General features: G+C 38.1%; 15 protein-coding genes and 1 long non-coding RNA gene across 24 annotated transcripts; 11 read left to right on the top strand and 5 right to left on the bottom strand.

Annotated features, from left to right (window-relative positions):
- Positions 1-18,465: 18,465 nt before the first annotated feature.
- Positions 18,466-19,629, top strand: LOC119786612. Its single transcript, XR_005281205.1, has 3 exons — positions 18,466-19,028; positions 19,117-19,382; positions 19,451-19,629. It is a non-coding gene; the product is annotated as an uncharacterized LOC119786612 (long non-coding RNA).
- Positions 19,630-26,012: 6,383 nt separating this feature from the next.
- On the top strand, positions 26,013-41,603 carry dnajb5 (DnaJ heat shock protein family (Hsp40) member B5). Of its 2 annotated transcripts, none has more exons than XM_038289987.1 (5): positions 26,013-26,085; positions 26,205-26,417; positions 29,630-29,897; positions 31,896-32,554; positions 40,295-41,603. In XM_038289987.1, the coding sequence occupies exons 3-5, from the start codon at positions 29,687-29,689 to the stop codon at positions 40,526-40,528; spliced, it is 1,104 nt and encodes a 367-aa protein (XP_038145915.1). In that variant the 5' UTR covers positions 26,013-26,085; positions 26,205-26,417; positions 29,630-29,686; the 3' UTR covers positions 40,529-41,603. The 2 variants fall into 2 exon arrangements, with proteins under 2 accessions (XP_038145915.1, XP_038145916.1); XM_038289988.1 differs by having other exon boundaries at positions 26,067-26,081.
- Positions 41,604-47,149: 5,546 nt separating this feature from the next.
- akr1a1a (aldo-keto reductase family 1, member A1a (aldehyde reductase)) lies at positions 47,150-50,815 on the top strand. The gene is made up of 9 exons (XM_038290007.1): positions 47,150-47,236; positions 47,823-47,923; positions 48,000-48,119; positions 49,078-49,229; positions 49,347-49,542; positions 49,890-49,939; positions 50,027-50,176; positions 50,258-50,417; positions 50,682-50,815. Exons 2-9 carry the CDS (start codon positions 47,843-47,845, stop codon positions 50,745-50,747), a joined length of 975 nt encoding a protein of 324 aa, XP_038145935.1. The 5' UTR covers positions 47,150-47,236; positions 47,823-47,842; the 3' UTR covers positions 50,748-50,815.
- Positions 50,816-51,855: 1,040 nt separating this feature from the next.
- LOC119786555 (valosin containing protein) lies at positions 51,856-61,468 on the bottom strand. Its single transcript, XM_038290002.1, has 17 exons — positions 61,309-61,468; positions 59,290-59,401; positions 59,021-59,193; positions 58,797-58,939; positions 58,579-58,709; positions 58,351-58,482; positions 58,016-58,118; positions 57,785-57,918; positions 57,511-57,646; positions 56,847-56,959; positions 54,472-54,636; positions 54,251-54,373; positions 53,946-54,158; positions 53,261-53,569; positions 52,977-53,132; positions 52,746-52,900; positions 51,856-52,557 (listed from the first exon to the last, which is right to left on the bottom strand). The coding sequence occupies exons 1-17, from the start codon at positions 61,323-61,325 to the stop codon at positions 52,452-52,454; spliced, it is 2,421 nt and encodes an 806-aa protein (XP_038145930.1). The 5' UTR covers positions 61,326-61,468; the 3' UTR covers positions 51,856-52,451.
- Positions 61,469-62,405: 937 nt separating this feature from the next.
- Positions 62,406-76,012, bottom strand: fancg (FA complementation group G). 3 transcript variants are annotated; one of them, XM_038290003.1, is made up of 14 exons: positions 75,814-76,012; positions 75,353-75,446; positions 74,435-74,560; positions 74,131-74,303; positions 71,265-71,394; positions 68,828-68,952; positions 68,591-68,737; positions 67,417-67,577; positions 67,063-67,129; positions 66,667-66,983; positions 66,542-66,582; positions 66,268-66,441; positions 64,427-64,541; positions 62,406-63,002 (listed from the first exon to the last, which is right to left on the bottom strand). In XM_038290003.1, exons 1-14 carry the CDS (start codon positions 75,880-75,882, stop codon positions 62,909-62,911), a joined length of 1,833 nt encoding a protein of 610 aa, XP_038145931.1. In that variant the 5' UTR covers positions 75,883-76,012; the 3' UTR covers positions 62,406-62,908. The 3 variants fall into 3 exon arrangements, with proteins under 3 accessions (XP_038145931.1, XP_038145933.1, XP_038145932.1); XM_038290005.1 differs by having other exon boundaries at positions 64,427-64,538; XM_038290004.1 differs by having other exon boundaries at positions 75,353-75,443.
- Positions 76,013-83,333: 7,321 nt separating this feature from the next.
- LOC119786608 (neurofilament medium polypeptide-like) lies at positions 83,334-87,316 on the top strand. Its single transcript, XM_038290075.1, has 4 exons — positions 83,334-84,198; positions 84,951-85,150; positions 85,252-85,376; positions 85,468-87,316. The coding sequence occupies exons 1-4, from the start codon at positions 83,445-83,447 to the stop codon at positions 86,675-86,677; spliced, it is 2,289 nt and encodes a 762-aa protein (XP_038146003.1). The 5' UTR covers positions 83,334-83,444; the 3' UTR covers positions 86,678-87,316.
- A 2,234-nt stretch (positions 87,317-89,550) lies between these two features.
- thoc5 (THO complex 5) lies at positions 89,551-100,694 on the bottom strand. The gene is made up of 20 exons (XM_038290039.1): positions 100,622-100,694; positions 100,229-100,355; positions 99,097-99,240; positions 96,613-96,726; positions 96,135-96,232; positions 94,909-95,055; positions 94,699-94,813; positions 94,420-94,552; positions 94,242-94,319; positions 94,058-94,101; positions 92,991-93,090; positions 92,296-92,404; positions 92,067-92,168; positions 91,885-91,981; positions 91,697-91,808; positions 91,503-91,606; positions 91,342-91,429; positions 91,152-91,267; positions 89,794-89,984; positions 89,551-89,702 (listed from the first exon to the last, which is right to left on the bottom strand). The coding sequence occupies exons 2-20, from the start codon at positions 100,322-100,324 to the stop codon at positions 89,639-89,641; spliced, it is 2,052 nt and encodes a 683-aa protein (XP_038145967.1). The 5' UTR covers positions 100,325-100,355; positions 100,622-100,694; the 3' UTR covers positions 89,551-89,638.
- A 992-nt stretch (positions 100,695-101,686) lies between these two features.
- On the bottom strand, positions 101,687-108,694 carry tfip11 (tuftelin interacting protein 11). Its single transcript, XM_038290038.1, has 15 exons — positions 108,558-108,694; positions 107,701-107,912; positions 107,304-107,472; positions 107,050-107,206; positions 106,844-106,971; positions 106,550-106,711; positions 106,196-106,387; positions 105,913-106,092; positions 105,380-105,514; positions 105,173-105,276; positions 104,909-105,077; positions 104,565-104,808; positions 103,858-104,000; positions 102,265-102,430; positions 101,687-102,165 (listed from the first exon to the last, which is right to left on the bottom strand). Exons 2-15 carry the CDS (start codon positions 107,910-107,912, stop codon positions 101,819-101,821), a joined length of 2,508 nt encoding a protein of 835 aa, XP_038145966.1. The 5' UTR covers positions 108,558-108,694; the 3' UTR covers positions 101,687-101,818.
- A 1,526-nt stretch (positions 108,695-110,220) lies between these two features.
- Positions 110,221-112,725, top strand: srrd (SRR1 domain containing). The gene is made up of 6 exons (XM_038290055.1): positions 110,221-110,479; positions 110,629-110,669; positions 110,957-111,159; positions 111,245-111,343; positions 111,607-111,758; positions 111,837-112,725. Exons 1-6 carry the CDS (start codon positions 110,328-110,330, stop codon positions 112,102-112,104), a joined length of 915 nt encoding a protein of 304 aa, XP_038145983.1. The 5' UTR covers positions 110,221-110,327; the 3' UTR covers positions 112,105-112,725.
- A 209-nt stretch (positions 112,726-112,934) lies between these two features.
- On the bottom strand, positions 112,935-137,128 carry si:ch211-166a6.5 (clustered mitochondria protein homolog). Its single transcript, XM_038290037.1, has 22 exons — positions 136,874-137,128; positions 135,142-135,251; positions 134,870-135,041; positions 132,561-132,692; positions 132,318-132,472; positions 132,071-132,225; positions 130,386-130,508; positions 130,174-130,306; positions 129,868-129,960; positions 129,598-129,764; positions 127,448-127,627; positions 126,927-127,367; positions 126,769-126,842; positions 126,581-126,685; positions 126,393-126,493; positions 126,139-126,291; positions 125,977-126,039; positions 120,308-120,540; positions 120,146-120,230; positions 117,751-117,904; positions 117,503-117,646; positions 112,935-113,745 (listed from the first exon to the last, which is right to left on the bottom strand). The coding sequence occupies exons 1-22, from the start codon at positions 136,920-136,922 to the stop codon at positions 113,180-113,182; spliced, it is 3,588 nt and encodes a 1,195-aa protein (XP_038145965.1). The 5' UTR covers positions 136,923-137,128; the 3' UTR covers positions 112,935-113,179.
- A 2,176-nt stretch (positions 137,129-139,304) lies between these two features.
- LOC119786574 (phospholipase DDHD2-like) lies at positions 139,305-142,171 on the top strand. The gene is made up of 2 exons (XM_038290036.1): positions 139,305-139,942; positions 141,965-142,171. The coding sequence occupies exons 1-2, from the start codon at positions 139,823-139,825 to the stop codon at positions 142,169-142,171; spliced, it is 327 nt and encodes a 108-aa protein (XP_038145964.1). The 5' UTR covers positions 139,305-139,822.
- A 773-nt stretch (positions 142,172-142,944) lies between these two features.
- LOC119786573 (phospholipase DDHD2-like) lies at positions 142,945-155,733 on the top strand. The gene is made up of 16 exons (XM_038290035.1): positions 142,945-142,951; positions 143,612-143,805; positions 143,941-144,030; positions 146,243-146,363; positions 146,451-146,540; positions 146,628-146,769; positions 146,891-147,099; positions 147,185-147,243; positions 147,338-147,457; positions 148,733-148,828; positions 149,001-149,168; positions 149,617-149,772; positions 149,894-149,996; positions 150,084-150,245; positions 154,217-154,385; positions 154,480-155,733. The coding sequence occupies exons 1-16, from the start codon at positions 142,945-142,947 to the stop codon at positions 154,559-154,561; spliced, it is 1,968 nt and encodes a 655-aa protein (XP_038145963.1). The 3' UTR covers positions 154,562-155,733.
- Positions 155,734-161,240: 5,507 nt separating this feature from the next.
- LOC119786590 (transforming acidic coiled-coil-containing protein 1-like) lies at positions 161,241-193,750 on the top strand. 2 transcript variants are annotated; one of them, XM_038290052.1, is made up of 13 exons: positions 161,241-161,461; positions 178,069-178,160; positions 182,856-183,255; positions 185,262-185,310; positions 185,395-185,476; positions 188,391-188,443; positions 190,087-190,218; positions 190,300-190,376; positions 190,575-190,618; positions 190,730-190,890; positions 191,501-191,607; positions 191,691-191,811; positions 191,925-193,750. In XM_038290052.1, the coding sequence occupies exons 1-13, from the start codon at positions 161,397-161,399 to the stop codon at positions 191,991-191,993; spliced, it is 1,452 nt and encodes a 483-aa protein (XP_038145980.1). In that variant the 5' UTR covers positions 161,241-161,396; the 3' UTR covers positions 191,994-193,750. The 2 variants fall into 2 exon arrangements, with proteins under 2 accessions (XP_038145980.1, XP_038145979.1); XM_038290051.1 differs by lacking the exon at positions 161,241-161,461 and adding an exon at positions 175,604-176,006.
- Positions 193,751-195,253: 1,503 nt separating this feature from the next.
- On the top strand, positions 195,254-199,419 carry si:ch211-113d22.2 (urokinase plasminogen activator surface receptor). The gene is made up of 3 exons (XM_038290008.1): positions 195,254-195,407; positions 198,149-198,262; positions 198,738-199,419. The coding sequence occupies exons 1-3, from the start codon at positions 195,359-195,361 to the stop codon at positions 198,947-198,949; spliced, it is 375 nt and encodes a 124-aa protein (XP_038145936.1). The 5' UTR covers positions 195,254-195,358; the 3' UTR covers positions 198,950-199,419.
- A 3,375-nt stretch (positions 199,420-202,794) lies between these two features.
- si:ch211-204d2.4 (uncharacterized protein LOC100003662 homolog) lies at positions 202,795-225,302 on the top strand. The gene is made up of 12 exons (XM_038290080.1): positions 202,795-203,021; positions 206,486-206,648; positions 206,790-206,846; positions 208,210-208,258; positions 208,417-208,514; positions 213,541-213,672; positions 214,527-214,616; positions 214,700-214,768; positions 214,858-214,928; positions 215,537-215,600; positions 220,754-220,831; positions 223,761-225,302. The coding sequence occupies exons 2-12, from the start codon at positions 206,508-206,510 to the stop codon at positions 224,193-224,195; spliced, it is 1,284 nt and encodes a 427-aa protein (XP_038146008.1). The 5' UTR covers positions 202,795-203,021; positions 206,486-206,507; the 3' UTR covers positions 224,196-225,302.
- A 5,906-nt stretch (positions 225,303-231,208) lies between these two features.
- LOC119786622 (T-box transcription factor TBX5-like) lies at positions 231,209-246,317 on the top strand. Of its 5 annotated transcripts, none has more exons than XM_038290099.1 (9): positions 231,209-231,332; positions 234,932-235,102; positions 235,363-235,457; positions 235,751-235,870; positions 238,841-238,988; positions 239,965-240,117; positions 241,865-241,956; positions 242,799-243,052; positions 244,798-246,317. In XM_038290099.1, the coding sequence occupies exons 2-9, from the start codon at positions 234,938-234,940 to the stop codon at positions 245,382-245,384; spliced, it is 1,614 nt and encodes a 537-aa protein (XP_038146027.1). In that variant the 5' UTR covers positions 231,209-231,332; positions 234,932-234,937; the 3' UTR covers positions 245,385-246,317. The 5 variants fall into 5 exon arrangements, with proteins under 5 accessions (XP_038146027.1, XP_038146029.1, XP_038146028.1 ...); XM_038290101.1 differs by lacking the exon at positions 231,209-231,332 and adding an exon at positions 233,758-234,242 and having other exon boundaries at positions 242,826-243,052; XM_038290100.1 differs by lacking the exon at positions 231,209-231,332 and adding an exon at positions 233,759-234,242 and having other exon boundaries at positions 234,932-235,075.
- The last annotated feature ends 13,657 nt before the right edge of the window (positions 246,318-259,974 follow it).

Below are 259,974 nucleotides of genomic sequence, written 5' to 3'. Positions count from 1 at the left end.
TGCTAAGATGGAAAAAAAATGCATTTCAAAAGACAATAACTTTTAAGTTTGGCCTAGTGGCTAGAGCATACAGCTTGGAATCCTGACATTGTAAGTTAAAAACTCACCACAACAGACTGCTCCCTGAGCAAGACCTTTAACCCCTGATTGCTCCCTGAGCAAGACCTTTAACCCCTGATTGCTCCCTGAGCAAGACCTTTAACCCCTGATTGCTCCCTGAGCAAGACCTTTAACCCCTGATTGCTCCCTGGGTGCCCCATGATGGCAGCCCGCTACTTCCCAAGGGGATGGGTTAAAAACTTAAATGCAGAGGTAGAATTCTTCAGTGTGAGATCAATAAAGTTCAATAAATTATTAACATCATGAAATAAAGCACAACTGAGAACCCAAAGTAAAAACTTAAACATGACCAAAATGTAACATCATAACAGACCCAGGTTATATAATGTGGTGTTAAACATTATAGTATTTGCATTTTAGCAATATACAAACCCTGTTGACCTTTTGGTGTTTCTCAGTTAAGGAATCACTATTTTATTAAGGTGTAAGATAATTTTTGAATGCCCAAACTTTCTAGTTTTTATGCAGCCATAACAGCTTCCTTCTCTGACAAGCTTAAATGTGACTCTCTTTCACATGCCGTTATTATTCCTGAGGTACAATACATGTCCTCAATTTACAAAAGGAGCTTTTGTTCAAGGAAAATCAGGAGGCTGTCTCTAAATGGAGATATGTGCTTTTATGTGCATACTTCCATCCAGCATCCTCATTTGACACCAACACGTCTGCCAGAGAGAAACCTCTGCTCAGGCACCAGTGGTCTCTATGGTTACAGGACAGCTGACGGGAGAGCGAGGAGATGGTACGGATGGAGGAGGTGGGAGAAGCTTGCAGACACTCATCACTCCCTCTTCTTATGTCTCAAAAATAGCCTCAGAGTGTTCTGTTCAACCCGGGTCTGTTTGTCTCTCACTGTTTATTCCACCTTCAGTTCTGCCGTCTCAGCTGGTGAAGTACACTGAAGTAATTTGGATCATAGTAAAACTTTGCTCTTAAGTATTAGTTTTGCAGGTTTGTGTTGCACACACTGCGTACATGGGCATGTTCTCAAAGGAGCAACGGCTGAGATTCTTGGCATACACATGGCTGTCTGGCAGATTCCTATGTCAGTGTGCAAACGCAGCGTCAGGTCAGGAGAAGCTGTTCCCAGGCTTTTTCAGCACTCACTAAGCATCAGAGCAGCTTGTGAATGAACTCCCATCACTGATCACTAGTCATCAGGACACAGAAACATGCTTTCATTCTCTGAATGATCGGCCATGCAAGAACTTCTGCCATTAATTAGTCAGAGAAGTTGATCTGACTGGTGTTACAGCCTATATTGGTTAGCAAGGCTTGTTTTGTTTCTTGCATTCTTAAAAAGCTACATGCATTCTCCATTATTGTTATCAAATTGTCTTCTAAAATCATATATGGACAAAAAATAATTAGGGGGATTATTTAGAAACAATACTGTTCATCTTGCATATCAATGTGTCAGGTGGCCACAGGGTGTCCCTGCATTTTGTAAAGAGGTCCTTAACTTTTACCTGTAGCTGTATGATCAACTCCGAGAGTCATAGTAACACCTGGAGCCTGTCGGTGGCCCCTCATTCATTGGTTCTTCATGCCATGGTTTATTCTGCTGTACATTAACATTTACTTATATATTGCTTTTACTGATCTACTAATCTTTTATAATACAAGAGAACTAGGGCTGCAACTAACAATTATTTTGAAATCAATCAATCTTTCCATTATTTTTTTTTCCGATTATTTGATTAATAATCGGATAGCAAAAGGTTCCTTAAAGAAGACTTTTCACGAATTTAAACCAGCTGAAACTAAAACGATTCCACTTAAGGAGTTCTGGATGGAGCAAACTGACAGATGAAAAACCTTTTTTTTATCATAAAAGCAAAAGTTTTATAAAATTTCTTTTTTTTTTTTTTTTACAATTTTGGTATAATTACTGCTAAAAGGTTGCTTGATCTGTCAACTAAAGGTATATTTTACAGTCTCCAAACTCCAGTTAACGATTGATTACTAAATTAGTTGACATTAATTACAATAATAGAGTAATCACGATTAATCCAATGAATTGTTTCAGCCCTAAGGAGAACATCAAAAATAATCTGAAATCCATTCACATTTAACCAAAATTAGAGTCTCTGTGGGTTAACACAGCCAGTCTGTGATACTTCATACTAAAAATTTAAATTTTGTGATGATTCCCTCATTGCAAATCAGTCTCACAGACTTAGATGAGGCTTCATGAATCAAACTCTGCTGAACAGCTGCTTCCCTGGGACAGCTGAAGTCCCTTCCTGCTGCCAAAACATAGGGACTCTTCAGCTGGACTCACAGGAATGTCCCTCTACAGCAGAGTCTCTATGTGCTAACATTGTTTTGAATGCTAGGCTTGTGTGTGTGTGCATGTGTTTGATTGCAGCATATCTGCGTGTGTCAGACAGACTCCTCCATTCAGACGCCCACCTTTCTCACACCTCCTCGCCTCGCCAGTGACTCAAACTTAAATTAGTCTTTATTTCGCTCTTTAGTTCTTCCTCTGGCATCAACCAATCAGAACAGAAGCGCTTCACCCTGCTGAGTGTACCTTCATGAGCACTTAACAATACAAGTCATCAATAATGACTCAGACCTTCACCGGTGCTGCTCTAATGTGATGCTATATTTTTCTGAGAATGGGGACAGGCTGGTTGTTATTTATATCAGGAGTGAGGGCACTGATTAAGCCAAAGGGAATTATTTTGCCCTCAGGATGTTTATCATTGTACTTTGTTCAAAGCAGCAAATATCTGAGTTCTAAACAGGCATGAAAATAAGCTGATAAAAGGAACATTTTGCTCATAAAGCTTGTGTTGAGTCATTTCTGGATAATGGGACCAATGAGTCAGAGCCTCTATAAAAGTAACGTGTCATATTTAACTAAAATTAGTCCCAGACTAACACCTAAAACCTTCACTGGGTCAACAGGTTAGTTTAAATAAGTCAACTGGTTTCGGACATATCTAGGTTTTGCTTTTTGTTTTCAAATGATGGGATTTCACAGAAGCATCCTTAAAAAAGAAAAAAGAGGTTCCCAAAGGCTGTAAAAGACAATCAGACCCACAGCATCATACAACCTTGACCACACTTAACAAGTCAGTATGATATGCATTTTAATCTTTTCTTTTACAGCAGTCAGGAATTTTGGGTTCTAAAAAGCTTAATCGTTGCTCCCTCGGACTAAAAACACTTGCTTCCAGTTTAAGTCACTGTAAACTCTCCATTTTTCTTGCATCCTATCAGTTAGTTAACATATGGATTGTACAGTGGGCACTGGTTGGAAATGGACGGTTTCCTGCGTGATTCCTGTGTGATTCCTGCGTGAATCACGATGTATTTCCTGAGGCCAGTATTTTTTTTTTTTTTTCAAAAAGAACTGCAATGTACCCGGACAACCACCAGGCGGCACTTGGGAGCTCTGCCGTGTTTGTGGGCCTGCAGTCAACTGAAAAGTTTATTGAGACCAGAGATGGCAAAAGTACTCACTTTCCGTACTTGAGTAAAAGTACAGATACTTGTGTTAAAAAATACTCTGGTAAAAGTGGAAGTACTGATTAAACTTCTTTACTCAAGTAAAAGTAACAAAGTACAGGCTTGTAAATGTACTTAAAGTATAAAAGTAAAAGTAAAAACCACTTTTTTCATGGCGTTGCCTACATTTTAAATGGATGTCTGCCAATAGGACTAGATCTCCGTTGTGTTCATTTTCAATCATCTCGTCGTCCATGCTACTATGCTAACGCCACCGCCACCAAGCTGCAATGATTTGCCGCGAATGAATACCGCCGAATCTGTCGATTCATCTTGTAGTGGTGCGTCAAATGCAACGTAGATTCCCATCCAATTAGATTGAATTTGGTGTTGATGAAGTGAAAAATAATACCGTTAACTCCATTGAAATGATTCAAAACTAAAGTAACGAACCAATTTTTTAAAATGTAAGGAGTAGAAAGTACAGATATTTGTGTAAAAATGTAAGGAGTAGAAGTAAAAAGTCGCCATAAAAATAAGTAGTAAAGTAAAGTAAAAATATCAGAAAAATCTACTTGAGTACAGTAACGAAGTATTTGTACTTCGTTACTTCCCTTCTCTGATTGAGACCATTTGCATAAACAACCAAAATCTTATGATGATATGATGTTTTTGATTAAAATACAGTTAATTCATTAATTTAACATAGTGACTGCATTATCTTATTTCATACACCTCCGATCTTATCTGAGAACTGTTTATTTCTATTTATCTGCATCTCTATTATTTAATGAAAAATGATTATAATTAATCTTTTTGGCAAAACAAATAACTGAATCAACAAAGGTCCGTGGACCATCCGTCCATTCGATCGGTCGCGTGCTCATGGATCATTTCTAGGTTATAAAAACGTCCTCAGCGACTCTGAATGAATCGGTCTCATCAGGCCTCTTTTCTTTCATCAGCTCAGATCTTTCTGTCATTAGAGGGAGGGAGGGGGGTTCATGCAACGTCATTCAAATCTATGGACGTTTTAGTTCACGAACAAAGACGAGACGAAAATGACATATTATTTAATGGTTTTTTTTTCAAATCCTTTCTCCTCCGCCACACACCCACTTTCAAACCTGGAGCGGGCGGACACAGAGGCGACAGGTTAAAAGTAAAACATGCTTTGCCCGGAGCTCGGGAGAAAGGAGACATGATCTATGGACACATTTTCACTTCATTGAAGTGGAGAACAAAACCAAATGCTTGATTTTAGTGGAAGGGAAGGAATGTGGCCACATGATAGCTGGAAAAAACACAACAAACCTGAAGAGACACGTCGCAGTTCACCAGAAAGACAGGTGGTGATTGTTTATAATGTAACATTAAATCAACGGCTATAATGTCCCAATGATAAACTAACTAATGTTGGCTAACTTTCATAGCATTTAGTATCCAGGCTGGCTAACGTTACGTTAGCTTGTTAGCACGTAGCCACCGTAGCCACTAGTTGATAGAACTGAATGTCAAGTTAAATTTATGCTAACTTAGATATGTTATACTGGCCGGGCAACTATAGTTTCAGTTAAATTGCAAGTTTGATTAAAGCAGACAGACGTTTTAGGTAATCTAGGAGCTGCAAGTGAACTATAGTTAACACAAAACACCTCGGCAAATACACATGTATGCTAAATGCTAAAACTAACTGAAGCTATTTATCAGGATAAGACAAAATAAAAATAATATGCCACTCATAATTCAGAACAACTTTAACCTAGATTTTCATACACAACATTGCTAGGGGAACCACTGCAGGGATGCAAACTCCCAATGTCTTTATTTGGTGACATAAAATGCTGCTCTGTTTATCTGCACATTACTATTACAAGGACATTTGATTTGAATTGGCATCAATATTAATACAACCAAAATGCATGCACACATAAAAATGTCTGCAATTTATTCCTGCATTAAGTGATAGTTAAATGATAAACGCTTGTCAGCAGATTGATGAATATGTTTAAATATCAAATTTTATATTTATTTGTAAGTTTGTAATTTATTTGTTTGTAACTTTAGTAATTTGAATTGAATAGTTAAATGTGCACAAACCCCGTAAATAACTGACTTAAATCACTACTTTCACTATCACTAATGTTGTGTTGAGAAGCCAAACTGTTGAGAAATAAATCATTTTTTGTCTAAATTGTTATCCCCTTATTGCGTGATTTTATTTGCAATTATATATATAAAAAAACATAATACAGGTAAAAAATCAAAATATAAAAACGAAAAAATAAGTTAAATAGTGGATCTAGATCAAGTAAAATTTAATTTCTAATAAATCATGTAATAAAGATAATGAAAAAAGATAGATGACTGAATAAAAGTAAATATTTTTGTCTTTTTTTTTCTACAGGTCATAACAGCATGTGCTGTCCTGCACAACATCTGCCTGGGAACCGGTGACATCACGGCCCCAGAGGATGACATGTCAGAGGATGAGGAGGGGGAGAACGTGTTGGAGGCAGTCAGTGTTGCTCCATGGAGGGACCATCTGTCTGCTGAGGTGTCTGCCCTGAAGGAGGGTCTACCCGACCACCGTTACAGTTAGATGGCAAGTAGAATCACATTTTAGCTTTTCTTATTTAAGGGTTATGAAAACAGTTTTAGTAAAGTCATTATTTTCTGCGTCTTTTTAAACTTTTTTAGTAACATGGCAGCCGTCGATTGGATCAGCCCTGCAAACCCTGATGGACGATGTGGTGAACAGTGGAGAGAGGCACCCCGACCCCCCAGATGATGTCCCACTCGCAGTCAGAAGACTCCAAGGTCGTCTGTATGGCATCGCATCCAGTCCAGCAGCACCACCAGGGACTCCTACTCAGTCAAATTGTGTATATATTTATGTTCTCTTGTAATATTTAATTTATATCTTCTGTAAATAGTTGTAGTAGTTAATTTTAAAATCTAATGTAAATAGTTAAAAATGTTTTTAATAGTTTATTGTAAATACTTGCTTCTCTAAAAATAAACTGATGTCACTGAGAAGTTGTTCTAAGTTTACTTAAATTATAAAGAAGTGATGAAGCAGATCATGTAAAAAGGTTAAAAGACTTTAAGAACACACCGACAACAATAACTTTTATAAACAATTAAATAATTTAATTTAATAACAGCAACACATAACCTGAAGTTGTTAAAAAAAAAAACACCAAAAAAAATAATAATGTCTATCCACCATCCTCTCCAATAAATGAAATAATCTGTCCATCTTTTCCCGCCTCCCTCTGCCATCTCATATCCTCCCTCATTAAATCCACCAACTCGTCACTCCTTCTTCTCCTTCTTCTCTTCTTCCTTTCCCTCCTCCTCATTCTCTTTCTCATCGTCACCCCAATGCTGCTCAGCCTCTGCAGCACCTGGCCCTGGTGTGTCCTCAGGGATGGAGGCAATTAGGACAGGTGGGGCAACAGAGGGCCTCTGTCCTAATACCTCATGTTCACTGTAAATTTTAATTTATCTCTGTATTATAATTTTTGTTCTAATAAAGTAAAAAAAAAAAAAAAAAAAGTAGGGTGGGCGTGTCCCGGGCGGGTGGGCGTGTCCCAGCCGGTGATGTCATAGCCTATGTCACTTAGAACAATTCTAAAAATAGGTTTTAGTTCAGACTAGCTTCCAAGGTGATCAGACCAGACCATATGTCTAACTTTGACAGGAGCAGCTCTTATGTCCTTGAAGCCCATGAGGCAATGAGAACTTACAAAATAATGACTTCAGAAAGGTTGGGAGCCGCAAACAACTCTAAAAAAAGAGAAACCTCTTCTCTCTGTCCAGGAAACGATGGCCCACCAAAAGGTAAAACGGTCATTCATTCATCTGATTCGGATGACAAAATGACCATCCAGACTCCTTTTGGAGCAATATCAACTGATTGTGGGCCATTTTGGTCGGAACTTTTTTCAACAAAGGATTTTGTTTTCAAATCTAAAACAAGCAATTACCTCTTCATAGAAGCTGTGGACATAGGAGGAACAGCTATAACTACCAAATGTAGAAACCAAGAAACTGGAGAGATTGTTGTAATAAAAATTCCAATAGATAAGGATGATTCCGAGTCAAAGGCGGAAAAAGAGATCTTAACTAAAATCAAAGAGCTTGGACCGGACAACTACAACATAGTGAAGTTTTATGAATATTTTAACTACAAAACAAAGAATTGCTTCGTGTTTGAAAAGCTGGATATCGATTTGCTAAGTTTTACAGAAACAACTGTAGGTAGTGGACTACATTTGTCTGACATTCGCCTTATTGCTCAACAGGTACTGGTTGCTTTAGATTTTCTACATAGTAATGGAATAGTACATAAAGATATCAAGATTGACAACATAATGCTGGTAGACCGCTCCTCTCTAAAACTTAAAGTAATTGATATGGGTTTCTCTGAGGAGATAGGATCAATGTCAAATATTTGTGTTAACCCTGTTCTTTTCAGGCCTCCGGAGGGAATTATGGGTGACAAGCTAGATGCCAGTTTGGATATGTGGTGTCTAGGCATCACTTTGATCTGTTTCTACCTTAAAGATTTCCTGTTTGATTATGATACTATTGACGAAACATTGGCGGCAATTGTTAAAATGTTGGGTGAACCACGCTGCAGTGAGAATTTTTCCTCTTTGAAAAGTATAATTAAGAAGTATGATCCAGTGCTGAAGCTGCAGTCTTTGGACGACCTGCTGAAAATCCGTCCAACAACACAAGACCCCGCTGAAAGGGAGGATTTACTAAGTTTCATAGATTTTCTAAAGCAAATGCTAGTTCCTACACCTCAGGACCGTATTACCTCAGCAGCTGCACTTAAACACAACTTTATTACCATGGACCATTTGTCTAACTTTGACAGGAGCAGCTCTTATGTCCTTGAAGCCCATGAGGCAATGAGAACTTACAAAATAATGACTTCAGAAAGGTTGGGAGCCACAAACAACTCTAAAAAAAGAGAAACCTCCTCTTCTCTCTGTCCAGGCAACGATGTCCCACCAAAAGGTAAAACGGTCATTCAAGCCCATGAGGCAATGAGAACTTACAAAATAATGACTTCAGAAAGGTTGGGAGCCACAAACAACTCTAAAAAAAGAGAAACCTCCTCTTCTCTCTGTCCAGGAAACGATGGCCCACCAAAAGGTAAAACGGTCATTCATTCATCTGATCCGGATGACAAAATGACCATCCAGACTCCTTTTGGAGCAATACCAACTGATTGTGGGCCATTTTGGTCGGAACTTTTTTCAACAAAGGATTTTGTTTTCAAATCTAAAATAAGCAATTACCTCTTCATAGAAGCTGTGGACATAGGAGGAACAGCTATAACTACCAAGTGTAGAAACCAAGAAACTGAAGAGATTATTGTAATAAAAATTCCAATTGATAAGGATGATTCCGAGTCAAAGGCGGAAAAAGAGATCTTAACTAAAATCAAAGAGCTTGGACCGGACAACTACAACATAGTGAAGTTTTATGAATATTTTAACTACAAAACAAAGCATTGCTTCGTGTTTGAAAAACTGGATATCGATTTGGAAAGTTTTACAGAAACAATTGTAGGTAGTGGACTACATTTGTCTGACATTCGCCTTATTGCTCAACAGGTACTGGTTGCTTTAGATTTTCTACATAGTAATGGAATAGTACATAATGATATCAAGACTGACAACATAATGCTGGTAGACCGCTCCTCTCTAAAACTTAAAGTAATTGATATGGGTTTCTCTGAGGAGATAGGATCAATGTCAAATATTTGTGTTAACCCTGTTCCTTTCAGGCCTCCGGAGGGAATTATGAGTGACAAGATAGATGCCAGTTTGGATGTGTGGTGTCTAGGCATCACTTTGATCTATTTCTACCTTAAAGATCTCCTGTTTGATTATGATACTCCTGACGAAACGTTGGCGGCAATTGTAAAAATGTTGGGTGAACCACGCTGCAGTGAGAATTTTTCCACTTGGAAAAGTGTAATTAAGAAGTATGATCCTGTGCTGAAGCTGCAGTCTTTGGATGACCTGCTGAAAATCCGTCCAACAACACAAGACCCCGCTGAAAGGGAGGATTTACTAAGTTTCATAGATTTTCTAAAGCAAATGATAGTTCCTACACCTCAGGACCATATTACCTCAGCAGCTGCACTTAAACACAACTTTATTACCATGGACCATTTGTCTAACTTTGACAGGAGCAGCTCTTATGTTCTTGAAGCCCATGAGGCAATGAGAACTTACAAAATAATGACTTCAGAAAGGTTGGGAGCCACAAACAACTCTGAAGAAAGTTCAAAGCCTGTCTGTAAAAAGCCTGGATGCCGTGGGACCCCCAGTCCTCAAAAAAGCCCAGTGATTCAGTCAGGTTTATCACCTATTATCAGATCCTCATTTTCATCTGAGACCTCTGATCTGAAATATGAATCAACAACCAACAGCAACAACAACATCGACAACAAAATAATCTTGCCGACTAATAATCAACAGCAACAAACTGATTGTGGTGATAACACAAACTTGACCAGCTGTAAAGATCCCTCACATCTGGTTGAAGTCAAAACCTGCAAGAAATTTTGGAAGAGAGTAAAGAATTATTTCTCAAACATAAACAACAATCAACAGCAAACTGATTGTGGTGATAACACAAACTTGACAAGCTGTAAAGATCCCTCACATCTGGTTGAAGTCAAAACCCGCAAGAAATTTTGCAAGAGAGTAAAGAATTATTTCTCAAACATAAACAACAATCAACAGCAAACTGATTGTGGTGATAACACAAACTTGACAAGCTGTAAAGATCCCTCACATCTGGTTGAAGTCAAAACCCGCAAGAAATTTTGCAAGAGAGTAAAGAATTATTTCTCAAACATAAACTGCTTTGGCCTTCGTCTCGCAACAAAAAATTAATATCAATGCTACTTATTTTATAGGTGTATTGGACACTGTCTGTCTGTCTGTCTGTCTGTCTGTCTGTCTCTCTGTCTGTCTATCCATCCATCCATCCATCCATCCATCCATCCATCCATCCATCCATCCATCCATCCATCCCTTGCATAGAGTTTACATGTTTTCCCTGAGCATGTGTGGGTTCTCTCCAGGTACTCTGGCTTCCTCCCAGTCCAAAAAGAGCATGATTAAAGCAAGAGTGATGTTTGAATATAAATATTATTCAAAAGTGGATGAATTGAATATTTCTTCGGAACATTTGGGATTATGAAGGTGTCTTATTTACTTTAAATGATTGTGACCTTTCAAACAACTCTGAAGAAAGTTCAAAGCCTGTCTGTAAAAAGCCTGGATGCTGTGGGACCCCCAGTCCTCAAAAAAGCCCAGTGATTCAGTCAGGTTTATCACCTATTATCAGATCCTCATTTTCATCTGAGACCTCTGATCTGAAATATGAATCAACAACCAACAGCAACAACAACATCGACAACAAAATAATCTTGCCGACTAATAATCAACAGCAACAAACTGATTGTGGTGATAACACAAACTTGACAAGCTGTAAAGATCCCTCACATCTGGTTGAGGTCAAAACCCGCAAGAAATTTTGGAAGAGAGTAAAGAATTATTTCTCAAACATAAACTGCTTTGGCCTTCGTCTCGCAACAAAAAATTAATATCAATGCTTCTTATTTTATAGGTGTATTGGACACTGTCTGTCTCTCTATCTATCTCTCTGTCTGTCTGTCTGTCTGTCTGTCTGTCTGTCTGTCTGTCTGTCTGTCTGTCTGTCTGTCTGTCTGTCTCTCTATCTCTCTGTCTGTCTGTCTGTCTATCCATCCTTTCATCCATCCATCCCTTGCATAGAGTTTACATGTTTTCCCTGAGCATGTGTGGGTTCTCTCCAGGTACTCTGGCTTCCTCCCAGTCCAAAAAGAGCATGATTAGAGCAAGAGTGATGTTTCAATATAAATATTATTCAAAAGCGGATGAATTGAATATTTCTTCGGAACATTTGGGATTATGAAGGTGTCTTATTTACTTTAAATGATTGTGACCTTTCATTTATGAATATGTTATTCACTGAGTGAACAAATTATTTTAAAATCCTACGAAGGCAAAGGCAAACCCCTCCCTGAGCTTCAACCTCCACTTCTTCCTCCAACTCAGAACATTTTTTTTCTTCCAACCCTTCAGCTAAAGGCTTTAAAGGCAATTTCAAGACTAGCTTTTTGGATGATTTGAAACTTTCTGAAAGATGACAGAAAACAAAATGAGTGTGAAGGATTCCAACAACAGGAAAATGAAAGGCAAAAAAAAAAAATTATAATAAGAAAGAGCATAGGCTGAAAAGCGACAAATGGACAGACGGATGATGCGCTGAAAGGGTTGGGTAACTGATGTAGGAATAGAAAAAATTTGTTTGCCTTTTATTTAAATTAAAAAAAAAAATCTTGGTTGGAACACAAAGGTTTTTGTTTGTTAAGCAATCAAATCAGACAGCGAATAAAATTAGTAAAATCAACAAATAAAATCATATTCAATTTTAATACTTTCCCAGACATGGAGAATCAGATTTAATTCTTAATGCAGTGTAAACTTTTGTGCATAATTACAAAAGTTATAAAACTGATAAAATTGGTAACTTCTCAAAGAAGGAAGCCTCACCTTGATATGAGCCCAACTCTGTTTGTTTGTAGGCAAGAGGAAGGACTAGGCTGCTCTTGCTCGTCAACTCCAGCTGTCTCATCATGTTGTAATCCCATATCAAAGAGGTTTCTAGAATTTCCTTCTTTCATCTGCAGAATAAATGGCCAAGCTCCATCTGATATCTACGGAGCCCCTCTGATGACATGGTCAAAAAAAATGTTTAATTGTGGCCACGAAGTAGTATTTCGTGCGCACAAAGTAGTATTTCGCGCCCACGCAATAAGTATAACGTGCGCGAAGTAGTATTTCGTGCGCACAAAGTAGTATTTCGCGGCCACGCAATAAGTATAACGTGCGCAGGAAATACTACTTCGTGGCCACGCAATAAGTTTAACGTGCGCACGAAATACTACTTCGTGGCCACGCAATAAGTTTAACGTGCCCACGAAATACTTATTAATAATATCAATAAATCTGCCCCTGTTTTCAGGCTTATGTTAACTGTAATGACTTATCTTGGACAGGCTGCTATGTAAACGGGCCTTTAGTCCTTCGTTTAGCTATGCTGCGGTTGTTTACAATACGCCTTTTCCACCTAACATGGCGTCTTAGCAACAAATATCACGTGACTGGCGGAGACCGACTGGGTAAGCAAATCGAGCGCGCCTTAGACCTTAGAGAAGGCGCGCTCGATTTGCTTACCCAGTTGTCCAGGAATGATATTAATATTATTAATAAGTATTTCGTGCGCACGTTAAACTTATTGCGTGGCCACGAAGTAGTATTTCGTGCGCACGATAAACTTATTGCGTGGCCACGAAGTAGTATTTCGTGCGCACGTTATACTTATTGCGTGGCCACGAAATACTACTTCGTGCGCACGAAATACTACAGTTATACTCAGAGCTCTGTGAAAACTCCCTTGGAAGCTGCTGCTGCTGCAGCGCATGCGGGGAAAGATGTCAGTGCTTTCACCGTGCGCACATGGGGTTTCCCAACTTCCCTCAAAAAGCTATCAAACAGTTGATATTCTTTGTTCTGCTGTTTAGAAAATCTTATTTTGGAAAACAATGAGGGAAATCTGTTGGCCAAACAAGTTTTCTCTTTGTCAGTGGAATAGTTAATTTTTTCTGTGTTGGTTTAATTTGAAAACTTTAATAAAATCAATTACTAGTTATACTTTTTATAGTTTAGAACTGCACATTATTGTGAAAACAACCATCAACACCAACAAACGTAAACCTTACAGTTTCATGCATTTTTGATAATTTTCTTCAGCAGTGAAGGTGGATAAAGCTTAGCATGTAGAGTGCTGGAGGAAAACTTGCTAAAGTCTGATTTATAATTTCAGCAGAAAAGATGAAACCTTTTAAATAAAAAAATAGAAAAATGTAGCTTTCTTAAAGCTACAGTGTGTAATTTTCAGCGACATCTAACGTCCAGACTGCAGACTGCAGCAACATGAACATCTCCCCCCCACCGCTTCTCCCCCCCAACAGTACGGCGAGCGTTACGGGACAAAATGTCTTCCACGACATCCGCATCACCTACCTTCTCAAGTGATGAGGTTTGTTTACATAGATAATTTTACAGATAGTATTCTAAGGCATAATACTGCCATCTATTGTTCAGTACCGTCTCAGTTCATCTCTCTCAACTTGCCGTAGTTACTTTCGAGCGTAATGGGCGATCTCGCAATCGCTAGTTTGTTGGCTCTGCGCTGCCGTAGCGCAAAGATGTCTGCCTCCATGGCTGCGAGACCCGCTCCTATGTAATTATAAATAACGAATTCTAAGGCAACGCAAATATTAAGGTTAAGAGGCTGAGCTCGTAGATCATGATAAATAACATAGTTATGTATAATATATTACATTTCTGACTGTATATCCCTGTAATTATTACACACTGTAGCTTTAATGTACAGCCAAAGTTACAATATAATGTAAAGTCTTTTCTTCCTTCATATTAGCCTATAGTCAAAGTCTACACAGGAAGACGGTGTTTAGCACCACTCCATCCAATTTGTTTTGCATTCAAGAACACGCAAAACTGATACATAATAGAAAAGACTTGAAGCTCTACTATGCAGAAAACAGTTGTTGAAGACACTTTAATTCAGGGGCTCCATAGAAATGCATGCATCACTGTCAATATTTTATAACTAAGAACTTTCTGATCATTAAATTGGTTTTGCCTATCTCATAATATTCCATTAAAAAGTATAAAAAGTTTCCTTTGGTAAAGCAACAATGTTTAAGAGGCGATAATATCTTTGTGAAGCACTCTCTGTCACTATATGCATGGTGTAGCACAAAACCTAAAATTCTAAGATCATTAAAATACAATCATGTGTTTGTTTGTTTTTTTTTAATAGAAATGATTTGCGAAGAAAGTATAAGGTTGCATGAAACAACTGAAGCAAAGATATCAGAAAACAAACTCAGACCTCATGTGTATCAAGCTTTGGATTGGCTGAAAAAGGGGACAGAATTAGGATCCACTGGGGTGCATTTTGGTTTAAGTACCAGCAGAGAACTCATGCAAACTCCATGCAGAAAGATCCAAGGCAAGGCAAGCCAAGTTTATTTGTATAGCATAATTCTGTACATGGACAATTCTAATTGCTTTACATGAATAAGATAATAAAACTGAGAAAAAATATATAAAGCAGAATACAAGCAAATAAAGAAAAAAAAAAAACATGAGTAAAACAAATACAATAGTTGGACCACAACCTTAAACTAAAAGGTAAGTGATTAAAATTAGGGCTTTCATGCTGCAAGGCAGCAGTGCTACAAACTGAAAAACTTTAAAAAAAAAATGTATTTTTTTTTTCAATACAGAAGATATAGTAAAATACATTCAAAGGTATACTTATTTTTATCTTAGATTTTATTAAGTAGACTATCATAAGATAACAGAGTTGCTACTTCATTATGTTAGCTTCCTCAATGTTTTTTTAATTGCATCTTCAGAATTTTAAGAAAGATCTTTCTCCTTTAATCTTACCTCTAATAAATTTAAAAAGTATTGGTTATCCTAATTCACCTAAAACATGCAAACTTAAATGTCTGACAATGAACAATGAATGTAAAAATCTGGTCTTGGATCAATGCTTTTCTTTTTTGCATTTATAAATGTACTTTGATACGATAACTTCCTCTTTTTATACCTAATGCATTAGCTTTTATCACTTCCCCTGGAAAAACCTGCTCTCTTTGACCGAATAATAATCTTACTGACAAAAGTATTAGGATTACCAAATTGTTCGAAAAAAGACTCACTTGATCTTTATCTGCTTTTTATGACTTTAATATTTAAACACATAACATATTTGGGAACAGAGGGATAGGCCACATGTTAGAAAATGACATTAAATGAATGTCTCCTCAAAAAAGACAAGGGAAATAAAGGTTCTGCATCTTGAAAAAGGAGGGAATTGAGATTTTCCAATAAGATGATAAATTAGAATAACAAAATTCAGGCCAACATCATGTTGCTATATAAATGACAGTAACATCTAGGACATTGTAAAGGAAGAAAATATTCTAACATAGTTAACTTTGGAAAAAGGTTGGCTTCTCATTCTTCCCTCTCCAGGTCCACCCGGCGAGCTGCGTTTGGTAATAAAAACCAACATTGCGTGTTGACGTCACAGAATTACAGAGTTTAATCCAATATAAGACAATGCATAAACTTAGAAATAAGACAATGCACAAACCTACACCAGAAACTGCAGAACAACAGAGACATACATTCCATTACCTGACATAGGAGGAAAGAAAGCAAAGACGTACAAAGACATCTTTGGAGAGTTTGCCAGAGCAAAATCTGATCTGTAACTTCTATTTAGAAAGCTTTATCCTCTTGTATCTAATCCATTCAAAAAGGGCTGGCCCTCGGTCCTCCAACCAAAAGCCATCTCTGACACTGCCTAGAGCTTCCCCTTATTTACTGCAAACATCTGGGGTCATTTGCTTCTTTGTTTTAACAAGAAAAGGCGGAAAGCTTGTCCTGGCATCTAGAATTCTTAAGGTCATAAAACACAAGATAAGCTTCCACAGACAGCTTGTGGAATGCAGGGGGCCTCACCATAAATTCTCAGGAACAAACTTAAATTTAGTAATCTGGTTCAAGGAAAGGTTATCTTCACAAACTTGTTCAAAATAAGAAATATGTTCACAAGGAGAGTATACAACATACCTTTTACACATGCCATAAGATTAGCTGTATTAAAGACTAAAAATAATCATTTTTCTTTAACAACATCCAATTTAAGCACGTCCTAGATTGTGTGCTATACATGACTTCTTTTGGTTTGTTAAAACTTTAGTGAGACAAAAAATCAAAAGCAGAATTAATCTATAAAGGGTAAATGATTTTTTTGAAAGCAAAACAGACGTATCTAGATAAAGTTGAGCAGACTTTTCCACCATGCATTGCACCATAAATATGTCTGTTTTAAATTTTTATCAATCCTTTCCTTTTATCATGCTCCTTTGGAATTATGCAGCTTTTAAACTATCTGTTTTCTCACAGTGAGGCAGGCATATTTGACTTCTGAGACCAGAGTCACAAACAGTCTAATCTAGCAATAAAAAAGATAAGGGCACCTGTTTACAATAAAGCTCATTAATATCAGAAGAATGGAGTCACAGGGTGCTAATTTATTCACCTATATCCACATGATGCTTTGTCTCAATTTAATTAAATTCATTGTTTTTATTTAGTGCTAATTCACAACAGTTATAGTTAATTTTTTTTTAACTGATCAAAAAAAGGATGTGCTTATACATTTGCAGTTCAGCATACTTCCCAAGCATATATAACAATAATTGTAGCCATAATTTTAGTTAAAGCAGAAAGGACGAAGTAACTAGGATTTGTAGTATTTATTTATTTAAGGATCCCCATTGGTCTCTACGAGAGTTTTTCCGTAATAATTCAAAAATTATCTCTCTATGAGAGTAGAGATTACTCTTCCTGGGGTCCACTTTATGGGAACCCATAATTTCATTTATTAGCCTCCATGTCTGTTTATTGTTACCAAATTATTCATTTGATAGCAGTAGTTGAGTTCTTAGGTATTTCTTGTTTGCCCTCTGTTGCCATCTTGTGTCAGTCTCTTTCCCCTTGCTCCCTTCTAGATTCCTCTGTCCACACCTGCTCTCAATCTGCTGATTAGCCTGGGGTCTGTTTCATGACGCAGGTTTAACAAATTCAGATTAAAATTCACACCCTAAAAATATCTAGTCTAAAGTCAGGAACTCTGAATGTTCGGTTTCGCAATGGCTGCTATCAAGTATTTCAATTAATTTTAACTAGGTCCACTCAGAGTTAAGAGCATGCGCATCATGGAAGAAAAGCCATCGGTGGAGCACCGATTCAACCACTCACTATGACAACAAGCAATAGGAAGTGCCTATTTCACCCCACTGGAACTAGAGATTTTAATGCTGAAATGCAAAAAATAAAAAAAGGAGAATGTGTTTAAAAGACAGAAAAACAGAGCTACAGCTTCAATGGTAGAGGAAGGTGGCGAAGGAAAAGATCGTTGCTGGAGTTAAAGCGTAAGTTTATATGAAATGAGCTGTGGCTGGTCGTTATACATTTATTAAAACCTCTCTCCTCTCCGATGTTCCATTTTTAGATCACTAAAATAAGATTTTTCCTGATCAAAATCCCACTCCTAGACCTAACTGTAATAATATATTTTCTGAATTACATTTTTGCAGCAGAAACTGAATTTTAGAGTAAGAATTAAGTTTTATATATCTAGAAATGTTTACACATTTTTAGTGGCCGTTCTCACATTCATCTGCTTGACAGAAAATGTATTTCTGATATCTGACAAACATTTTTTCATAGTTAAAATAATACAAATGCTGACCAGTAATATAAGGAATATGGAGATCTGAGGTTAACTTATAGACATCCAGAATGCTTATTCTAGATGTGGAGAATATCATTTTGTTTGAAATGGTAATTTAGGCAAAGAATTTTTTTTTTTCAGATATCATACATATTCAGTAAAACTAGAACATATAAAACTGACTTGCCACAATTGTTGTTACCGTGAAAATATTACAGGATTATTTCTTGAATTGCAGTAGATCAATATATCTATGTAGGTGAAATCTTCTGGCAGCAGGTGAAAATGAAGTCTAAAAACGTTGTTCTAATATGTGGAACCTGTTCATTATCTCATGCATCCCTCATGTTGATTCAGTTTTCTTTTACACAGGAAAATGGTTGTTTGCAGCCTGCGTTCTCGTCTCAAACCTCCACTCAACCTGACATTTACAACATTTGCAACTTCTGTTTCACCTGATAAATTGTCCTCTGCAGAAAAAGTGGATTTATCAGAAAACCAAAACAAATTAGACAAATTATATCAAGCTAAGGCTGACGGTGCTTATGTTAGATCTAGAAGGCAATGGATAGAGGAAGGGCATATTTTTTTAGACTGGAAAAATCACAAATTGCTACCAACACAATTCACCGACTTCTTATAGATAATGTTATATATTATAAGGATCTATACAGCTCCAAATATTGTGAGAATAATGCTAATAAGTTTCTAAATTCTTTGACAGACTTAAAGCAAATCACTCAAATGACCGAGATTTTTGCGATCGTCCTATTACATTAAAATAAATACTTGATTCTGTTGGGATCTGGAGGTTTGTCCACTTTCTCCACCAGAGGGCGCACGAGATCTCCTGGAGCATGAGCTGTCTACAACACCTGTCCTCTATCTGCTCATCAGGAGGCTCCCTACTTAAGGAGGCAGAGACCTACACTCCAGTGCCAGAGTGTTTGCCAGTAATGGTTAGCAAAGCCTGAGCCAACCTGCCTGTCTGAGTCTTCTGACTTTTTGTGAACTAAGCCTGATCCTGTTTACCTTTCTGTCTCACAGATCGATCCTGCCTGACAAACTGAAATCCTGGAGAGTTGTCTCTGCTGGTTACCTGCCTACCCGCTCTCAGTTGAACTCTGGAGGGCTGCATCTGTCTGTAATCTGCCTGCCCGCCCTCAGAGATAACTTGGAGAGAAAAGACTCAGTCAGAGATCAGCCTGCCTACACTCAGTAAGCTCTGCCTCCGCCCACAGCCCTCTGCCTGCCGACAGCCTCTGGTCCCTCAAGGTTCCCCCCCTCTGCAGCTTCACTCCACTCCAGAACAGGTATAACCCTGAACATCAAACAACCAGCAATATACCTGGACCAACACTAACCCCTCTGTCCTCCTCAGTGGTGAACCCACTCCTGACCAGTCAACCACCCCCTTGGACCAGTTCATTTATTGTACATTTCTGTAATTAAACCTTTGAACTTTTTCTCTGCCTCCGAGTGTTTCTGCATGTGGGTTAGACATCTTAATCCCAACATGACAGATTCAATTAAGTGCCTGAAAAATAATAAATCACCTGGAACAGATGGTTTGCTGTCTGAGTTTTATAAATCATTCGCTGAAGATCTTGCTCCATTCTTATTGGTGGTCTGTAATGAAAGTATTACTAAAGGAACTCTTCCTCCCACCCTAACTCAAGGACTGATTACTCTGATTCCCAAACCAAAGAAGGATCTGTTACTTATAGATAACTGGCGTCCAATTAGTCTACTAAATAACGATTACAATATCCTGGCCACAATTTTTGCTAAGCGATTAAAGTTAGTTCTGGATGATATTATTGAAGAAACACAATCAGGCTTTTTAAGAAATAGACACATCGCAAATAACATTAGGCTTCTGCTCGACATATTAGATTACCCCGATTTGATAAATGATGAAAGCTTTATCCTTTTCCTGGACTTTTACAAAGCATTTGATTCAATTGAGCACAACTCTGTTTTTGAATCATTAAACCTATTTGGTTTTGGTCATTTTTTCTGAAGTACTATTAAAACATTATATAATAATGGAAATAGTTCAATCAAATTGAAAAACGGAACATCCCCAAGATTCGACTTGAAACGCGGTATACGGCAAGGTTGTCACATTTTCCCTTATTTCTGCTATCAACTCAACTATTGGCTAATCACATAATAAATAGTCAATTGTGTGGAATGTCAGTTCTGGACAAAAGAATTATCAGCCAACTGGCTGATGATACAACAATTTTCTTAAAAGACTCTTCTGAAGTTTCTCTAGCACTTGAATTGATAAAAGTATTTTCTGAGGCTTCTGGTCTTTACTTAAATGTGAGCAAATGTGAATTAATGGCTGTTAAGAAATGTGAACTCTCTCATCTCTGCAATATTCCAATTAAAGAAACCATTAATTATTTAGGAATAACGTTAACCAAAACACAGGATACTAGGTGTGACCTCAATTTTAGCCCAATTTTAGAAAGAACAAAGAAAAGATTTAATTCATGGCTCCAAAGAGATTTATCCCTTCGGGGCAGAATTTTACTTTCTAAAGCTGAAGGAATATCCAGACTGACCTATGCCAACCCAGTCTCATGGGAAAATGTACCCCCACTACGTTGGTCCACACTGCAAAACGTAGTGGAGGTACATTAATGGCAATTTTTTTGTGGTACTTCTAAATTTCTTCTGCCTATACGCTTTCTATTGTTTTACGTCCTAGTCACGTGACTTTCAAGATTCCAGCTGGGAGAAGAAAAAAAATATATATATATGGCCGACATTCGCTCATTTTTTTGTGGAAAGATTAATAACTTGAGTTTGTTTTTGCATTAAAATGAGTTTTGATTACATTTCTAGTGAGAAATGTATAGTTTGTTGCCTGAATATTTACTCAGGGAATGTACATATTCACTTGCTTGCACTGCATGAAAAGTGGGATTTTCGTCAATATGCGGCACTGTAGATTGTCGTGGAACTTCAGGTTAGCGGCAGTTTAAGGCAATTTGCAGGCTTCGCCGAAAACTCCCGTAAATTGTCAGAAATTGATGTGGACTTTCTTAGGCAGTGTTCCCCCCATGCCTCCCCCCCATGGAATTCTAGGGGAGGCTTTAACATGTAAATGAACATGCTGTGAGCTATACAAATGCAAATCAGGGTTGCAGGGGGGGTTCTACTCCAAGTGACATTTTTCTAAAAGGTAAGAAAATCTCTGATACAAAGAGATCAGGCTCAGTATAGACTCTTACATTTTAGCTTGAATTGATTTATTTAATTAAAGTATAGAGACCAAAACAGATCTTTAGCTGACAGAGCAATACATTTAGAGCAGTAATTATTTAAAAAAAAAATTGCATTTAAGGTAAAAAATAAAATGTTGTCTGTCAATATGCTCAATTCACAATAACTTAAGTGGAAAAGTTTCAAGAAATGAGTCTGAGATGATTCACTTTATAACATGGCGCATTATCCTGTTGGAAGTAGCCATCAGAAGATTGGTACACTGTGGTCATAAGGTCCGGCCAGGTCAAGATCCGCAATTGCAATCGCACCAAACAGGAAAAAGAACATCGACAAATTCTGGTTCGTCAAATTAAAATATAGCAGCAACAGATCGGTGACTAGAAATTATAGCACAATTCTTATATATATAAAAAAAAAAACTAACACCCTTTATTTAAATGATTGGATCCAAACTATTGGTTATTCACCAACGAGGAAGGAGATTTCTCATCTCCATCAAAATATTTATTTTATACCGAGGGACTTAAACTTTAATCAAATCCATTCAAAAGAAACTTCTTATTACAGGAATGAAAAGAGATGCTGAGTTTGGGAGTAGAGAACAAGTTCATTAAAAAAAAGCTGTTTTGAATTATCCTTATCCCCGTTACAAAAATCTACAAAAAAAAAAAAAATATATATATATATATATATATATATATATATATATATATATATATATATATTTTGGCAGAAACTGAACATATGCTGGATGATGGTGGGATTTTTTTAATATGTCATATTAAATTAAGCGCTCACAGGGTTCATACAGGAATGAGTGACTCTAATTTAATGCTATTTTAATGCTATTAGAAATGGTTTTAATGCCATCAACAAGAACCATGTACACAAGTTATTAGTGTACATGAAATATGAAGGAGCTGTAAGCATAGTTCCATGACTCCTGTATGTATGTAAACACACACACACACATATATACGTATATATAATATCCTCTAGCTTTTTCTCCGCCTGGAGCGATATAATATATCTGACGAAATTGTTTTTATAAGCATTTTTTATTAAAGAATTATAAATACTTCGATAAACATATTTAAATAATTTTAGTGCCAATTAAGGCCTTGATTTAAAAAAAAAATGAATGAATTTTTAATTATTTTTATTGATCCGCGGAAACCCTGGTTCATCTCGCGCATGCCCTCTACGATCTCCAAGAAACTCAGAGCGGAGCGGACGGGAGCCACAGCGGAGGATGTATGCTTTGCTTTGTGCAGGCGGTCTGGAGCAAATATATACAGATGCATCAAAAGAGGAAAATGGTAAAACAGGAGTAGCAGTATATATTCCAAAAGAAAATATTTCTATCAAGAGAAGAACAACAGATAACTTCTCAATTTTTTCAGCAGAGATGTTGGCAATTATTTTGGCATTGCAATGGGTGCCTGGAGGTGTGTTTGGATACGCGTTGTATATAGTTGTGTGTGTTTTAATAAAGCTCTTTCTTTGCATAAACAGCTTCCTGGCAAATGTTCATTTCCTGTATAAATTCATTCATGTCCTTGATGGTAGCCTAATAATTGTGTAGTAGTGTAGAATAACATAAATACACAGCATATGAATGAATAAATATATACCGTAAATCCTCTAATATAGGCCTTTATTTCACTCAAGTGCATCGCGGTCCAGGCCTTTATTGGAAAGAGGCCAGAATTAGAGACAGGCCTCTATTGCTATTTGAGCAAAACAGACCACCAGTGGAATGAATAAAAATGAGATTTTGTGTCTATTTGAACCTATAAAACACTAGGTTCATTTATTGAAAAAGTACAGTTACCATGTCTCGCTTGGTTTGAAGTAAAAAAAAAAAAAAAAAAAAAAAAATCCTCCAATTCTGTTTAATCCTCCTCCTCAGTTTCCTCCTCCTCTTCATCTCTCCCTTTAATCTCCTCATCACTCGCGCTCCTCCTCATGTTCTGCTGCGTGTCTGTTCTCTTCCTCGCGCAGACGGGCAGCAGTCAGGGCCTGTTGTCCAGCAGCGCAGGGCTGTGGTACTTGTATGTTACTACCACAAGTATAATGTTGAGGTATGCCCAGAAAAAACGTTTATAGCCCCGGCCTGTATTAGAGACCGGCCATTATTTACCTCCTCTGACAGCGAGACCGGCCAATGTTAGAGTCCCGGCCGCTAATGGAATACAGGCCAATATTAGAGAATTTACGGTATATTCATAAATATATATATGTAAATTTATATGTAAATATATATATATATATGCCAACCAATCACGAGCGACTTAACTAATTTAAAAAGAAGTGGTTCCGTCCAATACTCAGTAAGAAAATTAAAGCCTGGCGTGGCCACGTGTGGTTTTGCTGCCAATCACGAGCGATTTCACTTGTTTGAGAATAGTGGTTTCAGCCAATACTGAGTAGGTTATTCAAGCCAGACCTGGCCAGCCGCCCGGGTTTGCTGCATTCATATGCTAATTAGGGCCATTAGTACAGCTGATCGCTCTCCACATACGTCAGAGTCCGTTTCCGACAATTTGTGGCACGACAAACGCGGACAAGCGCGGGTTGCAAATTGTCGGAAACTGACGAAAATCAGGGAGATCTGCGGGAGTTTACGGGGATGAAAATCTCACTTTTCATGCAGTGTTGTTCGTTTCTTGCAAAGATTTTTCAAGATAATGTGAAACTGTAACGTTTTGGTATAAACATGGCCGAGATTTCTCTAACTTTTAGTGGGAAAATCAATAATTTCAATCAGTTTCTGCATTTAAATGGGTTTTGATTACATTTATAGCGAGAAGTGTAGGGTTTATTTATATAATATTTACTTAGTGAACATACATAATCACCCGCTTGCTAGTTTTTGCTACGGTTTTTCGGATCTCGTTAGGATTATGTGAAATTGCAACGTTTTGGCTGCTACCTATAGCCTAGCATTTAGCTGCTGCCCCGATTCAACATTGAATTCTTTGTGATTTAACTCCATCTGACGGATCAAACCCTCGTCACTGTGTGCGTTGCGTCTGAGGTTGATTTTCAGATCAGTGCATTACGTCGTGGCATACAGTATGTATTGGGTGTTACTGGAAAACTGGTCTCTCTGAGATGTGATTATTTGCTGCAGTACTCCAAAAGTAAGCATTGGAAGTTTGTGAATGTAGGATAAAGCGTTGCTTCCAGTGGCTACCAGAAAATTGACCTCTGATCAAAATACTACAAATCATTCAATTAGCTTCAGTTACATTTATTTTAATGGATTTAACAGAAATACAAACAAGTGTCCCCCTAGTTCAAAACAATTGGTTCTGAAAACGTGATTCCAAACCTGTTCACTGACTGGACTAATATTGTGTGAGACTGTCCATCTGCAATAAAACATTCTTTCATATTTTGTTGATTTTTTGTCAAGTTTTAAACAAGGGCGAAAATATGTCCGCTCCCATTTTGATGCATAATTGTTAAGATAATTATGTCTTGCTCTGTTTTTTTGTGTCTTGTAAATTGATGCATGTGAAAAAAAAAACTAGAGATTATATTTGAGGTATTGTGAAGACATGCACACATGTTGTTGAAGGTTGACATAATCTACTGCAGAACCTCTTAAACTGCTTGTTCAAAAACATACTTTTTAACGGTTCCTCCGGCTTTGATTGTTGAACAGTATATTTAAAAGAGTCCTCATGCAAGCATCTCTTTTTTAAGCTCTCTCCTGAGGGTCAAGGTCTGGTAATTTTAGCAGGGCTTTCTAAACTTAGATTTTAAGTGGAGGTTTGGGGCTTTGCTGTTATGCATGTGTGGAGACTCTTAGTTTTGATCTGAAGAGTTGGTTGTTAGCAGTATGTTATACCAGGTCCTATCCCCATTAAGGTCCAACAGCTGCAACAGTGTCATTTACCACTTTGATATGGCTATTATTGATCATTCCTACATTTTGTACTTCACACAGCTTGTTTTAATGCTGGTGGTGGGGGTGGTGATTTTGCCTCCATAAGATATTACTGAAGTAACAAGCATGGTGCAGTATAAGTACTTCTAAAAGTATTTTTTTGTCAAAAAGGAACAGTAAATGTGGAGGAAGCTGTAGTACCTGGAGTGAACCTGCTCATGCATAGGGAGAACATGCAAACCTGGTGCAGGAACAAGCAAACTGGGATTTGATCCTTGTACCTCCTGGCAGTGATCCAATAGTGATTAGCAAAAGAAGGAAAAACTGGGTGCATTTTTCCACTTAGTCTGCTTATACCTGACTGACTGGATGGTTATTGCAGAGATGAAGGTTTAATGGATTAAATGCATGAAATAAAAGTAAGATAAAGCCATACCCTATGCTGGGGTGATTAGGTGTCTCCATGCTGTGATTTCATAGTTGCTGCCCTTAAACAGATAGATGGTGATGGTGAAGATGCAGGTATGAGTGGAGTCATCTTATGACTCAGACCAGGACTATACCACCGCTTGCATGGACATGCACACCCACATTATTATTATTATTTCATTTTAATCAGGATCCAAACTTGATTCTGTCTCTGCTGAGTGAACTCAAACTAATTACCTGGAGGGGGGATATAAGAACAGAAAAAGCAAAAGTAGATAGATTTAACTCTTTGGGGGAAAGTTTGTGTCTTTTGTGAGTGGATCCAATAACATAAAAAAAGAAAAAAGCAAGTGGCCCCTGCAGACCGGCTGAGGGGGCTGGGTCTGCGCTCCAGTCTCCTCATTTCAGACACATATCCAGGAAGAGACGCAGCAGTAACAGGGTTGGTAAGGACATATTTTTTAAATCCACTTTTAAAGGATCCTTAAGTTTATGAATTGTTTCATAATCGAGGAGTTAAATTCTTGACGCCTTTAAACCCTGCCTGCTCTCCCATCGTCATCAGGGCTCTGCTACAGATTTGGCAGTGAGCTTTTCCTCAGGCAGGCGTTTGGTCACTGGTTTATTTCCAAACCTGTGATCCCCGCCGGTCGGTGCTGCGTCCTGACGTCAGGATATTATAAGGAGCGGAACCGGAGCGGCGGGGCAGACGGCGGGGCTGAAGGGAAGAAAGGATACGGACCATGCTGATCTGATTCCTCACTGACTGGGCTTTCTGGTAGGGCTATTTCCTCACTTATTCCACCGTTTGCCTATATATGGACATGCATTAATCGGGAAAATATATTTTTGGCATTACTTCGCAAATTGGAGCTGTTTCTTTAAGTAAAGGCACCACCAAAAATACGGAAAACGAAAAATAAACTGATTTTCTCTCTAAGGACAGAGGCACTGCAGTGATGGGGTTCTCTCCTGCCTGTTCGCCTAGTTAACACATTATTATGGTAGTTTATCAGCAGGGTCCGCAGTTGCCCAATTTCCTTCCTTTTTACAGTAGAAATTCCTCCTGCAGTCCAGGAGGAGGTGGATGGAGGTAAAATATAGCAGTGCTGCCATGTAGAGCTGACTAGGAGAAGCCCTCTTGGTTACAGTGAGATGAAGGGGATTCCTCTGCTCTCCATCTCAGTCTGCATCAGCACCATATCACCATGGCAACAGTTGATGAAACCAGTACTCCCTGTTCCCAACATATCACTTAAAACATCTCACAGTCTCCAAAGGAGATATTTAAGGGGGGGTGCATGTCGTGTCCAGGGCCGGCCCACTGTTGTTTGAGGCCCGTTAGCAGATTTTTATTTGGGCCCGACTTCCAACTAAGACCTGTTATCATTATTACCAGTTTAGGAGATTAGAGAATTGGAGAAACTTTATTCTTTGTTCAAAGCTCATTTTTACAAGTCAAGTCTTAGCTAAATATAAAGACAACTAGATTCCACTGCATTGTTGTTTTATGAATTCAAATCATATCTATATCCTATATCCTCACTTTAACACAATAATAACATTGACACAAATGCAAATGTCCTTTTTTTAAACCATAAAAATGCAATAAATTGCTGTGGATTTTTTTTTTTTAACATGACTGAATGTAATATTAAACATACTGCAAATATAAACTTGCAAGTGAAAGGAAAACAGAATAGCTTGGCCATTCAAAGTGCTGCATGAAAAATACAACGGCGTGGCATAAAGGAAATGCAAATATTTAAAGAGAATCAAAATGAACAATTGAAAAAAAATGATTATATTTAAAAAAAGATAAGATGATTTGTTAAAAAAAAATGTTTTGGACTAAAACCTTAAACCAGTAATGTTTTCACAATGAGTCCAATCTCAACAATGTAATCTTGTTTCAAAGCAACTGAGAGTTTCAGCACTTTTACAATTTTCTGGACGTTTATTCCAGACCAGAGGAGCATAGGAACTAAACTCTGATTCTCGTTCTTTGGTTCTGGTTCTGGGTGTACAGAGTAGACTTAAGCCAGAAGACCTGATAGATCTGGGATGTTGATGTGTGAATGTATTTATTTGCAAAGCCATTCAGTGATTTATACAGTTGGAGAATTATTTAAATCTCTATTCTTTAATATATGAGGAGCCAATGTAATGATTTTAGGACTGTGCTGATGTGCTCCATTTTCTTAGTTTTAGTGAGGATGCAGGCAGCAGCATGCTGGGTCAGCTCATCAACTGTGAAGACTTTATTGATGTAATCATTTCTACTGAAGATGAAAGCATACATTTGTTTTTCAAGGCCCTGCTGAGACATTAACCTATAATCCTGTGATGTTCTTCAGGTGATAGATTGTTCCTCTGAAGGTTCAGGTCTGAGTCCATCACCACACCCAGATTTAGCCCCTGCTTCAGGTGGTTTCTAGCTTAATTAACCAAATCCATATGCTAACTTTTGAACTAAATATTAGTCAATACTTGTAAATCTTGAGTTCCCTATTGCTGTAAACATGAGGTGCTTTTATTTTGAAGAAACACACACCTTTTTGTGACGATGTTACAAAAGTACCTGCTCTAATAGTGCTGATTGTTGTTCATTGGGTAAATTATAGTCATCTATTGATCAGAAAGCTAGGGGTCAATTTAAGGCTTTAAATTGAACAGTGCCCAAAAGGCGGCTAAGTTGCATTTATACCTGCAGAGGCTGATATCTAGTTGTTTCTCCTTTATTCTACATTTAACCTTTTCATTTGAATGATTGACACTGAGCCTGTTTTAAGACTATGACAGCTTCTCTTCATTGCAGCCTGGTATAACTACTGTGATGCTCCATCAGTCATCTTTTGTTTCTTTCTCAAGTGGAAAATTTCTTCTAATAAGCATTGTGAAAAGGCACTTTCAAAATAAAATCCTTCAATCAAAGCCTTACAATTGATCAAAGAACTTAGAGATCGACCCACACAGGTTCTTTTTAAGGTAAATTACGATACCGATTATTTATTGGTCTAACTGATCAATATAATCAATAAGTGCTGCCGATATTTGTGGGCCAATATTTTTAGAGCTAACTTAGCTTTATCGTCCTCCTTTGATGTAATAAAAATTACAACAAATGCTACATATGTCTTAATCTACACCGAAAACAAAAATTTCGTAACAAATCGAGCAACACATTAACCACCGATAGCAAGTGGAGGAAGCTGTAATGCATGAGCTTCACGTGATCTTAAGGCATGGCTGCTGAATGCGCCCAAACTTTTCCACCTCTAGACTCTGGGTTGTTGGTAAATCTAAAATTTGCTTTCATTTGAAAAGAGAAATATATACCGTTGTGCATTTTTCTAGTCTCTTTCCAGTTTGTCCAGGTAGTTTGAAGTTGTCTCGTGTTACGTCCAAGTGCTGTCCCCACCTTCTAAATTTCTCCAAAACATTTAAAGGGCTTTGCTTCATGATTATCTAAAGTGTGTGGTTATCCCTGCCAGATGTGCATAGTTTTTCCCTCCATTAGACTCTTTTTTTTTTTTTTTTACATTTATTTATTGATTTTAACAGGAGAACAAGAAACATACATATATACACTTACAAATAATTAAACTTGACCAAACAAAAACCCAAAGTACATTTACACAAGGTGGAGGGGGAAAAAAAAAAATAATAATAATAATAATAATAATAAATAAATAAAAAAGGGGGGGGGGGGTGCAGCAGACCCTCAATAGACTAACCTACATAAACATCAGTTTGCCTCACCATAAGGCCTTATAACCACATTAGACTCTTATTGCTCTTATTGCTCTTATTCTTTATGCTTACTGTGTGAGAAACTGAACTGTGGGTTCTCACTTGATGCAATTTATAGTTATCTGTAATAAAATGTATGTGAATTTTACTTTTTCAATGGGATTAATGGAATAAATCTGCTTTTCAATCATATTCTGTAGTTATAAAAACTCTTATTCTGTGTTTGTGTCTCACCAGTGTTAGAGCACAGTCTGAGCAGAAGAGGGGGGCTTTTGAGTCCTGAGAGTTGCAGCTATGGGGAAGGACTACTACAAGACCCTTGGGATCACCAAGGGCTCCAATGAGGATGAGATCAAGAAGGCCTATCGGCGCATGGCACTGCGTTTCCACCCAGACAAGAACACAGATCCAAATGCGGAAGAGAAATTCAAAGAAATCGCAGAGGCCTATGAGGTACTCAGCGACCCAAAGAAAAGGGTGGTTTACGACCAGCTGGGAGAGGAAGGTGAGGAAGAAATGATCCCTGCTCTTCTTCTAAAGCTTTGATCAATGAAAGAAAACCTTCATAGAACATGCAGAGATTCCTGCAGGGCTCTGCCTGAGAAGCCAAAAGGCATTACAACCGAGATAACTCAGGCACAGATCTAATATCGCAAAATTGTTCTCCAGCCACTAAAGTAATAATTCCATCTCCTCCATGCTTTTTTATGTGTGTGATTGTTAGTTATTATGGTGTCAAAAACCATCACAAGGTCCAATAACTTATAGTTCACCTCAGCTGTTGGTTTGGTGTGTGTATGAATTTGTGTGTCCGTGTTTCCTGACAGACAGGTGGCTCAAGATCGTTCTGCTGCTGAGATATGAATAGGAGCAAATGCTGTGGTTTGCATCCGTGGGTGTTCTGCGCACGTTTGTGTGTATTTGTGTGAGCTTGTTGTTTGCTATGACCTCGTGTTTGAGCCGTTGCTCCTCCACCAGCAGCAGAACTGGAAGATCGGTGATGCTGTGGGATTTTTCCTGCCCACGCTTGGTTCATTATCTCAGCTGTTATCTACCCTCTGTGTGCGCTTTTTCAGCTGGGTTCTCTGTCTGGTATCTGACGTTTTGCAGACTTTCAGGGGGGAAAAAAAGCATTTCAAAAGAGCATACAATTCAATGGTCGATTTTCTAGGTTTTTTTTCTTTTTATAGAAAAAAAATATTTACCATAGATTGCCTAAATAACTGTCTTATCTATAGGCTGCATGAATCTCAAAATAATGCAGTGGTATTTTGTTGCAAATAGGTAACAAACCTTTGTTTTCCATATAAAGTCAAAATATCATGTTCATTCCCTCATTGCCAGTTTTTACATATTCAATGCGGACGTAGGAACCTTTGGCAAGCTCCTGTTTCCTTTACAAATGGACCTTAACAGTGTTTGTCATCATAGTCCGCTATTAATGTTCTCAAAAATTTTTATTACACCTAAATTTCAATTTTTGTTAAATAAATACAAATTTTAGAAGTTTCAATTTGGCAACTACCTAAAGTAATAACCTTTGTATTTTGCGGGGAATATCCTTTCATACCTAACCCTAATCCCAACCTAAACTAAATTTACACCTTAGCCCTAAACGTGACCCCTGTTCCGAAAACAGCAATTCCCTACATGGGGTCCAGGCAGCCCCAAAAGGAGCAGCCAGTAACTCCCAATGATTTAGGGCCTATTACCTGTTTGTATTTATGTAGTTCTATGTCAAAAACTAAAATGCTGATAGGTAAAATATTAAAATCAACGTGATAGGGCAGATCAAAGATATAAAATGTTATTTAGATACAAATGAATGCTTAATAGATGCTGCACAGTGGAGCAGTTTGTAGCATTGTTGCCTTGCAGCAAGAAGGTTCTGGGTTTGAATCCCGGCCCGAAGTCTTTTGCATGGAGATTGCATTTTCTCCCCTCGCATGCATGGGTTCTCTCTGGGTACTCTGGCTTCCTAACACACATGACATCTCTAAATTGTTCTTGGTGTGAGTGTGTGTGTGCAGGGGTGTACGTCTTTTTTGCGTCTCTGTGTTGCTCTGCGACAGACTGGCAACCTGTCCAGGGTGTACCCCGCCTCTCACCTATTGCTGGATTTGGGGACCAACCCAACCGCGACCCTGATAGAATAAGCAGTATTAGATGGATGGATGGATCAGCCCTAATATAAACATTTTTGCCTTCAGAAAATTGAATGAATGATTACTTTATTTCATACAATCTAAGGAAAAAAGAAATATAAATATAATGCCTGCAAACATTATGCTTAATTTATGACATATATAATTTGGTTACATGTATAATTTTGTGCTTGTCTGAAATTGAAAACAATGAGTCAGAAAATCCAAAAATCTCTTTGTTCACATTAGTAAAATAGTTAATACCATACTTTCCCAGCATGTTCTGTTTAAGCTGTTAGAGGATGTTTTTAATTTGTGCTTTATAATAAAGCGATTCCTCACAATCTGTTTTGTTGTAGGTTTGAAGACAGGAGGCAGCAGCTCTTCAGGTGTTCCTGGGAACTCGACGCACCACTACACTTTCCATGGAGACCCCCATGCCACCTTTGCCTCCTTCTTCGGGGGATCCAACCCCTTCGATGTGTTCTTCGGCTCCAGCCACAGCCGCTCCAACGGTTTCCCTTTCCACAGTGATCACAGCAACGGAGCAGAGCAGGATGCAGAAATGGATGAGGATGACCCCTTTGCTCATTTTGGGAGACAGTTTGGCTTTCCAGGAGGAATGAACAATGGCTTTCCAGGGGAGGGCCGCAGGAGGAGGGGGGCAGCTTCATCAGAGCGTGTGGGGACCAACCGTAAGCACCAGGATGCTCCAGTGGTTCATGAGCTGAAAGTCTCGCTGGAGGAGATCTTTCACGGCTGCACCAAGCGTATGAAGATCACTCGTCGCAGGCTGAATCCAGACGGGCGTAGCATGAGGACAGAGGACAAGATCCTCAACATTGTCATCAAGAAGGGCTGGAAGGAGGGGACCAAGATTACTTTCCCAAAGGAGGGGGACGAGACCCCGGAGAACATTCCCGCCGACATAGTGTTTGTACTTAAAGACAGGGGGCATGCCCACTTCAAAAGAGATGGTTCCAATATCATTTATAACTGCAAGATAACCCTGAAAGAGGTACGTCCCACTTCCTTCATCTCTGTTTATCCTCTTATGTTGCAGTTCTACCCACAGTTTGTTTGCTAATGCTTCAGAGAGTGGGAGTTTGATTCCCAGTGGGTCCAGCCAGGCAGATTTTCACTGCAGTGATGCAGATGGGGAGATTGGAAACAATAACCAGAAATGGCCTGGTTGGGTGGCTTGTGAAAATATTTTTGAACTTTTTCACATTTTTAGTATGACAACCGCACCTTTCAGTATATCATTTTTATTTTATCAGACAGAACAGCAGGTTTTAGTTTAGAAATGGGAAGGAAGGGGAAAGGATGAAAGATTTTTATATTTCTTTACATATGAAAAATATTTGGTTATTTATTTATTTTATTTTTTTATGTTTTGTACAGAATTGCAGCATTCAAAATGTTTTCTACGTCCCAAGTAGAAGCCCAAAAATTTTATTCTTAGGTGAACCTTGAGACATCAATTCAGCTAAACTGACCAGCAGGGAAAATTGAGCATCATTCAGAGACTCTGGAGGAGCTGCAGAGGATTATGCTCTATTTTTTATTTGGTCTGTAACAAAACATCCACATTAAACGCTTTGCTTTTGTAACATGATCAATTTGAAAGCGTTTAAAGTGCATGAATCCTTTTTTCAATGTGCTTTATTCTGCCTCCTTTCCCAAAGTCCTGAAGCACTGCTTCTAGGTGTATACACATGTAAGGTGAGGAAGGATCAGTCGGAGCAGAGCCTCTGCCACTGAGGTGAGAGAAACAGCAGGAATGTGGTGTCCTGGTGTGAAAGGCATCGAACCATCACCCTCATTTGTTGTGTGCATGAAATCCCAAAGATAAACAATTAGGAGAGCACACAAGTATCCATCTACTGCACACATTCAGTTAAAGATGGATTGAAGTGTTACAGTGGTGACAGTCCCAGCAGCTATTATTGCAACTGGCAGGATATTTAATTTGGCTGCTCCTCCATTTTGGGGGGCAGTGAGTCCACCATTGCTTTAATATTTCCATTAAGGTTGCAGTGTCTTTGTCTTCAGTCCGCTTAATGACAGGTGCCCCCAGAGCAGCAGTCTGTGCAGTTCTTTGTATTCAACTTAAGCAGATCTGAATTTATTTTTTATTTTTTAAGAGCTTCAGCAACACTTTGAAATAATCACTGAGGTAATGCAGAAGTGGCCTCACAGTGCGACTGTACAGACTAAAACACTTTGAGTTTAGTGAGTCATATTTAAAAGCTGGAGATGTTTTTAAATCAAAACCTTAAAAAGCGATTGAGTTTTGCACTCTACAACTCCTACAGCCGAAACCTTTTCAGCTGGATAAGAGAATTAAGTCTGATGGAGTCAAATATGAGATGAGGCAAAGTAGGGGGAAATGTTTCTGGGGTGGGGGCTTCATCCTGGGAAATGGGTCAGATGACTTGGTTTCCACAGCAAAAAAGAAGCTCATAAATCACTCCTCCCTCCGCTCTCCGTTTTCCAAAAATGCTAAGGAATGCTGCAGTGAAAACCTATGATTAAATACAGGCTGAGCATGCCACAATTTATTAAAATGGGAAATATGTCATGAACTCTAAAAACAACCTTTGTCACGGCCATAACTGCTGCTCTAAATAAGAGCCAGCTTCCTAGCTATAAGGACCAAAACAGAAGAGGATGTGTTGATGTCGTCGTATTAAATATTACGTCAGATTTTTGACAGCAGGGTTCTTCTATAGTTTGCTCAGGTTAGCTTTCTGCCAGGAGCATGCCTCAGTAGACATCCAGAGTTTAGAGCTGCCAAGTCTTCTTTAACATGCTGTGCCAAACATGGGAGTCTTAAAGCCCTGCTGTGTTGTCACTGTGACAGCAGCCACAAACAACAGGAGTTATACTTCAAATCTGACAAACCAATTTTTTCTCCAGATCCCAATCCTGTCAAACCTATAGGAGGCCCCCATATGACAACGATAATGGCTCCCTGTGTTAGGATTAAATTGAATGCCATTATATCTGCTGATGCTCATGTCAAATCTTAAAAAATATGACATTAGTTTAGGTCAATTCTAACATTTCCATTTAGTATAAATCCAATAAGCTAAATAAGAGGTTTAAGCCAGCAACTACTTTTGCAAACCAAAATAAGTGCCTACCATCTTGAAGCATCTCCAGTATCAGAAATAGTCTCAGCAGTAGATGCAAATGCTGGATATTGTGTGCCCCCATTGATCCTCCTGTATGAAACCTATTTGGAAATCTTCAGAGTATTGCAAAGCTCTGACAGGAAAATAAAAATGGAGCAGAATCAAAAGAAAATGCATTGTATAATCAATGCAATAAAAGGTTTTATTCTATCTCCATGTAAGCAAAAGGTAACAAATAGTGATTCCTATTGCAAAAACAGTTTTCAATCTGACTAAGGCATCTCTTTTAGCTTAGTAGACCTTTTTCTATTCTTTAAAGTTGTAACACCAATGCATCCACTTTTTTTCTCTTGCTTTACTTCCAAATCTACTCTTATTTAGGATAATCTACTCCATATACCTACATCAGACTATCTGTACTACAGTTCACAGAGTTTGGACTGAGGCCAAACTTATGAAATGTCACAATAAAACTCTATATGATTTAATTATATATAAATTAAAATCAATTATAGAAAGAAAAAAAAAGGTTCTGTAAGGATTGAACACTGAAAGTCTATCAAATAAATTTCTTCAGAAAAAAAACTTAAATTAAACAATAATGTATTGCTGAACTATAAATGATAAATGGATTAAATTATTCTAAAATATAAGCATATTAATGAATGATTATACAAAACCAGTGCTGGAAAGATCAATGGATCAGTTATAGTTTTTTTTTTATATTTTTATAAATGTTAGATCTTGAACTGATTGCAATAACACACAATTATTATGCATGTTTTCCCCCAGATACAGATCATAATTAATCATAATCCTGGGAGCTACTTGACATTAACCACAAATTTTATTTGTCATCTAGTAACATTACTATATCTTTTGCTTTCTGCTGTCCTCAAAAAAAGCAAAACATTTAAAACAGAATGAATAACAGATATACAGATATGCTTGAGGGTTTTATATATAAAACCCTCAAGCATATATATATATATATATATGACTTACATTTGTATCATTTTGATGTATTATTACGTTTGTGAATTGCATTATAGAGTTTGTAATCTTTCAAGCACAAATGTAAAGGTAAAGCAATGTAGAAGACTTGATCCTTATGCTGATTTAAGTACATAGACATCACATTTGGTATAAAATACATCTACTGAAAATATGAGGTGAGTTAGATGTTTATAAAACACTGAGCAGATACTTATGATGTTCTTCAAAAGGAATGTTAAAAAAACTCTGCAAAGTACTATATCATGTTTAAAGTAAGAGCTTTTTCAGAACCTGCTTTGGTCTCTGCCTATCTCCGATTAGCTGTTACCCTCTAGGATCAATAAATGCTTCCAAATAAGGACGTTAACAGTTATCTGCTGTTAAGGTGTTTACTGCTTGCAAACTTTAAGCAAAAATTTACTTTAAAAGCCATTAGGAATCTGATGGAATTTAGTAAAAGTAGCACCGTGTTTTACTCCACATCTTTGTAAGGATAGGGTACTTTGGATTATAAGGACACATATAGGCTGCACCTAAAGCAACAACCAAATTGATATTTTAATGTTAAACATGTAAAAATAATCATCATCATGGCGGTTTGGCTTTGAGGAATTATTCTAAATCTTTAGAGTTATTTTTGTCTAAGACAGTAAAAAGTGTCATTGATGGTTTGTTTGTGCTGGTCTCTATGGTATTGTTATTAGATGCAGAGTCTTATGTAATCATTCATCTGATGACTGTGTGTACAGAGCTATGGCGTCCTGAATCTGTGTGTGATTTTGGAGTTAGTGAATGAAAGTGTTCAGAGGACGAGTGTTTAAAGCAGCCGATAGACCAAATCAAAGAGTAACGTATATAGTGGGTGACAGGACGCTGATGTCATGCCTGAAAAAATCTGTGCCCTTTGAAGCAGCTGCTCTGTTTGATCCGAAATTCAATGGTCCATATTAACATCCTATCAGACAGTGCAAGAAAACAACTACCAAGTACAGACATAGATGTTCTCAGAAGTTAAGCTCATGTAAATGCACGATTACATCATGAAAAGCCGATGGAGTGGAAGTTAGCAGTGGTTGGAATTTGGTCGATGAGACGTGCTCCATTTGTTTTCCAAGTTTGAATACAGGACAGCTTTATGAACTTGACTCAGGACTCTTGCACTCTAAGAAGCAGATTTAAAAAATAAAAGTTATAAAATCTTTTATTTTTAAGTTTTAAAACTCCATTTCATAATTATGTATCTGGCTGTTTAGTTAATCTGTCGTTAGTTTATTGGTTTAATGTATTTCTAGAAACTGTATAAGCCAGAACATTACATTTATATATTAGATAATATCATGCTATTGATCATATTTAGACTTTCTGCCAACCTCAACTCTTGGTTTTCATTTATTTTAATACCTAATCTTCAAAATCAACATTGAACACTTGAAATATAATATTATTCTATGTTTAAAAAAACGTATTAACATTTTCAAACCACAAATATTTGTTTACAACAAACTAAATTTCACTTTACATAAGAAACAGTCCCGTTTATATTTGAAATACATTATTAAAATTATGGTCTTGATTTAATTAATAATTCAACAAATCAGTTATTTGCTGTACAACCTGGAAAAATGGGCTCCTGATTAATCCAGGTGTGTCTGACCTTCATAACCATGACAACACACCTGGATTACTCTGTCCAGTCATGAAAGACAGGAAACAAAGGAAGTAGTGGAGTTTGCAAATAGCACATGTGTGATTCCATTACTTGCAGTGCAGTTAAATTTTAATTGTAAAACTTGTTAAAAGGAAGTCTGTCATACTTTTAATATCTGGCATTTTGTTCTTTATAAATCTCCTAGTTACTGTTTTGTTTAGTTTCTCTTACTCTCTCTGTTTGTAAATATGTGGTTGTTTCTAACAGCTCTCCTTCTGCATCTCTTCACACCTGACTTTATTATTTTACTGCTTTTCTTTGTAACAGTTGCTTCTAGGCATTATATAAGGTCTGTATTCCGTTCAGATGTTCAGTCACGGTGTTAAAATAGTTACTTCTGCTCAGCCTAAATGTGGTGAAGATGCCCAGCACAAAGCCTGTGAAGTCTTTAAAACCCGCATCCCGGGACTCATGGTGCAGTGAGATAAAGAAGGGATGATTATGTGTGTGTGTGTGTGTGTGTGTGTGTGTGTGTGTGTGTGTGTGTGTGTGTGTGTGTGTGGCCATGTCTTTAATACCTGGTGGGGACAATTTCCTAGGAATATGCTACATTTTGGGGACTCATAGGTATTTGTGGGGACCAACAACTGGTCCCCATAAGGAAAGTTTCTCTTCTTGGGGTGGGGGTTAGGTTTAGGACTAAGGTGTGAATTGAGTTTAGGTTAGGTTTAGGGATAGGTATGTGTCGGTAATGGTTAGGGTTAGGGCAAGGGTCACGGTTAGGCCATATACAGGTGCTGGTCATAAAATTAGAATATCATGAAAAAGTAGATTGATTTCAGTAATTCCATTTAAAAAGTGAAACTTGTATATTATATTCATACATTACATACAAACTCATATATTTCAGATGTTTATTTTGTTTAATTTTGATGATTACAAATGACAACAAATGAAAATCTCAAATTCATCATATCAGAAAATTAGAATATTGTGAAAAGGTTCAAAATTGATGGCCCCTGGTGCCACACTCTAATCAGCTAATTAACTCAAACCACCTGCAAAAGCCTTTAAATGGTCTTTCAGTCTAGTTCTATAGGCTACACAATCATGGGGAAGACTGCTGACTTGACAGTTGTCCAAAAGACGACCATCGACACCTTGCACAAGGAGGGCAAGACACAAAAGGTCATCGCTAAAGAGGCTGGCTGTTCACAGAGCTCAGTGTCCAAGCACATTAATAGAGAGGCGAAGGGAAGGAAAAGATGTGGTCGAAAAAAGTGTACAAGCAAGTGAGATAACCGCACCCAGGAGAGGATTGTGAAACAAAACCCATTCAAAAATGTGGGGGAGATTCACAAAGAGTGGACTGCAGCTGGAGTGAGTGCTTCAAGAACCACCACACACAGACGTATGAAAGACATGGGTTTCTGCTGTCGCATTCCTTGTGTCAAGCCACTCTTGAACCACAGACAGCGTCAGAAGCGTCTTGCCTGGGCTAAAGAGAAACAGGACTGGACTGCTGGTGAGTGGTCCAAAGTCATGTTCTCTGATGAAAGTAAATTTTGCATTTCCTTTGGAAATCAAGGTCCCAGAGTCTGGAGGAAAAGAAGAGAGGCACTTCATCCACGTTGCTTGAAGTCCAGTGTAAAGTTTCCACAGTCAGTGATGGTTTGGGGTGCCATGTCATCTGCTGGTGTTGGTCCATTGTGTTTTCTGAGGTCCAGGGTCAACGCAGCCACATACCAGGAAGTTTTAGAGCACTTCATGCTTCCTGCAGCTGACCAACTTTTTGGAGATGCAGATTTCATTTTCCAACAGGACTTGGCACCTGCACACAGTGCCAAAGCTACCAGTACCTGGTTGAAGGACCATGGTATCCCTGTTCTTAATTGGCCAGCAAACTCTCCTGACCTTAACCCCATAGAAAATCTATGGGGTATTGTGAAGAAGAAGATGCAATACACCAGACCCAACAATTCAGAAGAGCTAAAAGCCACTATTAGAGCAACCTGGGCTATCATAACACCTGAGCAGTGCCACAGACTGATCGACTCCATGCCACGCCGCATTGCTGCAGTAATACAGGCCAAAGGAGGCCCAACTAAATACTGAGTGCTGTACATGCTCATACTTTTCATGTTCATACTTTTGAGTTGGCCAACATTTCTATAAATCCTTTGTTTTTATTGGTCTTCAGTAATATTCTAATTTTCTGATATGATGAATTTGAGATTTTTATTTGTTGTCATTTGTAATCATTAAAATTAAACAAAATAAACTTCTGAAATATATGAGTTTGTATGTAATGTATGAATATAATATACAAGTTTCACTTTTTAAATGGAATTACTGAAATCAATCTACTTTTTCATGATATTCTAATTTTATGACCAGCACCTGTAAATTAGTGGGACATGACTGGAAGTCAATGGAAGGTCCCCACAAGGATATTGTGACACAACATGTGTGTGTGTGTGTGTGTGTGTGTGTGTGTGTGTGTGTGTGTGTGTGTGTGTGTGTGTGTGTGTGTGTGTGTGTGTGTGTGACTGCGAGGATCTGACAAGCCCTCCAACTATTTACGAGCTCAGCCGAATCCTGCCTCACTTCATTAGCCCAAGATATGAGGCTGCTGCTAAAATTAGACGCCAGTGCAATCCTGATACACTTCTGATACACTCTTCCAAGTTCGCTGAGGTTCAAATGTTTTCGAGGCTTTTCTCCAAACCCCACAGTGCTGTACTCCATGCTAAATATATTAATTATACAATGATACTCCTGTTTCTCTGTTTTTTACATGCATGCAACACACACACACACAAAAAAACACACAACAGCATTTGCCTCATGATGACATTCTGGAGGGGAGAGAAACTCCAGTTTTACCTCATGGAAACATTAGGTCATTAGGATATTCATGGCTCTGGAATCTTTCTTTTAAGATATTAACCCTCTGAGTTTTCTCTCTTTCCAGGCGCTGTGTGGCTGCACTGTTAGTATTCCCACGCTGGAAAACCGCGTCATCTCCCTCCCTTGCCACGACATCATCAAGCCAGGAACACTGAAGCGAGTCAGAGGGGAAGGCCTGCCTTTTCCTAAGAACCCGTCACAGCGCGGGGATCTCATCGTGGAGTTTTCTGTACGTTTTCCTGACAGGATCCCCCCTCAGTCGCGAGAGATTATCAGACAGCACCTCCCCCAGTCATAGGAGCGCACCACCAACTTACAACCCCACCCATCATACAGACTTATTCACTTCTGATAGTTTAAATGTAAACTACATGTTATAGGACTTTACCATTTAGAAACAAATAATCCAGATAAAACCGTGAGGATTAGGATTGAATTTAGCTTTGTATGTGTTGTCACTTGGTCCAAGCACACACACCAGTATCCGGATAGTAAAGCGGTGCTGAAAATGGGCTTTGCACAACTGTGGCTTCTACCTGACCTTCTTTTCTTAACGTTTTTTTTACTGATTTGTCAGAGGTTTTATAAGCTGTCCTCCTCTCTGATCCTTGCCATTTTGTGAAAGGATGAGGTGTGAGGTATTCTTTTTTTAATTGGGATTATTTCACCTCGAACGTACCAGCAGATTGAGTGTTAAAACCAGGCACAAAGCCTGACTTTTATCTTCAACATAGCTAACATAGCTTTTGGCTATAGTCTGGTTGTAATTGTATGGTTGACCCTCCTCAAAATAAATAAACATCTGTTAGGTGAGAAGCCCCGCACTGCGCAGCAGTTCCGACTTTGGCATGGGCCGGTTCCTGGTCTAAAGGTGTTCCAAGGTTTTAAAAGATTTCAGTACCAGAACCTTCCCTTTATATCTGTCACATGGTTTAAAGTCCTTATGATTTATGCGAAGGTGCTGGTGTTGACAACACATTTTTATATCTGTTTAAAACATAAAGCAGAGCTGTGATTTGCTCATTTGTTGCTAAAAATGCAGTACATTGGCCCTCCAGGTCTGCCAAGATAAGAGAATTAGATCACCAGATGCAATGGGCTAAATTCAAAAGAGGGTCTGCAGGTCTTACTCTGCTGGAAATGGAAATAACTGTGACTCAGATAATGCAGCAATAACCGCACTTTGTTTTACCATAATCTTTACTGACCTTTTTTACTGGTCAGCATCATTGATGATTTAAAAATATAAAACTGGCGGCAGGACCTACATTTTAACCTACTCTATGAAATATTTTCAAAGCATCAACTTTCACTGAAGGCTAGTCAGCTTATCCTTAATTATGTAAGAAAAAAAAAGGTAAAATCATTGCAAAATTAGCCTGACGTAGTCCGACTCAATTCTAGTCAGAATATGAGTCTGATACTGCTCCATAGAGCTGTGATTATGGGGCGTGTTTTGAACGAACCAGGAAAAAAATGCCTCTGTACTCAATTGGATAGATCTACAACCAATAAGAGCAACGGAGTGCGTGACGTATGTTAAGCGACGCATAGTTGTTGTCAACAAAAATCAAAGCGTGCAGTTTCACGCCTAGAATAAGAAGATGAGACTTGATCGCGTTTCTCTGTTCCTCTTTTAAAATTAAATTGCTGTCGATATCTTCTAGAACAGACCTAATAGCAGAATCTACTCACCCAAACTCTCCAGCGGCAGCCATTATTGTTGTCACCCAAGCGCGCTTTGGTCACGTGGTTGATAACGTTACTCTTGATCATCTGTCCATCATCGTATAAAGCCCGCCCTGTCAATTTGATTGGATCGCCTGACAGTGGGCTTTAATACTCCCGCTACTATGGAGCAGAGCCAGACCGAACTTACCCGAACTCAAACCTTGTGGGCGGGACTAAGTTCGGACTGGCACCCAGGCTATTGCAAAATAGCATCTTCCGTCCTGATGGAGCAAAACACTGTGAACCTCTTAATACTTTAAAATCTAATCAGGCTATGGAGTTGCATATCCTGATGTTTAGATCTACCTAATCTTAACTATGTATAAATTGTTTTACAGTGATGTTCAAGATGAAATTTACCTATTTATCCTGTCTTGGTACGACTGAAGCTTAAAGCTAAATAATGAATTATTGTTAAGGTAAATTGTAAAGGCCAAATAAAAAATTTGTCTTCGGGACGAATCAGTTATGATCTTTATTATGTCATCATAATAGATTAATTATCATTATGCTTCAAAAACCGATCTGAAAAAGAAAAAAAATACTTAAAATATGTGTTTTTACCCTCAATTTGAGCGGATACTTCTGCAAAAAGAATGAGTATATTTGTTTATAAATAGGATAGTTAGATATTTTGCACTTGAAGTTAGTTTTTTTTCTGCATTTTAAACGTAAATCATATTAGATTTGGCAATTCATCTAACTTAAATCAAAGGAAAACACTCCTTCTCAGGAAAAATTGACTTGTCCATAATTCAGTGTATGCTTTCAGTACAAGATGAGAATCAGCAAGTAAGCAACCAGAGTTGCATTTCCCTTCATTGTCATTATCAGACAAGGGAACATATTTTTTTTATTTACCTGTATACTGTATGCAGCGTAGACATAAATACCCCAGACCTCTTACAGAGTTGAGCCCCTGGTCCCCTCTAATGGTGCAGCACAGAAAGAAGATATAACTATTCTTAAATTTACCAGATGTTTAATGAATGTAAGAATACCAAAGTACCAATAAATAAATGTAACAGCTAGTTGTACCTTAATCAATTTCTAATACAGTAAAAGCTAGGGAAAAACAAAAAAAACCCCAGCAAGTATGGTTTTTATCATAACCTTTTTTTGAGTGTAAATACTAATATGTTGTTTACAGAGCTCCTGCAATGAGGATTACATACCGGCCCATGCCAAGCTCATATTAGCCTACCTTGGTTGAATTGAAATGACAATCACAGCCTCCACCTGCAGTGTAAGCTTTTATATAACAACCTGCTTGTAAACAAGGTGCTTTCCTTCCTGCTGAGCTGTGCGGCTGTTAATAACTGATTAGCGGGCTCACTTTCTAAAGGACATACAGGTGCCTTACCTCAGTGTCAAACCAGTAACACATACAAAAAGCCATAAATACACAACAGGTGTTGCCCAAAGCTGTGTTAGACATTGCCATCTGGAGGTGGTAAAACCGTAAGTAAGCAATGTAATGTTTTTATAGTAATGTAAGTTTTTAGGGAGCATTTTGATATGTGACTGAGGAATTTTTGTAAGTACATTAATGCAAAGTGCCAAACAAGTACAGGTGGGAATATTCAAGAGGGAATAAATGGTTATTCTGACAGCCCCCTGCTGTATTATACGTTCTCTTGTGGCTTCTGAAGGCCATGTCTTGGTGCTAAAGTGAGCAATGCCAACAATAAACCACACTGGTGTCAGCTTTGTGATTTGAAAATGCTTCTGTATTTATGTATATACTGTATACACATACAGCTAAGTAGAACAGCCTGTTTAGGAAACAGGATTTGGAGCAGACGTTCTCTTTCTCCTCATTTTGTATTTTACATAAAAGATGTGAAAGATAGAGAGGTTTGTATAATTATACAGGAAGTTTTTGTTAGTCTTATATAAAACATTTTCTCTCTGGGATGTTTGTAAAAATACTGAGGAACATTGAGAGGATAAGGTGATTGTGTGGCTGTTTGTTGTGCCTCTTTATCCCTCAGAGGACACTTAAGTGTGGCTGCAACCAGAGTGCGGATACACCGCTGCTGAAAGATTTGCCATCTCCGCTTGTCTGCATTTGACAACACAGTATTTAATAATGTAACAAATAAACCAAAAGTGTGAGATTCACTTTGTGTGATTATTTTATTCTGTATGAACGTTATTTCTGACAGGAGAATTATAAGTTGTAAACATTAAAATGAGTTTTGACAAGGCTTAATAAACAGGGTAGGATGATCTTTTCTGAACATGATGCACAAAATCATTGGGGCGTGATCAAAGAACAATTAAATGTTTGCAGCAAATAGACAACGGAATCGTAAAAAAAGATGCAAGTTAACTGCTAAAGTTGATTGAGAAGAATCAAAGGATCTGATTATCTTCCAGTGCTGTCATATTCCAGAACTGGAACCTACCCGGAGAGCCTAGAATTACAAATTGCTTATAGATATTGCCAAGGTAAGGAAGGCTGAAACCAACCACCACTGAACAAGAGACAGAAATTGAAATGTCAAGACTGGGCTACAAATGATCTGTGGACAGACTTTTCAGAGGTTTGATGGACTGATGAGATAAGAGGGATGGACCAGACCAGATCTAAACCCCATCGTGATCTCCTGGGCCCTTCTTTAATGTGATGACAGTCCACCTGTCTGAAAGGTGTCTGGGAGGCTGTGGTTCCTGCTACACAAAAAGTTGATCATCAACAGAAAAAGAACCTGAAAGACTCCATGAATGGAATAATCCCAGGGCTTTCAGTGCCAAACTTGTTAAGTTTAAAATCAAAATCCAGGTAGGGAATGAGCTCACTCTTCTCCTCAAATGATGCAAGCTTCTTCTTGTACTTCTGTCGAGTAGAATTTGCACCATTTGGGTTGAAAGCTTGTAAAATACAACAACACAACACTTTAATCGTTGTCATCATAACAGCCGGCCCTTTTCATTCAATTTATCTTATGACATTCTGCTCACCTCTCAGGTAGAATGCAACATAAAGAAGAGCTGACCTTTGTATACTGACAAAAGGAAACTTTGGTTTGAGAGACCCGACAGCTGTCATGGATTTAATCACTGCGACTGCTACACCCTAGAGACAAAATAGTTAAATTTAAAGATAATTCTGAGCAGCAAATACACCATAAAATTCATGAAAATAGAAAATCTTATTTTAATAAGACATCTAACCTGTTCCAGGTAGCCCAGTGTTGGATGAGAGGGGAGGGAAATAGGCTCACAGAGAGGAGGAACCTTACAGGGCAGCTTTTGGTCAAAGGAGGCACCATGATAATAAAAGTGAACATGTTTTTCAGGCAGATTTTGGCATTTTAAGTTTATTTAGGCATTAATAAACTGTTTCAGAGGAGTGATCATAGTGATCTGTATCATCAGTGATGTGTTTCTCTCCCTGCCAGCTCACAGATCAGCTTCTCTGATTGGTTGATGTGGCGCGTCGAGCAGCAAAAGTTCAATTTGCTGCAAAAGCACCTGCAAACTGAATTCAATTCAGTTTGTTTAATTATTTATGTAGCGCTAATTCACAATACATTTCATCTCAAGGCACTTTAAAGAGACAATTCAACCAGATCATGCAGTCAGATTGGTTCAAAGTTTTCTACCTAAGGAAAACCAGCTGATTGCAATGACTGAATGCATGGCTGGACAGCAATCCTTCAAACCAAGCATGCTTATTGCGACAGTGGAGAGGAGAACTCCCTTTTAACAGGAAGAAACCTCCAGCAAAATCTGCCCTTTTTCTTTCTTAATTATTGAGTTTTAAGGTTTAAAATTTTGGATTGTCCAAGAGCACTAAACAAATTAATTCTCAAAACTACAAATTGTCATATCATTTAGCACATGGTGTAGAGAAGAGGCCCTGAAAGATAAAACAAAGCTAAAGTCAGTTTACCCTTATGAGAGTCACTCCTTGATCAAACAACACATTAGACTATACTCAAAAAAGACATCAGGAGATAGGACATCTAAAACTACAAAATATGAAAGTCAAATACTAAAAAGTTTTAAATAAAATCATTTATTAATCAATAATATGACAAATAGTATTTAATGAAAAAATAAAACACAACCTATACCTGACATGTTGTCATGTGCAGCACCTTTACCTGCAGCAAAGAAACCCCACAAAGTCAAGCGGTTTGTTAGCACACAGTCCAGCAGCAGATGCACGTTCATCAGAGCTTTGAAAAAAAAGATTTTCATCTTTTCACACCCACTCCTTCCTCTACTCCACTTCAGTCGAAGGGCAGGGCACCAGCAATTGCTATGGGTTACATAATAATGTCAACCTATTACTATGTAAGAATTTTATCTATTAAAGATCTATTCAAAATGATATTAAACTAATCAAATTTATGTGAGGTAGCTGAGAGTTAAACATCTGGACCTCTGAGCATAGCTACATTATAGATCCAGTTGCAGTATATCTTAACTTGAGTCAGTCTGTGGCCCTTTGCTGTTTGCTGTCTCTGTTTCTCCACCTGATTTCATATTACCTTCCTTTGCACTACTTAAGCAAGCATGTTATTGTTCAATACTAACAAAAACAGCAGTTTAATGATAAAAGGGATAAAGAACTGATGAAGCTCCTCTTTAATTGACCACAAGTACTTTTTGTCATATTAATGAGCCAAATCTGGAAACTCAAAACCTTTTTATCCAGTTGATTTGAATATTTTTACATTAGGAGGATTGTACTGTACCATAAAAATACAAATAAATATAATTTCCAATGAAGTTGACATTAGGCGTGTCATGGAAAAATATAAAGTACAATGATCCTGAGTTTGATCCAGCTGTTAACCTATATATGTTTGTTCCTCCATCTCTCACAGGCAAGAACTTCTAAATGAATGAAACATTACTGCTCATGTATTTGAAGGTTCATACCTGCTGCTTTATGAAAGTATTAAACATCAGTAAACATCAGCCATCTGTCTACATCTGTGCTGATACCTGCCTTACCTCTCAGTTGGATTCTTATTTCCAATGCTGTGGACTAGTGCTTTTGAGAAAATCTGTTTTTTTTTTTGTATTTCTAACAGATCTTAACTTAGTTTCACACATACATATACATACATACACATCTGTTATTATTACAACAGATTTAGACCAGAGAATTTGGTGTTTCTGTTTAACCTGAAGCAACTGGAGTTTGGACATTTTATCATCAGCCATGGGTAAACACACACTTTGACCTCAACTTTACGAAATTCACTTGGACACGAGTCTCATCAGACTCTGTAGGATCTTCGAGTGCTCCCAGGTAGGAACAGAAACCCTCATAGCTGGACTTACTGAGACAGATTTAGGAAGATTGAATTGCTTTCTCTGGTCTGCAGCCGGCTCTAGTTATTTGGGCAGGACCCAAATCATGTGAAATTGCATCTGTGGTTAATGAACAAATTGTGTGCACATGGTAGGTTAGGATGTTGCAGATGATTATTCAATCAGAAGGGTAGTAGCAAATTTGCACTGTGACCAATGGTATATAGCAGAGTCAGCCATTTCTTTGGGTAAACTTGTGTTTATAAAGGGTTTATGAATCATCTCAGAAGCTCTACATTCAGGGTAAAGACAGCTAACAACAGTAAGTAGGTCAGTAAAAAGTTTGCTGCCTGCATATGAAATGATTCATACTCTGCAATAAGTAGCAGTAGTTCTGTATTATGTAAAATCCACTTATATATTCATATAACCATGCTGCAGGGCAGAGTTAATGAACCAAGATGTGAGCTATAATCACTAACAGAGTATTAACACAGTCATGATGACTGGGTAATAATCTCCACAGCCACCATATGAGTTTAGAGGAGCCCTCAGATATTCATTCGATCCTGTTTGTCCATCAGGTTCTCCCAAGTTCTCAACTATGAGCACTTTTGTGACTCTCTCATCGGGGCAGAGGATGCCCATGGTTGGACTTGGCACCTGGAAGAGTGCTCCAGGACAGGTATACACAGATTTAAGAGATTAAAGCAAAGGCTGCTTTTTGATGTTGTTTGTGAAGTTTAACCATGCACCCTCAGGTGAAGCAGGCAGTGCTGGCAGCTTTAGAATGTGGCTACAGACATATTGACTGTGCAGCTGCGTATGGCAATGAGCAGGAGGTTGGAGCGGCTCTGGCTCTTTGGGTGGGTCCAGGGAAGGTGAGGAGCTTAATTGAATTATTTTATTGGTGTCAGTGTGAAGTGAGGTTTATCTTACTGCTCAGGTTTTTGCTTTGCAGAGGGTTTGAAACGTTTTATTTCTTGCTTGCATCTAAGCTTGACTCTTAATGATAAAAATCAATGCATAAATGACAAAACTATTTTATTTTCCTCTTTGCTATATTCTTCAGGATTTTTTTTTTCTTATGCGTTTTGAATAAAAAGCCGTGTTAACAGTTACGATGCATAGGCAGCTGGTACAAAAATGTATTTAATTTCTGTTAAAAAATTAACAACTTTACTCAAAATTATTTTTGGCATGTTTGGTTAAAATGTTACATTTTATAAACAGTTTAAAAAGAAAGATGATTTATTTTCTTTCCATGCTTTAACATTAAATCAGACCTGATCATTTCCTGATTTTGTTCGGTAAGAATGATCAAAATTCTTTGCAGAAGAGTAAAACTTTAAACCAAAAATATGTACGTAAATAAAATAATAATAAAAAAGAATGATATGCAAGGCATTGTTTGCATTTAGAGTATCAAATCTTTCATGGATTTAACAGAGGACAATGAGAGTTTCTACAAAAAAAAAAAAAACGACAGCAAAAGAACAATGGAGATTGAATTCGTCAATATAATGCAATATGCACAACTAACGTGAGGACATTAGTGGGGGCCCATTGTTTATCATTCTTTTAGCATGATTCAATTTCCATTTGTTAATTACTGCTGTATTTTTATGGTATATTATTTGTAACTTGTTTTTTGACCAAACAAACAAAAAGTCAGTCATTTTGCAGCATGATTGATAACATCTGTCAGTATGTTGGTAAATAGAAACAGGTAATTACTCTAGGCACTAATCATTAATTGTTTCAAATCCCCGGACTGAGAATGTAAAACCAATTACATGTATATCCTGAAGGGTTTCCCAACTGCCCTCTTAACCTCAGGCCCTGCAGCGTGACGAGGTGTTTGTAACATCCAAACTGTGGAACACCAAGCATGACCCTGAAGATGTTGAAGAGGCATGCAGGACTTCTCTTGCCCACCTGGGTCTCTCCTACCTGGATCTTTACCTCATGCACTGGCCCATGGCCTTTAGGTGAGTAGCAGTTATTTTAGCTAAAGCTTTTCCCCAAGCTGTTATACTGTGGTGTAGAGTCGACGTTGATGTGTAAGGAATAAAGCCCCGTGCTGAAAAAGAATGTGGATGTTTCAGGCGGGGGAAGGAGCTGATGCCTCGACGAGACGATGGGAGCATTTGTTACTCTGACACACACTACAGAGATACTTGGAGGGCTATGGAGAAACTTGTGGACAAAGGTCTTGTTAAGGCCATAGGACTGTCCAACTTCAACGCAAGGCAGATCGATGACATCATCAGCATTGCCAGACACAAACCTGTGGTTAACCAGGTAAAGCCAGACATTTGTGGAACTATAAATCTAGATGTGAACCAAAGCAGGCAAACTAACATGTTGCTCAGGGCCACCAGGCCAGTAGGGGGGTTAAAAGAGAGCCAGACTTTTATTGCAGAAAATGTTTTATATGTTACATACTGGTAAAGTGAAAAGAAAAAAAAACATAATAATAAAGCAAAATATGTTAGTAATATGGCAGTAATTGTTCAATGCCAGATTTTAGGTACAGAAAACCAAAAAGACAATTTCTAAGTTATTTATGCTTTGGTTGAAATCTCACACTGGCTCTGTATAAATCAAAGGTTTCATAAAGTTATACAAATCTCTTATTTTTGCTACAGGTGGAATGTCACCCTTATTTGTCTCAGGAAGACCTTCTGTCACACTGTCGGTCAGTTCACTATACTTGAAATCCTAGCCTTTGCAGAGATCAGAGGCATTCATTAAAGCTGACTCCATACTCTCACTGCTATTCCAGGTCTAAAGCAGTCTGTGTGACGGCTTATAGTCCTCTAGGCAGTGGAGACCGACCCTGGGCTTCCCCCGATGAGCCAAGTCTGCTGAAAGATCCACGACTCGAAGCCATTGCCCAGAAATACCAGAAATCTTCTGCTCAGGTTGTACTCAGGTAAGGTTGGTCACTTGCTTTGCAGTTAACTGTCCTTTAATGTTACTTGGGGTCATGTTACTGTATCATCTGACTTTGCAGGTGGCACGTCCAGAGGGGTGTGGTATGCATCCCCAAAAGTGTGACAGCCTCCAGAATCCAGGAGAATTTACAAGTGTTTGACTTTTCCTTGTCACAAGAGGACATGAAGCTGATCAATTCCTTAAACCGCAACACCCGATTTATTATTCCAACCGTGGAGGTGAGGCATTGCTATGATGAAGTCCATCTGTCTGAGATGCTAATCCATAGCTGAATAGCAAATGTTTCTCATTTCTTAACCTGGTTACCCAAACCCCTCCTTATTTCTGTCACTCTTCTGAGCCAGATGTCTCAACATAAAGTTCATAATGCTTTTAGGACAATAAAGTCTTGATTCTTTTTTTTTTTTTTTTAATGAACAGAAAAAGAGCAACATATTAGTTATATAAAGCATAAGAATACATATATTTTTTTCTCTTTACAGAAGGATGGCAAAAGAGTGTGGAGAGATGGAGAACATCCTTATTTTCCCTTTCATGATCCTTATTGAGCCATCGTCATTTTAAAGATGGTTCTCAAAAAACCGACATAGCAAAATAAATGAATCTGAACCTTAAAGAGTTTAGTTTGTTTTTCTTCCCATGTAACATTTATTCAAAATGTTCAGAATAATGTTTATTATTTAAGGTATTAAATTAGTGGAGGTAGTGGGAGAGAGTGACATCACGTGGTGAAAGGCAGAACTGCCCTTCAAATAACCAGAAACATTAAAAGGTCCCTGAATAATGAAACCAGCGCACAATCAAGATCCATTGCACAGTCATGTATTTAACTTTAAGCCCATTTTCTTAAAAAAAAAATCTTCCAAACAAAACCCAGTGAGATTTTTGTACAGAAATGCCAACCTCCTGAGAGCTTGTGCTCTGCAAAGATGAAAAGGGTCTCAATTTACATTAAATTATGCATCAGTGCTTCGTGGCATAGAAATCAGCTGAGGTTTAGAGAAGCCATCGTTGCTTTACCAACAGCCTCCAGCTCCCTTGCCAAAATCCAATCCTCCAAGTGACAATACTTCCTGGCTAACCAAAGTCTTACTGTAAAATTAAATAATCTCAGAGAGGTCACCAATAGAGGAAAGCATAAAGAGTTTTAAACTCAAGAGATGGCTGCACCAACTTTGGACTCTATTAAAAAAAAAAAAACAAGCCTAAATGAGCCAATGATACAATGCGCAAAACTTCTGATTTAACTTCACACTGAACCTCAAGGAATTAGGATTATGCACTAGTTTTTTTGTTTTTCCACTAGTTTTTTTGTTTTTCCAGAATCTGGTAACTTTATTTCCAGATTAAGAAAATTTACTTACTGAATATATAAGATAAGGATTTCAGAGGGATGTCCCTTTTGTTCTTGGCCAAGACACTTTACATGGCCAGTTTAAGAAGTGGCTTAGAAGAGAGAGCTGTAGTCTTAGCCACTTTGCTTAGCAAGAGGGAAAAAAAGCAGCAAAAATGATGCGTGTTTACTGGAGAGCTGCCAAATCAGAAGTTATTCCCATGATCAAAAGCCATAACATTACACAACTTCCCCCCCACTGACCAAATTAAATATTCAAATTTTATTTGGTATAAACTTACAAAAAAAGCCCCCAAAACATGTAAATCAATGTGTTTAATGAACAATTTTTAGCTCCGTCAATATTAATGTTTTAAAGGCATGTCAGTAAATAGGAACAGCAATGAAATTTAACCTAAGTGTTAAAAACCCAACAATTCAATCAAAAATCTAGAGACCTACATAGTTTCTCCATTTAGTGAGATTTTATTTGCAACAACATAACCTTGACAAATCTGTAATACATTAAATGCTACTGCTCATTTTAAAAAAGAAAAAAAGTCATCAGCAATGTTTGTCATTCAGTCTAGCAGAAATCCCCATCACTATAGCCATTCCATTAATTTTTTTTTTTTTGTGATATACAGACAATGTAGCCACTGAAAAATCGGCAACCCTGCCCTCTCTGACCCCGTTTATAGTTACTCACCTTATGTTTTCATCATCCCCGTCCCCCTCCCACATCCAAAGTCAGGGTAAACCAAGTGGCTACATGCTTTCTCCAAGGTAAATTATACAAAATAAAGAAAAAAAAAAGGGGGGAACACATGAAAGAAGCACAAAGTCCTAAAAATTTGGAATCTGGTGAGAATTTGTACAGGTGTGATCCCAGGACCGACCACTGTGGGGCAGTGTGCATTTATCCATAAAGGTCGTCATCATTATCTTCATTGAACACTGGACCACTACCAGTTCCACCTGAGCCGTGACTTGGACCGCTGCCGCCTGCAGTACTGGAGGGAAACCTGGGCAAAAAATAAAATGAATAAATATGAACTCCAGAATCTGACCATCATTTTCTGTCAGAATATAGACGATTTGGGAACTGTTCTCAACAGCCATGGTTGCCAAGCAACATGCTACTTTTGATCAACTGCTCTATCCTACAAAAGGAAAGGACCCCCAGCTAACACCTACAAATATCAAAATATACCTGAAGCTGCCGAAGCCTCGGCTTTGCTGCAGTGTCTGAGCAAACATCTCGTATTTGCGGATGTCATTGTCGCTGACAGAGCGACGGGCGAATCGCATTGCTTCCTCAAAGTGGTCCTTCCTGATCTCTGGCACAGGGTCATCCTCTTCTACTTCCTACAAGCAGACAGATGGAAATTGTCATGAGCAGTTCAGAAGAAGCAGAGAGCAGAATGTCAGGGAAAGCACCGACCATGGCTGACGGGTTTGTCTGCCTCTCCCTCTCTCTGCGGATCTCGTTCTCAATGCTCTCCCGGATGGCGAGCTTACAGGCCCGCTGGCAGATCTCTGTGAGATCAGCACCAGAGAATCCATTGGTCATCTTGGCCAAGAAGTCCAAGTCCACATCCTATTGGACAAAAACAATGTGTCATATTTTGTGTCAGTTTTAACTGTATACAGTCACTCCAAAAAAGACCAACTTGATACAGGGAGCTTTGTCATATATAAAAATACAACATTGTCACCAATAGTCACCTTGCTGATAGGGCTCTTGCGCAGGTTGGCCTTGAGGATGCTGATCCTGCTCTTCTCATCCGGCAGGGGGATGTAGATAAGCTGATCCAGGCGGCCAGGTCTCAAGATGGCAGGGTCGATGATGTCTGGTCTGTTGGTGGCTCCAATGATGAAGACGTTCTTCTTGCTGGACATTCCATCCATCTCTGTCAAGATCTGGTTGATGACCCGATCAGCAGCTCCGCCACCATCTCCAACATTGCCACCACGAGCCTTGGCTATGGAGTCCAATTCATCAAAGAAGAGCACACATGGGGCGGCTTGACGAGCCTGAGAACATGAACAACGATTTTATAGAGCAAGTCCATCACAGGGTTATTTTACATTTTCTATTTAGACTCAAGTATAGGATATAAAAAAAAAAAAATGTATCCAAAAGGCCGAAATACCAAAGCTCTAAAACGCTCTTCTAAATTTAATTGTTTGTCCTTTTTTCCCCTCATCCAACACTGATGCCAAGTTTATTTCAGAACCCTTTATTTTCTACAAATCTTAATATAAATCCTAAATCAGAATTATTAAAACACATTAACGTTAGAAGAAATTTTGGGAGATTTTCTTTCAGTCATCTTAAAAATATTATTTTCTGTTTATTTGATGGAACCTGAGGTTTCCAGTTTAAGGGCTGGCCTGGAAAACAGCTTACCTTATCAAAGATCTCTCTGACATTAGCCTCAGACTCTCCAAACCACATGGTGAGCAGCTCAGGTCCTTTGATGGAGATGAAATTTGCCTGGCACTCATTGGCAATGGCTTTGGCCAGCAGAGTCTTACCACACCCAGGGGGACCATAGAAGAGCACACCCTTGGATGGGGTCATGCCAAACTTCAGGAACTTGTCTGGATGCTCCACAGGGTACTGAATTATGCACACAAAACCACAGCGTTACCATAAGACAATATATTACATGTCTAAAGTCAATCAAGATTAATTGTCTTGCATTATCATACCTGCACCAGCTCCTGCAGCTCCCTCTTAACATCCTCCAGACCTCCAATGTCATCCCAGGTGATGTTGGGAACTTCAACAACCGTCTCCCTCAGAGCTGATGGGTTGCTCTGGCTCAGAGCCCACTGAAACAGTGTTGACAGAGTTAGTATTGACATAGACAGCCATTACTGGCCAAGTGATCCATCCAAACCCATTTGAAAGGATCATATTACAGGTTTACCTTGAAGTCGTCCATGGTAACGGCAAGAGAATTCATGACTTCAGCATCAATTGTCTCGTCTTCCAGGTCGATAAGGTCCATCTTCTTCCTAATGGCCTGCAGAGCAGCCTCGGAGCAGAGAGCTGCCAGATCAGCACCGACGTGGCCGTGGGTCTCATTGGCAACCTGTAAAAAAGGAGCAACAGAACAATTAAGAACGGTGAACCTTTGTTAGTTTTAAATGTGTACAAAAATGAGAAAACCTTCAGAAATATTTTGTTTGATCCGTTTTCCTATGCATTTCAAGACCTTTAAAACTAAGTTGGGGTAGAAAGGTGAGGAGGATTAAACTCCTCAAGGAGGGTCTGGGGGCGTTTGTATCATTTCATTTTAAGCACCAATCTGATATACTATGATAGAATAACCAGGCACAGTTATTTATTCATGTATTTATATTCAATGATTGTCTTGTCAGTTATTCACCGTCTTTACAGTAGGAGATGGAAAAACCTTTATCGGCATTATAGTAGGGTTGTCACGATACTAAACTTTTCAACTCGATACCGATACTAAGGAAAATATTCGATACTCTATACCATTTTCGATACCACAAGAATAAAAACTCAAAATTTCAACAGAAATATTTTGATTGATAATTAAAATACAATAAGAACAATATTTTGAGGTTGTATGCTATGCACAATATTAAGCAAGCTTGATAAAAAAACTTACAAAATTAAAATTAAGTTTTCATTCCTTTGCTATGCTTTACACACATAACAATGACACTAGCCAAACCGGTTAAGAAACAAAAATAATTCTCAGCAGCTGCACCTGTTACAAAAAAAAAGTCAGAAACTGAAAAGTGCAGAGAATTATTCAATCACACAGTGTTCTGAAAGTGCATTTTCCTCTATTCTGCACTTTAGATGTATGACTGTTTAGGTGCCACTGGTAGTAGCACTGTATCGATACTTTTGAAAATGAGTATTGTATCCGGATACAACTTTTCAGTATCGATACTTTTTTGAGTATCGATACTTTTGACAACCCTACATTATAGTAATAAAAGGTTGTTTTTTTTTTGTTTGTTTTTTTACTGAACCATCTCTGGCTGGAGCAGCGCCAAAAACACTCATGTTCTACTGGTTTTTCTAAAGGCAGAGTAGAGTTTGTAGTGAGTATAGCATGCACTAGACTCGTTTTAAGGATGTATGAGAGGCTGGCACACACTCCGGTCGCGTTACACATTAGACTGGCAACTGTGCACTGAAGTTGGTTGCACACAAAAAACATTGCCTATTACAGCTGGCAGTAGTTTTCCTCTTTCCAATACAGGTACTGCTGCCGACTCTTTTAGTGGCTCTGTACCAGACAGGCTTACCCGTAAATAAAGGATTTAGCAGGCTAGTGTAGTTACTAACAGCTTACGTTGGCTTGTGTCACTGAAAGTTACCCTAAAAAGCTTCTCAGGCCAATTCCTTCAACATCCACCCAAAATCAAGTATCAAAGTCACAGAGTCGTTTGCCTTCGGGTCACATCCTAACTTGCCATCAGAGCCACCCTTCATGCTGCGCTTATGTATAACCCAAGTCAATACGAGTCCAAAAAATAAAAAATAAACGAGGTTTAAAAGCAACTTGTCACAGAATATGATGATAATTATATTCATTGTGTTTTACATTTTATGTTTGGTCTAGTTAAAAACAAAATAAATTGACCCTACTAATATTGTGAATACGTACAATAGGTAAACAAGAAAGAGCCTTTGGCAGATGTCTATGGGAGAAGCAATGGATGTGAGCAAGGACAGAGGGAACAAGTAATAAAAGCACAAAAAATATAAAAATACTGAAAAAACTGATGCTCAAGAGCTCAGAACACAATATGAACGTTGGCGTTCACTGAAGAAATCGATAGCTGCAGAAGATATCAGATGTTGCTGCCAACTTGATTCATGCGCGAGTGCACGACCTCACTAACACCAATACTAGTGATAAAGTGGGGGAAAAAAGGTTCATTCAGTATGAAATGTAATTGCTGGAAGTTTCTTCCTGTTAAAAAGGAGTTTTTCCTCTCCAATGTTGCTGCATGCGTATTAGATGTGACTGATCGCAGTCGAGTCAACGATACAATGTTCATCCAGGAAGAGGGATTCCTGCAAATTTAATGACTCAATGCAATGAAATGACGTGATGTGGATCAATCCAGTTTAAATAAACTGAATTGAAGCGCACATTTTAGTCTCCATTGTTCAAGCTCCGAATTTAGAAACATAAGCTGCCAGCAGATATCACACAAAAATGTCTGTGTCGGCTAACGGCATCTACTGCAAAAACACCTTGAAAGTGCTCGGTTACTTTATTACCCAACAGAAGGTTTAATGAGCACAAACCTGTTCCAAATCAACGTCCTCAGCCAGCTTCATGTTCTTGGTGTGAATCTGTAGAATCTCCAACCTGCCAGTTGCGTCAGGGATGCCGATGTCCACTTCTCTGTCAAAACGTCCTGGAGGTGGAGACAGTTTTATTTAGATGGATCCTAAGCAAATTTCAGATGCTTTTTCAGACACTAACACCTTTTCTTTGGTGGCATAGAAAGATCTGCATTTGAAATGGAAAGCAACCGATTTTCTACCCAGCATATAAAGGCCATCAGAACCAATAAATCATGAGATAGATGTAAAATTTAGAGATGGATGTAGCCGACCAAGTGTGCTCCGAAATACAGAGCTAGAAAAAATAAAAGCCTGCAGTGTTTAGCAGTATTTTGTTCTACAGGGAATCCCCCATCCTTTACAAAAAAAAAAAACTGAAAGTAAATCTCTAGGGACAATAACACTCGTAAAGAAGTCCACAGTGCAACCTAAAGCCGTTAATATGAAACTGCTGGCAGGTATCCACCATGGTAAAATACAGTATCAGGCAAACCTAGGCTGAAGAGAATCCTAGCAATCACAGGTTTTAAAACAAAACTAAATGAATGTTACACCACCTCTAATAAGTAAACTATTTTAAAGAACCTCTGCTTAAAAAAAAAAAAAAAAAAAAAAAAAGTACCAAATCTCCTGAGAGCTGGATCAATGCTGTTGGGTCTGTTGGTGGCAGCCATGACAATCACGTGAGCTCTCTGTTTCAGGCCGTCCATGAGAGTCAGCAGCTGGGAGACAATGCGCCTCTCTACCTCACCATGAGTCTAAAAACACAAAACACACAACTTCGATTTGAAAAGCAACATTTTTGCAGAAGGTAGTAAAAGACTGGATAATAAAATATTTTGGACAAACTGCTGCAACCTTTAGTCTATTACATGAGTTATAGCCACTAAACTCACCTTCTCTCTCTTTGGAGCAATAGCATCAAGTTCATCAATAAAGATGATTGCAGGAGCGTTCTTCTCCGCCTCCTCAAAGGCCTTTCTCAGGTTACTCTCACTCTCTCCAGCCAGCTTACTCATGATCTCAGGACCTGGAAGCAGGAGATTAAGGCTTTAATTTTAGAGACCTTTTTTAATAAATCTGGCAACGTTTATACTGGTAGCTGTTACGTCAACAAGAGCACAAACCATTGATTAGGAAAAAGAAAGCTCCAGTTTCATTTGCCACAGCCCTGGCAATCAAGGTTTTTCCAGTTCCAGGAGGTCCATATAGAAGAATTCCACGCGGAGGCTAAGGAGACGGGATAGATGGGTATTGGGAAGTTTATAAAATCCAAAGTAAAAACAATTAATCCAGAATTTTTTTTTATAAACTCAAGTGTTTTGAAAGTTTAAGAAATTAAATTGAGTGATAAATGGTAGTCTGTCGCAGGTAACATCTATGTATTTCAGTTCACAATAATAAGGTCAGCTATTACAGTAAATTAAAAGAGGGGAATTTAACTTGGAAAATAAGTGCTCACCTTGACTCCTATGGCCTTAAACAGTGCAGGATGTCTGAGAGGCAGCTCCACCATCTCTTTGATCTGAGCTAGCTGCTTCCTAACTCCTCCAATGTCATCATATCCCACTTCATTCAGGGACTCCTCCTCATCCTAGGGATTAAAGATCACATCTTGCAGTTAACAGCGATCATTCAAAAAAAACAAAACAAAAAGAAATGTAAATAGATGATTTAAGGGTGCTCGTACCTCTCTCCTGATTGGCTCACCCTCACAGTGGATGACTGTGTCAGGAGCAACTATGCAGTAGGGGGAAGGATCGGTCTCCACCACTTTGAACTCCACAGCTCTCATGCCTCCTCTGACCAGAAAGATATCACCTACAAGTAAAGAGGGGGGAGTATTACTTCAGTCCCATATGTCCACTTATTCCAAAAAGCCCCTGCACAATGGGCAGTGAAACTCACCTTTACGGATTGGTCTGTAAGCCTCCAGAAAGTATGGCTTCAAGTAGACTTCAAACAGGTTGCCAGTGATTCCCTCTACTGTGTCGTCTATAGGGAGGACATGAATCCTCTTTCCATACTTTACATCAGGACATGGCTGAATGCTGAGGAAGAAATTTTACTTAGCATGATGTAAAATTTAGGCATGAGGTGGAAAGTTGGACAAGAATTGTATTTCCCCCCACCTGATGACGTCACCAAGACGGACCCTCAGATTGTTGCGGACCACCCTGTTCATACGAACTTTTTCATCAGAGCAGGTGTCATCTGAGAGCACGATACAAACCGTCTCCCGTCTCTTCTTCCCCTTCATCAGAACTGTGTCACCACGGAAGAGCTGCAGCTCGTCCATCTTGGCCTTAAGATGCAATAAAATTATGTCATTAAATTATTTCAATGCCCAATCTGACTGTGTTCATCTCGTTGTTGGGGAAAAATGCTTCCGAATTATTACCTGAGAAAGAGAGACGACGCTGTTGTCTTCGTTAATCGATTCATCGACAATCAGTCTGTTGGGTCTGCTCTTTTGCTTAAGAATTGCAGTTGTTAGATCTTCAGGTTTTGATCTATGAAAGAGACGGTCGCAAGTAAGACTTAGACCATGTTATCTAATAATCAGAACAAAGATTTTCTATGAGTTAACATTATAAAAAGGTTAAAGGAAATTACACCTGCTGGCAAAAAAAAATACAGAATTCAGCATCATCTAGGAAAGAGCAATTCCAATAGGGTATGAAAACATAACTGGAGTAAAGTCCAGCTATTTTAAATTTCAAAAAGAAAATGACAATGTTATTTATCCATTCTTTTGTTGACCTTGATACTTCTTTCTTTTGTCCCAGCCCTCTTTAATGAAAATAATCAATTTACTTTTTATGTATAATAACTATTTGCATTAGTTTATTACTAACGAGTATTTTCCATAAATACTAGCTCATATTCAAAAATATCTCCAGTAGAACCAAAAAAGGGAACCAGAATAAAGTTGGAGTAATACCTGAAACACTCATCTGAAATGAAAATACAATCAAGCATTTTTATGTCAATAATTATTATTTATGAAAAAGGAAACAGCATTCCTATCTGTAGATATTCAGACTACAGCGCCCTTTTAATGTATTTTTAGTCTTGCGACTCCATAATGTTGATTTATTCATTGTGTTTTTTCCACGCATTGTAGTTTAAATATACAGTGTTGAAAATAAGTCAAACCACATTATAAACATGTCCAACTCTCATGAATCCAATTGGTGTAAGATTCAGTTGAAGTCGATCTAATAAACAAAACCAAAAGATCATATAACAAACTAGGCAATTAACCCTTAATAAAATGCATAAAGGTCTCAGAATGTGGATAATTACATCGAAATTTATAAGAGTGTTACTATCATTTATTATTTATATATATATATATATATATAGGTTTCATTTTAAGAAGAAATGGTGATATCTCTCTGTCGTCTTGTGTTTACGTTTTCACATAAGCAATACTGCTCTAGCCATTTGGCTCATGTTTAACCAATATGTTCGAACCGGTCATTTACACATCACAAGAAGCATCATATTACAATTCAGAAAAAAAAAAATTGCGAAATATTTTTCGTACATTCAAATAATCACACCAAGTTTAAGATAAATAAGTTGTATTTTTTTCTAGAAACTTCCCGGAATGTTTTGGTAGTTTCCCTTTCACGCTGACAGCATGCTAGCATTAGCCTGGTGCTAACCGGCTGGCGACTAGGGGAACGCAGATGACACAGCAAAAGAATCTGACAAAAAAAGAAAAAAGAAAACTTTGTTCGCTAACTGCGTACATTAAAGATTCCCCGTTGAAATAACATTATCGTTTGTCAAATCCCAAGACACTATTCTTTATACTTTTAAAGAAAACTTCGTTTAAAGGGATTTATTCTAACTGCAAACAGATGTCTAAAACATTGACGATCGCCTAAATTCAATTAGCCTGCGCTAGTGCACCGTTTAGCCTAGCAGCTCCTCACATTTTCAATCGGTCGGTTTAGTAACAGTCCTAAGCCTGTCAAGCCAACTTTTGAGGGAAAATGTAAAATTGAAATATCAGTGGTTCAACGTTTTATATCAACTCCGAAAAAGATACATCGGTGTCATTGAATAGGCCGATTTTCAGTGTGATGGCTTTGGCCTTGACAGTGTTGCTAAGCTAAAGTTAGCAAACGAGTAGCAATGACTGCGCTTTGTGAAGTCACACAACAGAATACCGTTAACCCATCATGGAAAACTAAGTGTTTTGATAACATTTAAATACCACTCAATAAGTCCAATGTAAAGCTGCTATGACGTTTTTAGCCTCCAGAAAATGCTGCGGAGGATACATTAACTGCTTAGCTAGCAATGTATTAGCATTTTGAACGTAATACATTTAAAGGGTAACGGCTCCAATCGCAACAAAAAAAAAATGGCTCAGAAAATATAAAGATTATAAATATATACTTACTCCCCTCCCGAAGCCATGGTTGACCTCCTGAATTGCTGATAATAAATAAAGTCTAGCTAAATGTTAAAGAAGCTTAACCGGTTATCGCAACTAAACGTTCCTTGTGAATTCACACGAAAGAGCAGCGGTTTCCTTTGCCTTCTTTACGGTTATACCATGAGTTACACACATCCTACGTTCTGATTGGCTGGCAGCGCTCCGTGAAATTCGGTAACCAATCAGACGCGTAGAGACTAGTCACCGAGGGTACTGCTGAAGTTTGGCCAGTTACAAAGGGAAAAAAGGAGGTCGTCAACTTTTTTCTTATTGGCTCAATAGCAAATCCCATTCATCCAATTAACGCTCACCGCGTTGATATTGAAAACAGAAAATGTGTGTTTACTCATTCCAGACTTTACAAACTGACCCCTTTTATGACAAAATGTAAGAATGACATTAATTTTTCATAATAAATCTACGCAAAACATGTAATGAACCTTACTTCCACAGGATTTTTGTAATTATGAATAGACTAAATGCCTTCCTTAGATAACTAAGCATACTTTGCTCAGTTGCTTCATTTCAAAATTTAGAAAAATAAGTTTCTTAAATAACACTTAATCAGTTCCCATCAATCTAGACCACCAAATGTAATATTTTGATCTATATATGCAATATAAATATGGGTATATTTAACAATATACAATCTAACAATTTAATAGAACACTATAGTCAACATGGTTGCTATACTACAAAAAGGTGATAACAATATAATTATTTTAATTTAAACAACTGCTGGTTCACTTCTCATTAAAATTCTACCATATTTGAATCCATAAATTGCATTGTTATTGACCTGCTATGGTTATAATGAGTTGGTCTGGTCACTGAGCACAGGGATTAATTAAACCAATTAATTAAGCCAATCTTCAAAGTAAAGGGGGTGTACTGGAGTCAAAGGATTCACACAGATTTGTTCTAAGTTCCATGTCCATGACTAATATTTATTTTTATGCAGTAACATTTTTAAAAGATAAGGCTTCTTCGCCGTTAGATTTATATCACCTACTTAAAATAGTGTTTAACCAGTCAAGTTACATTAGTTATTGACAATTATATTCCAAGCAAGGTTATATTTTTTAACTATCAACATGCCATCAAACAATAGTGTTCCATGCAAGATGGAACTATATCTTTACACTTGTAAAGTGCTGAGTGTCTACAGGATCCCTGGGTTTGGTGGATCATCTGGAGTTGGCACAAAGTTGAGCTTGTTGTCAGTGGATGCGTTCCCTAAAACTTTCTGTGGCATTAAATGAGGCTACGCTTAAGACGTTTTTCTAGAGAAAGGTTGGCTTTAAAAGTTAAGGGTAACAGTTTTAGTAGATAATGTGGTTCTGTTCAAATCTTCAAGCAAAGTGGGTTGATGTTAGAAGACGCAGAACAATAGCTCTAGAAATGAAAAGAACAGATAAATCTGGACTCACAAGCCCACATGACAGGTTTCCACTCACACAACTGTTTTATTCTCTCCACATATTCGTCTCATTAGAATTTGAGCTTGATAGCACCCCACCACACACGCGCACACATACTAAGCGAAATTTTCTATCCAGTCTGCCTAGATAGGGTCAAGTTCTTGCAGTCTTTGATGCAGCTCCTCTGAATCCAGCAACAGATCATACTGAAGTTCTTGTGCATAAACAGGAAGAGTCCTGGAAGAGAAATTAGGCCAGAAAAAGAATATAGTCAACAGGGATTCAAAGAGTTTTATTTTTTTAATCCATGTTTTCAAACAGGCCCAATCTAATATTAGGCAGTATCTAATGCCCACCTAATTTTGGGTATCCTCTCCTATTTTGCATACCCAAATGGAACAGCAAATAACTGAGGAATTGTTAGCCCAAATTACATGTGTGATACATTATTTGAAAGCTAACACCCTATAGTTTCTGAAAATATGTGACTAAAACACAGCCTAAACTGCCTCAGTTCAAACATGACTCAAAGTAGTTTTTTTCTATATAAAAACAACAGTTCCAGAGCTGTGGGGCTTTAAACATTTGGTGTCACCAGCTTCTCCAAATCCCTCCAAATGTGCCAAATTGTGCCATTTGACCCATAGAATAACACTGAAGCATTATGATGGCCACAAAACATTTATGAAGCAAATATTTTTCCACTTTTCTTCATGTTCATCTGATTATTGACTTAAATATATATATATATATATATATATATATATATATATATATATATATATATATATATATATATATATATATATATATATATATATATATTCATTGAGATTTTATGAACAAATATAAAACAAATTTTTGCACTGTAAAACATTTTATATAAAAAATAAATATAAAAATATAAAAAGTTTCATTTAGTGAATAACAACTCAGTGCGTCATTGGCTGACAGGCAAGGAGCTTGCTAAGGAGCTTAATTGGCTGTTCCTGAATCAAATCGAGTCATACAAAGATGTGGACACTTTTGTCTTGTAGGTAGGAAGACGATGTAAAAAAAACAAAAAAAACAAAAACAGACCAAACATCGCAGGCAAACGTTTGATGAAGTAAGTCTTATTAGCAAGATGCTAAACATTAGCTATGACCAGCTAACTTTTCTTATGTCAAATTATGTAAGTTATGTAGCAATTTTCTCATCATGAAATGTTTTTATTCTGAATATGCTGGATTATTTTTAATCCGTGCACCCTTTTGGACAAACGGAGTACAAACAATTGAAGATTGAATTTATAATATGGCTTCTGGACACCTTCAAAGGTATGTTGTTGTGGCTTCTTGTCATATTTAAATTTTGACATGCTGCTATATCTGTGTTAATTGTGCCTTGGTGCTCGCTTTGTCCATAAAATGATCTTGGTGGTTGAATGGTAGAGAATCTAATCTTTCTAATGTCTAACATTTCTATATTGGTAAAATTTTACCTTTGTAATTTTCATGTTTTCTGAGTTGTTATTTGTAAATGCTTAACAACATCCACCCGGGATAATTATGAAATCTTACACTTTAAGTCACAAAATCTAAACAGGTGGAAGGTTACCAGTCAACACAAAATTTTGTTAAAAAGAACCACATGTATGTGCATAGAGTTTAGTATCTCACTCTGCTATGAATGGAATGGGCTGGCTCCAGGTCTTTTTCCAATATGCAGCTGCCTCTTGCTTCCTGTCCAGCCTCCACAGCACCTCCCCACACCACTGCCCTGCAGTCACACCTTCTGAAACAGAAAGGATTGCATGATCATGTGATTAAAACCAGGACAACAGAATATGTAAACATAAACATTGTGATTTTTTTTCTATGAAAATGTCCTCTTCTATATATATATATATATATATATATATATATATATATATATATATATATATATATATATATATATATATATATATATATATATATATATATATATATATATATATATATATATATATATGCAGAGAGCCTCATTTTGCTGTCAGATTGTGTTTGTGTGCTTTTCTGACTTCTTTCACTCTTAACATTTCTAGAATACAGCCTACATGCCAACTTCAATGAGGATTGGAGTTGGCAGAGAACAGACATTTGATCAGCCTTTTATAGTTGTGTATACAGACAGGGTTATTTTTGCATCTGTATTTTGACACCCCCGGTGACTGGCAATGGTGCAAAATACTTTTATGTACAGAGATATTAGTTGGTGTTCTTACACAAACTCAAAAGAGAGGTAAGTTTACAATAACTTAAAACAAAAAAGGTTCAATTTCATTCCTTATTTGTTTAGCAAGTACAAAAATCTTACCTTGTTGTAGATTACAGATTCAAATAAAAGTGGTATTATCAACTTTGTACTCTATTGCAGCACTATTTGCATCACACAAAAATATGCAGCAATAAGATTCAGTTTTGAAGGGTTGAGTCTATAGTATGTACTCCTTTCCACATTGTTTTCTATAGTTCTGGGTTTATGGAGAGTCATTTCAAAACAATCAATTTATGTTTTCTCATATTTGGGTACTGCTGGCTGTCTGTTCTGAATCACCACATAGTAGGAACCCTGACCTGCGACTAAGAAAACAATAAAAAAAAATTGGCATGGATAGTGTGATCAAAAAGGGACAAACCCGGACACCTGAGTTGAGGTTGGATGTATGGGTGGATTCAATTGTTTCCTTGGCTTCTTTTCTATCTGCTCCACTTTCATATAGACCAGAGGTCACATTTCCTCTTACTGGGAGGTCATTTGAATTCCCATTAACCTATATTTTTTTTACAATTGACAGCTGCAGTCACACAAAAAATGTTAACAGAAAGATGCCTTGTGTATGGCAACAGTGGCATCGGATGTAGGGGTTTGCCCTGAAAGGGTTGACAGTTCAAGCCCTTGGGAAAGACACGCATGTCTAATGATGGTGGTCAGAGGACCAGGTGGCGCCAGTGTACGTCAGCCTCACTTCTGTCGGTGAGCCCCAGGGCAGCTGTGGCTACAATGTTGTCTACCACCATCAGTGTGTGAGTGTGTGTGTGAACCGGTGAATGACTGAAAGCAGTGTAAAGCACTTTGATCAAGTCTCCTGACTTGAAAAAGCGCTATATATGTACAGGCCATTTACCATTCAACAATCTAAAACTTTCTTTCTGAGATCCAGATCTGCTGAAAAGCTTGAAAGCATCTCTGAAACTTGAAACACGACTACATCAACAAATCTCTACATGCTATGTTAAAGATAGCTTTCTGAATCAAATCTTGTACTTTAATCATTTGGTCAATTAACGCTAAAAGCATAGAGGGATAAATTAGAGCATTGCTTTTAATGGACTGAGTTTTTAGAGAAACATTAAGCACCATTTTAAATGTGCTGTGAGGGTACCATCAGACTTACTATGAATATGTACTTGCATCAGGTCTCAGGATACTGTGAGCTATGCATATTTATTTAGACTTCCAGCCATGATAAACATACCTGGGTGGGCCTGCAGACTGAGCTGAAGGTCTCTGAGGGCCTCCCTCAGCTGGCTCATCTGAGCAAAGCTGATGCCCCTACCAGCCAATGAAAGCCCCTTTAGTCTTTGGAGGACAAGTAAATCTCCAGCCTGCTCAGCATCAATATCTGTACTGGGAATTTGTGGTGAGATGCCTGTAATGAAGAATAGAGCGATTCAGATTAAAGCTGAAGAGCCAACATGAGCAGTTAGATATTTAAATATTACAATGTCTTTAAAAAAAAAATAGCCTACTTCTCCTTTTATAGTGCACCTTCACAACCAGGTTAATACACCTGCAGGGCAGAATACCATGTTGTACGTTTATTTCCAATCTTGTACATAAATGATCTGCATAAAACCAGTCCAGAAACACAGACCTAGTGTAGTTAGTAACTGCTTGCTTCCATTCCATCAGCTGACAGTAGCAGTGACCCTGGAGGAGGTAGGATGCTGCAGCCCAGAGCAGCCTCTCCAATCCGCTCTCAGTCTCGTCTTTCCCCTCCCTGCTCCAAGACACACTTCCTTCCTCTGGATCATCCACAATCACTTTCTCAGGGAGCAGATCCACAGTTGTCCTGCTGACCTCATCACAAAGGGTCAGACAGTCTGCAGGTCGTCTGGCCATGAGTAATGCAGCCCCAGCCTCAAGGTAGAGCCTGGGTAACTTGGGGAGGATAGAGACTGCAGCAGGCGGCTAAGCAATAAAGAACAAACACGTCATACAAAGCATTTCAGTTTCCTTAGAAACTGTCCATCAATGTGTTTTTCCTTACTCCATGTTGATCTTCTGAATGAAGAGCAGCGAGCAAGTCCAAATAATACTCCACACCTTCCGACACTCTAAAGGAGCAAAACCCTGAGTTAATAACAACAAACCTTGCAATCATCCGGCGATAGCAATAATAAGGCTAAGTCCTGCAGTAACCATAATAGATGCATGCTGTTTTATTTCTTCTCATCAGTGCTTTTATCACTGCATGACTTTTGACCTGGATAATTTGTGGTTAATGTTTATGTTTTATTCGGACATGAACTTGGGACAGATTGGTCAAAATGACTGCACTCCAGTTAGAATATCTGTATCAAAATAGAAAACTGGCGAAAGGACGTCATACCGGTTCCCTCACCTGCCATGGATAACACATTTAAGAGCCAAACAGTGAAGGACACTGAGGGCAGACGGGACTGAGAGCAGGCTGCTCAGTGACTTGCTGCAGAGAAACAAGGACGGTGAGAGGAGCTGGCTCCCAGCCATTGCTTGTTCTGTTGTCGAGGGTAACAACAAAGTCTATAGGACAGAAGAAAAGTAGTTTTTCAACCACGGAACCAAACTAATATGCTCAAGTGATAAAAAGTTGTTTTTGTTTTTGCTAATCTAGTATTTTTGTTCATTGTAAAACAGTTTTTTGGAAAACTCTACATATGCCTCCAATTTCACATTTTGTAACTCAATAGTGGCACCCTGGAGTTTATGTGATTGACCAACACCAAGTAGAGCCTGCTTGTTAAGTGGAAAGAATCAAGCACGATAAAAATCAATCATCTAAACTTTAAAATAGAAAAAAGAATGATGAGGAATACTGTTGAGTCCCCTTTACAATAAAATCCTAAATAAAAACCTACTAGAGTTCACATTTGTGTAATTTCATTTACGGTATAAAGAGCTGTTCTGTAACCCAAAGTGTTTTTGTTTTGTTTTTTTATGTTTTTCTGTCTGAGCTACACTGCATGGGGCAGAAACTTTTCACATCATACGGATTATACAGATCCCACATTGGCACATTGCAGGGGCAGCATCATGCTGTGGAGATGTGTTCTCAAGGATAAAACAGGGTAGCTGGTTGGAGATGATGGGAAGATGGATAAAATACAAAACAATACAATACAGAAAAAGCCTGTTAGAGGCTGTGATGCATTAGAGACTGGGGTGGAGGGTCAGTTTCAAGAGGAAAAGAAGGCTCAGCATACAATAAGATGTGGTTCAGATTAAAAAATTTGGAGGTGTTGTTATAATCTAGTCAAAAATCCAGACCTAACTTTTAGTTCCTAAATTTATTAAGCTAGAGAAGATACACTGAAATAGATTTGCAGCAATAATGAGAGGTAAAAGTGGTTCCATAAATTGTTTTAGTTCTAAATGGAGTTTCCTTCCACTTAATAATTGAGCCCTGCTTTGTTTTGCTCTATTATATATTTTGGTCGTATAAAACAGAAATGTGGAAAAGTTTTAGGAGTATGGATACGTCTGGGACCACAGATACTTTTGTGAATGTGTTATTGAGAGCTATGCAGGTTACTGACCGAGTGCAGAATACGAAGAGCCTGGATCTCAGCCTGTGAGTTTCCCAGCTGCCTGTAGATGAGTATGCTCTGGTAGAGAGCACATACACAACAAGGATCTGTCTCCAGAGCCTTTCTGAAACACTGCAGTGCCATCTGAGGGCGGCTCTAGGGACAAATTCAAATACAAACATGATCACAGCATTCAAACCACAATACATTCTGCTTTTTTATGCTTTATGAGTGGTTTCTGTGTACCATATGGGCGAGGCAGGAACCTGAGAGGAGGTGTGTGTATGCTATGAGAGCTCTGGGAGCAGGCAAGGCAGAGGCAGCCTGCAGAGATGAAAGGGTACTCCAACCTTCATCCAGCCTTTCTGCACCTTCATAAAACAATCAGATAAGAGCAAAACACATTCATTTTTAATCATTAGAAGTCACTTAATAGGACAGGAGAATAACACTGAATGCCTTTAAGAGCTAATAGAATTGGATTTTCAACAAAAATGTGAGCTGTCAAGATAATGGAGGATGGATTATTTAAAGAAATGAAGGGAGAGCTAATGGACAAATGATTACAGAAAGGATGGGAAAATGAATAAAAGGCTATTTTCATCATCTAATTATCAAGACCACCAGCTCGTGGTTTTATAGTAACTGTTTAATTATTTAATCAGTTTCACATATTAATGTCAAATTCTAGAAAGAAAGTCGATATATTCATAAAATAGAATAAATTAAAATAGAATATTTCTTTATTGTCCCACACTGTGGATATCCAATGAGCAAGTCAGAGAAAAAAAAGTTGTAAGAAGAACAAATATAGTAACTGAGAGGAACATTTGACCCTAGCAGGACACCATTTAGGACTGTAGCTGCGTCTCCCATAAAAAAATAAAATTAATTTGCTGACCAAAAATATAATCTTTCACATTCACACTGTAAATAAAATGATATAAACAAACCATATTTAAAATATAGTTTCATGAGATTGTTGAGTAGTGGAGGGGGCTTTTCCGCAAGGCGCGCATCGAGGCTTACTTCATTTGGGGGAGGAGCCAAAATTGATGACATCCGAAGCCTCGTTACACCGTCGTACTAAGTAACCACGTCAGGAAGTGGTGCAGCGGAGAGTTGCTATCAGTTGGAGAGAGTTTGTATATATTCTAAGAATAGATTGGTTGTTTTTCCAACCAATCTAGTTGATTACAACTATTTTAGTTAGATTAAACAATGTAAGGATCAAAATCAAAATACTATTGCTAGTGGCGTCAGCTGTAAGACATTGACTTCCAATCCTGAGGTTGAAGTTTTGAGACCCACTTTTGATTGTTGAAAGTTGCTATGAAACTTATTTATTTTGGCTAGTGTGACTAATTTGTATTGGTTTGCCCTTGTATAAATATAGATTGGGTAAAAACACTGCCAAATTAGATGGTTGGTTTAGCCAAAAGATTGGTTGGACACATAACTTCCAACCAAATTAATTGAACATCAATTGAACACCTTTCATTTTGCTCATCATTGCCCAATTTGCAGAAGCACTTTCATTCTCTGCTTGAGCTTATTTTACTAAAATGGCAGAAAAACAGTGCACATTAAATGATTGTTCTCTAACACATTTTGCACACAAAAAAACTTACATAATTTTTTATTATACACACCATTCGTTAACAATTTCAATGGAACTTAAATGGGGAAAACAAGGAAAACAAATGCAAAAAAAAATCCAGATTATATTGCTAACTGTTGTTCTACACTCCACCAGTAGGTGATGACATGTTCACATGAAGCTTCATGAACTGTGGGGATCCTTGAAGTAATTTAGCCAAAAGGTTTAATGCCTCATGAGGCTTCATCTAACAATCCCTACAAAGCAGGGAGAAGTTTTCAATGCAAAAAATATAAATAAATATTTATAAAAACATACATTTAATTTTTTTATTCAAAACATGGAAGAGTCGGGAAATAAAAGATTTTTCAGATTTAATTTCAAATCTTATCCAGATTTTGAAAATACCTAAGGAAAATGTAGGTATTCTTTTCCACATTGTCAAGGCTTTTCTGTAACTCTTATCTTTATTGTACTAGTTATAAAAACAGCAAAGCATAAATTCAAAAAAAAAATTGCTTTATTAATCCATATCCACTGCAGGGTTTAGATGTGCAGCAGATGTTATAGGTAGAGAGAGAGGAAGAACTGAATAATCCTCTCCACACATATCTGCATCAGACAAACAGTTTTGACAAAAGAGCGTTAAAATTCCCATGTCACAATGTGATGGAGCATCTGCAACAAAACTAGTTAACCTACTGCACAACCCAGGGTCTTTCTGCATGGAGTTTCCATGTTCTCCCTGAGCATGCGTGGGTTCTCTCCGGGTACTCCAGCTTCCTCCGACAGTCCAAAAACATGACTGTTAGGTTAATTGGCTTTTCTAAATTCTCTTTAGGTGTAAGTGTGTGTTGCCCTGTGATGGACTGGCGACCTGCCCAGGATGTACCCCGCCTCTCGCCCATTGACAGCTGGAGATAGGCACCAGCACCCCCCTCGACCCCAACTGGGATAAGCGTAACAGAAAATGGATGGATATTCTGTTTGCTTTGCGACAAAACATTAACGTACAAGAGTAGTATTTACTTTAAGTTTAATCTGTAATCAGTTTTTCTTTTAGGAGATATAAATGTTGCTGACCTTGGCTAATTGCAGAGCAGATCTTCAAAAGCTCAGAAAGCCTTCTTGGCTCCACAACCAGTCTTGGAAAATTGGGGATCTTTTCATCCCAAACTCCTTGTCTTTGTTCGTCAAACAGAGAAATCTTTGCCTGTGTCAAGGAAAAAAGTGAACAGTAGTTTCTTCAATTGACCACACAACCAAAGGAAAACAAAGATCAGTTTGGCAGAAACATCAATAGAGCCAGGAAGAGGAGGGAACACATGAGAGCTTGGACTTTTCTAGGGACTATTAACTGACAGTTATCCCACTACAGCTTCTATGTTCACAAAAGAAATACAAAAACTCAGAAATGGGAGGAAGAATTACAGAAAACCCACTCAGACACTTAGATAAAGGAAGACAAACCCTATCCAAGGCTGAAAGGATCTAATGTATTATCCTGATAAAAAAAAAAAAAACTTTTAAACCTCACTAAATGGGATCATTGTCAGCATTTGTGTTCGCGTACAAACAACAAAAAACATTTTACTTCTGCCACCATTAAACATTTAGTTAACTGCAATTTGTACAAATTCATTATGAATTCATATAGTTGATAAATGAATCCATAATATGTACTAGATTCAAATGTTAACATTTCCTATATTATATTATATATTCAAAAGACAAATAGTCACTTGTAAGAAGTTATCTCTGCTTTGTTTAAGCCAGTTTATTGGAAAAATGACAAAATATCTTAATTTCGCTAATTTCCATAATGCTGTAGGTGCAAAGGCTTTTCTTAAAATTTTATCAGATTGTATGCAATACTTAGCAATGCTTAATGAAAAAGAAAGAAGACAAAAAAGGTGCATTTATCCAGATTGTTCAGAGAAGAAAAGAAATGTGCTGATGAAGACTTGCTTTAAGTTTAATCAATTTATTAATGCTAGAAGGCTTCATATATGGGTACTTCTGAAAATGTAGAATTACATGAAAATCTTCAATATATTTAGTCACTAAAGGCAAGGAGCAGGTCAGCTTGCGGTTCTGCTGAGGTTTGATTAAAGTCCATGTTGTTTTGATGGCGGTCTTACTGTAGGTCATCTTAATTCTTAGGTCTGGTGTCCCACGTCTTCCTTTTGAAAATAATTCAGGTCAGGTTTGTTTGCTGCCCCATCAGCCCTGTGGACACCGAACCAGCTTTTGGCACCTTCAGCAGTGTGAGAAGGTGCCATGGTCTGTTGGAAAATTAAATCTGCTTTATCAGCGCATTTGGCAGCAGAGGGAAGGCTGAAGTGCTGTCAAACTTCCTGATAGATGGCTGCATTAACTGTGGACGATAGTGAACAGAGAGGACCGACACCAGCGCCTGATATGGCACCCCAAATCATCACACTGGACTTCATGCTATCAGGATTCACAGATGACTCAGCAAAACTTTAACTGAAATGCAAGCTTTACTTTCATCTAGGAACTGGACTTTGAATCACTAAGCAAGAGCCCAGAGGCCTTATTCTGGACTTAATAATACTTAATTTGCTTATGTATGAAAGTATATGTAAGTAAAAAATAAATAGATAAATAAAAGAAATCCAATTTTCAGGGCCACTAACACTCGGCTAATTTTCATTTCCCTTTATAAATCAGGGCAGCACTTCAATTTTGGTTTTTAAAGTTCCATCTTACACGATCGCTCCTCTATATGCCCATATTAAAGGAATAGTACACCCAAAACATGATTAGCCTTCATTTTCTACTCACCCCCATGCTGAACAACACTCTGGAGTACTTTTTTGATATCTCAAATGCATCTGGAGATCTGGGAGGCTTCTTGCTGTCTGCTGACATTCAAATAATGGAGGTCTATGGTGCCCGAGGCAGAAAGGTCCATAAAAGTCCACAAAAAACGTGTCAATATTCCTCCATACTGCTCGTCCAATGTATTCCAAGTGTCCTGAGTGGGTAGCATCCAGAATTTACTCGAACGAAGTCATTTAGAATGTTTTTAGAGCATAAACAGTAGTGTATAGGATTTCCTGAAAGCGCGCACCTGCGCGTTCACGACGCTACAGAAGCCGGCAGACCAAACCAGATGAAAGTGCGCATTCAGCGTCTGCTCTGCCGATAATGCAAGCGTAGAAGAAGAAATGTGCTGTTTACCTGTGCAAAGAAAGAAACAACGAAAGAAAAATGTCTGAGGACTTCAGTGTTGAGGAAGAGCATGAGTTCTTTGCCGAGCTGAATGCGCACTTTCATCTGGTTTGGTCTGCCGCGGTTTCCGTAGCATTGTGAACGCGCAGGCGCGCGCTTTCAGGAAATCCTATACACTACTGTTTATGCTCTAAAAACATTCTAAATGACTTCGTTTCGAGTAAATTCTGGATGCTACCCACTCAGGACACTTGGAATACATTGGACGAGCAGTATGGAGGAATATTGACACGTTTTTGTGGACTTTTATGGATCTTTCTGTGTCGGACACCATAGACCTCCATTATTTGAATGTCAGCAGACAGCAAGAAGCCTCCCAGATCTCCAGATGCATTTGAGATATCAAAAAAGTACTCCAGAGTGTTGTTCAGCATGGGGGTGAGTAGAAAATGAAGGCTAATCATGTTTTGGGTGTACTATTCTTTTAAACCATAACTGGACTATGCATATTAATGTGTATTCAAAAGGGTTCAGCTAATCAATTTTTTTTCTATGGATAGCAAAAAAAACAAGCGTGTTGGTGAGTGAGGTTGTGAGTCAAAATTATGGTTATAATTATGGTTTGGTGGTATGCCAATATGTCTACATTTAACAGGTAAATGGAGATTGAACAACAAAAGCAAAGGGTTTATGGTGCATTTATAGTTCTAAACAATGTGATAGCTGTGAGAATTGTTCTTAAAACACATACCTGAAATTCTTTAATTGCAGTCCAGCAGCTCTTAGCCAGCCATGTTCCCCACTGCAAACAGAACAGGCCTAATACGGAGCGTTTCAAAGCTGTGCTGGCCACTGATTTAAGAGCTGCCTTCCAAAGGACAGAAGGGTCAGAGGTACCTGGATTCTCTCCGGCTATCTCAAGCACTACCAGGAACAAAGGTAATAAAAAAAGATTTAAAAAAAACAATAATAACCTCATATAAGTATGATTGTTATCATTTTATCCATTGTAGCATGTACAGTAAATGGTCCCAAGCTTTCAGGCTGAAACCCACCTCTCTGTATGGTCTGTGTGAGGAGCATCTGTGCATCCTCAAACTGAGACTGAGCAGTAAAGCACACACAGGTGTTGTAGGCTACTGAAAGCTCCAGCTGTGCGTGATCCAGATGAGGAGGGATGCCTGAGAGAACGAAAGATATAAGCTATAGGTATGAACTTCTTATCGAACAATAAGTGAGTTGAAGTAAAAATACTTCAGGTATCTTAGATGCACAAAGGAGTGCCTCCTTCCTTTCAGCACTGTTTGAGACTATAATCCTTGCTCCTCCCATCAGACCCTATTAGTGTTTAAAAGTTTGGTTGCACAGGTTCTTGCTCTGATCAAGAATGTATTTGCATTGTTCTATTTCCCTTAGAAATGTTAAGGTGCACTCCAGATATTACTGATCATTTGTAGTTTTTAAATCAGCTAAAAACTGCATACTTTTTAAATATCATTTGTTAAGTGGCTGATTTTCTAATCTATATTTTTTTCCATCTATTAAGATGAACATGCCTTTTCTTCATACCAGCACCTTATTCCTCTCTTAAATGTGCATTTCTTTCAACAATACAGCTCAACTTTATTTTTTTATGTTATTTATTCTTGCTGCATGTAAGTTTTGATGTCATCTATCTGTCTTTGGAACTTTCACACCTGAATTTCTGCTTTCTTGCACCAAAAAGGTATCTATTTGTATATGTTTTCCAAAATAACAATAAAATATAATAATATAATAATAGTAGTTCTAACGTCTGAATTCAGTTAGTAAGTCATTAGCCAAAATACTGGTAGATGAAACACCAGAATCAAAGTATGATCTGGCAAATCAGAGTTTAACATTAATTGTATTTAATTAACCTCTAACCCTTAGAAAGGTAAAGCTGTGTGCTAAAATGGAATGATAATGGATAGAGGCAAACGGTGGATCACCTTGAATTTTCTTTAGAAGTTTGTGAAAATCAGAGGAATATCGTCTCTGTCTGAACAGGTTGTGATCTCGATTCTGAGCATCCTGTCCATCCTGCTGGAGAAATAAATGGTTTTAAACAAAGCATAAGTATGTAACTAAGATGTCTACCTGGAGACAATATATACATATATATGATGCCAAAGTATAGTATTAGTTCACCCCAGCTTAGATGGAGCAAGGCTCACTTTAGTTCAATTTTTTTTTTTAACTTTGTTTACAACAGTAATGTTAAAAACTCAAGTAGTGACTACACAATGTCAAGTTTAGAATAACAGCAGTAGTTGCACAATACAGAAAAACAACAACAACAACAACAACAAAAAGAGACAGTATATATAATATTAACAAACAATAACAAAGGGGGGTAACAGTGACATGTTAAAATGAATGGTAAACAGAGAAGTCAGCTAACGTTAATTACCTTATAGCTAGAAGCCAACTCGTTATTTTCCTGAATCCATCTATCCAATAAACAGAGTGGTTGAATCATTTTATAAGAAATTATACCACTGTTTATTCAAAAAAAAAAAAAAGAAAGAAAGAAAGAAAGAAGAGGGCGACAAAAAGATTAGTGATACTCTTCAAATGTTCCCTCTTTCTGAACGTCAACACAGCCGGAAGTTACTCTTCTTCTTCTCTACTTCTTGTTGCATCAGTTTGAGCAGCACAGAAACATTACCGCCACTTTCCGCTCTGGAGGTCGGAGCGCAGAACTACGTTATTGAGACACATGTTCTGAAAAAATAATATATTTTAAAAAGCAAATAAAAACACAGGCAGAAAATGGGAATAAAGTTGTTAACACATTTTTACCTCTTCTTCAAAACATATATTAAATTTATTTTTCGGTTTTATTCTAATTCTGTCTGTCAACTCTTCTCCTACAATCAGCATAACTTTAGTTGTTTCTTTTGGGATGCAAATTTAGACTTTCCTTATTTTTTGCACTATTATTTCCACAAATATTCCCGCAAAGATCTTGTGATAACATTTTCTAATATTATGTAACTAGTCGAATTTCTGAATTCACTAACCTTTGCATTATGTAGCCACAATCTTTTTCTCGTTTTGTTGTTTTTCCATATTGCATTTATTCATTCTTTGCTGTTTACGTCAGATTTACTATTTATGACTCATTTCAACTCCCCTTCTTGTAAACCTGCCGTTCGGACAGGCATCAACGTTGTTGGGGTTGTAATTATTTTTGGTTGAGCGTTTCTGGTGCCTCCTCTGGACAGGTTGACGACAGGAGCAGTTCTGCCAACTGTCCAGTAGATGGTGCTGTTGGAAAGCCAGACACAGCTGTTCCTATAGATCCATCAGCCAGTCCAACTGCAACAGTCCTCCAACTGTTAAGGGCCGTTTTCTTACGACCCTGACGCTTTCAAAACGAAATCCAAACAATTGATAAGTTTTATTACGTTTAGTTTTGTTCAGGATGATGGTTTCCCAACAAATTCAACGTCAGTGTCATGCAGATATCTACACCTGTCAAGGATTAAACAGCTGAGTCATGCTTGAGCCTGCAAGGACAGCCATTTTTCTAGATGTCACTGTGCAAGGTCACCTCCAGTCATCACCCTGATGCATTCTTCTTGGCTTGCTCTATGTGTTTGTTGTCACCCCTGCACCACTGTATCAGTCTGGTCAAGATTAATTTGTTGCTTATTTTTCAAGACTGGCCATCGCCCACCCCTAAACAGTCTAAATATGTTCCTGACGAACAGGATCCTCCTCCCAACTTATATAGCAGTATGCATTTCACAATTCTCCCTAACATTGAATCTTTCCCTGCTCTTTTGGTTGGTACCAAAGCCCTGAGACAAAAAAAAAAAAAGAATAGAATAGCATCAGAATCAGCTTTGCATTTCAGGTTTGTGCACATAAGCAATAGATTTAATTTTGGATCTACATTGCTCTCAGTATCAACATCATTAGAATATACAAAACAGGGAAATAGAACAATGTTTTTTTGTAATTCTTCAAAACATGTTTCTACAAAAGAAGAAACCTGGATTGGTGGAAAGGATGTACTGATCTGAGTACTCTGATTTTTAGGCATTTCTCTGATTGACAGCCTGTTGGAAGAAAGTGCCTCAGTGGCAGCTATTTTTGGAAATAGTGCTCAGTAGCACATTTAAGATAAAAGTCTAGATACTTTGTCTTGTGAAGGTTTTCATGTTATTCAAATTCTTCCACAATGCAGTCCCACTATAGTACAGACAGAAATTTAATTTTGTGTTTTTTGTGACTTTAGACTTAGACAAACTTTATTGTAATGTTGTACACGTAGGGTGTATACAAAATAAAATTTCATTCAGTTCAGCTCTCAAGACATTTCCATTTCTTTAGGTGCAGCGGTGATCAAATGTAAACATAAGACTGAGATATGATTTACAGTTTTTCCAACATTTAGCTGCTTTTTTTTTTTTTTTTTTTTTTTCAACATTCAGTTGTCTGATGGCGGTGGGAAGAAGCTGTTTTGGATTCTGTTGAACTTGCATCAGATCTCTTCCCAGTGGGCAGCAGGGAGGCCCGTCCATGGTGGGGGTGAGGGGTCATTTGTAATGTGAAGGGCTCGGGATGAAATGTCTTTTATGGAGGGAAGAGGAGCCCCGATGATCTTCTGTGCTGTTCTCACTACTCTCCTCACTCATTTCCAATCTGCGGCGCTGCAGCCTCGACACCATACAGTGAGACAGCTGGTCAGAACGCTCTCTATGGTGCTTCTGTAGAAGGTGGTGAGGATTGTGGGGGTAGGTGGGATCTCCTCATCCTCTGCAGGAAGTACATATGCTTTTTGTGCCTTCTTGACCAGTGAGGTGGTGTTTACAGTCCAGGTGATTTTGTCTGTGATGTGCACCCCCAGGAATTCTTTTTTTATCTAGTAATTTTATGGATAAACTAAAGAAATAGTGTGTAATAAAGAAGTAAAAACATATCTAGGGATGGTTTAGAATATTTGCTGCAAAAAAAACAAAAAAACTGCAATAAACAGGGTGATAGTGCACAGAGCTACCTTTACCTGCAATCACTTTAATTTATTTTTTTTTTCCAATTCTTCGGTTTAAATTAGCTCAAGCTCACTCAGATTAGATGGAAAGTCTCAGATGGATACAATTTTCAATTGAATCCATTTTAATTAAGATCTGGACATTGTTTGGTTGATGTCTGAACATAAAACTGATTTAAACTGGAAAGTGAGCCTTCACAATAGACTTTCTGATAGAGAATGACAAGGCCAGAGGCATGAAAACTTAACACTGGACAAGGGAATACTGGCAACCAACAGAGAAATTGAATACAAATCAAAATAGGAGTGAAAAATAAGAAAACAAATAAACAAATGAGGACATGTAGGTGCATAGAATCAGCTAGTTAACAGAAGGTTCAGGCGAGAGGAGAAAATGAATAAATGGCACACAAAAAAAAAAACACAGGAAGAAACTAAGAGAACCTATCCAAAAATAATGAATAGAGAAGTTAAGAACACAATGTATTAAAACACACACAAAAAATACAAGAGAAATATGACAGAATGCACATGGTAAAAAGATAAAATAAAATAAACAAAGAAAAGCATGCAGCAAACTCCAGAATATGGCAAGCCATAATAAACCAAATCAAATCCAAAAGCCAACAGTTTTCCATCCAAGATTGTATTTAGGTACAGCCATCAGCCTCTCTGACTTTCTTCCTTGTCTATAATAAAGAAGAGCATCCCCACAGCATCATGCTTCCCCCACCATACCTCAGTAGTGACTGAAATCAGCTGACTCAGGTAATTTTCTGCTTTTAGAAATGGCACGGGCCTTGCATATTTTCCCCATTTTTGTATGTTAGTAAGATCATTGTCGCAAGTATTGCAAGAAAACTGGTGGAAGCTGGGAAATGTTTTACAGATCCCACAGTGTCGAGAGAGTTAGCTCTAAAAAAAAATACAAACCCAGAGGAATGCTAAGTAAAAAACAGAATAACAGTATTCTGATTTGATTACTCTTCATCTTAGATCTCAACAGATCCGTGCTTTCACATTTCTCGGGACTGTGTTGAGGTGTGCTGTGTAAACTCACTCACCCCAGTTGATCAATAGCTGCTCTTCAGAGTGAGCTCTATTCTCAGAGCAGATAGCTTGTTACATCAGCAGCTCACTTTTTGGGATAATGCTGTGTCACTGTACCAGCAGCCACACACTAACTCATACTGTAAAAAGAGCTGCATGGCCTGAAACCAGACAGAGACAGGTAGAAATTTACCAGTGAGCATTAGATGAAGAAAAAATGTATACCTTGTTTATTGCAATGTTTTATCTGCAGAAAATGCCTTGCTCTAGTAGTCACACAGCTTAGAGTTTCAGTCAAGAATCTTCAGGATTTTACCAAAACAATCGTTTATAGCAAAATATATATATATACAATTTAGTCTAGTTCAAACACAATATAAAAAGAGTAGCATGCATCAGTAAATCCAGCTGCCTAAGAAGTCTCTTCATTAGTTAAAATATTGTGTCTGCAGGTGTAATTTAATCTCAAAGTAAATCCTGATGTTCTGTGAAGGCATTGGAAGCAGAGAGCATCAGTGACCAAACAGCATCATGAAGAACACAGCAGTAAGGTTAAGGAGATAGTTCTGAGAATGCTTGGAGCAGAGACACAATAGAAACGTATACCCCATGCTTTAAGCATGACAAATAGGTTTGTTTACAAGAAAATCAAAAGATTACAGAATAACCAGCATCTGCACCGTGATACCAGCACTGATAGGAGGGTCAATTAGAGCAGTGTTTCCCATCCTTTTTTGACATTTGTACCCCTTTTTGCATCTTGAGTACTCCTCTCAGTCAAAAGTGTTGATGATTGTCCAAAAGTGGAAAATAAATTAAATGAATATAAATTAAAACTAGTTTAGTTAATCTTTTGATTTGAGCATTTAATTCTTTTCTTCTCAAAGTATTTTATGCTTTCATCTAAAAAAAAAAACCCAACATAAATATGTTGCCTGGAAGCTAGTAAAGAATCAAAATAGATAAAATCCTATTACCGGTATAAACCTGTATTTATTAAACTGGAGTTCCTCTGAGTAACTCCCTTAAAATCACATTTAAACTTGATGAATTAGGAACAAAATACTGAACAAACATTATAGTCAGACAGACTTAATTAGTTTTACTATTTTTATCAAGACACCTGAGCTGCTTTGATGAGCTCATTGTGAAAAACAGCCAATCCCAGGATGTTCTCTACATCCAGTCTGTTCCTCTGCTTGGTTTTAATGTGTTTCAAAGCTAAAGGTGAACTCAAACATATAAGAAAAACGTACTTTTTGGTTGATAAAAGCTTGTTTAATTTTTCAACTGGATCCTTGCAAAGCAAAACAAGTCCCAGCCATATTTTATTTTACCACCTAAGAAAAAAAATATTTTCATCTACCCCTTGCAATGTGGATAGAGTGACTATTTCTATAGCACCAAAAAGGAGGATCTTATGTGGCATATCAATAAATCGCTAAGGTGTACTTTAGAATGAGAGATATAAAGAGGATGCTTGTGTAACTTAACAGGATTTTAAAAAAAAGTAAAAAAGTATTGGTTCACAGTATATGTATTTATTCAATACTTTGTGATGTGCAAAAAGGGACCACTGAGATTAATCTTTTAAAGTGCAAAATGCCACAAAGCATAATATGTGTGGAGTTAAATGTAAAAAAATAATAATTTAACAGGTAACATAGATAATAAAAAAGCCAAACGTTTTATTTAAACAAAAAAGAGATTGTAAAAAAAAAACAACAGCAAAAAAACAACACATTCAACTGATCAAAAGTTATATATTTTTTTAAAAAGCTTCACTATGGTACACTTTATTCAGCTCAGCAGCAGTTATTTTGGCATCCAAGCCCTGAGATACCTGCTTCACATTTATTACTTTTATCTTAATCCAACCTTGCATGCAGTTTCATTGCAGCTTTCCCTCGACTGCTTATGTCCACTTCGCATCGACAAAGTGTGCAGAAGCCATGGAATGAGTGTCAACCCCTCTTCGTCATCCATTCTTTTGAGTTAGAGTTAAACGAGGTGTTGCGGTTTGGCATGATGGTAAATTTATTTCAATGTACTTTGACAGCACTCTAATTCTTTTTTACTTTTTTAACCAATGACAAGCAGATATTTATCCAGCACGGCACCACACTTAGGCAATAATCTGTTAGACCAGATAGTCAATAATTTCTTAACATTCTGATTGAATATTGTGCTACAACCCAGCGCAAATGAAAAAAGAATATAAAATGCTCTTCAAGCCTTGTGCATCATAAAAGAGTGCATCAAATACTCATCCAGCTGGAACATGCAATGACAATCCAGACTGTCCAGCTTGAAGCCGGACATCTGGTCACCCTACTCATGGACCACTAAGGGTTAGTGTACCCCTAGTTGGGAATCACTGAAGTAGAGCATCAGTCAGGGAAACAGCCAAGATGGCTAACACTGGAGGAGCTTTCAAGAGCAAAAGTGAAGACAATAATATCTTTTAGGATCACTGTTACTCAAAAACTCCCTCATCTTGTATTTATGTAGCAATGGAACAGCTAAAAGCCATAAGAAGCTCAAATGTTTGCCAGCAGCCAGGAGGACACTTCATGATTGGTCATATGGGACCAAATCTTAATTTTTATCCTACATGCAGAACACTCTGTCCAAAAACAATGAAAGTCCCATTCAGCACATCAGTTCAGACAATATTAAACATGCAGATGGAAACACCATACTCTACTTCAGAACAGAAGCTAGGATAAATAGTTATGAGGTTTAACTATTTTACAAAGCATAATAAGGGATTTAAGTATAAACTGTGACGACTTGAGTCAGGTCAAACTCATGACTTAAGACTTTACTTGAACTTATCTTTAGTTGAAATGACCTGATGCTCTTAGTAAAGTCAGGAAATAGTTAGGAAGTCTATCCCCGCTAACAAGGAGCAAAAGGTTAAAGAATGAGATAGATAGATAGATAGATAGATAGATAGATAGATAGATAGATAGATAGATAGATAGATAGATAGATAGATAGATAGATAGATAGATAGATAGATAGATAGATAGATAGATAGATAGATAGATAGATAGATAGATAGATAGATAGATAGATAGATAGATAGATAGATAGATAGATAGATAGATAGATAGATAGATAGATTTTGACTTAACAAAGGTGAAGTCAAAAGGCTGCTCTGTAATGTGCTGATTTGGCATTCTAAATGTAAAACTTGCTGATATAGTTTTTTTTATTCCATTATACTTGATATATACATAGGAACAAAAGCGGGGAAGAATGTGCAAAGATAAATAAGGTTATTTTGAGGGCAATATGAATTAAAAGTCCAGTACTATTACAAAAATGGCTTACATTTTTTTCTTTTTCTAGATATAATTTAAAGAATCATATATGACCAGTTTCTCAATCACACACTATTCTGTTTTGTTTTATTATAGAGCTTTGGGTTGAAACTTGACAAAAGATGGAAAAATGTTTCAGGAATGTGAATACTTTTGCATGGTGCTGTGAGTGTAGTTGTCTCAGCAGCTGAGATGATCCCCTGGAGGGATGATCTGCAAACTCACTGCAGGAGCACACAGAGGAAAATAAATAGCCTAAATCAGCAGAACACACCAAACATTCTCAGTTTACTGTTTATATGTTTTCACAATTTCAAAATACTTTTAGAAAATCCCAGATGCTTGTAAAGTAGGTATTAAAAATTAAATTAATTTTTAATGATTCAGTGCTGTTTTTTTTTTTTTTTTTTTTTTTTTCGTCTTAACTTCACATGTCTGAGGTGCATGTTGCATGATCTAAAGTTCATATTAAGGTGTGAGTTGCTGCATCCCAGGTGCTCAATGTGATCAGTTGATTTCTGCGCAGGTTTTATGGGGAGGAAAAGATGTCTCTTTAATAAGAGCCAGTGTCCTTGTGCTGACTGGAGATTTCTCCCTCCCTCCTATAAAAGCGCAGCTCTCTCCTTCCTTTGCAGTCAGTTCTCCTCCGGCCCAGCAAACATGAGTTTCTCGTTGGACCACCACTTCACGGGCCCCGGCTCGTACCGCAAGGCTCGGCCAGCATCCGTGTCCACCAGCGGCTTCCACTCTCAGCAGCGCCGCCGTCTCGCCTACAGCCAGCCGTCCTCCATGGAAAGCCTGGAGACCTTCAACGGCGACATGGCTCGGAGGAGTGAGAAGGAGATCCTGCAGGCTCTCAATGACCGCTTCGCAGGCTACATCGATAAGGTGCGCAACCTGGAGATGCACAACCGCAACCTGGAGGCTGAAGCAGCGGCGCTGCGGCAGAACCAAGCCGGGCGCGTCTCTGTTGGGGAGCATTACGAGCGGGAGCTGAACGACCTGAGGGGTCTGCTGCAGCAGCTGACCGGGGAGAAGACCCGCGCTGCCTTAGAGCACGAACACCTGGATGAAGACATCCAGCACCTGCGAGCAAGACTGGAGGATGAGGCGCGCAACCGGGAGGAGCTGGAGGCTGCAGCGCGCACCATGAAGAAGTACGTGGAGGAGTGCCGTCTGGCACGGCTGGAGCTGGACAAGAAGCTCGGCGCCCTGGAGGAGGAGGCGGCTTTCCTTAAGAAAAACCACGAGGAAGAGGTGGCGGAACTTCTGGCGCAAATCGATGGCGCTCAGGTGAGCTTTGACCTGAGGGACACGATGAGAGCGGACGTTACCAGCGCTTTGAGAGAGATCCGTTCCCAACTGGACAGCCACGCGTCAAAGAGCGCAGTGCACGCAGAGCAGTGGTTCAAAGGTGAGGTTAGAGGGAAACTTTTCAGACAGATATCTGCAAAGTTATTGTGCATCATTTTCACATAAAACAACTTTGCATTGCAGTACAGGTTACACACTTTTTAAAGAAACAAAATTGGATAGAAACTACCTTTTTGACACACATTTTGGATTTAAATTATTGGACTGCAGTTGCATCGATGCAGCACAAACTCTGCAGGTGTGAGATGGCACACTAATAGGATACTCATCCGCAGTCTGGCTTGCTTCCATTGCATGCAGTGCACCTCTTTATTATGTTGATTATGGATGCACAAGAGAAAGATCCTCAAGGACATTAGACTGCATAGGATGCAGCAGGACAGATTTTCACCTGGTGTTTCTTCTAATTTGTTCTTCTAGCTGCATGCAGATTAAATAGTTTCCCCCAGTATGAAAATGATTTGCAAACAGTGTCACTCATTTCGGCTTGCTACAGATCCTACAAATGTGTTAGAAAAACTTGCAAAGAGCAAAAGCTGCATGACCTCCAGACTGACTGCAGAACAGACAAGGATGTTTCTCCTGAAGGGGAGAAAGCTGAGTCAGACTGACTGACAGATGGACAGTGTCAAGGTTATTCAGGCCTCCAGTGGAGAGGGAAATAACTCACCAAATGTCTCAGGATGACTGAAGGGAGAAAAAAAAAAATGAAAATCAGTTATGTGAAACTATAACAATAATAGGGCATCTGAATGTTTAAAATTCTGTCGATTTTTTTCTACATCCCGGCAGTACGCATGGAGCGCCTGTCTGACGCTGCCAGGTCAAACCAGGATGCCATCCGTGGAACCCAGGAAGAGATTGCAGAGTACCGCCGTCAGCTCCAGAGCCGCACCATCGAGCTGGAGACCCTCAGAGGAGCCAAGGAGTCACTGGAGAGGCAGCGGATGGAGAGTGAAGACAGACACCAGGATGACATCAGCTCCCTTCAGGCAGGACCATCTGCACATATATGCACTTTTGTCCATAAATGAACTTCTCAAAACCTCTATTTTATCTCTAAATTGGAATATTTTGTGATTTAATTTTGTAGGAGACCATCAACCAACTTGACAATGAGCTGAAAACAACCAAATGGGAGATGGCGAGCCAGCTGAGGGATTATCAGGAGCTCCTGAATGTAAAGATGGCTTTAGATATTGAGATTGCTGCATACAGGTTTGTCAGGATCAAAGAGCATCCATTACATTTTCTATTTACGATCAGCAAATGTTTTTAACTTTATTTTCCATCTCTGATTTTGAAACAGGAAGCTACTTGAGGGAGAGGAGAATCGCTATGTTTCAGGTGGCTCCCCATACACCTATCTGGAGAGCAGGATCTCAGGCCATGTCAAAGTAAAAAGCGAGGAGATCTCCGATACAGTGATTGTGGAAGAGCAGACAGATGAGACACAGGTGACAGAGGTGACAGAGGAGGCAGATGAGGAGGAGGAAGAAGAGAAAGAGGAGGAAGAGGAAAAAGAAGAAGAGGAAACCAAGGAGGAGGAAGAAGCTGAAGAGGATGAAGGAAAAGAAGAGACAGAAGAGGAAGAAAAAGAGGAGGGAAAAGAAGAGAATGAGGAAGAAGGCAAAGAAGAGAAAACTAAATCTCCTGTTCAATCTCCAGAATCAAAATCACCAGCAGCTAAATCCCCTATGCCCAAATCACCTGCCAAGTCCCCTGCAGGAGATGAGTCAAAATCCCCTCCTAGTCAGTCCCCCGAATCCAAATCCCCTCCTCCCAAGACCCCCGAACCAAAATCTCCAGTAAGGGAGAGCGCTAAGTCTGACGATGCCAAAGACATCCCAAAGGAGGAGAAAAAGGAAAAGCCTCAGCCAGCCAAAGAGGAGCACAAGGAGAAAGACAAGCCTGTAAAGGAGGAGAAGAAGCAGGAACCCAAGGAGAAAGAGCCAGAGAAGGTGGAAAAACCCGTTGCAAAGAAGGAGGAGAAAGAAAAAGAAGAAACTACGAAACCTGAGACTCCCAGCAAGACCGCCGAGGACAAACCTGCTGCAAAGCCTGAGCCTGAAGTCAGCGCTCCTGTTAAAGAGGAGAAGCCCTCTGCACCCAAACAGGAGAAAATAGAGCCTGAGAAAACAGAAAGCAAGAAGGAGGAGAAGAAGCCAGAGGAAAAGCCCGAGAAGACTGAAAGCAAAGAGGAGAAGAAGCCTGAGAAGACTGAAAGCAAGGAGGAGAAGAAGCCCGAGAAGACTGAGAGCACGGAGGAGAAAAAGCCTGAGAAGACTGAGAGCAAGGAGGAGAAAAAGCCTGAGAAGACTGAGAGCAAGGAGGAGAAAAAGCCAGAGGAAAAGCCTGCACCTAAGGTAGAACCGGAGAAGGTGGAGAGTAAAAAGGATGAGAAGAAGCAAATAGAGAAGAGCAAAGAGGAGAGTAAAGAAGAAGCAAAGGGGGACAAGCCTGAAAAGTCCTCTAGCACTGAGTCAAAGGAAACCAAGGAGGAAAAGGCCAAGAAGTAAGACTTATCGCTGCGATTTTACATGTGGAGGAGAAGGAGATGCCAAAGAACTGAGTGGGACAGAGGGAGGGGAAGGCTGTAGAGCAGGATGGAGCTGGACGTAACCAGCTGTTTAGATTGGTAACAGTATGTAAGCAATATTGATTTCTGTAGCAAATAACCCCACTGCTTCCCAAGTATGGCCATTACATACCCCCTGAAGCTTCTGGTGTATGACTGTAGTGAATGCAGAATGTTATAAACTCCTTATCTGAATGTGACAGCTGCCCTTAATGATAACAAGTGCATTTAAACTGAATCCTGGTGGGGATGGCAGGACCCTGCTGCACCCACACCAGCCTGTAAGGGCAGAGATGTCAAGCTAATGATTGTGAGCAATAGTGAACATATGTTTATTAAATGAGAAAAAAAACTCTCTATATTATATTTACAGATTGATATATAAAAGAAGACTTGAATTTTGCTCGTTGCACACCTTAATGCTGCTTCTCCAGACAGGTGAATGGTGGCATCTCACTCTTCCGGTCTGCAAATGCTAGGACAATGATTGTGCTATGTATAAACTGCTGAGGATATGCATATGGTAAATAAACAATTGAAAAAAGGAAATATCCGTTTGATATCATTTTTCTTTTATTTTGATATAACCGCCTTGCAGAAATATGGAAAATACAAGATTAATGAAGTGTCAGGGGCGCCCATACAAGGTGTGGGCCACAAAGGTAAAGGCTGGGAGTTACTGCACTGCATTGCGGATGAAGAGAGGGGGAGCTGTGCCCTTCCTCCACAACTGGCATCGATGTATAAATCAGAGCAGCCACATAAACTCCACTCAAAACAAGAACCCATGAGAGTAGCACCTTTCTGATCCAAATTAAGATCATTGATTCCTTATAACCAAAGTGGGGGATAAGATGCCCAGTTGAGTGTGGAGGGTTGTTCTTTTATAGAACAACATTGTTTTAATCAATACATATGGATCTATTTGATTATGGTTACATCGATATAATGAGAAGCACTGCTCTTTCCAGGTAATTGTCCAATTGAGCAATGATAAGTCTGTAAGTTCCAGGGCTGCAAAATGCTGCAGAAACAGGGTGTGGTTTTCCTCCAATGAAAAACCTCAGACTTGGAAAAATGACACCATTACTTAAAAAAAAAACATACTTTAGTAGTTTTATTTAGATGTGGGGACAACTCTCACTAAGCTGCTCTTTTTGCTGACTGAGGATAATTGTGATAGAATTTGGCTAAAAATCTGCAGAGCACTGATTTTAAAGGGTGAAGGAATCCCTATTCCTCCTGCAGCTTTTCCTTCCAACCTCTCTGTCCTCAGCCCCTCCCATCACAGCAGCGTGTTTTAGATGCATTCTGCACATGCACTAAAAATAGATCCCTGATCATTGATAGTAGCAGATCATCAGTTTAATCTTTTTTTCCCCTAGGGATGTAATATCATAGAGTGGATGATTCAGGATGTCATCCAGCCACTTGCTGGAAAGACCGCAGTATTTGTTTTTGATTGCAAGAATGCAACAATGGTAAGGCTTTATATGTCAGAACAAGCTAAATTTGATGATTTATACCCAGAAATAACTTTGGGCCTTCACAAAGCATTATAAAATAAAAATAAAAAAGTTACTATGATCCACTCAGTGACAAACTGTTGGCTTTTTACATTGTAAGGGTCAACTATTTTTATATTTTCCAGTTATAAGTTTAATAAATTCAACTTATTCTAATTCTCCTAAACAAAATCAAGTTTGTAAGTCACTTAAGTACTAAACAGAGTCTACCTACGCATATTATGTACAACTGTTTTGTGAAGGAACAGTGAAGGAGAAAAATAATTTCTTCTCTGAAATATGGTGGTACTACTATTATACTGAGGTGATATTATTATTAGGGATCAGGAAAACTGGATAGATTTTATGGCTAGATGGGTGGCGGTGAATAACACGTTTGAGGCGGCATGATGTGAACACGCAGCAAAGAGTCGTAACTATGTAGCCAAGGATTAAATTATCCATATGTTAGAATGGCCTAATCAGGTGCTTTGCATTTATTTAAAGCTTGAGCTATTTTTGCAAAATGAAATGGTAAACTGGTGCAAAAGGGGAAAAAATATGCTCAGAATATCTACCACTGTAATAAGACAGGTTGTTCTGAAGGTATTGCTTTAGATGGGTTGTAAATAAATGCACAACACACTAAAGATTACTGTATCGTTCCCTTTCACCTCAAAATTAACATTTTGCTAAATATAAAAAAAAAAAAAATCCTCCAAACAAAACTCAAATACATTTGTGAAAAAAATCAGTTCAAGGATTAGCACATCATTAGCACCAGTGCTCTTAAATTCCAGCACACTAAACAAACATCTATCTCTATGCCATCTGGGACGGGATGTTCTTCAATGTAAACATTTCTTTGCTCAACAGAGGATAAGTATTGAACTGTCTAAAGAACCATTCAGATTGGTGATTCCCTGCCAAATTCCTAGGAGAAAAAATACATAGGAGTTCAAATCTTCCTGAACTGGTCTTAGAAACATCCCCCTCCTGTTACTTTATCAAAGTGAAATGAATCCCAGTAGTTTTGTCAACCAAGAGCCATTTTGCTATCAAAGCCAGAACAATAACAGAGAGGACAAAGGCTACCTACAGTCAGAGAAAAACGCTGCCCTCTGTGGCTGTTTTACTCTGTGGAAATGACTCAGCTTACTCCAATGAACTACCAGCCTCCAATGAATTACCAGCCTGCTCTCACAGACCTATAAATAGAGCAGGACAGATAAAGACTGGAGAATGGAGAATAATCAAGATATCAGATGAAGATGATCTTTTATAAAAAAAAAAAGCCAAGATGCACCAGAGAGGTGTTCAAGAATTTATTACAAAAATGTTTAAAAAGGAGACCATGTTGCAAAGAGGTACAAACTTTTATTACATTTTACGCAGGTTCAACGGTGACTGAAGAAGCCCTGAGGGTGATTATACTTGAACGGCTTCAGCCGGTTTGGACCCCTGGATTTGAAAAAGAGAGCGAGAATGTTTAATGTACATTTATTCTAATTTGATTTTAAATAGTGTACAGATTTATAGATCTACTGGATACCTGACGGTGCGCAGGCACATCTTTTCTCGTGGGAACTCACGGGGTCCCTCCACACTGTCATCTTGCACTTCTGTCTCCAAGTATACATCCAAACAGACACACAGCCGTGCAATCTGATTGGTCAGGAGCTGGTGTCCTGGTTTTGGTCCCTGTAGCTCATTTTTGAACACATTCACTTCACTCTCCATGGCCTAAAAAAAGATGTAAAAGCGATGTTAGATAACAGAACATCACATAAAGTTTTACAAAAGGAGTCACACCCCATGAATTTTCAATATATTGTCACTTTTCCAATATAACCCTAAGTAATCCATAGTGAAGGTGAAGAAAAAGTGGGCATAGTTTTAAATACTTTATGAAATAAAAAAAACTGATGAATTCTCAGCACCATTTAGACCATCAAAAAAAAAAATCCAGTTTCCTTTAGATGTTACATAAATTGATGCATAATCCAACTTCACTATAAATGAACCATCTGCTTGTTCATTGGGTATAGTGAACCAGAATGAACAATGAGGATCAGCAAGTGAGCCGGGGAGAAGTTTTACATATGGTTAGGTTATAATATCCTAATGATTGCCTCATATAGCAACGTTCTAGTCTAGCCATCATCTAATAAATGCAGAAAGTATTTAAAACTAAAGGTTTGAAAAGATGGTGTTGCAGAAAAGCTTTAATATCTCTTAGTAAAACATGGTGGAAGCAGCATCATGCTGAGGGAATACTCTCTACAGGCGAGACAGAAGAATGATCCAAGTTTGTGGAGCTTGTAGTCCTGGAAGAAAACCTGTTGGGAGGTTGTTAACAACCACACCTTCTAGGAAACTGATTACAGCAGGACTATCATATTCCAGTGCTTCAACAGGATGCTGCCACTTTTAGATGCAATTCCTGTACAACATGCCTAAATCTAAAGACTATTCTGCTCTTGACCAAATTATTATATATAAAGATAACAGAGCACCAGCCTTTTAGCAATGGTAATTGATTTACCTGGTTTAGATCAGAGTAAATCTCTCCTGCTAAATCAGACTTTGGTTTAAAGGTTTTAAAGTATTGCAAAAGAGGTAAAGAAAAATCCCAAAAGTTGTTTGGAGAAAAGATGATCCTACAAAGTATCAACGGGTTCTTCTTGTATCAGAAAGTCTGCAATGACAGCTTATTTCTATCTCTATTTTTTTTTTTAAATCCACTACTTTATGCCAATCAATGCTGATAAAATACAATTATTTTCATGGATGAGAAGTAACCAACAAATTTAAAGGAAAAACAACACTATGGAAGCACTGTTTGAATTATAGGATTGAAACCAGAACAGGAGCACAATAGGAGGGTAAAATGAACAGAGATGCGCGTACTCTCAGGTTGTCGTCGGTGCGTCCACTGCGCTCTCCTTTCCAGTTGAGGGACAGGGAGAACAGCGGAGAAATCTCTGGGTAGCGGGGACTCAGGACCACAGCAGCGTGCAGACGGGCTGAAAGGTAAACAGACTTAACGTTTGGAATTAGATTCAAACCAAATGACTCTCTTCTCTGTGAGCGGCTTTACCTGTGCCTCTTTCGACGACACCCATAAAGTACAGATCCGTCTCCCTGGCCAGTCCTGCTTCACTAACATGGCGAGTAAAGGACAGTTCCTGGAGAAATCACGACACTGTATGAAACCTTGAACAAATACAGCTTAATAAGTTTGCTTTTTCTGTCATTTACCGTGTACTCCTGCTGGCTGATGGTGGTCCAGCGAGCCAAACAGGAGACGATCTTGGCAGGAAAGAGGTGCTGACACTCGCTGGTGATTGGGATGATGCTGTGCTCTGCAGCCACAAACACAATCATTGTTTTATACAGAGTCAATATCAGGATTGTTTGTTATAATAAAAATAAAAAATGGTTAAATGAAGCACCTAAAGAAGCAAACTGTTTGTTCAGAGCCAAGCGGGACTGGACTCGTCCCTTCAGTAGCTTCATGGTACTCTCCATGTGACTGGCGCTAAGGGAACTGCCCACCAATACGCCCTGGAAAAAGACAGAAGCTAGCTTTTACTAGCTGTAGCTTTGCTCCCCCTACACACCCCATGATGTCAGCACTCACCTCTGATGTTTCACTAGGAAAATGAAGCCCTCCCAGATTCTGAACCCACATGTAGGGATATCCCAGCTCATCCACATAATCAGAGAAAGAAACTATCCTAAAAAATAAATAAAATGTCAGTCCTACAGGAATAAATCAAACCGTAATCGCTTTCACTAAATGTGACGGCTTAATGTTCTTACCCAACTTTATCAAACTGGTAGCGATTTGCTGGATTGGGGGTTTCTCTTCCCTGGTCGCTGGTGTAGAGACAGCTGAGGAGAGTGTCGGATTTAAGAAGCTCTCTGGAGAAAAGAAAACAGTTATTGATTAGCGATTGATTTCGTCAGGAAAAAACATCCAGATGTTCTCAGGATTATATGCGAACCCTAAAATGTACATAGGCTGTTAGATTATTTAGTTTGCACACACCCAGCGCTGATTGCCGTGTTGAGGTCAGTGGAGGTTGAGACTTTAGTCTTAACAGTCATAATATTCAGATTCATCAGGTAGAAGAAGTAGAGATGCAGAGTGCTGCCATCTGTAGGGACAATGAGAAAAAGACACACTGAAAAAGCTAATTCACTGTTATTTCTTACCTTCTCATCATCCTTTCATTAAACCTCACGCTGCAGCTTGTTAAGGAGCAATAACAGGGCGTGGCCAGCAAGTAGCAGCAAGTGGCACCTAGGGAGCCCACAACATGCTGATGGATGTCTTTAAACATCCACTCTCTGCAGCAACACTGAACTCAGCGACACGCCGTCACTCACTCACACCTACACTGCTCGCTTTTCGCTATTCCTGCACTAAAAAGGGCTGCTGGCAGCAGAGGAGAAAAAAAAAAACATGAAGGAGGAAGCAGTAGAGACAAAAGCACAAGTGAGAAAATGCTTACAAGGTGTAGGTTCTGCAGATCTACAGTGCTGCAAGCAAATACCTCCGTTTGCCTCCTCCCTTCCCCTCCCACTAAGGTAGAGTTACGCCTGCAATGCAGATCTCCCCCATAATCTGTCACCACTTTCCTTTCGTTGCCAGCAGAGGGAACACTAGGGTCAAGCTCTGTCACACCAGAGCAGCTTAGAGCTCCTGTCTCATACAAGTATGGATGTACTGGCATGAGCTACCTTTGCACTGAAGGTCCAGGTTAAGAGACAGAGGATGTCTTTTAAGCATCTCTCGTCTTTTGTCGTCCAGCTGTCCACCCACGGTCGGCCTCCTTCTCTTCTGTTAAACAAAGAGGCACAAAGAAATAAAATTAGACAAAAAAGTGGGAGGTATCTGATGATGTCATTTATGAAACACAATCAAACAAGAATTTAGCCAAATAGGTTTAAAAGAAAACAATGAAGCTGTGATTAAACCACACATATAGAATAAGATAAAATATACAGATTTAACATAATCCCAGAGTGAACCATTTCAATGGGTTCTCCAACTTTTTTTCCCTTTCAAAAGACAAGTTTGCAGAATCGAGTTAGTGAGCACAATGGTGGAGCAGACGCACCATACAAGAAGGCTATAACATTATGACCAATTCCAGTATCAAAAAGCAGTGTCAGCATGCTGAACACGGCACAACATGCCTGAATAAAGCAATCAGTTTATTAATAATAGGCGGAGCAGAAATAATTGTGCAGATGGATGAATGGAAAACCGGGAAGGAGGGATAAATAAGTACCGGGAGATGGATGATCGGCTAAAACTTAATGCTATGTGGGTGAGAATTAAAAATGGAAATAAACATCTTTCATAATCCACAATCTTCTTTAAGGCTTCCTTATACATGCAAAATGCTCAAATTATTATTCTCCCCCTCCCGACTTAAATGCATTTAATTCTCATTTTATTCTTATTTCACTAAAGGTTCCTCCTGGCATCAGCCGCTGTGATGAGAAAAGCCAGCTTTTTTGTAGAGCTGAGGTTGCACGTCCCAGATGGACTCAGGTTACAGTCACCTCCCTGATCTAGGTAAATATTTCCCAGAATCCCCCACTCCCCTCCTGATTCACACATCGATAGATTGCCATTACTTTCTGATCCACCAGACCACACCGTGTGGAAAGCAAAACTCTAACGATGGGGTGTGTGTTCAGCACAGAGACGAGTATATTTATAAAACTCCTGAACTCACTAACCTCTGTGTGTGTTTGTGTGTGTGTATCCTGGAGAAAAGACCTAAACTGAAACTCACTGTTTTCTCCTGCTCCTCCTCTGCATCTGAATCGCTCTCATCATCTGGGAACAGAAATTAAATATTTTAAATAACAATTATATAAAAAAAAATCCAACAAAATGGACAGATGTGACAACCCAAAGGTTTTTTTGTTTTTCAAAGCAGACAGACTGCAATAGCGTACATATAGACAGGCATGTACCTTGAGAATCATCAGGAGGTTTGGAAAGAGCCCTGGCTTCGTCCACGTCACCACAGATGGACACACTCAGGTTCTTGTCTGAAGTATAAATAAAAACAACTCAGTTACCAGACAGAAGATTGTGATTTGTTAAACCCAAACTTTGTTCTTTATTCAAAGTAAATTCTGTTCGACTCACCACATGCTTGGCCGTAAGCATTTGCTTGAACAAAAAGTACGTAGAGCGGTGGAGGAAGGTGGCGAGCTATCTCTGCCTGCTTTTGGGTCTTTTCAAACGGCATGGACAGGTAGTCCTGCACTGGGAGAGACGCCTTTGGAGACAAAGCACAAGGGGGGTGATGTTCACTTCAGAGCAGTTCAAGCAGCTGAAAGCAAGACTAAAAACCAGTTAACTTTTTCAAATCAAACCCTCATTTTGGGCAATAGCATCAATAGAGAGATTGTGGTTCTCATTTACCTGCATGATGCCGTTGAGTCCCGGCTGAAGGCTTCTCAGATGCTCCTTCTTCACCTCAATGCTCTTCTGAATTTTCTCCTTCATAGATAGTGACTCCTTGTATTTCTCCGCCAACCTGAATTTAGAAATTAAGCATTCACCCAAATCTCTTTCTTCTCCAAGAACTTCTAAAAGCAGCGAGTGAAACCAACTGTGCTTCAAGTCGTTTACCTCTTCCTCTGTTCAAGCTCCCAGTCCAGCCTCGCCAGAGTGAGCTGGTGGAGATCATTTCTTGTGAGGTTAGGCCTGGAAATCTCCTCCGGAGCATCCTGGTAGAACTCCTCTTCACTCACAAAGTCAATTTCTTCATGCTTGGATCTGAAGCAGGATAGATAAAAATTATCAACGAGACAAAACATTGCATCTGAACATGTCAAATGAAACATGGACATCAGGAATGAAAAGTCAAAGATTTAAGAATTGCTTAAACTAGACATTGTTGTGTACATCTGTTTAAATAATAGCACAAAACCTTTAAGTAATAATCCCTTTTGTACAGGGCATTCTAAAGGCATTCATCTCCCTATAAGTTTCTATTAAATGAGTACTTTTACAAGAACAAACTTGAATGCATTGCTGTATGTATTGTTATATATCACTATGTAAAACACAAGTATAAAGTGGCAAGAAAATATAGTGTTCAATTTTTACAAATAACAAAAATGAAGAGTGTGGCTTACACCCATTCCATGAAAGCATCTTTTCACTAATGAACCTGTGTGTATTTTGTGGTACATCTGACACGCATTTGAGCACTAAGTGACTTTATTATTTTCGATTCTGTGCAAAATATATTCAGCTCAGTTGGTTTGTATATATTGAAGCAAAAGCCAGAGATTCTTATTTGTTGGGCTTAGACTGAACCATTCCAACATCTCCTGGCTGTGGTTCAGGTTATTGTCCTACTGGGTGAGCCTCCATCCCCTTCTTAAGTTTTCTGTAAAAACCCCCAGAGGATTTTCCAACATTCATTCATCCATACTTAGTTCCAACTATCTAAGCACCAAATGACCATCTTCCCAGTGCCTGCTGGGATGGGACCACTCCCCCTATACCAGCATGCAAATGTGTATCTTGGTCCCAATGATGTTTGTTTTCCCAGTGTTGTCTAATAATCATCTAAAGCTGGATTTATACTAAGAATAAAATAAACAGAGGTGGACACTATAGATTTGATCACTTCTGCATGCAGCTAGTTGCACTTGATTAGTTGTATCAGGGTAAACGGAGCTGGATATGAATGTATGTCACACTTCTACCACTTCAAAACAATTATCACAAATAGAAACCAACACTGAGGCTATAACATGACAAAAAGAAGCATTGTCTTAGAATCTAATATGGCGAGTTAAACCAGTGTCAGTGTTCATACAGTTTCCTAATAGAATTGCACTAACTTGAACTCCAGACACTTGCTGATCTCCTTCTGAAGATGCATGACTTCATAGAGCAGGTTCTGCAACTGAAGATGAAGCACATCCACCTTTTGTTTTGCCTGCAGACAGAAGCACAAATTCTAGGTGAGACTTTTCACCAAGAATTACCCAGGTGGGCCAAAAATAAAAATCAATACTTTATACTGGAAAATATGCCAAGACTGAACAGCAGTTTTTGGTGCAATTAAAGCTTAAAATGCTTAAATGTGAAATGTAGCTAATATCTGCATTCAAACACCGGCACACAAACTGTTTAGGCAGACTATGGCATCTACTGCAGTCAGATGTTACAAAGAAAAAAAGTGCTTAGTTCAACATTCCTTCAGTGATCAGCACAAAGGAAACTCGTATCAGCATTTTCTTTGTGAATACATGCAATAGAACAACTTCATTTATTCTATGTTTTATGGATAACTCTGTAGATCTGTGGGTGGGTTACCTCATGGGTCTGGTCTCTTCCTTTCTTTAGCCTCATGTGAGCCAGGCGGTTGAGTTTTTTCAGGTTCATAAAGTGGATGCAGCCCTGCATGCGTCTCAGCTCCAACTCCGCATTCTGAAAAAAAAAATAAAATAAATAATAAACTTGTTAGATATTCAAGGCCTTTGCAGAGCAAATACAGCAGCTACAAGAGAGAACCTACTATCTGCATCATTGCTTCAAGACAAGATTCCCTGAAGAACAACTACGTCCACAAAAATGCAGAAAAGTTTACATTTTAACATTAGTACAGCACTACCAAACTGTTTACGCTGGATTATAACCATTTTTTTGGTTTTGATTTTCTCCAAGGTGGATCAATTAAATTTTCCACCATATCTCAACTCCTCTCTGACTTATAACTTTCCCATAAAATTGCTGTCTTGTTGAAGAAAATCCCAAGTGATCTATGCAGTTCTGTTCACTTATACCTATTCTAACTGCAAAGGACATCTTTCAACCAGATTTGTTGTTAGACTCCAAATCAGCTCCCTAATACCAAACATATGGTCTAATTTGCCCTTTAAACTCTGTATAATAATGATAATAATAATAATTCAACTTTACTTGTCTCACATTGGAGAAATTTACGTCTCTAACCCATCCCCTTGAGGAGCAGTGGGCTGCCACCGTGGGGCGCCCAGGGAGCAGTGTGGGGTTGAGAGTGTTTGATCATAGACCCAAAGTGGCAGTCTGTGGGAGTGGGGCTTGAACTCAGAACCTCAGGATTCCAAGCTCTATGCCCTAACCACTAGACCGCCACTCCCTTGTGGCGGCCTAGTGGTTAGGTATGTTTGGTATTGTATTTGCCTTTTGACACAAACCTGTAAATCTGACACCAAAGCAGCATCACAAGCATTGGTCTATCGTGGTATTCAAGCTTAAAACACATCTCAGTCCTATGGAAGTTACTCTAATTTTGGTTCTGTGAATTCCTGGATGAATTCCAGTCACAACAGTCACTAAGAACTCACTGAGAGGATGTACGTGACTTTAAAGGGCTGGTTATACTCCTGCAGCAGTGTGTCGCAGTGAGCTTGACGCAGACATTTTTGATTTATGCTTTTTGATTTAAGAGCGGAGGTCCAGGTGGAAAAAGGGTCCCAGCGTTCTCGCGCACCTTGATCTTCTAGCTGGTCCAACTTTACGAGTTGTTTTCCGCAATTTCAATCATAAAAACAAAACAGGCCGGCCTCCTGTCTGCGGTCAGTTACAATTTGGGAGAGGTGCAGCGGAGTGTCTGCGGAGTGATTGGGGATGGCTTTTCGTTCACTGCGACACCTACGCACTGTTAATATGGGCTACAACATGGATTTTTTGTCTCATTAACTAGTTGAAGGAGAAAAAGTAGCCTGTAGTGTATATTTTTATATATATAATACACTTGGTCTTTTATGTTGAATAGCAGATGTTAAGCTCTGAAAGTAGGGCTGGGCGATATAGAAAAAAAGCTTATCGATAAAAAAAAAATGCATATTGATCGATATCGATAATTATTGAAAAGATTTGAAACCATATTTTATGTGCAGCTCTGCCTGGACATTTTATGATATTGCTAAATGATTTAATTTAAATAAAAAACACAAACACAGACTTCCAATTAAATCTTTATTTAACCAACTTTTTTAACCGTAACAATTGTTTTAAAGAAAAATAACTTAAAAGACCTGAGTTATGTTATTAAATACTGACAAAGAATAAACTAAAGTGACCAGAAAAGTGACCAAAATAAATATAACAAATACATAAATGGACGTCGAAATTCCCGAAGATTCCTCGGAGGACGACGCAGACGCGCGCATACACAGCTCGTACTCCTGCGGGTGTGAGCGGCTGAGATGATAAAAAAAAAAAAAAAAAAAAAAGAAGTTGGTTGTGTTATCAGACTTCGTTTTCACTGGTTCCCTACACATTTAACAGATGACTGTGGTTTGTTTTTTGTCCGACTTGCCATGACCGAAATACTGCCAAACGGGCGAACTACAAAAACCCTTCTTTGGAACAATTTCCTCCACCTCTCTTTGCTGCGACATCTTCATGTGCTCTGTGTTGTGGTTTGAGAGGGCGGCGCTTTGTGACGGCGTGCCTGGGTCCGCGATTGCGATTGGTTGGGAGTGACTAGCATAAACCTACATGATAGGCTACAATGAGAAGGAAGGAAAACTGCGTTTCTTTTAATCGACCCGCTTTTTTTCTATTGCGCCACACGTCTATCGATTGATATATATCGTTATTGAATTATCGCCCAGCCCTATCTGAAAGGCATTGCTTTATACATAACTCTACTTTCCTAATTCTGATGTCAGCTATAGAAATGAAAATGTAACTACTGTTAACTGCAAATGTCAAACTCGTATTTACATAAACACTAAGAGAGAGACAACTTCAAAAAATATTTTTTTATTTTCTCCTAATGACACTGGAAAGAGAACTGAATGTTCTTACCCCCTCCTTGGCTCCATTAGCTTTTAGCTCCTGGATCTCGCTCATGAGTTTGGCCAAACTATCACAGGACTCTTTGTATTGCTGGTAGTCGTACTCAGGGTCCCTGCCGTCCAGCTCCCCCTCCTCATTATAGGAACGCACATCCTGAATAGATGAAAACAAAAATAAGTATCCAAGTGCATTTAAAAGCTATCCCTCTTTTGTTGTTCTAATAATCAATGACAAATTCAGAGATAAACATTATCATTTGATATAGGTGATACTTAGAAATTAACCTAGTGACACTTATTAAAATATTCAGGGCACTCTGCTATCTAATAGCTAGTGTAATCGCCTATGGCTGAGATAACTTTCCATACACTTTCCAGTCTCTGATATCATTTACCCCTCTGCTCACTTTCAGCTGAGCAATGCTTCGGGGGTATTTTGCTTGTAAATATTAAGGTTTTGGATTTGACTTTGTACAAGCTTTTCTTTTTTTCTCTTTGCAGGGTCCCGTGCCAATTCAGCTTTAATAGTTTCACAGAATGTTCCACATTTTCCTAATGCATGCCGTGACACTCTGCAGAAGTCACTGTGGATTTTATGTAGGTAAGCCAGCTATGGCCTGCTTCTACAAACCATTCACAAACCATAACACCTCCAACTCTGTGCTTAAGAGAAAAACTGCTATTGTCTCTGACTGTGTAAAAATTAAAGTTGTTTTGCATTTCCTCCATTTGTAAACTGATTTTATCTTCTTTTGACAGTTAACAGAGCTACAGGCTGCCACAATCTTCTTTCTGGAGGCCTCAGGCAGCTTAAGGTTCACCATCATATTCACACTTCCTTAGTTTAAACATGATTAAACAGGGTCTTTAGAGTAACTATGTACTGATAACCTTCACCTAATGTAAAATGTCCAACGTATTTTCAAACATCTTTAGTAGGGGCAAATGTAAAGTGTTCTAATTTATTCCTTATTAGTTGCTGTATTTATATAATATTTTACTGAAAATAATAAAGAACATTTTTGGTATTTCATGCCTAATTAAAATAACTGCTGCATACTGAGCGTATGCTGACGGCTATAAAATACATTGAAAAGAATGAAGATAGTTTGCCAATGGAGGCTCTGTGGATCGGTGCCTACCTGATCTACCTCCCCTCGGCCTCGCTTCGTCTCTGGGTTTCCTCCTTCCCCGCGGATGACCTTTGACTTTCGCTTCTTTAAGGCATCAGTTGACATGGCTAACTGGGTGCAAATATAGCCACGTAGTCTAGATAAAAGAAGAACAACATTAGAAATCCAAACTCAGTTACATACCCTATTAACGTCGAGCTAATGTTAGCAACATAGCCAGTGGTAGCTAAGCGCTTAACAGCTTTCGAGCTAACAAAGGTCCAGACACGGGCTTTTGCCTAATGGGTATCATGCACACAAAGTTCGATATTATGGCTCAAAACTTTCACGTATCAGTTAAGTAAAGAAAATATAACATTTAATTCCTAATAGTGAATTAACATCAAAAAGTGTTTGAGATACCTTGCCACCCAAAACGTCGCTGTCAACGGAAGCCTTAACAAGCCAAAATCCAAACAGCATAAATAACGTTGGACTGCCACCTACTGGTCTCATGAGGTAATACATACACGACAAATTTCAAAGCAGGTCTTACTTGTTTAAATATACCGTAAATATCTATATCAGTATCAAACATGAAATCAAAATACATTGAAAGAAAATCCTATTTCACTTCACAAATGAGTGTTAATGCAGACTTGAAACTCCCTGGGCAAATAAAGCTTTTGCATATTTATTTCTTGAATTATTGGATCAGAAGCAACAGAAGTTGCAACATTGATAGATCAGAGCTTCAATGTTCATCTTGTATCTCTGCTTCTGCCTTCTCAAACCCCCAGTCCCCCTCAGCAGAAAGGCTCTCATGCTGAGTTTTTTTCCTGTTAAAAGGGCATTTCCTTTCCACGGTCACTGCATGCATTACAGACTGAGCGATTACCGTAGTCAATGACGCAATGCAAATGCAAGTGAATGTATACCTTAACTACATGCCCATCCATGAGGAACAATTCATGCAGTCAGTGACTCAATGCAATCAGCAGAGTTTTGATAGAGAAGTTCTGAGTTGGGGCTATATCATTAAAATGAATTATTAAACAGCAGGGGTTGTTTACGGTACAACTTGCTTTTGTCTGTATCTCTGCTACAATATGGTCTCCAAGAGTGGTGCTCTAATGTGACTGTCTTTACAGTTTCATTTTAGTTTAAGATAGAATACATGACATTATTCATAGTTCAAGCTCACCAAAGCAGTCTATATCCTATCCATATTGTTGGTTCCTATTTACAGACGTCCCAAAATGTAATCCTTCCTAGTGCTGCGGAGAGTTAGATGCTCAGTTGTTTATGAAGTCACTGCTTTAGTTTTGTAGAGAAACGAAAATAACAATACAGAAAAAAACTAATAAAATTCTCTGCGAGTTTGTATTTACTCAAAATGTTGTCCCCTTTTTAAGTTCACTGGACATTTATATTGTCAGCAACTTCTTTTTAACCACATTTTCAGAATAAACAGAAAAATGAATGCCATGCATTTAAAGATCTTTTATTCAGTTTGACATTTTAAAAGTTAGAATAAGACATGACTAATCACCAATGTACTAAAGTAAACAAAAAAAAACTGTTGCTTTACTTTGTACATGTACATCGAATCATTGAAATTCACTTTGCCATATCGATTAAACTCTGCAAAGATGTGGGAACCCAAGTCTTCTCCCCCTGTACGAACACAACCCCCCGATCTACGTAGATCACAATACGCCCAAAGGTGTAGAGCTGTTTCCCCTCATATCGTTTTCCCACTAAGGGCATGAAGACGATGTTGTTCTCCTCTGCTTTGGTCTGAATGAGATCTTTAAAGTTCATGGGCACACCAGTACTGATGCCTCTATGAGCCACGCTCTCAGCATCCCTGCGCTCCTGAAGTGCTTCGTACTGGAAGTCCTTCCGTCTCTCTGTCTGTGTGAGGTATGCGATGTTCTCTCTAGCGCCAGGTTGCATGTATCCCCCTATGGGTTTTATTTATAAAGTGGGAAAACAAGATTAGATTGTACGTTTCAATGTTTTTTGTCCTTTATTCCATATTTTAAATGAGTACAGATACAAACCCATGCCTGAAGACACTGCTCGGTTCATGATGTCCAAAGCTTCGTTGAATTTTTCCTTAACAAGCGGCTGTGCCAGCAGAACATCACTGAACATGCTTTTCCAGCCGAGGTACCACTTGGTGATTTCTTCGTAATTTGGACTGTTGCTCAGCCAGGAACACAGTACCTTAAACAAAAACACACAAAAAATTGAAATAATTGTAGAGAGGCCTTCCTGGCTTGAATTTGACTTTTTTTTTGATAGAAAAAAGTAAAATTAAAGCATGATTAGCAGTTTCAATATTGATTGCTAACGTCAAAGTCTGAACATGAGACAGTTTTTAATTAAACAGAATTAATGCACGTTTTTACAAAAACTGAGTGTAAAAAGTAATATCTACTCATGATACTAAATTGAAAGTTTGCAGATATTTTTGGAAATTAAAACTTCTTAGTTATTACTATAAAATGTATAACAACAAAAAAATGGTTGACATCAAGTGTCCCTTGTATTAGCCCTAATCTATCCCAGTCCTTTGTAGGGTTGCACCGATTGAATGATCTGCCTCAATTTCCTTTACTTAGGGATTTACTTAGGATATGATTTTTTCTATCTCTGTAAATGTTTGAAAATCACCCACTGTCAATATCCTAAACTTAGATTTATATATACGAGAGCAGATACTGGAGTTCTTATTGTTTGACAGGTAATTGATGAACCTCTTAAAATCCACCTCATTTTGGGAAATCCTCGCCTATTTTCCATACCCAAATGGAAAAGCAAATAACTTAGGAAATGTAAGGCCAAATTACATGTGTGATACATTATTTGAAAGCTAATACCTTCTAGTTTCTGGATATATACACAAATATCGAGTGAGTAAAACACAGAGCAAGCTGCATCAGTTCAAACATGGCTCAAAGTTGTTGCTTTTTATTCTTGAAAATAATAGTTTTTTTTTTTAACAGCAGTAATGAAGACATGCTTGGTTGTTGTGGCTGCTTTGTCATGTTTACATTTTGACGTGCTGCTATATCTGTGTTAACTGTGCTTTGGTGCTCACTGTGTCCATAAAATTAACATAAAATGGTAACATTTTAGCTCTGTAATTTTCATGCATTCTGAGTTCTTATTTGTTAACGCTTTAAAACGGGTCGGCGACCTGGTGGGTTTTAAGAGGTTAATTTCTTTACGTAAGATAAGATTGAAATATGAAAGAACATCTGTATCGGTACTCTTGGCACTCTGTTGCATAGGAAATGTCTTAATAACCATTTGACTCTGCAGGATACAGAACTGTTCTGAGGTGTTTTTTGTTGTAAAACATAGGACAAGCAAACTGAAACAAAGACGGGGAATAGTGAGGCTCTTCTGTTGATTGAAGCAAATAGATCAAGGCTGGTTCCAAACTTTCTTTCGCCAGCATTTTTTTATTCCTCTTCAATGAAATTAAGCAATATAACTTAGGACCATCTTATATCTTATGTACATCTTCCCTTTGAATCTCAAAGAGTAAGGTCAAGAATTCCTCAATCTAATTTAAAGATTATAAGAATGATTTTTTTTTCTTTGATAAACATGGATGTAATATAAAAGTTAGTATTTTCACTAACCTGCAACCATTTTGAAAAGAATTTTTTCTCCAAGAGTGAAACAAGGCTGGAGGGGGACAGCATGCCCTCCCAGTCCATCACCCAGTGAAATGGCTCCATCTGCTGCTGGTGGGGGTTGATCACCAGTTCTTCCAGACACAAGGCTTCACAAGTACACAAAGGAAAGACTAGCATTAATAAGGATGGAAACAATAATTGCTATATAGAGACCTGGGAAGTAAAGGCCAGGGTTGAACATTTAGCCAAAAATGTAAATAGCGATTATTTTCAAACAATAATGCAACTGCGATTTCATTGCAATAATCTTTTGCACTAGGCATAAAGATTGTCGACGTTTTACGCACGGGATTTAGTTTTTTATTATCTTGAAATTCTGCTTTTCCATAATCCAGTGTTGTAGGACTTTAGCGGTAAACTTGCAAAAACAAGTTCTTTCTTCAACTACCGGTACATTGCATTAATCTAGGTGCTAACTGCAATTCTGGCCTTCCTTCTATGTGGCAGCATACCCACTTTAATCGTATTACTGGCACCTAAAGGGCTGGAGGGAAATTTTTAACATCTTACCCTTGTTAAATGTATTGTGATTAAAAATTAGGATTCCCTGCGATTTGAAAATCACATTTTTCTAAATTGCAATTATATTCCAAATGCAATTAATTGCCCAGCCCAAGTAAAGGCCCTTCCATGGATGAGTGAAGACATACCCAGTTTAGGGATGATGTTTTTCACCATGAAGGCCTCCCATGCGCCAGCTGTAAAAACATTCTTCCATGGCTGAAGGATGAGGCGGGCTGAAGCGTCACTCGGATGCCACCGCTGCAAAGCGTTGGACAGCTTGCTCCTGATCGGCGGGTAAAGAGGTTCCAGCCGGGCTTGCAGCAAAGGCAGCCAAGGGTGGATCCAGGAGTGGATGGGAACGGTGTCAGTTAAAGGGTTCCAGTTATCAACCTGTTAAAAAAACAAACAAGAAGACTTGACATTAAATATCATCAGATTTTATAAAAAAAAAAAAAAAAAAAAAACCCATCCAAGATGGTCTTCATCTTGCCTCTCGCTGTAGTCGGGGTAAGATCATCTGCTCCAGCAACTGATCAAGGATCCATGGAGGTAGAAGAGGGGCCCACAAATCCACACAGTCCACCATCGGCCCCACTATTCGAGGCTGCCAGTTTGACACACAGCACCGCATCACTGGGATCCACACTTCCCATAGCAATCTGGATAAATAAATGAACAAAAGGTATTTACACACACAAGTCGCTAAAGCATGTAGCAGCAGTAAGACGTTTCCACCTGGTCTGATGGAAATCACCTGTGGTATGGATCCATGTTTGAATGTGGACCGCTGGGGTGCATGTCTCTGGATTCAAGAATTGCCCTCCACTGGCCGATATCTTCCAAACAGTACGAACTGTCCTGAAAAAAAAAAAATATATAAAAAAATCGAATTAGTTGGCACGGCTTCCAAAATCGATAATTCTCTACCTTCATCACCTAAGAAGATTGTAAAGGGAAAAACCTTCAGAGGATCCCATGAGGAGAGCTTCTCTTTCAGTAATGGATGCACAACAGCGACAGCCAGGTCCCCCAATCCCATCGTCTTGTATTCTTCATAATAATCTGTCTGCAGGGTCTCGAATATCCGGGCACACTCCTGGAAAAAATTATTTGAAAAGGGTTGAAAACAGGGATTCACGATATGTTATTATGATCAATCAGTATCAGTCCAATAAGGGAAGTCGTTTTCCCCATCTTGTTGTGGTTTGTATGTATGGGGTTGGCAATTTGGCATACTGGAATGTCACGCAGCGTGAGGGCTGTCTTTCTTTAACCAAATCAGAGAGGAAATGTCAGCGGTGTGATCATCTTTTCATGGTTTTAAGATGGTAGGAAGAACATAAAAAATATAAAAGGTCAATTGGGATTATTGACTTATATTAATATGATATATGGTATCAAGCTTAATTTTCCTATCAGTGAATGCCTAGTTGGAGCTCTTAAACTCAAACTGCCCAACGATAGAGGCTCTGAGAGAATAATCATGGTATAAACCTGTAGGGATGGCTCTTCGCCTGGTGGCGTTTCCTCCGTAGGAAATCGCTCCACTAAGGCCAGCACGGCCTCCATTCTTTGGATGGCATCCTGCTCCATTGACAGTCGGTTTTGCAATGCCTGCGACTCGTGCCTCAGAGTAACAACCACGTCTTTTTCATGCTGCAAGCGCCTGGCAGACTATAAAACATGCATGGGGAAAACAAATCAAGCTCCCAAAACAATGCGGAGGCTGTTTAATCTGAGTTTTATGAAGACCCATTGTTTCTTCATTTCCCCTCACCTGTAAGATGTCCTGCTCTGTGAGGTCTATAAGAAGCTGCAGGTTGTGCTCCAGCTCAGGGAGGGCAAAGCCAGTACCTTTCTGATCTCGGGTGGCCATGCTCGGCGGGGCTTCATCCGGAACGCTGTGTTTGTTTGATATCTGACTGTAACTGTAGTAAACCTTCTGCTCTCGCCCAGTCATATCTATGACCTAAGCCAGGAGAAAGGTGTGGGAAAATTACATTTAAAAGGCTAAAATAGTATGTTTCAATACAAAACACAAGTATGCATGTGGCCTTGTATAGTTTATTCAACATCACTATGTGAGAGCCATAACTCTGAGTAGGAGTTAATTTTGGAAGCTGAAACAAACCTTGACTTGTGCCAGTTCTCCCGCTGAGGCTGGTGTACTCCGATAGGCCACTTTACCTTTAGCTTTCAGCTCATCTATAGTTTTGTAGGAATACTTTGGTTTCTTCTTTGCTGCAGTCCCAGCAGGATCCTTCCGCCACTGGCCTAATTCCTTTTTAAATTCCTACGAAAAGCGACAAAAAAAATAAAGAAGCTTTACAGTCTCATGATATTGGTAATAAAAACAACAGAAGATAGAATTTAACGGGTGTGAATGGTGATTTCACCATGGTGACATGCAACATATGTAATATACCTTTTCCTCCTCTTCTTCTGAGTCAACCACGGGAAAGTCCTGAAGACTCTGCGTAGTTCGCTCATTGCCATATGCACCCACTGCTCCTTTACCCTTACGAACCTTTGCTTCAATGGGGTTCACGATGCCTGCAACAACACAGGACTTTATATTAAAGTTTCCTAGATAAATCCCCTCAGGATTATATCCTTGTGATTTCTACCTACCTTGAGCATTTTTCCCCAAGCCTTTTCCTGGCTGGTATCCCATTTTCTGCAATAGTTTTTGTCCAATCCCCTTGGTGTACTTCTCCCAGCTGCCGATGCCTTTACCAGACTGTATGCCACCTGCAAACCTCTGGGACTGATTTCCTCCAAAATTTGACTGGATAAAAATATTTTTTTAAAGGTTATGTAACTCTTTTTTGCTTTGGTTTTTTGTTTAGGAACTTGAAAAAAATGTAGACAGGAAATTAATTCACCATCTGAAGTTTTCTGGGAGCTGCTGTGCGTGGAGGAGGAGGAGCCGCCGGAGGAGCATCATCATCAGATTCATCAGAACCTACTTCTTGTTGTTGCTGTTTTTCCTCAGCTGCAGTTTTTCGCAGACCAGCGCTCACAAAGCTGACAGGGGTGGTGTAGTCTTTAGACCTGGGGGGAAAAAGCAACAACCATTATTAAACGTTAAAGATTGCCAATAATCCCCCACATTTCTTCCAGTCACAACCATAGACATCTAAAGAATTAACAGCGGTTTTATACACCAACATAAAGGTGCAAACATTTATGAGATGGGAAGAGAATAACCCTAGTGGAACAAATTAAAAAGTCACTGATTCTTTTAGCTATCAGAAAACTGCACAGATGCATCAAATCTACCTCTTGCCACCAAAGCTAGGTCTCTCATCCTCATCAGAATCCCTGTCAGCCCAGATGCCATAGGTGGCCTGCTCCTTGGTTTGCTTGAACCTGCGGCGGTCTGGGTTGAACTCATTGGCCAAATCCCAGTCAGTCACCTCAAAGCTCTCCAACTCCACTCCTTCCGCCTCCTCCTCCTCCCCCCTCCTTCCGTAAAGGTGAGACATTGACATCTACATTTTGGGATAAAAAATAGGATTGTGTGTCAAAAAGACAGTCTTTTCTTGCAGTGCAATCGTTTACAGAAGAGAGAAAAATAAGATTCTAAGTAAAATAGAGCAAAATAAAATATAATATACTAAAATAAAAACAAATAAGTAAAATTACACCCTTTTACACCCTATAAACAGTGTAAAATCAGATTTATGAAAAAAATAAGGATAAGAATAAATAAGATTACATTATATAGACCAAGAGTATTTACAATGCTGCTCAAAAATGACTATTATTGTACATGACCATGTTATTGCGCATAGTGAAGAAATTAAATAAGTAAATAATTAATGAAATGGTATGAATTATACAGTTTGCGGCCAGGAATGACTTCCTGTGGCGCTCTGAGCCCTAAAACTGAGAACTTGGGAGAAAAACTATTTAAAATTTCTGCTTTGCGATAAGGATGGAAACAAACAATGTTTTATAATGAGTACATTTATTAACAGAAAGACAAATAAGTGTCAGTAAAACTGACTAGCGGTATTGTTGCTACTTGGCGATCACAAGTGAAGCTAAAATTAACTAGCAAAAGCTAATCTATGCGTCTGGACGTTACGTTTTATAACCGGATAACGTTAAATTATTTGCTTTACCGTACTCACCTTAAATTATTTTTAATTATTGTCCTTGTCCGAGATGAGTAACAGACATTTTTTTATGAAAATAGCAAATAGGAACACTTCAGCTAACAAAAACGTTCGTTTCAGTAAATCCAAGTACTTCCGGTTTACTGGTGTTACACCAATTACTGTAGACAACAAACGTAATTGGAGTAGCTAAAGGTTAGAATTTATATATATATATATATATATATATATATATATATATATATATATATATATATTACATTCTCCAAAAATGTGTTATTTTTATTTTTTTTTATTTTATTTATGAATGTAAATATAAACATACAAGGCATACAATAAATTCACACTTGTGATTTTTTTTTTTTAACATGGATTGAGCATGTTCAACATAAAAAAAAGTATGAAACTAATCCAACAGGATTGTAAACTAAAATAAGATGAAAATAAAAACATAAATTTCACAGGGCCATTTCAAATTAATTTAAATGCTTCGAGTAAAGAAAATAATTTAAGGGCTTTGTTTTCTTCTACAAGTCTAAGAGATTTACTGAAAAGATTCAGCTCATTTCTCCAATGAGTCATACAAGGTTTGGTCTTAAAGTATCTGCACTTGTGAATGAAGAACTTTCCAAATAACAAAAGAGTGTTGAGTATGAAGTCTACATTCTTATTTTCAACAAAAACACCAAAAAAAAATAGACTTCACAGACAAAGGCAATATAATTTCTTTGGATAGTAGCCAGCTTTGCATCTCTTTCCAAAAAAGCTGCACAGCATTACAATAAAAAAAGAGATGTTCTAAAGTTTCCACATTCTCTTCACAAAAAACGCAGTTATTCCGATCAATATTAAATCTTAATCTCAGATATTCGTTCACTGGGTAGATTTCATTCAAAATTTTGAAGTTGACCTCTTTCACTTTAGGTGGGAGAGGAAATGTAACATAGTTTTTTCTTATTTTCTTAATTTTTTCTATTTCAAACTCCTTCAGTGTGTACATTCTTTTAACTGGGTTAGGATAATATTCTTTTATTAAAGCATTCCTATTAACCTTGTTGGTGCATTTGAAATCACAGAAGTTTGATCCATCAATGTAAAGCTGTCTCAGTTCAGGGGAGACTGCAGAGTATCGAGTATCTTCTCTAACCATTGATATCACAGAAATTGGTATGGCTTTTAAAACTCTCTTATAATATTTAGCATTACAGTGAAGTTGGAATTTACATTCTCCAAAAATGATTTAGCACTTTTCTGTTCACAAATGAAGCTATGTTTTCGTTCATAAGTTAGGCAGTTATTTAGTATCCAAGCACATTTATATATGAGCATCTGATCCTGTCAATGGAAGTGTGTTGCAATATTCTATTACCTGCAGGAATTTGGTAATGTTTAATTTTTAAGTAGAATCTATTTTATAATCATGTTATTTATCTAAACTCTCACATCTAACCACCAGAACCTGCACATAAAAAAATGCATTGCAAATTTTGCAAATTAAGTCAAATCAAGCAGATCTAAATACGTTTAGCAAATTACTTTTTGGAATCTTATTTGAGAAAATTCTGGGTAACTTCTTTTCGCTTACACTCGAATAAAAATACAATGAAATATTGCTATTCTCACTTCTGCTTCACTTTTAGTTTGGAGATCACGTGACCCCGGAAGAAGAACTGTGTGTTGCTCTCAAAATCTTCCCCCATGGAAATACCTTTTCAGCACACATCTGCTAACAAGATAAATGTTCATTAAAATCCCGTTTATGTGTGCCTTGTAGTCTAAATTTAAATGTCGGATTTAGTAGAAGAGTGGAGGGTCGTTCGACGGGGAAAAGGGGCATCAAGACAATTTAAATCTAAAAAAAAATGTCCGTCCTCCGCTGCATGTCTTGAGGAACAGCTGGATGTGGAGAAACTGATCAGACGGATCAAAGACACGGTGTAAGAAATTAAGCTCAACCGCAATCCAGTAAATACAGTAAATATCCCACAGAATACATGAAATCAGACCAAAACCAAGCTTAGTTTTTAAGCCCAGCTTAGTCCCCCTTACACACATTTAACTCTGGTTTTTATTTTGTCTCCTTTAGTTCCGAGCTAAGCGCTGAGGAGGTTTGGCAGCAGTGGAAAGGTGAGTTTGGTCTCCATCTAAATATTTACATGGCCACAGAACCCTTGAACCTTTTCATGTTTTATCTCACAAAACCATAAACCTGTAGGGGACTTGTAGAGTATGTAATGCAAAATCTGAAGTAGTAGTAGATTATTATGATAAATGTATTTATGATAAAATAACAAACCCTATAAAGCCACAATTTAATGTGAAATAATTTATTGTGTATAGCTTCTCCAGCAGGGCTCTATAGCTTTGCTTATGAAGGAACTTCCTTGCAGCTTTTTATCATATTTTATCTCTAGATCAGCTTCTACTGACAACTTCATCACCTGATTGGAGATCTTCAGGCAACAGTGAGACAGATGGCAATCATTACAAGAATGCAGAGGGAAGGACAGCACGCCAACATGTGGAGTGTGTGTGTTATGGCCTTGGCACCTTTTCTTCTTGTGTCTTAGCCCGCTACCAACTTGCCATGTTGCTGCTGCTGCTGGATGCAGGAGAGGTGAGGGAGTCAGCTTCTTCCTTTGTTATATCTAACATTTTAGATCCAGTATTTGATTTCAGTATTTATACCTTTCCTTTTGTAGATTCCCCTGAAGGATTGCTCTGTTTACGATCCTGCATTCTCCTCTGCAGAAAGGGACGTATTGAGAGGGCTAGGTTTGACCGTACTCACAGAAAATGAGGTAAGTTGTTGACAGCCGATGTGTTTTGATCATTCAGGTTTGTGATACAATGTTAGATGGGCATTTAAGATTACTGCATTGCCTTCTAATACGTAAAGTGGATCCAGTATGTTACAGTTTCACTATCAAATCAAAACTTTTTAGTTTATTTAGCTTGTATTTTTTTTGTTAGACAAGATTTTTTTTACAGTATTAAACTGCTGCTTAATTAATGAACCCCTGAGTAGAAAAAAAACGCATCTTAATTTTGTTATGCTGTGAAGGAGGGGAAGCGCCTGGCCACCAAGCCTACCCTCTTTTATCTAATGCACTGTGGAAAAGCCCTATACAACAACCTGCTTTGGAAGAACTGGAGCCCACGCTGTTTGCCACTGGTAACAATCATCGGAAATTGCTTCAGCGGAATCAGGGAGAGGTTTGTACAAGGAATTAATGAAATTAGATGGTTTGGAAATGGTGGCTGAGGTGATGTTCTCTATCCTATTACATCCAGGACCATTGAGAGGGAAATGAGGCAGGATTACAACTACATCAGCAAAGTTGTGGATTGGTGTGAAGAGAGACTGCTGCCGTGTCCTTCCCGACTGATAGACGTGTTCAGTGATACAGCAGTTATCACTTTTCCTTCAGACCGATTGAACAAACTTCCACAGTCTACTTGGACAGAGTCACCGGAACCGCAGTACCACCATTGTTCAGATTTAGAGATTATTCTGAAACAAAAATCCATCTCAGACGCTCCAGAGACGGAGGATAGATGACAACAGATGTATTTTCACATATAACATTGATGTAATTTTGTTTTATGCCCAATTCCACAGATCTGAATCACAGTGACTTTTATTCTGTGGCTTATTGGATAAAAGAACAGTATTTATTACTCTCTTTCAATCTGATTTAACATAGTCTGTGTTAACTCGATCAATGTCTGCTTTGAAGTTTTTCTTCCCTGTTTATTATTATGTTACTTAGAAGGCGTGGTATCAAACAACACTTCTATACTGTGAAGTTCTGACAGTTGACATTTTCTGCAGAAGCTGACTTAAAAGAAGGTGGTGCCTACATATCAGAGCTGTAGAACCTAAATTTTGGTTTATAACATACATTTTAGCATCATTCTTACTAAGAAGGACCCAATAAACTAGACCATCTAACCGAAATGAAGACAATGTGGGTTCCATAGCCTTTGTCTTCAGCAAATGTTGCAAAATGAAATGGTTGTCAGGCATGTATCCAGACTGGTAAATATCTGTTATAAACCATGTTGTGTGAAACAGCATCACTCTATAACACCCAACTGGACCAAAATAAATTTTTTTTTTTTTACTTTTAAGATAAGCCGGGGGTTGTGGTCTAATAAACTACATAGATGATGATTTTAAGTTTTTTAGTTGCTGAGTATTTTTTCTGCTGGAAGATGTCATTAAAAGAGACCCAAATAGTGCAACTCCGAGATTTGATTTGTTTATAAAATCTGTTAGAAAATGGCTTTTGTTTTCTATTTCATACAACAGTACTACAATGGCTTTTGTTCACATTTAGCTGTTTTGTCATCTTGCCTTTAGTCAGAAAAAAAGCATCAATAAACAAGTTATGTTATGAATAGAAAAGTTTATTACAGCAGACTGAAAAACTTTGTCTAAAAGAATGCAAACAAAAAATGCAAGTTTCTTAGATCATCTGCGACAGTGAAACATCTCAAACATGAAGAAATACTCAACGTCTTTCTTAATACTACCTCCCCATTGTTTTGATCAAGTTACAATCTAAATCCAATGATGGGTTCCTCTTACAGCAGGCTCTTTGAAAACTCGCCCCCACAGGCTTGGTGTGTTTTTACTCTTCAGCTGCTCCATTGGCAGTGACACTGTTGACTCCATTTACTGCCTTGCTTCCTGCCCCGTTGTTGGATTTTGAAACAACATCTGCCCAGGTCAGTTTACTATTAAGGGCTGATGGGCTGGGAACTGTGTCGATGTCCTTGTCGATTGTGCCATTTTTCACCCCCGAGGCAGACTGGATCTCCCCTTCATCCACTGCCTGGACCCCAGCTTCTGTAACTCCTCTGTCAGCATCTACATCAACTTTCCTGGCCTGTTTGTGTGGCTCAGTTGGCTCCACCACGTGACCGTTAGCTAAGACGCCTGCATCGCTCTTAGCAGACGTGTCCTCCAGCGGCTGCTGCTGGCCCTCACAGTCTTTCTTCCCTTCGTTGTTTCCTTCGTCCCCAGATTCCTTCCCAACTCCACTCTCTTTTACTGAGCTTTTCTCTTCTCTGTTAACAAGATGCGAGTTAAGAGGCCAGATTGGGAGCTTGAATCCCAGTTCCTTTGCTGCTGCAGCCTTTCTTTCCAGGTGTTTCTGCTTATACTCCTGGAATCTGTCACTATAAAGACAGGAAGTTTAAAAAAAAATTGGTATCTCTTATTTTTAAATATTTATAACCTAAAGTATTGCTTTTAAAGATTATGATCATAATGCACCCGTTATTTAAATAGAAACAAACTATGTAATACTTTTCATATATCTGGCTCACATCTAAGGTGGAAACAATTTGAGTTTGAGTTAGACATCAAAAGCATCTTTTTCTATTGTGTTACTGTTTATTTAAATTCAGCTTAATTTATTTAAATAGTACCAATTCACAACACATGTTCTCTCCAGGCACTTGGCAGCATCATTTCAACCAAATATGACAGATTAATTCAAAGTTTCTACTAAGAAAAACCCTGCTGATTGCATTGAGTTATTGTCTTTGCAGCATGCATTTGTCCTGAATGAGCATGTGGCTTCAGCTGACATTTGCTGGACTTCCCATGCATCCTGGATGCATGTTTGCTACAAATATTTGGGAGAGGAAAAAAAAATCCCTTCTTTTTCAGGGAGGAAACCTCCCGCAACCAGGGGGTGGTGGAAACCTTTCGCCTGATGAAAAGCTTTCCCTTTTTGTGTTTTTGATTCATGTTTTTTATATTTTGCGTAGGGCCCCGATTGAAACCTTTTGGTGTTTTTTTTTAAATTCTAAAAAGTTCACCCAATTTTGGGGAAAAAAATATATTGTTTCCCCCTTTAAAACCCGTTTCATTTTTTTTTCTAAATATTGACCTTTAAAAATTTTAATTTACAAAAACCCCCCCCCTATATTTTTTTAGTAAGTCCAAAAAATAATTGTTGGATAATTTTAAATTAAAACCCCCAATTTGGGAAAAAGAAAACAATCCCAAAAAAATCTGGCCTTTTTAGGTAAGGAAAAGGGTTTCCCCTTTAAAACCCCCCAAAAATGGTTTCTCCAAGGGGTTTTATTTTAAAATTCTTGAGGGACTGGGTGTTTAGGGTTTCTTTCCAAAGGGGGTTTAAAAAAAAGAAAAAATCTGTGGGGTTAGTTCCCTTTTTACTAAAGGGGTTAAAATAAACTTTTCCCCCCCAAAAAATTTAAAAAAATAAAAACCCCCCCTTAAAAAAAAATTTTTATTTTTTCTAGGGGCCCATGAGTTTTTCAAATTTGTTTTTTGAATTTAAAAAACCCTTTAAAGAATGACCCAAAACAAAAAAAATTAAATAAATTTATTTTAAACGAATAACCCCTTTTTCCTTAGTCTAAAAAATCCGGGAAATGTTTTCCTGTATCCCTTTTAACCTTTCCTTTTTTTCCTTTAACCTGTGTTTCCTTTCTTAATGATTAGGGGAATTTTGTTTTGGAAAAAATTTAAAACCTTTTTAAAAGTGTTGGCCAGGTTAAAATTTTTTTGTTTTTTAATTTTCCCCCCGATTTTTAAAACCAATTTCCAAGGGCCGTTGGGGTTTGTAAAAGGTTTTCCTTCTTTTTGAAAACCTCCCCCGTTTCCCTGTAAATTCCAAGAAAAACCCTTGCTCTCCCGAAATTAAAACTGTCAGTGGGGGGCCTGACCTGAAACGAAAAAAAACAACAATCTGAAATGTGGGGTTTTTACGCTTTCCCCATTAAAACAAGAAAGTTTAAAAAATTTCCTGCTTGAGGCCCCTTACCTCCCAAAAGGGTTTTGATAACAGAGTCACTTCCCCCGCCCGGTCCCGAGAGTTCGGTTTTAAAATTTGACTGCCCCCCCCGTTGGTTATGGTTCCCCCCAAAAAATCTTTGCTGCAGCCTTTGTTGGGTTTTGGGGATCTTCTTCCCCCAACTTGGGAGGGAAATTTAGGGTTTAGCAGGTCCCGCCCAAAAAATTAAAATCCCTTTTTCAGGGCGGGGAACAAACCCCCGGCTGTTAAAGCAAGAGGGCCTTTTTCCCCCATTTGGGTAAAGGCCCCCCAAATTCTGTAGGTCCCTTTACCCGCCCCATCCACTGGGCCAACAGGTGGTGGCTGCACAGAAAAAAAAGGAGGGTTACTTAAGCTTTAAAAAAAAAAAGAAAAAACAAATTAACCCCGGTTCCCGTAAAAATTTCCCCAAAACAGAAATGTTTCCCGGTGTGGTATAAATGACAACCCTTCATTTAGGGCAGTATGCTTATTTTTGGCGCCCAAAAGGAAAGGGGTTAGGGTTTTAGGGGAATTTTTTCAGAAAATGTCCTGTTTGGTTTTCCTGGCCGCACCAGGGCCCAAGGCCGGGTCTACATTATACAAGAGGAAACCCTTAGCCCAAAAACCCTTTTTTTCCCTCCATTTATTATTTTACTGTTCTACCCCACATCCCAATGTTTCGGTGGTCGGAGGGTCTTTTCCATGGACTGTCAAACCTTAGGAGCAGGGGTTTCGGAAAAACATTTCTGGGGCCGGGTCGTCTCCCCCCCCCAGCATAAGCCAAAAAACACTTTAAAAAGCCCTATAAATCCCACAAAAAAAGAGGGTGATTTTTAAATTTGAAAAAGCCCCAGAACCAATTAAACCAAAATATCCCCATAATGAGTTGTACTCCGTTTTTTGCGGGATGGTGTTTGGCCCCTGGGCAAAAACCAAGGGCCCCCCTCTCATGGATTAAACCACGTTTTTAACTTTAACATGCGAGCCTTCCCGGACAAATGAAGGGTTTTAACCCTTTAGGGTTTTTGTGTAATTAACACTCCCGGGAAAAATTTTTCATCCGGGTGTGGTTTTAGCAAGTAAAACATGAAAAAAACTGGGTAAGTCTTTGGGCAGTGGCCCCAAATTGTTTTTAAAAATTTTGGAAAAATCCCTTTCCCACTTTGTCAAATTAAACCAAAGAAATTTTATCTACTTTTTTTTTATTTTTTATTATTAAATAACCTTCCCTGTAGTGTGTTTTGTGGGAATTTAAAAGGAAAAGCAATTTTAAAAAAAAAAAATTTTTTTTGGGCCCCAAAAAAAAGGTTTTCCCGCCCCCTGAAAATTTAAATTTTTATTTAGAATTTTGAGTCCAAAGGGCTTAAACAAGGGGGCGTTTTTAAATTGGGAACTAAAACCCACCAATTTTTAGGACTGTAGGGCTTTTTAAGGATCAGAAAATATGAGATGTGAACATTAATTTGTACAGTCTTGCTATTGATTGAGCTGTTAATCTCTGCACCTCCTTCAGAGTGACCTTCGGGCTCTTGGCTGCCTTTTGGTTGATTCTCTGTGAGGCCTTCCATTTAGTGTTGACAGCCATCTTTTGCTGGGTTTGCATATTTCCAGTTCAAAGGAATTTATTTTGAGATAATTGATAGCACACTTATCTGTCAGATATCAAAAATTTTGTTTGGGACTTAACTTTTCTATACTCATCTCCACAGCCTTATCCCTGACCTCTGTTGTGTTCCTTGGTCTTCGTGATTCTTTCCAATTTTTGCTAATAAACCTCTGAAACCTTGGACTAGGACTTGTAAAATATATATATATATATATATATATATATATATATATATATATATATATATATATATATATATATATATATATATATATATATATATATATATATATATATATATAAAAACAATCTGCCATTTTAATTTTATCTGAAATAATCACTACTTTGTGTTGGTCCATGACATGAAATGCCAAAAAGACAGGTTGATTTGGCTTTTATGTGCCACAAGGTAAAAATATTTTGCAGCTGGTTAGAAAACCTTTATTAAGGCAAAAAGTAATGTTATGCTGATTAGACAAAGTTATGTTTAAATGGAGAATGCAAATGAAATACCTGTAACATGCAATCAGAAGCAGAAATGTTGCAGTGTTGTCAGCCTACCTCAGCTGCTTTCCCCCGCAGGTAGGTCACTTTGGCCAAAAGGCTGTTGCAGTAACACGCCTCAGGGTCCAGATCATCACACACCCGGCCGTACAGATAAGCTGCTTCCTTCAACTGTTCGTGGGCCTGATCTAGCAGGCCTGCATGCCAGAACAGGGCAAAATGGAAACATTTTTTTTTAAAAGCATCTGTTGGACATATACATTCATTAGTGTTAGTTTTTTTTTTTTTCTTGTAAACATACCCTTTTGAATGTAATTCTGTGCAGCACGGAAAGCTCTAGATGCATCCACAGCCGGTGTGTTGATGTGTTTAACCACAGGGAAGATGTTAAGGATGTCGTCTGGACTCATGGGAGCTTTATTCTGGCTGTCTAGGATGTAGTCCCTGAGTCTTAACTGGTGCAGATACACAGTTAGATTTATAGGTTTTTCTTTAGGAGTTCATGTTGCTTTTCATCTATCTGAAAATTTCCAACATATAAAGGTGTTGGTCATATATTTGGAATATCATGATAAAGTTGATTTATTTTATATATGCCTTTCAAAATGTGGAACTTTAATATTATAATAGTTCTTTAAATATAGACCTATATGTTTTAAGTTTTTATTTCTTTGCTGAAACCAGTGTGGGAGTGGGAACGACTTTTGACCCTGGCATTTTTCCATCTCCTATTTGTTTTGTTTTATTATAATTTAGTTTGTTGCAAGGATTTTACAGTTTGAAGAAATAGAAAATTAAACCATATGCAAACTGTCACAAGGATGTGCATGACAAGGAAGGGCTATATATATAGTGCATGCATCATTTAGGTACTTAACATTGTAATACTTCTTGAGCTCCTTGAGTTATTTATGGTCACAGGAAGGTGCTTTGGCCGGAGAGTAAGTGTTGGGACCGGTATGATTTAAGGAGGGCCGGCCCTCGCACGATGAAATTAAGACCGGCCCACCGGGAAAATGCCTGGTGCCACAGATTACCAGTCCGAGCCTGGCTGAAACTAATCAGAAAAAAAAAAAAAGAATTCAGTCTCTCAAAGAGATAGAGTATTACTTAATACCAATACAAAAAAGGATTTCTAGAAATGTTGGCCTTCTAAAAAAGTATGAACACGAAAAGCAATATCATGTAGCACTCGGTATTTAGTTGGGTCTCATTTTTCCTGGATTACTGCAGTAATTTGACGTAGAGTGGATCAGTCTGTGGCACTGCTCAGGTGTTATGAGAACACAGGTTGCTCTGATAGTGCCTTTCAGCCCTTTTGCGTTGTTAATTCTGGCATATTGCCTTTTAATTTTAGCACTAACCCATACAATTTCTATGAAGTTATGGTCAGGTGAGTTTGCTGGTGAGTTAAGAACAGGGATACCATAGTCCTTAAACCAGGAACTTGTAGGGTTTGCACTATGTGCCGGTGCTAAGTCTAGCTAAAAAAATGTATCTGGATCTCCATAAAGTTGGTCAGTAGAAGGGAACATGAAGTGTTTCAAAACCTCCTGCTAGGAGGCTGTGTTGACCTTAACCAACACCAGCAGATGACATGGCACGCCAAACCATGGCTGACTGTGGAAACTTTGAAATGACACCTAAAGGTGTAGTGGAAGATTTTCGTGAATCTTTGAAAAGACCCACCCTCTCAACTTTAAAAACAAATGCTCATGCACAACCCTGTACCTGCTCCTGAGAGGGAATGCCTATTAAATGCGCGTGAGAGCATGCATGAGCCCATTTCTCCTCGTGCACACTATTTTTTCAAAAGAAGATTTGCATTTTTTCCATCATGTCAGACTCATCACTGGTAAGTGAAAACGGGGAAGAGCACGTAGGATGGCCTTATGTAAACATATCACCAGAATGATTAACAATTAGGAGGACCACTTATTTTGATGAAATAAGAACATCCTCAGCTATACCTTTAAGCAACATGGATTCTGTGCCTCCAGGTCCCGGAGTCTGGAGGAACACGACAGCTGTAACTCATACCTTGCATACATCCATGCTCGCTGGTCCATAAAACACCGACTCCAGCTAAAGTCAGCTCTTTGTGAATCTTCCCCACATTTCTGTATGGGTCCACAATCCTCTCCACGGTACAGTAATCCATATTTATTGAATATTTTTCCTTCTTTCTGCCTCTTTGTTAATATGCTTAATCTGCTTAATTTGGAAACAAAGCTCTGTGAACAGCCAGCGTCTTTAGCAATGACAGTTTGTGTCTTGCCCTCCTTGTGCAAGGGGTAAGTGGTCTTTTGGACAACTGTCAAGTCAACAGTCTTCTCCATGATTGTGCAACCAATAGAATTACACTAAGAGACAATTCAAAGGTCTTTGTGGGTGTTTTAAGTTAATAAAGTGATTAGAGTGTAGCTAAACGTGACTTCAGTATTGAACTTTTTCAAAATATTCAAATTTTCTGACTCTAATGGATTAGCTGTCAGTTACACTAATCTAACTTAAAAGAAATAAACACTTGAAATATACCACTCTGTTTGTGATGAAGGAATATTATATATACAATTCACTTTTTGGATTTAATTACTGAAACCAATCAACTTTTTAATGATATTCTAATTACATGACCTGTATGTGTCTAATCTAGAATGCATTGCTTTAAATAACACTGGTAATATGTAGGTTACCTGCACTCCAGTTTTTAAACAGAAATCTCTCAGCAATGAGAGTTTCTGAAGTCCATAGTGCTCCACCAAATGATTCGGACCAGCGCTATGAGAGGATTGCAAGGGTTAAACATGAGCTTTACCTCTGCTTCACAAACAAAGGTGGTGAACAGGTCCTCTCACCCAAGACTGTCAGAGATGTCATATGTTTCAACAGCGTCTTGGCAGACCAGATTCCACAGCTCAGATCCAGTGAGCATGCTCCACGGCATGCTCTCGGAGGCCCCAGCTGCACGGCCACGTCTCCTTGACTTTTTCCTCACCTCTTCCCCGACAGGAGAGGGTATGAAATGGTGAACCAATAGGCAACCAAGGAAGTGACTGACTGCTGTAGAGAGGCAGGACACATCCACACCCTGCAAAGACAGGAGCAGATGCTTAGCAGAATTCTTTATGCAGGAACATGCCTGTAGCTACAGTGTCAGTCAGAAGTTGACATCCAGCTTTGCAAGTTTCTGATAATATGATTCACAGAATCAGAGTTAGACAAAGACACACTTAAGGAGGTGTATTAATGCAACACATTAACCATTGCTTCCTTGTGTAACATCATGCAAAAATAAAAAGAAGAGGGGACCTTGTTCACCACTACCAACTTTATACTTTCCAGAGGCCTCAAGGTTTCTTACAATGCAAACTAAGAGGCATTGAGGAGTGGAATGCAAGAATGTCTCAAGTAACCCTGACAACATGGGGATGTTCAATCATCGTCCATTTCAGGAACTTTCCTCATACTAGAGATGAGCAGGTTTTAGTTTGAAATGCAAATCCACCCCAGAACAACAGGAAATGATGCTGGTTGAAGCTTGTAAATAGATTTATCTATCAACAAGGATTCAAAGCCACCCAGAGAGGAAGAAGCCATTACTGCAAAAACAGCATTAAAAGCCACATTATAGGTAGAACATTCACACTGTAACAATGACCTTTTCTAGTCGATATTTCTTTTCTGATGAAAACTAAAAGTAACTGGTATGGTCTTATGACCATTGTTACATTCGGAAGTGAAAGGACAAAGCTTGCATGACTTAGAACATAATCTTCGCTGAAAAATGCATGGTGCAGCATCATGTTCTCTGGGTCTTGCAGCAGTGTGGAACAGTGCACTTACATTGTAGCAACAAAACACCATCCAGGAAATCAAAGCAGGTTAAACATGTATAACATTTACTGATTTTTATGAAAAATAACAAATCATAGAGTAACTCAAAGTAATAGGATTTTCCACCATGTATTGACATAATTATTTAAAAAAATAAACTCATGAACAATCCCTAAACAAATCTTAAGGTAAACCCCTAGAAAAGACTGAAAATAATGTGACCAAAGAGTTATTTTGAATACAGTTGTGTCCAATAATTTGTATCGCCGGTGTCTGTAATCAGTCATTGGGCCTATATATATGGCTATAGGTACCGTATTTTCACGACTATAAGGCGCACTTAAACGTCTTTTTTTCCCCTCAAAATGTGCGGTGCGCCCTATGGTGCGGTGCGCCTTATGTGTGTTGTAACTGCGACTTTTGAGACCACCTCATTGGGGAGATGATGAAAGAGTGGCTGAATGTAAGGAGACCAGGTGTTTTTTTCCACTCATCACCATCGCTGTTAATATGTAACTCCATGCGTGCCCATCTCACAGCTGATGTGAAAAACATGGGGAAACAAATTAACCCTGTGCTCGCTGTTCAACCGCTCGACATCGGTGTGAACCGGACCCAGCAGGTGCAGCAGAAGCAGCGAGTTTACATGCAATGTCAATGGTTGACGCGCGTATAGGTGCAGCAAAAGGTCGCGTATAGGTGCTGCTGATCGAGATGGAAAAATTGAAGTTTTGCTGCTGGACGCGCCGCATCAACCAATCAGAGAAGCTGATCTGGGAGCTGACAGCGAGACAGACACAGCGCTCTGATGACATATGATATTAACGCAAATGAAACGGGCTGGGGAGATGATGAAAGGCAGGTGTATGTGAGGAGACCAGGTGCTTTTTTCCACGCATCACCATCGCTGCGTGCCCATCTCACAGCCGATGTGAAAAAAAAAGATGAATCAAATGAACGCTGTGCTCGCCGTTATCCCGGGGGTCTGACAAAGGAGCTTCAACTGCTCGACATCGGTGTGAAAGCGGCCGTTCAAAGTAAGGCTGTGAGCGGCGTGGGAGCGATGGATGACAGACGGAGACCACAGTTTCAGGATAAGTGGAAGGCAGCGCCGGGCAAGTTACGCCACCGTTAGCGGATGGATTGTAGATGCTTGGATTAACGTGTCTGCTGGCTCTGTTGTTCAAGCTTTCGCAAAAGCCGGCATTATTTCTGAGGAGCCGCGCTGCACGGAAAGTGACTCTGACAGCGAAGATGGGAAACTGGCATGTCTGATTTAGCGCAGCTGTTTAATTCAGAAACAGAGGATGATGACTTTGATGGGTTTGATTAATACTTTGTAATAAATACATGAATAAAGCACAAACATACTCAGTTTTACTCCCGCTCTATTTTTCTACCTGAAAACTTAATTCAACAGCAGCCTCTGGGCGCGTCTCCTCCTCTTCAGCGCGGTGGCTGGCGGGTGTTTTTTCATCTAAATAATCTAAATCTTGCAGCTATATTTGCTGTGATCAGTGGGAATAAAGTAGTTTTAATATGTTTTTAAGTGAGAAAGTCCACCTGAAAACTTAATTGCAGTCAGTTCATCCAGATTATCTATTTCTGTCGGAGGCGCTCAGACCCCCACATACCAGCGGTACACCGACAGTAAATCCCTTCAACAGCAGCCTCACACGGCGGCTGGCAGGTGTTTTTCATCTAAATAATTTACAGTGCAGGCACCAGGATACCGGCAATAAAAGCGAACATATTCCGTCGGCAGGTTTCAGGATTTTAAGTTAATTTAGGAGTAATCACAGCGCTGTGTCATCTGCGATGTGTCTGTCTCATGGCCAGCACGCAGGTTTGATTAATTTGTAATAAATACATGAATAAAGCACAGTCATACTCAGTTTTGGGCCCGCTGTATTTTTAAAATACGCAGTAGAGGTATTTAAAGGTAGTAGAGGACATGTACCTGTATATAAAAAATGCGCCCTATAGTCCGGTGCGCCTTATGTGTGTGTTAAATACAGAAATGGGACACATAACTGAGAGTGCGCCTTTTAGTACGGTGCGCCTTATGGTCGTGAAAATACGGTAGTTACTATGCTGTTTGGTGACATGGTGTGTACCACACTCAACAGAGGAACAGAGAAAGCAAAGGAAAGAGTAGTCTTAGGAGATGAGAAATAACATTATAGACAAGCAAGTTAAAGGTAAACTACAGAGCGACTCTAGAGATAAATGTGCTGCCCAGTGTCAGACAGCTTGGTCTCTGTCATAGGTCATGGATATTGCAACAGGATAATGCCCATAAATGACTAAGAGGAAAACACTGAACTATTCTGAAGAGGCCTTTTATGAACCCTGACCTAAATCAAACTGAGCATTTTTGGAAGGAGCTGAAACATCCTTAAAACCTGAGACAACTGGAACAGTTTGCTCATGAGGAGTGGATAAAATACTTCTGAGAGGAACAGAAGTTGTATTGACAATTACAGGAATCATTTCATTGCAGTGATTGATTCAAAAGGCTAAACAACAAGATATTAAGTTAAGGGGACCATCATTTTTTGAAGCAAGGTCTGATTTTCCTTTGCTTATTTTCATAGTATTTTTATTTGATATTACTTATATCAGATTCAAGTTATTTGTTTGACCATTGTGGGTTTTCCATCATTAAATGAGGGATTGTAACTATGTTGCCCATGTATGTCATGCTGCAACAAGGAGACACCTTAAACATGCAGGACAGGGGAACTTAAAGGTAGGGGTTAGGAAACACTGCTGTAGGACTTTTATGGGCAGAGCTCAAAAGAGTTGAGGGAGCATATATGGTTCTTGACAGGAGCTATTATTTATTTTATTTTCACTGTTTTATTTTATTGCTGATTTTAGAAAGAAAGATGATTTTGCCCTTTTAGCTTCAGTCATATTGACATAGAATCATGTTTTCCTCTGCTAGATCTGATGATTCCAGAGCTGCACATGTTTTTTGGTTCACTTTATACATTTAATGCTTAACTATTGCTCTGTTTTTTTGTTTTGTTTCATTCTATCCCAAACAAAGGGGTCTACGAACCAGACTCTGAGGTCTCATTTAGAAGACATTTCACCCCTAATAAAATCTATGCATGTCAAACACACACAATTGGAGTGTGTCAAAAAAATCCTTATTCATAAAACCATTTATATCATTTATCAATCAAAGCTGTACCTCAAAGTTTGTATGCAAGTCTTTATCTCACCTTGAGTCCTCTACCCCTCCATTTAACCATAACTGGTCCATACAGAGCACTGCATGAATGTCATCGTGTGTTTAAATAAGCCAACGGGTCACTGTTGTTTCCTGGTTACCTCGACAAACACAGCCAAAAAAAAATGAAAAAAGTCTCCTTTGATCAAGGCATAAATAGATGTGTTGAGTGAGGTAGTGAGCCAGAAAATATGTTTTATAGCCAGAGTGAATAAAAGGAAGTATTATCATTGACATCTACAGAGTCTGTGGACATCCAGGCAGCATTGTGGTTATGGTTGGCTTTGATATCTCTGATTTTTGGACAATTTCATGGAATTATTCTTATCCGAAAAGTTTCCTCAGGCAAAGAATTAGTTGATTGTTAATTAAAGGTCTGTGGCACATTTTGCACTGGTAAGAGCTGTTTCTCAGGAATCCCAGAGGGGTTAACAGCTTGAAGTAATAAAAAAAAACATGTGGGAAAGTAGCACACCTATCTATAGGATTTCATGAAAAAAAATTGGCATGTTTTGGCTACATGATCTTAGTATTAAGATGTTTACTTTACTTAATCTTTCAAGGATTATTTTGGATCTTTAACTGACTGGAGAATGAAGTATCATATATCTTTCAACCATCTAAAAAATTATTTAGATCTATAATTCATAATTATATATCAAATTCGATATATACCCCAAATTGCTTATTTTTTTATATTTATTTGTGTTTTTTAGAAACATCTAACAGACTACACTTTCTTTTTTAACATGGGCACACTGTTCTCCTTTTTTAAAAACTGTGATGAACAGGAACGGCGGGGCTAATAAATCAGTCGCCCTTATGGCCCAGCTAAAGCCCTGAAATTGCATTTCCTCCTTATTATCCAATTTACAGAGAGTTCAACATATTTAAAACATCAATCACGCATCATTAAGCACTGGTGGTTCAATGGTATTTAAAGGTTACCAGAAATCTGTGTGAATTCCACAAACCTTGTTGGATTTATACAATGGAGGAATGTGATGGTGAGGAAACATTTAAATATGGGTTGAATTATGGTCGGCTCAGGAGTGCCAGCACATGCTAGACTGCGGTTACAAAACAAACAAAGTTCATCTTTGATTCAGGTTTCATATGAAGTGAAATTAAATGTCTGAGAGAATTATGATGTAATCTGGCCTCAGCTTCCCACCTCAGTCACCAAATCCCAGCCTCTCCTAAACTAGCTTTCCCATACGTATGGTCAGAGTTTGGATGAAGCATCACATATTTCATAGATCACAGCCTTTGTATGAAAGTCGGCGTATGCAAGTTTAGAGACAGTTCTGTGCATACCAAACTTTCTAAATGAGACCCCCACTCGTAAACAATGAGCCAAAACTACAACTATTATTAATTACCATCCATATATCAAGGACTGAATGCATTGGAAAATTATAGCAGTCATTACAGACAGCCACAAATTACCTGTAGAAAATGGTTGAAGACTCTTTTTGCTGAGCGGATGAAAATTTCACCAATAGTTGATCTCTGTATGATACAAAAAGAGAGATAGTAAAAATGTTAACATAGCAGATATAGTTAGACTATTTTACATTTGTCAGCTAAATGTGAAGAAGTGAAACAAACCAATATGTGCCGGAGGCGCTCCTTGTGTTCTGACTGGTTGATAGCCTTGACCACGTGCCCCAGGTAACGCAGGTTGATTCCTCTCTGGTGCAGCGCCTGTTTCAGAGAAGCTCCATCCATTGGCGCCTCATGGTTTTCTAGGCAGCACTGCAGCTATAAAAAGCAATAATTATAACGTATTACACTCTTATTTGATGGTCACACACATTTCTCCTTGACAACTTCAAGAAATTGGAAGCACTGGAGACACGTACAAAGTCTGGTATCTGGTGTGTGATGATAAAAGCTGCAGCTTCTCTCAACAACTTCTCCTGGAGGTTTGTTGCTGCACTCTCAGCAGGAGGAAACTGGATTCCTGAATGATAAACAAAAGAAATAACAGTTTTAGTAATGATCTACTGAGTGTTTGTTATGTCTGAAAAGGCATTTTTAATTTATATACCCGGAGAGAAAACGTTTGGGTTGAAACGCATCTCAAAGATGATGTCACTAACTGAGCCCACGTCTCTGCATGCAGCCCGTACTGCATCAGTCGCTCGAGAGTCACCTAAAAAAAATAAAAAAATTGGTCAAGAATAAAATGTGTGCTTTTCGATGGACAGAGCTGTATAACTGTAAAATACTCCTTACAGGCTGTTGCACATTCTTCAAATCCTCCACTCTCATCCATCTTCTTCTTCACAATTCGGGTAAACTGACAATGTCTGCAATACCAAAAAAACATTTAAAATCGATGAAAAAACAAGTTCAAATTGAATTCACAACATTTTCTTCCACATTAAACTCACTTGTGCTGAATGAACGCTTGCACCAGCTCTGGCCTCAGTCTACAGAGAGCATGAGGAAAACTTTTAGGGAGCCCATTCATGCCCTGATAATTCTCTGGCCAACCCTCTTTCTCATTCCTGTTGCTGTTCTCCTCATTCTCTTTACATTTTTCGCTGCTTTGCTCATCTTCATCGGCTATTTGATTTTGTGTTTCCCCCTCTGGACAGAAGTTGGCATCAGCTGGGAAGCTCCTAAATACATCTAGTATGTAGAACCTCCCATCAGCTCCCAGTAGCCCCTGAGCATCGGCAGAGGTGAACAGAGGTACTCGGTGACCCTTGGGAGCCACAACAACATGTCGCTGGATGGACAGACTTTTCGCTGCATGAGCCAGCAGTCCTAGCAGCCGTCTACGATGAGGGGATTCTTGGGGTCCTGCATTCACTCCATAAAGCAAACCTCTGAGGAGAGAAAAAGAAAATAAATCCAGCAACAAATGCACACAGAGGTAAAACATACTAAAAACGCTAACAGTAAGTACCTAGAGGCAGGAGAATCTTTCTGGTCCTGCTCTGAGCTTTCAAAGCCAGGAGCCAGACCCTGGGCTGACAGACGCACTCCTCTGTAGTCCACGATAGCTGTGGGTATGGTATGCAGGCCCTGGAGCCCATCTAAGTCACTGTAGGCCTGCACACCTTTAAGCTCCAACCTCTGAGCTGCCCTGCAGGTGGGAAGATGATTATAAATATGAAACAACTTTGTGGAGTAAATCCAAACCATTGCATAAATGGTGAGGGGTGTGCTCATTTGCTTCTGTCACAACAGCCACAATGCATAGCAAAAATATTCACCCCCGCTTAAGAGATTTTCACTGTAAAACAAAAACATTTATGTATTTTATGAGGATTATATATGTAGAGTAGTCTTTATGACACATTAAAAATATTCTTCAAGTTATCACTCTCTGAAGCTATAATAGGAGTGAGAACTGGAGGTGATTTTTAACCCTGTGGACTGGATCATGATCTTTAACCTCTTAAACCCTAAGGGGATATAAATAAATTTCTGCCTGACAAAAACACACAAAAGTAAATAACTTATAGCCTCAAAGCTATTAGATTTAAGAAGAAACTTTTGGTACGTCTGTAAAGGTAAGATGTCATAGAATGGTTTCTGGTGTCAGCACCATTGTAGCTTTGACCCTGCCTGAAATATTAGGGACAAAATACAAAATATTTTGCAATTTTTGAACCTCGCCAAAATTTTCTTTGAAATAAACATTGCAAAACACTACCAAAATATTATTTATAGCACAAAAAATTAGTACAGACTTTTAAATCTAAATGTTGTGTAAAAATATACAAAATGTGGACTCAATCAGATGAATCATATTTATTTTAGAATGGTATTAGTGAGAAATTTCTTAGGCGGAGAGGCCATTTTGGCACATTTATCCATAAATGTCACCAAACTGTGCCAAATATGTTTTTTACATCAAAACTGGGGGTTTGGTAAAACTACAAGGTCATGTAGCAGCTGGACCCGCCGGTGGGTCCGTAGGGTTCAAGGGGTTAACTAGTTTTTCCCTAAATGTAACTCAACCTCCAAAGATTAAAATGTTCTCGGGCACGTATAACCTTTAAATGTAAAATACATAAAGAGAGATTTACTTATTTGTTTGGTCATGCAACCATATTCAAAGTTTATAAAAGGGGGTACATTCTGTAAAGGTCACCGGTGAAACATTTCTGCTCACTTCTTCTTTCCGTCTCCTTATATATCCCAGACAATCTATTTGACGCAGACACTAAGTCTCTCTTACTACGGTAATTATTTTATTTTTGGCAAAAAAAAATTCCTTTACTGAGGTGGTCAACTCCCCAGGTCCCTACAGTTGAACAGAAACTAATTGTAATGTCATTTCTCCCTAGAAGAGGAAGGCTAATTTTTTTTTTCTCATTTTATTTTGTTCTGCTTATTTCACACTTGCCTGTCTCCTGTCATCGTGTCGACTTTGTACGTATGTCTGTTTGTGTAGTCATGGATATTTGTCTTACAGGTATATGTATAATCCATATATTGCAGTGCTCAGGCTAGTTTGGGACCTTTTTGTTTTTTTCTGTTGTTAGTTTTGTTTTTCCAATGTCTGTACTCTTACAACCAAGAATTTACCAAACAGTAGTGGTGACATACACCATCTGAGCTGTGGATCCTGAGGCTCCTCCAGTATTACAACAGCCCCCTTCACTGCTTCTCGAACATGTTTTTTTTTTTAAAGAATTGTACCTCAAGCAAACACTTAGTTAAAGTCTAAAGTCACTTTTATACAGAAAGTTAATAAAATGATTTGGGAACTGCTTGTTTACCTCAGGTACCAATAGGAAGTCATTTAGAGGCCAATTACTCTTGTCAACTCTTCAATGTGGGAAAGACAAAACCATTAAAGTCAGATAATGCTGTGTTCATTTTATTAGGTCAAGAAATGTCCATTAGAAACTAAAAGCTCCTGGTCATGGCAATGCTTATATTAAATCATCTATGAAAAACACCAATTCTGAAACTAAGATTTATCTTCTTTCCCCACTGTTGGGATCATGGTAATGAAGTTGCACAACATATCTTAAGCACAGTCCCAGAGAACTGCAGCATACTCTTTCACAAGTTTGCTAAAAGACATTTGACATGTATTACCTGCGACCCCGCTCACCACCGAATACCGGACTTGTGGCCCCCTGACTCATGAACAGACCTCCCCAGAGGAAAGCTGGGTCCTCTGGGTTTCCATTTACCGGCTCGACAAATCCATCTACCACAGTCTCAACTCCCTGCATAGCAGTCCTTACAAAAGCACTGTTAATCTGGTTAAAAAAACAAACAAAAACAAAAAAAAAAAACAATTTAGAGACATGTTTGAACTGCATTTGTTTCAGAAGTAAAATCTGTCAAGCTTTTATTTCTAACCTGTAGCAAAGTTTTGTCTCTCTGGATTCTTTCTTCCAGACTTCCCTCTGGGAGATCTCTGGCTGCTTGTAACTCCTCATTCCAATCTGGTGCCTAAACATAATAAACAGTTGCCTTAGGTATATATTTGTATACAGCATATTATATATATATATATATATATATATATATATATATATATATATATATATATATATATATATATATATATATATATATATATATATATATATATATATATATATATATATATATTAGTGCTTTTATATTTTATGCAATACATCCACAAATGAAAACAAATCAAACCTGTGCTGCTGCCTGTTCATCCACTCCCAATCGACTGAAGGTGTTCTTGTGAACACGAGAGGCGCAAGGAGGCCCGAGCCAGCACAGCGTGTGGTAAGGAGTGGGCATCGCCTCTACTGGGAGCTGCTGTGGTCTAAAGAGGGAAAATCATAATGCATCAAACTCAGCTACAGGAGTTCAGGCAGCTTACAGTGGTATATAATATTACTAACCTGTTTTTTAGTGTAGTAAAGGCTTGCTTGAAAGTAGGGCTGAGGTGGCACAGCAAGTCCGTGAGACAGTGACAGATAGGAGAAGATTGTGCAGGACGGGGATCAAATAAATCTTCAGTAGACCTAAACATGATAACAAGAAAAAAACTGACTTGTATTGTACACTTAAATGCAACAATCTGTACATACATGTTTGTTACACAGGTAATAATACCCTTAGAACATCTCCTAATGTAATTTGCTCAGTTACAACCACAGACGTCATTGCATTTATTAAATTTATCTAATTTCTCTTTAGAATTAATAACGTATTTTAAAATTTGAATTTTATTGTATAATATTGGGATCTGATGTGACAGAAAAACACAAAGTACTACGTTAATGGCTTTCAAGTTATTTTACGAACATAAATCTACTTACTCTAGCAAGTATTCTTTTTACCCCATTGGATAAATATTTATTTGGAACTCAGATTACAGCAGAAAGTCTATCTGAGTATGTCTACTTACTTGTAGCCCAAAGTTTAAGCTTCTAAATTTTGCCTGAACTTTAACACATATAATCCATATTCTGTTACGCTTTATCCAAGCTGTGCTCGAGAAGGGTGCTGCTGTCTATCTTCAGCTGTCTACAGGCGAGATGCAGGGTACACCCTAAACAGATTGCCAGTCCATCGCAGGGCAACACAGAAACACACAGGACAACTATTCACACAAAAACACTCACACCTAAGGAGAATTTAGAGAAGCCAAATAACCTAACAGTCATGTTTTTGGACTGTGAGAGGAAGCCGGAGTACCGGGGGAGCCACGTATGCACAGGGAGAACATGGAAACTCCATGCAGAAAGAACCCAGACCGTGGCGTGAATCGAACCAAGAACCTACTTGCTGCAAGGCAGCCGTGCTACCCACTATACCACTGAGCAGCCCTAACCCATAATATATATTGTAATACTTGTATGTTTAATTCTGCTCGGGTCTCAACTGTTTCTCAACCAAAGAAAATATTTTTAAGGCTTGTTACAAACACAAACACACACAGAACACCATTGTGCCACCAAATTGTCTTACGATGCGAAAAGTGTGTCTAAGGATGAAGTGCAGGGCTGGTTTTTCATCACAATAACCCAAAAATGTGGTATTGTTGGACAGAGCATTTTCTCCTGCATGTTTGCTGTGTTTGCTAAATGATTTGTTGCAAGCATAAGCTTTATCTGGTATTCTTTCATCAATGGCTTTTAGATTTCTTGTGTCTTTCTTTCTAGTTGCTTGCCAACAGATTCTCCTACCTGAGCTACCAATGAAATTTAGGCAGTATTTATTATTATCTTTTCCTCGTCAAGCCTATCGGTTCAGGGAGACGGCCAGCTCTTTGTTAGGTCAGCAGTTGTGTGATGCTTTGAAAAGTTCCTCTATTTTCAAAAGGCTGAGGTTTTGTTTTGTAGCCTAATTCTGCTTTAACCTTCTTAAATTGTATCCCTTCTCTCGAACCTTTCCACAAACTTCTTCCTGGTCTATTCCCTGTGTTCCCTTGTCTTCATGATGAATATAATTACAAAAACTACTAAAACCTTGACTGAAATGTGTGTTTGGTTTAAAAAAAATTATAATAAGTTTAAAGGGAACACACTTGGAGGCTATTGCACACCCTAAATGATAAAAGTTCGGACATAAGAATGTTCACCTGTTCAGGAAGAAGCCTTTTGGACAGGATGTTATATCACAGTGTCGACCCTCTATTGTCGCCACTGTGATGTACATGAAGTCCCCCTGCAGCTTCCTGTGTCCTGGAGGGGGGTGCCAGCAGCTAAGAGACAAGTCCTTCAAATAACTAGGAGCCTATTAAGACACAAATAAAGAGAAGGAGGGTCAATTTGTGTTTTACTTGATTCAAACTAGTCAAATTCCCAGACAATCTTGTATAACCCCACCTCTGTTTGAGAGCTGTGTGGTAACAGAGCCATAAGTGGTCTTTCTGAGGAACCAGGCAAGAGGTAATCAGGTGGAGCTCCATCCTGGTTTGCTGATTCTCCCTTTGTGTTGCTTAATGAGCGCTTCAGGCTCTTTCCATTCGCTAAGTTTGATTCTGTATGAGGAACAAAGAGAAATTTCCGAATGAATCAGGTTTTTTGCTGTTGCGGTCTTGTCTCAGTGGACGGCCTTTATGCATTTACCAGGTGTGTGTGTGAGTGTCTCCAGCACACTCGGTGATCGCCCTTCTCTCAGTGCATCATGAGGACCAGACGTTCTCAGTAGCTCCACAACCCGAGCCAAGTGAACCCTTGCGGAGTGGAGGGTATAAGGCTCTGCAGAGACACGCATTGGTTAACATAAGATTTTAGCCTGACCCTCTTTATGAAAGTCACAGTGACGTGCGAAAAATCTAATGAACCTGTGAAATGAACGATCTGCTCACAAAGCATCCAGAACATCCCTCTTTGGACATTGACCAGTTGGCTGAGATAGTTTACATCTAAGCTTAGAATAATAACATCCATCTATTTTTTGTACTTTAGGTGGGGTCGGTGTCTATTCCCAGCAGTCAGTAAGAATTAAGCCACATACTAAACAACTCTGCAGTCTGTCACAAGAAAACTAACCATGCAAATGTAAACTCATAGCTAAGGTCAGATTAGAAAGACTGCTAAACTTAATGTGCGTGCTTTTGGACTATGAGAGGAAGCCAAGGGACCCTCACAGACCCAGTACATGGTTGATGAAAACATGCTTTAGGTAAAGATGCCCAGGCTAGTAAACTGCAACACTGTGCCATTTTCAATAAAACAGGCAAACGGAAAACAAAAATGCATTTATAATTATTTGTTTCAGTAAACTGACTAATAAAGGGGAAAAAATACAATGAAGGCCTTGTCTGGTGGTTCATTATTTGAACTGTTCAAGGATTGGATCCATTGGTTGCAGTGCAGTAGGCAGGCTGATGGAGAACATCTGGGTCAACCCTACATAAATACCTGGCAGCTGTGCAGAATGTGTCTTCAGCCTGCAGACTTGCTTGTTTACTTGTATAATCAAAAGTTGCATTTGACTTTGTCAGTTCGCATTGAGATGTCTGATTTTACTGACTTTGTAAACCAGAATGTTTTTAGTTTTGTCATTACAATAAACATTTGTTAACTGTTCAGTTATTTCAATTTATTAATATCTGTTTTAACTGTTTCACTGTGCTTCAAGTAAAAAAACAAACAAACTACGAAACTCTCTATATTTCTATAGCATGTATGTTAAAGACATACAAAACTAAGTGAACAATTGTGAAATGGAAGGAAAATTATATAGATTTTGACATTTTAACTAATGGACATCCTAACAGTGTAGCATACATTTGTAGAAAGTCAAGAATTAATAATTGAAAAGACAAATTTTTGTTTCAGCTTTAAGTCTTTTGGGATAACTCTGTAAAACCTTGCATCTCTAGACCCTGCATTTTACAATTCTTTTTTGTAAAATAGCTGAAGTCTAGTCGGAGTGACTGGAGAGCTTCTGTGAACATGCATTTTGTTTTGTTAATTGGTTTAAGTCTGGACTCTGGCCCCAAACTGGCACATGAATTTGCTTCCATCTAAAGCATTCCATTGTAGCTCTGATGGTGTTCAGGACTTCATTGTGTTCAGCTCCATCTTTCTTCCTGTCAGCTATGACCTTCTGACTGGTCCCTCCTACAGCAAGCCATTCCCACAGTGGGATGCTGCCACAGTCATGTTTTACAGTGGGATAGTGAGTCCAGGGTGATGAGCTGTTTTCTATCACAACATTTTCCCTGTAGGCAGAAAATTGTCTGATAAGAGCACCTTCTTCGTATTGGCTGTCCTCTTACAAGGCTTGTGGAAAATACAAAATTAGACCTTCATCGTGCCAGTGATTTCTAAAAGAGAGTTTTTTTAAATAATAGTTCGATCACTAAATTCTCCAACATGAGCTGTCGATTCCTGCAAGGTTGATGCTATTCTTATTTGACAGATTAGGTGAAGGTCTGAATCTTGGTTGCCTTGCAGTTGCATCATAGTTTTCTATTTTCAGGAAATGAACTGAGCAATGCCCCGTGAGAAGTTCACAACCTCAGATGATCTTTTATAAGATATCCCACCTCAAATGATGAATTACTGCTGTATAACTTGGTCCCCATGAAGCTGCTTGTCCGCTAATGCTCTTAAACAAAGCTCTAAGGCCCTTTGCAGAACAACATTATTCGTAGTGAGATCCGTTTACACACAGATGGACTTTATTTGAACTGTGCATGCAACTATTTCCTCTTGATCTAATTTAAGGTGTTTCGGGGAACCTAATACATATTGCAAAATGGGAAAGAAGTTTAATGGGTCAGGATATTTTTCTAATACTTATATAAACAGCTAATCAGAACTGTGAATAATCCACTATGACAACAGATTTAAGCATTTCTGAATCATGCAGTTAGTGTGAATTCAAACAGAGTATATCAACTGAAATTTAAACTAAATATTACCTTCCACTAGTCGAATGAGAGCTCCTGACTTAAGGCCCTTGATGCCTAGCAGTTCAGCAAGGGGATCCAAAGTTGCCCCAGCTAGAGCTAGAGACAAGTTGGAACGTGGACACACCTCATTCCTCGAAAGCAGGGCCATCATCACATCTTGAACGAGCCAGAACGCATTAACCTAAATGGTACGAACACAGAAAGAACCTCATGTAGCTTTAAACAGTAGCAACAAAACTGAATCAGGAAATTCAATCTCGCCTTTCATTGTTGTTTGTTACCTGCAGTTCAAATGGCTCTACTCCTGCTCCTTGGATCTTCACAGGAAATGCTGTGCTCTCCTCTTGCTTGATATCAACAGTATCATCTCCGCTGGGTGGAGAGATTACATCTATGTGCAGGAGAGAATGGAGAAAGCCAAATTAACTGTGATAAAATACAGGGTCCAGTGAAAGAGGAGAAAACAATTTGGTTTATTATTTCTCCTGTCCCCCTATACCATCCATGATGGTCTCTAGCTAACCAGAACTGGAAACAATGAATGAAGGGAGAACAATCATGGCATAGCATGCTTCCATTTTATTAATGGATTAATGTTTTTGAATTAATCTTTTTTTTTTATCACTTTTACCTAATCCGAGGAGTCTTTATGTGTAAATCTATTTCTTTATTTTAAAAAAGAACTTGGAAAAAACATGTGATTTACAAGGCAAATGGGGCGTGGCCCAATTTTACACACACATGTGGTGCCAGAGGGAAAGCAGGACTCGGCGTGTTCCTTGAAATGATGTGTGACTAAACCTGATGGATTTTCCTTCTGGTGTTCATGTCATCTCCAGGTGAAACGACAGCCACACCCAGCTTTATTTTAGCAAGCACCAAAATGTTACAGCTGAAAAAGAAATTTAAAATCTAAAAGTTTGACTTCTTCTGTTGAATACTGAAGGCATATAAGACAAAAATCCTGATCTGTTTTTAATTACTGTTCTTTCCACACTAAATTAGCTGCTGATGTTGTCAATCTGGATCTGTTTTGCTATTGGAAAGCTCCCAATAAATAGGTAGATGTTATTGGCTGAAGGAACGCGCCGCCTCTTTGGAATCTAAGGGAGCATCATTTATTCTTTACAGGACCTACTGCTTTATTACAGTTGCAAAAAAACTAATATTGTGCCTTTATCTTTTAGAGCTACCTCTTTGATTCAAAAACACTGTTCTTGGTTATGTCAGAAATTTAATTTTTTGCTTAGCCTGGACTGACTTAGACTAAATCTTGCAGAAATCAAACGGCAATAACAAAGTAGTTAGAGGTTATGTTTAAATTTGTTATGTGAAAAAGGGCATTTTGATGATTTTTATGTTAATGAAATGAGGTACAAGACACCACCTTTAAACAAAAACAAAACACCTGATAGTCAGATGAATCAGCACTTGGATTAAGTAAAAAAAAAAAACGTCATAAAAATGTTTCAACAATTTAGAAAAAAAATTATAAAAACTGCAACATTAAATTTATAAAACGGTAATACCACAAGTAATTTAAGTAATTAAAAAGTCACAAGCTTTAGCTCTTAATGCTGTGCCAACGTTTTATTATTTTATAGGAAAAACGCTCAGCTGAGTCGAATCTGACATGCACTGAACCCTAATGCACTCATTTATCTTTGTAAAAGGGGAGTGGTGAATGTTCAGAAAGGTGAAGAAGTCACACTGGAGAATGTCACCTCTTCTGCTCTTTACAATGAGCATAAATGGGTGGTTACAATCAAACTGAGGGGTTTAAGCCATTTGTAAGGCACGTGTCAGTGTTACAAAATGCTCTAAAAGTACACTAAATGTGCTGTAACTTCTTAAAGAGGCTAGAATGTTAGCACCAGATATGTTAGAGCGTCAGTCAGTGCTGTGCCAAATCTCCCACCCTACTTCCACATATTCTTCACAAGGGAAAAGAAGCTGCTAAACAGAAAAGAAGGAAGGCATTAAAAAAACACTGTGATTAGAGGGATTACTTACCAGCTTTGACTTGATTTTTTCCTCCTCCTTTTTTCACTTTGTCCTTCATGGTTGGAAGTTTTTCCTCTCTGTTTCTCCCTGAAAGGTCTGGTCCAAAAGCTGCTGGAATGGGGAGGATAAAAGTAAGGTTGATTTGTGCAGCTGGATTGTGTGTGTGTGAGAGAAACAGAGAGACCAACGGAGTGAAAGTAAACGGCTCACTGTTCAGCACTGTGACTCATGCCCCTCTTTACAAGGCAAACTCAACTTATCTGTTCCCAGTGTGCAAAAAAAAAAAAAGCCACACCCTCTTATTGCTCCACACTGCCTCAGAAACTTTGCTGGACTGGGTGTGTCTTTGTTGTAGCTTCACTCACTCTTCCTCCCTGAGGCATGTTACACTCCTCCCCCATCAGCCTTGAAGTAGAAGTGAGAATTGTGCACAAAGCTTTTGGCATTTTAAACAGTTATGAGTTTTCTAAAGAGTTGTTTCTTCGTTTTGTCAGAAAAAGAAACTACGGGTGGAACTTTGCAATTATGAAAAAGTATGTATGTAGACATTCTTCCACTACAGTGGGGAGTTTGTCCTGGGTGCAGCCGACATGCTGCACTGTTCATCACGTAAAAGTTTGCAAAAAAAAAAAACACAACCAAGACATGGCTGAACTTCCAGAGTTGGGTGTATCTGTGTGATGTGGTTCCTCCTGATTGTTTAGTGGGCTACACCTACTACGTCGGTTTTTATCACACACATACCTGAGAATAACTCAGTTTGAACAACAGTGATGATGTGTTAGCTGAACAAGAGGCCTTTTTGTTACCACTGGAGTCCTGCAAAATAAACTTCAGTCATGTAAAAAAGTAGGACAGGGTGTAGTCTGAATTATCTCCTAGTTGTAGGACTGGTAAGTCAAGCTCAGAGCTGGGAAAGAAATAATAAATTGACTAAAGTTTATTCACCTTTTTGACATCTATGCAAGGCATGTAAATGACTGCTAAGCCCAAAAATATTCATAACCCCAGCAGAATTAGATTTAGCAAAGTTTTCAGGTTTAGGTAAGTTTATTTCAAACAACTCAAAAGCAGGAAAATAAACAAAATTTACTTATTTTTATGCAATATTATAATTGAGCTATTACATTTTGCAGCTGAAAAGGAATGAGAAGCAGTTAAATCTAATTAGATTAAAAAAAAAAAAAATCTTATTTGACCAATACTGAGTCTAAATTAAACCAACAGTTATGTTTTGGAGTCACATCTGAATTACTCCATTCTGTAATTGTACAACCAACTGATACAGTACATAATATTTGTTTTGGCCCAGCTTTGATGGCTCAAAAAAGTGAAAACCCACAAAGGCAACAGACGCACCATAGACTTATTTTACACAGGCAAAAGGAAATATTCCAGGTAAACTCCTTAAGTTTTCTCAGTTTATTTTTTCCTCAGGCAAGCAAACAAACAAACAAAAAAAAAACATTTCCTCCATGTTTCTCTTGCGCTGGTAAAACACCATAGGCCCACCCAGATGCTGCTGGTCCTAAGATTAACTGCCTATTTATAAAAAATAATTAACGTAAATTAATTTTAACTAACCAAATAATAAAGGAACATGACTAAATAACCAAATAACATAATCTCATAACAGATATTAAACAATAAGGTAAAATAAACTTAGCTAGATTATGCACAAAAACAAAAAACATTTTTAATCATTAACAAAAAATAATTGGCTCCTACAATATTATTTCCCAAATGTCCTTGTATGCATCAGACTGCTTTAGATTGAACTGTGTACAAAACGTTTTTTGTTCTGCATGTAATATATGGTCGAAGCTATAACTTTTTCTTTGTTTTCGACTGCACAAAAGAACAAGTGATGTTTATATACTGAGAAATGTGCAGCATATATTCATATAGATGGTTTGCATGTCATCTTCAGTGTTTATTGAAAATTTTAGCCTCTTTAAAAAATATTTAAAAAGAGAATGTTTTATTTTGTCTCCTTATTTGCTATCTATTTAGTCAGGCTAATTTACCTTTTGTTTACAGTGAAATAGTAACAACCTCCCATCCCCATCCCCACCCCGAACAATCGGAAAATACAGTTTTCTAATGTAATAGATTATAAGTTCTAGATAACCACTGAAATTGCCTGCTATTTCATCTATTATATTGCAAACGTACTCTTTAGAAATATTGAATCTTACATATGTTTAATCTTAGTTCATATAATCATCAGGATGCTTTTTGGGGAGTAGATCGGTTTTTATTTGGAGTTTCCGACGGCCCCTAAATCCGTCTTGGCCGCAGCTGAGTTGACAGGAGGCTGTCCTTGGCTAGCAGGGTTAGCTACAGCGAGCTATACCGCACACATACAACACATATGCAAACCGTTATATATATTTTTTCTCTTTATGACGAGGTGATGGTGAGTTTTATAAGTTTTCTTTTAAATATACTAAGGTCGACATGTTACATACATATTCTACATTAAAAGAGCCCAACTTTAGTTTAGCCCGTTACTCAGCTAGCAACCCTTGGCCTGAACGTTATGTCAGTGATGTTTTTTCCCCGAGTCATTTAACATTAACCAACTGTGAAGTACCAGTCGAAATAAGATCGCCGTTTTGGTTACTTCCAGAATTTCCAGTTTTTATATGTCGACACTCGTTTAAAAACCTCGTTCTCACGGAAACCTGACTGTTTGCATTTAGCATTTTAATGCACTCTGGGGAAAGTAATTAAGGAGGCTTTAAACCTAAAGATAAAAGGTTAACACCCGGCGTTAAAGCTCTAAGTAAGGTGTTAGTCTTTGTTAATCTGTCTTGTTTTTTTTAAATGTTATTCTGTTTTATTCACGATAACAGGTTATTAAGAAGTTATCTGTTTACCTATTGATGTGCATCTGGCTGCTCCAGGTCTTGTGACTCTGCTCCACCCCTCAGGTAAGAGCTGAGGGTCGGGCTGATGTCATCCAGTCAGGGTGAAGGAGGGGGTCTTTCTGAGGCTGCCCCAGACAACAACACCAAGGACCTGCTTGACAACCCGCTTCAAACTGCTGCAACATGCAACACTCCTGAAACACAGGTGAGGCAGCAAATTTGGGATTTTATGTAAAAATGCAAGCAGTACAACATCTTTTTTCTGGTCTCTTATACTTAGCATGGTGCATCAATTTAAGGCTGTTTAACTTTCAAAAGATGTGCGTGTGTGTATGTTGTGTAAAGTTACTTAACCAATGAAAATAATGGAAGTTAAGAGAAACAAAATGCATTTAATCAGAGATGAAAACACTATTGCAGCCCATGTGGTTATTTGTCACTACCCAGTCTCATCCTCAGAACCACTTTTTGACTTAAGGTTTTTTTAATCCTACAAACATTGCAAGGTTTCAGTCAAGAAATGTTTTGCACAGCACATCTTCTTAAAGTTGCAGGAGATTAGGTAAACAAGCAATAAGTGATAATACTGGTGAGTTTTGCAATAACGATGTGGCTTTCGGGAAAAAAAAAATGTTTTAGTTCATATAAACCTAGACCCCAGATAATTAAGCTACCAACACGATTTATTACACTTTAATGTGGCAAGCACATTATGTTTTTCCTTGGAAAAAAATGCAACCTCTCTGTCTCCTTTACTGTTGAACTCTAAACTAGACTCTGCATCACACTTGCAACATTATTTTGCACTACCAACATTGTTGACCTGTTATAATCCTTTTGAATAGGACACAACTCAATATTCCACTGCGTCTCCACCATATTTCTTTTTGCGCTGCTCTGAACTTTTTCATATTAATTCCCTTTTGCACCATTATTTTAAACTGCTTTCTTTGATTATGATCACTGCTGCACTTTATATTAGTAATGTCTGAAATAAACAGGTGTCAGCAAATGTTTTAAAGACATAGAGAGGCATGGTACTAAAAAAAGGGTATTTCAAAGCATTCTGCTAATTGTACAGATGAGTACCTGGAGGTCTTAAACATTTTTAAATGGAGGCAGCACCCCATGGTTTCAGTATTGCAAGATTTGTGAAGGAATTAACACCAAATCCTTTGAAGCATTTCAGAGCCCTTATGTGTCCTAAAACCCAGAGGGTGTCACCCTATATTGCTCACGTGTCTTTGATCTGACAAATCGAGCTCCATCTCCCATTTGCATAAAACTTTGTTTTGCTTTGGAATATCTGTCTGATGACTTCCGCATCTTCTTTGACATTGCAGTAAAGAATACAGTGGCAAGAGTAAGCCTAAAGATTTTAGGTCTTTTAATACATGTTAATACAGGTTCCTGTTTTAGTCTATGTGTAAAACCCTGGATAGTGCTCTATTTAAGATTTAATCTTTGTTAATTCTTTCGAAAACGAGTATTTTTTTGCTTCTGTGTGGGAGTTTTGTAAGAGTTTTTTTTTGTTGTTTTCCAGCAGTTCAAAACATTTTACTTGGATTTGTAGCGCTCATAAATAATGTGCAAGCAATCAAGGAGTGAACGCGCTGTGTTTTTCAGGAAGTGTTTCCCATTTACATTTCAGTTTCTCCATGTAATTACAGGGGTACACACCAGCTTTGTGCACAAACTTCACTAAGAATATTGGAAAGGTGCAGACTGCTTGAATGATTTGGCAATTACATAAAGTGGGTGTTTGTGGTGTCAAACTGTGGCAGGCTCTGGTATTTCAGCATGCTGAAAGAGAAGCTGTATTACTGGTTGTATTGTTTTGTAGCCCTAAGAAGTTCAGTGGAATTAGATTGTTTACAAGCTGTGTCTATGTTCGAGTCGGCAGAACAGACAAGACGAAGCTTGTAGACGAGGGAAAAATACAACAAGGCTTTGTTCATTGACCCAGAGGTGGTCTGATCTTTTGTTTCCTGACTGCCCTTTGCTTTATGTAATGGTCTGACGATTTTAGTTGGAGGTTGCTGATAATGTTCGGGCTGTTCTCATGGAAGTAACTGCAGTGTTGATCAGTGAGCCGCTCCGTAAAAGGGGAGACACAAAATAACCATCGGTAGGAGGTATTTGTTTTAATTTCATAGTTGTGGTTTATATCTAACATCAGGAGGAGATAAAGTTTTTAGATTTTATTCATATTGTTTTGTTTCTTTAGGTTTCTCCTGTTTTGGATGAAGCTTCTCCTTCCTCTACATCCTCTTTTGAGATGCTTGACATGGAATCGGTTCCACCTCCATACCAAGAGGTGCAGCCTCACTGGTTCTTCTGCCGCCGGGCAGATGACTGCACTTCCTGGCATCCCTTCAGCAGAGAGGACTCTGACAAACTAGAAAACGTTTGCAATGCTGGTAAGAACAAATAGTTATCTTAGATTGTTTAATATAAATACTATGAGCTGTTTAAAGTTGAGTTATGCTAGAGCAGTAGAGTAAGACTAGAGTTTTTTTTCCTTTGTTGTGAGCATATTACTCTTGAAAGTATAAGCCAAAAAGCAGTACTATGATCCTTGACTTAAAGTCCATTTGACACCCATCCCCCAACGCTTTAAGGCATTTTTCGCTACTTGTTTGGACAAAATCCTGTATCAGCAGTTTAACATACCTATTTTTAGATTTTCAAATCATTTCTATTTCAGCTTTAAATTTAATTTCATTTGCCACTAAAAAAAACAGCATTTCGGATACATATATTGGCCCCTTTCAGTTTGGCATGTATGTGAACACAATAATTTAGGAGTGTTTTAAGCTCAGCACAGGCTGATGTTTATCAGTGAAACCAAAATAAGGACTTCTATGTTAGATCTGTTCAGTTTTGAAATGCAAAACTAAAACAGTGCAGTGAGGAATCCCAACTATCACTACGGTGTGCTTTTGGGGAACTTTAAGGTTTCCCATTAAGCTAATATGAGAGATAAAAGCTGATGTTTTTACTAATTAAAATGTAAGAAAAAAATACAGAACATTAACTTTAAAATCAGTCATTTCCCATATTTCCCATCCGTTTCCCTGTAAAGGAAATAATTATTTTTCAAAATATCTGAATGTCAACCTATATAATAGTTATGCAAAGTTTATTATAAAAAGTTAGCGCTTTTTGTGTTTATAATGCAAATATGCTCTCCAAAAAAATCTGACAATGACAGGTGGTTACATATGTTATATGTGAACAGATATGACATATTTTTCCTATACATATATTTATCACATGCTTTCTAAAAATAAAATATATCAGGTGGATTTATGGATTACGAACACACGGTGAAATTGTGACCACACGAATTATGGCTCCTGATGAGCCCAAAATCTGCCATGTCTGAGGTTTTTACAGTATTTTAAAGTTTTTAATTTACTTTGAAAAATTTATTCAGTGATTAAAATGCATTCTATATTATACAATCCCTAAGTTGGCTTGGGATTTCACTCTGGTTTTTCCAGTCTAAAATTTAAAACAAACAGATGTTACTCATAATTAAGAACAGTGTTTGAGTGAATTTATCTTACAAAGCACAATTTTTCCAATTTAATTGTAATATGAAAACGACTTTAGAGACTATATAGTAGTTATTTACTAACTGAGGGGTATGCAGTAGAATTAAGTATGGAGCTATTCTGTTATGTAGATTCAGTTCCTGTTGTACAATTATGCTGCTGTTCTAAATATTCAATTAAATTGTTTTTTTTTCTTTTGACCATTATTTAACATATTTATTAACATACAAAAATCACCTAAATACTTATTTTTTAACCTTTTGTAAGAAATGTTAACATTATCCCACATAAGCTAATTTCCTATTGTTTTGCAGTGAGAGAAAAGGGGGAGGATGTGGTGGTCGCCGTGGAAGGCGAGCGCTATGATGTACACGTCAAGGAGAGGAAGCTCTATGCTGTCTATTGGGATCAAGCTCCTGCAGAGGTTCGCCGCTGTACCTGGTTTTACAAAGGAGATAAGGACACAAGATTCCTGCCTTACTCTGAGGAATTCAGCCAAAGTCTGGAGGTAGCCTGAAATGTATTCTTAGCTTTTATATACATCTTTCCTACAAACTTGATTTACTTCCTGACTTTTGCTGCTGTCATACCTATAATTTCTCTCCACCTATAATCATTCTCCACTTTGCTGTGTTTTTTACAGGAAGCCTATATGATAGCAGTGACCTTAGATGAATGGAAAAAGAAACTAGACTTTCCCACTGGAGAGACTGTCATCTTGCACAACCCTAAGGTGAGGTTTGCTCCTGAACCTCTGTTCACGAGAAAGATTCTGCATAGGATTATCTGTTTGCAACAATTTTCAAAATGCCTGATTCTCAGTGATGCTAAAGAGCAGCATCTGTTTTGAGCTTCACAAGCTACACTGTCTGTGATTTTGCACAATTTAGCATTTTTGTATTTTGTTTCTGACTGTATGCTCCACAGATTACTGACTGTCAGGTAGACTGAAACAGCTCCATTTCTCATATATATATTTGCCGGCAATTTGCTGATGTTTATGGTATAGGTTCAGATATGTGTTTGTTGTTTTGCTGTGTTTAATGGCTGCTTTTTATTAGCAAATCCGACATACAAGCACAAGTTAAGCGATTCATCGCACTCACTCAGATGGAATCCAAAGTGCTCACATACTGCTGCTGTGGTTTTCAGCTTAGAAAACCAATCCTTCCTCTGCTTTTCCAAACCTCAACTTGTGTTCTTCTGGCTCGCTACTCCTCAGTCACAGAGGTTTCATGCTACACCTCGTAGGGATGTAATTATGATCCTATGATGTACTGCTTATTGCTATATGCCTGTGTTTTTTTTATTAACATGTTGGACACATGGGTGTTTATTATGACTTTTATCAATACTGAGAGTAAAAAAAAAACAAAATGATAAAAACAAAATTATATAAAAAACTGTGAAGTTTTATTAGTAATGTGAAAGTGTAAGCCTGTACAACCAGAACGTTTCCACCTAAGTTTATTTCTAATGGGACATGTCCAAGGAAGAAACTGTTACTCTTTATGAAAAACAATAAAGACTTAAGATTGGCAGATAGTTTAGTTCTGCAATAATTATTTTTGGAAAGATCAGTCTAAAGTTTAATTATTTGGACACCAGAACAGAAGACACATTTTACAAAAAAACAAATGCAGCGTCACAGAGAGAGAATCTCATACCAACCATGAAGCTTTCTGGTTGATGTTATGGTCACTTTTGAATTTTGGTGGTGTTTTCACACACGTGGTAGCATGAGACGAACTCTGCAACCCACAGAAGTGGTTCAGGTAGTGCAGCTCATCCAGGATGGTACATCAACGCGAGCTATGGCAAGAAGGTTTGCTGTGTCTGTTGGCGTAGTGTCTAGAGGCAGGAGGAACTACCAGGAGACAGGCCAGTAAATTAGGAGGTGCGGAGGAGGCTGTAGGAGGAACAGGAGGAGCACTGCCAGAGCCCCGCAAAATGGCCTCCAGCTGGCCACAAAAGAGCATTTTGTGAGGTGGCATTTCTTTGGAGGGCCACGCAGTCCATTATGTGCTCGCCAGAGGTAGCATAACTGCCATTAGGTACCGAGATGTGATTCTCACACCCCTTGTGAGACAATATGCTGGTGCGGTTGGCCCTGGGTTCCTCCTAATGCAGGACAAAGCTAGAACTCATGTAGCTGGAGTGTGTCAGCAGTTCCTGCAAGATGAAGACCTTGAAGCTATGGACTGGGCCACCCGTTCCCCAGACCTGACTCCGATTGAGCACAGCTTGAACATCATGTCACGATCATTCCACCAATGTTATATTGTACCACAGTCTGTCCAGGAGTTGGTGGATGCTTTAGTCAAGGTCTAGAAGAAAGTCCCCTCAGGAAACCCTCTGCCACCTCATCAGGATTATTTCCAGGCATTTTAGGGAGTTCATACAGGCACTTGAAGGCCACACACCATACTGAGCCTCATCTTGATCTGTTTTAAGGATATTACATAAAACTTGGATCAGCCTGCAGTGTGTTTTTCCACTTTAATTTTGCGGGTGGCTCCAAATTCAGGTCTCCATTTGCATTCACCAAATGATTAATAAATTTAATTTACATTGATGAACTTTGTCTGATTTTGTTCTCAGCACATTCAGCTTTGTAAAGAATAAAGTAATTAAAGATAATATTTCTTTCATTCAGATGTAGCAGTGTTCCCTTTATTTTTAGAGAAGTGTATATAATTGAAGCGGAACTGGACTCTGCAACATTGAAACAGACTCCTAACAGGTCAATAAACCCAAAAAGGAATGGATGCTAATTATGAAATGGAAAGTCCCTGGACATATCACAGCTGGAAATGAGGAGTGGAACACACCAAAAATAACCCACAAAGAAGTGTTAAATGCTTTGAGCAATGGCAACAAAAGATTCCTAAATAGGCTGCAGGGGTCGATCCTCAAAACAGTTTTTTTGTTTCTTTCTTTCTTAGCTGATAATGCATTATCAGCCATTTGGAATGCAGGATGATTGGGTGTCCTCTCCGTCAGAGCAGACACGGCCTCGCACAGTCAAGAGGGGGGTAGAAAATATCTTTGTAGAAATACCAGATGGTAAGCATGTGTTCTGTTCTGCCAGATCATAATGGAGTATAAGCTTGGTATGAAGGATCTTCTCTAATTATGTCATTTTGTTTTCAGGTGAACCGGAGAAAGTGGATCACTTGGTCTTCATGGTCCACGGCATTGGTCCTGCATGTGATTTACGCTTTAGATCCATTATACAGTGTGGTGAGTTAGCGCATTTGATCGCACTTCCGTTTTTTTGGTGAGATGTGCATTAATGACTCCATTTAATTTTTTTTTACAAATCTTCAGTAAATGACTTCAGGAGTGTTTCGCTGTCGCTCCTGGCCACCCACTACAAGCGTTCTCAGCAGGAAGGCCATGTCGGTCGAGTTGAATTCCTTCCCGTCAACTGGCACAGTGCTCTGCATGGTGACGCCACCGGTGTGGATGAGTACGTATAGATAAGACAAAAAAATGGGGGGAAAAAAATATAACAGTTTTTATTCCACTAAGCTGCAAAATAAACTTTTCTGTTCTTGTTTGTATTTTCTCCTTCCTTCCCCAAATTTCAGGGACATCCAGAGGATCACTCTACCTAGCATCAGCCGCCTCAGGCATTTCACCAATGATACTCTGCTGGACTTATTTTTCTACAACAGCCCCACCTACTGCCAGACCATAGTGGACACAGTGGCCTCAGAAATTAACCGGCTGTATGCCCTGTTTAAGCAGAGACACCCTGAGTTCCATGGAGCAGTTTCAGTAGTAGGACATAGCTTGGGTTAGTCTTTCAAATGCAGATTCAGAAACATTAACCAGCAGGTAAAAGCTGGAAACTTAGGTTCATCTTGTCTTGTGTTACTCAGGTTCTCTGATTCTGTTCGACCTGCTAACCAATCAGAAGGATGGATCCAAACCAGGAAGAGTAGGACTTTGCCTTTTCTGTTAACCACATCATTGTATCATATATTTTATTTTGAAAAGCATATTCACAGTTGAAGCCTTTTCTTTTTTTTAAGGTATCTTCGGGTGAACAGTCTTCTTTTAACAGCGATACATTGGAGCAGACTCTGACAAAACTGGGCCTCCAACAGTACCTGGGAACACTCCTGGCAGAAAATGTCGACATGGAAGCACTGGTAATAAGCATAGCGTCTAGCAAAAAAATTTGCCTACAACATTTCCTTGTTTTGACTCATTATAATTACAGAGATCATTGTGTTTACTTAGATTTGGTTGACTAACCACATTTATGCCTGAGTGAATATATAGAAAGGGTTCGGGTTTATGGATTTCAACATGTCTCTCAACAAAAAACGGGTTCCAATAGAAAGTTAAACACATTTTGGCACACTTTATACATAACCTATCATAATTTATTTTCCTTGCTCTTCCGTTCAGGTCAGATTTTAGCATCAGTTGTTCTGTTACCTGATTTTCCTGCTGTGTTCCCTATATTTATTGTTGGTTCTCTGACAACCTCTGAAGATTTTACAGAACCACTGTAAATACACGTTCTAAATACACATTACTCTTGAGAATGAAAGTAAAAGGTGATCTAACACAAATGCATAAAATGCAGATTATAATGAAACATTTCAAATTAATTTTAGTTCTAATTCAAAATAATAGGTACTTCACAAAAGTTTTTGTAAATAAACTGACATATTTTTGGTTATCTTAGATTATAGATTTAGATACTAGATGTAGACTATTAACATAAGATTAATAAAGACAAATGGTGGATTATTTAATACTAAATCCATTTCTACACACTCAACAATTGGTAAAAAATTCTTTATGATTATATATTCTACTAACCCAGACTTAAAAGGTATTTAGTGGTGCAGATAACTTTTAAAGGTGCTAACTAGCTGATGGGGTGCCACCATGAATTTCCAATTTTTAACTTTTTCACAATGTTCTAATTTTCTGAGATACGGAAGCCGAGAATGGTCGTGCTCAACATTTTTTTTTTCCTTTGCCTTCTCGAGATAATGACACAACTATCTTTATCATGGTTAAACCATTAATTGTTTTCTGGAGATAACAAGATAATTATCTCGTTATCACAAGAACAGTTATTGATTTCTTGAGATAACAAGATGTTTAACCTGTATGAGTAATGAATGAGAATGGCCAACATCCCTGGATTCCCAGTCCATCCATGCCTGCGGTGCCTGTAGTTGTGCAGTCGCAGTACTGCATGTGAGCAAATAATCAGTTTTTTAGTTTCCTTTTTCTTTTCACTCATTGTCAGGTTGTGATAGATGTTTGGATTGCATGGAATACAGTGGAAACAAATCTGACTGTTTTTGAATGAAAATCTTTTCCACATATGCACAATACAACTGTAAATATAGATCTGAGAGATAAAGATTGTACAAAGTGAAACAAATGTGTTTCTCTTGTAGGCTCTCTGCCAAGACAGTGATCTTAGAGATTTAGGAATTCCTCTCGGACCTCGAAAGAAGATTTTACACTACATCAAAAAGAAGAGGCTTCCACAGGTCAGACATGAATTAAATTCAGGGTTTAGTATTTTTCTCTTTTTTTTAAGATTCAACCCTGTTTAACCAATATCTTGAGGAAACAAGTATAGTGTATAAAACACTGTATACTCCTCTGTTTTTGCCATTATTTGATAAATCTGATGATGTTTTCTTTATATATCATAAATAGGACTGTAAGGCAGCAGCGGGGAATCAGACCTCTGAGTCTGCTCCACCTCAAGTGACCAGTGAGGGTAACCAGCCCTCAGGACCAGAAGCACAGCAACCCCTCTTCCACAGAGAGCCTTCTATCACCAGCGCTGTGGACTATGAATACTTCGATGTTGGCATCGGACAGGTACAACACAGGCTCACAGACAGTGTATAATTGCTTATGGGGGGGTGCAGGTGAGCTTCGTTGCGTCACCGTTCCTGCTCTTTTCCTTTTCCTTGCTTGCCTGGAAAGCCCAAAGGAGGCATAGCCAAGGGACAGGTGTGTCTCACATGGTGACCACTTTCTCTTCAGGCTTGGTGTCTTGATGTGTTTGACTTGATGTTTCCTTTGTATAAAGTGCAGTTCTGGCCACTACATTGAAGTGAAGGCTTGAGAAAAAAACAATCTTGTATTTGTGTTCACACATTTGTATCAACTCTGCATGGGTGGCCATCTCTTCATTCACCAATGTAAATGAAGAAGATAAGAATCCACATCTGCTCTAAATGACGTGCAATTATTTTTAAAATTTGACTTTAGCTAACTTCTCACTGCAGCTCTCATTTCCTATCCGTCCATCCAACAAACCCAGGTGTCCGTCGATTACCCTCAGCTGGCGTTTTACCCTCAGACGTTCTTTGCTTTTGGTTCTCCGATCGGAATGTTCCTGACTGTACGAGGACTGAAACGCATTGATCCAAACTACTCATTCCCAACCTGCAAGAGTTTTTATAACATCTACCATCCAGTGAGTATCGGGTTTCTTTTCAGGATTGATTTGATCTCAGATTCTGCCTTCCTTCACTGTGTTCTGTTGTTTGTGATCTTATGAAATGCACTCATCTTTGACTGTTTGAATTCCTCTTTAGTACGACCCAGTTGCCTATCGGATCGAGCCCATGATTGTTTCGGAGGTGGATCTGGAGCCAATGCTTATACCCCACCACAAAGGCCGAAAGAGGATGCATCTTGGTAGGATCGTAGATTTTTTCTGTTTGTTCAGTTGTACAGTGGGAAGAAAATATTTGATATTAATGCTTAATTCCTATTCTGTTGTAGAATTGAAAGACAGCTTAACCAGAATGAGTATGGATTTAAAGAACAATGTTTTGGGATCATTGCGGACAGCTTGGCTGTCCTTCACCAGACTACCAGTTGCAGCACTGCCCCCAGTGGATGAGCGAGAAACTACGAATGACACAACCCCACAGGAAGAACAAGGTAGTGAAAAAAATACTCACTGGATTTGACTTAGTTTATCTTTGGGGTCTTTCTCTGAGAGTTGACATGCACAAAATGGTGTCCAACCCACTGCCGTTACATCCTTCTTATTCCTATGCATGCTGCACTGTTTTTAGTTTTATTTTGCTTTATTTTCGCCGCCTCATGACTTTAAAATCTCAGCAGAAACTACTACTAATAGAGAAGACAAACTTATAAATCTAGGGACTATAATACTGGAGTGACCAAAGACCATTCAGAAGCATTAGCTAAAAGTTAAGTCAGGATTATTAATGAATTATGTATGATAATTCATCTGACTTCCACTTTCTCACTTTAATCAGAGTCTGATTAATAAGGACAAGCAATAATAATCGTTTTTTGAACCAAAAATCTAATTAACACTATGGCATTGTGTTAGTCTGTTAGATATGGGAAGATAAAGCTTAATTGAAAATTAAATCTACAATGATTTACCTTGGCACGCTTACAGAGGATGACTCTTGCGTAATGATCTTCATCATCGCCACAGGCTCTCGCTGCGTATGTGCTCCCCTCCCTCATGCCCCATGACTTTACCACCTGCTAAACAAGTTGTCATTTTAACTGAAGATTTAATTTACTGAAATCCCCTTTAGGCTGTTTCATGCCTTACCACCTGTAAGTTCTCATTGGCTGAATTCATTCCCACTAACCCAACAAACCACTGACACGTCTGGCCTAGAGCACATTTTTATGTGAGTTCTGTGGTTTTTATTTAATGTTATTTAGCTGGTGGTGTGACTTCACAATCTTACCCATGTTTTTTAATTACACGGTGCACATTTATATTAATGTGGACAAACTGTTAGCTCATTAGATGAAAATCAGGGTTTGCAATTCTGTGGAAAAAAAGACAGTCACTTTTTCTTCCTGTTGTCGTCCCTGGAAGCTTTGTCGTTGCTTATTATTTGCATAATATGTTTCATGAGGTGTGAAAGTTGAATATTCACCTGTTAATATAGGGTTTACAAGTCTCTACCTGTGTGGTTGGATTGTATTAAATAGATGGGAAAACCATAAATGTGTATGTGTATTATGCACACTCTGAAGGTCAACTAAGTCTATTAGATTGTAAGGGGTTCTTACAGACTATGCAACATGATATTCCTCATTGTTAATGAGTAAATACTTTAAACTTTACATTCACAATTGGCTTCTCAAAATAATCATCATCAATATTACAAACCTTTTATATAATCTCTTAAAATGTTTTCTTTCTTGTTGTTATGGTCTCCTACAGAACAGTGATTCTACACAACATATGTGCATTTTTAGTTTAGTTATTGTACAACTTTTTGTGCCCTTTTCTAGAGGTAATAACTATTTTAGGGGAGGTTCTTTGTGATCTTTAAGGATGCTCATCCTCCAGTTAACAGCTGGCAGTAACTTTTTGCCTCAACAATGGTTAAACAATATTTTATCCAGTTTTAACCTCTTGTAGAATAGCCCAGAGCTGAACACCTGAATCAAATGAATAGCTTATTACCAAGCTTTTATGTAGAACTTAATTTTTCACTAAGACGGTAATTCAATAAATAATGACTCCACATGATTCACAACTTTTACAGTTTGTCCCATCACATGGGTGGCGTGCTTATTCCTGCTGAATCAACAATTTAACTGTATAAGGTTACTGTTTCTTAAGCTTAGGGTGTTTTATAATGACATGGATCAGTGAATCATCTCCGATTTATCTCCAAAAGTAAAAGAGTAGAAGTTGAAACAAGCTCAGTCAAAGCAATGTTCAAACTCAGCGAAGATAAATTTATACATTATGACAATTTAACATACTGTTCCTGTTTGGGGTTGATGATTGTTATTTTTTTTATCATGTTGCTTGCTTTTAGTTGCTAATTAAAAAAAAAAAACACATGGCCTGTTTCAAATAAACTAATCTGGTCTAAAAATAAATGATACCCCGCTCAGGTAGGCTTGATCCAGAGTCTTGTCTGCTCTTTTCATGTCACTTGTCTGCTCTTCAGCTCTGGTTGCTCTTGTGCAGGAATCTCAATGTTTCCCTGGTCGAACACACCTGAATAAAACAATGCTTTTACAACCCTAGTAATGACCTATTTATTTGATTCAGGGAAGTTGAAGTGGAGGAAAGTAGCAGAGCAGTTTGAGAGCCCTGCTCTAGGCTGCACATTTCTAGTGTAGCTTTCCAACACATTGTTTTCATCGAAAACTCCAGACTTTTCCCAGAAGCAATGTAGTTACACATCAATTCCTAACTATAAATCTTGAACCTTCCAGAACAATTGAAGATCTCATCATTCCTAGGTCCTGTGATTTATGACGCAACAGAAAGTCAAAAATTGAATTTTTGATTTTTAAAATGAACGCTGATTTCACTATTTTTATTGTGTGTGAACTACTTTGACCAAATGTTTCAACATCTGTTACATCATTTGTGGACTTTAGTACCTTCTTTTTTTGTGGAAAAAGAAAAAAAATCCTAAACGTAACAAACACTAACATATAAGGTTATTTTTAGCATTTTAGATCCAGTTTAAAAACCACTTGTTACCCTAAAAGGTGGTAAATAGCAAAAAAATAAAATTAAATAAAAATACCCCTATGGATTTGGTCAGTTAAAAAAAAAAAATACTGATAAAAATGTTAGAAATAATATTTGGCTATTTAAAAGATAAAGCATAATCAGTTAATTATTGCCATTTTGAGAATTTACAGAGACTTTTCTCTACATTACTTTCATTCCTTTCCAATTTGTCCCCATCTTTTAAGGTTAAAGTCTTTTACTGTAATGCAAGAGACCCAGGTTCAAATCCTAGGTTTTTAAGGAAGGGAATCAGGTGTAAAGCTTTGCCAAGTCTGTAAACAAGTCCTAATGATTTTCTGTGGCGCCCCCTGAATATGGGAGCAACCGAATGTAGGAACCCTAGTAGCTTATTAGTTATTCTGAATTAGAGGCAAGATTTAAGTATTTAAACTTCTCTCTCTGACCATATAATGCTTTAGAGGCCTTTTATTATTGTAGTCACAGTTGCTTCTCTGATGCTTAAAGAACACTAATTAGCTAGTGTGTTGTAAATCTAAAGCTTGTTGGATCGTTATATTCCCTCATGTACAAAGGTCGGTAGGATAAAAGGAGTGACTCATACGATTCTCTGGAGATTAGATAGCGGACAGAGCTGAGCTGTTTCATGCATTGTTTTTGTAGAGACACAATTTCCAGCCTCCATTTTATTTTTTAGCTCACTGATAGGAGATGGAAGATAAACGACTGGGACAGAAAACTCTCACCCAAAAACATCTGCTTTCCAACAAATAGACTAAGTTTTTAAAAGAGAATAACAGATAATCAATGACAAATCTGAGTTTAGATGATTAACAGTTTAAAACATACCTTCCTGAACATGGAGGAAGTTTTGCTTTGATGCTGTAAGTCAATGGTTATACTTTCTTTCCTTGTGTACCATCTAAAACTTATATGGGATCTTCAAGTTGCACAATAATGATGGACAATAAAAGCCTTTAATATATTCCTTTTTTGCTACAAAAATAGCTTGCAAATGAGACTCAACTACTTATTTAGAAACATTTGAATACGGTATCATGTTTTTAGTTCCACATCTACACAAATGTTATGTCTCAAGTGTATAAGTTATATTTGTAACATTAGAGTATATTGCTGAAGAAAATATAAAATATTATTCTGAGGCATCTAACAGACTAAAATCATCATTGATAGCTCTAAAACAGAAATAATTCAGACACTGATCTCAGAAATAGATTGTGCAATAATAACAAGTTTTTATTTTTATTTTCTTGAAGAGATTTTCTTTTGAACCTTAATAGGTGTAGACAGCAGTCTTTTTTCCCCCGCTTACCCAAGTGTTATCTGTATTATCCTATACAATAGGCCTGTAAAGTGTTGATGCCTGCATGTAAAACCTCTTTTGCTGCAGGGATCTACACAGAAGCTGAATGTTCAGGGTCAGCAGAGCAGACTGATCAGCCTGAGATAGAAATGGGGATGCTGAACGGGGGACGCAGGATTGACTATGTGCTCCAGGAAAAACCTATTGAGAGCTTCAATGAATACTTGTTTGCCATCCAGTCTCACCTCTGTTACTGGTAAGTGTCTAATAAATTAAATAAATCTTTACTTGAATCTTCTTTTTGTTATTTAAAAAATATCACTAAAAGAAAGGATCTTTTTCTCCTTTAGGGAATCTGAGGACACGGCTCTACTGCTGCTGAAGGAGATTTACGACAAGCTTGGTGTTGCTTTCGAACAGCCACAGCAGTAACAAATTAGTGTGAATGTATTTATGCTTTCTTTATCCGTTATCTGGAAGTGAAGGAAAACTGATGGAGACAGAAACTAAACAGACAATCCTCTCCAGAATGCCTTACTGTCTGTTTTTTTTTTTTTTTTTTTTTTTTCCAACTGCTGCCTGGTTGGTTTGGTGCATCCAGGTAGTCTTGGTTTATGTGTTTGTCAAAGCATGATTTTGGAAATGTTGGCTCTTCAGCCATTTCTACAATCCAAATGTTTGAGTTGGGTTCTAATATTTCCTGAAGACCCGCATCGAAGCACCTTTTTGATGAGATGTTATCATTTCTTGGCACTTTCATAGTAAACATGACGTCATGAAAGGTTATGATTATAATTATTAAACGCACAATGTATAAGAGGGTAATTAGTTTTCAGCTGCCATATATTTCAAGTTAGAAGAAAAAAAGGTTAGTTTTTTTTAAACTTCACCTTTATTTAATGTTGTAGCATATATTGACAGACATAAGCTATTGTCCCAAAAGAAACAGGTGAGGGTTTTGATTTCTGTTACAAGTATTATTTTTGGCAGCTATTTATTTTCCTTTTGTAATAAAAAGGCTTTAAACAAAAAGCTGCCACACTTGTACTTCAGTTATATAGTTATGTGAGCTTCCCTCATTTCCTTTAATTCAACATATTGTGTTATGTTGTTTGATTACATTTGTATTTAATTATTCATGCACCTGTCGTATCAATCCAAATAATGAGTTGATGCCATGGGAAAAGTTGGCTTTTTAAGAGGCAGCAGGATTGTCTTTTCATTAGGTTTGTATGTATGCAACATATCTTTTTTGTATTTACTACAAAGTATTTATAGATTTGACCTTCTTCATCAATACGTCACCAAAGACAGAAACACTTTTTTATCCCTACCAGCACTCTATACATAAAATGTGTGTTTGTGTGTGTGAAATACCCAAAATAGGCCCATTTCTCTGTCATCCTTTGTCCTCATGTATAAATTATCTTTCCTGTCTGTACCGCATGCATTTGTGTTTGTTTAGAGATTCTCTGCATATTTAAGTCCATGATTTCAGTTCTTTTTAGGCAACAAACTATAAAACAATTTTTATATATTTTATTATTTAGAAAGCAAAATGTTAACTTCCGTTGTCGCTTTATTTTAAAGGGAATTACAGGTATCGCCTTGTTGAAAAAAAGAATCCCAGAATAGATCTTTTATAGTAATATAAATTAGGAATTTTTTTAATGCTTTGTTATGGAAACCACAGCCCTGCACCAACCCTGTAGTGTTCTCAGTCAACAATATCCTTCCACTCTCGCCATTGTCTCCGTAAATGTCAGTCACATCAATTACAGCAAAGTTTAACTCCTTTAAATTGATCCTAGTTTCCATGACCTCTATTGTAGCACTCCAGTCTTTGATTCAAGCCAAAAAGGTGCATTCCTCTCTAAACAAACCCCTTAATGAATGTGGTTACACGGCTTATGTCTCATAATAAAAATATTATTTAAGTTCTGGTGTATGAGTTTTTCTCAAGGGTTGGTTCTTCTTGCCCTGTAAACATATGCAAAGCCTGAAAGAAGAATGAAAATTCTGAGTTATTGAAATCACGCATTAATACTAATTAAATAGCTATAAATTTTTTTTTTTTTTTTTTTTTTACATTTTATTGATTTTAAAACAGAGCAAACACACAACATAAAATGACAACAGTTTTTTACAGTGTGAAATTTTACCATAGATTAACCGTCCCAGCATGACAATTTACAGTTTCAGCATTATAATTGTGGTCTCAGCTTCATCATACAAACCTAGCACAAGAATTCACCTCATCGCAGGTCTATGTAACATAATCTAGAAAAAAATAAAATAAAAATTGAGTTGTGAAACTTGTTTACTTGACTAAATCTTTCACAGGACCCCGGCGTTGGCTGAAAAGGTCTTTTTGGAGTCTTAACGAGTATGTTATCTTTTTCATTTGGTATAATTCCCTTACAATTTGGACCCATGAGTTGTAGGAAGGTGGCTCTGGTTGCTTCCACTGCATTTCAGCGCCGCTGTAAGAAGAACATTTAAGATGTATAATTTGGCTCGTCATTGCAGCCTAACTGGCCCCTAAGCAACTGCAGTCTCTGCTTACCGATATTTATGCCTTTGCTTTTTTATATGTAATCCAATGACGCTTTTTGATAAACCCCGGCGCATGCGTAGTGAAGCGGATCTCATCGCTCGCAGCTGGTGAGATGTCAGGAGTTTGGAGAACCGTCAGGCAAGTCACAGTGCAAACATTTAGATGTGTATTTTTGTTTTGTGTTCTCCCCTTAAAACGCTGCATGAATGCAACATAAACGTATGAATTTTAAAACCATAGGAAGAAAACATTTTTCACGCAAAAGACAGTATGAAAGATACAGGATGCGAAGTTTCTGAGTATTAGTGGCACAAAAATGAGCCTGAATCACTCATAGAAAATACTCACAAGTCACCCAAAAATGTGGACCCTCTAATTTTCAGAGTTTCATGTGATTCAGATCTGTAGGAGGAAAAAAAGCTCCTCTGTAGTTGTCAAAGGCTGGTTTGTCCTGGACATGGATCCCACTGCCTGACTCAGGTTTCAACTATTCCTCATTTAATTTAAAGGTTAAATTACTGGGGCAGCCTGGGAATCAGAATAAAAGGCTTTGCAAGGCTTTATAAACCTGATTTGAATCTGAATATGTTTGGCAACATATAAACATATATATATATTTTATTATCTCCAAAGTGTTTAAATATATATATGACGTGTTTAAATATAAATATTTTTTTCACATTTTATTTTCAAATCTGCCCACGCCTGTGGTTTATGATAGTTTTATAATTATATAAATTATATAGTTTTTCAATGATACAACCACTAAAATGAAAATAAAACTGAAAAAATAAGAACAAGTCAAATCTAGTTAGTGACAGAGTTTGAGGAGATTTTTATTTTTATGTAAATACACACAAAGCAGAATTGGAAAATCAGAGTAAAACCTCCAGCTTGAATTACTTGCCCCTTCTGAAGATGACTTATTCTGGAAACACTGTGTCTAAATTCAGCAGCCATTGGATCCATCACATCAGCAATCTCTGGAAGTGTTGTTAAAACACTAAAGCATCGAAGTAAAGATATTGCGCTCCTGGGGCCTGTTTCAATAAGGAAGTTTAACCAACTCTGAGTTAAAACTTGAACTCTGAGTTGACTTATCCTGAGATTGGAAACTCTGAGTTTTTCTGAACAGCTGAAATGAGTTAGTTCAATCAACTCAATGGAGCACAGATATTACGAGTCACCATGGCAACAGCGTCAGACAAAAAAAGGTGTGCATATTTCTCACCAGCAGAACTGGATGTGCTTATGCAAGCATATGCAGAATTTGAACATGTATTTAAAAAAAAAGCAACACGGCTGCAGCGGCGAAGGAGAGAGAGTTAGCTTGGGTGAAAATAGCTGCTAGAGTCAATGCGTAAGTTTACATTTTAATTACTTTTATACAGTGTTGGGTGTAATGAATAAAGTTACTTAAAGCTGAAGTCTGTAAGTTTTTAAAAATCACTTTTTTGTCATATTGGCTAAAACTGTCCCTATGCCCAGACAGCAGTACATGTGATATGTAACCTGTGAAAAAAACTGCTTCAATTGGTATCGCCTACTGCCTGTATTTCAATCTGGAAAGAATAATTCGGGACGAGTCAAAACAACCAATCACAGCCAGAGGAGCGTCTGATGGAGTGTCAATCACAGCTCACACACGCTGAATCCCGCCCCCCCCCCCCCCCCCCCCCCCCCTTCCGCCCCCCCCCTAGCCGCGCAGATGCTGTGAGAGGGGTGGAGCTTGAGTGAAGCAGTGAAGCAGAGAGGGTGGGGGAGTGGTGTGAAACCTGTTTTTCTTCAAATTTTCAGTTGAAGTCTGCTCTCTCCTCAATGTTACAGACTGCAGCTTTAAGTCATATAAATACTGTAATTAAATTAAAGACTATAAAAAAATAGTGGATTTAATATCAAATTTTTAAAAGGTATATTTTGATTTGAACTTTCTCCCTCTAGTTACACACTTTGGTCAATTTAAGATTAATTCATGCAATTGAATATTGTTTATTTGAAAGCATTAGAAGTGCAGTTTCTTGTCTCTCCTTGTATTGTTCAAGTGGTTGAGGTTGATTTGGGATTTAGAAAGTAATTAATAAGTAAGTAAAACAAATTAGTAAGTAGACCAATACTTTCTAGAGACAGTAATTATTACATTAATCTAATTAGACTTGTTGAAGATAAAATTTGTAGTTAGTAATTAAGAACTATTTTAGAGTAACTTACCCAACTGTTATAATATCAGAGGTGAAACTGGAAGAACAGTATTTTATTAAACCTAATTTAGTTTTCATGGATAGGTGCAATCCTGCAGGCATCAAAAGAACATGGCAGCAGCTGAAATTGAAATATAAAAACATACTTCAAGCAGGTAAGACTTGAGCACATCATGGGAGTAGAGTAGCTACCTGGCTTTACAAACAGGATCATCCATAAAAGGACATGCCATTTCATTCCCTTTGATGCACTCTACGTGACTGAAATGTGTGCAATGAATACTGTATGTCCCCAAAGAATCAATGAGGTGTTTAAACACCACTTCCTCTTTAAAAAAGGGGAGGAGACCAAAATAAACTCTGGATTTTCTGAAGAAAACCTGCTCCCGACCAGGTTAGGTTCACAGAGTAAATTGCCATGGTAACTGACTCTGAGTATAAGTTACCTCTAGAGACTGACATTTTTTCGGGAATCCCATGGGTCACGGGATTCCCGTGGGATGGGAGTCAGTATTAGTAACGATCACGGGATTGGGACGGTACAGGATTAAACATTAACGGGAGCAGACGGGAGCGGGAGCAAACCAATAGTAACTTCCGCTCTGAGTTTTTCACCCGCGCTCAAAAACAACAAGAATGGGGGTGCTGCAGGAGCGGGAGTCATTCTGAATGGGAGCGGGATGGGAGTGGGAGTAATTTCACCAGGAGTGGGACGGGACAGGATTTAGATTTCTACTCTGGCCCGGGATCGGGACGGGACACCATTTTTTTCTGTGGGAGTGGGACGGGACAGGAGTGAAAATCCACTCCCGTGTCAGTCTCTAGTTACCTCTCTTTCAGAAACGAGCTTGACTTACTCTGCTTTCTCAGGTTTAACTTACCTCCCTTTCTGAAACAGAAAACCCAGAGTTTCCCTCATTTCAGGGTTAACAAACTCAGAGTTTTCACTTAACCTCCTTTCTGAAACAGGCCCCTGTTCTGATCACCATTGTTACACTAATACCACTGATCAGATTTGTCTAAAAATCTTTCTTCAGATATTTTATTTTAGGTTCACATTTTGGTGATTGTGAAACACTCACATTTCAGTACATTACCATTGTGAGCTTTACTTGCCAGAATTTAACTGTACCACAGTAGTGTTACTGTCCAAATGGTTTACCTAGAATACTGTCTCCAAAAAAACTCAAAGGGTATAAGTCCACCAGAGAGTAACATTTTCATATCAATATGTTTAACTCTAAAAAGTTAATTCAAGTTGTACATGTGGTAGATTAAAGTACTTACATAATTTCTTGCCCAGATTTTCTTAAATATTGATTAACTTATATTGAAATCAGTCATCAGTCAATTAGAGTCAATGCAATCAGCTGGTTTTCTTTAGAAAACTTTGAATCAATTTGACAGTATGATCTGGTTGATTTGTAAAGTGCCTTGAGATGACATGTTGTGGATTGGCGCTATATAGATAAATTGAATTGATTTGATTTTTATTTGCTAAACTGCTCTCAACATCTTTTTCTGGGTCACCTTTAAACAGCTTGGATGAGTTATTTATTTCCCCAAAAGCCTCTTTGTTTTCAAGAAAACAATACATTTTGTGTCTACAGTTATAGAGAGTATTGGACTGGCTTTAGTGGTTTTCCATTTAACTTTTCTATAATGTGTTGGGATCTCAGATTTTTGTTTTGAATGATTTTATAGATCTTGCCTTGTGTTTTTATTCTGCTTCTTACAGACACACTTTTGTTTAGATTTTATGTGATGGACCAACATAAATTTAGTAGGAATTTCTTAGTGGAAGGAAGATGATAAATAGCTTTCCAAATTTTTAAAGGAAAGCCATTAGTTGCCCCAATTGCAGGTTTCTACAAGCCTTGTAGGGGCTAGAGCAAACTTGTAAAAGTTTTTATCAGATGACACTTAAAAAAAGAAAAAAGAAAAATGTTTTGCTCTATATCCAAAAAGACTCCATCCCCTTCAAGAAACATGGTAGGTGCACTATAATGCTGCAGGGAAGATTTTCTGTTGGAGCAAGGGAACATACAATAAGCTAGATGGTTGGGACAAAGTAAAGGACAATTGAAAAAATATTTTTGGGGTGATGACTCTTAAGCCTGCCACAAACTAACCGAAGAAACACACACTTTGTGGACATTTTATCTGGTTTATCCTTCTTTTCAATTCGGAACCTCTAGTTAATTTCCAATCGGGGGATATCACTCTGACAAAAGACTGTAACCTGCTTAGTGCGCTTGGAAGAGAGGAAGATTATGGGCTGTGAAGTAGAGCGAGGAGGCGGGATTGTCACCAGAGTGGGTCACGTGTAGCACTCCTTCTGATCTTGCAGAGAATGTTTTGAGACGAGGACAGGCTGCTAGGTTAGTTATGGTTGGCAGCGTATCATAGAGATGTGATGCTGATAAAGGTTGTTGAACTGATGCAACAGTGAACCTTGAAAGAAGAGGATATTTTTAACATCTTGGAGACAAACACACTCTCTGCTGTTGCTATGGGGGGCTCCCTTAGTCAGCAAAGGAGAGCATCAGTCAGCTCTTCTGGGAAGAAGAAAAGCATGTAAGATGAGACCTGTTTTTAAACCTGTTTGAAATACCCTGTAAGCTTGTGTTTGAGGGGAAGGTGACTGAAAGCAATATAATTGGAAGACAAGTATCTGGGTACTTTCACTGAAGGCAAATTAGTCATCATACCTCTGTGTTTACAGTGTCAGCTGATCACTGATTTTAATACGGCTTAGCTATTCAAATCTGAGGGGAATCAGAGGGCAAGTCTGAGGAGTGGAAGCAAGGTTTGGTTGCTGAAATGTTTTTGATTGGAGGGATTTTATTACTTACAAGCTGTATAATGTGCTGAATCACTGCTGTCATAGTAATATAAGCATGTGCAATGTCACACCTGAATTGATGCATTGTTTGATAGGGTATGGTAGTTGTAATGTCATGCAATTTTTCCATATTGATGATCTAGGATATACTATAAATGCCCTAAATGCTCAGATGTGATATTACTCTCAACGGTGGAGATGCTAAAGCTACAGGAGAGTGCTTGGAACATTTTGTAAAGAGAGACTCAGGATCAAAATTCTTGCACTTTTCAGCCAAAATGTTGCAGCTAAATATTTTTTTTTATGTTGTGTAAACCCCACTGTTAATTATGCATACATGACCTGATTTTAGCAGGAGTATCTACAAGGCATTGTTTATTTTATGTGTAATGTTGTTATAAGAGATTATAAAAGTGAAAGATCCTGAGGCGTCTATCAGAGCATAAACATTTATGTTTTTTCCTGCTAATCCTCTTAGTAAATGTCTTTCCATTGATGGTTATCATTAAAAGCTCCCAGAAGCCCCATGCAGTGAATTTTTTCCCTCAATTCACATGAAAGTCTGAGCTGGGCTATATTTAGATGCTTTTTTTTTTTTTTTTTTCATTTTCTCAATAGTTTCTTATCAGGAAGGACAAGAGTTTTAAGATGTGAAAAACCTTGGTAGGATGTTTAGGAGACTGGTACAACTGAAAAGCTCAAAAGCTGAAGCAACCTTTTTTTAAAATAAAGGTCTGAATCATCTGCATTCATCTCTGCTTATGTTAGGTCAGGTGGGGGTTGGGGTCTTCCCTGTAGGCAAATCTTTACAGCCAGAAAAAAAACAATAATGTAAAAAAATTGCTGCTTATGGACTAATTTTAGCCGGCTTCATCATCCTTCGTTTAACTGGAGCAGTAGTAGTTGTGCTGTTCTCCAGAAACCCAGAACATTCACACTATCGCTCAGCTGGAAGGAAACTGACCTGCATTGTGAGCTATTCAGTGATAAAAATAAAACGCTGAAAACTAGAGTTGAAAATGTCATGTCTTTGTGCATGAATGTATTTTTTACTAGGCTATTATCTACACCAGATATAATTACCTAATTCAAGCACACAAAGTGGTGATAGTTAAGTCCATTAAAATGTGTAGAACAGAATGATGCAGAACACTAGAAAATGAAGCAAAATGACATGAATCAGCCGAAGTATATGATGATTTAAAGCAATCCTGCTCCATATGAGTGCATATTAATATCAACTGGTTAGTCCTAATGATGGACTATTATCTTATTTCCCAGGTATTACAAAAGAAGCTTGTCATTACGGGTAAAAGAAAGAGAAACATCTGCCTGGGAAATCAGGAGAATGATCTGGCCATGGGCAATCAGACAAGAGGTTCAGAAAGACCTGGAATTAGCAGGCTCAGATGGTCATTGAAAGTAACAAACAATCTTATCTACAAGAGCCTCAAGGCACACTCACTGTGGAGGACACCAATGGTTTACAGAAAAGCATGTTGAGACTTGCTTAAAGCTTCCTTCATAGTGTTTAGACAAGCTGCTACTATTCTAGAATATTGTACAATCAATTAAGAGCATATGGAGGTCTCTGGATGTTATTGCCATTATAATGTAATTATCATTATAATGGATGACGTACAGGTGCTGGTCATAAAATTAGAATATCATGAAAAAGTAGATTGATTTCAGTAATTCCATTTAAAAAGTGAAACTTGTATATTATATTCATACATTACATACAAACTCATATATTTCAGATGTTTATTTTGTTTAATTTTGATGATTACAAATGACAACAAATGAAAATCTCAAATTCATCATATCAGAAAATTAGAATATTGTGAAAAGGTTCAAAATTGATGGCCCCTGGTGCCACACTCTAATCAGCTAATTAACTCAAACCACCTGCAAAAGCCTTTAAATGGTCTTTCAGTCTAGTTCTATAGGCTACACAATCATGGGGAAGACTGCTGACTTGACAGTTGTCCAAAAGACGACCATCGACACCTTGCACAAGGAGGGCAAGACACAAAAGGTCATCGCTAAAGAGGCTGGCTGTTCACAGAGCTCAGTGTCCAAGCACATTAATAGAGAGGCGAAGGGAAGGAAAAGATGTGGTCGAAAAAAGTGTACAAGCAAGAGAGATAACCGCACCCAGGAGAGGATTGTGAAACAAAACCCATTCAAAAATGTGGGGGAGATTCACAAAGAGTGGACTGCAGCTGGAGTGAGTGCTTCAAGAACCACCACACACAGACGTATGAAAGACATGGGTTTCTGCTGTCGCATTCCTTGTGTCAAGCCACTCTTGAACCACAGACAGCGTCAGAAGCGTCTTGCCTGGGCTAAAGAGAAACAGGACTGGACTGCTGGTGAGTGGTCCAAAGTCATGTTCTCTGATGAAAGTAAATTTTGCATTTCCTTTGGAAATCAAGGTCCCAGAGTCTGGAGGAAAAGAAGAGAGGCACTTCATCCACGTTGCTTGAAGTCCAGTGTAAAGTTTCCACAGTCAGTGATGGTTTGGGGTGCCATGTCATCTGCTGGTGTTGGTCCATTGTGTTTTCTGAGGTCCAGGGTCAACGCAGCCACATACCAGGAAGTTTTAGAGCACTTCATGCTTCCTGCAGCTGACCAACTTTTTGGAGATGCAGATTTCATTTTCCAACAGGACTTGGCACCTGCACACAGTGCCAAAGCTACCAGTACCTGGTTGAAGGACCATGGTATCCCTGTTCTTAATTGGCCAGCAAACTCTCCTGACCTTAACCCCATAGAAAATCTATGGGGTATTGTGAAGAAGAAGATGCAATACACCAGACCCAACAATTCAGAAGAGCTAAAAGCCACTATTAGAGCAACCTGGGCTATCATAACACCTGAGCAGTGCCACAGACTGATCGACTCCATGCCACGCCGCATTGCTGCAGTAATACAGGCCAAAGGAGGCCCAACTAAATACTGAGTGCTGTACATGCTCATACTTTTCATGTTCATACTTTTCAGTTGGCCAACATTTCTATAAATCCTTTGTTTTTATTGGTCTTCAGTAATATTCTAATTTTCTGATATGATGAATTTGAGATTTTCATTTGTTGTCATTTGTAATCATCAAAATTAAACAAAATAAACATCTGAAATATATGAGTTTGTATGTAATGTATGAATATAATATACAAGTTTCACTTTTTAAATGGAATTACTGAAATCAATCTACTTTTTCATGATATTCTAATTTTTTGACCAGCACCTGTATATGCTGACCATAAGGCCTATAAAAATCTAGACATTTTGTGGGTAGTACTGTTTTGGTGTAGATTTTTTTATTTTGCTTGTAGTTTAGGGAATGGGTAAAAGGGAATTTACTGAGACATTCTTAATGAATAATAGATTTTTAAGCATGAAATTGATCTTAATCACAAATTCAAGGAGCCTGCTGCTGATCTACATAAGATTTTTTTCTAAAGGCAGTTCAGAGACTGCATATACAATTTTATGGGGTGACATTTTAGTTTGGATATTTCAAAAACGCAAAAGTTGCTTCTTAAAAAAAGGTTTTCATAAAAAAAAAAAAAGACTGAATACATAGTTGTAGGGTTCTTTAATGCAGTCTTAAAGGTTTGAGATTTCTAAATTTCAATAGATACCCTAATCCAGACAAGTCTCGATATTTCATGGTCTGTATAGAAAATTCTAAGTCATTGCTATTTAATATACGCTTTGTAAATTCCTGTCTTTTTTGAGTATTTACCTTATGAGGTTGAGAGGCTTTTCACCATATGTATTTAATTCAAGATATTTATTAAAATTGTAGCCCATTTACTAGTATTGTAATTCAGACAGACCAAAAATAGCCTGGCAATCTGCAAAATATAACTCTGGTGTTTTTGAAATGGAATATGTGACTTTAATTTGTGACTGCGTGGTTTTTCTCCTTTCTTGGTAGAAAATACATTAAGATGCACTTGATTAAGCTGTTAATTAACCACCAGATATGCTGAAGGACAATTTGAAGCTCATTGTTGTGAAGTTTTAATTGCTTCCTGTTATTGCATTCCAAAACAGGTATACGTTCTTTTGGCTTGTTGTCTAAATGAAGCGGTGTTAAAAGTAGATTAAATATGAAGTAGAACAGTGGGGGGTGGGTCTTCGTCCCACTAATGTTCATACTCTGTTGCGTGGGAACTGTCTGCTCTTTAGCCTCATTCATAACCACGAACAATAACTCAGCCAGTTTCTGTCCACGTCTCTGATGGGGTTAAGCCCTCCTCCTGTCTCCTCATTCTCCCTCCTTGTTTTTTGTCAATGTCAGTGTTTTAGCTGTACTGTAGCACTGAAAATGTCCTGGTTCCACTGAGTCTCCTTGCTGATTTTCTGGACTGAATGCAGATCATTTAAGCATTCTCCACAGAAGATGAGACATCTGTGCTGTAATTCCCCTAATATGGGAAGATCTGCTGTACCAGTTTCTCCGTTCAGTAAAGGCTGTTTTCATAGGTTAGCGCAGCTCTGACTCCTCACTGTTTCTCTGGTGATAACAGAAAGTCTGTCTGTTTAAAGTCAGTTTTTTCCCCACATGCATCTTGCACAGTTTCTCTCCTCACATCACTCTGTGTTGCTAAATAGGTAGCATAGTCTAAAGGCCTCGTTTTTTCTCCCTGTAGTTGCTTAATGTTAAAGCATAATGTGTGTCCATTTCTTGGCCAATAGGTGGCGCCAAATTCTTATAAATGTAACCAAGACATTGCAAGTTTATTTATATGGCTACACGTTTTTTATTTTTATTGTTTACAAGGAATTTGAAAAAAGACATTAAAGTAACTAGAAAAAATAAGCTAAACATTTGAGCTTTACTTCAGACAAATGTTTTGTAATGTAAAGCTGTCACCCTAGCTATTAATAAAAAGTTTAATAAATGGAAGACTCCTCACTGTTTCTGTGGTGATAACAGAAAGTCTGTCTGTTTAAAGTCAGTTTTTTTCCCACATGCATCTTGCACAGTTTCTCTCCTCACATCACTCTGTGTTGCTAAATAGGTAGCATAGTCTAAAGGCCTCGTTTTTTCTCCCTGTAGTTGCTTAATGTTAAAGCATAATGTGTGTCCATTTCTTGGCCAATAGGTGGCGCCAAATTCTTATAAATGTAACCAAGACATTGCAAGTTTATTTATATGGCTACACGTTTTTTATTTTTATTGTTTACAAGGAATTTGAAAAAAGACATTAAAGTAACTAGAAAAAATAAGCTAAACATTTGAGCTTTACTTCAGACAAATGTTTTGTAATGTAAAGCTGTCACCCTAGCTATTAATAAAAAGTTTAATAAATGGAAGACTCCTCACTGTTTCTGTGGTGATAACAGAAAGTCTGTCTGTTTAAAGTCAGTTTTTTTCCCACATGCATCTTGCACAGTTTCTCTCCTCACATCACTCTGTGTTGCTAAATAGGTAGCATAGTCTAAAGGCCTCGTTTTTTCTCCCTGTAGTTGCTTAATGTTAAAGCATAATGTGTGTCCATTTCTTGGCCAATAGGTGGCGCCAAATTCTTATAAATGTAACCAAGACATTGCAAGTTTATTTATATGGCTACACGTTTTTTATTTTTATTGTTTACAAGGAATTTGAAAAAAGACATTAAAGTAACTAGAAAAAATAAGCTAAACATTTGAGCTTTACTTCAGACAAATGTTTTGTAATGTAAAGCTGTCACCCTAGCTATTAATAAAAAGTCTAATAAATGGAAGACTCCTCACTGTTTCTGTGGTGATAACAGAAAGTCTGTCTGTTTAAAGTCAGTTTTTTTCCCACATGCATCTTGCACAGTTTCTCTCCTCACATCACTCTGTGTTGCTAAATAGGTAGCATAGTCTAAAGGCCTCGTTTTTTCTCCCTGTAGTTGCTTAATGTTAAAGCATAATGTGTGTCCATTTCTTGGCCAATAGGTGGCGCCAAATTCTTATAAATGTAACCAAGACATTGCAAGTTTATTTATATGGCTACACGTTTTTTATTTTTATTGTTTACAAGGAATTTGAAAAAAGACATTAAAGTAACTAGAAAAAATAAGCTAAACATTTGAGCTTTACTTCAGACAAATGTTTTGTAATGTAAAGCTGTCACCCTAGCTATTAATAAAAAGTTAAATAAATGGAAGACTCCTCACTGTTTCTGTGGTGATAACAGAAAGTCTGTCTGTTTAAAGTCAGTTTTTTTCCCACATGCATCTTGCACAGTTTCTCTCCTCACATCACTCTGTGTTGCTAAATAGGTAGCATAGTCTAAAGGCCTCGTTTTTTCTCCCTGTAGTTGCTTAATGTTAAAGCATAATGTGTGTCCATTTCTTGGCCAATAGGTGGCGCCAAATTCTTATAAATGTAACCAAGACATTGCAAGTTTATTTATATGGCTACACGTTTTTTATTTTTATTGTTTACAAGGAATTTGAAAAAAGACATTAAAGTAACTAGAAAAAATAAGCTAAACATTTGAGCTTTACTTCAGACAAATGTTTTGTAATGTAAAGCTGTCACCCTAGCTATTAATAAAAAGTCTAATAAATGGAAGACATTACTTATTTTTGCTTTTAGAGAAAATAAACTTAAAGTAGGCAAAGGGGTTTAAATATCAGCCTGAAGCTGAACAGACTTGAAAATGTTTTAGTATTTACTACTTTATGAGTACTAAATATTTAGTACAGATATTGATGGCTGGTCCTGTATATAAAAAAAAAGTTTTAAACCAATTGAATAACTAATTTGGTTTTGATCATTTCAAAAGTCACCAACAAAGTAGTTTTTAAGCTGAGGAAAAGTTAGGACACAGGGCACTCCCAAATTTAACAGTGCCAGAGATTGGTGAGCGCTTAAAGATACATGCAATTATTTCCCTCTTTATTTATATAGAAATATAGTTTAAAACAATTATATTTATTGGTAAATACATTTATTTTTTCAATTACATTTAATTCATCATTTTAAATGTATTTTTAATTACTTAATGGCATATTACTGTAATAGTTTAATCACTATGAATATAATTCATCATCTAATACTGAAATATCAAATTATTTTGTGGTACATTACTTTTCAAGCTGCATTGGCATATATATATATATATATATATATATATATATATATATATATATATATATATATATATATATATATATATATATATTTCATGTAGGGATGCAGGGATGCATGCGGCCTGTATCGGCCTTAAAACTGAATATCGGACATCGGCCACCCCACCGATATTTAACCCGATATTTGATCAGCTTCTGAGTTTCTAAAGTCTAAAAAAAAAAAAAAAAAAATACTTCTTCTTCTTCCCCAAAAACTTCTTTTTTACAGACTTAAAAACTTCTAAAGACGAGGGAAAAAATATTGATACATTAAAATATCACAATATCTTCATATACCTATATATTGCAATTTAAAAACACCATATCAATCTCTTTTACTAATGAAATATTGCTATATGTCATCGTTATGCTACGAAATCCCCTGAAAATTCACGAAATTTTGCCGTATTTTTATATGTTGATATATTGACGCGGTATCGATCTATTTTACTAACAAAATCTCACAAGAATTTGCAAAATATCGCGAGAGTTTGTAACAGAACGATGAAATTTCACGAGATTTTGAAAGTAAAATTGATCGATACTGCGTTTTTAAAAATTTATTTGATATCAGCATATGAAAATATATTTGAGTATATTATTTTTCAAAGTGTCAGAAATGGATAACAAAACTGCTATTTTCAATGACTACTTATTTTTGTCCAGCTTTAAAGGTACACTATGCAACCGGTGTTGATTTTCCAGCCAGGCTCCCCCCAGAGGGCGAAAGTAAAAGTGCACTGTCGTAAATATGCACAGCTGTTCTCCTGGTTTCTCCGTCAAGCCAGGCGCGGTTGTTTTGAGCTTAGCAGACAGGCGAACGCAACAAATTACAAATGCTGCGTTCACACCGGACGCAGCTGGGCGACAGAAGCAGCGCGTTTACATGCAAAGTCAATGGTTGATGCGTGTCAAGGCGCAGCAAAAGGTCCCGCGGCGCGTTTTGAGCAGCAGGCGCAGCGCGTCTGAGCAGCTGAAGCAGTGCGTCGGGCGCGTTTAATCATCTGACGCAGGGAGAGAGACACAGCGCTGATGATCAGAGGCTATGATCACTCCTCTTAAACAGTTTATTGACGCCTAAATTAACTTAAAATGCAGAAATCTGCCGGCAGAATATGCAGTTTGGATTATTTAGATGAAAAACACCTACCAGCTGCCGCGGTGAACCGCGAGGAGGCGACCCGGCCAGAGGCTGCTGATGAAGGGATTCCTACTGTCGGCGCACCGCTGGTATGTGGGGGTCTGAGCGGCTCCGACAGAAAAAATATTGAAGGCAGGATAATAATCTGAATGAACTGACGGCACTGATTACGTTTCAGGTGTATTTTCTCACTTAAACACATATTAAAACTACTTTATTCCCACTGATCACAGAAAATATAAATGCAAGGCAGAGAAAGGATAGTGAAGCTCCGCCCAACGTGCGTCAGACACACTTTTGCACCGCGCAGCCAGAGCAGCAAAGCTGCTTCAGCCGCGCGTCAGAACTGGTACCAGCAGCAAAAATGAAGCAGCAGACGCGATTATGCTGCGTCCGATGTGAACGTAGCATAACTGCACAAAGATCGCCACTGTGCTAGCAACGAGCATGATTTTAACTGGGGGCGTGTAGCAGTTCTCGCCGTAAAGCAAGACTGACTCTCGCGAGACTTCTGAGCCTGTGGGTGCGGGTCGGTGCTCCTGCAATTGCAAGTGCGGTATTTCCCCCACAGACCACCAGGGCGGCCGAGAATACCTTTGTTCAACCTGAAATGACTCATTTAATCATCCAAAACGTTATGGAACACATTAATTAACTGAAAAATGTTGCATAGTGTGCCTTTAACATCGGTATCGGTTATCGGCTACATGAGTTTTAAAATATCGGCATATCGGATATCGGCCAAAATCCCAATATCGTGCATCCCTAATTTCATGATGTATTTTGGCCCTCCATACACCTCAGGTTTCACACTGCTTGTGAAAATCATCTCCATCATTTTCTGTGTCCAAACCCCACTTTGGAAACTTCTGCCCTAAGAGATGTTACTTATAACAATCTTGTTTATTTATTTTTAAACTGAAAAGGGTATTTTTGAATTTAATTATGACCATCTATCAGTATGAGAAACGTTCGCCTCGCTCCTCCCTTTCAGCTGTGAGTTTATTTTAGGACTATTTTGTGTGTACAGCTTGCACTTTTCAAGTCGCCCAAAAGCATTTCAAAGAGATCCAGATCATGGTTTTGTCTCATCTCAGGACTTCTGTTTCTCAATTCTTATTCAGTCTTTGGTGTATTCACTGGGTTTTTTGTGTCATCTTGTTGCAGGTTCTAGAAAGCATTTTCATTAAACATCTTCTGGTAAAATTAATGTTGGAGTCTGTGAAATGAGCCCAACAGGTTCCTCTGCAGCAAATTTTCCTTAAAACTTTACATTTCTATTTCATGCTTTACAATTGTGCTGAATGTAATTTCTTAGAATTAGGTAGTTGCTTTATGCCAAATATATCCTTATCTTAGTGTTTTAATTAAGCTTGGACTCATCTAATTTAATAAATGCTAGGTTGAGTGAATCTTTATTGGTGCAGACAGAACATTGGGAATAACAATCTGCATTTACAGCTGCGCCTTTGAACGGCACATATGGTCTTGAGGTTTGGCATGTACAAAAAACATTTGAGGTAACATCTTAGCTATAGACATGTTTAGCTCATGACCAACACTTGCTCCCCTTAGTTAGAATGTAATTGAAGATTTGACATCGGCTTTCCCTCTGGATTAACAGATCACAAACACATGAGCTTCATGGGGTCAAATGTATTTAAAGAACCACTATATTTTGTCTGCATTTGGACTAAGGTAGCAGCTGTAGTCTATTTATAACTGAATGTATGAATGCATGTGTGGGTTGTATCTTTGGCTTTGTATCTGTGGTTTAAAGCTATTACATAAGAACAGACTCTGTCCCACACTTTTATTTCCTGCTACATTGAACCAATGTGCATTTATTTTTTATTTTAAAATCAGAGTTGCATGTTAATATGCTGACTTCAATCCAGTGCCTTACAGAGTTACGGCTTCAACAGTTGCGTGTCTTTATAGCTCCAGGCTGTTACCAGTTTGTCAACTTACGTGTTTTGATTGTCAGAAGGAAACTCGACAAAGAGAAGATAATGAGAGGAATGTTAGACACTAAAGTTTTCACACAGGCCAGATTTTAAGTTTAACAAACATTTGGACATGTTTGTTCTTTCCATTTATTCCAGAATTTTCTCCCCTCTCTGTCTGTGTTCATCCAGGCATTCTTTTGTGTGCCACAAGTATTTTTCTTTACAGTTTTTTTGGTCTGTAAGAGATTGAACAGAGCCTCTTTCTTTCTGTTCACTAGTGTAAAACATGCGGGTGTCTGAGATCATCCTTTCTCGTCTCACTGCCCTTGTGTTTGTAGCTAGTAGTGTTGCATTCATCTTCCTTGTATTTCATGACAGTGGCTTATGCAACAGGGAATGTAAAAAAATAAATAAAATTTTTCTGATCCATCCATCTTTTCATAGACTCGATCCACTTCTTGTTTGAGTACTCACAGTCCATGTTTTTTTCTTTCTTTTTGTTCCCTAGAAAATACATCTCCTCTAGCCCACCTCTATTTGAAGAGAAGAGTTTTTTAGTGTTACATAAGCTTCTGAACAGGCCTGAAGACATGTTTGTGTGTGCTGTGATGGGCGCTTTTAATTAAAGCTCTTTTCTTCCAGTGGGATTTGCTTCTGCATCCATGCAGCTTTATCTGGGTTTGTTGTATTGATTTGTCTGTTGTCTGGCCTGGATAGTTTCAGTGAACAATAGAGTCTCAGTTACTTTAAATGCCCCTCAGGGTTTTAGCAGCTCATGTGAGTTCAGTGGGAACGGCTTCTGTCCCGACTGGAAACATTTGCTTTCACTTTTTCTCATTCATCCTGAGAAAAGATGTCTTTCAGCTTAGCTGTCGGTTATCTCTGTTGCTGTGTAAACAAGCTATAAACATCTCAGGTTGCCTTTTGATAACCATATCAGATCAGGGACAGTTTTTTTTTTTTTTTAAGAGCTAACACAACGTTTGGAAGAAAATTTTGCTATGAAACACATTTTTTAAGGTTTGGATAATGCTGACTGAATGTAGGCAAAAAAGCAAGGTGGGCCAGTAAAGTCAAATATACCAGCCTTTTTAATTTTATGTTAAAATCATGTTTATGAAATAAAAAAGCTGTCCATAAAAGCAAAAAATGAAAAGCATATCCTTATTTTATAGATGTCCAAAAATATTGAAAGGTCGGCTGGAAGATTTTCTATCTAAAGAAACCGAGCAGATTGCATTGAGACCATTGACTTGCAGCATTCTCTCATCCTGAATGAGCCTGTAGCAACAGCAGACAATGTCCTGCAATGGTGAATGCAAATGGAGGCCTGGATTTGGAGTCGCACACAAAATTAAAATGGAAAAACAAACTACAGGCTGACCCAACTTTGATGTAATGTCATAAAAACAGCTCAAAATGAGGCTCAGTATAGTGTGTGGTCTCCATGTGCTTGAATGACTTCACTAAAGCACCTGGGCATGCTCCCGATGAGGTGGCGGATGGTCTCCTGACGGATCTCTTCCCAGACCTAGACTAAAGCATCCACCAACTCCTGGACAGTCTGTGGCACAATATAATGTTGGTAGATGGAATGAGACATGATGTCCCAGATGTGCTCAATGGGATTCAGGTCTTCAGAAATGAGGGGGCCAGTCCATACCCTTAATGCCTTCATCTTGCCACAGTCTAGCATTGTCCTGCAGTAGAAGGAACTTGGGGCCAACCGAATTAGCGTATGGTCTCACAAGGGGTCTGAGGATCTCATCTCTGTATTGAATGGCAGTCACGCTACCTCGCTACATGGCCCTCCAAAGAAATGCCACCCCACACTATTACTAACCCACTATTAAACTGGCTATGCTGAAGGAGGTTGCAAGCAGCAGATCACTCTTTGGTCTCTCCAGACTCTGTCAGTTCTGTCATATGGGCTCAGTGTGAACCTGTTTTAATCTGTGAGAGCACAGGGCACCAGTAGCGAATTTCCCAATCCTGATATTCTCTGGTGATTGCCAAGCATCCTGCACAATGTTAACCTGACAACAGCCAGATGCATGTCTCGCTCCGCCCAGCTCCACTCACATACATCTGGGAACCCGCTCATTGAAAGTGATTTCCCCAACCGAATTTATGGTCTGTCTAAGCAGGACGCAGGGTGGGTGTGTCCTGGAGTGGAGAAGCGACCGTGAGATTCCAACAACAATGGCGGCTCGCATTGAGGAAGCAAGCGTTAGCATTGATGCTGCTATTTCTTCTGTGTTGTCCAATCTATCTGATATTGTTTCATCAAAAGAACATCAGAGAATGGCTTTGAAGGCTTTTGTTGGTGGAAACGATGTTTTCGCCCTTCTCCCGACCAGATTTGGCAAGAGCTTGATCTACCAAATGGCTCCTCCTCTCACAGCGTCACGGGTTAGCTTCGGTGTGAGTGGTTGAAATAGCACGTCAATAAAGATGACAGACAAGTGGCTTATCCAATCATATGCAAGGAGTTTTGATAAGGCCCAGCCTTCAGTAAAGGCAATTCCTATGGCGGGTTCCCAGATGTATGTGAGTGGAGCTGGGCGGAGCGAGACATGCATCTGGCTGTTGTCAGGTTAGCACAATGTTGGTCTAAACAGAACCCTCATCTGTGGTTGTCGGGCCCTCATGCCATTCTCATGGAGTCAGTTTCTAACCATTTGTGGAGGCACATGCACATTTGTAGCCTGCAGGCAATTTTGCAGGACACTGGCAGTGTTCCACCTGTTCCTCCTTGCACAAAGGCGGAAGCAATGGTCCCGCTGCTGAGCTGTTGACCTCCTACTGCCTCCTCCACATCTTCTAATGTACTGGCCTTTCTTCTGGTTGTGCCTCTGGGCACAACGCTGACAGACACAGCATTGATGAGCCATTCCGGATGTGCTGCACTACCTGAGCCACTTCTGTGGATTGTGGAGTTTGTATCATGCTTCCACAAGTCTGAAAGCACCACCAATATTCAAAAGGGACTACAACATCAGCCAAAAAGCATAGGTGCTAAGAGCCTCTTTGGTCCCCACCTGCAGAATTCATTCTTTGAGTGTGTCTTGCTAATTGCCAATCATTTCCACCTGTTGTCCATGCCATTTGCTTCTGCTTAAGTGTTGCTTCGTAAGTGGACAGTTTGTTCCCAAAGAAATGTAATTTAATTAAAGATATATTGTGTTGTTAATGTGTTTCCTTTTTTGTTTTTTGGTGCAGTGTATATAGTTGAAAACCTTATGTACAGCCGTTGACCCAGCCCTTGACAACAACAGCTTATCTGGCCTTTTGGCATAAATTGATTGCCAACCCCTTTCCTGTAATGACCATATACAGGACAGATATAGTAATCAAAACTTAAATTATCCTCTTATCCTCATTTCTTCCCAGCTGCTCCCCAACAGACAAAAGTGCATATTGGTCTTGGAAAAAAGTGACTATTACTATAATTTTAAACAAGACCTACATTTCTCAATTTCCTCTCCTGCTTCCTGTCTTTTGTACCAGAGAGATTCAGTTATTAAAGCTGTATGAGCAGAGTGAGTCGATGCATGTTAACCAGCTGATCACTCATCCAGACGGAGAGGCTGCTGGGAGGAAGGAGGTGGTGAGCTGAGAGGGTGGGGGAGTGACTACTGATGCTGTGACTGTAATCTGCAGAGTGTGAGTCAGTGCTGTGGAAAGCAGAGCCGCGCACAGAAGCAGCTGCTGCACAGACACATTTCTCTCGCACAAGCGTCAACAGTGCAGAGGAGCAGGATGGGAAGGCTGAGCTGCTGAGCAAGAAGAGGAAGTCAGACTGTCACACAGAAAACACGTTGGTAGACCAAGAGCTTCCTCTAATTTGCAGTTTAAGGCTTGTTTTAAACTTTTAGAGGATCTCAGAGTGGACTCATCCAGTGGAAAGACAAGTTTGCAATTCTTCCCTTTGACGTGGAGTTGGAAGTGCTGCACAGATGTCCTGGTTGTCTCCTGTCCAGTGGGCCAAGTGGACGTGGTCAGCAGTGACTGGAGGTGCAGGAGACGATGGACAACATACAGGAAGGGATGACAAAGAGGACAAGTAAGAGATTTTGTGTGTGTTTGTATGTGTGCTGGAACACATAGATATAGTTTGTGGCTGTAGGCTGTATTGATGGGAACAGATTCCCCTGAGTCATACTGACAGGTGATGGATCTATGCTCACACAAACTCTCCCTTCCCGTGGTGTATTATCTGATTCTGAGTCAAAGGGACCTGTTTCAGGCTGTCATCAATTATTTTTAAGTCCAAATAGCTTTGTTGTATGAATAAATGCTTTTAATGCACCATCCTGTTATTTCAAATGCAGGGACGTTACTGCCTGTTGTGCTTGTGGCAGCTTAGTAATGGTAGCTAAAGCAGGAGGATTAAAAAGCAACACTTTCCAATGCTTTAGATGGTTTGATTCCCTTTTTGTTTTTCCAGTTTCTAAGTAACCGTCCTGATCCGCAGCCTCTGAGGCTGTCAGTGGGACAGGAATCTGAGTCTGTGTGGGAGGGAAGGGTGTCATTTGTATTGAAATGTGTGTCTCTGTGCAAACTGTTTTTTTTTTTTTGAGGTAGTGTAAGCCTGGGTGCTGGCACTCTGAACTCTTCTTTGTGCTGTTTTTCATTAGTGTGTGGACGTTTTGATGTGCTTTCAAGTGGCTTGGAATACACACACACACACACACACACACATACACTCTCTCTATGTAGAAGACTCCCCCTTTCTTTTTGTCCCTCCGTTGTTTGGGAATAAATCAGATCTGGGTGTCCAGGCAGCCCAGACTCAGGCCAAAAACTGTGAGTGAGTGCTTGTTTGTGGGACACAGTTACTGAGGAGCAAAGGATGCAGGTGGCCTAGCTGGGCCCTGCTTCCTCTCTTCTCCCTCCCTCTGACTTCCTTTAAAATGAAAGGACCTTGTTTGTTATGAGCTGCTTTGACCTAAACAAGACACTGCTTATGTCTCTTCAAGAAAAGAGATATTGGAAAGCTGATGAACCTTTATCACAATTACTGGTAAACAGATACAGTGCCCTGCAAAAGTATTTTGGTCTCCATTAAGTTTTTGAAAATATTTTGTTTACATTATTACTACAAAAGTTTGTGTTTTACTGGTGTATTATGCATTGACTGGCAAACAATATTGCATAATTCTGAACAGTTTTTTCAAATGTTCTAAGTGTGGCATGCATCTCTATTCTGTCATTTAGGCGCCGATACCCCTAAATAAATCCAGAGAAACAATTACGATTGGCAATATCTTTTAACTTATAAATCTTATCAGTCATGTGTAAATGGAAACATAGAAGCCTATCTAGAAATGACCATCCATCTAAAATTATAGGACGTAAATAATAGACGGGTAGCTTTGGGGTCTTTTCTATTTGACCCATATGCAAAAAGCTATGGGTAGCCGACAATCTAACTCTGAACACAACCCCTTTGACCAAAACGTGATGGCAGCATCAAGCTACAGGGAAGAATTTCTTTAGCAGAAAAAAAGTAACTGGTCTGTACTGATGTGAAATTTAAGTTTAATCCTTGTAAGTACTGGAAGAAAACCTTTTACTACAAATAAAGACAAATTGAAGGACTTATTCTGAGGCTGAGGCTCATTTTCCATCCAGACAACAGACCTAAAGCTAGAGCAACAATGATGTTGGTTTAGATAAAAGCACAATGTGTTAGAATAAAAACAAAAGCTGTGGTTTATTTAGTTTATTTATATATATACTCATGCAGGGGGACACAAATGCAGGCCACATTCTCAAGACTTAACTTAATACCTTTGCGGCGTAGTCTAATTTGTGTATGTGTTAAATTTAAATTAATTTTTTTTTAGCTAAGCAACCAGACAATCTGAAATTTTTTTTTTCTCCTCACCTTTAAGAAACATTGAATATAGATTTGCTGATTTTATTTATTTTCCCTTTAGAATATGTGACTTTCAGGTAATGACCAGTTATTTATATATATATATATATATATATATATATATATATAACTGGTAATTTTTTTATTTTTTTTTTATCTCTTTTGACCTATTTCTGTTTTTGATGTAATTTTTATTGTAATAAAAAACTGTACTAGATAACTGTTCAATTCTTTTCACCTCCAGTTCGGACTCTGAAGGGACCTTTGAGACTCCAGAATCGGAGTCCCCAGTTGTTGTGAAGCTACTGGGCCAGCTGGACAACTCCAGTAATGCAGGTGAGGATCTTCTGAGGAGATGTAAAGTTGACTACTATGTGCTACTATGTAACATTGAATATTATCAGATATGTTACAGTAAAGTTTAACTGATCTTCATTGAATCCTGGCAGGTTCATTCTGTGTATTTGATCTCATGTTTAAGGTGAAGTGCGTCACCGCAGGAGCTTAAAATGTTGGTTTCCATGACACAAATATTTATCTTTTTTCCCTTTTCTCTTGCATGTGTGAATTGAATTTACAGTGAGTTAAGTATCAGCATGGGGCCCATTGTTTAAAACTTTAATATGACCTAAGGACAGCAGATAAAGTGGTTTACAGACCTGCATCTGTCTATCGACGAGACAGCTGTCACCCTACCTTCCGCTTCAGTTTGCATCCTTTTTGTTTGTGCTTTGCTGACCGACCTGATTCAGACCGATTTGGGTTAATCCGTCCAGATTTATTCCTGCACAAGTATCACTAAGGGGCAGGCTTAAACATTTGGAAGAGGTATTGATTATAGAGGTGGTTTCCTGGAAAACAGAGGACTGAACAATATATAGAAGAAAACAGGCGTTTGAAAGATCCAGCCCCTTGGAGTCAATCAACTGTAGAAGATTTCAAATAGAGCAAAAAAGTATTTGGGATGTGCCTTACATCCAGATGTAAAATATTTTTTTACCGTATATTACATGTTGATACTTTTGCTTCTTCCTCATATAACGGCTCAAGCTGAGCCTGATTGGCTAAATAGCAACTGTAGACACCAAGATATGTTAATGAGTATTTTCTGTAATACTAAACTTTTACCTTTGTGTTTTAAATGTATGTTAAGTGTCCTTCTACTGGAAGATGATTAAATTAGATATGGTGAGCTCTGTTTACTAATTATATGATATTGAAGGTCAAGTTTTCTAAAAGGACAAAGGAAAATCATGGATTAATCCAATCGAATGCCACACCTTTCAGATTTTTATTTTTTTAAACTATTAATGTACTGTGCTTTGTGGTGTTCTTTCACACTTAATGTAAGGTTTTGGATTTTCTTTTCCTAGGGTGACACACCATGAATTTAAATTGCAATATAAGTAAGAGCAATCTCACCAAAGACTTGACTGGATGTTGTATCACTGCCTCAGATGCACAAACCAGACACAGATGACAGAACCACCTGTGCTTAAAGGGACACTGGGAGGAAAATATTAACTGGCCGCAACCTGCTGTTGTCATTTCATTATCAAACAATTACTTCCTAATCAGTTTATTTCCTACATTTCTCAGCTCTATTTCATGTGCATGCAACCTGTAACTGAATATGGGCTTAAATAAAGAACATAAAGTGTTCATGCCTAGTGCAGCTTACTACCATTTTAAGAGCATTGTGCCACATGCTTTGTTAACCAGAGTTTAACAGCCCCAGAGTAGTGTTTATGGATGTTGTTAAAAGCTGGAAATGAGCTCTCTGTTGGTTAACCCTTTATATAAAAATGCTGGCAGCTGAGTTCTACTTTTGCAAACAGGCTTCCACTGCCTTCTCCTTCTCTTACTCTTCTGCTTTAACTGTCCAGTTTTCACCCACACAGGCACACAGCAGCACCCGTTGCTTTGGTAACGGATCAGTCATTCTCAACAACAGATATGAATATCACATGTTTGCAAAGTTGGATTCTCCAAAAACATTAGCAGATACTGAGAATAATGGACTTAGTGAGCAGACTCTTGTGGTCGGGTTGGATCAGTTTACAAGGATTGTCTCTTTGTTGTTTGGACCAGACAGCCTACATATAAAATCCCTTTGAATGATGGAACAGGAAAACGGAGGCCACATTGCCTCTGACGCTCTGTCTTACTTTACTTCCCCCTCTGCCGTCCTTTCCTCTTTTTCAAAGTAATAAAGGCTGATGATGTTTGTGTTGCTGCTGGGTCATGTAATGGGGCGAGCTCTCCATGACTGGGTGTGGTTCTTCAACTCTTCATCTGTTCCTCGTCTCCAAAGGGCGTATTTGGTGTTAGAAAGTACTCAATGAACTGACCTTGTAAAGCACCTAAAGACAACATATGTTTTGAATTGAAGCTACAAAAATACATTGAAATTGCACTGGTTTACTGAGATTAAGAGCCAAAGCTTGTATAAACCATTTTTGAGTGACTCTTTAATGTGATAATGTAAGAACATGGGCATCTACCTTCCCATCATTTTTTCTCCTCTTATATTTTTCTGGCTGTGTATGTCATAGACTGAACCAGGGATCTGCAGCATTTATAATCCTTAGAGCATATTCTTCCACAAGTAAAACTAAGTTTGAATCACAAATGTCAGACCTATTAATTAAAGACAAGTTTTTAGTTTTAGTAAATATCCACTTTAGGAAATTTCTGTGGATTGATACATTTTCTTCTAAAACCTTTTTTTTTTCAGAAACAGAAAGCCTGTGATTTTTAACCTAACAAGAGAAATGGATGTAGAAACAAATATTTGTCATTTTGCCATTTCTTTAACCTGTTATAACAGGTAAAAACAGAAGCATTTTTTTTGTATCTATAGTTAAATACATTAGTTATTTAGTAATTTTATGCAAAGTTTTTGAAAGTTATGGTGGAAAGCCCAGAGAGGCTCCAGGGCCACAGGCTGCAGACCCCTGTGATAGACAAACATGAGGTAGACCAAGCATTCAGATTGAGCAAAAGAGAGTTGGACTTGAAGATTGGAATTAAAGCCCCCTGTCCTTATCCATTTGGCTATTTAGCTCGTATTGATTAATTTTAACACCACTAATAGTTTATACAGATTTTCTTTTTTTCATCAGGTACAATTGGCCTCTGGCTGCTCTTCTGATTGAAGGTCTTATTATCCAGCCAGACAGTCAGGAAAACGCTCATGTCTTGGATACTCTGTAAATCAGATAATGGATTCAGAATTATTCTAAGAGATGTTCAAGGTTTAGGATGTTGCTCTATAACCCAACCCTTTTTTCACTTTTCCACATGAATCCCTGACCTTTCTGTCTTACTTGGCTGTTTTTTTCCTTTGATGCCTTTTACCAAACTACAGACCAAACCTGAATCTCATAGCTGAATTCCCTTAGTTTGTCCTTCAGCTCAGCAGAGACCTGCCAAAAGCCACTCATTAGATTCAGGTGTTTTGGAGAGGGGATTCAGGATGGTAGCTGCTAAAATGGTGACTGGACTTGATCACCACCATACTAATGTCTTCACATAAATAGTTGGATTAACACAGAAAAGAGTGAAGTAATGGAAAAAAAAAAACTTATTTTCTTTCTTTCTCTAAAATCACCCACTAGTTTGTGTATCACATTAAATTCCAAAACAATAGTGTAGGAGGACATGATATTGGCCAAGGGGCTATAAAAACACACAGAATGCACTTTTATGTGTGTTAAGAAGAGAGGGCGTGGGCCGCTGTTGTTGGTCTATTATTGTTTGAGGTTTCCATTGTGAGAAGGTGATTATTTTCAGCAGAAAGGGTTCCTGTGTTTCAGCAACACAGCCTGGTCTACTTGGATCCTGAAATTGGTGTGTGAGGACACAGGAAGTGGATTTTTTTTCTAGAATAGGGTCCTCCAACAAGGCTAAGGGGAATTTTAAGTAAACTTTTGAAAGTGTAAATGTTAAATGATAACCTTATATGAGGACATATTCTTATTGAATACAAAAAAAAAAGGTATGCTTGTTTTTTTATAGACCTGTAAATAGTTTTACATATTTATTGGACAATAAAACTATCCTGTATCAAGTAAATTTTGCCCTTTTTATTTTGGTTAATATTTTACTTTGTAAGCCAACCAGCCAACTACAGACAGCAGACATCTTGTACACACACATATCGCCTTGATAGTAAATCATCAATCTGATGGGAACTGAAAAAACTAGTCTAAGGTGATAACAATGTTGTTTGACCTTCGATTAATGAGTGAGACAATGACCTCTTTGCGTGCACCTGAGCCACAAGCAGAAACAATAAAACAAGGAAGCAACCTAAAACATTATATAAACCTTTAGATCACATTCAAGCATGTATGTTTTACAATAAATACATTTAAAGTATTTTGTTTTTTTGACATCTCCAAACATCTGTTGCAACCTGGTTTAACTGGTCGTACACTTCAGTACATTACTGTGTCAGCTGTATACAGTTTTGATGATGGAACATTATCTTTATCTAAATCTTATGTATATTTTCATATATCATTGAAACACGAGAGACAAACAAGTTTTGCAGGGTAACACTGTGCTTTGTCAGCTTTGTAGTGAGAAGGGACAAAAATCAGATAACTTCTGACCTTAAGCTGTTTTTTTTGCAGTTTTTACAGTATTGTCTCCTTTTTCACTACTGAGGCCTGACTTTTTTTTCCTAACTTATAACAACAATAGAAACTTCACTTTTAATGTCCTTTTAAAGAACCTTTGTGATTCTTCATAGTGGCCCAGTTTTTAACCTATAATGTTGCAACCACTTACTTATGGTAAGAAGTTGGACCAGCATCTCTCCAAAGGAGTCTTGGAGTCTTTGTCACCAGGTCCTTTTTTTTTAAAGAAATATTACCTTACATTATTTAAATTATACTCTGAAGATTTTACTGAGCAATAAATTACTGACCAAACATGAAGCCAAAACAGGTTAGCTGTATTACGGCTAATACTAATAAATCTGTTTTTTTTTTTTTTTTTTTTTTTTCTTCCCCCTGCTCATAGCTCCTACTGAAGATTGCAGCCAGGAAGCCCCCTGTACTCCAACCCAGCAGGTTGACTCTCTGAACAACTTGACCAGCTCCACACCCAACAGCTTTGGTTTGGATCAAAACCTCAATTTAACCCCAGACTCCAAGGCTTCTCCTGGACAAGGCCTCCCTCCTTCCAAACACCTTCCCCAGGCTGCATCTCTCCGACCACCATCACTTCCCGTATTTTCCTCCCTGAACAAACCTGATCCCTCAGAGGTGGACGACGAAGCACCACCGACTACAGACCTGAACGCTGTAACGCTCAGTCGTGATGATTGTCTGGATTCTGATTTGCTGAATGGCAACGTGACATCAGACGTTGTGTTATCAAACACTAAACTAGCCTGTGAGAGCAGTAACTCAATCATCAAGTAAGTAAAACACAAAGAGAAGACCTGGACCCCAAAGACTGCAGTTATACATGTACAACACATAGTTTCAGTTTCTGTCTGTGGCTGTAAAGACCTGCATTGAATGCATGCTACTGAGCACAGTGAATGTGGAATGACCAAGGTATCTTAGTGTTTATGCACTGTGGTGTTGTAACTTGTCTATTTAAGGCATGTCAGCTGTTTCTCTCATTCAGCCGTGACTCAAACCTTGATTTGAATAATTTTATTTTTAGGGAGGTATTCTTTGGATTTTTTTTTTCTTCCACACAAACCTGGTATATTTTATCCACCTTTACTATTGCATTGCTTAACCTCAATATCCTCTTTAAACAGTTAAACTTCGCCCTCTTGTGGAATATTTTATACCTACAACACTTTAATCTTCCTCTATACTTGTTCACCTCCATAAAAAACATGGACATATGATTTCTAGTAGAGGTGAATCAGAGAATGAAGGCAGATTTCTGAGCGTTCAGTTACTCATTTTACAATTCCTTTTTGTCTTTGAAAAAATAAAAATTATGAAGTTCTTTTTCTCTTCTTTCCGGATAATTGATGATCAAACTTTCTTTTTATTACAAGGTCGTTGTAGTGACAAAAAACTAATTTAAAAAAAAAACCATTATGAAGCTTTCTCTTTCTGCATTACTTGAAAGCTACAGAGAAACCTTTTAGTTCACATGTAAATGTATCCATAAATAAGACAAACTCTAAAGAGAATGACTGATCATCTACATTTTTGCACTTAAAATACAGATAATACCTTATTGCAAAGATCCTATCATCATAACGAAAAATATTATTTGTTCTACAATATTATTGAAAACTACATACTAATAATAACTTTTGGATATCTGTTGAGTTATTTTTTAATCATTTGTTTATTATAATTTTTGTGTCAACTTTTGTGTCATAACTGATTCTATTACTTTTTTTTTAATCAAATATAGTGAGTTTAGTAGGATTAGTGGTATTTATGCTGTTAGCATCACTAAGGCCAATCTCTGCTTATTCCCTTTGGGCTCTTACATTATTAGTCCGATTTTGGAAAGATGGCATTACTTTTTTCTCCATTCCAGTTTACAACAGACGGGCATTCTTTCTGTCACATGTGGAGTGGCATCCCCCTGCTGTGGCAGCCTGAATGAACAGTCGACATGCCTCCTTAAGAAGTACACAGTAGATGCTTATAGCATATCTGTGCTTCCAACGGCTGATAGTTAATTGGACCTGTTCTAAAAAAATAAATAAAAATAAATGGAGTATTAGCTTACGGTGCATCTTTGGTTCTAAATCATCTTAGACTGTTATATCTACATGATGTAAACTATGTGTTGCAATGACAGTACAGGTTTGAAAATCCAACCATTTCCTTAAGTCAGGAAATGTTCTTTTTATATTTTCAGCATTAAAACGTTTCAGTACATGCTTTCCACAGACACCTTCAGGAGCCTGATTCCAGTTCCTAGACACCATTACCTTTGCCTTCATCTTGTTTGTCCCGTCATGAGTGTTGTCCTTCCTTTTCCCTTCTTACTGTCATTCTGTTTCCCTTTCTCTCTCTGATGCATCAGGACTGATGAGCAAGTCCATTTCCTTTGTGTTCTGTTGTAAGTACTGTGTAAACGTGTTTTGCAACTCCACCGCTGTAGTTGACATAAACTCAGAAGTCTCAAAACAAAGGTGGAGCATAAAGGAGGCAGGACTAAATTTGCTATGGGGAAATACTAAGTGTTTGGGGGAAACCCTACAATCCTGTCTAATGATCCGTGCAAATTCAGCAAGCGGTTTCATTATTTTGGCTTTTTCTCATGCATAATTGGGAAGAACATTCCAGCTCAGCCTGCACAAAGAAAAGCTACCGTGGTAGTAAGGCTTTCTGTGCTTTCCGTCCTGTCTTCTCATTATTCAACTGTTCACATGTAAATTCGGCTGCTATTGTGTTGGTGCTAAAACTGATGTTTGCTTTTTTTTTTTGTCCTCAGGAACTCTTGCAAACTAAATCAAAATCAACAGAAGGATTTAAATGGACCGGTAAGCTCTAATAATAGCCAAATTATTGCAGAGCGAAGGAAGTATGTACAGATAAAGTCAGCAAAGTTATGGTTTCTGTTAAAGGATGATCACCATGGGGGCCACGCTACAGATGAGGAGAAACTGGCAGGGACTGTTGGGGGAAAATCAGAAAAGGAGCAAAACGGTAAGTAAAACCAGGATCTATTTATGTTAATAAATACTAACCATGGCCTCAAAGTCGGCTATATTGCTGTAATAATAACTCAACAAAAAAGGACACTAAAGCACATAGACTATTCAGCCATTGTTTTGGATTAGGATCTGTTTCCTAACCTGTGGGTAAAGAAAAGTAATGGTCAGGCTGTTACATTAAGGCCACTTTCTTTTCTATGACAAAAAAAAAAAAAGCGTTTTTAATTATAAACATTACATGGCAAATGTGCAGAATTATAACACTTTGATTCATTTGGATTGAAAACTGTAAAGATCTTTTGGTATTCTTATAAAAATTTATAAACATATAGATTTTGTTGCCTAATTTGTTCTCTGGCATCTTCAGTTTCTGCAGAGTGCTTTGCATGTTTTGTTTGACATTTGTTTAATTCAGTAACATAGTTATGAAATGCATAATTACCTAAAAAAAATGCAGTTCATGGTAAAAGCTGAAAGGTGCAGCTGAATTAGAGTATTATGTAGAAGTTAGTATATTTCAGTTGTTGTTCAGTATAAAAGGAAAAACTCCCATCTAAAACAGTGATATTTTTTAAGTGTTTATTTCAACTAATTTGTTTTGTGATTTTGAGACAATAAGAACCCCATGCATTCATGGGGAAGAATGCAAACTTGAAAATTGTTCATTCTTTGACATGCTCAAGAAGGAAGGTAAGCCAATACAATGGATGCTCAATCAAATCATATCAATGGAAAGTTAAGTGGAAGGAAAAGGTGTCCTACAAAAAAACAACAATCCCTCTCTTTATGTAATTCCTGGAAAGTGTAAAAGCACAGAATACCATCTGCTTTAGGTTCAATGTAAAGATTTTGGGTTCTGCTGTCATCTGCCTTTGTTGGTCCACTGTCTGGCCTGCTTCCAAAAAAAAAAAAAAAAAAAAAGGACCAATATGAGCCTTCATTACCATTTTATCACTCTGCATTAGCCATTTAACTAGCCTGAAATAAACTCCACAGAAAATCTCTTGCATATTTAAAAGACAAGGAGATGAAGACAGAAGAGCCAACAATTCAGACTACTTTACCTAAATACCATGATTAAAAAAAAAAAAAAAAACTGGGCACCCGAAACACCTTAGCAGAACCACAGGCTAATCAACTCTGTGTCATTCTGAATTGTTTTAGTAATTAAGCAAAAGGAGCCCAAACCCAGTACTGAGTGCATGTAGTAAACAGAAATACTTTTTAGTAGATCAACATGTTTGCAATAAAATACCACTCTTGATTTTCTGCACATTTGCTTTAGAAATTTTATGGTTCTGGGAAGCCCAATTTGTAGGAACAAAGAAAAAAAAAATAGAAATAAAACTTTACTGATCTCACAATGGAGAAATTAACTCTGCATTTAACCCATCCCCTTGGGGAGCAGTGAGCTGCCACTGTGTTGTGCCCGGATAGCAGTGTGGGGTTAGGGTGTTGCTCAGAGACCCAGAGTGCAGGCTTTGGGGATCGAACTGGGTACTTGCAACCTTCTCAGAGCACAAGGTTCGAACTCAGATTAGGCTGGAACTCAGAACCTCAGGATTTCAAGCTCTACGCTCTAACCACTAGGCGACCACTTCCCCATCTTAATCTTAAAATTGCATTCAGATTTATTTCTATTTATGGCAATGGCGTAATGACACAACAATAGGCCCGTAAGCAACCTTATCTGGGTGGGTCCCAAATGAAGTACAACACTCTGGATTACCCATAATTCCAAGTCGTAGTCTAAAAATAAAATACCCAAATACATCGTTCTTTAAAATCTTTATTGCGGTTTGAAACATATTATATGAGTGTATTTTTTTTTTAACCAACCGTCTAATGAACTATAAACAGTTATTAACATAATTAAAATAATTAATTAATAATTAAAAGTACCACTGTCGGATTTGCGGTTGGTTTCATGTTTAACGGCTTACTATCATGTTGAAATCTACCATGTCTTGGGGTATAAATAAGGTCCGGTCAGTCACCTTAAAATCAGCTGGGTTTTAAGAGGAATTTTTCGACTGCAACTGCAGTCTCTGCATACCGATATTTATGCCGTTGATTTATGGGTATTTCAAAGTGAAACACTAAACAGAAATATTATTTGCAATGTATTATATTCAGAGATGGGAAGTAACGAAGTACAAATACTTCGTTACTGTACTCAAGTAGATTTTTCTGATATTTTTACTTTACTTTACTACTTATTTTTATGGCGACTTTTTACTTCTACTCCTTACATTTTTACACAAATATCTGTACTTTCTACTCCTTACATTTTAAAAAAATTGGCTCGTTACTTTAGTTTTGAATGATTTCAATGGAGTTACCGTTATTATTTTTCACGTCATCAATACCAAATTCAATCTAATTGGATGGGAATCTACGTTGCATTTGACGCACCACTACAAGATGAATCGATAAATCATTGCAGCTTGGTGGCGGTGGCGTTAGCATAGTAGTATGGACGACGAGATGATTGAAAATGAACACAACGGAGATCTAATCCTATTGGCAGACATCCATTTAAAATGTAGGCAACGGCATGAAAAAAGTGGTTTCTACTTTTACTTTTATACTTTAAGTAAATTTACAAGCCTGTTCTTTGTTACTTTTACTTGAGTAAAGAAGTTTAATCAGTACTTCCACTTTTACCAGAGTATTTTTTAACACAAGTATCTGTACTTTTATTCAAGTACGGAAAGTGAGTACTTTTGCCATCTCTGATTATATTTTCCAAAAGGGTTCAAATCTAGAGTCACCTTCAAATGATGGGACAAAGATAATATTTAATTCGCTGCCACCTGCTGGTGATTTATATAAACAGCTCTGCAGCATATTTACCTAAAACTGGTCATGGAAAATCATTAATTTTTTTTTCTTTGTTGTTTCAGTCCAGGAATGCAAATCGACCTCCCAACCAGAGGAGTCAGACTGCTGCTCTGCTGTGAGACCACTTTGACCTATTTTCTTCTTAATATTACAGGATGTCTGTAAATCGCTTTACCCAATAATTAAGCATCTCTTTTATATTAAGATAGTAATTTAAAAGTAAACCACATTAAAATGAAATATTTTCATTTCATTCAGATAGAGTAGGTCACAGCCAAGGTAGTTATATTATGATATGTATTATGATTTGACATGATGAGACTATTGAGCTGCAGGATAGCACAAGGTACTTAGTGTCTGCCACCGTGTTAGTTTTCTCAGGTGACAGATGGATTAAGATTATCATGCATTAGATTAGGGAATGACTAATAATCCAGCAAGGACAAAACGAGAGAGAGAGAAAGAGACGGGTGGAGGAGAAAAGAGAACTGGGACTGATTAGAGTTCTATATGTTGAATGTGAAATTGCAGAAGGATTTTAAAACTTTACAAAATAATGCTAAATAGTTGAAATGCTATTTAGACTGTAATTTTGTCATGACTTTTGTTTCATTTTAGAATTTTATTTTAAATCTTGACAGCTTCAGTGTCAAGAATATGTTGGTAGCCATGTTAGTGTTCCAATGTTTTGTTTGAATTCAAAGTTTCATTGTTATAACAATAAAATGTTTAGTAAATGACTCATCAAAATCTATGAATGAAATTAAATCCTTTTTGACAAAGGCACTAATACGAAGGAAATTAGCTGGAGTTTTTGTATTTATATATATATATATATATATATATATATATATATATATATATATATATATATATATATATATATATATATATATATATATATATATATATATATATATATATATATATATATATATATACGTGACAAAATATTCATCTCAGGGGTATTTTATAAGGAATACCTGGAAAATGTGATTTTTTTTTTTTTTGCCTTTTCCAAAAAAGATGACAGCTGTGTCCAATGTTTAAAAGTAAAAAGCTATTGTTTACTGAAATGTATTAGAAATTGAAATTATTAATCTTTCATAATGAATCGGTAATCAGTTTTATTAAGACCAGATGGATTATCAGTCCGTGTCATAGAAAGTTCTCCTTGTTACACAGCTCTGCAGTGAACAAAGATTTCACTAATATTTAGGAATAAAACCAGCATCTGTTTTAACCATCTTAAGCAATTAGCTAGATATCAGTCGTTGTGAGTTCACTCTAGTGTTCATGGATCTTTATCATAAATGGTAGTTTTTGAAAACACTGCCAACATTTGTTGATTCAATATGCCGCATTAAAGACAGACACTCGAGTAAGATAAAGTAAAGCAGCTTTGCTCAAATTGTTAAAGTCTTTAAATAAATTGTTGCCAAGCTTCTATAGAAAATGCACTTCCTCTCCAGAAACTTTTATAGCTTTTGTGCTTCCTCTGACTTAGTTTTTTTTTTCCCCACTCCTTGGTTAGTCTGAACGTGGTTTACAAAGTCGCCTTCCTGTAGTAGTAACATCAACAATGAAGAGTTATTTTTGTCTGACCCATATTAGTTTCTCGCCAGGTGATGTCAAATGCATGCAAGTAAAGCAAAAATAAAAATAAAAAATCCAATCAACAGATTTTTTAATGCATCCCTTTGATTAGTGGTATAAAAAAGAGAGTGGTGATGCCCGATTTCCTTCTTTTCCCAACAGTATGAAGAAACGAGTAAACTGAAGAGCTTAACAGAAGGAAGTGAGGTGCAGAAAACAGGAAGTCAGGTCCTGGATTCCATCTGCATCACTGAGGCAGAAAAACAGGCCGTTCTCACTCTTATCAGAGAGGAGGTGCACACTATTGTTTGCCTTAGCTTCATTAGCTTACTCTGATAAAACACCAGGTTAGACCCACCCTCTCTCTCATTTCAGATCATCGCTAAGGAGGCTGAAACTAAAGATTGGAAGAAAAAGTATGAGCAGTGCAAACAAGAAGTGGATGAAATGAGGTAAGAAAGCGAACTGCTGATGTCATGGGAGTCACACTTTCCCCATCAGGCTGGTCCTGTTAAAGCCAGTAAAGATTAGTCCCATAAGATATTTACGTCCAAAAGGACATTATGTATTTTTTAAACAAAATTAACGTCATTTAAACTTTGAGGAATGATTGATATTAATAAGTTTCCTGTTGTGCTGTGTCATCACAGGAAAATAGTTGCAGAATATGAGAAGACGATTGCGCAGATGATTGGTGAGTCATTGTGTAAACCTGTACTCTTTGTGTTTTGTTGCACTGATCGGTATTGCAATCTGAAAAATGTTCTGTGTTTGGTATTACCCTTCCATTTATTCATTTCTCCAGAGGACGAACAGCGCAACAATGTAAACTTTCAGAAGGCATTGCATGCAGTGACGGTGGAGAAAGACGCCGCCCTGGCAGACCTGAACTCTGTGGAGCGCTCGCTGTCGGACATCTTTCGCCGCTATGAAAACATGAAAAGCACCCTTGAGGGCTTTAAAAAGGTAAATACTGTTAAGATACGAGTGGAGAGCAAATTGGGAGCAGTGGATGGCAATAGAAATTTAGTTTAGAAATATAGCAAAGAAAAAGATAAAGGGCATTTTCTTAAATATATAAGTAATTTTATAATCAACAAACAAATTAGTCCAACTTCTACTGAAAAGGGATTTGTAAGCCATTATCAGTCTCAAAAATAATAAACTGCCCTCTACAATACCCTTATCGAAAATCAAGTATTTAACTATTCAAGCTTAAAGATCTTGATGCCCTTTAAGTCCATAACAATACTAATCTGGCTTAATTCGTTCTCAGACTAACCATCCTTTCCTATCCTCCTTAAACATGACCTGATAGCCTCATAACTATGATAACTGAGATAACTGATAGCAGCTTCTGCCCTCTGTTATCAGTGCTGGTCATAATGGGTAGTTTTCAGGAGTAGATAAATAAAGGTGTTGAAACACTGCAACATTTAATGGAGAATATATCTCATTTTTTTAAGAAAAAAATGCTAACTTAAAGATAGAGAATTGTTACTCAAATTTTTTTCACCTGCCTTTTCTGCAAACACATTAATTAGTAAGAAACACTATGTTCAATCTCTACCCACAGAATGAAGAAGTCCTGAAGAAATGTGCTCAGGACTACCTGGCCCGAGTCAAGCAGGAAGAGCAGAGATATCAGACACTAAAGCTGCACGCAGAGGAGAAGCTAGACAAGTATGATGAGTATACACCAAGTGTTGTGGGGTGAACTTTTGTATTTAGATAAAATGTCTTTACATTTCCCTTTGTTTCTGCAGGGCTAATGAGGAGATTGCTCAGGTGCGCACCAAGGCAAGCTCAGAGACGATGGCACTGACTGCCAGCCTGAGGAAAGAGCAAATGAGGAATGAGTCTCTGGAACAAGCACTGCAGCAGAAGGTACAGTTCTTATCACCCCAGGCTGTACACCAGGAAGTACATCATTCAGCTCCATTTCCGCTGTTTGATTACTGTATGGTGTTTAATTACCTTCCTTTATTGCTTTTCTGTAGAATCAAGAAATCGACGAGCTTACAAAGATCTGTGATGAGCTGATTGCCAAAATGGGAAAAATAGACTAGAAGTTGCTTGATAGTGATCTGTCTGGATCCCTGCAGTCGCTGTGCATGCCTCCAACCCAGAAGCAGCTTTTGTACTGTGCCCTGTGCCTGTCCTGCTCCTCAGAGATTCCCATGTACAGAGATCTGAAATATACCACATGATCTAACATTTGCACTACTTGTCACTGGAACCTTTGAGGCTCTTTGCATATTAATCACATGAGATCACTTTGTCTGCAATTTGCACCTTTTATAAGAGTGTCTAGGGCTCCTGTGCTTTTCTCCATCATGTCAATGAACAACAGCTCTAATGATATTCTTATAACATCAAATAAATTGAAGCTAGTCTGGCTCTTGTGATTAAATTAGCTTTTGAAAAAGATTTAATATGAAAGGGTCGTGATTGAAATATGTATTTATACCAAATTCACATTATTCTTTACCGATTTCCTCATGCCGAGGTAAAGGAACTTCAGTGCCCTTCAGACATCTGGACTATCTGCCTAAATTGACAGACCAAGCAAATCACTGATTAGACTAGCAGCCAAGAGTACCACAGTCGCTCTGGTGGAGCTGCAAAGGTCCACAGCTTATGGACCTCTATTTTTTCATGCACTCTGTAGATTTTCTTCTTGCATGTACTGATGTAAGAAGAAATTCTGTACCCTTTACAGGTTGCTGAAAAAGAAATGTGATGATTGGCCTAAATGTAGTTTTGTGTGGGGAGGAAAACTTGCAGCCTTCCACTCTGTCCTTATGAGTGATGCATGGTGTTGAAAGCAATATCCTCCTATCACACATTTCTTCATCCAGCTGTAATGCACAAGGGCACAAAATAAGCCTCTTTAAGAAAAAAAAGTTTCGACAATGCACCCCTTCCTATAAAGGTGAGCATTTTTGTGAAACTCTTCAGTCAAATCCGGAAACCAAACCCCAACTGTTTAACCTTTTTTTTTTTTTTTTTTTTTGTAGAAATACTAAATAACTGAGCTGTATTTGGAATGAAGAAGGTAATTTACAATTTGAAGAAGCTGCTGTTTAATTATCTCTCTTATTACATTCTGCTTCTAATAAAACCTTGATAAATAACCCGGTGGCTTAGTGAGAGCTTTCATCTGCAGTTCATGTGTAATTGTCTAAATCCTTACAAGGTTGTTTTCAACTTCATTTTCACCGTTTTGCCATTTTACTTTATTTTTTTCAGAGGTGGTTTCTTAACGCACCAGCAAGCACAATGTGTTCAGCATATGGCTGTAATCATAAACTATTAACTCAGTTTATTGTTAGTTATTACAATATTAGATTAAGTTTACAACTTGTGCCAATATTAAGTGTGTTAAGTTTTTGTATTTTTCTGCATTAGAAGTTTTCTGTCAAGAAAAGCATTGAACATGACCTGCTTTTCCTTCTGTTGTAATGCAGGATAAAATGCCTGAAATCTTGGTTAAAGAGGAAGAGTGAGCATTGGAGAAAAAAAAAGTCTCATTGTTTGGTTATTTAAACCTTCATAGGTTGAATACTTGTAAGATTTTGATGATTGCATAATTTGCCATCACAGATGCAGATGTGTAAGAGTGAATATTTTTGTCACTTTGTTGTCATGTTACATCTTGTTACTAAACTATTTTGTTTTGCAATATTTTTTCTATATTTAAACTTTGCTTAAATATGGTATAAGAGTGTATTTGTAGTTCATTAATGACAATCTCACGTTTGTGTGAAAACATGAATAATGTGTATATTCTCCTCAATAAACATAAAATTAGTTTGTTATAGTATTTTAATAGTCTACCTGTGTGATATTCAGTGTCAGTATGAATCCATCTGATCTGTGAAGGTCCTTTGAGGTTTGTTAGAGAATTTAAGTTAACTCTTGGGTAAAGTGTTATATAAAGAAAAAGCACTTACTGAATAAATGCCACCATGAGGACCAAGGAATGCAGCAGCCAGTGCAGGGATAATGGGAAGTTTACAGCAGGGTTAGTTTGATAAAAACTCAATTTAGATACATTATTGTTACCAAATGAAAATTAAATGGATATAATTAAAACTTTATTAAATACATCCAATGTTTTAAACTTCTTTTCCAGGACTGTTCAATTTATTATTCAAAAAGAAAAATGCAATGGAAGCAATGTTGTTGGTAGCATCATGCTGTTGAAAGGGTGATTAGAGTAAAAGATAAATATATGTGAAGATTCTCATTCGTCCAGGCTATGGTCAAGCTTGAAAAAGTTCAGTGTAGGCAATTGGATGTGAAGTTTTCTTGAAGACGTTTTATGTATCATCCAAAAGGCTTCTTCAGGTCTAACTAGTAGTGGGGAGCACTGAGATCAATATACTGTAGGTGTAACAAAAAATTTAAGGGGACAAAAGGTGGCTTTGATCCCTCCCACTGGATTGGCCACAAAGGTCACCTGGGGGTTGTTAATGATTGTAGAGGGGTTCTGATTGGTTGTTAACTCTCTCCTCAGGGTGATTTGGGTCATAAGTCTCATTGAAGTGTGAGTCAGATGAGGGCGGGTGAGAGGGGAATCTTCTGGGTAATGTTCCTAAAAGTGCTTTGTAGGTGGGTGAAAGGTTAGGTCCTCTGTTGAGAGATGGTTTTTCCAGGTAAACAAAGATGGCTTCCTTAAGCCACTGCTCAAAACATCTTTCTTCCTTTGCAAGAATATGGATGATGTTGTCCTCAAATGAGCATCCTTTAGCATTCAGGTTTATTCTTTATTTAAATCCCCATTAGCTACTGAGTCAAATAAATAGCTATTCCTCCTGGGGTCTTAACATTTTTAACAGATATTACATCAATGCTGTGTAATAATGAAGCCCAATACAGAAGTACACACACAAGTAGCAACAAGTAGGTGTAGATGAACGGCTGAGTCCTGTCCTGAGGGTTTGGCCCTCCTGTGATGAGCCATGCGCCTGTTTAGTGGTTGCTTGGTCTCTCCAACGTAAAGTAAATGAAAAAAATGATTGGGGCTCAATACTGGGCAGTATTGTATAAAACAGCAGAGTATCGTATATAGATAAATAATGGTTAAAAAAAATGTAGGAAGCAAATTTTCTCTTCACACACTTCTATGTTTAATAAAATATACTGGTGCGTTTTAGACTTTTATCTAAGGTTATAAAGCTATCTGGCTAAACCTGAGATCCAACTGTGTTGGCCTGTTAAAGCTCGCCCTGTTAAATCTATTAGCAGTGGGTGCTGCCTGTGCAGCATTGATGGAGATTACAGAGGTAAGACTTTAATGCCCTCAGACATCTTACCAATGTTAAACCGCCCCCCTTTTTCACCACCCAGACTCGCGATCTCAAAACATCTCACACTCATCAGCTTCATCTTAGGACTGTAGAAGAAGGTGACCCATCATCCAGCTACCATGAAGACTGTTTTGGCTCTGCTTGGGCTTTTTTCTCTGGCATACAATAGTAAGTTTATTTTATTTGTTTTTTTATTTAAAATTTAATTTTAGAAATCACACAAAAAATGCATATTATATAAATACATTACACTAAACAAAGACATACATATATATACTGTTATACAGAGACATTACAATGGATTCTACTTTATACATATCCCCTTGTGACATGTGATAACCACACATGAACATTTTTCTATTCCTTTCCAAAACCTCCTTAGATTAGGGCATTTCCACATTATATGTAAGGTTCCATTTTCCCCACAATGTTGCCAAATTGAATTTATAATATTCTTTAAAGAGGTTATGTTTTCATTGGTGTTGGTTTGTTTGTCTATCTTCAATATAACTAAAAAAAGTCATGGATGGATTTAGCTAAAATTTTCAGAGAATATTGTGACAGTCAAAAGAATGATTCAGTTTTGGAGATGATCTGGATCCCTACCTGAATCCAGGAATATTTTGAACGATTCTTTGAATACAAGATTTAACTTTAAAATCACAATATGTTTGGGAGTATGCTACTTAGCAGAGCTCTGAGCTCTCCAAGTGCTGTTCTAGTAAAATGGATGCAAATCATAGGTAGAAAAAAATTTAATATTAAGCAATTACGGTAGTAATTGGAAGATGATTGCAGTAAACTGAAATACTAAACCATCTCTTAGTATTATTGTTTTTTTTGTATAATCATGTTAGGTGACCTGCTCAACGTGCTTTACTGATGGTCTTTTTATTCTTTTCTTTGGCCTTTGGCTGCTTTTTCACTGCTTGCCTTGTCACTGTCCCTAAACATAACATCACACTCTGCAAAGTGCACTGTAAATTGAACAAAAGAAGCATTTCAGGCTTAAGAAGTTAAAACTTTTTTTTTTGAGATGCCAGTGTGGGTCCTTAGGCAAGACCCTTCACGCTAATAACTATTTTGTAAGTCACGGTGGATAAAAGCATCTGCAAAATACATAAACACCAAAAATAATAATAATAAATCTATAAACAAGACTCTAGACTGAAGTTCAGCCCTGTAACGGTCGTTCAGCAGCATAAGCCTACTCCGCATATCTTGAGGACTGGTCTATATACATCTTTACTTGTGTCAAATTACTGATTTTATTACAATTTTATAAGAAGTGTACAGTAACTTGCAAACAATTAGGAAGTGGAAGGAAAAGAATGAATATATATATGCATTTTTTATGCTCCCTTCACTTTGATAGCCCCAGTGCAATCATTTCTGTTCAGTAAGTAAATAGTCAGCATTTGTGTGATTTAATCTGTATGCTAAATCAGACTGTTCCATAACGGAGTCAAAGGTTCTCTAGAAAATATCAAAGAATCCTTAAAATTACAATTTAATGGATCTGCTCATCATAAAAGAAAGAAAAGCAAAAAGTAAGTCATTATCTACTGAAAGCCATAAAAAGTCCTGTTTAAGTTTCATCACAAGGCTTGTTTGGGAGACAGTAAACATGTTGAAGAGTCCCCTTTTCTTTTCTTTTGTTGATTTTTATGTGTGCGGATAAAAAATAACACTCTACATCATCTGCATTCAATGGGGAAACGTGATTCTAAAGCATCAAGCTATGGGAATCATCTTCAACATGGAAAAAGAAGGTGGTCAGAGTTGATACAGAAAGAACTGGCCTAAATACACAATATTACTAGAAGAGAACATTTCAGTGGGCACAAAAGACCCAGCCCTGGGGTAGAGGTTCAATTATTATGATACTACCTGTGTCTGTCACAGGTTGCTGATGTGGATAGAGATATTTAATTTTTAATTTGAAAAAAAGTATTACCAAAAAATTTGAAGGAAAATTTCAGGTGCATTACAAAGTTTACTTTTATAAATAACCACCCCTTTTGTTTTCTGGATGATTTCATAACAGATAGCATCACATCTGTTCACTGGCATCTGTTTATATCAACTTTTCATTATCTAATGACTGCAGCAACAATTTTCAAGAAAGAGTTAATGACCAAATCCTTTTATTTGTTTAATTTTTTTATTCTACCCAAAGGATTTGCAGACTGGATTGTTTTTTGTTGTCTATTTATTTGTTTTTGTATTCCAATTGAGTGAAATATTTGTAAAAACTTTGTGTTTCAAAGGATCTAATCATCCCCTTCGTTAAAATAAACCTGATTATTGGGGGGGGATTATACTTAAAAAAATAACCCATCTTTAGCAGGGATTTGCAAATACTTCTGACCTTATGATTTTAGCATGCACGTAAAAAGTTAGGACTCCACTAATTTAGTTTAAAGCATAATCATGTGTAAGAATGCCAAACCCTAAATCAATTTGAGAATCTAAAGATACAATGAAAGAATATGTTCCCAGCGTCTCAGTCTTATTGAGGTTGAATTTTCTGCAAATAAAAAAAAAGATTTTTAAAGCTGGTAGAGAGAGACAGACTTGCAGCAGTAATTGCAACAAAAGGATGTTCTCAAAGTTTGAACTCATTGAGAATGAATAGAAATGCATGGATTTGTCCAGATTCCAATCAGTTTAAAAAAAAAAAAAGCAAAACATGTTTGTGTCCCTCTCACTTTACAATTACACACTAAAATTTGTATGAACATTTTTGCAAGACATTAATTTCTACATCATTTGAATATGCATCTGTGTAGGTTGAGGACCACACTGATTTTAGCCATAGATAACAGGCGTGTGTAGAAGTTGCACCTGCCTGTAGACGTTCATGCTTAGTTTCAAGCCAGGTGTTCTTTCTTGTCCTGTCTGCGAAGGTGATGCTCTGAAATGTCACACATGCGTGGCGTCAAGCGAGGAGGACTGCAACAAGCAGGGCTCCACTTCGTGTCCGCAGTATGCCGATGCCTGCTCCACCATCACAGGGCCGAGTGAGTAAACACACAAAGGCTTTAGGACCTACAGCACAAGCTTCACTAGGGGTCAGGAAAACACTGCAAGATCATATCTGTCACAGTCGGGAGTTAAAGGAGGTCAGACAGCTTAATGGAGTTGTCAGACTGTATCTATTGACAGCTGGAGCTTTTATAGGCCCAATGCAAGGAGCTGTGGTATTTTGGATCTCTTGTAAAACTGACTGAGTCATTTTTTTCTATGTTGATAATCCTTTTGTTTCCATGCATATGAAGGTGCTTGTTCTTAAATATAAATGTGCATAAAACGTTTGCATGTTGTTGTGAAAATGTGTAGGGCAACTATAAAACACATCTCTTACCATTGTTGAATGTTTGCTGAGAGGCTTTTTGCAGACTTTTGTATATGTATTGCTTTTTTTTGTCTTCATCTGCTGTTGCATGGTTGGAATCTGACTCACAGACTCAACGTCTGCATCTCGATTTCTTTCAGACACTGTAATGAAGTCATGCACATACAAGGCCTTCTGTGACAAAGCGCATGGGAGCAGCTCAGGGGCCAAGATAGAGTGCTGCTTTGGTGACGACTGTAACGGTCCCCACCGGAGCCACCACCGCAACGCCTCAGGGGCATTGTCTACTAGCCCAGTGGTGCTGATCACCTCCCTGCTGCTGCTGCTGCACAATGCCTTCAGTCAGTTCTGAACTCCTCTAGATTCCCTTTCACCTCACACCTCCTCTTCATGTGTTTTTACTGATAATGTCATCAATCCAAGTTCAAAAGAAAATCTGAAGTGCAGAGAGTGTTTGGCGGTTTCAGAGCAAGAACTTCACCTTATGATCATGGTGGTGCATAAAAAGGTTCTCTCACTCATTTGCAAACTGCATTTTAACAGCTTTAATTGTCTCATATTAAACATAAATGATTTATTTTTATTAGTTGCACAATGAGATGAGATCCTTCTACAAAGTAATGTCTGAACCTGGGAGTGTTTATGATGAATAAATTTGTGAAAAGTAAAGAACTCCTACTCACAGTGCAGACAGGGGGTGGCCGGTGTGGTTTCGGCAGGCAGACGGCTCACTTCGCATTACCCCCCTCAGTCATTACCATGGTAATCTAATCATTTATTGTGCTTTCTAGTTCGTCTGAATAAAAACAAAATCACACCTCAGCCTCCGATGTCTCCTCAATCTCTGTATGCTTCGAGAAAAACCTTTCCTCATAAAACCCCCTGAAAACATTCAGACTCTGTTCTCGGCTGAAGTAAGGGGGTCTGTGGAAACTTCAACATTTCCTTTCTGTACAACACTTGAATCTTTTGTGCAGCCACTGCTGGAATATAAATCAGCAAGGTAGGTCTCTGTCCTCGGGAGGGTCATATGACACTTTACCACTTCCTCCTAGCAGGGAAGAACATACATTTTACCTAGAAAAAAAGATGACAGAGTGCAAAACCACTACCTGCACAAAACTTCACCAATTTGGCTGATAAGAGGCTCTGTGTAAGGTGAGAGAGGCTGCAAAATGTGTATTACTAATTTAAATTTGAATCTTCAAATCTTAACCAGAGAAGGAGCAAAGTGTTGAAACAAGGAAGTTGAGCTAATTTGTGGTTACCTTTGTTTGAAGGTGGAAAAAAAAAATAACGGCAAAAGCCTCAAAGAGCTGCAAATCACAACCCACTGAGGGTGATTTTAGAGAAAAGACTTTTCCATGCTTTGGTGCTTTACTTTGCAGATTGATATTGTTTTGCTTTGAAACCCGAGGTAGCTTTAGACAAAAACTCAAACACTGGCTTTTTCTTCCATTAGAGATGACTCAAAACAAGACAAAGACTGATAGTACAAAAGAATATAAAAGTAACAGGGAGAATAAATAAAGTCTCACACTTTGCTTTAAAAAAAGAATAGAATTGCACAGATGTGGATTTTCCACTCTTGTCACCTCATTATGACAAACTCTAGATATATATTGGTTGTGTGATAGACCAGCACATGTCGTGCATAACGCTTCATGAAAAAGAAAGGACTTTAAAAAAAATTGAAAAGCCATATATGTATTTGACTTCTCTTGTTACGATAACCCTAATTTAGATCTGTTTGCTTGATTAAGTTGTTTTACTACTATTCACTTTTGTGTAATAAAAACTCACAAATGAGTCTCATATTAAATTCAGATTTTCTGTGAAGGCCTCAAGGGTGTGTTACAGAAAGTTAGAGCATAAACAGCATCAAGAAGACCAAGAAACACAGCAGACAGGTCAGGGAGAGCACTTTGGAGAAGTTTAAAGCAGAGTTAGATAAAGAAAAAATGGTTTTAAAAATACTTTTAAAGTCTTACTTCATCTACCATTTAGCACAGAAAGGGCACAACTTTAGACCTATCAATACATGGTCATCCATCAAAACTGTCAGACCGGGCAAGTCAACAGGAGAGGAGGAAAGCCTAGTATAAAATAGAACAAAAAGGGTCCAAAATAATAGAGCTAAAAGCAAATAAAACTACCAAAAAATAACTTGAAGATAGGCTAAACAAATGTGAGCATACCAAATTGGACCAAAACTTGTCAAAAATAACAAACGGTTCCTCCTTCTTCAGTGAGGATAAATTATCCAACACAAAGGTTCAACATGACTGAGTTTGTGGGACAAATGAAATAAAGTAAGCTGGTTTAATGTGGTACTGTATAAAGCACATGTCTAATAATAGCTGTATAACATTAAAAACTGCAAGTAAAAACTTGACTTGACAGATGAAGTTCCCAGAGTCACTATTTATTCCCTTTTAAGTGATCCAATTATAGGGTTACAATCATAAAGGTTATCATAGAGGCTATCATAAAGCTTTACAATCAGATCATAACATGTATTTATTTTGTTTGAGCTAAGCTGTAAAGTGATTTAATTGCAGTTTTTAAATTGCTATATAAATTAATTTAACAATGAAATTCTTATATTTAGCCATAATAAGGCCATATGATTTCACATATTCTGAACTTGTTTAATCTGTGAGTGGTACCCATCAAATCTAGAGAGTTGGACAGTTAGGTAAGATCATTGGTCTAAATCTAGCCCATTGTGTGGGTTAACCAATCAGGTATAAGTATCCACTATAGAATTGTAGTCAATAAAGGACTGTTTCTTCCTGCTCTTTCCTAAGAAACCCTAAACTCATAATTTTTGACTCTCTTGCTCATTTATGCGTTAGCTTCCATGGATTTCCATGAAGTCCTAAGCAAATTTGATTTTGGGGCCCTTTATTTATGTCAATGCAACAGTGCAATAATCCGATCATTTACACACCAACTATAAACTCATTGGAGTGTTGTTTACAGTCTTTTGCAAGCTAAAATTAATATAATAAACTAGCTTGCTGTTAAATCAGGATTTGGTTGAGGTTTGGGGACCCACATGCAGAGGCAGGGAGGCAGAGGCGAGTTTCTTGATGATTTAATGAAGAGTAAACAAACAACTGAGGCAGGAATCCAAAATCCAAAAAGTCAAACATGAAAACAGAGTCAAACAAACCATGGAGACATCGGGAGTGAGGGACTATCACGAGGAGGAAGACTCAGAGAGACGGAGTTGGAGGAAGTTAGACGAAAAACCAGCACTGAGGAACTGAACAGAGAGTATATTTATGGGAGACTGAAACAAAGAGAGGACTAACGAGGAGATTGGGAGCAGGTGTGAACAGAGCAGAACAGGAGCTAGGGAGAAAGGAGAACACAAGAGGGCAGCCGAGGGCAACAAATAAAAACCTGAAAACTGAATAATAACCAGAAAACACAGCAAAATAAGAATTAAACCACTAGAAAACATGGAGCAAAGTAAAACTAAATACTCAAAAGAAAACATAACAGAACCAAAACTATGACATCTTTAAATAGTGGAAACCACTAGTTTGTTTTTATGTATAAATAATGATTTCTTCAATGATTAGACATACTAATTTAAAAAAATCTGTTCTATCATCAAAGTAATTTTTTGTTACTATAATGATATAGAGATCAATTTTTATTCAAAACACCCAAAGATCAAAACACCCAGTTGTCCTAGGGCCCTAAGCAGTCACTGTTTGCCTTTGCCTTAGGCCGGCCCTGTGTGTTAGTAAACTCTTCACAACTTATTTCATTTTTATTTCCCTTTTGCTGTGTAAACATATTACTTTACTGGTTCATTTATTTAACTTAGGCACCTGTATGTAAGAGCATTATCTTTGTGTGCTCCTGTTTGCCCGGGTATGTGCTCCCTTATTTTACAGCTCTTGTTTCAGCAGAGGGAGTTTGACCTAGTTCCTGAGAGAGAAAAAAATAACCCAGGAGATACCATGGCGCGCAGAGAGAAAAGTTCTGATTAATGGGAGTCCTCTATTAGTGGTATATTTGTTTTACAAAATGTTGTCATTTTTATAACAGTGTTTATGAGGCTGAGGTTTTTTTTTTTCTCGGTTAAGCAGCAGTAGGGGAGGTGGAGGAGGAGGAGGTTGAGGTTGGAGCTCAGGGGACGCATAGCTCACATCCGGGGCTGGTTTATTCTAATACCAAAACGTCCGACCCGGAAAAAAAGTCAAGCCTCCGTCACCCGATCACTCAAACAAAATAGAGGGTAGAGTGAGGGCGTCGTGCACGCTAGTTTTTTTTTTTTTTTAATCAACTCTGTAGAAGTTGTTTAAAAGTTGCTGTGAGGATGATCGCACGCGCCGGGGCGCGCTCGCTGCTCTCCGCTTGGTTTCAGGGCGCTGGCTGTGGCGCACTGTGACTCTCCACAGCGTGTAAGTATGCAGACAGCAGCCGCAGCAGGGCCACTTCATGGCTCATGCTGGTGCTGCGATCTGCAGTAGGTGTGGCATTCTGTAGACTGGTTGCTGTCAGTGAGTCACTGCAAGTCATCTGAGCTGAACTAATGTTGTGGATTGTTAGGTGTTGCTGAGTAATTCGGTCTGAGAACAGTTTAGTTTTACATGCTCATAACTCAGTGTGAAGTTGAGTCAAAACGGTTTCTGTAATTCTGTAAGCTGATAATTAATGTGCTACTTTATACCAATAAACGCTTTCCTGTCCTCTATGTACCTAGATATCATCCATTTGGATTAGGTTCAATATGTTTTACATGTTAACCACTATTTAATTCAGCTCAGCTGTATTTTGCTCTGAGGTTGCTTTGCAGCAATATATATATATTTTTCTGGCCACAGAAAAAAAATCCCTTTGAAATTTTAAGGTGTTCTTTTGATGCATGGAATGAATGTAGGGAAAATTAATCCTTCAGGTCACTTGAAATTCCAGTTTCTGGCAGATGATTGCTGAATCATTGGTCTAAAAGAAAGCTGGTATTTACAAATGATTTTACAAATTGTGTGTTCTTCCTTCTTCTTTTCTAAATACCCTAAAAGTAAGGCGTGGGTCACTTTTAAGATTCTTGTGGTGTGATAGTTAAAATCTTTCATTCTGTCAGAAAGCGGCTCTCTGCAAAGATTCAATTTTTACTTGTTAAAGTTCATTTTCAAAGCACAGCATTGATTGGAAAAGTTGAAAGGTGATCTGAGCTGGAAATGCACCGATCTGTGCTCTTTTAGCCGGTACCCTTTTCTGATATTCATGGAAGATCAATGTGTTGCCTCTTATTTTTACTGGAATATTTTGCTTAGCACTTTAATTAGTTATTTTATCATCAGTAACTGTGTTGTCTTTGGTGCTCCAACTGAGCATTCGACGATAGACTTGCTAAATTGTTCTATAAGCAATCTTTATATTTGCTGTTATGCAATGCATTGGAAGAATTAGGAGAAGGAGCTAATCATTATTCCATTTCTTCATACAAGATCTTTACAGTTACTGATATTTAATCTAGCTCCTAAATACCACCAAAACATTTTCAGCCCTTCAATATTTATTATTTTTCTGTTTTTGAATCACAGATTTTTCTTTTTCATTTGAACTATGGTACGAATTGCCCGAGAATTTTGTCTTAAACAAAGCTGCAGCTTTTAAAAATTTGTTTATCCTAAGAATAATTTTGGTCTCAGTCAAAATGTCATTTCTTTGCTGTTTTGAATGTAACCATAAATTTGGAAATAATACTTTTTAGAAATTTTGCTATTGCACCTTATGCAGCATGGAAGAGTTTAAAATGGGTTGCCGGTTGTTTGAAAGAACTATTTTTTTTATCCAAAAGAAGGAAGACCAAGAAGGAAACAGAGGATGGTCTTAATTTATGCATCAAAGCATATGTCTGTAACTTTAGCAGATATTTTTAAAAAATGCATGAGATAAGAATATATTTATCGACTGAAATTGGTGAAGTTCTTACTTTTGATCCTTCAAATAAATGTGGAAAGAAACAGAAGCTGATTCAGATTTCTACCCATTTGATTGGTTAATCACTAAGCTAAGAGGAAGGAAATGTATTTACAAAGTAGAAGGTGCCTCACATCTGAACTTACTCAACTAATAAGCTAATATTAGCTGGTAATTGGTCAGGCTATCCTCTTGGGGAGCCTGCATTCTTCCTGAAGCTTACCAGCTGCGGTCTTAAAACACCATTTCCTCAGAAACAAAGATACAGTAGGTGGCCCTCATCTTGTTTCTACACCACGGCTGCCTGTATTTTTTCATGACAAGTAATTAAGCTTCTCTCAGCCAGCTAACTGGCAGTGCACAGCACAATGTGTAGGAGGTATGGGGCGCTTCTTCTCACTGTATGAAAACAGCTGGTAACTCTAGCATTTTTCACTGTGTTGCTTCTAATTAGACTGTAAAGTAACATGAATGATGGTAACAACGTAGTGGTTTAGAAACCATAAAATTTTTAAGCCATTACACCTGCCTGCTTAGTTAAACATTTTATTCTTTCCTTATTCTGCTGCAGTTGACCCCAACTATTCCAACCAGTGTTCGCCTGTAACTGGATCTGCTCTCTAAATGCTTACTCTTAACTTTTTGCCTGTCTGACTGGGTGATCTTGTCCAAGAATAGTCATTGTTTATATAAGTAGGTTTCACTTCATTACTCTGTATGTTTTGTGTCACATCTTTAATCGAAATACAGTGGGCTTTTTTCCCTAAAAGTTGTATGTGTCTTGTTTACCTTGGATTTTAAAAACAGGGCATTTCAAATGTAATCCGAGTTTTATTTATTGGTTTGGTTTCACCAACGCTGAAAAGGCTACCCACAGTTTTACCCATATACCAGATGTTTTCTGATACCCAGAATAGCTTGCGTGCATAAACTTGTGTGGATGTGTGCTTTAGCGTTGGCATGGTTGTGACCCATGGTCCTCTATCTTTATGTTTCCATCCCAGCCCGTGCTTCTGCTAATGCCTCCTGTAACTTTGACCTATTTCAGACGCAAACCTGCACGATTGACGCATGTGAAGCAGAGCCTAGTTTCAAAATGAGACCTTTTTCTTAAGCATTGGTTTAAAAATAACCTAGCAGTAGTTCCACCCAGCAGGTGTGACCTGTGAGTCTGATGTCGTCTCTTGCTCTGGTTCTTGTGGGAACTGTTCCATGGAAAGGTTGATCTTTTTTGCCTTGCAGAGGCAACTTGGGCTTAAAAAAATAAGGGCAGCACGAGTGGTTATAGACAACCGTCACATTATAGTTTGCAGCACATCTGCCACGGATGAGGCCTGGTTAACCATCATGCTAACTTTTTGCTTTTTGTTTCTCATAAAACCCTTTAATAGTTTTAAATGTCTAAAAATGGAAAGAGTTTGGAATCTGTGTGCTTCAGACAGTTTTTTGATTGCTTCTGTTTTAGTGAGGCTAATAAATGAAACTGCTAAAATGGGTGAGATCACATAAATAAACAGAATAAATATGAGAAGTACAGTCGAGTTTCTGAGCTTTATTAGACCAGATTATTTTTAGGAATCAGATAGCTTCTCTGTATTTTACATGCACTGCATCATTTTCTATAAACGGCACTCTCCAAGCCACACTTCTCCTACTTGATCACCGCTCTTTCCTATCCCCTGTCCTGTGGAAATATGTGTTTCCACAATGGGCTCCAGATCTATGTGCAGATCTGGAGCCCAGTGTGTAATTTTCAGCTGTGGTGGAGGGCCTCAGCTCAGCCTCGGGCTTTCAGCTTTTGCAGCTCAGCCTCAATCACGTCACATGAAAAACTGCTGAGTGCAAGCGGGTCTTTCTCTCTCTCTTCCTGTAAGTCTGAACTTTTAACTAAAGGATGATTTACCCTCAACATCTGCCTGTCTCTGCCTCTGTGTCTCAGTGATTATGTGATAGTGGCAGCGATGCCGTATCTGGATCGCTTGAACCGAGTGTGCGGCTTCCTTGACATCGAGGAGAAGGAAAACAGCTGTCGCTTCCAGAGGCGATACTTCATCCTCGACACGCCAGGGAATGTTCTGCAATGGTATATGGACAATCCCCAGGTGCTTATACACACAACACGCCGCTAAACTGGACCCGCGTTTGCACAAGCAGCAGGAGGAAATGAAGAATGATCAATATAAGGCTGTGGGACCTTGGACTCTGAGCTAATGAGTGCTCTGTGTGTTTGTGTTTGCATGCAGAACCTGGCCAGAGAAGCCAGCTTTGTAGGGAGCCTGAAATTGACCTACATCTCTAAGGTAAAACATGCACTCATGGTACTATTTAAAGGGATTCTAACTGTAGGCTACATTCAACTATATTATATAAATGATATATAAATTATAAAAATATAGTAAAAGTAAAGGGATTGTGCATAGTTCTCAGACTAAACTATATTTAGTTTCAGCCAGATTCATTTTAAACTTTGTTTTGGTTCTGCCATATGTTGATGCCCAAATCTTAGATTTTTTGCTGCATTCAGGTACATTTACTAAATTAATTTTCATACTTTTTAACTAGCAAGCAAGAGATTGTAAAAATATTTGCATTTATTTTAGCCTCACCCTCCTTTACCCTTGAGTTGGTACGACCCATCTCAACCCACGCAGCACAGTTTCATGTAGAAATAAGGGTCTTCATCTCAGCCTAATCTGTTCAGTCAGAAATCTGAAGAAAAAAAAAATACTGTTGCCTAAAAGCTGCTCTGCTGTGATATTTGAAGTTAAATAATCATCATCTCAGTCCTGTTTTTTTGGATGTCAGGATTTTTTTTCAGCTTTAGAGCTGAGCAACAAGGTTAAATAAAATGTTTCTGATGTTAAGAAAACTTGAAACAAAATGAAATAAAATAAAAAACTTTATAGCAACCAAATGTAAAAAGTCGATCAGGTTTCCGTTTTTACCCAGTTGGGCAAAAGGTTTTGCATGTTTTGTGCTTCATACGTGCAGACTCCAGGAAGGATTATTCACAAAGGACCTATAAGCCAATCGGAGGCAAACTTCTGGAAATGTGTGACCATGTTACACTGTAAAGCCAATTATGAAGAATATATACAGATATTTGTTGTCTGTTTGTATTCTTAAGACTCAGGGAGAGAAAAAAACACTCTCTGTACGGTAGGTAAAATTATTTCCATGTTCAAGGTGTTTCCATGTTACATGTTTCAGATGTGAACATTTTATTAAATTAAAAGGTTTTTAATTTAGTTTAACATTTTGTTCACTGATCATGATTTTGATCATGAAATTTGAAAATAGAGTAGTTGTCTTCAGAACAAAAAAAAAAAAAAACAGAATGTCAAAATGGTGGGAAAAAAACAGTTTTAACTGAATCTGTTATCCATTAGGAATATTTGAAAGAACTTTAAATAAAAGCAGTTCTTGTGAAAGGTGAAAGGTCAGATCTGGAGCATTTGTGCTTATTTCACCCACAAGTAATGTGGAAATTCACTCAAGGATTCACAGATACTCTAGAACTCAGGGTTATCTGCAGTTCCAGTTTGGAGTTGCACACAGCAAAGATGTGAAGTTTTCCAGATGTTAGTTTGCTCACACAGATAATGACATCTGGCTTCAATGACATCAAAGATTCTTCTCTCCTCTTCTCTTCTGTCCTCCAAGGTGAGCGAAGCCACTCCAAAGCAAAAGCCAAAGACTGAGTTCTGTTTCGGTGAGTTTTATTTTGCAGCCGGCGATAAACCCCTGGTGTGCATGTATAGCATTACACAATTGTGCAAATTTTTATTACACACGTGATAAAATCACCCAGAGCGGTCACTGTGGATTTAATGGAATTCTTCTCTGTTTTCCTTGGTGTTTTTTTGGCAGTCATAAATGCAGTTTCGCGGCGGTACTTCCTCCAAGCTAATGATGTGACCGACATGAAGGAGTGGGTCAATGCACTCAACAAAGCCAGCAAGATCACTGTAAGAGAAACACACATGGATGTTGCCTTGCTTCACTAATTTCCTGGTGAATTCAAGACAGGCATTGATGGAGGCGGTTTATTCCCCCCCATTAATGCAGGATGCTCTAAAGCCAATTTGGTCCCATTAGTTTTGCAGATGCTAGCATATCACCCATAAATAGGGTGGCCAGATGTCCGGCTTTAGGGCGGACAGTCCGGATTTTCATTGCACTGTCCGGCGCCGCATCCAGCCGGACGTGTATTTGCCCTCCTTTACCCACAGATTCCACATACTCCGTCAGTGCTCCGCTCCGCTCAAGTACGTCGTGCGGAGTACTTGTCTGTCATGTAAATCAATGAGAGCTGTTCCACATCCTCCACTACTCCTCCGCACGTCTCTGTCCACGTACGTCTTCTCCGTCCTTCACCGTCAAAATACGGAACTGAGCTCTTTTTGGCTCCGCTCCCGTCAGTCCAGATCAAGACCCGCAATTGCAATCGCACCAAACAGGATAAAGAATGTAGAGAAGATCCGGTTTGTCAAATTAAATTATAGTAAAAACAGGTCGGTTACTAGAAATTAGAGCATAGTTCGTATATATTCCCAAAATTAAGAGCAATTAATTAAATAACTGGATGCAGACTATTGGTGCTTCAACAGACCAAAAAATTCTTATTGCAGCAATGGATGAAGAGATGATGAGTTTGGAAGCGGAGAACAAACATAGTTCATACAAACTATGGATGATTCTGTTTATTCCTGTTACAAAAATCCACAACAGAAAGAAAATATTTGGGCAGAAACTGAACATCTGCTGGATGATGATGGGGATATTTTTTAATATGTCATATTAAATTAAACGTTCACAGGGTTTATACCGGAATGAGGAACTCTAATTTAATGCTCTTTTAATGCTATTAGAAATAATTTTAATTTCATCAACAAGTATCATGTACACAAGTTATTAGTATACATGAAATAAGGAGCTGTAAGCACAGTTCCATGACTCAAGTTTGTGTATATATATATATATCTATATATATATAATCTATATATATAGATATATATATATATAGATAGATAGATAACATGGGGAAATCATCTTTACTCTCGACAGACTGCAGCCATGTCACGAATTCCTCTTTTCCAGCCACTTTTTGACATTTGTATTGTCCTATTCTCTAGCTCTCTCTCCGCCTCAAGCTTATTTTCCAAACAACTGCTTTATGATTAATTGCAGCAGTTCTGCTCAAATTAATCGTGTCAAAAAATAGTCACTTTTTAAACACCACAATGTATTAAATAAATACAAATGCTGGGAACCAATTCTTTTTTTACATCTCTTTAATATTTTGTTCTATTCAACTACACCAGCATCATCTTTAAACTACTAAGAATTGTACTATAAATGTGACTTTACCCGATTCTTATGTACACCGTAGTAATTTATTGATATGCCGCACAATGTCCTCCTTTTTGGTGCTATAGAAATGGCCACCCTACCCATAAATACCCTCTGTTATACACCCTGAATGGAGAAATGGTGAATGTGTGACAGCATCAGTGATAACAGTCACACGTCAATGTGGTGAATGTGTCAACATCTAGTTTGCAGCTTTGCATAATATGTGTGTATTCAGCTGGAGGGGGAGGCTTTGACATGTGGCGTCCAGATGTCTAATGGAGCAGGTGTTAGAGAGGAGAGCATTTTTGCTGTGCTCACCTGCTCGCTGTCACAGGAAGCGCCGTTGCTTGCTTTGTCTTTCACTTCCCTATCGTAGAGGAGCGGAGGGGTGGTAGCTGCTCTGCTTCTTTGCTGTGACTTATTCTGATCTTCCTTAGAGTCAATGACAACTACTCTGAGACAGAGGGGACGGGATGTAAGGGCAGCGTTGAAAAGGAAACGACTTATGAAAATAATGTTGTGGTTAAAGTTTGAAACATGAAATCATTATTATTTTTATCTTGCTCTCTGTGCTAGTTGAGTGTATATTTTCGTAGTCTTGGAGAAGTACTCTGATCCTCTATGACGTCAGAATCAAGGCAGTTAAGGTTTGTTAGGGCTTGCTAGCGTGCTCCCTTGAATTAAACCCAGTGAGAAACTTAATGCATTTTGCATATCACAATTAGAAAATGCTATCCTCTCAAAGGTTTTTATATTTTGTGCTATGCAACCTCTGCACCTTTGAGAGGTAGTTTCTAAAAAGCTGTTTAAGAAATACAGTGGATAAGAAGGCGTCTTATTTATTTATGATGTTGTTTCCTGGCTGGAGAAATGAGAAATATTAATATTGTCTGTTTGTTCACAGTACAGTCACAAACTCTAAATAGTTTTTAAATGGACTACCTTGTCCATCTTTTCGCCTTTCTTCCTATCAAATTCCTATAGGTGGCCATGATGCTGCTGCCACCCTGTTTCACCATGGGCTAGGCATATAACGGTGGTGTGTGCTTCTAGCAATGCTATTCTGCAATCATTTCTTCAGATCTAACCAGAGAGCCTCTCTCCTCATGTCATCTATAAAACAAACAGGACTTCTGAAGGCTTTATTTCAATAGTTTCCAAATTTAGGATTTATTTGTAAAATCTGCATACCCCTTCGTTATCCTGTGTACAATTTTCCTACCTGAGCCATTCGTTTCTGCAGGTCCTGCAGAGTTATCAAGGACCTCTTAGTTGTTTCTTTGATGATTTCTCTATGGCCCCTTTTTTGTTTCCTCTAGACAGCGTCGTCTTGCTAAATTTGAATATTTGTCACATTTTTTTTCACTTTGGGAGGATTCAGTAAACAAAGATATGTAGTATATATACACAAAGGCTGCAATAATATGATAACCTAAAGATGATTTATACTTCTTTTCATCCTTACCTTGACCCGTCTGCTGTGGTCATTGGTCTTTGTGATGCTGTTTGTTTGCTAATGTTCTCTAACGAAGCTCTGAGGAGTTAACAGAACAGCTGAGAGGAGATGATGCACAGTTTGAATCTATTTACTGATTAGGTGACTTCTTAAAGGATTTGGTTGTCCTGTGTTTTGAAAAGTAGATTGGGAGGCAGATCTTTTAGTTATCAGGCTCCTCTCCTGTGGAACCAACTACCAGTTTTAGTACTTGAGGCAGATAACCTGTCTACTTTTAAGGGTAGGCTTAAAACTTTCCTTTTTGATAAAGCTTATAGTTAGAGTGGCTCCGGTTATCCTGAGCTATCTCTATAGTTATGCTGCTATAGGCTTAGACTTCTGGAGGACATATGGACCCCTTTTTCATCATTCTTCTTTATTCTGTCTCTATTCTCCCACTCTGCAGAATCTGTTAGTTCTATCTCTAATGTTCTACTCTCTCTGCTTTTTCTCATAGTAGCTTCATCTGGTCTTTTCCTGTTTGACTGTGTGAAATATCAGCTGTGCTGCTGCTATTAACACCTTTGTTTATAAATGTTGGAGATCGGCCGGTTTCGCAGTGTATACCTGTTTTTCTGAGTGTGACTGACTGGATGTGCTCTCTTCATCCTTTGACATGGGAGTTGGCTCGAAGTTCGTCTGCCTGGCTGTGTTTTTCCTGGACGGGGCCGCCTTTTACAGTTGCCCTTTGTTTCTCTACTTCTGTCTCCTTGAACCCCAGTCGGCCTCGGCAGATGGCCGCTCACACTGAGCCTGGTTCTGCTGGAGGTTTCTTCCTGTTAAAAGGGATGTTTTCCTCCCCACTGTTTCTACACGCATGCTTAATATGAGGGATTGCCTTTGAGTCATTGAGTGCATTTAACAAATTTTCCTTGGTAAGAAACTCTTAATCAATTTGACTGTATGATCTGGTGAACTGTAAAGTGACTTGAGATTGCGTGTTGTAAATCGGCACTATATAAATAAACTGAATTGAATTGATGGAACTGGATTTTATTTAGGGGCACCAGAGTAATGGTGCATGATCACAAAAATACCAGATGTTTCAGATTTGTAATTTTACAACACAAACTATTTTGCTATGCACCACTTTTTGCTGGTCTGCATAAAAAACAATCCCAATCTAATTTTTTTAGTTTTATGGTTTTAATGGAAGTAAATACCTTGCAAGTTAAGTACAATTTGCTCATTCCTCGTTTCGTAATCAAGGTTGAATAAGAGAGGAGGAACAGAAGTTTTCATTCCTTAATATTTTGATAATTTTAGGAGACTATTCATACTTGATTTTGACCTTGTTGTGTTCTCTCAGGTTATCAATGTGTAGTTACAGATGTGGCAATAGTCACTACAGTAATCTTGCCCAAAGCAACTAGAATATAAAATTTAGTCTTTATAAAGAACTTTTAGTTTTAGGGAACTTTTTAAGGCTCCTTAAAAAGGAAATGAGCTGTGTATATGTGAAATTAGCTGAAAAATATCTATATTGCATAGTACACCGAATATTACTGTGACGAAAAAATTGCATCTGAATCTGCACGAGAATCTGCCTTTGTCCTTAATCTCTGTCCTTTAAAACAAAAAAAACTCAAAGGAAAGCTACACATCTTTAAGGCTTCTTTCTGGCTAAATAGAGTTAGATACTTGTTAGCACCTCTGACATTTAATTTCAAGCTAAATCCTAATATTGAACTGTTAGATACAGCACAAAAAATTAGGTTATTTTTCAAATGATTTAAAACACTTGTAGGCACCCTTTGCATAAATGTGTTTTCAATTAAACTGATCTTTTACACCACACTGAGCTCTGTATGTGAGTGAAACATGGGCTTGGGTTCTTTTAAAGCCATATTCAATTTCTTTTTTAATGGGCAAGGTTGGCATAAAGCTGTTTTTGTTTTTCTTTATTCTTGTTTCACACTTTGAAGATCTGCTCATATCAGCCTCTTTTGATTATTTTCATTATTTATTTATTTCTTTTTCGATTTTGAAGAGCAGGACTTTGTAGGAAAAATAAGTAACTTAATGCTCATCAAAAGTTCACTGACACTTTTGTTATCTTTTCAAATTAAAGGTCTGAATATCTGAAGCTGTTTTAACCCAGAATATCACAATGCTCCATATTTGATTATGCTACCTGTTGGCAGGTTCCTAAATCCTGCCCCACACCCGCCAAGTCTGAGTCGAATGCTGTCATCACTGATTCTCAGGGAGGAAGGAAACAACATGCCTACAAGGCAGAGATCATTGGTGGTGTGGTGGTGCACACTCCAATCCAGGTAAGACATTGGAAAAAGCTGAAACCTGCAGCAAAAGGACTTCAAAAGAAAGAAAAGGCCAAGATATAAAATACTTACAGCAAGGTTAAAATAATTCATATCCCTGGTAGATTATATTTCAAATGAGAGCTGAATAGTATGGAATCATAGTCATGATATTTGACAATATCAAAATCCCAATCGTCTGCTTGGATGCAACATTTGGCATTTTTAGTCAAAAGCATCTACATTCTGGTGCCCATGTCATACCTAGCCTATTGGATGGACTTTCTCTGAACTTCATGTCTATGCTTGATGCATATCATGTTGTGGTTATTATGCCAAGGACCTTATCTTTAAATAAACTGAAAATCTCACAGACAAAAACAACTGTCATGCAGTAGGTAGGCCTGTTGCGGGTGAGCACCAAACATCACATGTGCAACTGATGACACGCAAACCTCTTTTTTCCCCAGCCAATTGCATTTGTTACTGGCAGTTTGAGAAATGGTTAAAGAAAGATTAGGTTCTCAGCCATTGAGATTGGCAACTATACCTACTATTATAACTACAAACAATGATAATACAAAATTTTGTTTGTTGTTTTTTGTTGTTCAATTGGCTTCCTTTCCATCACAATCTTGAGTCTCCACAGACTCTAAATCAGACTTTTGTTTGACTCTAAAAAATTAAGGTTCATGAAATTTATACCAAATCTTCCAGGGGAAAATATGTTAGTAGCTGCAGAAGTGAAAATCTGTTGAAGTGAGAATTCTGCAAAATCTCATAGAAAATTTTAACGATTGTATAGTTTACTGATGCTGATGGTGGCAGCTATCATAGTGATCAGAGATTTCTCTGATTAAATCTTGTAGAATGAACCTGAAGACACAGAGGGAAGAGAGAAGAAGGGCAACAGGCCTGGTGTGCTGAGATGTGGTTTCTGTGTCAAGCAAGGAAATGTGGTGCGTGCTCCTTTTTATTTACAGTTCTTTTCAGAAAACACTTAAAACGAGTGATGAAAGAACATTTGGTTTTCCACTTGCAGAGGAAGAGCTGGAAGAGGCGTTTTTTCACCCTAGATGACAGCACAGTCAGCTACTATAAGACTGACACCGTGAGGAGCCTTTTCAGTTTTTGTTAATTTTTTGTTTGTTTTCTTTTTAATGCTCTCATCATGACTGTAGTTTGTTTGCTCATGATCAGGACAAGGAGCCTCTTCGAGGTATTCCACTCAGAGACATTCAGAAGGTCCATGAATGTCTTGTCAAGTCTGGGTGAGTCAAAAAAAAAAAATATCTGTCTGGTTCAGCCCTATCAGACTGTGCTTTCTCCTAATCTGCTTTATATATCGGAAATAGACATGAACAGAAATACAACATTTAGATATCATTTGAAAGTTTCAGTTTATGCTATTTTTATCCCATTCAAGTTTGTTTTGGTTTGCCTTTTTAGTGCATCATGGAGCTTAGATCTTATTGCAGAGGAGTCAGTTTCAGCTTCTGTGAGACTAAGTATGAAACCTGCTGCTGCATAGTTTCATACTGAATGCACTTTTTCACTTTGCATCTAAACTCTGCAAATAAAGGTTACTGCAGCACACTTTCCATGATATATCTTTAAAAACAACCATGATACTGACACATTGTGAGCTCTTAAATTAGAAATCAGCCAGTAATGATGGTAGTTTGCCTGTTTCTACTTTATTTACAAAACCAGTGTCTTAGTTCAAATTATAGTTAAATCAAAGTAGTATCAGATACTGTAGCTAAAAATGATCTGTTGTTGCTTATGGGAAAATTAAATTTTTCATTTAAACCATGAGAGTTAAATTTTTTAAATAAAGCAAGTATAAAAAAACATTCTTTACTCTGATTTCCTTCAGGGATCTCCTGTTTAGAGACAATCTTTTTGAGATCATCACCAACTCCCGAACTTTTTACATCCAGGTAAAAAAAAGTGTTTTGTATATATATATTTTTTTAGCATCATGTATTTTGTTTGCAAAGTAACGTATGTGCACCCCTTTAATAACAGTTTGTCACGTTACAGCCAAAAAGTTTTAAGTAAGTTGTAGGGATTTGTTGTGACAGACCAAAACCCCATTTTGAATTTTGGGGGGGACAGAAAATCATAAATGTTTTTCAATTCTGTTTTAAAAACAAAATATGAAGCATGTGTAAAATGAACTGCTTAGAATGGACACTATAAGTAACTGGTGGAGCTGTAGAGATCCACAGTTCATATGGGAGATTCTGTTAGCAAATATTAGTAGTGCAGTCTGCAAGTCTGGCTTTTATGGAGCAATTGGAAGATTAAGGAATGCCAAAAGAACGTCTGTTTTTTGTTCTTCACAGACCATGTTGGCCAGCTAGCTTTCATGTGTAGGACATTGCTCTAGTTAGATGTGACCGAAATATCACTTTTTCCAATGAAAACTTAATCTTTGCTGTGAACGATGAAGGTACAGCATTATACTGTTGGGAAACTTTTTTTTGGCAAGGGACAGGGAAGCTAGTTAGACTTCATTGGGACATTGATGGTGCTAGATACATGATAATCCAGGAAGAAATGTGCTGGAGGCCCCAAAAGACTTCTAACACAAATAGAGGTTCCTTTAAGCTGGAATGCATCCATAACTATTTAACCAGAGAAACAACAGGTTATATGAAAGCATATTAATATGTTTGAATGGTCTAATCAAAGTCCAGACCTAAATCTAATCCAAAGGACTTAAAAGTTGATGTTTACTAATGTTCCCGTCCAGGCTCACAAACTGTTTATCGCATTATAATTTAAGTTTAAATGAATAATAGATAGACAAATCAGTTTGGATGCAGTAAGCTGATAGATCTGCAAGGAAAGTGTGATTATCTTCCAATTAAATATGTGGCTGTGATTGTAAGCAATTTTTTAAAAATATAAAGGAGGAAATGCACTGTATATGAAAAGACAAATTCTTTTTTATCTGCCGTTGAGGATAGAGGTCTTCTTTAGAATCCCAGGTGTTTCTGTTGATGTCTTGAGATGTTTTTCTCGAAACGCTCTGCTGCTGATGTGTGGCCCGTACTCCTTTTTTAGCTGCCTAAACAGTTTGTTTTTAAGAAAAGGACGCAGCCATGTGTTACCATAACAGCAATGGTATCCTGTTCCTCCCCTTGGGAGAGCAGCTGACCAAGGCGTCAGCATCCAATCAGATGGGAAGTCAAGGGAGAGAACGAGACTAGCTGCAAGCACGAGTGCTTTAATGTTAGTGAGAGAAAAAAGGAAGTGCGAAAAAAGACTTGATGATCTCGGATAAACACAAAAACAAATTGGAAATGGATGCCACAACCTAGAACCTGAAGGAAAAACCTGAAAGCAAATCCAGCTTTTTACAGCTTTTATGTTTAAGTGATAAAATCCTAAGTAGTTTTATTATATGAGGATACAAGTTATAAATGTTGATATGGAACTGTCAAAAACCTTGTATTGAAAGAAGAACATCAACATAAAACACTAATGTCATGCAGATAAATAGAGCTTATATTTTATCTGACTAAAACATTAGCTGATACATTTTTCATATATTTATGTATTTAAATGAATAAGTTAAACTGTGAAAAGTATTTTAGAACTTAAGTTAGCATATTTTATGTGTACATTTAGTATACATGAGCTTTTAATGGATAGTATATTGGGATTAATTTGAAAAATGTTCGAATCAGCTTTTAAGATCAGTAGTTTCATATTCATTTGAACATGTCTGTTAAACTATTCACCTGCTTTGTAGACGTTCAAATCATCGTTCTTAAACAAAGAAATATTTAATAAAGAAGGAAAAACGGACAGATCCATAGGTCTGCAGGTTAACCGCACATTAAACAGACCTTTATAAAACTAAGACAAGGCCTGAACTACAGGTTTCTGATCAGTCTTGATGTATGTGAAAAAAATATTATAAAACTCCACTCTTTACCATGTCTCATTGTTTGTATGAGAAATATAGAATTGGAGAAAAAAAATAAAAGATTCATTTTATTGAGATATGTTTTCTTTTTCAATCTACAATATAAGGATTACAGATAATTTTTTGTTACATGTTTTTCTACATGTTTTCCAACTAATAATCAGTCATCAGTCATGCTCAAACCCTCCAACCCTCCTTTATGAAATGGAAATGTTCCTTTTCCTTTTCACTGCTAAGCTGCTGCTCATTCACTGTCTGAAAGCTGTATAAATAAAATGTATTTTTGTAAACAAAATGACAATAAAGTCATCTAAATCAAAGATTCAATTAAATTCAGTTCAGCTAATTTACATAACACCGATTCATAATATGTTATCTCAAGGCTCTATGGCAAATAAATCAGACAAACAGATTGGTTAAAATCTTATGTTGAATAGAAGATTTTCACAATATACATTAGTTGAATGATAGAAGGACAGGCAAAGATAAATTAGGTTGAATTTGTAATAAGAATAGAAAACGCCTTTTTTTTTCTATCCTTCCATCTATCAGTCATGTGAGGCTGCAATTAATTGGACGCATAATACGATGTATGAAGGGAAAGTGTGAGGTGACAAACTGTTCTCACGCTTTTATACATCTGAATTTTTTTGTTCACCGCAAATTTCAGATTTTCTCCCAATCACAAATTGTCAGTATGATGAGATGTGCACGCTTTTGTTCATGAGGCCCCTGGATCTTCAACATTCCTTTTTCTCTGCATATTTGGACATTAGTTGTCGAATTGGATATTGTGGTTAACATGATTATTGTTCTAGATTAAAAGAAAAAACACATTTATTTTAATTGTTATTTTATTCCAAATTACTTTATTTATGTATTGCCATCTTAAGGCTCTTTACAGGGAGAATTAAATTGTATCCTACATACAAACTGCTTTTTGTCTAAAGATTTCCTGCTGATTGCATCCAGTCATCGACTTAGCAAGATTCGCTCTTCCTAGATGAACATGTAGCAACCATAGATATTTGCTTGCATTGTGTGTTTGAATCTGCAGCAAAACCCTCACGTCCAGCGAGCATGTAGCGACATTGGAGAGGAAAAACTTCCTTTAACAGGAAGAAACTTCCAGCAGAACCAGTTTCAGTGAGAGCGGATTTTTGCTAAGGGCCAACTTAGGGTTCAAGAAGGCTAAAGTGCACACACAAAATGAAAATGTTTATGAATATTTCTGGGATACAAAAGCTAATGGTAAACTAGCTCTATATTTTGCTCTGTCTAGAAAAAAATGAATTCTTTGTTTTATCCTTTTTCTTCCCAAAAAGGATAAAACAAAGCACATACATTTTGTCTCAATATAAGCTGAACAACTAGCTATATCTAGTAGAGAAGCTGAACAAAATACTGAAAAACATGCCAAAGCCTGTCTTCTTCGAAGCGTGTTATAATGGCAACAGCCCAGCTGATGCCTTCCTCAAGGAGTGGTGTAACAGCTAGAAAGAGTGCCAGGCCAGAAGGTACTATGACGAGAAAAAGTGGTCCCTATATCCTCCTGCATCCTAAGCCTATAGCAGCATACCTACAGAGATACCTCAGGATCACCTCTTCTACTCTAACTATAAGCTTTATTTAGAAGGAAAGTTTTAGGCCTATTCTTAAAAGTAGACAGGGTGTCTCCCTCTCAGACTAAAGCTGGTAGTTTTTTTTTCTACTTCTCAATCTACTTAAAAAAAAATTCTAGTAACCACTATTAAACCTGCTGATTGGGAGCCTTGCATTTTAGATTCTATTCTGGAATTAACCGGAAGCTATTAAAGGGAAGCTAAAATCCAAGAACTGTGATCTCTCTTTTTGTATTTTCATCAAAACTCTAGCTGTAGCATTTTGGATCATCTGAAGACTTTTAACTACAGTTTGTGGACTTCCTGATAGTAAAGAATTATAATCCAGTCCAGCCTTGAAGTAAAAAATGCATGGTTTCGCAGCATCACCTCTGCAGAGGATACATCTAATTTTCCCACTATTTAGTAGAAGAAAGACAGAAATTTTAGAAAGCTGTTTAACATGGGATTTAAATGACAAGTCCTGATTTAAAATAACACCAAGATTTTTGTAAATCATTATTTTAATATTTTACATAAATATCCTTTTTTAAAGATTTTGCTGTCAGTTATCTTAAAGTTCTTATTTTTCTAAAGGGGGAAACAAACCTGAAATAGATGATAAATATTGTTGAACATCAGCATTTTTCGCTTCTTTCTTCCCTTAAGTTTAGTTTCCATCTTGCTAGAGTTGTACCATGTCGCCCTAGAGGTTGACCCACGACTAATGTCATTGCAAGGCTGCTTTCATTTTTCTTTGCTCGTTTATAAATATTAACCTAAATGTTTTTATGCTACCTAAAAAGGTAGGTACGAATTATAAAAGATGGGGACAGTTAAAGATGAACAGCTTCTTTTTGCATAAGAGCCCGGGGGAAAATGCTCCCCATTTTGCATATAGGTATTAACCTTACCATGCATGGGAAAAATTAACTCTTAACTGTTGTGACTCAAAGTCACAATAGTTTAAACATAGTAGCTTAGATTTTTACATTCTTTGATGGTAAAATGTACTTAAATAAACACAAAAAATGCAACAAAAATGAAAACTGTTAGCAGTTTTGGGGGAGCGGCAGCCTAGTGGTTAGGGCATAGGGCTTTGAAACCTGAGATTGTGAGTTCGATCCCTCACTCCCACAGACTGCCACTCTGGGTCCCTGAGCAAGACCCTTAACCTCACACTGCTCCCCGGGCGCCTCACAATGGCAGCTCACTGCTCCCCAAGGGGATGGGTTAAATGCAGAGAAGTAATTTCCCTCTGGGATTATTAGAGTATATAATAAATAAAATAAATAATGGCTTTTATGCCTTTAGAGCAAAGCATCCTGAAAAATGTGTAATTGTAGCTTTTGTTGTTTAGATACAATAAATATGTTAAGCTGACACATAGCTGACCGTTACTAAAACGTATTTATTAGGCCTGTTTTTATTGCTTCACCCATAGATTAAGCAAAAGACTCAAATTGTTTGAACTCTTAATAGTTCTTAGTAGTTTGCTTAAACATCATTTCTGAGATATTGTTTTAAGTTTATCCTCTGGTTTTCTCTACAGACAGACACCCCAGAGGAAATGCACGGTTGGATCAGGGATATTGAGACGAAAATTCGGGAATTCAGAGGACCGCCACGGGTAACCCAAGTTTCTTTCAGTCTCATATAAGCACATTTTTATTTCAAGTTTTGTAATAGCCAGTTTCTTGCAAAACATGTTTTATCCTCCTAAACTTTTAAAACCTCTTCCAAATTACAAACACATTTCTTTGAATATCATGTAGCTTCTAAGTGATAGACAAACTAAAGGTTGCATGGTTCTGATGTAGTTTTGGTTCTGAAGGGTTTCAAATATTTTAACAAGTCAAAGAAAGTACTTTTTAATCACCCCCTTTTACTATTATTTAGTGCAATTCACGAGTGTGGCTTAAATAGTAAACCTAAACACACCATCCTCAGTGGTGGCAGGGAATGGCTGTGTTCCCACTTGGCCTCCCCTCTCTTCCTCATCTACTTCCTCTTTCACGTCATCCCCCTCTAACTCCCTGACCACCCCAGCCCCCTGCCCCAGCACAAGCAGCGGGCTTGGGATGCTCACAGCGTCTGCAGACATTGCGAGCAGGCAGTCACAGCCCCAACCTCACTCTGCCTTTCCCATCAGCTTGGATGATAGTGACATTTACAGTTGTCTTTTGTATCTCTGCTTCTGTCTCCTTGAACCCCAGATGGCCTCGGCTGATGGCCGCTCACACTGAGCCTGGTTTTCTTCCTGTTAAAAGGGAGTTTTTCCTCTCCACTGTCGCTACAAGCATGCTTACAGGTGCTGGTCATAAAATTAGAATATCATGAAAAAGTAGATTGATTTCAGTAATTCCATTTAAAAAGTGAAACTTGTATATTATATTCATACATTACATACAAACTCATATATTTCAGATGTTTATTTTGTTTAATTTTGATGATTACAAATGACAACAAATGAAAATCTCAAATTCATCATATCAGAAAATTAGAATATTGTGAAAAGGTTCAAAATTGATGGCCCCTGGTGCCACACTCTAATCAGCTAATTAACTCAAACCACCTGCAAAAGCCTTTAAATGGTCTTTCAGTCTAGTTCTATAGGCTACACAATCATGGGGAAGACTGCTGACTTGACAGTTGTCCAAAAGACGACCATCGACACCTTGCACAAGGAGGGCAAGACACAAAAGGTCATCGCTAAAGAGGCTGGCTGTTCACAGAGCTCAGTGTCCAAGCACATTAATAGAGAGGCGAAGGGAAGGAAAAGATGTGGTCGAAAAAAGTGTACAAGCAAGAGAGATAACCGCACCCTGGAGAGGATTGTGAAACAAAACCCATTCAAAAATGTGGGGGAGATTCACAAAGAGTGGACTGCAGCTGGAGTGAGTGCTTCAAGAACCACCACACACAGACGTATGAAAGACATGGGTTTCTGCTGTCGCATTCCTTGTGTCAAGCCACTCTTGAACCACAGACAGCGTCAGAAGCGTCTTGCCTGGGCTAAAGAGAAACAGGACTGGACTGCTGGTGAGTGGTCCAAAGTCATGTTCTCTGATGAAAGTAAATTTTGCATTTCCTTTGGAAATCAAGGTCCCAGAGTCTGGAGGAAAAGAAGAGAGGCACTTCATCCACGTTGCTTGAAGTCCAGTGTAAAGTTTCCACAGTCAGTGATGGTTTGGGGTGCCATGTCATCTGCTGGTGTTGGTCCATTGTGTTTTCTGAGGTCCAGGGTCAACGCAGCCACATACCAGGAAGTTTTAGAGCACTTCATGCTTCCTGCAGCTGACCAACTTTTTGGAGATGCAGATTTCATTTTCCAACAGGACTTGGCACCTGCACACAGTGCCAAAGCTACCAGTACCTGGTTGAAGGACCATGGTATCCCTGTTCTTAATTGGCCAGCAAACTCTCCTGACCTTAACCCCATAGAAAATCTATGGGGTATTGTGAAGAAGAAGATGCAATACACCAGACCCAACAATTCAGAAGAGCTAAAAGCCACTATTAGAGCAACCTGGGCTATCATAACACCTGAGCAGTGCCACAGACTGATCGACTCCATGCCACGCCGCATTGCTGCAGTAATACAGGCCAAAGGAGGCCCAACTAAATACTGAGTGCTGTACATGCTCATACTTTTCATGTTCATACTTTTCAGTTGGCCAACATTTCTATAAATCCTTTGTTTTTATTGGTCTTCAGTAATATTCTAATTTTCTGATATGATGAATTTGAGATTTTCATTTGTTGTCATTTGTAATCATCAAAATTAAACAAAATAAACATCTGAAATATATGAGTTTGTATGTAATGTATGAATATAATATACAAGTTTCACTTTTTAAATGGAATTACTGAAATCAATCTACTTTTTCATGATATTCTAATTTTATGACCAGCACCTGTAGTGTGAGGAATTGCCATCGAGTCAATGAGTTGATGCAATCAACTGGTTTTCTTTAAATAGAAAACTTTAAATCAATCTGACTGTATGATTTAGTGAAACATAAAGTGCCTTGAGATGACATGTGTTGTGAATTGGCGCTATACAAATAAACTGAATTGAAGTGAATTGAATCATGTCATGGTACTACTCTTGCTTTACTTTTAGAGTTGTTTAATGCTGGGAAGTAAATCTTTGCCCCTGCGTCCATCAGCAAACTCACTCTAATCTTAAAACAAGAACTACGATACAACAAATTAAATCAAAGCATTTAATTGGCTTAAATGGCCTAAATGACGTAAATCAATTAAGCAATGTTGCAAGATTTAAAAAAAATATATATTTTTGCACATACAGAAAATGATCAAAATTTCAATAATTTCACTCTTGGTTCCTGAACACAAGTTCTTCGTAAAACATGAATTATTTTCCTTCCACTTCATAATTATCTGCTACTTTGAGCTTGTCATGAAATGTTATTATGTTGTAATATATTACAACATAACAGAATGTTCAAGGGGTGTGTGTATGTCTATGTATATGAAAGGTAAATATTGATTTTAAATAATAATTGTCCTATTTTCATGTCTTGTAATTGCAGGGATATCAGTTCAAAAGAGTTTCTTCTCTCCATCAAAAACAGAATGCTAGCGGTGCCTCTCGTCTGCAGAGTAGTGAGATGCGGCCCCAGCTGGTTAAATCCTGCTCTGTGGCTCCAGGCTGGCAGCCCTGGACGCCCGTGCCTCCGGGTGAGCCCTCCATCGTAGACATGGATGATGAGGACAGCCCTTTCAGCCCTGTTCCCACTCGGCCTTCCCTCTCTTCCTCATCTACTTCCTCTTCCACCTCATCCTCCTCTAACTCCCTGACCACCCTGGCCCCCTGCCCCAGTGGATCTGCGAGCAGCGGGCTTGTGATGCTCACAGCGTCTGCAGACATTGCGAGCGGGCGGCGCCGGCATCGCTCACAGCCCCAACCTCACTCTGCCTTTCCCTTCAGCTTGGATGATGATGGCATCCGCACAACAGATGTCTAACTCAGAGCAGTCTGTTGAGACTCCTGTGTTGACGAAAGTGTTGGTACCTCTTTTGTTTAAGTAATGAATGTGACTGGTAATGGTAGTATTCCCTGCCAATGAAGAAACAATATTCCCATGGCTTGAGATTTGGGGCCCCCTGTTGGTGATGATGCTGCTTTGCAGATGAAGGATGCACCGAGCTTGAAGTACGTGCAGAGGAACTTTCTTTATTGGTCCAAGGACTGTGAAAAGGAGATATGGAGTGTTTTAGAGCAACTTCCTCTGGAAACTTGAATGATCCTGTTAGTTTTTTTTTTTTTTTTTTTTTTAAACTTAAAAATGGTGGCACATGCTTTCAGACTTCTGCACTTTGCTTTGCTTAACTTTTATTAAAAAAAATGTTTAAAGGAGTTTTAAAGCTTATTAAAAATCTGTGCTTTTATACACACTTCACAAAAATGTACTTTTAATTTCTTTTCAATCTTGCGGTTTCTTCCAAGCCCAGCAGTGTTTCCGATCACTCTTTTTGAAACGCATCATGCATCATCTGCATACAATTTAATTTTCATTCTTTGTATTTCTAACATGGGTGATGTATTTACTCTATTTTTTTTTTTTAACTCTGCTTAAAGATCAACTGTCAGTTCACTGTGAGTCCATTTCAAGGTTTTAGCTCGGTACCAATGAAAGCGGTGCAATGTTACATTGGTACTTGTTGTAAAACATCCTGCTGGTATCACAGCTTATTATTGCGTTAGCAGCTTTGGAAATGTAAATGTGATTGCCATATTGCAGCATTATGTGGGACGTTTTTGCCACTACTTTTGTTAACTGAATTGCAATTCTGCACTTTGCATTTTGGAGTTGAACATATGTGTGTGTGTCTGAGTGATGGTGAAGATTTTTTATTTTTTTTCAAAGATTTGTTTGATCTTCCAGAGCAGTTAACTATACTTTCGTCATATCCTTGGTGTTGCTACACCAGCTCATGTTGAGGTCTCATTGATGTGGTACCGTGCTCATTCCTGTTTCCATTCTCTGAAGCTTTGTGCACTTAACCTGCCTGTGTTTCAAGGTAATTCTTTCTTGTATATTAAATAATGCCTTATATTTGTCTTGCTTGAATCACGTATTTCCTACTCTTTTTGATGGCCTTATGAAAAACAAAAGTCAAGTCAAAACTATAGTTTTCTAAAACACCTTTTGACTGAGTAAATAGCACCTTGACCTTTATGTGTTTGGTCTCTCAAAGGCAAATCTTGATTGTCAAGAGGTCAGAGTGAACAACAAATTTGCCCTTTAACACACTCACACTGTGTGGGAGCAAACAAGCACTCACATGCCTTTCTACCAACCAGAGGCGGTGCTAAGTGAAGTCTTTCACACATGCAGTGCAAAGTCTAGCAGGTGAAATGCCTTAAACCCACTATGTCCACTTCAGCCTCTGTCCTCTGCTGCAGCTGTGCAACTGAGGGACAGTAAATAGGTCTCCAATGAACAGTTAGAATTGTGTTAGAGGTATTAAAAGGCCACCAGGACTTGTGAAATGTCAGCTGTGTTGAAATTGGATTTCACTTTTATAAAACAAATCCCTTCTAGGTGCTGAGACGAGCCTAAGGAAAACCTTAAAAATAAATGTTTTTTTGGGACGTGATTGGACGTTTATTGCATGTTTGGTTTTCACTTACTACCGGTAAGCTAAGGAGTGTGAATAATTAATTTTAATATATAACCAAATTGACTTTTAGTGTTTTGTTTTTTTGTAAGTGTTCATCTGGAAATGATGCTTCCCGCTGGTTGCCCTTGAGGTCTAACTTCTTCTACCCATGTGCCCAAAGATAATATAAAGGTCATGTAGCACTGTAGTTTGACGCCTTTGAGTGACGGGCAGCTCAGAGGCCAGAGGCGGGCTGTTCTCCTAAATGGTAATGTTCCCACATGGCTGCATCTTCATAGCACTTCTCTGTCTTCACCACAGTCTTATGTGATTACTCTGCTGGAATAAAATGCTAGAAAATACAGTCACTACACCCCGAGGATTTAACATTGACCTCTTCTGAAATGCTGTTGCTTGTAGAATGAAATAAGAGTAACCGTGCAGTTTCCAACTTTACATCTTTTTTAGGTATTATTGGGTTAAACATGAAAAACACTTTGAAAATAAAAACCGGATGCACAGGTTTTAAAATTATGAATTTTCTATCCACTGGAAAGGATCATACAGGCTCAAATTCAATTCAGTTCATAAATGCATTTTCTGTGAGAAGCAGAACGGAGAGATACACAACATCTTGGCTGTCATTGCACAGCTTAATGCCTCTTGAATGACTGAGGTTTTATTATTATCATGAATCCAATTTTGTGTTTATCTGATTTTCTATGTTTTTAATCTTTGCTATTGGGCAGGTGTTTCTATCTGTCTGTCTGTCTGTCTGTCTAATCCCAATATATTTGTTGTAGATGTTTATAGCTGTAGGCTAGAGGGATCTTCTGTAGTGGTCTGTCTTACACTGAATCTGGAGAGGTCTTCGACTGAAGACACTATTGGTGTTTAAAGTATTATTATTAGGATGCTTACTTTTGTACATGATGTTCTTAATTTTATGAAGAATTATTTTTATTGTGAAAATATCTCCAAAGGTTCGAGAGGAGTTCTTGGAACAGCCATCCTTCTTGATTAGTTTGTCTAGCTTTTTAAGCTGTTTGTTCTAATGCCGTCCCCACAGCAGATGATGGCAGAAGAGATCACACTCTCCCCTACAGACTTATAGAAGATATCCAGCATCTTGCTGCAAACACTGAATGGCCAAAGCTTTCCTAAGAGGCACAGTCTGCTCTTTCTCTTCTTGTGGATGATTTCACGGTTGCGTCTCTAGTCGAGCTTGTTGTCCTAGTGAACACCAAGGTATTTTATATTTTTCCACCAACCTGCACTTCTCCTCTTATGATGGTTATAGGATTTGACTCTCCCTTGTATTGTTCACGTTCAGGATCAGATATTCGTTTTATCCTGGGTTTGATTCCTGGCCAAGGGTCTTTTCTGTATGGAGTTTGCATGTTCTCCCCATGCATGTGTTGGTTCTCTCTGGCTTTCTTCTAAAGTCTAATAATATGACTGTTAGGTAAATGCATCCTTGTCCTTAGGTGCAATTGTGTGCTGGGGTGTGTGTGTGTGTGTGTGTGTGCTTGATTGCACGTGTACATACGTACGCATGTGTGTATGTTTTCACACCATGCCAAAAAGTAGTTCACCAGTTACTATGCTAAGTTTATTTTCCATCTCTGATGCACCCAATGACTGCAGAGTCATCCAAGTATTAAAAAGGAATGGTGAGAATACTGTCCCCTCTGATGCTCCTGTGCTGCTGACTACCTAATCTGACAGCTGACCTTAAGTCTCTCGAACTATGGTCTGTTTGACAGGTAGTCTTTGATCTAGGAAATTGTTGGTGCCTCCACCTTGATCTTCTGGACTTTCTCACAAAGTAAGGATGAACTGTGCAAGATTCACTGATGTCTGTCTTGTCTAAAAGACTCTGGGTTTGTTGAAGCAGGTGTATGATGGCATCTTCAACTCCAATACCATGGCAATAAACAATAAGCAAACTTACCATGGTCAGAGTGTTGATAGCTGCTTTTTTGCTTGCCCAGGTGGACCAATGGAATGCTCTCTAGGACCTTCATGATATGGGATGTTGGGGCAACAGGTCCTCAGTAATTTAGAAATTTTAGCTGAGTTTCTTTATTATTGGAACAATGTATAAGGAAGATGAAACATTTGTGGTGTGGAAGGGAAACTTTGGATCAGAGAAGGATGAGATGTCCGTTCAACTGTGGGCAAGAGGAGGAAGTTGGTGAGCTTGTTCCTAAACTAAATCTATTAAAGATATATTCATGGCATTGGCTCTATCCAGACTTCCAGCTGTCTGAAACATCTTCTGCTGAACCCTGTGATCTTTTTCATGGCTGACCACACAGGTTGGCAGTATACACGAGAATTAGGAATCCTTAAAATCACCAGTTATTACCAAATATGGCTTTGGCTCTTGTGATTGCAGCTTAGCAACAATGACATATAATGATTCCATCACACATAGTGTTGGCAACAGCAGAAGGTTGAAATGAAATGGTTACCAAAAAAACATTTCTAAATTCTCTGAAACTATATGACCAAAATCCAACCCCCAACAGTTCAATATTAGGGCTGAAGAGACGAATCTTGATAGCAACATGTCCTGGAGAAGAGAACTGCCTCACAAAGAGGACTCACAAGAACTGCCATCCCACCTCCCTTGAGTTTTCCACTCTTGTTTAAATTTCTTTCTGCTCATATAACCAGAGGTCATAAACACCTTTGTATGTTTATGGCTAAAATCATTTGGGCAAGGTAACAGTTCTGGATCAAATATTAGTTGAACAGGTCAATGTTAAAACCTTGGGATGTAATGACTAGTATTTTGTAGCATTTTATTCCAGCAGGGCAATCACATAAGACTGTGGTGAGCACAGAGAATGTACAAAGGTATTTGAGACTGTTGTATAAACTTTGACCCTGAGTGGGTTAAAGAAATCTTCTAATGAATACCAAGTGGTACGTGGAGTTCTTAGTTGAACATGTTTGTTGTAAACTTTAGCTACTTTTAAAATAAGGCTTAAAATCCAATTTAAGACGACTGTTTATCTGGGATGATCGTTTAGACTTCTTTTAAACATGTTTATCCTCGAGACAGTTCTGTACTGCGGCCACTAGATGGAGCTGCGATACACCAGAAGTCATTGTCAACAAGCTGCGGTAAATGATAAAGAGAGATGCCCTTTGAGGAATAAGTCAGCAGTTTTCTGGTTCACAAAGAAATCTTTTACCAAGGGCACCCCTCTTAATCATAATGTGCAACATCTCTGATGAGTTGAATACCAAGTACAATAGTCAAAACATTTATATATTGTTTTTATATTGAATTTTTAGAATTAATAATGAATATAAACCGATTTTTACTATATTAAAATTAAAGGGAACATTTTAAAGCTGTTTGTGTTAGTGTGCATTTATGTGTTTGTAATCATCATAAATCTATAGATTACTTTTTCAAATCCAAATTTAATCCAGCCAGCAAAACGCATAATGATTTGAACTCTCATGACGATCAGTTAATCTTTTTTTAAGTTCCATCTAAGTTCCATCATTAAAAGTATTTAAGGGTTCCTTTCGATAATTTTGGTATGTTTTAATTTTTAAGAGGACGTCCCTCAGGTCTGCTGACGTCACTCAGTGCATGTCACTAAATCCACAGGTAAAAGGTTGAAAAATGCCCGACAAAAGAAGCAGTTCAATAGGTCTGTCTGTGTTAAAAGAACCATCTTTCCCACATTTTATAACATATGTGAAATAAATATATTATAATGTGTAGCAGGTTTCCCTTCATCTGGACTAAGAGGGGCCCTACTGGCCAGGGGCCCAGACCCTCTTCACCATCCACTGTTCCCACATCAGGCCACTTTACAAACTGAAGTTGGGAGGGGGGGCGGGGGGTTGTTGGAATGTATTTTGCTCTGTGTGATGTGATTGTTTGCAGAGGAATGGGTTGACCTTGCCCTTTAATGCCACACAGACACAATACAAATACGCCCCTTCTGCACACATGCACAAACACACTCAGGCTGAGCTGGAGGTGTGTGTGACATCCCCGCTGAGTGCAAGAGGTCTGGGACCTCCTCACCACTTCCTCCAGACAGAGAACAGAGAATGCAGTCAACTGCAGCAATGATGAGGCAATAATGAGTCTGCTAGAGACCAAAACTTACACACTTAAGGTATGTTTTAGGTGACTTTCGTTCTATTGTTTAATTAGGATCATTTCAGATTGATAAATATTATTCACATTCATAGATTTTATTAATGCAACAATTATACCCCCCATCCCCCAACCCATTAGAGAGAATGTTGTGGACATTTATGTAATTTTAGGCCTCGCAAAATAGATACGAAATACTTTAAAAACCATAATAAATTAAGATTTCTAGGATATTTCAGTTTCCAAAAATATTCCACTAATATTATCTTTTATTTTTAACTATTGTTTTTTACACCTTAGATATTTTATTAGGATAAAAAAAAACAAAACAAAACAAAAAAAACTAAATACTAATTATGACCAATATAATTAGACCTATAATGGACTCATTAGAGTATGAGCCTTTTTTATTGTAGTTTTTTTAAAATATATATATATATATATTCAGTTGTTTTTTATACGTATAACTTTCACTGTAATTGAATTGTAAATTGAATGTTGTTGTCCAGGTAAGAGTAAAAATGTCAAAGTTATTTCAGACAAGGCAATTTTAAATATCAAGATAAGGAAACTTGAATATTAAAAAACGAAAAATATAAAATTGAAAATCAGTCTGCAGTTTCCCCTGATGAATTAGATATCTGTCAGAACTTCCCCTCGAGTTTTTGCATATTAGGGGAAAGAATGTTAACCTGTTAATCTTTTCAGAAAATGTTTTAACCCGGAGATCCTCTAGAATAAAATTCACCTAATTTCCTTTCTGTTCTGCACCGTTTTCGAGCAGGAAAATTTTGAATTAGAAACTTTTTATGAAATTGAATGACACAATCTATAGTGATAGATAAATATATAGCCTATAGATACAGAAAGAATAACAGATGCCTTTATAATGGTAGCCTATCTTGCAACACCACAAAGTGACTAGACTACGGCTTATTGTTGCTTAACGATGCTTAATTAGGAAGGTTAAAGGGAAAATTAGGCTATAAACCTACTATTATACGCAAGCTACTGAAAATAGGACACAAAATGGCTCGGAAACCTCAAATATCTCCATTATTCTGCAGAGGTACGTGTCATTTTAACACCACCTATCTGATGGAATCGCATGAAGACAAAAGTATTCTGCATAGAATTTTATCTACTTATTCATCATAACAGCGCAGGAACTTGATGAATCTGCTATTACGAGAACGCGCAAACGTGAGCGTGCACGCGCTTACGGGCACAGAGCGACAGTCGAGAGCCTTCGAAGGGCGACGCGCTCTGCAAGCAGCCGCTTGTCGCGCATTGCAAAGGAAGCTGTACATCGACCTGTAGTGACAGGGGTCAGTCAGCGGGGATCTTTATCTATTTGATCACGGTATGTAATGCTTTTATTAATGCATTTTGGGGGGGAAAGTGGTTAGGGGTCAGCAAACGCCAAAAATGTTTGTGCGTAAAGGCGCAATTTACGCGGGAGCATATTTATCTAATTCTTTGGTTATTTTATTTATCACACATTTAAGAGTTACATAGCCAATCCTAATGTATTGTTGATAATATTACCATCATTATTATATATATTAATGCAATATTAAGACCAAGAGCGATTCGCGACATTGCAATGTTGACAGTATAATTTCTTATTTGTGTCAAATATTATTCGTAGATTGCTTATTGTGAGGCTATAAACTGAGAGAATAAAACCAATCAAGGGTGTGCTTGAAGAGGGCGAGTGTTGTTATGTAGATCAGGAACTGTGTGTAACGGAGGGATCCGGCTTGACCTCTCAGTGACCGCTTCAACTTTCAACTCTGGGAGCCTCCGGTTATCAGGATCTGCAGTAATCCAGTCAAAGTGATGCGCAACCGCGTCAAGCCACTGCAACCGCTGCTGCCAAAGGACTCTGAATGGATCATCTATAGCCTAAAAAGAAATGTTCTTTTACATTTGGATGTCTGTTTTTTTTGTGTGCCTTTTTTTTTGGGTTTGTTTTGTTTTTTTGTTTTTTTTTCGGTGACTAACATTAATCTACGCTTGTCCTTTACTATCCAGCACGGCCCATGTATTTAATAAAGCTTGTAGACTGTGCTGGATAAGAATAGCTAAAAATTATTAAAAATAATCACACCATGCATTAGGTATCTGATATAAAGTGTAAATGTTAATTTGAGCCTTTAGTGGAGTTTGATTTGGGAACCGCACGTCCTGACCCGCAACCAGTCACCTCTAGCAGAGTTTTAATACCAATATGACTGAGTCAGCAGGAAGGGACCACGATTAAATGGTTGTGTTTAAAAGCGGCCACAGTGAATGCAGTTAAGATGAATTTGCCTACAGCTCAAAAAATAACTGATAATACAAGAATACCCCATTTCAATTTAAGAATAAATCAAAATTGTTTTGGCAATTAACAAGAAGCGCAGATAGCGCTCCTTCAGCTTATTTTGGTTAAACTTGCTGCTTGGGGTCAAGTTTGGTTTTAGGTGGGGGGTATGGCACCACTGTTTTAAAATGACCACATCCCGCCAGTATTTTTGGGGCCGATTTTTGGTAAAAGCTAATCAACGATGGCATTACCTGCAGGTTACTAAATGAGTTGGGCTAAAACATCTCCTACTGGTTTATCAGGGTGTGAGGCATTTTTCAATTGTATCGGAGTATATAGCCAATCAAGACCCAAGAACGACCTTATAGGCAGGGGTGTAGCCAGAACATTTTTACAAGGGTGGCCAGGCAATAACCAATGTACACTCAGGGGGGTGGCTGAAAGCACCAGAACCTTGCGGTCAATCTACACTGTTTCAACAGGAAGATTAACCAGCAAAACATCTATATTTTCTAAGTAAAGACAGATTATACTTTCCCACAGTCTTTGCTAAAATATATTCAAACATCCATGCTTTCTAAATAAAAGGTAGTGGATAAAATTCTTTCAGGTTTGAGTTTTGAGAACATCTTTTCCATCGTCATTACTTTCCTACTTTTATCAATAATCATTCCGCATAAAATTTATATTTACAAGTATTTATATCTACATAAATTAATTATTTAATACGTTTTATTAAACTAGTTATTTATCTATGATTTCACTGAAGACTCCTAGATGACTTGCAGAGACACATCATTTTCTCTTTACCCTATAAAATACAAAATCTATTTCTGCTTGAATTCTGTACTTATCATTTTTAATGTTAGTATATCGATGTGCATAATAAACCACAGAGTTTTTTATTGTCAAGTAATTGTTAATATATGAAAAATTTTAATTTTTTTAATATTCCACTGGAAATTATTACTGTCACCATCTGTATTAGAGGGGAAATAAATAATTCGGGGGGCCACAGGGGTGGCCATGGCCACCCCTGTGGCCCCCATCTAGCTCCGCCCCTGCTATGTATTTGATCTATTCTTTCACTTAAGAAAATTCAAATTTAAGGACTTTTAAACAACTGCCTTTCAGCTGATGTTATAATGCCAATTTGAAAAAAAAATTAATAAAATAAAGATTGCGAGAAAACTATAGCTTATTGAATGGTGTGCGGCTGCTTGTGTTGCATATACATCGGTCTGGCAGAGCATTCACAATAACAAGGACAGCTGCAATAAGTGATCCAGATTATTTCAGGCAGAAAACGCGTCTCCCAAAACCAAGAAATAACACAAAGAGCGGAACCTGGGAATAAAATGAGAACGATTGAGGATATTTCCAGCAGAAACAACAACAGTGGATGTGGGATCTAGTTTTATGTGTGCGTGCGTCACCGGCCAGTTTCACAGCCGCGCATCATCTGGGAGAAACGAATCACTGTGCGGAGCGGACCTATGGCGGAGCAGGGCTCCAGGAGGGGGAGGCACCAAATGAGAGGCGGACTTGACTCCATTTGTAATGAAGTGTCTTGAAAAGGGGTCTCAGATCAAGAGTTTCTGCCGCTGCCGGGTTAAAGTGGAGTATAAGGAGAGAGCGAAGCAAGTTACGAGGAAATCACATCAGATTATCGGCGGATGCGCACTGTACAGGGGACTGTGTGGAGGAGAGCCGCGGTTTGTGTCTCAAGAGGCGGACAGGGGAGAGAGAAACGACAAGCAAAAGGCACAGCAGACGTGGATTTCCCTTTTGGAGAACGAGACACTTTCATAAAGGAAACTGTCGGGGACAAAAGGAACAGAAATAACAAAAAATATGCTGTTTGAGTGAATGCTGGTAATAGGAGAAGGATGAGCGCATCTTTTGCAAAGAGCAGGGGACTGTAAATCAAAAGGCCCCCTAAACAGACATCCACGAATAAAGGCAAGGCGCAGTTTAAGACCAGGTGTATCCTACTATAAAAACAACATATGCTTTAAAAAAAATATGTGCTTTATTTTGAATACACTACACGATATATAGCTACCGCTATGGTAGCCTAATGCAGTCCTCCTTTCTAGGGATTGTCAAAAAAGTTTGATTCAGTGTAAAGCAGTTAAATTCAGCCCAAAAGATTAAAACAGTAACAAGGAAATCCTAAATGTAATTCTGTTTGTTTATATTCTTTAGAAACAGAAAGATAAATCAACAGAAATAGTCACACTTCCTCGAATTGGGCGCAGAAGTTCAAATGGCATATTTAATCTAATTTGAAGTGAAGCTTGTGATTAGTTTATTGGATCGGTGTAACTCATGGCATGCTGCTGTAATCTAATGTAACACTTCCTAATTTACACGAATCGGATCATTAGTGCATCACTAAATCATTGTGGTGGCAATTTTTAAATTTGCTGCGACTGCACACGTCTCTTTTAGATTATTTCATTCTTTGGATTTTGATTTAGTGCTTAAATAGGGTATTCAAATTAAAGGCTTTGCCTAAAAAGTTTTAGATTTATTTATTAGTCAGTGTTTGGGAATTTAATAAACTTAGGCTTGACTGAGAAAATGATTTAAGAGGATTTAAAACAAAGAAACTGAAAAAATAAGAAAATGTATTTATGTGCGTACAGTGGGTCATGGCAAACGGAGGAGACCGGTTCGGCCTTGCAGATCGCCCGGATTCGGACTGCATGGACCCTCCAAAGGATTGCAAGCAGGAAAATCTCCCCTTCTCTTTAAAATCAGCTGCCTCACCTCAGACCGCCTCCAGCCAGGTAGCGGTCTCTGCTACGGATCCTGATGTAAATATCAATTATTTATAACTTCTAACAGCCGCTTATTCACTATAGGCCTTAGTCGTTTTTTTCTATAGAAGGCAAATGGATCATATTGGATATTATTTTTGACTTTTATTAATTCACATTAGACCTAAACCTACAGAATCACTGCGCCTTTTCCTTAAAATGGAAGTTATGTGATGACAATGATTTAAACATATTCTTTGTTTACCTAAAATCTTCCACCTTTTTTGCGCTAAGCAGTGTTTGTGCCTTTGCCACAGGGGATGGAGGGGATCAAAGTTGTCCTTCAGGACAGGGAACTTTGGACCAAGTTCGATGAAGTGGGAACTGAAATGATCATCACGAAAGCTGGAAGGTAGGATGTATTAGGTAAAATTTTCCGGCTCGAAAGATACCTACAATTAACCCCCCCAAAAATTCAATTTTTCTAGTAAAAATATTTACGTATACAAAAATATGGGTATATTATAATGAAATGAGGTCTACAATGCGCATGTCATCGAGGGCCCCCAGGGACTTTTTTTGTCTCTGGGGAATGGGGAGGAATTTACTCTGCCTCCCTTTCTTTCCTTTTTTAGTTTGCAATATCATATTTTTCTACATATTCAGTTTTTTTAATATGCTACTTTTTCTATTTCGTTCCCACAGGAGGATGTTTCCCAGCTACAAAGTCAAAGTCACAGGACTCAATCCAAAGACCAAGTATATACTCCTGATGGACATTGTTCCCGGAGATGATCATCGCTACAAATTCGCAGACAATAAATGGTTTGTATATATTTGCTTTCCTATATAACAAGGAGGCCTTTAGTCGAGCAGAATAATTAAGATATTATTTTTATTCTTCTTTATAAATTCGGTATTTGAATAGAAGCTGTGGTTTAAACCGACCTTCTACCCTCCGGGCGCGCTGCGTAAAGCTCGGGTCCCTGCGTAAATTCGAGCTGGCCTACTTCCCCGTGTGCCCCTCTGTGTGTCTGCCCGCCGGTTACATCACAATATGACGGGTTCACGGAGCGGACAGACTGCACAGACCGGATTAAAGTATCTCATTCAGCTTGTGCTGAGGCTAAAACGGACCTCAGACTGTAATCAGATTCATCAGTGCGCTGTTGGCCCTCCACAAAACCAAAAATAAGCTTTTATTTGGAGGATAAGGACTGAGGGAAGGCGATAAATGAACCTAAGGTGTCTGTGGTTTTCTCTCTAAACTCCACATCTGACTTTTGCCCCCCTGAGTTTATCAAACTTTCCAGTTTTGATAACACATTGATAACAAAGAGCTGTATCCAAATTTTTAAGGTTTGTTTAATCTTTCCGTGCCATAAATGTCTTTGGAGATTGTAATTGCTTTGAAACATACGTTTTTTTCCCTTTCTTTTTCTACACTGAAGGGGAAAAAATGTGTGTAATTTAGTATACCGGTAAGCTCATAAATTAAGTTGAGATTACAATTTGGATATACTTGTAATTTGATAGATTTAAATTCATATTTTCCACCTAACGCTTGTGAAATTTCACTCCATTTGTACATTTTTCTGGCTTCAGAAATTATTTATAATTTCTTAAAATATATTGCTTTCTTGAATTTGTTCACTCAAAAAAGTGAGGTTTTAATATTTTATTTTACATTAAAATAAAATTTAGGAACAGGCAATATTATTCTAATTCACAGTGATCCTAAATATTTAGAGCACATAATTACACTCAGTAGTTGAAACAAAATATAACTTCAGTGTGTTGAATTGGTGTAACACATTTATAATTTTTTTTACATGCATTTATTCAAACGTTTGGGTTAGAACAAGTTGTTTATTACTTTATTACATAACCTGTTTATTACAGGTTTTTAAAATTATATGTTGATTGTTTGTTTTTGAATAACAAAATGGGCCTAAAAGTGGGATTTTGCTTTATGTTATTAGAATCCTGGACTTCTTCTAAGATGTTTGAGGTTTTATAACAAAATAAATAAATAAATAAAATAGTACTAATTAAAATACTTTGACCCTTCCTTATATGCTATTTTAACGGGAATCAAAATAGCAAATAATATAGCAAATTCCTTTTCTGTAAACTTGTGATTTGAAGTTTAACAACTTAGTATTCAAAGGTAACTGACTGGTAAAATATTTTGACATTAGGTAACCTATTCTCCTTAACTTGTGGATTGAATTTTAAAATTATAGCAATAATAAATGCAATATCTTAATGTAGAATTGGCTTAAATTAAGTTCAGATTGATCAAAACATTATATTAATAATTAATAATGAAACAGTTTTTCAGATGCAGGCATTAAGGCATATTCTAAAGATTCAGAATATTCCTTTTGTCTTGTTGGAGCTTGTTCCAGCATGTAAACTTTATATTTCATTCAGCAATCTTGCTTGTCCTCAGTTTGAATAAGAAACAACAAAATAGGAATTAGTTTTTAATTTAGGCATGAAAAGTTACTCTATGGATAATTATAATGGACAGATGATGGATAAAGGACTTCTTAAATGAAATGTAACAAGTTGGAGATAGCTGTGGTTGTTATTAGACACTACCGCAACTTGGAAAACAAGCTCAGCCTGCAAGTTTACAACTTCAGCTTCAACAGTGCTGCCAAACTATTTAAAGCCAGATGATTTTTTTTTCCAATTTTGATAAAATGCATGTTAAAGTTCTGGCTTTAGCATCAACTAAGAATTACCGTTCATTAGCAGAGACTGCTTGCTGTTAAGAATCCCGTTAAGAAATGTTCATAAATTTGACTTTAGCCTCAGTCTTGTCCCTTAACTAAATAAGCTAGATGCAGGCGTTATTGATCTTTTGATGAGGTGGCATGTTAAACTTTTCCCTGGCAGCCACATGTGCTGTTCATTTGCAACAACTGCTATAGCAGTGGCAGTTCTAGATCGGATATAGAGCTGGGGGGTTGTACGGGGGGAGGTATCTTTTGATGGAGGCATGGAAAAAAAAAGTTAAAAAATAAAAAGAAACTGCAAAAGTTCATAGTTTAATTTATTAATTGAGCCAGAGAATGAAAGAGCCACTTGCGGAGGTGGAGCTGCAGGTTGCAGACCCCTGATATATCTGGTAAACACTGAGATGCAATCTTTATTGTAAGTTAAAAGTGGAGCACTTTCACTTTAAAAGCACTGTTAAATTAAAACAGAAAAGAAAAGGAACAAATTTAGTCCAATCTGTTGTGCTTTATGTACCAGCATAATATAGGATATGGATTATGTCTTCAGTAGAGACGTCATAAAACTGGCCAGTAACCCTCCTATAGGGGCACTGCCCCCTTGTTGACCCCTGTCTAGAACAGCTCCATTTGGTTTATTCTACATGCTTATTAATTTCCCAAAAATATTCTTATCGATTTTTATCATTATTAAAATTTAGAGTGTTAAATTTTCAAAAAAAATTCCTTGGTAATTTTCAAAACCTTTTAATACAATCCAATATATTCATTTGTTTATAATGTAAAAACCTCAGGAAAAAATAAAATACACGGATGCTAACAGGGTTATTACCAAAGTTAACATTGGCCAGAAAATCCAACCAAACAAGATTCATGAGTTTGTGAGTCCAATTCAAGCACCAGCCCCACAGACCTTGTCCTGTCTGCTGTAGATGGGCTCTCTGCTCCACAGGGCACCCAGGAGCTCGGTGCCTAAACCACTTGGACCCCCTGAGTTTCACTGTCTGATCATTTTCCTCTCTGATGGATCCTTCTTGGGAACATATAGGTCAGTAACGGGCAAAGCAGAGCCCGCTATGCCCGGCAGGCTCTACGTCCACCCAGACTCTCCTGCCACGGGAGCGCACTGGAGCCGCCAGCTTGTCTCCTTCCAGAAGCTCAAACTCACCAACAACCACCTGGACCCCTTTGGACATGTGAGTCAGCTCCTCTAACTATTCAAAAATGGATCCATTTCATTTAAAGAAAGACATTTAGGAGCAATAGGATACAGAAAAATTGTTTAAATACAGTAAGGTACATTTTGACCTATTAAAAAGTATAACTTACTAAATCTAAGTGACTTGTTTCACAAAACAGTTAACGGAAATATCTGTTCAAAAATAAAAATATTCTATTGATAATGTAAATTAAAATGTTTATAGTCAAGGGTTATTCATTGTTTTAACACCATTGCATAAAGATTTGCAATTAGATACAATTATTTCCATGAATCCAGACTCTATTAGCCCATGGATTCCAGGAGTGGACTTATCAAACTGAGCTCTTTGAATAAACAGAAGGTGTCTACACACTGAAAACCTAATCTAATTAAAACACACTTACAGCGCTGCTAGTGTTCCTGGAATAGGTTTAACTTCTAAATTTACATTGTTAATATATTCTAATGTTAAAGATTATTGTATAAAAATAAATCTTTACAAACTTTCTGAAACTTTCTTTTAGGAAACAGTCTAATTAAAATATTGCTGAGAGTTTTAGGTTTTCTCCAGAATTCTCTCTATGTTAATCCATTGAAAATAAAAGTGTCAGATAGGAATATGAGGATGATTTCAATATACAATAGAGTTTAGCTAAATAATATCCAGGTGTAAACAAGTAAATAGGTTTTACTGGTAGGTTGACTAATGCAAAGCAGATGACAGAACCCAATGATTGAAATAGTGTTGTTGAAAGAAACCACTAATTAGCTTGTCTCCTTCTTGACTTCGATCGCTCTGATCCAACCACAAATGTTCTGTTTCAAACATCAGCAGGAACAAAGAAATCTAAAAAAACGAAAGAATCTTGTCCATATGGGTTCAATCTCAAAAAAGACTGTCCAACCACCAGCATCTGCTGGAAGCATGATGGGTCTGTGAGCATCTTTTTCTCCCTCTCTCTCATACGCAGATAATACTCAACTCCATGCACAAATACCAACCTCGTCTCCACATTGTCAAAGCAGATGAAAACAACGGCTTCGGCTCGAAGAACACAGCTTTCTGCACTCACGTGTTCCCAGAAACTGCCTTCATCGCAGTGACATCTTATCAAAACCATAAGGTAGGCCTCACCCGGATGCCATGCTATCATAAATAGTTAACAGGTACAGCAGTGTTTTGATGTTTCAACATTATATGGCGTTTGAATGTAAAGTGCAGACTTTATTCGCTCAGTATTGTTTAAATACTTATGGTATTTAGGGACAGTGAAATACAACATGACACCACAGAAAAAATTGGTGTTGTTTGCATTTTGTGTCCAAAAATCCAGTCAGTGTTTTCTTTGCTTGTGTGTTCTTGCATATATTTAAACAGATATCTTGCATGAGTGAGTGTGTGTGTGCGTGTGTGATTATGTGTAGACTGGTCTCTAATGACCTGCTACTTGAGTCCTCCCGGTTTTCTGCCACCCACAAAAGAAAGATCCCTGAAGCTTTGAGTTTTTTGTTCTTCAAAAAGACTCACTTTGATCTTCTTTCTTTCACAAAAAAAAAACGCATATAGCTAAATAGCCTAAAAATGGGGACATTTTATTTCAACATGTTCATATTATTTTTGAAATATTATTATTAATTTCTTCTTTTGGTCAATCTTTGGCGGAAACTTAAAATAAAACTCATTAATTAGTATGTGTATTATGTAGATGTAAATATTGGCATTTTTTTATTGCTATTAACGAGGCAGTTGTATAATATTTGTTATCTGATGGCTCTTTTAGCAGGTCTAATTTATATGCAGTTATATGGGATTAAATTTGGTTCAAAATTTATTCAAACCAGTAGAACTTACTCCGGTGCAATTCAACACTATATGATGCAACTTGGTCCACACAAACACAGTTTAATTTGTAAATCTGCATTGCAAAGTCCAGGTCAGTTGATCAGTTTTTGAAGAGAAAAAAAGGTTAAAAATTGATTTATATTCTCTATCCAACAGGAAAAAATATAATAATAATTGTAACAAAAAATATTCAATAGGAATACAACTTAATACTATTTGCTATACATGGTTAATAATGCCTCTATAAATATCCATCCATCCATTTTCTGTCACGCTTTATCCCAGCTGGGGTCGGAGGGGTGCTGGTGCCTATCTCCAGCTGTCTACGGGCGAGAGGTGGGGTACACCCTGGACAGGTCACCATTCCAGGCCTTTATAAATATTTTATTTTATTTTTGTCTGATAAAAATGTTATAAAAAATACAATTAAATGAAAATGAAAAAACATTTTTTTTGTGTGTGTGTAATTTATATATCAGTATCAACAGTAGAGAATACAATTTATGTAATTAAGACACACATGCCAGTATATAATAATATTTCAGGTTCTCTCGTAAAAATTGGAGCTCTTGGGCCACACTTTGGCAGGGACCATTGGTCTTTTCAGTACTTCAAAGTTTGTTTCTTGATCTCTGGCCCACTTGCCCTGCTGTGTGTTAGAGTTGGTCCGTAGCCAAATGAGATCCTTCAAAACGCAAAAGGTTTACATCCATGACATCACTGTGAAAAATCTGAAACCTCCACTTCAAAGGCCCAAAGCTTCAAATCTCTAAAAGGTCCAGGACTGTTTGGGTAAACTGTTTATTCTGAATCAGCTGGCGAGGACGCTGCACTCAGAAGCATTGCCTGCTTAGGAATGCTGGTTGTACAGAGATGAGCTGCTTTTGGGAAAGAAAAAATTTCATCAAAGTAGATGTTTCTGCGTTTTGGTGGATGCACAACCCTGTTTCATTTTTCGCTATATCTTCCCAAGTTTTACTTTATTCTAGTTTATTTAAAATTGTTTTTCTTTTGCTTTCTGTATTCAGATCACGCAATTGAAGATAGAGAATAATCCTTTTGCCAAGGGTTTCAGGGGCAGCGACGATAATGAGCTCCATCGCATGGCCAAGCTTCAAGGGTAAGTTGTCAAAATTTATTCTTGCTTCTGCATGTTCTTAAGCTTTTATAGCATTTATATAAATTTTCCTTCCTCTCATTCTCCCCTCTTCACCCATTGGTGGTGTAGGAAGGCTATTGTGATGGCATGCATATGGTCTAACGTGAATGGAGCCAAGTGGTTTGAAAAGATTCGAGCTTTTGTCACCTGAAGGTTGAACTCCAACTAAACAGACAGTGAAAGCATTGCTTTTATAAACACATGACTTCACGTTGCTGCAGGTCCATGAAGGCCTGTCACCGCTGATCGGCTGATGACTGCCCCACACATGTTGTGATTGCGTGCTTATCTAATCTCTGTTTGAGTGGCATAGGCATTTTTGAGACTTTAGTGAGCTGTTACTGATCAGAGAGAGAAGAAAACCAAGTAAAGGGGACGAGGAAGGGAGGTGGACGTGAGATGCAGCACCCATGTTTTCATGTTGTTGAGGAAAGGAGAGAAGAGTCAATCTGAAGTGACACATGGATGGATGTTTATTTTTAGAGTGGTGAATTATCTCACAAAAGCACTGGCTGTGCCTGTGTATGTGTGTGAACTGAGTGTGTATATCTATGCAGGAGTCAGAGAGATGTGGCCCGCTGTCTCCTGCATACCGCAAAGTTCACACAGAGGGCAGCGAGTGCAAGGGGGGAAAGAAATCACAGCCGAAAGGTTGTGGAATATTTAAGTGGACGTGATAGGAAAAAACAAAACAAGAACATGAATGTTTTAGCAGAGAAAACAGGATATCGTTAAGAATAAGTAAATAAATGAGCACATCTAATCTGGGAATTACCTCTTCTCCATCATCTCCTATTTTTCAGCAAAGATTACCCTGTCGTTCCCCGCAGCACTGTCCGTCAAAAAGCATGCTCTGCTGGGAGTCCCTTCAGAGGGGAGAGTCGAGGTCTACGGGGGTCTCCCGATGCCATCGGGTCCCCCTTTAGCAGCGAGAACGGATTGAACTGTGGCAGTCCACAGGAGCTGCTGAGTTCCCCGCCTGTACACTACACCCACCGTCACCCACATCTGCAGCCTGGTCAACAGCCGCAAGACTACAGCTACAGCAAGAGGAAAGGTGGGTGCAGTGTTATACTTTACCCTTCAATTTTCACAGAAATGACTAATAATTCATAAAAGTAAATAAAGGCAAATTACATCATCTAGAAATTCAAATTTTTAATAATCAAATAATCTGCATCTGAATACATATCAGTGGTTAACAAAGAAGCACAGATATGGCTAAAATAAAACAGATTTGTATTAATTTGTTCCATTCCTAGCATTTACTTAGTGTCTGCAAATCTAATTAGCATCAGATTTACAAGGACAGCGGCGGAATTAATAAATGAATACGTTATTTTCATGTGAACCCATTTGGGCTCTTGATGGGTACTCAGACATTTTAATCAAGAGCAGTGAAAAAAGAAAATTAGAAACCACTTAAGTAGACCTTATATCTAGCTAGTACAGAAGCACCACACTATTCCTTTCCATTACTTTTAGAAAAAAAAAAAGTAAAAACTTTTTTTAATTCAGCTGAGAGGATAGCAAAGTGGAATGTGATTAGTTTCACTTTGCTATGGACTTTTTTTTCTTTTTTTTTTTACAAACCATTATTGTTTGTTACATTTAGCTTTAGCTAATGTTTCCAGTGCCCTCCATAATTACCACCTGGTAAAACATCTGTATATGGCCTTAAAATACATTCATCTTTTAACAAACTTTTTAAATTTCACACTAAAAAAGCTTGAAAAATCCACTTTCAATTGTTTTATTTATGTATTTAGTATAGATATCTTTGTTTTTTCAATATTTTTTTTATGATATTGCTGGCACACATATTGGTACTAGAAATACAATTAAATAAATGCAGCCAGACATTTTTTCCTCTGTTGATTTTATATCTCATTTGAGTTTGTTGTTGTTATTTTTTAAATAGAGTAGATCATCAATCTGTGATTTTGTGTTCCCTTGGGGAAAAAATAGGAAGTGACACAGATGTAGATGACCAACTAACTAGTTGGTTTGAAGTGATGATGGAAAAGACCTTTAGGATCCTACCATAACTAACATAAACATATGAAAGTTGGCCAAACTGTACTGGGTTTTTAAGTAGTAAAGTACCTGATGTGCTCTGTCCAGTATAGTAGATGGTCTATCATGCTGTGGGCTTGTTTCTTCCCAGAACACCCAACAAGTCTTGTAGGACTTCATTGTATCACAAGGGCTCTAAAACACCTGAAGAATAAAAATAAATTATTGGTGTAATTTATTTTAATTCTAAAGGTGTTTTAGAGCCCTTGTGATACAATAAAGTCCTACAAGGCTTGTTGGGTGTTCTGGGAAAAATTAAAATAAATTATTGGTGTAATTAATTATTTGGTTTTATACATAATGACCATAAAAACATAAATAAATCAACACAGAAATGACTCACCAGGAATAAAATCTGATCCTCTCACTTAGCCCTCCCATTCCATGAAATTAAATACTTAATACATAAATTAAAGGCTTTAATTTTCTTTTTTTGTATGTGGGAAGACACTTGTAACATGTTTTTTTGCAACTATTAGTAGATATTGATAAGGGATGCTCATGAATGTGGCAAACATTATAAAACTGTGGAGAGAAATGATTTTTTCAAAGGGTGAACTTTATGTGTATCATATACCATAATTTATTGAATTAAAATTAATTATTCCTTACTGAGATCTCTTGGTGTTGTATGTTTTTATAATTTTAAATAATGTTGGATCTCCATTATCCTACAGCAAACCAGCTGATTATGGCTCTGACATTATTTCCTCTTTCCATCTGCAGCAGAAGAAAACTGTTCTCCAAGGAACCACCAGCATCCATACAAGAAACTCTTTACTGGTGGTTCACCAAGCGAGGAGGAGTCCTACTACCACCCATCCTCCTACCCCCCTCCTCCACCTGGTTTGTCAAACCTCTCTGCTCTTGGCCTCACTGACTCCCCCTACAGCTCAGACATGGGACAGCATCAGGCATGCATGTTTGCCGGCTCGGAGCCCAGAATGGATGAGTTCAGCTGTGCATCCTGGTCGTACACCTGCCCGCTCCCCGCCGCTATGACCCCAGTGGAACCCTACCCACCTTACACCCCTCACCCCCCCTACAGCTCCAGCCCCCAGGGCTCTCGACTAAGCGCCTTAGCCCATCAGAGCCCTCCATCGCTGGGTGAGCACATCTCCCATGATCCCTACCACAGCCAGAGCTCTGAACCTCGATCACAGAGCACCCAGAACATCCCGAGCAGACAGCTTGGCTCTCCTCTCAGAGAGTACCCCCGCTTCACATCCAATCTATCGCAACCTCTCTATCACACACTAGACACCCACTCACACATCAGGTGTGGAGTGCCAGAATGGAGTGCAGCCTCCTAACCAGATCACCAACACAGATTTAAGATGGACTCTCTGTTTTCCTTGCAAAGGCTGCACTGTACAAACTGAGGTACTTTTGTAAAGTTATTGTGAATACTGTGATATTGTGGTGTGTATGTTATGTTCATCCTCTCTGCTGGAACGAGCAGCAGATTATGAGGGACCTAATTTGGACATTAGTCAAATGTAGTCCCCAGCAGGAAGCCTGATGATCAGTGACGTTGTTATCTTTGTGCCTATTTAAAACTGTTTGCAGTGTGATTTTCTTTTCTTTTTTTTAAAGACCAGGCCACCGACTGGCACTTGGCTGATTTCCCCTCAATGTCTGCTACTTTATGCATGGTGAAGGATGTAAACTGTGAACACTGTCAGCTGGGCTGTATCAATTATCTACAAAAGTAATCCCAGTTATCGGAACAAAGCCCAGGGCAGGGGTTTCTCACATTATTGGAGGAAAATGCAGCTCCATGCTCAGTCATAGCAAAGGAAAAAGGGCACTGGTTTGTCCGAGCTTATGCTGGTGTACATGCAAACCCAGTGTCAGCTCAGCTAAAGGATGTTTAATTTGCAATGAGACAGCCAGCGATAGCTGTAGGCTCTCCTTCATAGAGATAAACACTTTGTTTAGATCGTGCTACAGGCTGAAGGACCTGTAAGCACTGCTTTCATTGCATTCTGGGTAAATGCACAAGTCAGTGTCACAAGGCTGTCACTGCTGTCCTCTCAGTCACCCCCAACCAACCAATCAGCTTTCTCTGTCCACAAAGTAGCAGCCAATGAACACATGGTTTTCATTTATGCTCAGCTGACTGGAAAGGGTTATGCCTGTGTGTGAGTGTTGGCCCATTTTTGTTTGTTTGTTTGTTTGGGAATTATTCATGAACCGATTACTGATTTCTGACATGTGAGGATTGCTCAGCAGTGAAAATAATAAGAAACTGGGGGAAAGTCGAGCATTAACATAATCACATTTGTTTCAAATCTGAATCACATACAGTTATTCCTGTATTTGCTTTGATTAGATTTCCCTCGTTGGCAACTGCAGAAAATGTGCACCCTCCAACCACAGGGGTTGGTTTTATGTTTTCATTTTTGCGGCCGTGTGCTTTTACACATGCAGTAGCCTGTTATAAGGTGCTCTAACATGAAAGAAAAAACAGCCTCATCATTCCTCATTATGTATTGGACTGCTCAGCTGCCACTTTATAAGGTACACCTGAAAGGGGAAGGATGAGGATTTAAGTGACTCTGATGATGGCTGTTGACGCTGCAAGCAGAATCAAGTCTTTGTTGACATGATGTCACCATAATTAGTCTGTGACACTGGCTCAGACTGCACATATGATACACAGGCATAGGTAAAAAAAACATGTGGACTTATAACGCCTTATAACGCTAACACAGACCTTAACAGCATTTGACAAAAACAAATTGGCATAATTCGGCTTTGTCCCATATGCTTCTATATGGGCTGGAACATTCAGACTCTAAAATAGGCGCGAATGATAAGAGAGCCTGGATCCTTCCTGCCTTTTATAAAGGGTCAGACTGTTGGGGCTGGTATAATTGTGTTTGGTGGAATGTTTTCTCTGGGCCCCTTTATACTGACTGCACTCTATACTATTGTTGCTGTCCATATTCCTTCCTTTATGACCACAGTTCCCTCATCTTCTGTTGGTTTCTTCCTGCAAGATAATGCCCCATGTTGCAGAGCTTAAATCATCTCAATCTGTTTTCTTGATGATGGGGTCAGTTTACCGCAATCCAGAGACCTCTCCAGGGAGCAGATACCAGTCCAGTAGAGCATGGTGGTTTATCGTAGCTATGCAGCCAGCAAATCTGCAGTAGCTGCATAATATTTTGTCGATATGGATACAAATATCCCTGAAATGTTCCCTATACCTTGAATAAATGACACTAAGGATTCAGGCTGTCCTTATGCCAAAAGAGAGTCTAAACATCTATTAGCATGGTGTACCTAATAAAGGGGCCAGTAGGTGTTTGTTTGGAAATAAGATGTTTCATTGTGTTTTTGTTTGTTTTTGTTTGTTTGTTTTCGGGGTTTTTTTTAGAACTTTTGCTGTTAATAGTATTTATTGATCTGGGTTTGTAAAGTTTCGTTATTGTTAACTTGTGGAACTATTTTGAGGGTTGATTTCCATTTAAAATCTCCATCCCAAAGTGTTCTGAAGACTTACCAATGGTGTTTTGTTGGAGAAAAAATAATAAAGATTTATAAACGGAAATTGAATACATTTTTCAAGAGAGAGATGCTGCCTCTTGTATGTTCCTATTTTCCACACCACATTCTCCCTGAGTTATTTAAGGAATGCTTAACATCTCTGCAGTGGAAACTCTTTAAATTACAACCTTTCTTTATCAGGTCAGATGCATGTAGGAATATGACAGATCTCATAACAAGCAAAGTCTCACTTTTGTGTGTTGAAACAGTGTTTTCTGGGAGCGCTTAACTTCTCTTTTCTGAAGGGACCCTGTACATGTTTCTAAATGTGCTTTGCATACCTCTTTGTCGTCCTTTTTATCTCTGACAGGTTGTTTGGCATCTCACTCTCCACCAGCTGGACTATCTCTGTCAACCTGCTGGCTTAAGAGGGAAGGGGGTCAGTCCTGATGTACGACAAAGAAACTTCCATCCAAAATTCAGCCCGTCTATCAGCATATTGCTGCAGTTCACATAAAATGCATTACATTTCAAGACTAGTTAGCTCTCTGTTTATCTCACCCCTTTTATTCTTCTTTTTTCCTTTCTCCATCGCATACACCACAGGGTCAGAGGTTAAGCAGGCATCTCTTCAGAGGCTCTGTTCCTCCTTAACCCTTTGCCTGCAGACTAACTGAGTCTCGGGGTGGGGGAAAAAATTCCATGAGTCTCCAAATATAAAAATTGATTTGTACAAGAATGAACGTACAGGAACAGAACTGTCTGATATATTTTGGGTGGAAAAAATTTAAGAAAAAAACAATAAGTAAATCACTGAGTGAAGTGGGACTAATATTAAACACAGATGGTGTGGACTGTGTGGAAGTAAGATCTTAATTTATCGTTGGAGGACTTTCTCAGACATGTTGGTTCAGCAGTAGATTGATGAAGCTTTGTGATCAAAGAGCCTAAGTACTGCTTATCATTAGTCCTTTTCCCCCTCTACCACTCCTACACATATAACAGGCTACTATCCCCTCTTATTCTGCAGCAACAAACTGGTTCTGCACATATATCCTCTAAGCCAGGGTGGTTTGTAAAACAGAACTACATATAAAGAAAAACATGTTTTATGTTACTTGAGGACGACTCTGCATCGCCACTTATTGAAGCTGCAGCTTTGTATAAGACTAGACAGGCTGTAAACTGAATTATTTGTGTGGAGTAATTTTTCTTACATAAGTACTTTGAAAAAGATATTACAGACCTATAAAAAGCTATTTTCATTACAGTCCAAAGTATTTGTTTGAATGTATAAATTGGCATCCCTTGCTAAAGGCATTTGTGTGGTGTCCAGCATTAGTGATGTCATTTTGTGTGGAATAAGTGCACTGAGATGGAGTGTAATTGGAAAAGATGATCATGGTTGGTCTCCATCGTTCTGTTGGTGATCGCTCACCAACAAGAACAAAAGGACAAGCTTTCTTCTTCTACACTTTGAAAGCAACCCACTAACATTTGTAATGGAGAAAGTTTGATCAAAAGATTTCTCGTCTTTTATCAGGTTAAAATGTTCACATACATTTTTTACACAGGGATTCTATGTGATAATCCAAAAAAGAAAATTTGTGACTTGGATGGGGAAAATCAACTTTTTTTTTTTATTATTTAGATTTTGGCATGCATTTGTCTTCCATTTTTCCAAGTCAGTAATGTATATAACCACCCTGCGACCGAAGGTGGATTTATTTTAAGTAATCGCTCTACTGGTTTTCAAACACTAAATAATTTTGCTAATTTATCTTTTATAAAAAAAAATGCTTAATATCAGTCAGAATGGTTGCAGACCGATGCTCCGAAAGTTAAACCTTTACTTCTTATTCTAACGTTTTTTTCCAGGATAGTCCTGAATTTTGCCCTATCTATCTTTTCATCCCTTTTCCCCAGTTTCCCTGTCCGTTGTTGATAAAAAGCATCCCAATAATATTATACTCCCTCCACCTTGTGCAGCGGTATTTATCAAGGTAATGGGCAGCAATGTTTTTACATCAACATTTGGTGTTTAAATCATAAAGCTTAATATTAGTTAAATATGATTGAAGTGCCTTGCTGTACAAGTTTGAGGCTTTGGGAAACTTTAAAAAAAAAAAGTCTATTTTCTTTCCTCTCTTAAAGGTATAGTGAAGGGTTTCCTTTTTCCTGGTGGATCATCAAAATAAGTGGTCCTCCTAATTGTCAATGATCTGGTGATATGTTTACGTAGGGCCGTCCTTTCCGGTGGTGAGTCTGACATAGTAGAAACATTGCAAATCTTCTTTTGGACCGTAAGCTTGTATGAGAGATGCAAACAGCAACTTTTAAACTGAGTGTGCACAAGGAGAAATGGGCTCTTGCATGCTCACATGCGTTTAATAGGAGTTCTCTCTTGGAATTGGGTACAAGGTTGTGCATGTGCATTTTTTTTTAAGTGGAGAAGGTGGGTCTTTTCAAAATTCCCTAAAATCCTCCACTAAACCTTTAAATAAGAGTCAAATATAAGGACTGCATAACATACCGATTATTCCACTTGAGCTGTGGCTCTCTGCAGCTACTTCAGTTAACATGGGATCTTGACGATGATGTCTTTGGTAGTTTTTGGTTGTGTCGTCTCTTTCCATTTTCAAATATTGGATTGACCCGACTCTGTGACTGTGAGATGTGCAAAATTTGGGTGATCATTATAGCCAAAACTTTTCTCTACGCTTCTCTCCAACCCTCCTCCTGACCTGTCTGCTTAGTTTTTTGTTTTCATGATGTCGTTCTCTAAAAAAACTGAGGTTCTCACCAAAACATTGATTTTCACTTGCATTTAATAACACAGAGAGGGTTTTTTTTTTTTTTTGCTAAGAGAGTGATCTCTGAAGTCTTTGTAATGTACAAGAATTTATTCCAGAATATCAGAGTCAGAGGTTTTAAAAAGTGTATTGCATGTATCTGTTTACTTTCATTTTATTATTAGATGCTATTCAGTTTTTGTCTATGACATGATCCAATATAACCCATTGAGATTTGTTGCAATTTAGAAACTATTAGCCAAAGGGCTGTACCCGAGGTTCTGCACGATTTTTTTGTAAATTTCTTTTACTTCTGATGTGCATAAAAAAACTTATTTTAGAGGTTTCTTTCTTCCTCGTCTGATCTACTTTGAGCTGAATTGAGCATAAACCCTCGTCAAGCATGTGTGTGTCTGTAATTAGAATCAGTGTGGCACTCAGAGGACTGCACAATAGCAATACAATAATGTAAAACAATAAATGTGTGGCTATTACATGTGGTATAACAGAGTAGGATGTTGGAGGTTTATTTGAATGGTACAATCCATCCTTGTTGGTATTTAAAAGCCACAATAAAGCCTTAATGCTGTTAAGGACTGTATAGTAACAAGACTCTGGCCCAAGCTAATTTCCCCTAAATGAGAGTTTATGGCTGAAACAGCCCTGAAATCACTGAAGTAGATCTTAATATGAGTGTAAGGGCTGTCAAAGATAATAGGCAAAATAGGAGTGTGTGTTGGTGGGTGCGTGTGCTTCGGCGTTGAATCTCAAAGACAAAAGGAGAGGTTGGGGGTCAAAGTAACAGCAGACTGACCAGTCTAGGGTCAGAGGGCTCCGGCTAACCTGATCAATGAGGGCTGTTTATCTAAAAACCTCCAAACTATCACCCTGATGGAGATGCTGCAGCTTTTTTAGCTCAGTGTAGCACTCTCACTTTCTGAGCAGCACCACAATACAAGTTGTTTTTAAAACCTTGCACGTAGCAAAAATGGGCTTTACTCACATTCACAGGAGAAAAAAAAAAACATAAGAAGGGACTGTATGATTTAAGCAAAAGTAATTGTTTTAACTCCTAACATACTGCCAAAGTCGTAGCCAAACACGCATGATGGAGTAAAAAGAGACGCAGGAGCTCCCTCAGTGGGTGGTGTTGGGGGTTTCAAGCCATCATGGAGCCAGTGTCCTGTCCGATTACAGCCAGAGGACTGGAGACGCACGCTAATCCTGCAAACAAAGACACAAACATACGCTCTACTGGACACAAAGACAAGCAGCCAGCATGACAATAAGACATGTGCACACACACACACACACACACACACACACACACACACACACACACACACACACACACACAAGATTACGCATTGCCCACCCTGACTTCACAGGCTCCGTCTAGACTGGACACAGAATAATGATATCAATTGCAGGACTTCACATGGCTTCTCTCTGTGTTTGGTCACTGTAAAGAGACCGCATGCGGCCTAGATGTCCCTAATGATTTTAACAAACCATGCTGATATCATCATGTTTGTACTCAAAACAGTGCCATAATAGCTTCAAAAATATTCTGGAGAATGTAGCATAAAAGTTTTATATCTTTCAGTGCAGTCTACTGTAAGCCTTTAACAATAAAGTCTATTGTTTTCATTATTGCACTTGTTGCGTATGTTTGATCTTTTAGCTTTGTATTTATTTTTCAAACAAATGTATTGAAGACCCCCCAAAAATGCTGTCTCATTTTGTTATGCTCCGTTAGAATGAGAATAAAGTGGTTTGCTCCTAAAATGGGAATTAACCAAAAGGAAGAAAAAAAAGAAAAACGCAGATTGCTTATAACAGCCATAGAAATAAAACTCATCTTATAAAATGTTGGGAAGTTCATGTTTGTTTGTTTTTTGAATTGCTCTGGAAGACTCTTAACGCCACCATGTGTCAGTGGTGTGGGTGGGTAGAGCTGCAGATTTACCCAGACGGCCACTCATTGAAAGTCTGAGTGTCAATCTATGTGGCATCTCTGTTTTCCCATCTAGATACTACTTGTATATCCTAGTAATGACATTATTTATTTCTCAGATTTGTTTTTTCTCTTCTGTTAAAGAGTTTAACCTAAACTTCTGTTGCCTTTCATATAATTCAGACTGGCGTGTACCAGCTAATTGTATCTGCTTGTTTTGCTGCTGTCACACCAAAATGTCTCCACAGTAGGACAATAAAGTTATTTCTATTCAGTTTTATTTATATTAACCTCCTCTCTGGAAAATTTCCAGACAGCAGTAAAGAAGATTTTAGAATTGGGGAGTTGGAATTTAGAATTGGATTAAAATCTCCTCTTTATATGCATAAACAGAGCTAAATAATAAAAATTTAGCTCTGTTTATCTTTTTACGTCGTTCTTTTAAGCTGTGCCCCAACCTTGCAGAGTTTCCATGGGCCTATTAATTGGCTGTTTCATTGATTGATGCCCTCCTGGCACGCATGACATGTCAATTTACACAGACCATACTTTGGTTTGTTCGCAGTTTTTCAGTTTTTGGGAAAACAAACTAATCAATGATTGGTAAGATATTAAAAACTTTGTTCCCCTTTAGCCAGCTTTAAAGTCATCAATAATGTGATCTCTGACCCATTTTATCAAGGCGTATCCGAATAAAAGTTGCTGCAAATAATTGCAAACAAATGGCAAAATGTTTAAAGATTGTTTTTTTTACTGTTACATAATTAGAAAATACTATTGTTTCAGTATTTTTACCCTATAACACTAACACACTGTTCTCTTTATGCTCAGAAATTATGCAGACTATATTATTGTCACCATTATTGGCTGTAGAGATATTTTTCACCTGCTGAACTTCCATACCATAACAAGTTGATCACTGATCCTCAGTCTCACAGGCTCGCTGCTACTCATGTACAAACATGTTTGCAAACAGGCCAGACAAGACCACTGCTGTGAGACAAACACAAACATCAAAAAACAAACAAATCCACTCAGACGTGCCACCAGCTCCACACACTGCATGCACATGCAGACAGATAGCCTTGCACTTAGGCAGCCTGCTGTCGACTCCAATTGTTAGCTAGAGGCAGCATTGTTTGGCCCCATACCCACTGCTTTTCTGTGATCTTGTCTCATCATTTATAAATGGTGTCAGAAAGTCGCTGGCCTCGCTGTCTGACAAGATATTAGCATAAACACAGTCTTCCTCTCAATTTCTATTTTGCATTACTCGTTGACCTTTAATTATGCATGAACAAACGTTTGTTACCTTTCTACTTCAGGGTGAGAGCATAAGTGTGAGAAAATGAAAGGTTTTTGCTATTTGGTGTTGGGAATAATAATTTACTTTTTGCCACAAAAGCAATATAAAATTAAGCAGAGTTTAAGTCTACAACTAAAAAAACTGTTATGAAATAAATCAAAATCTAGCAGAAAAAAGGAAAATGTTATGATTACAAATCCATAGAAGTTGATATTTATTATCCAGTCAGAGGAGATCTTTTATTTCTGGGTGGATCATCTAAATAGTGGTCCTCCTAATTGTCAATCATTCTGATGATATGTTTACATAAGGCCATCCTATGTGCTTGTCCTGTTAGCTATCTTTTTCTGTGCATGCGCACTTTCAGGCGTATATCTGTGGTGAGACAGTCATTGAAGCTCACCTTTCTCACCACGTTTTTTTTTTAAATGGCTGAGGGTCATAAGAACCAGAAAAGAAAGGCCTCAGAAGAGTCAGGTATATCCCGGAATGCTTTGCGTGAAGAGCTCTCCTCACAAAGCATTATGGGATTTACTGTTACAGCAGCCCGCTGTCACCATAGCAACCACTAGTAAAAAAAAAAAAGATGGCGCAGGGACTGTGCGGTGGAGGAGGTGTAACGTGAACAATAGGGAGCAAAAAGCAGTGATCATCTGTCCGAACAGTATGTTAACTGAGTTGGCTATAAAGTCCACAATATAGTCCCGGGTCTATACAGTGATTGAGGGATTTAGGGGTTAGGGCGGACTTTCAGACACAGTAAGCTTGTATGAGCTATGAGAACAGCAACTTTTAAACAGATCATATACGTGGAGAAATAGGCTTGTGCATGATCTCTCAGCGTTTAATAGGCGTTCCCTCTTGGAAGCAGGTACAGGGTTGTCTTTTGAAAAATTTGCAAAAATCCTCCACAATACCTTTAATATCCAAGCTCAAATTGTATATATTTTTCAAACACTTTAAACTTTGAGGAGTTTATTTAATCTACTAACAAAGAACTGAGCTTAACAAGGACCTACGGCTTTTGTGTAAAGTGTTTGCTTCCTTACAAATAAATCAGGTTTTTTGTTTCAAGTAATCATTTTTTGAAGTGACTATGAAGCATTCAAATAAATTTTTTTTTATAAACTATTGAGTTATTAAAAGTCAAAGTTTTCCAAAACAACTTGGGCCCATGTGAAAAAAGCTATAATTCTCCCTCTAATGTCAAACCATTTTACTAGCAACAACAAATCGTAGTCAAATTTGCATGGTATTCAAATATCAATAAAATATCAAATAGAAAAATGTCTTAAATAGAACCTGTAAGTGAGCATTAAGTAACTAAAATTCCCCAGGACATCACATTACCTGAATGTAAGGAGAGATGGGAAAAAAACTACTGACATCTATCAGTCTGGAAAAGAGTAGTGATTTCTAAGAGCTTGGAACTCCAATGAACCAAGATGAAGAGCCTTTATTTGAGGTTTCAAAGATTTCTTTACTGTCATACTATCTCATATTTTCATGTTTGTGGTATGAACTTTGGATTCAGGTCCCAGTTGAATGCAATTAATATTTAAGAAAAGATGGAGAAATGGATAAAGCTGAATTAAGTGCGGCTCGAGTTCAGTAGTCTAATGCTACGTTCAGACAGCAGAAGCAGTAAAAACGCGTATGCTGCTTTATTTTTGATGCTTGTACAAGTTTAGTTCTGACATGCGGCTGAAGCATTTTTGCTGTCGAAAAGTGGTTCTGATGCGCATTGGGCGGAGCTACCCTATCCTTTCTTTGCCTGCAACAATGACAGTTATATTTTCTGTGATCAGTGGTTAAAAAGTAGTTTTAATATGTTTTTAAGTGAGAAAGTCCACCTAAAAACTACATCTGTGCAGTCAGTTTCTTCAAGATTACGATCCTGCCTTCGGATATTATTTTGCTCTCCGAGGCCCTCAGACCCCCATACACCGGCAGTGCCTGGTACTGGGAATCACGTTCAACAGCAGCCTCTGGCCTGGTCGCCTACTAAACCGCTACTGTTCGCAGTGGCTGGAAGGTGTTTTTCACATACGTAATCCAAGCTGACAGTAACAAATTAATAACATCGAACATATTTTGCTGGCGGGTTTCGACAAATTAAGTTTATTTAGGTATTAATGAAATGTTTCATTGCATCAGCAACACTGTGTCTGTCTCTCCCATATCAATTACTCTGATTGGCTGATGTGGTATGTCGAGCAGCAAAAGTTCAATTTTTCCAATTCCAGCAGCTGCTGCTTATGAAGCACATCACGTACGTCAGATGCTCAGAAGTTCATGCGATGCTGCTTCGGCTGCTCCGACGTGCTGCTCCTATTGCTCCAAACGCCCTGCAGTACCTTTTGCTGTAAACTAGTTCTTTTCTGCTTCTCCAGCATGCAGTCTGAACATAGCATAAAAGCTGCAGGGTGGAAACTGTTTCTGTGCCTGTTGGTCCTGCTCTGTATGCTTCTCAGCCACCTGCTTGAGAGGAGAGGCTGGAACAGTTTGTGTGCAGGTGGGAAGGAGTCCTTCATAATGCACAGTGTCTTGATGTGTAAAAGACTGAGGTAGAGAGAAGGCTGCTTCCTACAGTCCTCTATGCAGCCTGAATCACCCTCTGCAGAGCCATCCTCTCAGCAGCACTACATCTCCAGTCCCACACAGTGATAGTATTGTGGATCCTGACAGTCTGAGGTCTGGAAGTCCAGGAGCCGTTCCTTAGGATAGGGACTCAGTCCATGACAGGGGAGCTTCTGCATTAAGGCCTGTTGAATGATGGTGTTGAAGGTTGAGGATATATCCAGGAAAAGCAGATGGATGTTGGACTTTCTGCTCTCCAGGTGGGTTAGGGCTGCATGGACCACTGATGATGTGGCGTCAGAGATGGATCTGTTCCTGCTGATGGCGTACAGATGTTGATCCATAGTGACATCAACAGAATCCTTGATGTTGGTCATAACTTCATGACTACCGATGTTAAGGCTATAGGTTAGTAGTCATTCAGGCCTGTCAATAAGGAGCACTCAGGGACATGGACAACAATGGCAGACTTTAAACAGGTTGGGACAAATGCCAGTGTCAGTAAGGTGATAAAGATGCCCGCAAACACTTCAGAGAGCAGGTGTGCACACTCCCTTCTAACTTCTATTTGATTTATCACTCTGTGTATTTGCAACATAAATTCAATGCTGAGAGCTTGATCATCCTTCACTTTCTAGAGAGATCTGAGTTTTTTAAACCTGGTCAACTGAAGGAAGTGACTGAATAACTTTAAGAGTGACTTCTCCAGGATTTCATAGAAGATGCTAGTGCACCACCTAATGCACTGCAGGTCCAACTTGCCTCTGCTCAGATCTGTATTCATTCATCAACAAAAAGAAGAGGCTGAACAGAAAAATGACGTTCATGACAGGGTTCAATGGTGAAAACCCACTGCTGACTAAAAATTCATATTTCCAAAAACAAAACTTGCTGGACAGTGACTGTCTTGATTGCTTTACCTCTTTAGAAACTGGATAAGCGCCTTCATCGGAAGTACAAAATCCGTGTTCTATCAGGTCATTCTGAAAGGGAATGTAAAACCATCAATTTATTACCTTGAACTTAAATGCACTTGCTTTCACTGATCTTCATTCTGACAGGCTTGCTGATACTCATGTACAGACATGTTTGCAAACAGGCTAGACAAGACCACTGGAGGACAATGACCATAAGCACAGCAGCCAGGTCTACCTTTGAATAACTAAAAAAAACAAAGTTAGGGTTTGGAGTGGTAAAGGCCATAGACAGGGCTTTAGATTATGATATTGTGGCATGGCCGTAAACAAGCCCTTCATGTTTAAAAAACCTTCTGATGTGGCTGAGGTAAATAAATTTTAGAAGAATGTACTAAACTTTGTCCAAAAAGATGCTGAGGATTCATTCATAAACGCATGAATAGGAACCCTTGCTGTCAAAGAAAAAATGAATAGTTATTAGGTTTATATTGTTGTTACACCCGTAAATGATAGCTTGGATCTTTTTTTTTTTTTTGTCTCTTTATAAATAAAATCACAATTTAAGATTTTCTTTTTTGGTAATCTTTTGTCATCTTTTTTTCACATTACGATTTGTTCAATGTCGTAAACAATTTAAGCAACAGAATAGGAGAGAAATCTTTAAGACTAAAAATGCCTTAATTTTTAAAATTTTTTAACAATATGGTTTAATTTATAATATAAGAAAAATCAATTAAGATACAAAACTATTGAAGGTCATCTACATTTAATTTATCACTGAACAAGTCCATTGTGTCCACAAAACATAATTGAAAGGGTAAAGACTTGCAGAGCAATGGGATTGCAGAGTTCTCTCAGCTTTAGTTTTAAGCCTTGGTTAAATGTCACCTTACAGCTGCGTTTTGAACATTGGAAAAGCTGCTGATTTTGAAGTAAGAAAATAATAAAAATAGAATTATAGGTGGGGGGAAATATTAACATAACCAGCCATGCAGACTGGGTTTATAGAAACACTGCGATTACTAGTATTATTTAATTGGAATAAGCAATGAATGATTTCCCTGATATATGACTGAAATTATAAATCACTGTTAAATGTTCCCAAAGAAATGAAGTTTTCAACTTTTTCAGCTGGAGAGCAGCAATGATTTAAGATGCTCTTCATAGTTTTGTAGGAGTGAAAGCAGAGAAGGGATGCTGCTTTGACTTTAATTAGCCCATAATGAAGCTCTACTATGAAAATGCTTAGAGATCAGAGTTTAGTTATTATATACTTTCTTGTAACAAATGTTAAATTAAAGCTACAGTGTGTAATTTTCAGCGACATCTAACGTCCAGACTGCAGACCGCAGCAACATCAACATCTCCCCCCCACCGCTTCTCCCCCCCAACAGTACGGCGAGCGTTACGGGACAAAATGTCTTCCACGACGTCCGCATCACCTACCTTCTCAAGTGATGAGGTTTGTTTACATAGATAATTTTACAGATAGTATTTTATTAGTCTGTGTAGGGTATAGATTTCAGTTCATCTCTCTCAACTTGCCGTAGTTACTTTCGAGCGTAATGGGCGATCTCGCAAACGCTAGTTTGTTGGCTCTGCGCTGCCGTAGCGCAAAGATGTCTGCCTCCATGGCTGCGAGACCCGCTCCTATGTAATTATAAATAACGAATTCTAAGGCAACGCAAATATTAAGTTTAAGAGGCTGAGCTCGTAGATGATGATAAATAACATAGTTATGTATAATATATTACATTTCTGACTGTATATCCCTGTAATTATTACACACTGTAGCTTTAAACAAAATCAGTTTTTCTAAACTCTTTTAGCCATTTTTTTCAACTGCACAGACTGACATTAATGATTTTATTTATCACTGATTATAAAAAGATACATACATTTGATTTAAAATGTTCTTATTCTTACTAAGCCATGAAAGGGTCTGTCTGTGTTTACACGGGTGTGATACTTCAACTCATCACCTGGCACAACATACTCCCTTTCCATTAGTATTAATACAGTACTTTGTGTATGTGCAGCAAGCCACAGCTCTCATTAAAAATGGATAGATCAGCATCTCTGCCTCCAGCTATCTGTGTTGTTGTTTTTCCCCTTCATTGGCTTTTGGTCCTACCTCTCTTTCCTTGTCACTCATTTTCTACTGTATGTGTGGGTGTTGGTGTCAGAGTGCACATGTGGCTCCTTAGCTACTTCCCATCTGTATCTGATGCATTTTTCTGGTAGTGCTGTAATGTCAGTGACACTTTTTTTAAGCACATCTAGGAATCATACTGTAGGGCAAAAACTAACACACAACCTTTCCATTAACCGTGGATGTCACCATGTGGCGCTGTGTAGCTTATGTGAAATTAGCTATAATGCACTGACATGGGGGAAAAAACTAATCTTAAACATTTAATCAGGGCAAAAATATGTTGCATGTCTCCGGGGGTTTAACTGAAATTAATAGAGGCAAAATTTACTCTATCATTTTGGATAAATAAATATAGAGTTCAAAAGAAAATGTAATTCTCATTTTAATTTTTATTAATAAAATTAGTTGTTTAGAAAAACTCTAAAAGAGGCCCACCTCAAAACTACTTGTTAAAGGGACAGAGGTATTGGAATACTGAATAATAGATTTGTAGTTACTGTACATCTTTTGACCATACTTAAACGATATAGAACTGAATAGATGATGTAAAAATTGGCAAGAACAAAAGGAAAGTTCTTATTTTTAAGGCATGTTTTTCAGTTGATTTAATCTGTAGCATATGGGCATAGGTTTGCATGGGGACCATAGGGACATGTCCCTAACAAAATGTTGGACTGACCTACTTGTCCCTACCAAGAATT

The sequence above is a fragment of the Cyprinodon tularosa genome, unplaced genomic scaffold, assembly GCF_016077235.1.
Source record: "Cyprinodon tularosa strain WSP-4 unplaced genomic scaffold, ASM1607723v1 ctg275, whole genome shotgun sequence".
Classification (NCBI taxonomy): Eukaryota; Metazoa; Chordata; class Actinopteri; order Cyprinodontiformes; family Cyprinodontidae; genus Cyprinodon; species Cyprinodon tularosa.
This window is presented reverse-complemented; position numbering and strand designations above follow the sequence as displayed.

What these genes read in the sequence shown, in the direction of transcription:
- dnajb5 (XM_038289987.1), top strand. Translation starts at nt 29,687, where the DNA reads ATGGGGAAGGACTACTACAAGACCCTTGGGATCACCAAGGGCTCCAAT. An exon ending in CGACCAGCTGGGAGAGGAAG is followed by an intron (nt 29,898 to 31,895) that starts GTGAGGAAGAAA and finishes GTTTTGTTGTAG; the next exon opens with GTTTGAAGACAGGAGGCAGC. An exon ending in GCAAGATAACCCTGAAAGAG is followed by an intron (nt 32,555 to 40,294) that starts GTACGTCCCACT and finishes CTCTCTTTCCAG; the next exon opens with GCGCTGTGTGGCTGCACTGT.
- akr1a1a (XM_038290007.1), top strand. Translation starts at nt 47,843, where the DNA reads ATGAGCACTTTTGTGACTCTCTCATCGGGGCAGAGGATGCCCATGGTT. An exon ending in TTTGGGTGGGTCCAGGGAAG is followed by an intron (nt 48,120 to 49,077) that starts GTGAGGAGCTTA and finishes TCTTAACCTCAG; the next exon opens with GCCCTGCAGCGTGACGAGGT. An exon ending in CACTGGCCCATGGCCTTTAG is followed by an intron (nt 49,230 to 49,346) that starts GTGAGTAGCAGT and finishes TGGATGTTTCAG; the next exon opens with GCGGGGGAAGGAGCTGATGC.
- LOC119786555 (XM_038290002.1), bottom strand. An exon ending in CGTCTTGGTGACGTCATCAG is followed by an intron (nt 58,940 to 59,020) that starts GTGGGGGGAAAT and finishes TTTCTTCCTCAG; the next exon opens with CATTCAGCCATGTCCTGATG. An exon ending in GTGAGCCAATCAGGAGAGAG is followed by an intron (nt 58,483 to 58,578) that starts GTACGAGCACCC and finishes TTTAATCCCTAG; the next exon opens with GATGAGGAGGAGTCCCTGAA.
- fancg (XM_038290003.1), bottom strand. Translation starts at nt 75,882, where the DNA reads ATGATTCAACCACTCTGTTTATTGGATAGATGGATTCAGGAAAATAAC. An exon ending in AGTTGGCTTCTAGCTATAAG is followed by an intron (nt 75,447 to 75,813) that starts GTAATTAACGTT and finishes TTATTTCTCCAG; the next exon opens with CAGGATGGACAGGATGCTCA. An exon ending in GCAGTTACTAACTACACTAG is followed by an intron (nt 66,583 to 66,666) that starts GTCTGTGTTTCT and finishes TCTGCCCTGCAG; the next exon opens with GTGTATTAACCTGGTTGTGA.
- LOC119786608 (XM_038290075.1), top strand. Translation starts at nt 83,445, where the DNA reads ATGAGTTTCTCGTTGGACCACCACTTCACGGGCCCCGGCTCGTACCGC. An exon ending in ATGACATCAGCTCCCTTCAG is followed by an intron (nt 85,151 to 85,251) that starts GCAGGACCATCT and finishes TTAATTTTGTAG; the next exon opens with GAGACCATCAACCAACTTGA. An exon ending in ATTGAGATTGCTGCATACAG is followed by an intron (nt 85,377 to 85,467) that starts GTTTGTCAGGAT and finishes ATTTTGAAACAG; the next exon opens with GAAGCTACTTGAGGGAGAGG.
- thoc5 (XM_038290039.1), bottom strand. Translation starts at nt 100,324, where the DNA reads ATGTCAACTGATGCCTTAAAGAAGCGAAAGTCAAAGGTCATCCGCGGG. An exon ending in AGGAGGAGCAGGAGAAAACA is followed by an intron (nt 93,091 to 94,057) that starts GTGAGTTTCAGT and finishes TTTGTTTAACAG; the next exon opens with AAGAGAAGGAGGCCGACCGT. An exon ending in TACCAGTTTGATAAAGTTGG is followed by an intron (nt 91,982 to 92,066) that starts GTAAGAACATTA and finishes TTTATTTTTTAG; the next exon opens with GATAGTTTCTTTCTCTGATT.
- tfip11 (XM_038290038.1), bottom strand. Translation starts at nt 107,912, where the DNA reads ATGTCAATGTCTCACCTTTACGGAAGGAGGGGGGAGGAGGAGGAGGCG. An exon ending in CCTAGCTTTGGTGGCAAGAG is followed by an intron (nt 107,473 to 107,700) that starts GTAGATTTGATG and finishes TTTTCCCCCCAG; the next exon opens with GTCTAAAGACTACACCACCC. An exon ending in AACATGGATCCATACCACAG is followed by an intron (nt 105,078 to 105,172) that starts GTGATTTCCATC and finishes TTATTTATCCAG; the next exon opens with ATTGCTATGGGAAGTGTGGA.
- srrd (XM_038290055.1), top strand. Translation starts at nt 110,328, where the DNA reads ATGTCGGATTTAGTAGAAGAGTGGAGGGTCGTTCGACGGGGAAAAGGG. An exon ending in GGTTTGGCAGCAGTGGAAAG is followed by an intron (nt 110,670 to 110,956) that starts GTGAGTTTGGTC and finishes TTTTATCTCTAG; the next exon opens with ATCAGCTTCTACTGACAACT. An exon ending in CCGTACTCACAGAAAATGAG is followed by an intron (nt 111,344 to 111,606) that starts GTAAGTTGTTGA and finishes TATGCTGTGAAG; the next exon opens with GAGGGGAAGCGCCTGGCCAC.
- si:ch211-166a6.5 (XM_038290037.1), bottom strand. Translation starts at nt 136,922, where the DNA reads ATGAAGGACAAAGTGAAAAAAGGAGGAGGAAAAAATCAAGTCAAAGCT. An exon ending in CCCAAACGTTTTCTCTCCGG is followed by an intron (nt 126,494 to 126,580) that starts GTATATAAATTA and finishes TTTATCATTCAG; the next exon opens with GAATCCAGTTTCCTCCTGCT. An exon ending in CACACCAGATACCAGACTTT is followed by an intron (nt 126,292 to 126,392) that starts GTACGTGTCTCC and finishes TGCTTTTTATAG; the next exon opens with CTGCAGTGCTGCCTAGAAAA.
- LOC119786574 (XM_038290036.1), top strand. Translation starts at nt 139,823, where the DNA reads ATGTCATCCAGTCAGGGTGAAGGAGGGGGTCTTTCTGAGGCTGCCCCA. An exon ending in GCAACACTCCTGAAACACAG is followed by an intron (nt 139,943 to 141,964) that starts GTGAGGCAGCAA and finishes TTGTTTCTTTAG; the next exon opens with GTTTCTCCTGTTTTGGATGA.
- LOC119786573 (XM_038290035.1), top strand. An exon ending in AATTCAGCCAAAGTCTGGAG is followed by an intron (nt 143,806 to 143,940) that starts GTAGCCTGAAAT and finishes TGTTTTTTACAG; the next exon opens with GAAGCCTATATGATAGCAGT. An exon ending in AAAAGAAGAGGCTTCCACAG is followed by an intron (nt 148,829 to 149,000) that starts GTCAGACATGAA and finishes TATCATAAATAG; the next exon opens with GACTGTAAGGCAGCAGCGGG.
- LOC119786590 (XM_038290051.1), top strand. Translation starts at nt 175,900, where the DNA reads ATGTCCTGGTTGTCTCCTGTCCAGTGGGCCAAGTGGACGTGGTCAGCA. An exon ending in ATCAGAAAAGGAGCAAAACG is followed by an intron (nt 185,477 to 188,390) that starts GTAAGTAAAACC and finishes TTGTTGTTTCAG; the next exon opens with TCCAGGAATGCAAATCGACC. An exon ending in CCCTTGAGGGCTTTAAAAAG is followed by an intron (nt 190,891 to 191,500) that starts GTAAATACTGTT and finishes CTCTACCCACAG; the next exon opens with AATGAAGAAGTCCTGAAGAA.
- si:ch211-113d22.2 (XM_038290008.1), top strand. Translation starts at nt 195,359, where the DNA reads ATGAAGACTGTTTTGGCTCTGCTTGGGCTTTTTTCTCTGGCATACAAT. An exon ending in TTTTTCTCTGGCATACAATA is followed by an intron (nt 195,408 to 198,148) that starts GTAAGTTTATTT and finishes CTGTCTGCGAAG; the next exon opens with GTGATGCTCTGAAATGTCAC. An exon ending in CTCCACCATCACAGGGCCGA is followed by an intron (nt 198,263 to 198,737) that starts GTGAGTAAACAC and finishes GATTTCTTTCAG; the next exon opens with ACACTGTAATGAAGTCATGC.
- si:ch211-204d2.4 (XM_038290080.1), top strand. Translation starts at nt 206,508, where the DNA reads ATGCCGTATCTGGATCGCTTGAACCGAGTGTGCGGCTTCCTTGACATC. An exon ending in AAAGACTGAGTTCTGTTTCG is followed by an intron (nt 208,259 to 208,416) that starts GTGAGTTTTATT and finishes TTTTTTTGGCAG; the next exon opens with TCATAAATGCAGTTTCGCGG. An exon ending in ACAAAGCCAGCAAGATCACT is followed by an intron (nt 208,515 to 213,540) that starts GTAAGAGAAACA and finishes ACCTGTTGGCAG; the next exon opens with GTTCCTAAATCCTGCCCCAC.
- LOC119786622 (XM_038290099.1), top strand. Translation starts at nt 234,938, where the DNA reads ATGGCAAACGGAGGAGACCGGTTCGGCCTTGCAGATCGCCCGGATTCG. An exon ending in TCTCTGCTACGGATCCTGAT is followed by an intron (nt 235,103 to 235,362) that starts GTAAATATCAAT and finishes CCTTTGCCACAG; the next exon opens with GGGATGGAGGGGATCAAAGT. An exon ending in CAGCTACAGCAAGAGGAAAG is followed by an intron (nt 243,053 to 244,797) that starts GTGGGTGCAGTG and finishes TTCCATCTGCAG; the next exon opens with CAGAAGAAAACTGTTCTCCA.